The sequence below is a fragment of the Ctenopharyngodon idella genome, chromosome 22 (genome assembly GCF_019924925.1).
Source record: "Ctenopharyngodon idella isolate HZGC_01 chromosome 22, HZGC01, whole genome shotgun sequence".
NCBI lineage: Eukaryota > Metazoa > Chordata > Actinopteri > Cypriniformes > Xenocyprididae > Ctenopharyngodon > Ctenopharyngodon idella.
Genome location: NC_067241.1, coordinates 24,972,713 through 25,248,233, shown reverse-complemented (window position 1 = coordinate 25,248,233; position 275,521 = coordinate 24,972,713). Strand labels below are relative to the sequence as shown.

The 275,521-nt window shown below is 37.6% G+C and overlaps 8 protein-coding genes across 21 annotated transcripts in view; 5 read left to right on the top strand and 3 right to left on the bottom strand.

The window, feature by feature from the left end:
* plxnb1a (plexin b1a) overlaps positions 1-38,311 on the top strand; it is a 95,481-nt gene extending 57,170 nt beyond the window's left edge. For 2 of the 4 annotated variants that reach the window (XM_051880088.1, XM_051880087.1), the window contains 35 exons: positions 1,126-1,308; positions 5,074-5,202; positions 7,052-7,152; positions 7,269-7,401; positions 7,545-7,701; positions 8,330-8,438; positions 10,135-10,243; positions 12,222-12,902; positions 16,133-16,267; positions 16,712-16,834; positions 16,948-17,041; positions 18,095-18,261; positions 20,031-20,182; positions 20,359-20,464; positions 22,480-22,616; positions 22,948-23,127; positions 24,232-24,457; positions 24,560-24,802; positions 25,402-25,578; positions 25,662-25,810; positions 26,453-26,553; positions 26,641-26,858; positions 26,981-27,159; positions 27,280-27,346; positions 30,082-30,228; positions 30,480-30,645; positions 31,621-31,724; positions 31,828-31,912; positions 32,123-32,295; positions 32,380-32,540; positions 32,622-32,769; positions 32,869-32,933; positions 33,030-33,105; positions 34,876-34,950; positions 35,722-38,311. In XM_051880088.1, the coding sequence (XP_051736048.1) occupies positions 1,126-1,308; positions 5,074-5,202; positions 7,052-7,152; positions 7,269-7,401; positions 7,545-7,701; positions 8,330-8,438; positions 10,135-10,243; positions 12,222-12,902; positions 16,133-16,267; positions 16,712-16,834; positions 16,948-17,041; positions 18,095-18,261; positions 20,031-20,182; positions 20,359-20,464; positions 22,480-22,616; positions 22,948-23,127; positions 24,232-24,457; positions 24,560-24,802; positions 25,402-25,578; positions 25,662-25,810; positions 26,453-26,553; positions 26,641-26,858; positions 26,981-27,159; positions 27,280-27,346; positions 30,082-30,228; positions 30,480-30,645; positions 31,621-31,724; positions 31,828-31,912; positions 32,123-32,295; positions 32,380-32,540; positions 32,622-32,769; positions 32,869-32,933; positions 33,030-33,105; positions 34,876-34,950; positions 35,722-35,826 (5,361 nt within the window). In that variant the 3' untranslated portion in view covers positions 35,827-38,311. The remainder of the gene's footprint in view (positions 1-1,125; positions 1,309-5,073; positions 5,203-7,051; positions 7,153-7,268; positions 7,402-7,544; positions 7,702-8,329; positions 8,439-10,134; positions 10,244-12,221; positions 12,903-16,132; positions 16,268-16,711; positions 16,835-16,947; positions 17,042-18,094; positions 18,262-20,030; positions 20,183-20,358; positions 20,465-22,479; positions 22,617-22,947; positions 23,128-24,231; positions 24,458-24,559; positions 24,803-25,401; positions 25,579-25,661; positions 25,811-26,452; positions 26,554-26,640; positions 26,859-26,980; positions 27,160-27,279; positions 27,347-30,081; positions 30,229-30,479; positions 30,646-31,620; positions 31,725-31,827; positions 31,913-32,122; positions 32,296-32,379; positions 32,541-32,621; positions 32,770-32,868; positions 32,934-33,029; positions 33,106-34,875; positions 34,951-35,721) is intronic. The other 2 variants (XM_051880089.1, XM_051880090.1) reach the window with 2 other exon arrangements.
* A 4,503-nt stretch (positions 38,312-42,814) lies between these two features.
* On the top strand, positions 42,815-56,144 carry si:ch211-220i18.4 (SRSF protein kinase 3). Its single transcript, XM_051880699.1, has 12 exons — positions 42,815-43,462; positions 46,543-46,646; positions 46,796-46,904; positions 47,005-47,092; positions 47,176-47,263; positions 50,158-50,264; positions 50,350-50,518; positions 50,645-50,718; positions 50,878-50,985; positions 53,882-53,951; positions 54,033-54,125; positions 54,255-56,144. The coding sequence occupies exons 1-12, from the start codon at positions 43,398-43,400 to the stop codon at positions 54,437-54,439; spliced, it is 1,260 nt and encodes a 419-aa protein (XP_051736659.1). The 5' UTR covers positions 42,815-43,397; the 3' UTR covers positions 54,440-56,144.
* Positions 56,145-56,278: 134 nt separating this feature from the next.
* On the bottom strand, positions 56,279-61,763 carry slc16a7 (solute carrier family 16 member 7). The gene is made up of 5 exons (XM_051880698.1): positions 61,619-61,763; positions 61,152-61,388; positions 60,632-60,775; positions 57,266-58,102; positions 56,279-57,198 (listed from the first exon to the last, which is right to left on the bottom strand). Exons 2-5 carry the CDS (start codon positions 61,366-61,368, stop codon positions 56,942-56,944), a joined length of 1,455 nt encoding a protein of 484 aa, XP_051736658.1. The 5' UTR covers positions 61,369-61,388; positions 61,619-61,763; the 3' UTR covers positions 56,279-56,941.
* A 10,845-nt stretch (positions 61,764-72,608) lies between these two features.
* On the top strand, positions 72,609-101,097 carry prkcbp1l (protein kinase C binding protein 1, like). 8 transcript variants are annotated; one of them, XM_051879107.1, is made up of 20 exons: positions 72,609-72,848; positions 78,757-78,827; positions 79,239-79,399; positions 82,046-82,267; positions 85,240-85,353; positions 85,474-85,566; positions 85,747-85,834; positions 85,918-85,973; positions 86,167-86,244; positions 86,432-86,547; positions 88,387-88,859; positions 88,943-89,050; positions 89,134-89,283; positions 92,517-93,041; positions 93,125-93,562; positions 95,015-95,145; positions 95,558-95,638; positions 96,471-96,549; positions 96,735-96,974; positions 99,504-99,764. In XM_051879107.1, the coding sequence occupies exons 1-20, from the start codon at positions 72,835-72,837 to the stop codon at positions 99,554-99,556; spliced, it is 3,291 nt and encodes a 1,096-aa protein (XP_051735067.1). In that variant the 5' UTR covers positions 72,609-72,834; the 3' UTR covers positions 99,557-99,764. The 8 variants fall into 8 exon arrangements, with proteins under 8 accessions (XP_051735067.1, XP_051735068.1, XP_051735066.1 ...); XM_051879108.1 differs by lacking the exon at positions 99,504-99,764 and adding an exon at positions 97,582-98,270; XM_051879106.1 differs by lacking the exon at positions 99,504-99,764 and adding an exon at positions 100,194-101,097 and having other exon boundaries at positions 72,610-72,848; positions 82,124-82,267.
* Positions 101,098-101,247: 150 nt separating this feature from the next.
* Positions 101,248-110,366, top strand: mapre1b (microtubule-associated protein, RP/EB family, member 1b). Of its 2 annotated transcripts, none has more exons than XM_051879111.1 (7): positions 101,248-101,387; positions 102,422-102,545; positions 102,624-102,769; positions 103,729-103,927; positions 106,321-106,427; positions 106,512-106,664; positions 108,404-110,366. In XM_051879111.1, exons 2-7 carry the CDS (start codon positions 102,425-102,427, stop codon positions 108,452-108,454), a joined length of 777 nt encoding a protein of 258 aa, XP_051735071.1. In that variant the 5' UTR covers positions 101,248-101,387; positions 102,422-102,424; the 3' UTR covers positions 108,455-110,366. The 2 variants fall into 2 exon arrangements, with proteins under 2 accessions (XP_051735071.1, XP_051735072.1); XM_051879112.1 differs by lacking the exon at positions 101,248-101,387 and adding an exon at positions 101,689-101,711.
* A 19,117-nt stretch (positions 110,367-129,483) lies between these two features.
* lama5 (laminin, alpha 5) lies at positions 129,484-236,984 on the top strand. The gene is given in 82 exon segments (XM_051880203.1): positions 129,484-129,960; positions 133,578-133,730; positions 165,172-165,289; positions 170,047-170,165; positions 170,338-170,508; positions 170,624-170,721; positions 177,786-177,901; positions 181,627-181,745; positions 181,956-182,046; positions 185,393-185,527; positions 186,057-186,101; positions 186,210-186,350; positions 186,928-187,065; positions 190,608-190,742; positions 190,854-190,988; positions 191,072-191,209; positions 191,304-191,356; positions 191,556-191,655; positions 191,866-191,918; positions 192,006-192,111; positions 192,192-192,291; positions 192,386-192,542; positions 194,804-194,942; positions 197,899-198,041; positions 198,118-198,221; positions 198,305-198,458; positions 199,825-199,988; positions 200,409-200,523; positions 200,618-200,715; positions 201,698-201,890; positions 202,055-202,181; positions 202,274-202,413; positions 202,514-202,629; positions 204,136-204,347; positions 204,441-204,642; positions 206,704-206,848; positions 206,958-207,068; positions 207,070-207,099; positions 207,359-207,520; positions 210,661-210,765; positions 210,859-210,942; positions 211,468-211,698; positions 213,271-213,384; positions 213,561-213,691; positions 213,909-213,989; positions 214,808-215,022; positions 215,122-215,222; positions 215,305-215,488; positions 215,596-215,736; positions 216,545-216,696; positions 216,811-216,921; positions 217,038-217,149; positions 217,256-217,426; positions 219,138-219,334; positions 219,449-219,473; positions 219,476-219,564; positions 219,652-219,806; positions 221,856-221,997; positions 222,115-222,214; positions 222,338-222,451; positions 223,134-223,319; positions 223,408-223,550; positions 224,453-224,635; positions 224,808-224,944; positions 225,066-225,219; positions 226,322-226,464; positions 226,555-226,717; positions 226,813-226,932; positions 227,039-227,181; positions 227,271-227,403; positions 228,580-228,723; positions 228,805-228,935; positions 229,022-229,186; positions 229,337-229,460; positions 229,867-230,009; positions 230,139-230,328; positions 230,409-230,555; positions 232,282-232,429; positions 232,527-232,657; positions 233,494-233,587; positions 236,095-236,214; positions 236,350-236,984. Coding segments are annotated over 82 exon segments (10,983 nt in total). The 5' UTR covers positions 129,484-129,699; the 3' UTR covers positions 236,499-236,984.
* A 39-nt stretch (positions 236,985-237,023) lies between these two features.
* adrm1 (ADRM1 26S proteasome ubiquitin receptor) lies at positions 237,024-244,507 on the bottom strand. 2 transcript variants are annotated; one of them, XM_051880211.1, is made up of 10 exons: positions 244,372-244,507; positions 243,711-243,925; positions 243,519-243,635; positions 241,210-241,333; positions 240,110-240,196; positions 239,913-239,985; positions 239,574-239,833; positions 239,325-239,482; positions 237,420-237,522; positions 237,024-237,267 (listed from the first exon to the last, which is right to left on the bottom strand). In XM_051880211.1, exons 2-10 carry the CDS (start codon positions 243,918-243,920, stop codon positions 237,164-237,166), a joined length of 1,236 nt encoding a protein of 411 aa, XP_051736171.1. In that variant the 5' UTR covers positions 243,921-243,925; positions 244,372-244,507; the 3' UTR covers positions 237,024-237,163. The 2 variants fall into 2 exon arrangements, with proteins under 2 accessions (XP_051736171.1, XP_051736172.1); XM_051880212.1 differs by lacking the exon at positions 244,372-244,507 and having other exon boundaries at positions 240,110-240,193.
* A 2,212-nt stretch (positions 244,508-246,719) lies between these two features.
* Positions 246,720-275,312, bottom strand: osbpl2b (oxysterol binding protein-like 2b). Of its 2 annotated transcripts, none has more exons than XM_051880208.1 (14): positions 275,167-275,312; positions 262,791-262,906; positions 261,469-261,592; positions 261,126-261,201; positions 258,776-258,910; positions 258,195-258,292; positions 257,830-258,012; positions 257,350-257,457; positions 257,165-257,254; positions 254,046-254,175; positions 252,820-252,942; positions 249,075-249,198; positions 248,876-248,966; positions 246,720-248,783 (listed from the first exon to the last, which is right to left on the bottom strand). In XM_051880208.1, the coding sequence occupies exons 2-14, from the start codon at positions 262,825-262,827 to the stop codon at positions 248,681-248,683; spliced, it is 1,422 nt and encodes a 473-aa protein (XP_051736168.1). In that variant the 5' UTR covers positions 262,828-262,906; positions 275,167-275,312; the 3' UTR covers positions 246,720-248,680. The 2 variants fall into 2 exon arrangements, with proteins under 2 accessions (XP_051736168.1, XP_051736170.1); XM_051880210.1 differs by lacking the exon at positions 275,167-275,312 and adding an exon at positions 263,048-263,188.
* Positions 275,313-275,521: the final 209 nt, after the last annotated feature.

The following is a 275,521-nucleotide window of genomic DNA, read 5'->3' as shown; positions in this document are numbered from 1 at the left end:
CCCATAAGCTTAAACTACTAATGATGTCTGCTAGAAGAGGGGGTAGGAAGGAGAAAGACATGTTTGAGGAGGGTTAGATATCTAGAAGACTTTAGAAGAATAGAATTGCTTGTTAAAAGGATAGTTTACATAAAACTATAAATTCTGTCATAATTTACTCAGCCTCACGTTGTTATAAACACCTCTAATTGGCCATTGTGTTCACGCGCTCAACAGATATGTCTGTGATTAGCTACAATGATCAACGCTTCAAAAACATGTTGCAAATAGACATCTTTGACGCTCTTCAGCGAGCGCTTACACAGATACACACGGGAGCGTTTGAAAGCAGGCATCTATCAGCGGATCCATCTATTAGCGGATATATTAATGCTTTCAAATGCTCCCGTGTGTATGGCCAATCAGAGTTGTTTAAGAATCCGCTCAGCAGCGCTCAAAATGCTAAGGGGGAAATGCACATTTTTAAAATTTCGGTACCGAAGTCAGTACTTTTGTCAACCCTAACTGGTCCCCATCAAGTTTCATTGACTGGAAAAGAGCGGCTTGAACATTCTTCAAAATCTCTCACTTTTTGTTCCACAGAAGAAAGTCATAGGGTTTTTAAGGACATAAGGGTGAAAAAAATGATGACACATGTTTAATTTTTGGGTGAATTATCCCTTTAAGTAGGATGTTACTGATCCAGAGACAAAAAACACCACCCAAATACATGATTCTTTGTGATTCTTGCAAATCCTCAAACTTTCAAACACATTTTCCTGATCCCCATATGTTCTTTAGTATGGTACACAAACAGAATCACAGTTCACTTCTAATAATGAGGGAACATGGCATGACATTCGGGCTAGATTTTATCAAAGACCGCTGGAGCAGATTTGATAGCGTTAGTCTCAAAGAAAGGAGCAGCCTTGCCATCCTAGTGTGAGACCAAGATAATCTTCATCTAATCTGGCTTTCTGAACTAAGAGGATTTGACAGCCTTGAGGCAATAGTTTGAGAACTAAACCCTTATGGTACAAAAAAGGGAGATTTGCAGAGTTTATTATTACACAACATGAAACTGGATTATACTATAACGGTTTTGCCAAAACCAAAGTCACGAAATCTTGTTTTTGTGTCCTGCAGAACACCCTGAACGCTTATCCCTGTGGCTCGGACCACACCCCAAGCCCAATGGCGAGCCGGGAGCCAGTTGAAGCCAAAGCCGTATTGGAGAGCCCATCCGCCCGTCTCACTGCTGTCGCCGTTAGTGTAAAGGAGGGGCATACTATTGTTTTCTTGGGCGACTCCAAAGGCAATTTGCATAAGGTATGTGACATGAAAATGAGCTCTTTGAATGGTCATTTCTAAAACAATATATTTATGATTTATAGTATACCTTTTAAACCACTAGGGAAATATTAGTCCACTTAATATGGTAATATTATCTGTCTACTTAAGCAGGAAAGAGATTTTGCCTTCTGGGCGAATGTGTCATACCCAAGATAGTGCTGAAACAGCATACCTAAAGCTTTTTTGTGCTTCCTCAGTCGGACTGCTGAGCAACCTTCACCGCAAACCACATTATATAAAACAGTGTATTTGCAGGGACTGTGATTGCTCAGAGACCACTGATCATTTTGTCTCATTTTGACAATGCTTGTATACTCAAAGGGCTCGTGAGCTGAAGTTTAAACACAGACCAAGTTACGTCTAGGCCTTGCACTGACTGTATTTGCATCCCTCAATGGTCAAAGGTTAAACCGTAGTGTTTGGTTAATTCTAGACAACATTACATGACCCAAACCTCCCTCTGACAGTCAAACACTGTTTTCTGCTACTTTGACACATTTTGGCAAGTCAGTGTCATTGTTCAGAAGCATGTGTGACATTTTTGCAGTGGAAGGCAAGTGATTCATTTAGACATTTTTTGAAGAGCCGTCATCACTATATGCATAAGGTTCGCTATGAAAGTGCTTCTACAACCCGAATTCCGGAAATGTTGGGACGTTTTTTTTTTTTATTTGAATAAAATGAAAACTAAAGGACTTTCGAATCACATGAGCCAATATTTTATTCACAATAGAACATAGATAACATAACAAATGTTTAAACAGAGAAATTTTACACTTTTATCCACTAAATGAGCTCATTTCAAATTTGATGCCTGCTACAGGTCTCAAAAAAGTTGGCACAGGGGCAACAAATGGCTGAAAAAGCAAGAAATTTTGAAAAGATTCAGCTGGGAGAACATCTAGCAACTAATTAAGTTAATTGATATCAGGTCTGTAACATGATTAGCTATAAAAGGGATGTCTTAGAGAGGCAGAGTCTCTCAGAAGTAAAGATCGGCAGAGCTGTGAAAGAGTGCGTAAAAAGATTGTGGAATACTTTAAAAACAATGTTCCTCAACATCAAATTGCAAAGGCTTTTCAAATCGCATCATCTACAGTGCATAACATCATCAAAAGATTCCGAGAAACTGGAGAAATCTCTGTGCGTAAGGGATAAGGCCGAAGGTCTTCGGGCCCTCAAACGACACTGCATCACTCATCGGCATGATTGTGTCAATGACATTACTAAATGGGCCCAGGAATACTTCAAGAAACCACTGTCGGTAAACACAATACGCCGTGCCATCTGCAGATGCCAACTAAAGCTCTATCATGCAAAAAGGAAGCCATATGTGAACATGGTCCAGAAGCACCGTCGTGTCCTGTGGGCCAAGGCTCATTTAAAATGCACTGTTTCAAAGTGGAAAAGTGTTCTGTGGTCAGATGAGTCGAAATTTGACATTCTTGTTGGAAGTCACAGACGCCGTGTCCTCCGGGCTAAAGAGGAGGGAGACCTTCCAGCGTGTTATCAGCGTTCAGTTCAAAAGCCAGCATCTCTGATGGTATGGGGGTGCATAAGTGCATACGGTATGGGCAGCTTGCATGTTTTTGAAGGCACTATGAATGCTGAAAGGTATATAAAGGTTTTAGAGCAACATATGCTCCCCTCCAGACAACGTCTATTTCAGGGAAGTCCTTGTGTATTTCAGCAGGACAATGCAAAACCACATACTGCAGCTATTACAACAGCATGGCTTTGTCATAGAAGAGTATGGGTGCTGAATTGGCCTGCCTGCAGTCCAGATCTTTCACCTATAGAGAACATTTGGCGCATCATTAAACGAAAAACGACCACGAACTCTTCAGCAGCTGGAAACCTACATCAGGCAAGAATGGGACCAAATTCCAACACCACAACTCCAGAAACTCATAACCTCGATGCCCAGACGTCCTCACACTGTTTTGAAAAGAAGAGGAGATGCTACACCATGGTAAACATGCCCCCGTCCCAACTATTTTGAGACCTGTAGCAGGCATCAAATTTGAAATGAGCTCATTTTGTGCATAAAATTGTAACATTTCTCAGTTTAAACATTTGTTATGTTATCTATGTTCTATTGTGAATAAAATATTGGCTCATGTGATTTGAAAGTCTTTTAGTTTTCATTTTATTCAAATTTAAAAAACGTCCCAACATTTCCGGAATTCGGGTTGTATTATGCTTTTCATGCAGTTTGTAATAAAGCTGTTTGTGAATTTCAAAGGTCTGCAAAGTGTAAAAATAATAATTCATTACATTTTATATAGCGCTTTTCTGGGTACTCAAAGCACTTTTACATATGGAAGGGGGAATCTCTTCAACCACCATCAATGTGCAGCATCCACCTGGATGATGCGACGGCAGCCATATTGCACCAGAACGCCCACCACACACCAGCTTATTGGTGGAGAGGAGACAGAGTGATGAAGCCAATCAGTATATGGGGATGATTAGGAGGCCATGATGGTGGACAGAGGCCAATGGGCAAATTTGGCCAGGATTTATAATTAGTTACATTTATATAGCACTTTTCTGGGTACTCAAAGCACTTTACATGGAAGGGGGGAATCTCCTCAACCACCACCAGTGTGCAGCATCCACCTGGATGATGCGACGGCAGCCATATTGCGCCAGTACGCCCACCGCACACTAGCTTATTGGTGGAGAGGAGACAGAGTGATATAGATGTGTCAGGGTTACACCCCCTATTCTTGCTTTGCTGCAGCAGGGCCTGGCCATCTCACTATCATAGAATCCGCTATCATAGGAAAAACTTTCTCCTAGTCAATGTCAGAGATTTGTAGACGGTTATAGGAAACGTCTTATTGAGGTAATTTCAGCCAAAGAGGGCAATACCAGCTATTAGGGCACAGGGTGTCCTAACTTTTTCCTCAGTAGGAATTGGCATCTTTTTGTTAAATAAAAGATATCATGGTTAAAATGTCATTGTTTTTGGTTCAATTACATTACACCTTTATCTATAGATATTGTTCAAACAAGAAGATCAGATATTGATATGTCCATATTTCTTACAAAAGAACTAAATATTTCATGTGGTGTCCTATCTTTTTCACATGACTGTATGTGAAAGATTGTTTCAGTTGAAGTGCCCCTAACTGAAGAATTGCAAATACATTTTGTATTTTCTCTCACAAACACACATCTCCTCTAAGCCTACGCACACTCACATGTACAACTATTCAGTCTTGCATAATACAATAATGTTGCAATGCATGATTCCTCCTGCAGTAGACCCTGGACAGTTTGTCAATGCTAATCCAGTTAAAACGCAAACCTGAATGGGCGGAGTGTGTGAGCAGCTCTTGGTATAAGGTGTCTGAGACTCTTAAGCAGGATACCTGCTCTTCTGATGGGATTCTCACTGTTCTAATCTGGTTTGCTGAAATCGACCCTAGTTGTGATAGAATTCAAGAGGCATTAGGCACCTCGCTCAGATCCTTGTACGTCCTTTTCCTTTAATGAGACTTAGAAGTGCTCTAGCGCTAAACCTTTTCAGCAGACACTTTCAGCACTTTTAGTTAGACCTGTCCGCATCCAGCTCTCCTCGTGTCTCTAAGGTGTCCTGTTGCAATTGATGTAGTTTCATAAGCCTAAATATGCAATTAAACCTTGAGGAAGTTCTGAGGAGCCATTGTCAGGTTACTTATTGAAAATCACTTTTTTCATGGTGTGTTCAATGTGCTTTTTATCTCATGATAGGTGTTCCTGGGTAACTCAGGGGAGGTGAAGAAGTACTCCATCCTTCTCATCCAACCTGGTTTGGCCATCAACAGTGACTTACTACTGGATTCCACCCATAAACACGTTTACATCATGACCAGCCATTCTGTGAGTTCAAAAAACACGCCATTAGTACACTACCGCTCAAAAGTTTGGAATAATTGCGATTTTAAGGTTTAAGGTTCTTGAAAGTTGATCATTCTGTTGATCAAAAATACAGTAAAAAAAATTACAGTAAATACTATTACAGTTTAAAATAACTATTTTCTATTGGAGTATATTTTAACATGTAATTTATTCCTGTGATGTCAAAGCTGACAAAGACGACATTTATAATGTTAAAAAAAAATTTATATTTCAAATAAATGCTGTTCTTTAAAACTTTCTATTCATCAAAGAATCCTGAAAAAAAAATTTCACACTTTCCTTAAAAATATTAATCAGCAAAAACTGTTTTTAATATTGATAATAATAAGAACCATTATTAATAATGGAGCACCAATAATAATTTAATCATAACTGAGCATTAAATCAGCTTATTAGAATGATTTCTGAAGGGTCATGTGACACTGAAGACTGGAGTAATGATGCTGAAAATTCAGCTTTGACATCACAGGAATAAATTACATTTTTAAATATATTCAAATAGAAAACAGTTCTTTTAAATTGTAATAATATTTCACAATATTGCTGTTTTTACAAAAAAATTTGATCAATTTTTTTGTTTTGTTTACTGATCCCAGACTTTTGTTTGGCAGTGTAGTTGGCAAATAACATGGAAATATATTTTAGCTGCTGTTTTTTTATCATTTTCAAATTAACTTTTAGTTTGTTTGCAATTCATTTAAATTGTTGTGCAGTGTGACATATTACAAGTATCAAGTGCTCATAAAAAACTGAAACTATATAATAATTATAGGCGAATTAGGTATGTTGAAAATAATTATATCGTCACTGTCGGGCGGAAACCTTGTATCTCCAAAAACTCTCTTTTTTTTTTAAATAATTCAACAATTAAACAACGTTATCAAAGTTGATTTTGTGGCTTTATATATGGTCATACATTTGCATGTCATTATTATTAATATTTTACGAAAATCAAGCTCAAATGTGTGTTGTGTCTGTCATTAGAACGGCCACATCTGAGGCAGTACATCGCATTACGTTTTCACCAACTTACAGGTTATAAAGTTTGCTGTAGCTATGTGGGCGCTCGTTTTTTTTCTGTAATTTGACCAAAACCTCATGTTATTAATGTCGAAGCTGCTATGCACAGGCTATTTAAGAAAGTATTGGCTATAACTGGACAATAAATGCTAGACAAAGGCACTCTTCTCCGCACCTCAAATACATAAAACATTAGCCTTTATATATATAGTGTTTTTTGAATAAAGAAAACACTGTATTTATTCAAAGCACCAGTTCTTTATTCACCTTTGCGTCACAAACAAGCAGAGATGGTCCAAAATGTGTGTGGCACTTCATTCACAATGGAGGAGGGTGGAGTTATGATAGTTTGAGGATCCAATGGAGTTACGAGGTTCAATCACAGGCTCTTTTTAATACTTTTCATTGGTTAAATATTTGCAAAACCCACAGACAGATGTAAATGGTGACCAATAGTAATGGTTTATGAAATAAAATTAAAATGGCTCAATATGGAGATACAAGGTTTCCGGCTGACAGTGACAATATACAGATTTTTTTCCTGATTTTTCAAAATTTTGTTTAAATAAAAGAGAAAAAAAAAAAATTATAATATGTATGTATATATATATATATATATATATATATATTTTTTTTTTTTTTTTTTAAATCACCAAAAAAAAATGTAAAAGTGCATATTTAATGTGGGTCGTGAGCACACTCACTCACCCATATGCCTGGAGTGAAAACTGTGGGTCATCACTGTGTGATGTGTGAATCAGTGATTTCTCCTGCTGTGCCGTGTGGTCAGGTGGAGAAGAGGCCTGTGGCAGAGTGTGACAAGCACACTGATTGCACTTCCTGTCTGGCAGTGAAAGACCCTTACTGTGGTTGGTGTGTTCTTGACGGCCGGTGAGTTTCATCTTGTAGTTTCGGCTTTGAAGTCTGCAGTTTTCAGTTAATTTTAGGAGTATTTCTCTCTATCTGTCAGTATCTTACTGTCGCTCTTTTTCTGCTCACTCCTCCAGGTGTGGGATGCGTTCAGACTGTAGGCTGGGCTCAGTTGAAGGTCATTGGCTGTGGAGTTTTGATGAGCAGCAGCAATGCTTGAGAGTGGAGTCACTGAGCCAATATAACGCCAGCCTTGGAGAACAGAGACTGGTATAAAATCATGCAATCAGAATTTATGATGTTGTGAGGAATTCAAAATTTCCATTTAGCTATTCCTTAGGGCATGCTTTTCTGATGAATTACTGGACAATGATTTTGAGACTACAACCATGACTAATGACTTCTTTTTTTAGATCGCTGTGGATGTCCCGGGTTTGCCCAGTCTGTTAGAGGGTGACATGTACTCGTGTTTCTTTGAAGAGGCTGAAACAGCTGCTTCAGTCCAGGGCACCACAGTCACCTGTGCCACTCCTGAGGCCCACAGACTTCCACCTGTACAACAGGGAGAGGGTAAGACAACCCACATGCAAATGATGTTTGGCTTCCCTGAGTCAGTCCCTATGAAAACTGGTTTACATGTTTAGAAACCTGTTTGTGGGCCCTTTTATGAGTGCAGAAATCTTTGTGTTCCACTGAAATATTAAATGAATGGTGAAATATGCTGTGGGTGATGTCTTTAACTTAAAGTCGGCATGATACGAAAGTTGCAATAGACTTTTCTTCCCTATTGTGACATATATCAGAGTGAAACAGCTTCTCGAAAAAGAAAAAGTGTAAGGCAGGGCTTGAATTTGTCTATTGGGAATTGATTGGATAGTTGGATTGTTGTGGTTTGCTATTGGTGGATCTCATGTGAGTGACAGGTTGTCCCGCCCTCACGCCAGTAAACACTTTATCAGAGAAGAGATGTTGCTGCAAGAGGGAGGAGATGTTATTTTGTTTAAAGGTTACAAGGGTACATGAATTTAAAAAATAATGATGGGCTCGGAAAATAGTTTATAATCCTTAAAAAAAAAAAAAAATGAATTGTCCATTTTGATTTCATGGTGACTTTGTTTTTGTGACATGAAGTTCCAGTACTATAATATCAGTTTAGCCATTTGACCCAGACTTCTCTCATGTTTATCCTGTATAACAGATTCTGTGTCCGTCACACTGTCCCTGCGCTTCCGGACTGTCACTGTAGCGGCCGCAGACTTCACCTTCTACGACTGCTCTGTGGTGCAGCAGCTCTCTGGCAGCAAGCCGTAAGTCACATGAACTCTCCTGTGGTTTAATTACACACAAGTAAAGCAATCAGAAAAATACAGTACAATGTTGTTGTTTTTTTTCATTCTTAAAGAGATAGTTCTCAAAAAATGTCATTCCAAACCTGTAGTACTTGAACTTTTTTGTCCAGTGAAAGTCAGTGGGGTATGATAGCTTGTATCCGGCACAAGTCAGAATTGCGGGATATAAACTCGGAATTCTGAGTTAGAATAGAGTGCATTAGTGCCCGCCTACTTTTTCTGCAGCATTGGCTCCGGAAGTTGTTCCAAACCTGTATGTTGAACACAAAAGAAGATATTTTGAAGAATATAGTTGACGGTAGCCATTGACTACCCTAGTAATTTTTCCATAGTCAATGGCAACTGTCAACTGTTTGGTTACCAGCATTCTTTGAAATATCTTCTTTTGAAGAAAATAAAAAAATCATACAGGAAGAAAAAAAATCATACAAGTTTGGAACAACGTGAGGATCAGTAAATGATGACAGAATTTTCATTTTTGGGCGAACTATCCCTTTAAAAATGTGAATTATATAAATAAAACAATATATTTTAAGTTTATTGCAAAATATGCATATATATATATATATATATAATATATATATATATATATATATATATATATATATATATACACACAAATATTTATTTATTTTGAGACCGTAGGGAGACCGATTCGATTACGTCATTCGCAGCACTTCATGTGAGTGGGCGGAGCTAAAGAGCTATTTGGGTGTGTGTTGCTTTTTTCGACTCTGATTGGTGGAATTTTTTGTACAGCAGCTCACAGTAGGTATGTTTTCCTATGGTGAAAATGGCGTTTTTACTTCTGGGACCCGACTGTTGCGCTCTATTGCTCTATTGTAAACTCGCAATAATGAGAATAAAGTCAGAATTGCAACTTTATTTCTCAGAATTGTGACATATCTCACAATTTGGACTTTATAACTCGCAATTCTGAGAAATAAAATCAGAATTGTGAGATGAAACATCACAATTACCTTTTTTATTTATTTTTTTTATTCTGTGGTGGAAACAAGCTTCCATAGTGGGGTCCAGTGTTGTTTTTGACTCCATTGACTTTAATTGATTGGACAAAAACATTGGAAACATGCTTCAAAATATATTTTTATCATACTTTAGTGGGCTAAATTATACTATAGTATAAATACATTTAAGAAAAATTTTAACCGTTTAGTGTCATACCATCATCATCATCCAAAAGCAATATTAAAACATCCATTGGTAAGCGGCTGTCATGTGTTGAAGAATGTCCCAGAGGCGTGAGAGGGGCAGGGCAGCTGTCTCTCCCTCCGGACCTCAGTAACACGTCCCTGATGATTTAACAGCTGTTTCCCACATTCCACCATTCCACAGCTCTGCCATATCCTCTGCCCTGACCATCCTCCCTTACCCATACACCCCTGCAGACAGCCGCTGATGGGACGGCTCTCCCTGATGCTGTTTTGATTTGCGATGTGGGAAAGCTGTGAACTCAGCTCTGTGTTGTTTGATGAGTTTAGGGGAGTCGTGTGTAATTCTAGAGCTCAGCTATTTTGGATGCAGGGCAGTTTTGCTATCTTCATCTTAATGCTCAGAGGGGTGTAGATGGGTTTAATTTATGTAGTCACTTCTAACTTTTGGCCCATTATGTTGTGTCTTGTTGTATTTTTAGGTGTACTGGTTGTGTGAACAGCCGTTGGAAATGTAACTGGTGCATCCACCAGCATGTGTGCACTCACCGGTCCACGTGTGACCGCGGTGCGATCATCTACAACCAGCTTGTAAGTTTTTGTTAATGCGTGAAGTCGTGTCAGTGAGTTTGATATGCTGTGCAATTAAAGTGGAGTCCAAAAGTCTAAGACCTACAGTGCATATTTTGCATATTTCTAATTGAAAATATTGTTCATATATTTTATCAAATAATATTTTTAGCAAATGTGTGTTTATATGTATTTTATATGTACACTACCATTCAAAAGTTTGGGGTTGGTAAAATTTTTTTGAAAGAAGCATAAGTCTTATGCTCACCAAGGCTGCATTTATTTGATCAAAAATACAGTGAAAACAGTAATATATTGAAATATTATTACAATTAAAAATAACTGTTTTCTATTTTAATGTAATTTATTCCTGTGATGTCAAAGCTGAATTTTCAGCATCATTACTCCAGTCTTCAGTGTCACATGATCCTTCAGAAATCATTCTAATATGATTTGCTGCTCAAGAAACATTTATTATTATCAATGTTGAAAACAGTTGGTGAATATAAAGATTAAAGGAACAGCATTTATTTGAAATAGAAATCTTTTGTAACATTATAAATGTCTTTACTGTCACTTTTGATCAATTTAAGACATCTTTGCTGAATATAAGTATCAATTTCTTCAAAAAAAAAAAAAATCTTACTGTCCCTAAACTTTTGAACTGTAGTGTATTATTTTAAAGCAATAAGCCCCAAGAAGCTGTGGTTTACAGTGTATTTATAACAGCTAAGGGGTGTTGTTAGGCATGATGCAGAGCCTAAAACCTTAGCTGTTATAAATTCACTGTAAACCACGGCTTCTCAGGGCTTATTGCTTTTATAAAACGGTTATTCCATATATACTAAGTTGAAAAAAAGCAAATATATGTATATATTAATGCAACTTTCATAAAGTAAAAACACTAAAATCCTTCCTTCCACTGGAAAAAAATAGTCCCTGACCGTGAACAGCAACAGAATGTGTCATCTCATGGAGATCAACTGAAAACAGACTAGGAAAAGTCAGATGGTGGCAAAGACTGTTTGAGTGAGTCAGTCTGTAGCGGCGACTTTTATTTTGAAAGGTTGTGAACACTAGCACTGTCAGTGTCAGGGTATGGGAAAACCCTTAACTGTTAAAAGGACAAGATATCGCAGATGACATTCAAAGCCCCGCCTTCTAAGTAAAAGAGCCAATCGTTGATTAGTAAAGTCATCGCATTGCTGCAGCTGCCGTTAAAAGCTCCGGTTGCTATAGAAACAGGCAGCGTTCTCAGACTCGCGCTCATGACTGCGCATGCGCATTGGCTGGTCTGGCATGAAAAACAAGCTTATTTAAACGCTATTTGAATGTAAGAAACAAGCTTTATGAGACTGTTGTTGTCAGATTACATTGGTGTTTTTAAAAATGAAATTTAATCGTAAGCTTAGTGAACAGTTTTGGAGAATTTGACGTTTCCCCATTTAAAAAGATAGGAGCTGCCCGAGAGGCATTTCAAAGATGGCTGCCGAGTGAAATGACTTGTCTTAAAGGGACTTTGATGGAACAAAGCTATTGACCAATCAGAATCAAGGACTGGAATAAACCGTTTTATAATTTTTAATAAATTATTTAATCAGCATAACAATGTATATGAAAAGTTTAAGTGAAAATACATTTCAGAATGTGTAAGTATTAGATTTGTCCCCATTTTGTTACAAATTTACATAATTGAAGAGTGCAAAAAAATGTTAAATATTTCTTATTCAATTTGTCATTATTTTCTTTTGTTAAAACTTGTATTTCTAGTTTTACTTAAATTGGCTATTTTCAATATGGTCTCAGACTTTCGGATCCCACTGTATGTGTTTTTAGTTCCTTTTGCTTTGAATAACCATTTTTGGTTCATATATGTAACGCTTGTGTGTTTTATGATTTTTGATTAGTTTAATTCAGCATCATTGTTTCGAGTTTATTTCAGTTACCATTTATTTAATTTTTCCCCTCATTCTCTCTGTTGTCCTGTGTTCGTCTAAAGTTCACGCTCCCCACATCTGCTCCTCAAACTATAAAAGACTTTGACGCGTACGCGTATACCACCTCAACACCCACGACAACAACCCTCTCGACCACTGAGGTTCCCATAACAACTGAAGCCATTGTCATGACTACCCCTTCAGTGACCCCTCCCACTACTCCAGAGCCCACTGCCGCCCCCACCACATCTCTGGAAACCACAACCCCACTCACCGATGCACCCACTACCCCCAACCACGTCACAACTTCCTCCATGCGCCCATCCAGTGCCACTACAGAGTCAACCTATACATTCACAGAGGCCAGAACCCTCTCGCAAAATGGCTCTTGGGTGGAGGAGCGCATCCAGGTAGGTTTACTGTCGACACCGACCCCGCAATCATATGAAGAACTTGTGGGACATTCATCACGTGAAGAGGCCGCTGAAGTGACGCTGCCCACATTGAGAGCTGGGGAAGTGGTGACAATGGGGCCGTTGAGTGAAGCGCTGCCCTCATCTTCCTCTGAAGTGGTCACCCTCTCGCAGGCGGAGATGGATATAGATGCCCTTATAGACACGGGCATCCCTGTGTCGTCAGCCAGTGCCCCCTCTGGCGATGGTGAGGCAGGGCCTGATTCATCCGATTTCGCCCTCGCTCCAGACACTGACTACCAGTCCGACTCGGATGACCTTTTCCTCCTGGTGAGTGTGGTTCCTCGGGCGAACTCTGCTCGCATGTTGCACAGCAGAAGCTGGAGGTTGAACGTACCTAAAGCGTGAATTATATGCGTGAATGATGGGATGTATAATTAAACAGATGAAAGCAGTTCTGCTCTATTACTAATTTAACCATAATTATATATTAAAGGCATTTAATGTCTCAACATTAAAGGAATGTTTTGGGTTCATGATGATGTTGATTTGCACAGAAATTCATTTTGACTTATCCATCTGTTAAAAACAAGCAAAAATCTGGTTTATAGAAACTCTCTTACAGGATAGTTCAGCCAAAAAATTAACATTCTATGATCATTTACTCTCCCTCATGTCATCCCAAACCTGCTTGACTTTTGTTCTTCTGCTGAATATGGAAAAATATATTTTGTGAAATGTCTGTGTTTTTTGTCCATACAATGAAAGTCAGTGGGGTCCAAACATGTTGTTTTGGAACCCATTGACTTTTATTGTATGGACAAAAATGCTTTCTTCTTTGAAACATAACAGAAATTAAGTCATACAGAATGACATGAGGGTGAGTAAACGATGACAGAATGTTCATTTTTTGGATGATCTATCCTTTCAAATATGGCTGTATATCAGCACGGCTGTGATTCGGCTGTAAGCCCAAGGCCGCAGAAAGTATTTTTGTCCGTGTTGTTATACAACATGTTGATGGCACAAGTGTGTAAATAAATAAGAACAACAACAGAGTGTCTTTAAAAACCCTCTTTTGTGAGGAACTACATCCTTCCGCCACAGATTCAAATCTCAAGTTGACAGTTTAACAGTTGAGCTCAAGCCTCCGTTACTCATTCTAAAACATCACTTTATAACTAGTAACGAAGGAACGTTGAGTCGCTTCATTGAAACTCATTGTAATATGTAGAGTATTATGAGAGAGAGATTGACTAGGCGTGTGCATTACCTGCATCTAGCTGATATTCTTCAGGTCAATCTTATAGTCATAATCTTAAAATCAGTTTGAATGTCCGCTGAGGAAAGCGATATCTTTGTCCTTTTAACATTTAAGACATTCCCATGACAGCGGCAGTCAATGCATTTGTCAGTTGCGTCTCGTAAGATGTTTAAAGTAAAAACAACGTCCTTGTTTTCTTGTTTCAGTCCATTTCAATATAAATATCTTTGCGACTGACTGCATTATCATAGTTGCCGTATTAATGTATTTTCACTGAAGTCGAAATCACTAACGGACTCTTTCTCAGTACCAAAAAAATATGGCATGTTATTTATATAAAATATTATTTATTGAACAATAATAATAATTCATTTGACAACAATAGCCATTATAACAGTATAAGAAGTAAAATAGGAAATAAACAGAAGCAAACCGTTCGGTCAAACTCACAAAAGCAGCGCTCTAGTTACTACAGGATTTAATTTATGAAACTTAATATAGCCCTTAATCCAAATCTATTAGCTCTGAAACAAGTAGTAGTTTAATAAGACCAAAGATTGCCCGTTTTGATATACCCAAAATGAATTATACCTTATGTTTAACACTATCTACATAAGAGCCAGCAGCAAATTCCCGAACGACTGGCTGAGATGAAGCTGTGGGTACGTGAGCGCTGAACGGTCGTGGCGGTCTGGAGCTCACATCTTTGAAAGCGACGTCTACACAAATTTTTAAATAGGTGCTATGTTTACATATAAATCTCATATCAGAGGTCTAAACAACTATATTCTCATATCTGAGGTCTAAAACTACATTCTGTTACAAAATAACAGTAGTATTTTGAAAAATATGGTGGGTTTGCTCGTCCACTATGACACTCGCTGTGAGAATGCTGACAGCGGAGTGATTCAAACGGTGAAACGGTTCCCGTGGCAATACTGGTAGAATACCACATGGCGGGAAAGACCTCTCAGCCAATCAGATTTGAGAACCAGAAAGAACTGTTGTGTGTGTGTGTGTGTATGTGTGTGTGTGTGTGTGTGTGTGTGTGTGTATATATATATATATATATATATATATATATATATATATATATATATAATTAGTCAAACCAAAAATTATTCATACACTAGATGTAATTTTTTATATTTTTTTACTAGTGGGTAAAAAGCAGGACACTATAGTTCATTTATGTAAGGATAGCAAAATAAAGTAAACTATGACATATTATACCCAAAAATTCTTCATACAGTGGACTACCAGTAAAATTGATTAAAATTTGGAACCAAAAATTATACAGACACTTTGACCTGACCATGTTTTGCTTAAGTAATTGACATAATTAAGATTATTTTTTTCTGACACAGTTTAACTCTGAGATCTTGTCATATTTTATTACCATTTTTTAAACTATAGTGAATAAACTGTAATAATGAATGAAATGTTCAAGGTGTCTGAATAAATTTTGGTTTGACTGTATATATGTGTGCTGTCAAACGATTAATCGCATCCAAAATAAATGTTTAAATGTTTAATATATGTGTGTGTACTGTGTGCAATGTATATATATAAATACACGCACGTGTATTTATTTAAGAAATATTTACATGTATACATGTATATTTATATATTATATTTACATTTTTATATTTAAATTTTAATAAATATACACAATATACACATATATTATGTAAACAAACTTTTATTTTGGATGTAATTAATCATTTGACAGCACTAAATATAATCAACATATTTAAATAAATGGTTTTAAATTTATCCATTGTTTTTATTTTGTTTATATTGTGTGCATTGCTTCATGGAATTGTAGTTCTTTTCCCCATTAAACAACATTAAGTACACTGTTTGACCTTTGACTTTTTCTCCAATTTTTCAATACCTTTTGTGTCAAATCAAACTTTGTAATATGATCACCTTGTAGCTGGTAGTTAGTTCATGGCTTATAATTCTTTAACAAAAACTTTTAAAAAAAATAATAATAATTAAAAAAATCCCTATGGGAAAAATGAATGAATATTTGAATGAACAATGAGTGAACCCAGAACATTTCTTTAATCATTCAATTTAGGTCTGGTGGCTGTTCCCCATTTTTTTTTTTTTTTTTTTTTGTCCATTTTGTTTTTTGTCTAATCTGTCTAACACACTCACTTTTGTTGTGCCGTTATTCAATTTATCATGTGTGCTGCTAAATATAGCAGAAGCTAATATATTCCATGTCTGCTCCTTTAAAAGCAGTGGTGTGTGTAATCAAGTGTATTGTCCATCTGTCTGCGATCAGGAAGAAGAGAGTTTACTGATGAGCAGAGGTTCTCACGCCTGTCCGTGTGTGGAGAGCATCCAGGGCAGCTCTCTTCTACCTGTCAATGTTGAGAGGAAGATCACTCTGGTGGGACGCAACTTACACCTCTATCAGGTGATGCAACGTCTTGAGGCTTGTTGGAGCTTGATAGTCTAGCGCAGTCAGACTGAGACTATGACTATGAGCATAATGTCTGGTTATGCTCACTTAGACAGCAAAGGACTGTCTGATGCAAAACAACCAACTGTCATTTCTTTACAGGATGTTTAGGGGCGAGTAAATCTGAAACTTGCCCACCAAGGCTGCATTTATTTGAGCAAAAATACAGTGAAAACAGTAATATTGTGAAATATTATTACAATTTAAAAGAACTGTTTTCTATTTGAATATATTTTAAAATGTAATTTATTCCTGTGAGGTCAAAGCTGAATTTACTCCAGTCTTCAGTGTCACATGATCCTTCAGAAATCATTCTAATATGATGATTTAAGAAATATATGAAAATAATTAGGCCATAAAAAAGAATATGTCTGTGTTTTTTTTTTTATATATATAAAGGATAAAGATCTTGATTACCAGTGTGTGTTGGTGATTGAGGGCCGGTCGGTGGTGGTGGACGCTTTTGTGGAAGTGGACGACACTCAGCCATCTCTGTTCTTCATTACCTGCCAGCTGCACCAGGTCACAACCCGAATGCGGCTTTATTATATAAAGTGGTCATCAATAACTGTTAGATGCTTGTAAAGCTTTGTTATGGTATTTAAAATGATTGTGATTGCATTTTGGTTTTAAAGTACTCCTACTCTGCTGTCGTGGAGGAATACAGCAGCATGATCTCGGTCAGGAGGAGGGACTCATTCCAGATGGATTACCCAGAGGACCTGCATGGTACGTTACCCATTGTTTGTGTAGGCCGGCTCTTAGCTGTTTTGAATGTGCTGTTCTCTGTTTGGACACGTACACACTGTAAAGTTTCAGGAGTGACAACCACGTTTAAATATAGGAGTGTCCCCTAAATTATTGCTACGTGTGTGTACGGAACACGGCTCACTCCCGAAACTGTGATGATTGACATGTTAAACAATGCTAACAACATGCTGATTCATGATAGCAAAAATCAGGCTACCAACATTGTAAAACATGCCAGCAACGTGCTAATCATGTTAGTCAAAATGTTAAAACATGTTAACATGTTAAATCATGCTAGCAAAATGCTAATTCATGCTAACAATGTGATAGAAACATGCTAATGATGTTAAAATGTTAAAGCATGCTAGCAACATTTTAAATCATGTTAGCAGCATTCTAATTAATACTAGCAACATGATAATCATGCTAACAACATGTTAAATCATGCTAGCAAAATGCTAATTCACGCTAACAACATGATAGCAACACGCTAATAATGTGAACAAAATGCTTAAACATGCTAACAAGTTAAATCATTCTAGCAACGTGTTAAAACATGCTATCAATGTGTTAAATCATGTTAGCAACATGCTAAAACATGTTAACAATGTGTTAAATCATGTTAGTAGAAACATGCTAATTCATTCTAGCAGTGTGCATTTAAGTTATTTTAAACTTTCAGTCAAGGCTTTTTCAAGCCAACATCACCGTTTCTTCACAAACTTTATTCCTCTAGATTTTAATTAATACACTAAATAGTATTCAGCTATTATTTTTTATATTTTATTCAATTTCTGTATAATTTCTTAGTTTCTTTTAAATAGCTGTAAAATGGAAAAAAAAATGCAAAGCGCTGTTTATTTAATTTGTTTCTTATACTTTGGCACTCTGAAACATTCTTCTGTAAATTACTGGACTGTGTGTACAGAACAGGATTAAGCACTAAAAGGTGAACTGACGGTAAAAGGTGAACTTACAGCCGAATTTACCTGCAGTGTGTATGAGACCTTTGTTTCACATGTGTTTTTACAGTGCGGCTGTATAACTGCTCCGTGGGCCGTTCGGACTGCAGCCGCTGTCACACGGCCGATCAGCAGTACGGGTGTGTGTGGTGTGAGGGGTCTCGCTCCAGCTGCGTCTACAAGAGCTCCTGCACCGACCGCATCCAGCAGACCTGCCCTGCACCTCACATACACACGGTGAGGGACACACGCCTTTCCCTCTACTCTTTGTGAGCCATTCACATTTGAGTTAAAGTGATACTTGGCTAAACGGCATTGTAAAACAATTTCAAACCACCTTTTTTAAAATATACATTATCGTCCTTGAAGGAGTGACCCTTGTCCTTTAAATGTGGATATGGTACGGTTTCTCACCCTGAGGGGCCGGCCTTTTCGTGCTGACCCGTGTGTACAATAAATCAGGGCATAACAGATCACAATATTTCAACTGGCGTGATGAACTAGATGACATTTGCGTGCAGTGACTTAATATTTTTACTAAAGAAAACGTGAGTAATGTTGCTAGGGTGTTGTGGTTGGTTGCCATGGTATTGCAATAAGGTTGCTAAGGTGTCCTGTTTGGTAGCTAGGGTTCTGTAGGTGATTGCTAGGTATTAAATTAAATATTTCTATTGAAATAAATTAATACTTTTTTATTTAGCAAGGACGCATTAAATTGATCAAAAGTGACAAAAAAAAATGCTGGGTTAAATATGGACAAACCCAGGGGTTGGGTTAAATGTTTGACCCAACATGCTGGGCAGTTTTATTTAACTCAACGATTGTTTAAAAATTACTATATGGCTGGCTTAAAATGAGCCCAAAATAGGTTAGAAATTAAAAATCAGACACATAATTTCTAGAGGCAACAATAATAATCAAAAGGTGAACATTCATTTATTAATAAGCAGTTTAATAAATGTCTATTGTTTAATTATTATTCATTAAACTTATTAATAAATGATCATTTCCAACATACTTTGGGTTCATTTTAAGCAAGCAATACAGTAATTTGTAAACAATAGTTGGGTTAAATAAAACTACCCAGCAGGTTGGTCAAACATTTAACCCAACCACTGGGTCAAAACAACCCAGTCGCTGGGTCTAAACAACCCAATCGCTGGGTCTAAACAATCCAATCGCTTGGGTTAAAACAACCCAATCGCTGGATCAAAACAACCCAATCGCTGGGTCAAAACAACCCAATCACTTCGGTTAAAACAACCCAATCGCTGGGTCAAAACAACCCAATCGCTTCGGTTAAAACAACCCAATCGCTAGGTCTAAACAACCCAATCGCTTGGGTCAAAACAACCCAATCGCTTCGGTTAAAACAACCCAATTGCTGGGTCAAAACAACCCAATTGCTGGGTCAAAACAACCCAATCGCTTCGGTTAAAACAACCCAATCGCTAGGTCTAAACAACCCAATTGCTGGGTCAAAACAACCCAATTGCTGGGTCAAAACAACCCAATTGCTGGGTCAAAACAACCCAATCGCTTCGGTTAAAACAACCCAATCGCTAGGTCTAAACAACCCAATTGCTGGGTCAAAACAACCCAATCGCTTCGGTTAAAACAACCCAATCGCTAGGTCTAAACAACCCAATTGCTGGGTCAAAACAACCCAATTGCTGGGTCAAAACAACCCAATCGCTTCGGTTAAAACAACCCAATCGCTAGGTCTAAACAACCCAATCGCTGGGTCTAAACAACCCAAACGCTGGGTTGAAACAACCTAATCGCTGTGTTTGTCCATTTTTAACTCAGCTTGGGATATTTTTAACCCAGCATTTTTTAGAGTGAATAAAGACATTTATAATTTTACAAAAGATTTCTTTTGCAAATAAATGCTGTTCTTTTTTTACTTTCTATTCATTAGAGAATTGTGGGAAAAAGGTATCACGGCTTTTTTCCACCTGTTTTATCATTGGGTAGCTTCATTACTCATTTCTGTTTTATCGTAGATTGAGCCTCTTTCTGGTCCAGTGGAGGGCGGCACAGTGGTGACAGTGTCTGGCTCTAATCTGGGTCAGAGAGCTGAAGACATCCAGCATTCAGTCACTGTAGCAGGAGTCCCCTGCACCGTCATCTCCGACAGATACGAGGTGTCCTCCAGGTAAATCAAACTGTATGAACAGGGTGCTGCTGATCTTGAGTGAGGGCATGCTGTGTATTACTAGCTTTTGTTAATGACATTGTATTAATGGCTTCAGGCGATTCAGTTCCACAGTGTGATGAGGAGTATTGACCCACTGCACTGATTAATGGGAGGTCTCTTTCTGTGCCTGTTAGCATTGTTTGTGAGACCACAGCGAGTGCAGGGGAACAGAGCGGGCATGTCTCGGTGCAGGTTAGAGGTGGAGGAATCGGGCAGTCTGCCCAGCGCTTCCGTTACCAGGTAACCATTAATCCATCATGCCACTAAAGGGATAAAAGTGGTTTAGCAAGAAGGAATAATATGCAAGGAATTCATTCAGTGTTTATTAAAGGCAGGGAGGTATTTGATTATTTTAAAACAACATTTTACACTGCCAAAATGAATTTTCTTTAACTGTTTCTGTCTTGTCCTCCTTAAAACTGTATTTTATTTTAAGAGAATTTATGTTTGTTTATTTATCAGTAGTAGATTAATGAAGAAAATTTAATTAGATTTATGCTTCAAACAAGTAAAAAAAATAACTATATAATTATAACAATATAAAATAACAATAATTGTTTTCAGAGAATGTATATTAAGGTTTATTTTTAATTTAAGGAAAAAAATGAAAGGAAATATGCTTCAAACCTGAAAAAAACAAGTGAAGAAAATATTTTAAAAATGTTAAAATATTTTTCATGTATACATCTTATACAGTTTAATAAAGTAAATAAATCTTGTTGATTTTTAGATACTTTTACTTGAAAACCAGACCAAAATATTATGTATTATTTAGGGGCTTTAGTAGGATGAGATCATTGGTATAACACCACACAAATTAAAGGGAGAAAATGAATTACAAAAGAAAAAAACAATTTGCCAATGGAGTAACAAATATAATATTAAAAATATATTTTTAAAAAATGTATAAATCTTATACAATTCAATAGAGCTGTATGATTAATCATTAAAGGATTAGTTCACTTTCAAATGAAAATTAGCCCAAGCTTTACTCACCCTCAAGCTGTCCTAGGTGTATATGACTTTCTTCTTTCTGATGAACACAATCAGAGTTATATTAATAAATATCCTGACGCATCCGAGCTTTATAATGGCAGTGAAAAATATGGATATTTTTCTAAATATGGATATTTTTCTTACACAAACACATAAAAATGCCTTTATTAACCACCCAGAGCCGTGTGGAGTACATTTATGATGGATGGATGCACTTTCTTGAGCTTCATACTCGTTGGTGTCGTTCACTGTCATTATAAAGCTTGGATGCGTCAGGATATTTATTAATATACCCCGATTGTGTTCATCAAAAAGAAGAAAGTCATATATACCTAGGATGGTTTGAGGGTGAGTAAAGCTTGGGGCAATTTTCATTTTAAAGTGAACTAATCCTTTAAAAGATCGGGATCTTGATTCAAACATCCATGCGATCTTATTCCGAAATGACAGTGATTCATCTCTGTCTATTAAAGCTTTGACAAGTACAATAACAGTGAACACTCAGATCTGCGTTGGTGTTGCCGCTGAGCCAGAGACAGGTATGGGTATGAAACGGCTTCGCAAACTTCTTTTCAACCACACAGTATCATTATTTCTGTGGTTACTATAGTTCAAATTATCACAGAAGTACTGGTTTATATTTCAGATATAAACACTGATGTCTACGGTAGCGATCAAAATAGAGTAAATCACCTTTTGAAAGTATCAATTACATTGTTACACCACTAGGTGGCGACGAGTGACTGTTAAAAAATGTATTTGTCATTGAATTATTCATTCAAGAGATTCGTTCAAAAACGCTGATTCATCCAGTAGTGAAACAAGTGAAGTCTTTATGAGTGAGTCATTGAATCATTCATTCAAACAGACTAAAAAAAATGTATTAAATATTTTTAATAAACTGCAGCAATATTTGGTCAGAACCTCTAGTAAATAACAAGTTAGTTAATTTGTTTAGGTATGTATTCAGAATCATGGGAAAATAGTAATCTCTATTTTAATAAAAAAAAATATATATATATATATCTATATATATATATATATATATCTATACATATCATGATTCTCAATTTATCCAGAATCGTGCAGCTCTACTAAATATATCTTATTTTAAAGATTTTTAAATATTTTTACTGGAAAGACCAAAAATATAATGTATTATTCAGGTGCTTTAATAGGATGAGATGATTGTTAAAGCAGCACATGTATAAGGCAGTGTTTTCTGAAGTGTATGCGTGTTCTGTTTTTCTAAACTCAAGGACCCAATGTTATTGGGAGTGTCTCCTCTGAAAGGCCCAATGTCAGGCGGCACATCACTCACCATCACGGGACGGAACCTTCTGACGGGCCGTGCCAGTGAGATCAGCATCCTGATTGGTGGCGTCCCATGTCACATGTAAGTAGAGCATCGTCCTCTACAGCAGTCCAGTCAGACAGAAGTCATCAGTAAATCTCATTATGATATCATCTCAACCACACACACACACACACATGTTATCTACAACTGATATCATGTCAGCTGATTATGTCATATATAATTAATCACCCTGATTTTAAAGATGTTGCTTGATGTAGTCTGGTGATAGATCCAAAACAATGAGTTATGTCTTAAATATATCAATTCATAAATCTAATATACTCCCTAAATTTCACAGGATTTATTCCTGTTCATACTTAGTAACAATACATTAGATTGATCAGTTTTAATGCAGTCTGTGTCTTAACAGTTCTCCCGAGCAGTACAACAACGAACATGTTGAATGTGTGACTGGGGCGAGTAACAGAACCAGAGAGAGTGGCGTTACAGTGCGGTTTGGTAGAGCTGAGCGCCATCTACAGGAAGTGCGCTATCATTACACCCCAGACCCCAATGTGACCCATGCTGCTCCCTCCAAAAGCTTCCTCAGGTAAGGAACATATTTTTACAACTCTAAAGAACTTTTGTTGTTGTTGTTAAGACTTGTTTTTGAGATAATATATGGCAATGTCTATTTTTCATTAGTGAATTAAAGAACATTTTGTTAAATTTAGTATTAAAAAAAAAACATTTTGCCAATGCAGTGAGAAAAATATTTATATAGTCTTATACAATTCAGTATAATTAATTTATCTCTTTTTAAAGATTTGTATTTTATTTTATTATTTTACTTCCATTTTCCAAACTGCTTGTCCTACACTCTTAAGAATAAAGTTTTAAAAAAGGGTTTTTTTCACAGCAATGGCATAGAAGAACCATTTTTGGTTCCTCAAAGAACTCCTCAATGAACATTTCTTAAAAGAACCATGTTTTTTTTAGTGTGAAGAACATTACAATATTCCAAAGAACCTTTTTCCACTATAAAGAACCTTTTGTGCAATTGAAAGGTTCCATGGATGTCAAAAGTTCTTCATGGAACCATAAATGCCTATAAATGTTATATAAATGTTATTTTAAGAGTGTATGCCATGGGAATGCTGGAGCCTATTTTAGCTTATTTAAATAAAAATGTTTCAAAAGCTTCCCATGTAAGGAATGTGATATATTTAGATAACTCTAAAATACCTATGCTTTTTTAAATTTTATTTTATTTTATTTATTTATTATATATTTTATTTTGTAATTTCATTTTATGTTTATAAAGTTAAATAAGAAATTAAGACTTGGCAAGTAGGGCCTATTTATGTCATTTACGTAAGCTGTTATGTGATTATATATTTATCTGTCAAATGTCAGAAAATTTCTATAAATTGTCTTTTTGGACTGGGGTGTTCTCAAAATTAGTAACTTATATAACTTTAAACAATCCTTTTTATTTCAAAAGCTCAATAAAAATAAGATTTCACATATTAAAAACCCTTTATTGTAATTTACAGAAGAGTTGTTGGTAGATATTATGGTTATTTTAGACACGCACACCTATTGACAAATGAATGTTATTTTTCCCATCAGTGATTTGGAAATAAACAATGTGTTATTATTATTAGTCGGCATACATAATACCCAACTCATTAATCATGTGTGTTTGTGTAAGCGGGGGCCGTATCATTCGAGTGTCTGGCCAGCATCTGGACGTGGTCCAGGAGCCCCGTATCCGTGTGACCCTGACCCCTCTGGAGCCACACTCTCAGAAGAGGAAGAAGAAGAAGAAGAGGAGGAGTGCGAATCACAGTCTTCTCAGAAGGGAGCGGAGGATCGTCCCAGAGCCGAACTGCCCTGAAGATAGTCTCTGTGTCGTCAAACAGGTAGAGTTCACACAAGTGAGTCTGCGCTTGTGCCTTATATTAACAAAATGACCGGTATTCACATGTCAGTTATTAATATTTTTCCACCTTGTTTCTTCATGTCCTGTTCTTGATCAGGTGGAGGAGCGGTGCACAGTGAACAGCTCAACTCTGATCCTGTGTCCCACTCCGGAGGTGGAGCCCGAGGCCCTGCGTGCTGCCGTCAGTGTGCATTTCCTCCTGGATAACCTCCACTTCGAGTTTGAGGCGGTCAGCGGCAGCCCCTTCAGTTATGAGCCCAATCCCGTCCTTCACACCCTTAATCAACACGACCCCAGCAAGCCCTTCCGCCACAAACCCGGCAGCATCATCTCTGTGGAGGTCAGTCTCTTCTTATCTGTGTAATATTCTAGTTTTCAAAGCCATATTATATTATATTACTTTAATAAAATAATGTTTTTATATTTAATAAAATAAAATAAAATTAATTCATTAATTGTTAATTATTAAATTAATTATTACCATGTTCTATGAAAAAGTTCCAAATCTCAAAACTTCCTCACCAGCACAAGTATTATATTATATTATATTATATTACAGTAAAACCATAATATTTTGTTTTCTTTCTTTAGTTACAAAAAGGTAATTTAATACAATTAATTATTACCATTTGCTATGAAAAAACACAGCATTTATAACTCAAAATTATTTTTAATTATTTTATTTTATTTTATTTTATTTTATTAAAACCATGTCTACATACAATCCTGTATTAAATACATTTTAAATTAAGGTTAATTTAATAGAATTTATTTTGAAAAAAAGGATTGCATTGTGCTATAAAAACATGCTGTAACACTTGAATGGAGTCACTTCTCACCTTGTACTAATGCACAGCAGATTGTTTTGTTATTTACACACTTGAATGGCCCATGTAGTGCACACAAATAGCAAGCGCTTTGTCTGAATTTGGATTCTAGGGGGAGAATCTGGACCTGGCTATGTCTAAGGAGGAGGTGGTTGCTGTGATTGGTGATGGAGAATGTGCTGTGAAGACTCTAACCAGAAATCACCTATACTGTGAGCCTCCGACACAGCAGCCATCAGTGGCAGCGTCCAAGAAACGAGAGGCCACCGACACGCTTCCAGAGTTCACTGTACGCCAGCTTATATCTGAACCGGTTATGGTTTTGTCATGTTTCCTAGTAATAATAGCTTTTCATATTGTGTGTTTGTGTAGGTGAGAATGGGGAATCTGAACTTTTCTCTGGGCCGGGTGCAGTATGATTCTCAGGGCCCAGCTGCCTTCCCTCTAGAGGCCCAGGTGGGAGTCGGGGTGGGAGCCTCCATCGTGGCTCTTATCGTGCTGGTTATCGTACTCATATACAGGTATCATGTACCACTTACTGATGTTAGACATGCAGTAGTGGCCAAAAAGTTATGTCCGGCCTAGGAATATTGACATCTTCACCCTTTATTCAAATATTATGAAAAAAAAAAAAATGTTAAAAGATTTTCTAAGCATATTGCATAGTTGTGCTTGGGGTCATTTGTTTTATTTGTGATAACGCAGACATAAGTTTTGGCCAGGCTGTCATACAAATAAATTATGAACACATGCAAAAATGAGAGAACCAACGAAATATTAATAACTGATTATGTTGTAGTCAGTGTATGCTTTTTCATGTGTGCATTTTGTTTTTCTATGCTATTTCTTTTATAGAAATAGCATAGAAAAACAAAATTCTTTTATTTTTATTTTTTATTTTATTTTATTTTTTTATTTATTTTTTTTCACTCATATTATATTATATTATATTATATTATATTATATTATATTAAAACCTATCTAAATATAATACCTGCCTAGATTTCTTTCTTTACAATAAAGAGTAATATATATAATTAATTATAATTAATATATATATATATATATATATATATATATATATATATATATAAAATATATATGTGTGTGTGTGTGTGTGTATATGTATGAATTTAATATGTATCTGTGTGTGTGTTTAACAGGAGGAAAAGCAAGCAAGCACTAAGAGACTATAAAAAAGTCCAGATCCAACTGGAGAATTTGGAAACGAGTGTCCGAGACCGCTGTAAAAAGGAATTCACAGGTCAGACGCTCCCACACAAACATCAGCCAGACTGCCTACGTGCTTGAAATCCCTTATGATAATAAACTGTGTGTGTATTATGTGCAGATCTGATGACTGAGATGATGGATGTGTCCAGTGATCTCATGGGATCTGGGATTCCATTCCTGGATTATCGTAAATACTCTGAGAGGATTTTCTTCCCGGGTCACCGCGAGTCTCCGCTGAGGCGGGACCTTGACGTACCCGCCTGTCGCCGGGCCACAGTGGAGCAAGGCCTGGTTCAGCTCTCGAACCTGCTCAACAGCAAACTGTTCCTCACCAAGGTGGGGTTTCCGTAAACCTGTGAGAAAGAATTATTCAAACAACCAAACTAGATTATATGAACCATTAAGGTTTTAAGGTTGGGTGTGTCCTCGTCTCACATACATCATACTTTTCCCTACAGTTCATTCACACTCTGGAAGCCCAGCGAACCTTCTCTCCAAGGGACAGGGCATATGTGGCCTCCCTCCTCACGGTGGCGCTGCACGGCAAGCTGGAGTATTTCACAGACATCCTAAAAACTCTGCTTAGTCACCTGGTGGAGCAGTACACCACTAAAAACCCCAAACTCATGCTGCGCAGGTCAGTAGTGATGCATGCCATTGAATCCCCAATACTGAATCACATGAACAGGATGTGGATCTTTTAAACTGATGATTGTGGCACTATTGATTCTCAGTGGAAATCTCTCATCTGTTGTAGGACTGAGTCTGTGGTGGAGAAGCTGTTGACTAACTGGATGTCCATTTGCCTTTACACCTTCCTCAGGGTGAGTGGTGCTTGTTTTGCTTCGGGTTTGGGTCACAAGGGCCCAGTAAGAAATACAAAGAGCTGGATGAGAGAGAATGTAAAACAGAGGAAGACGTGCCAGTGATTGTAATTAAATGGTTAGTTCACCCAAAAATTCGGTCATTAATTACTCACTCTTGTGTCGTTCCACATTTGTAAGACCTTGGTTTATCTTCGGAACACAAATGAAGATCTTTTTAATGAAATATGAGAGGTTTCTATCCCTCAATAGAGATCCAACACAACTACCACTTTCAAGGTCCAGAAAGGTAGGAAAGACATCATTAAAGTACTCCATGTGCACTCATAAAATTGAGGTTAAGCCACTGTAGTCACATTACTTTAATGATGTCTTTCCTACCTTTCTGGACCTTGGAGTGGTAGTTGTGTTTCTGGAGAGACAGAAACCTCTCAGACTTCATCAAAAATATCTTAATTTGTGTTCTGAAGATGAAGTCTTATGGGTGTGAAACGACATGAGGGTGAGTAATTAATGACAGAATTTTCATTTTTAGGTGAACTGTTTAAATATGTAACTAGTCCATAGAAAAAGTAACTTGAATTTAAGATTAATAAAATAAATGGTGTCCCCTCAAAATAACTCAACACACAGCCATTAATGTCTAAACTGCTGGCCAAGTGAAAATGTCCAAATTGGGCCCAAAGTGTCAATATTTTGTGTGGCCACCATTATTTTCCAGCACTGCCTTAACCCTCTTGGGCATGGAGTTCACCAGAGCTTCACAGGTTGCCACTGGAGTCCTCTTCCACTCCTCCATGACGACATCACGGAGCTGGTGGATGTTAGAGACCTTGCGCTCCTCCACCTTCCGTTTGAGAATGCCCCACAGATGCTCAATAGGGTTTAGGTCTGGAGACATTCTTTAGCAAGGCAGTGGTCGTCTTGGAGGTGTGTTTGGGATCGTTATCATGTTGGAATACTGCCCTGCGGGCCAGTCTCCGAAGGGAGGGGATCATGCTCAGCTTCAGTATGTCACAGTACATGTTGGCATTCATGGTTCCCTCAATGAACTGTAGCTCCCCAGTGCCAGCAGCACTTATGCAGCCCCAGACCATGACACTCCCACCACCATGCTTGACTGTAGGCAAGACACACTTGTCTATGTACTCCTCACCTGGTAGCCGCCACACACGCTTGACACCATCTGAACCCAATAAGTTTATCTTGGTCTCATCAGACCACAGGACATGGTTCCAGTAATCCATGTCCTTAGACTGCTTGTCTTCAGCAAACTGTTTGCGGGCTTTCTTGTGCATCATCTTTAGAAGAGGCTTCCTTCTGGGACGACAGCCATGCAGACCAATTTGATGCAGTATGCGGCGTATGGTCTGAGCACTGACAGGCTGACCCCCCACCCCTTCAACCTCTGCAGCAATGCTGGCAGCACTCATACGTCTATTTCCCAAACACAACCTCTGGATATGACGCTGAGCATGTGCGGTCAACTTCTTTGGTCGACCATGGCAAGGCCTGTTCTGAGTGGAACCTGTCCTGTTAAACCGCTGTATGGTCTTGGCCACCGTGCTGCAGCTCAGTTTTCTTTATGTAGAGCAATAATTCTTTTTTTCAGATCCTCAGAGAGTTCTTTGCCATTAGGTGCCATGTTGAACTTCCAGTGACCAGTATGAGAGAGTGAGAGCAATAACACCAAATTTAACACACCTGCTCCCCATTCACACCTCAGACCTTGTAACACTAACGAGTCACATGACACCGGGGAGAGAAAATGGCTAATTGGGCCCAATTTGGACATTTTCACTTAGGGGTATACTTACTTTTGTGACCAGCGGTTTAGACTTTAATGGCTGTGTGTTGAGTTATTTTGAGGGGACAGCAAATGTGCACTGTTAAACAAGCTGTACACTCACTACTTTACATTGTACCAAAGTGTCATTTCTTCAGTGTTGTCACATGAAAAGATATAATAAAATATTTAGAAAAATGTGAGGGGTGTACTCACTTCTGTGAGATACTGTATATATATATAAATGTTGTTACAGTGTTATGAATAGGCTTTTGAAAAGAAGGTCATCTTTAACCCTATAAATCCTACTGTATCATATTTGATACATACATTTCTAAGTCCTGTTGTATCTGATTTATAGTTTCTACTTTTTCAGCAAGCAAAAGTATAATTCTACAAACATCTACCTTCAGGTTGTGGTTCACATGGCTTTTAACTGTGAAATCCTTGCTGATTTTCATAAAGTAAATGTAAAAATAACATTTATATTGTTAGTAATATTTCAAGATGAACATTTAGTGCATTGAAGCAACTTAGATTTACTTTATCCATAAATACGTTTTTAGAAATATCACAAACATCACTCAAATGTGAGTATCAAATATAATACATCAGCCTTTTGAGGAACCTTTATTTGTTCATCTTCATCTCTGTCATCATTATATTGCATTGCATTATACATTTTGCCCCTTGCAAGTAAAACTATAGAGCTTTGATCATGTCATCTTTCTAAGACATATTATTGGGAGATATAGAATGACAACTGATATTTATATGCATTTTATGTAAGTAGTTTGCTATTGGCAGAATTTCGTCTTACCTTTTGCACCAGATTGCATATTTTTGCTCAGTTTGGTAAAATAAAATAAACTGAAAATTAATATTTCATGTTTCACATCCGTGTACTGATGCATTGAGTAAGCGTCCATGTTTCTTTGTCCTGTGGCAGGATACAGCAGGTGAGTCGTTCTACATGCTGTTCAGAGCCATAAAGCACCAGGTGGATAAAGGCCCAGTGGACGCTGTTACAGGCAAAGCCAAATACACACTCAACGACAACCGACTGCTGCGGGAAGACGTGGAGTACCGCACTCTGGTGAGACACACACACTCTACATAGAGTTTGAGACAGAAATGAACTTTATTTGAAAGTGTCGTGTATTATCTAAGCTTTTATGAAAAAGGTTAATATTTTATAGTTTCTTTATTCATGTTTTTGCTCAATGGTACATTCAAACATTATGTATAATGTGACGGAATCCTAAAAGAGATTAAGGACATTTTTCATGAGCAGTAAAATGTGGAACTTTAAAGCAAACAACTGCTTTTAAACCTGTTGTTCCATAGACTCTAAATGTTCTGGTGACCAGTGGAGGTGCTGGTGAGTCTCAGACGGTCCCCACCAAGGTTCTGGATTGTGACACCATCACACAAGTAAAGGAGAAGATTCTGGAGCAGACATGTAAGGGCATGTCATGGTCCCAAAGACCCTCCGCAGACTCTGTGCATCTGGGTAAGAGTGTGTTGAGCTGATATAATGTTTAAAAACCAAACCAATCGTTAAAAGAAATTACTAAATGTATTACTTAAATAAAATACTTAAAGGGTTAGATCACCCAAAAATGAAAATTCTGTCATTAATTACTCACCCTCATGTCGTTTCACACCCGCAAGACCTTCATTCATCTTCAGAACACAAATTAAGATATTTTTGATGAAATCTGAGAGCTTTCTGTCCCTGTATAGACAGCTACGCAACTACCACTGACGCTTCAAAATGTCCATAAAGAGATTGTAAAACTACTCCATATGAACTGAGCGGTTTAGTCAAAATTTTCTGAAGAGACTCTATCGCTTTATATGATGAACAGATTGAATTTAGGCTTTTATTCACATATAAACATTCATCAACTCACATCAGTTGTGGTAAACTGAAGCTCAAGCAAGTTTGCTTGACGTGCGACAACCAATGAGGTTCTTTCTCGTATTATGCAGCACGTTTGAGCTTCTGGAAGAGGTTCGTTCTCGTGCGTCATTCAGGTTCAGTTTAGATTCTGTTTATGTTCGCTGATCAATGTTTATATGTGATTAATGCCTAAATTCAATCTGTTCATCATATAAAGCGATCGAGTCTCTTCAGAAAATTTGGACTAAACCGCTCAATTCATATGGATTAGTTTTACGATCTCTTTCTGAACTTTTTGAAGCGTCAAAGTTTTAGTTGCATGGCTGTCAATGGAGGGACAGACATCTCTCAGATTTCATCAAAAATATCTTAATTTGTGTTCTGAAGATGAACAAAAGTCTTACATGTTTGGAACGACATGAAGGTGAATAATTAATGACTGAATTTTCATTTTGGGGTCAACTAACCTTTCAAAAATTAATAAAACAATAAAATAATATTTATTTTATTTAATAATAAATATTTACTTTATCTAAATAATATAATGAAAGCCTGCAATTCCTGTAATCCTGTGTTTTATAGAGTGGAGGGCGGGAATGGCTGGTCATCTAATCTTGTCGGATCAGGACTTGACGTCAGTGGTTCAGGGATCCTGGAAACGCCTCAACACTTTACAGCACTACAAGGTCTCTCAAGCTGTTACTCAATCTAATGACTTCATTTTGTGGAGTAAAATTTCACATGCTGATTTTTTGTGAGCCATTGTTGATTTGTAAGTGTCTCCTGCAGGTCCCAGATGGTGCCACAGTAACACTGGTGTCACGACAATCCAAGCAAATCCACCATGACAGCCATGACTACATACCTGGAGAGAGTGAGTTTCCTTGTTTTTCAGCACAACGTGGAGTTTAGTTTTTTCACTACTTCCGAAAAACATCACAACTTACCACGTTAAAGCTAGGGTGTGCAGTTTTGTATAGGATAGCAAATAGCAAGCTAGCTTTGAAAGCAGAAAATTAGATAAGAAGATCCCACCCTCCTTTCAGAGCGCTCTCCAAAGCCAATGCTTTCTGTCCTCTCTCAGAGACCCCGATGTTGGAGGATGGAGATGAAGGAGGAGTGAAGCAGTGGCACCTGGTGAAGGCCAACGAGGAGTCGGAGCTACCCAAGCACAGACGGGGCAGTCTGAGAGACAAAGAGCGTGAGAGAGCCAAGGCGATCCCAGAGATCTACCTCACACGCCTGCTGTCTGTGAAGGTACCACATACAGACGCCACAGAGTCAGAGTGAACTGGGAATAGGGCAGATGGAGCATTGCATCACTTGTACTGTGTGTTTTAGGGGACACTGCAGAAGTTTGTGGACGATCTGTTCACTGTGATTCTGAGCACCAGTCGGCCGGTTCCTCTGGCTGTGAAATATTTCTTTGATCTGTTGGATGACCAGGCCACACAGCACAACATTACAGACCCAGAGACAATCCACATATGGAAAACAAACAGGTTTGTAAAGAATTCCTTGTTATATTTTAGGATGAGCAAAGAATTATGGGTCACATCTTGTATTTTGTTTTTGTTTTTTAGCTTGCCGCTGAGATTCTGGATCAATATCCTGAAGAACCCTCAGTTCATCTTCGATGTTCAGGCCTCTGACAATGTAGATGCAGTGCTGTCAGTCATTGCTCAGACCTTCATGGACTCCTGCACTATAGCCGACCACAAACTGGGCAGGGTAAGCCAATCAAAATGGCGTAGGACAAGATGGATTGTGGGAAGAAGCCTGATAGAAAGACCAGCTGCTAATGACTTTGGTTCTGTCTTGTACATACAGGATTCCCCAATCAACAAGCTCCTGTACGCTCGAGACATCCCACGATACAAACAAATGGTGGAGAGGTGAGTGTTTCATTTGTGCAATTAAATGCTTAATTCATGTATAGTGGCATTACTTTGCATAAATGCACTCATACTTTGATGACTGTGTTTCATTAGGTATTATTCAGACATAAGACAGACCATCTCTGTCAGTGACCAGGAGATGAACTCTTCTCTAGCTGAACTCTCTAGGGTGAGTTGTGCGATATTCACCTCCTTTGTGATACTCAGGTTATTATATTTGCCATTTGTGAGTGTTGTGATGATCTGTAAAGATGGGAATGTTTAAAAGGGAACCTATTATTCAGAGTCTTGATTTTGTTTTTGGGCTCTACTAGAATAGGTCTTCATGCTTAAATGGTCAAAAAACACATTATTTTTTCACATATTTGACATTGTTGCAGCACCTCTCTTCCCAGTCTGTCAGTAATGCTCTGTTTAGTTCCTGCATCTTTGAAGCCCCTCCTTCCAAAAAGCGTAATGTGCTCTGATTGGTCAGCTGGACCAGTGTGTTGTGATTGGTCAACAACTCAGAGCATGTTTTGGAAATGTCACATCCCTTGCCGTAACCTGCGAGTTTCAACACACTATTAACGCAACTCAACCAGACCACGCCTCCTTTATTTTGCATATGTCTTGGGCGGGAATTATTTAAATGAGAAATATTGTGACTTGTTCATTCAGGGAAGAAAACTCAAGACTACAATGGAGGCGTTTCAGGGAGTTCAGAAACTGTGCGCACTGATATAGAGAATAACTTTCTTTGGAGTGAACTTTGTGCTTTGTAATTTTTCAGACCTTTCTTTATGCTCAGCAACATTGCACACTAAAGAGAGTTGAAAATGTAAAAAAGCATAATAGGACCCCTTTAAGATTAAGTTTATGTATGAATCCTTAAGTCAAACACTAAAAAATACATATTTCCGATTTAATTTCTGTGTAAAATGTCTGCCATTTTGAATTATCTAAAAAAGCTACTATTTTAACTAGTGGATTGATATCTGCTAAATGCAAAGTTCAAATTTAACGAAACTTGAAAAACATAAATGTAAAATCTTGACAGGAACTTGATAATGGTGTTAAAGGGGTCCTTGATTATGATTTCACTTTTTTAACTTTAGTGTCTAATGTTGCTGTTTGAGCATAAACAACGTCTGCAAAGTTACGACGCTCAAAGTTCAATGCAAAGAGAGAGATTTTCTTTTACAGAAATCAGTTTTTAAGGACTACAACACTTGGCTGGTAGGGACTACAATGAGCTTCTTCCCGGGTTAGTGACATCACTAACTCTAAAATTTACATAAACCCCGCCTCCAAGAACACGCAACAAAGGGGACAAGGCCATGTTGGGCTGCTTTAGAGAAGAGGAAGAGTTGTTGTAGTAGAGTGTTGTTACCATGCCGTCATTTTACGCCGGACTGCTACACAAACGAGGGTCAATTCAACGCTGGATTTGCACAAAAGATTAACATGACGGCACATGCTAATTGATGAGTTGAATCAACTCCACAGCAACTACATAAATTTATCCACTAACCATTCAGAAACGTCCAGTTTCATTCTAAAAGTTGTAACTTCTTCCTGAGTCTCTCCATCAGTGTCGACTCCGGCTTGAACAATGTAAGGCTGAACACCGTTACTGACAATCCTCATTTTGGCTGCGTGAGATTCTCCAGCTTTGTTGTTGTTGAGCAACCTGAAGCACGAGCTGTTAAAGCTCCGCCCTCTTCTGGAAAGGGGGCTGGGAGCAGCAGCTCATTTGCATTTAATGGGACACACAAAAACGGCGTTTTTTTGCTCACACCCAAATAGGGGCAAATTTTACAAGCTATAAAAAAATGATCTGTGGGGTATTTTGAGCTGAAACTTCACAGACACATTCTGGGGACACCAGAGACTTTTACATCTTATAAAAGGGGCATTATTGAATAATAGATGACTATCTGCTGTGCTTCCCTTGCAGAACTATTCTAACGAAGTTAATCATCTAGTGGCATTGCATGAGTTGTACAAGTATATCAACAAATACTATGATCAGGTGAGACTTTCAGTCTATTCCTCTATGCTTTGGGTGCTTTTATCCTTCAGATGAGTTATTAATATTTTTATGCTATGGTGTGAATAGTGATGAGGGCCTTCACAGCACGTTCTTGTCATACTCTCATGCTTTGGCACATGTGTTTAGCAGTAGCAAAGCAACCTAGTAACAAAAACAATGAAAGATGACAAAAATAGACTTGTTGTAAACATCTCCTGCCTTACTGCTCCACATGTTTACAAGTAGAGTAGTTTTTGCCTGTAGGCATAAAATTTATCAGCAGGAATCAAAGTTTTTCTTGACCTTTTGAGGCTAAAGAGTTTGTTGTACTATGAACACAGTCACATTAAGTCACTTGACAAAGACATTTTCTTCAAACTAAACTGTAAAAGCTTGTTTTCTACCTTCACAACTTTAAGATGTCAGACAGATGGATATAAAGTATGTTTTACAAAAAAATACTATTTCAGTCTTTCTACTTCAAAATTTGGGAAATTTACTAGCAGTTTCTGAGTGAAAATTGTTTCCTAGCTAAATCCTACACCGCATTTTTTTTTCAGTGTAGCACCTACCGCTCTGCAGATCTCAACATTAAGCTTAATTAACATTAGAAATGGACCTCAGGCGAAAAACAGCAGTGAAAAATTGTATACCTTTTTACATTGTCTGAAACTAAACAGCCAACTTAGAGCTAGCGTGATGATTCAGACATCAGGATATAAGAAGACCCCCCATCCTCTTCATGTCTAAAACATTGTTTTGTCTCTTCAGATCATCACAGCTTTAGAGGAGGACTCCACAGCTCAAAAGATGCAGCTGGGATACAGGCTCCAACAGATCGCTGCAGCTGTGGAGAATAAAGTCACTGACCTTTGACCTGTAACCTCGGACAGACACTTGAAAAGACTGTAAAAGAGACAGCCAATGACAGAGAGAGACCAGAGACCTTGCCAAAAGGCATGAACTCTTACTTCCTGAAGCATCCAGAGCACTAAGGAGAACAGAGGATATTTGAGATGGATCGTTATGAATAAAGACAGCATTCTCAGATTCAAGAAGCGTGAATTTCTCCTAGAGAGTTATACGTACACTATTGCTGGTCTATAGCTGCTCTCTGCCTCTCTGCTTACACTAAGAGTCTTTGTTACATCTGCACAGCCGTCACTCGCCAACACGCTACAGTGCCTGTGAAACTACTGTTGTTGTTGGAGCATTTCTGAGAGAAGTCCTTTATCTGATGCGCTAGTCCTCCAGGGATTTCTGCATTGCCATGTGCGGCCCCAAGCTCAGAATGCATGTCGAACATGCTTGAGCGCCACCTTTCCTGTATTTAAAAAAGAAGTCTTACTGTTTGGCGAGTTCTTGGGAAACTACTAACTCATGCATTTGGTGTGATGTGCTTTATGTTGCAACCCATGTCTTAAAAGCGAAGGATGGCTTCTAAGGACAACTAAATAATAATTTTTTTTTTTTTCTCCAGTACTCCCATATACCTTATGTTTGTTCGGAATTTTTATTTTTTTTTTTTTTTACATGAAAAACACTGGTTTAAGGGACCTCACCTTAACGGGCCATTTGAGATGTTTTCATGTGGCATAGACAACAGTATTATATACATTAACATGCATGGATACTCACCGTGAATTCAGAGATTTTAGGTTGGCACATGCATGTCGCGTGTGCATTTTATTGTCGATTATGCTTATGTAAATGGCAGTTTAACCCGATTAACACACTTGATTTAGGTAAATAGGTTTCATGTAACATTCACAATGCTCAGTTGTACATTTGTTCATAGTCATTAAGGTTTGTTTCTTCAGTGTTAAAGTGTGCTTTTCGATGTTTTAGGTTGGCTTTCAGTAAAAAATAAAATAAAAAAAAGTTTCCGTGCCTGTCCCAAATGTGTATATCTGCGGTACATCCCTGCACACTTGGCTGAAGTAGTTACGACAGAAGTATTTAATTTATGCTCTTTTTTTTTTCTTGTTTTTTTTTTTTTTTTTTTTTTTTTTTTTTTTTGTGCAGTCATGGCCATCCTTTCAAACTTTATATCTCACAATTCGGACTTTATAACTTGAAATTGCAAGTGTATATCTTACAGTTCTGAGAAATAAAGTTGGACTTATGAGACTTATGAGATATAAACTCCTAATTCTGACTTTCTTCTTGCAATTGTGACTTTATTTCTCAGAATTGCAACTTTATTTCTCAGAATTGCGGCTTTATATCTCGCAATTGGGACTTTATAACTTGCTATTGCGAGTGTTTATCTCACAATTCTGAGAATAAAGTCGGAATTATGAGATGTAAACTCACAATTCTGACTTTTTTCTTGCAATTGCGAGTTGATATCTCAATTATAACTTTATTTCTCAGAATTGCAACTTTATTTCTCTGAATTTTCGACTGTTCCTCGCAATTGGGACTTTATAACTTGGAATTGTGAAAGTATATTTCAATTATGCAATTCTGAGAAATAAAGTCGGAATTATGAGATATAATCTCGTAATTCTGAAAAATAAAGTCAGAATTATGAGACATAATCTCGCAATTCTGACTTTTTTCTTGCAGTTGTGACTTTATTTCTCAGAATTGCAACTTTATTTCTCAGAATTGCAACTTTATTTCTCAGAATTGCAGCGTTATATCTCGCAATTGGGACTTTATAACTCGCAATTGCGAATGTATATCTCACAATTTTGAGGAAAAAAGTCAGAATTGCGAAATGTAAACTCGCAATTGGTAGAAAAAATTCAGAATTTTGGGATAAATTGCCACACTCTTAATGCTTGATTTGTTTTGGCGATCAGATCATGACTAACATAAATTAGCTTTTTTTTATTGTACATTTTCTGAACACTGAATGCACATTTTAAGGTGAACTAAATTCAGCTGCTGCGATAACTGTCGTACAGTGTATTGCTTGCACGTTTTACGTTCTTATTGACTTTTATGTATTTATTTATTTATTTTGTGTTCGATTGATGTACAGACCAAGTTTCATAATTATGATCCACCCCCAAATTAAAAATTAACTTTTTTTTATCTTGTAATCTACAGCGAACTGACTTCAGTTGTCAGTGTTTGTTCAGATCTCTTCATGCAGATGTACTGGTCTTATTTTTGCTGTAGTTCACTGTTTTGCTTGGTGTTTTATACGTATGTGTGGCTGTGATACACTATAGATTATTTTGTAAGTCTTGCACAGGATGCGTTGGCCTGTTTGAAGCGAATTGTAAATTCTTTCTACCATCTGTTGTTCTTTTACCTGTGCATTTCTATTGTAAATAAAATGTTGCTATAACTCATAAAATGTTTCAGAAGTTGTCAGCTGTTCTGTAATAAACTGTTCAGAAAATTATATTAAGACAGATTGCATCAACAAATTCTGTCATCATTTACTTACCCTGGTTATACCTGGTTATGATTCTGTTGACACAATTAATGTATTAAGGATCTTAATTACAACTTTTAACTATTCAAAAATGGTACCATTCAGTTATTAGTTATCAGTTATTTACAGACAGTAAATGAGGTTTTCCTTATAAGGGCTTTCTATGTGTGCTGCTGTCACAATGTGAGGTGCTGTCACTCAGATTCACTCTAGCCAGGAAATGTGCATCTGCCATCTGCCTGTTCTAAAACCAGCCTCTGTAGGACAGCACCAGAGAGATGTGTATATTTATCCTCATATCTTCAATCCCTGTCAGAGAAAAGACCTCGAGAGTGTCTCTAGGTGACAAACATCAAGATTTCTGCTGCATGTGTGAAAGTGAAACAGCTGTAATCTAAATGATTATTCATTATAAACCATCTATAATCCATCCATCTGTTGACAAATTGTTTTAATCGTGTTGTCCACAAAAGCCATATGAAATAATGGTCAGAAAGAAAAAAATCAAAAATGTTTATTTAAATGAAACTGTTTAATGAACCTTTACACAAAATAGTTTAAAAAAGTTTTTTTTTTTGAGTATCATATTTGATACATCAAACTTTTGTGGCTCATATATGATAGTCATTATGAGCACTGACAGGTGAAGTGAGTAACACTGATTATCTCTTCATCACGGCACCTGTTAGTGGGTGGGATATATTAGGCAGCAAGTGAACATTTTGTCTTCAAAGTTGATGTTAGAAGCAGGAAAAATGGGCAAGCGTAAGGATTTGAGCGAGTTTGACAAGGGCCAAATTGTGATGGCTAGACGACTGGGTCAGAGCATCTCCAAAACTGCAGCTCTTGTGGGGTGTTCCCGGTCTGCAGTGGTCAGTATCTATCAAAAGTGGTCCAAGGAAGGAACAGTGGTGAACCGGCGACAGGGCCATGGGCGGCCAAGGCTCATTGATGCACGTAGGGAGCGAAGGCTGGCCTATGTGGTCCGATCCAACAGATGAGCTACCGTAGCTCAAACTGCTCAAGAAGTTAATGCTGGTTCTGATAGAAAGGTGACAGAATACAAAGTCCATCGCAGTTTGGGGCTGCATAGCTGCAGACCAGTCAGGGTGCCCATGCTGACCCCTGTCCACCTCCAAAAGTGCCAACAGTGGGCATCAGAACTGGACCACGGAGCAATGGAAGAAGGTGGCCTGGTCTGATGAATCACGTTTTCTTTTACATCACGTGGATGGCCGGGTGCGTGTGCGTCGCTTACCTGGGGAACACATGGCATCAGGATGCACTATGGGAAGAAGGCAAGCCGGCAGAGGCAGTGTGATGCTTTGGGCAATGTTCTGCTGGGAAACCTTGGGTCCTGCCATCCATGTGGATGTTACTTTGACACGTACCAGCTACCTAAGCAGACCATGTACACCCTTTCATGGAAACGGTATTCCCTGGTGGCTGTGGCCTCTTTCAGCAGGATAATGTGCCCTGCCACAAAGCAAAAATGGTTCAGGAATGGTTTGCGGAGCACAACAATGAGTTTGAGGTGTTGACTTGGCCTCCAAATTCCCCAGATCTCAATCCAATCGAGCATCTGTGGGATGTGCTGAACAAACAAGTCTGATCCATGGAGGCTCCACCTCACAACTTACAAGACTTAAAGGATCTGCTGCTAACATCTTGGTGCCAGATACCACAGCACACCTTCAGGGGTCTAGTGGAGTCCATTCCTTGACGGGTCAGGGCTGTTTTGGCAGCAAAAGGGTGGCCAACATGATATTAGGAATGTGGTCATAATATTATGCCTGATCGGTGTATGAATACTTCCATTGTAAAAGCCTTTAAAAGCCACCTTGGTCAAAAATGAGATGATACTCATTAGTGAATGCTCTCCACACATAGTATACGTTCATCAAATTCTTTTTCTCAGCCCAATCAGAATTACCGGTACTTAGGTAGAAACCTATACATAGGAGTCTGATAAAAATGCTAATTATAAAGAAAAATGTCAGACAGAGGATTTTGCATCTGAAGTCTTCACATATAAGCTGCTTCAGTCCAGTAAAAGTTCATCTTGAAATATTAATAAAAAGTTCTCATATTTACCGTATAAAAGTCATTAAAGATTTCACAGAAAAAAGACAGGTTTTCCATGACCTGAAGGGGGCATTTTTACAATTTGTTAAGAGGCCTTTTTCTTGCTAAAAAGTATAACCTGTTTATCACAGGGCAGAAGGCATGCAGTAGACAACAGCGGCTTTTCTGCAATGTTTTGATCATGTAAATAGTTAAGAGGCCTTAGAAATGTGCGTATATCAAATATGATGCAGTATAGGCTTTATAAGGTTAATATGATCTAGATATGTGGTGATCCTAACAAATGCTATATTGTGCAACAAAAAATAAATAAATAAATAAATAAAAAATGGGCCCACAACATTAAAGATCCAACAGTATATTTAACCGTGGGCATGGGGTACTTTTTATCCATGTGTGCACCAAACCCATCTGGTGGGTTTGCTGCCAAAAAGCTCTTTTTTTAGTTTCATCTGACCATAGAAGACGGTCCCGTTTGAAGTTCCAGTATTGTCTGACAACTGAATATGCTGGAGATTGTTTCTGGATGAGAGCAGAGGATTTTTTTTGACTGACCACCACTTGAACTTGTGGGGATGTAGGTACTGTTTGATCATTTTTTTTTTAGGTTTTCTGAGACTCAAGACTCAACTAATCTCTGCAATTCTCCAGCTGTGATCCTTGGAGAGTCTTTGGCCACTCAAACTCTCCTCCTCACCGCGCACAATGAGGATTTATTTTCACAGTCATCTTTGTTCATATTCACCAATAATTCTAGCGTTGACTGTATTTTAGAGTCAAAACATTTCATTTACTTAAAAATATCTAAAAAATCCATTAAGACAAGAGTATTGTAGAGACAATGCTAAAAACTGCCACCAGGCAGTTTTAGCAGAGAACAGTAGCAAAGCATCAACAGCAGATGTTATTGAGGCCCAGGGAAAGCTCAACACACTTTTAATTGAAGATAAACACTCTCAGCTCAAGCCCATATAAGCTCATTTACTCCAAGCTTCTCAAGGCCTACTGAATTCTTCTCATTGCTAATGAACTTGCTTCATTCATTTATCTTGTACCTTCTGATAAATGCCTCAGCTGCTTTCTCCTCCAGATAATTGCTTTTGATTTGTGTTACAGTCAGTTTGGCAGTTGGCAGCATGAGAATAGCAGGGATCTATTAATGACCCGTGATGCCATTTTGAGGCATGTCCCATTTACAGTGCAAAGTGCAGGGGAGAATGCCCGAGGAAAGAAGGAAGAGAATCCATGTAGACTCAAATGACCTACATTCATTAAAGCTCTCAAGACACAGATTTCATTCATCATCAGGGTTTATTAATGATCAGATTGAGCATAGTGGCCTCTATAAAATGCTTTTAATAAAATGAATTAAATAAGGCTTAGACTGCATTTAAAATGAACCTGGAACAGTATTCACAACACATTTTACTTCCATAATGGGATGCATTTGCTGTTTCTCATTCCTCTACATTTGTTTAGTAGTAAAAAAAAAATTGGTTTGTAATGTTTAATTTTGTTCACAGCCACTATTTAGATGTATTGCTTTTGCTATCAGTTATTCCTCTACAATTGTGTAAATGTAAAGGTTGCAGTTTTGTTTGATTGTTTGTTTGTTTGTTTTAGTTTGTATTGTTTCATTTTGTCCACAATGAATATTTAGATGCTTTGGTATTTGCTATCTCTCATTACTTTATATTTGTTTAAACATAAATAATGGTTTTTTTTTTGTTGTTGTTGTTGTTGTTTGTTTTGGTTTGTAATGTTTAATTTTGTTCACAGCCACTATTTAGATGTATTACTATTTGCTATCTGCTATTCCTCTACAACTGTGTAAATGTAAAGATTGTATTTTTGTTTTGTTTGTTTGCTTGATTGATTGCTTGTTTGTTTGTTTGTTTGTTTTAGTTTGTATTGTTTCATTTTGTTCACAATGAATATTTAGATGCTTTGGTATTTGCTATCTTTCATTGCTTTACATTTGTTCCAATGTAAATAATGTTTGTTTGTTTGTTTGTTTTGATTTGTATTGTTTAATTTTGTTCACAGACCCTATTTACATGTATTGCTATTTGCTATCTATCTGTTATTACTCTACAATTGTGTAAATATAAAGATGGTATTTTTGTTTGATTGTTTGTTTGTTTGTTTTAGTTTGTATTGTTTCATTTTGTTCACAACAAATATTTAGATGCTTTGATATTTGCTATCTCTCATTACTTTACATTCGTTCAAATATAAGTAATGTACTTTTTTGTTTGTTTTGGTGTGTATTGCTTAATTTTGTTTACAACTAATATTTAGATGTATAGCTACTTGCTATCTCTCATTCCTAATTTTTCCACTTGGTTTAAATAACCTTATTTCTACAGTACTTGTCATGTCAGTAGTAAATGTTAACAGGCTCATATTAACCGTAGACAGCTTCTGTTTCTCTCTCTCTCTCTGTTCTCCAGCTGACTGGTGGGTATTTTCAGCCCTACATGCAAGACAATGCACAGAAACCACAGCAACTTGTGCTCCAAACTGCTCCAATAGGATCTGGCTGCAGACATGCACGTGTTTTTGTGTCTTTTTATAGAGGTGATGTCATGTGTGAGTATAATATTTTTTACACTCCTTTCCAAATACTGCATAATATTTACGGCTCTAAATGTGTTACAAACACTTTTTGAAATGATGTTTCTTGTGGCACTGTGCAGCTCACTTAAGTTGGATGATCCATCAGCAGTTCCTTGTTAACTTCATTTAATCTGTTTTTGCTGCTTCAGTGTTTTCTCTGCAGTGTCTAAAAGTCTGTTTTGCTTATGCTTTAGTTAAATGAGTAACACAGGCACCTGTCTCCTCAGAATATCTTTCAACTCTGAGGGAGAGAGAGAGAGAGAGAGAGAGAGAGAGAGGTGTAGAAAGTGAGAGGGTTGTGGAGGGTTTAGAGGAAATCCCCCCATTCAAAAACCAGAGGAGCATCTATATGCAGCTTCAGACCTCTGATGAAATCATGCAAACAAACACAGCTGATACGATCTGCACCAAATCGTGAGTACTCAGCATGATTGTGGATATATTTTAGTGAAAAAACATTCACAAAAATATTTAAAATCTGAGCTTCTGCTGCTGCTGTTGGGTTGTTGTTTTTGGTTCAGAGATTCAGTCTGTGGCCTGTGGTAGCCATATAGTAAATCTCATTCAATTCTTCTATTTAAAAAAAAAAAAAAAAAAAAAAAAAAAGTTTAATGAGAGAGTTTGACTGCAGTTTTATGACTGTGAACCCTGGTCTTCAGGACATGGATACTGTACTGGCCAAGTGGTGCTGGCAGAAATGAATCCTTATATAACGAAAATGTCTGCTTTATATTTAGATGAGAGTTATGTAGTTTTATATAGTATGTGCTTTATATTAGCTGAGAGTTTCATATGATGATTTCAATCTTATTTGGTCTATAGCAGTGGTTCTCAGACTGCAGATCATGTACTTTGATCATTTGAGAACATCAATCCTAATTGACTCTTTTTTTGAGTGGTTTAAGGACTTGACATAATGACACATTTAGATTAATAACAATATTTCTGTAGTTGAGGTAAATTATGCTGCTTTCCCCTTCACCGATTAAACCCATACATTACAATAATTAGGGGCCAAGCACCGAAGGTGCGAAGGCACCTATTGTATCCATTGGCGTTCTTATTATTATTCTTCCGTATTCGCTCTGGGAGTCTATGGCAGCCCATAGAACCACTTGTGGGAAAGTTATGAAATTTAGCACACAGGTAGAGGATAGTCTGAACTGTCACCATAGCAAATTTGGAGTCTCTAACTCAATCTCTCTAGCCCCACCACGTTTATGCTAATAACTTTTGAACCTTAAGGGCTAGAAATAAAAAAACTATGAAAACGAAAAACCTACTTTTTCGAACTCCTCCTAGGCCGTTACTCCGATTTTCACGAAAATTGAGCCAGATCATCTTCAGACCACGCTGACAAAAAGTTATGGAATTCAAGTCAATTTCTTGAAACGTTTTCGAAAAATGCACAAACGAATTTTACCTTGTGTTTTTACCTTACACTTGTAAAAAAATAGACATAATGCTGTCTCTCAACAACGCTTTATCTTATTCAGACCAAACTTGGTCCATATCATCACAAGCATGACCTGAGGTTATATGCAGCATTTCGGCACAGCGCCACCTACTGGTCCGGAGATACAAAAAATGGCTATTTTTGCTTATTTTATATTTTTTGTCAAAAAATCATAAATGTAGTCTCGTTAGATTCAGGGAATCATGCCGAGACGAATGATATCCAATTTTCCCATATCGGCCAAATGGTCGACGGCCATTTTGACTTTTGTACAAAAATGCTGTATTTTATGAATGCATTAGCGTATCATTACAAAACTTGGTTTGGGTCATCAGCACGATACCCCGAAGGAGCCTGAGAAGTTTCGGACCAGCGCCACCTAGTGGAGAAAAAAATTATTTATATGCTTAGAACTTTGGATGTGGTTGACTTATTTTCACGGGAGTCATACCGTTAGACTCCTGAATCCTTGCCGACTCCAACGATACCAAACATGCTGGGTTTTGACTTATGGTTTGTGCGACGTGGTGATTTAGCATTTTTTTAAAAATCTTTCACAAATATCTTTGCAACCGTTAATCCGATCGAGACGAAACCAGCGTAGGAAACACGGAACCTTAGTTGATTGATTAAAAATTTAAGACCCAAATGTCAAAATTTTGATAGGAAGTGGCAAAAAAATCAAAACAAAGTCATCCATGGGTCATTTTTTATGATCTCATACATATAAAAACGAAATGAGATATTTTCACCAAATTTGACACACACATGTATGGGCTCACTCTGAGGACAAATTGGTGGGATTGTGCCTCTTGGTGGTGCTATAATTGAACAAAACACAAAATTGCCATTAACTACAATACAGGATTATGATAAAAATGCTATATTTTATGAATGCACTGGTGTACCATTGTTGAAAGTAATAAACCAGTAATAATTTGTTATTGACTGTATTTATGATTTTTCAGCTATTTTGCCTAAAATGATCTTAATAGGTCTTTAATTCCTCCCTGTTGCAGTTGTACTGATGGTCACAGCCATGTTGGCATGACTTGTGCCTTCTTTGTGCTTGGCCCTGTAATTGCTGCTTGCAGCTATATTTATATTTAGAATGAATGAATGAATGAATGAATGAAAGTTGTTGTATGTGTTATATGCATATTTTGTAAATAATCTATAATTATGTATTATAATAAATATAACATTATATTAAAAACAATATATTTCATAAAAAATAAATATTTATTAAATTATATTATAAAAATTAGTACATATTGTCATTTGGAAAAGTGCTGTGTAGTCCGTCTTAAAACTTTTTTCCGAGTTCCGCTATCAGGCTGGTTGCATTATCTGTCCTGCTTAAAATCAGAAATTATAAATAAAATATGAAACAAATAAAAACATCAATTTAATAAAATGTTTATATTTTTATTAGTCTACACTTGAGGGCACCATCTGTTGTACAACTTGTAAAATATTTTTAATGGGAAAAAAGTACTGAAGCTATCACCATGAGACCATATTCATGCAGTGATATTATCAGGGTACTCCTTTGCATGTGTCAGTAAAGTTTCTTTCACTATCAGTCAAGCTAAAATTGAACCGTTTGTTTGACTGTGGGAATGTGTCCCTCATATTGCCCTCCATAATCTTGTGTGACAAGAGTGACAGACAGAAAGAGGCATGATGTATTTTCTGGTCACAATTCAGATCCTGCAGTAAACTCCCACAGCAGCGGGTGCTGAGATCTAAATGTGGTGCTGGCTTATCTGACCCTTGGAGAGCCAAATGTGTCAGGATACTGGACGTTTATGGTTGTCTAAGAATAGACCACAAATTTAGTCTTTTGTATATGCTCCATTACATCACCAACCACTAAATTATTTAGACTCACAGGAAACTCAATATGTTTTCAAACACATTTGCAAAGATTTATGGCTCTCACTACTTTTGGCATCATATGTTTATGAATATGCATGTATGAATAGTCAGATGTCACTTTAAGATGATAATATATGTGTGCTGGGTTTTAATGCAGGTCTCATGTAGTTATGGACTATAATCTGAAAACTCTAAGAAATTACGAACATCTTGAACCGGATAACATGGAGGAACATGAAGATCCAAGAGATTACTGCTACGGTGAGCTTCTTTAATTCTGTAATAAAATGTCATTATTATTAGACAAGTTATGCAAATAAACATGTGATTAAAATGAGATTAATCCATAACACCATAAACACTATTATGTGTTAGATGATTGACAGTAATGATAAGTCATCTCTTTATAGGTGGGTATCACCCAGTCGAGGTGGGAGATGTGTTTAATAAGAGATACAAGGTTCTGTCAAAGCTGGGTTGGGGTTATTTCTCTACTGTATGGCTCTGCATTGACCTCAGGTACTGAAACGTTGTGTTCACACCACAGTATCTATGTGTTTCAGTGTACTGAAGCATATGTTCGTGTGTTTCTTAAGTGTTCATGTTCGTGGTTTTGCAGGTCAGGCAGGCATGTGGCAGTGAAGGTGTTGAAGAGCGGAGCTGGATTCACTCAAGCTGGCCAAGATGAACTGACTTTACTGCGATGTGTGAGTGTCTCTCGCTCTTTCTCTCTCTGGTTGTCTGTTTTTCTTTCACTGTGTGTGTGTTCACACCTCTTCCCTCTCTCCAGTCCAGTGGTCCCACAGCCCGTAACCCTCTTAAAAGACGTATAGTGCAATTACTGGATGAGTTTAAGATAGCTGGTGTGAACGGGATCCGTATCCTTTCTTAAAATGATGTATGTGAAATGAAGCATCACCCCATCTAACTTAAAATGTTCTAAGAACGTTTCGCTAATGTTCTCATTAAGTTTCTGAATATTCTCTGAATGTTCAAAATGTCTGAAGTTATAGCTATTCAAATTCTGACTCTATTCTGACTCAAAAAAAAAAAAAAAAAAAAAAAAAAAAAGATTAAGTAAAAATCCGCAGATTGGGTCTGACTTCCACCCCCTCTGAGGTCAAACTCGGGTCATTTATAGGTCTCGAGGAGCCTGTCCAAACTGACCAACCCCGACCCTATCGACTCGGGCCTTTTTTGATTCAAAAGGGCTCCTCAAAATTTAATATTGACCTAAGTTTGGAGGTCCTAGTTCAAAAAAGTTCCTAGCTGTGTTAAAATATATATATACATATATATATATATATATATATATATAATATTTTTTTTTTTTTTTTTTTTTTTTTTTTTGTTATGCAAACTTGAATGGAACATTCCAGTTGATGATTTTGCAAACATTATGGGAATGATACTACTTTTGAATATTCTTGGAATGTTCTGAAAATAAATACCGGACATTAAACACTATTCATCACATAATTTACTTTTTCCTACATTTTAGACACAATTTTGCCAATTTGTCTATTTCCGCTATGAGTGAACTGCTGGGCATGTCTGAGAAACACACAGTGTTGTTTCGTTCCTAAATGAATCAGTGTGTTTGAACAAATCAGTTGAGTAAGTAAATGATTCAAATGAATCATTAAAGGCATAGTTCAACCAAAAATGATCCCATGATTTACTCACCCTCAAGCCATCCTCAGTGTATATGACTATCTTCTTTCAGACGAACACAATCAGAGTTATTTTTAAAAATATCCTTAGTCCTCCAAGGTTTATAATGGTTGTGAATGGGGGCCTGCATTTTGAACAAAAAAAAAAATGCATCCATCCATAATCAAAGTAATCCATACGACTCCAGAGGGTTAATAAAGGCCTTCTGAAGCATAGCGATGCGTTTTTGTAAGAAAAATATCCATATTTAAAACTTTATAAATTCAAATAACTAGCTTCCGACAGATGACCGTATGCATACTGGGCAAGTCAATTTGGGCGGGAAGAGCAACCTTTGACCCGAACGCAATGATGCAGTGACGAACGCGGAGACGCAGAGGAGAGAGCAAAACAAAACACTGGTCACGAATTAGAAGTCTAATGGGGCGTTCACACCAGACGCGACTTCGCGCGTAGTTGGACGCTTGAACATTTTGAGTTTACTCGCTTCATTTGCACGTGAAATTCACTTCAAACAGACGCGAATTCGCGGAAAGACAGGACTGCAGAGTACTTCCACTTTTTCCCTGACCCTGCTACTGACCCTTTCTCCTCTCCTTTAAATATGTGTCCCTCCGATTCTTCCACTTCTTTCTGCGCACTTCCTCTAAATAAACACATAGTAGTAGTTGTAAAGTAGTTGTAAAATACGGCGAATAAGCTCAATTTGCCGGCTTTAGCTAGCTTGTAGTCTCAATATGTATACATATAGCTCAAATTGTTTTTTACAACTTACCAGATTGTCTGACCTCCTCACTCACTTTCTTCCAAGCAAGATCCTTTTTTTATTCTTGTTTCTATAAAAGTAGGAAGATGTATCATACAGCTCCAGGTATCCACATACAGCGACGATGATTTTGTCCTCCATTGTTGTTTCGGATTTCTGCCTCCACTCACTACGTCGTAATCACTACTAGAGCAAGCTCCTGATTGGTTAACACGGCACGAATATTCGCCAAAGTTCAGTTTTTCAACTCGCACAATCCGCGCAAATCACGCGTTACACGCGTTAAATGCCCGAAGCGCTCAATTCGTGCTGCGCCACAGGATGTCTATCACATCTTTGCATTGACTTAACATGTAAATCACTCGTTCGCGTCTGGTGTGAACGCACCATAAAATTATAATTTTTAAAGAGAAATGTCGGAGGATTGCGATATAAGAGAAGAGGAGCTTGATTTTGTTGCACAGCCATATTTGTTTAAACCGCAAGAGGCGTATAAGCTTACGCTACTCCTACATCCTGCGTCATAAATCGCTTCAGAGGATTACTCATTTGGAGCAAGTCGAGTTGTGCAGTATGCATATGGTCATCCGCCGGAAGCTAGTTATTTGAATTTATAAAATTTTAAATATGGATATTTTTCTTACAAAAATGCATTGCTTCGCTTCAGAATGCGGTCCCCCATTCACTGCCATTATAAACCTTGCAGGACTAAGGATGTTTTTAAATATATCTCCGATTGTGTTTGTCTGAAAGAAGATAGTCATATACAAATAGGATGGCTTGAGGGTGAGTAAATCATGGGATCATTTTCATTTTTGGGTGAACTATCCCTTAAAGACATTAAAAGTTGTCGCCATCCACTGGCGTATTGGTGTACCTGAAAGAATCACTAAAAATTCCTAACATGCACTAACATATAGGTGCAGCACTTCAGCCAGATTTCAAGGGCAAAAAGGTACATTGTCAATAGTGTAGCAATGTATGAAGCACACCTCCCACAAAAGTCACTTTCAAACCAAACAGATTTATGTTGGTCAATGTGGCGAATTCATGTGACCAACATGAACATGAACAAAATTTACATGGGGAACTTTTTGCCCTCTAATGAAACTCCTGATCATCTGTATTCCTGTTGAAATGACTGGGTTTCGACCTCATGTGAAAAGTCTTGTATATGAGCACTCTTGGAACACCACTCACCCAATCAAATTCAAAAACCGGAAGTAGGGTTGTATAAATTCTGTTCTGTGGGAAAGTTGAGGTATACTTCATCTTTATATAATACAGCAAAACATAGCGAGCGTTATTAGTCGATTCTTGACCACTATGTAGATATTTGTTTGGTGTTGGAGCTGCTGGGGCCGGACTTGCGCTGTTGGCAGGTGTGTTTTGGTAGTCCAGGTCTCTCTCTCACCTGTGTTAAACACATCATCACTCAGGTGAGACACTTATGTGTAGAATTTAATTCTATATAAAGACCATAAATAAATCAGCATAAGACCTGAAAACTGTATCTTGTCGCAGGTGCTTGAAGGTCTGGAGTATCTTCACCAACACTGTAAGATCATTCACACAGACATCAAGCCTGAGAACATACTGCTGTGTCTCACACCGCAGTCCCCGCCTCATCCTCCAGGGGGCACGCTAGAAATGCACACTTCAGCTATTAAAACCACAATACTCCAGGATCCTGGTAAAGAATCATTAAACATAAATGTAAAGTAAATCATTACAGTGCATCACTGTAATGAATGTAACATTTATGTTAAGCCACATGTATTTAGTGTGAAGGCTGACATCCTCTTCTTCTTTCATGTAGGAGCAGCTGGAAAACCTGGAAACTTGGATAATATAACGGTGAAGATTGCAGACCTCGGAAGCTCATGTTGGGTGGTGCGACACATTCAGTGAATTCATATAATGCTTTTCTAAAGCTATGCAGCCTGGTCTTGTGAAAGGATATTCTTGATGCACTGAATCAATGAATTAGAGCAAATCACTTGATGTTGATTACCTGATTAGATTACCTAATCTCTTTTGTTGTTATTATAGTACAAACACTTCTGTCAAGAGATCCAGACCAGACAGTATCGCTCTCTGGAGGTTCTTCTAGGCTCTGAATATGGCCCTCCAGCTGACATCTGGAGTGTGGCCTGCTTGGTGAGTCTAGCTGGAGACAGAAATTTCTAGAAGAAAACCTGGCTATGTTCAGACTGCAAGCCTTAGTGCTAGACTCTGATTTAATGCTCAGATCCAAATTGTTTTGTTGTGTGTTTGCGTGTTCCCATTATTTTTTTAAATGTTGATTTCACGTGATATCGGAATCAGAATAATGCCATCAGAATAATGCTGCCTTCATGTGCTATCGGAATAATCGTAAATATAAGTTTCCTAATTAAAAATTGGACATGAACGCCCTCTTAAGTCATATTTACGACTAGGAAGCTCGGGGATCATTTTGATACCTAAGTTCCCAAGATGGGTGGGCCAACATGGCGGAGGGGAGAACGATTGCTGCTGTGACTGCTATTCTTTATTAGCTTTTTCCACAACAGCTATATCGCCTTGTCTTGTCGTTAAAGCGGAGTATATTTATATACACGATCAGGCATAACATTATGAGCACTGACAGGTGAAGTGAATAACGCTGATTATCTCTTCATCACGGCACCCATTAGTGGGTGAGATATATTAGTCAGCAAGTGAACATTTTGTCCTCAAAGTTGATGTGTTAGAAGCAGGAAAAATGGGCAAGCGTAAGGATTTGAGCAAGTTTGATAAGGGCCAAATTGTGATGGCTAGACGACTGGGTCAGAGCATCTCCAAAACTGCAGCTCTTGTGGGGTGTTCCCCGTCTGCAGTGGTCAGTATCTATCAAAAGTGGTCCAGGGAACGAACAGTGGTGAACCGGCAACAGGGTCATGGGCGGCCAAGGCTCATTGATGCACGTGGGGACGAAGGCTGGCCCGTGTGGTCCGATCCAACAGACGAGCTACTGTAGCTCAAATTGCTCAAGAAGTTAATGCTGGTTCTGATAGAAAGGTGTCAGAATACAAAGTCCATTGCAGTTTGTTGCGTATGGGGCTGCATAGCTGCAGACCAGTCAGGGTGCCCATGCTGACCCCCGTCCACCGCCGAAAGCATCAGAAGTGGACCACGGAGCAATGGAAGAAGGTGGGCTGGTCTGATGAATCACGTTTTCTTTTACATCATGTACATGGCCGCGTACTTGGGGAACACATGGCATCAGGATGCACCATGGAAAGAAGGCAAGCCGGCTGGAGGCAGTGTGATGCTTTGGGCAATGTTCTGCTGGGAAACCTTGGGTCCTGCCATCCATGTTAATGTTACTTTGACATGTACCACCTACCTAAGCAGACCATGTACACCCATTCATGGAAATGGTATTCCCTGGTGGCTGTGGCTCTTTCAGCAGGATAATGTGCCCTGCCACAAAGCAAAAATGGTTCAGGAATGGTTTGAGGAGCACGACAATGAGTTTGAGGTGTTGACTTGGCCTCCAAATTCCCCAGATCTTAATCCAATCAAGCATCTGTGGGATGTGCTGAACAAACAAGTCCGATCCATGGAGGCTCCACCTCACAACTTAGAGGACTTAAAGGATCTGCTGCTAACATCTTGGTGCCAGATACCACAGCACACCTTCAGGGGTCTAGTGGAGGTCATGCCTCGACGGGTCAGAGCTGTTTTGGCAGCAAAAGGGGGACCAACACAATATTAGGAAGGTGGTCATAATGTTATGCCTGATCGGTGTATAAGAATAATCATTTGAAGCATATTGTATGTTTTATTACATTTATATGAAAATAGTCTGTATTTGACTGAAATTCCATAATTGGCTGCAAGCTGAATCTATATAGTGGGGTGAATGTTTGTGTGGTTGTCAATGAATGGGACGCTAAATATCATTTTGACTTTAATAAGATTTTCCCAATAAATAGGCAAGAATAAACCTGGTGTCCTCAATGATTCCCATCCTTTCCGACAACAAAGCACTTGAATGCAACAAGCTCGTAATCACGACTTCAAAAGTGGGAAGTAGGAAATATTCCAATAACACATGAAGGTGGCATAACTTCGCTGCGACTGCCATATTCACTCAGAGACCAAACAACTATCAGTATTAAAGGGTTAGTTCACCCAAAAATGAAAATTCTGTCATTAATTACTCACCCTCATGTCGTTCCACACCCGTAAGACCTTCGTTCATCTTCAGAACACAAATTAAGATATTTCAGTGAGGCCTGCATTGCCAGCAAGTTAATTTACACTTTCAAACTCCCAGAAAGCTGCTAAAGACATATTTAAAACAGTTCATGTGATTACAGTGGTTCAACCTTAATGTTATAAAGCAACGAGAATACTTTTTGTGTTCCAAAAAAACAAAATAACGACTTTATTCCACAATATCTAGTGATGGGCGACTTCAAAACGATGCTTCATGAAGCTTCGAAGCTTAACGAATCGTTTGTTTTGAATCAGTGGTTCAGAGCGCCAAAGTCACGTGATTTCAGTAAACGAGGCTTTGTTACATCATAAGTGTTTCAAAATTTCAATGGTTCATGTGACTTTGGCAGTTTGATACACACTCCGAACCACTGATTCAAAACAAAAGATTCATAAAGCTTTATGAAGCAGTGTTTTGAAATCAGGGCCTTATTTATAAAACGTGCTTACGCTGAGAATTGATCTTAGAGTATGCGTACGCTAAAATCCACGTCAGTGTTCATATTTACAAAAATGGTCTTTGATGTGGAAAATGGTTTTTGATGCGTATCACTTTAAACATAGCTAAATTTCATCCAAAAGCTGTCAGCATTCATCCAAAAGCTGTCAGTATTATTGTCTTTTGTAGATTTATGCCATATTTAATGAAAAATTTGTTGATTACATAAAAAAATTGCTGCAGTTTTGCTGCATTAGAATGATAAAACATAAAATAAATACTATATTTTAATATTATAACTCTATAATTAATCACTTATTTTGTATGTATTATGAATCATTTATTTTTATCAATATTATTTTGCACCAGGCATTTGAGCTTGTCACCGGTGATTCTTTATTTGAACCCAAAGCAGGGCAGAATTTCTCCTTAGAGGAAGGTAAGCCATTTAAAAGCCACCCTCAATATTTTTATTAGATAAGTGTAAATTTTTGGTGATGATCGTTTCTATTATTTTTAGACCACCTGGCTCATATTATTGAGCTCCTGGGTAAGATCCCAGTGTCAGTGGCTCTGTCTGGGAAATATTCCTATGAGTATTTCAACCGCAAGGGTGAGTAAACACTAGATTAGTCTTTCCCAAGTTATCTTAGTGTGACAATTTGTCAAATTCATCAGTTTAATGCAAGAGTGATTTGTATGTTTATTACCGAACTGTTCACTTGTGTTCGTTGTTGCACAGGTGACCTGCGGCGAATTGTTGTCCTCCGTCCATGGGGGCTGTATGAAGTGCTGGTGGAGAAATACCACTTTCTCCTAAGAGAGGCGTCGCTTTTCTCTGATTTCCTTTTGCAAATGTTGAACTTCCTGCCAGAGCGGAGGGCCACAGCAGCTCAGTGTCTCAAACATCCCTGGCTAAAACTCTGAGCCTTTCTGGCTTCTTATACTTGACACTCTATTGTGCACTAGGTCACCATAAGATTTTCTGTCCATGTTCATGCATGTTTTCTGTATGCAGAATGAAAAGGTCATGCTTTCATTTTTCCAAATGGGGCTTAAATGAATATTTCATGCAAAAATTACAATTCGGTCATCATTTATTCATTCTTATGTTGTTCCAAACCTGTATGACAGTCTTTCCTCTATGGAACACAAAGGAAATGAAAGAACGTCATTTTTGTCTGTGTATTGTCTCTTTAAATAAGGATGGCTAGGTCTGTAACATGTGACCCTGGACCACAAACCAGTCATAAGGGTCAATGTTTTGAAATTGAGATTTATATATAATCTGAAAGCTGAATAAATAAGCTTTCTATAGGACAATATTTGGTCGAGATACAACTATTTGAAAATCTGGAATCTGATTATTGAGAAAATCACCTTTAAAGTTGTTCAAATGAAGTCCTTAGCAATGCATATTCACTCGCAAAAATTATTTTTTGATATATTTACAGTAAGAAATTTACAAAATATCTTCATGGAACATGATCTTTACTTAATATCCTAATGATTTTGGCATAAAAGAAAAATCAATAATTTTGACCCATACAATGTATTGTTGGCTATTGCTACAAATATACCCGTGTGACTTTTGTGGTCCAGGGTCATATATGTGAACAGCACAGCTTGCATAGCAAATGCATTTAAATCTATGAAATATGTTTAACTGACTGATACATACATTCCACTCTTAAATAAGCCCTGTAGTGCTTCTGTATCAGAGACTAAAAAGCTATGATGACCATGACTAATCAGTTCAATTTCTTGAGTAATACTGGTGCTCTGAGATGTTAGTGTGTTCTGAGCAGAGATGCTAAACAAGCCATTTGTTTTGGTAATGAACATGTAAAAAATGAACCGTGCTATGTGTTTGTGATGCCATATAGATAAATAAATGTTTTATTTCTTGGGACATTTCACTATATAAATTTGTCAAGGTGAATGTCAGTTATAATAATGTACACTCATCATCTGTTTGTCCATCTGCATATTTTCAGACCAAAATTAAAGTCTTGAGTTTCATTGTTGTTATTGTTAAAGGGTTAGTTCACCTAAAAATGAAAATTCTGTCATTAATTACTCACCCTCATGTCGTTCCACACCCGTAAGACCTTCCTTCATCTTCAGAACACAAATTAAGATATTTTTGATGAAATCCGAGAGTTTTTTATTCCCAATAGAAAGCAATGTAATTACCACATTCAAGACCCAGAAAGGTAGTAAAGTCATCGTTAAAATAGTTCATGTGACTACAGTGGTTCAACCTTAATGTTATGAAATGACGAGAATACTTTTTGTGTGCAAAAACAAAACAAAAATAACAAAAAGTATTTTCGTCGTGAGTAATTAATGACAAAAATTTCATTTTTGGGTGAGCTAACCCTTTAACTAAAATTTAAAGTATTAAAAAATATTTTTGATGAAAAATGTAAAATGTAAAAATGTTGCCTTAGCAACTAACTGAAATAAAATAAATTAAAATACTAAAATTACTAAAACCAAACACATTAAAAAAATTATTTCAATATTTCAAAAAAATAAATAAATAAATAAATATTTAAAAAAAATGACACAAAAAGCACACAAAAGATTTAAACTGAAATTAAAATGAAAACAAAATCTAAAAATAAAAAGTTAATTAAAAATGAACTATATAAAAATGAACTATATATTATTAATTTATCTATAAATTAACTATATATTAATAATACTATCTAGATAATACTAAAATAACACTCAAGTTATGCAATAACACAATACAGTACATGAGCAGACACAGGCTTAGGCACAGCCCTACCTGTTTTATAATTTATTGATGAAATAATATTAAAGAAAACTTTAAAAATAAAACAAAAGATCATAAATTACAAAAACAATAAAAAAACTAATTTATAAAAATGCAACTTTGAGAAGTGCTTGGTCCTGTTTGGTTGATCGTGGCATTAGATAGATAGATAGATAGATAGATAGATAGATAGATAGAGAGTAGAGGTGTAACAATATATCGCAATACAAAAATGCAACATGTATAGTGTATAGTTCACCCAAAATGAAAATTATGAGTGAGAAAAAATCCAAGTTTACAGAGTTTTAGTGTCAGTACTACATTGAACTACTGTATATAATGTTGAATATAATGTAAAATAATGCAATGGGGGAATATTTGTGGATCCTGATAATGCCAAATGTCTTGTGTTACCAGTAAAAAGTGGCCTACATTATTTTAAATGTATCTATAGTAAGTGACAGAGTGCAAACATATTCATCTAAAATAATTCTGTGTTTCAGCGTTAGAATCATTATTATTTTAAACGTGACATGAGGGTATCGTTACACCCCTAATAGATATATAGATAGATACACAGATAGAGAGATAGAGAGACAGACAAACAGGTTAGAGTTTCATTCTAACAAAAGTATTCAGGGCTCTCAGCAGGTTGAGTCCGGGGTTTTCTCCTCTGTGCTGAGTTTGACCTCTTCCTCATTGTCTTTGGCCTCCTCCATGGCAGCAAGCACTTTGGCTGAGCCAATCTGTAGCTCTTCTACCTTTTTCTGTTTCTTTTCCTTTTCCAACCATCTGTAGTTGTAATAGTTCATGATGAAGAGGAAGATACCTCCGGCTAGCATCATCACACCACAAGCAAAGTACATGTATTTATAGTCCATGAAGATGTCAACCAGTAAACCTGAGGAAGAAACCTGTTAATACACCTGAACAATATAACAGGGAGAGATATAGCAGTGAACACTTACCAGAGAGGGGTGGTCCCAGCAGGACAGGCCCACACTCTATAATGGTAGCAAGCCCAACCGCACTGGAGAACCGCTGAGCTCCCACCAAATCCATGAGTACCTCGAAAAGAAGAGCACACACCATCCCAAAAGCCAGGCCAAAAAACACAGCGTACACCACCAGGCCTATGTAACCTGGTAAGAGCGGACACATCAGATGGCACAAGCCATTATATATTACAGCGAAGCTGAAGAAATACTGGATCTTGGGCCTGATCCACCTGGTGTTGGCTACCAGACCCGTTCCTGGACGTGCAAACATGTCCACTAGAGCAAATATGGAGAGCAGGAATGCTGCGGAGTACTCGTCTATCCCCTGATGCTTGGCATATGGGGCCAGGAAGACCACTGGGGCAAAAAATCCAAAAAACATGAGCACATTTCCCACCAGATAGATCAGGAAGCCTCTGTGCTTGAAGAGGGATACATCAATGAACTGGTTGAACTTTGCGGCACAGCCTGACTGCTTGGAATTGTCTTGTCCAGCTGTCTGAGGGTTGACGTCCAGCTCCCCTGTGTCATTGTCATCAGTGATTTGGCTCACTGGCGGTTTTATTTTTATCTTGATGGGTCGCATAAGCGATCCAGCTACACAGCAGTTGAACAGCACTCCTCCGAGGATGAGGAAGCTTCCTCGCCATCCAAAATGATCAAAGAGAAATTGGTTGAGGGGTGCCAAGGTGGAAAGGAAGACTGGACTCCCCGCCATTGCCAAGCCATTTGCTATTGGCCTTTTCACAAGGAAGTATTTGCCGATTATCGTAAGAGCTGGTTGAAGGTTAAAAGCTAAGCCAAAGCCTGTAAAGCAAAAGCATTTTTTATGTGCATTGTCAATGAGTTACCATTTAACAAAGTATATAACCTGAAGACATATTACTCCAATAAAAGTAATCTACTTGAGCAAAAGTACTTACTTCTGTTAAATATTTACTTAAGTTTCAAAAGTAAATGTACTGTAAGGATTTGACATATTCCATAATGCTCTAAATGTATAGGCGGCATTAAATTGATCGAAAGTGAGAGTAAAGACATTTATAATGTTATAAAAGATTTCTGTTTCAAATAAATGCTTAAGTTTTAAACTTTATATTCAAAGAATCATAAAAAAAAAAAAAAAATACCACGGTTTCCACAAAAATATTAAGCAGCACAATTGTTTTCAACATTGATGATAATAAGAAATGTTTCTTGAGCAGCAAATCATCATATTAGATCGATTTCTGAAGGATCATGTGACACTGAAGACTGGAGTAATGATGCTGAAAATATTTCACAATATTACTTCATTCTTTACTGTATTTTTTATCAAATAAATGCAGCCTTAGTAAGCATAAGAAACATTTTAAAAATCATCACGACCCCAAACCTTTGAATGGTAGATATGATACTAAATAGTTAAGTGTCCAATCTAACATTATTATGAATTATTATTAGGAGTCAGCACACTGGAGCTTTGAAAATCATATTACTCCTGGTTTTTGGCTCATTTTGAGTCAGACAAGACAGATACAGTGATTCGTTAAAGGGTTAGTTCACCCAAAAAATGAAAATTCTGTCATTAATTACTCACCTACCTTCATGTCGTTCCAAACCCGTAAGACCTTCGTTCATCTTCGGAACACAAATTAAGATATTTTTGAGCTTTCTGACCCCTCATGGACAGCAATTTAATTACCACTTTCAAGGGGCAGAAAGGTATTAAGACATCGTTGACTACAGTGGTTCAGCCATAATTTTATGAAGCGACAAGAATACTATTTCTGTGCAAAAAAATGTTTTATTCAACAATTTATTTCTCTGACGCTGTTCACGTGAGCACCACGACACATGCGTGATGCTGACGAAGGAGCTGGTCAATACTGAGTCGGCATTCTGACGTAGAACCCGGAAGCGCTGCACTGTGTTTACAACGTGAACTGACAAACTGACATGGAAGAGAAGAAATTGTTGAATAAAGTCTTTTTTTTTATGCACAAAATTATTCTCATCACTTCATAAAATTTAGGTTGAACCACTGTAGTCACATGAACTATTTTAACAATGTCTTTACTAACTTAAAGTGGTAATTAAAGGGTTTGTTCACCCAAAAATGAAAATAATGTCATTTATTACTCACCCTCATGCCGTTCCACACCCGTAAGACCTTCGTTCAACTTCGAACACAAATTAAAATATTTTTGTTGAAATCCGATGGCTCAGTGAGGCCTCGATAGCCAGCAATGACATTTCCTCTCTCAAGATCCATTAATGTACTAAAAACATATTTAATCAGTTCCTGAAGCAGTGTTTTGAAATCAGCCATCACTATATAAGTCGTTATTTAGTTTTTTTTGGCGCACCAAAAATATTCTCGTCACTTTATAATATTGATATTAAACCACTGTACTCACATGAACTGATTTAAATATGTTTTTAGTACATTAATGGATCTTGAGAGAGGAAATGTCATTGCTGGCTATGCAGGCCTCACTGAGCCATCGGATTTCAACAAAAATATCTTAATTTGCATTCCGAAGATTAACGAAGGTCTTACGGGACCTTCATGTGGAAAGGCATGAGGGTGAGTAATAAATGTCATTATTTTCATTTTTGGGTGAACTAACCCTTTAAATTGCTGTCTATGGGACATCAGAAAGCTCTCGGATTTCATTAAAATATCTTAATTTGTGTTCCGAAGATAAACAAAGGTCTTACAAGTTTGGAACGACATGAAGGTGAGTAATGACAGAATTTTCATTTTTTAACTAATCCTTTAAGACTCCATTTGAATGGATCATTGAATCAGTAAGTTTTTAACTGCTGCAATCAGAATAGTCAAATTCACTAATGAATCATAGAATGTGATCTGTAAAACAGTTGAATACGTTTCATTGAAAGTAATCAATTCATTAGAATGATTCGCTCACAAATCATACATTGCTATTGGGTCTCGGATCAGATTTCAGTGTCTCCACTTCAAAATAACAAGGAATGACATGTTTTTTTCTGAATTGTAGTGAAGTAAACAAGTCAGAGCTTCCATATAGAGATTGAATTTAACCCACAATATTCATTTAAACATGGAGAGTGATCAGAAAGCTTTGACCTTGATTTTGTAATCTTTGATCACACACATTCACATGCAGGGGAGGAACCCTACTGCACTGACACTGACCAATCAGAATGAAGCATGTTTTTTACTAGCACAAGAACAATGTCACAAGAAGGGGACTGAATTATAATCTATCTGAATTACAATCTATATACTATGTCTATATGCATTGTGATCCACTATGTCCTTATTTCTAAGGATTTGGCTATTGCTGTGATAATCTTTAAAATACGTACCTCCAATAACTCCCACGCATAAATACAAATGCAAAATGGTAGTGCCAAAAGAAGCCGTTACCATAGCAAGCCCAACCATTAGCCCACCAACAATCACCACTGGGCGGCTACCATAGCGATTGACCAAAATGCTGCTCACAGGTCCTGCAAGGTGAGAAAAAAAGATGATGCAATACTCAAATTAGGTGTCATGAACCCAAAAGCAGTACTAAAACCTTGACCTCTAAATATAAATTACGCAAAATAAGGCTAAAAAAAAAAAAAAAGAGCACAGCTCTGGCTTATTGTGCAACCATGGGGACAAAGTAATCTTTGATTTGGGTGCCTCCTGTTATTTGGTTACTTCTAGCACACTTTGAACTGCTTGTGGGAGTACCTTAAATGCCAAGCAATGTCATCGCTTTCCAAAAATGATACACATACATATCATGTGCTATCAAATCAATATGCAAAGTTGAGAACATTTCTCTACATTCACTACAGAAATCATTCAGAAACTTTCCGTAACATGCTTTCTAACCTCCTGCATACATGGTAGCCAGCATGATGGAGGAGACCCAGGCTATCTCACTGTAGGAGATGGAGAAATACTCCTGGATTTCTTTGAAGTAGATGGTGAGAGACTTGGGAAAGGCGTAAGAGAAGCCGATGGAGACGAAGGATCCGAACACCACAGCCCACCCCCAGCCTCCATCGGGAGGGGTGTAGCCCAGGTTTGTGCTAGCTGATGGGGGCATGTTTTGCTTTTAATTCCTCTCTACAAGAAAAAAAACATATGGTTTCAATAATATTCTTCATTAAAAGAACAGAACATTTCTCTACATTCACTACAGAAATCATTCAGAAACTTTCCCATTGACTGACAAATCTTTGAACACATTTAATTCCCAATGCACTTGATTTAGCTACATTTCCACTAAATAAAAACTTTCTAGGTAAAGGATATAAATGTCTGCAAAGTAAAAGACACTAAATTAGTGACCTTACCTCTCTCCATGAGTATAATGAGCTTCCAGATGGCGATGTTCAACATGTCCTGCTTTCTTTTCTTCTTATCAGGTCTTTTTCTTGTGATTCTCCATATCACGTGAAATGCCTTGCCCCTTTTTTAAAGAGAGAGAGACTGAGAGTGTGATTATATTTCTGAAATCTGGCCAAACAACAGCTCATAATTCCTGTTTGCATTACTGGCATGGTTATAGTCTACACACATATATGTACAAACAGTTAAAAGTAAAACTAAATTTAAAAACAAAAAATAAACGATTATGAATTATCAGATAGTAGGACTTGCATAACTGTATTGTTTTAGCATTATTTCTATACTATTATATTAGGCTATTTATTAATATTTTGAATAAGCTTTTATTTTTAAATTTTCAGTTTTCATTTTAATTTAAATTTTAATAATTTTGTAATGTGCTTTTGTACTTTTGAAATATATTTCTATTAGTATTACAGTTTACACACTAAAAGTGGTACTTGAGGCCCACTCATTGAAACCATTCACTCTTATACCTAATCTTCAGACAGACGGTGCGTCTGAAATCATGTACTGAGTAGGTGCTGCATTTTAATTATAATTTATTTTGTGACCATTAAAAAAATATGTTGAATATAGTATGAATATGGGTAGTGTTATTGAAATTCAGACGTAAATATATTACGGTCACATGGCCACGTGGCGTTGCTTCACTGCCATTCATAAATCCTCTCCTGTGGCCTCATGGGATAGTAAATTGTCCATCAAATGCGCACTTCAGAATCTCGGCAGAAGTAGGCCCTGTCCCAAATGGTCTAAGTAGGCCCTAAACCCTCACGGTCTTCCTCTGAGTCCTCACTTTCACGACGTAATGCTGCTTTGACTGCCGGGTAAAGTCCTCTGCGTAGCTCACAGTCTTGCGGGCTCAGCAGAAGTGCGAATTGAGGGCGCATAGCAGCCGCAAAGGGGGGCGCTCACAAGCACCCTTCTTTAAGCTTAAATGACGAATGGGACACCCTACGGTCTTGTGGGCTTAACAGACACGCGCAAGCAGCGGCCATTGTAAGTCCACAAGACCGAAAGTGCACATGAAGTGTGTCATTTGGGACAGGGCCGTAGTAAATCATCTGAGAACTTTTCACCTACTGTTTTTCGAATCCTATGTTGTCACAAGTCTGTTCAGTTTAGTTTCATTATCATGGACTTTTAGTTTGTTTTCACTCACATAATTTGCTCCTTTGTTCAGATTTCTTGCTCCTCATTTGTCTTCATATATGTCAGCTGTGTTTGATTAATCATCCTCGTTTGTGCTTTCCCTCGCATTCATTCTCTGTCCTGCCATGTTCATGTAAAGAGTGTGTGTTGCTACCTGTTCACCTATCATTTGGTTTATATTCATTAAACCTTCGTGTTGGAACTATAATCTTCATCTGCCTCCCTGCAACCCACCGTGACATATGACCGGACCACAAATGGATTGGAATGCATTGTTCATCAGGGTGGCACAAGAAAGCAGCGATTTCTCTCTTTCACGAATTGGTTTTTACATTTTGCCGTCCACTGCCTGCTCAATGACGAGACCCTTGAGAACCTGTTCTGGATCGGGGCTAATTATCACAACCCCGTAACCCTCCCAGACACCACCGGACTGAATTGGAGGGAGGCTGTGCTAATGTGTCTGGAGAGCATGCGGCCCCGATCCAGAACCCAGCCAGACCCTGAGCCTAGGTTACCACCTCCGACCATGGAAAATGTGCAAAAGCCCCCTGCAGAAGTTGAGGGACCATCCACCGCGACAAGTGAGCCAGAGCCTGAGGACCAAAGGACAGAGTTCACCATCGTGCCGGAAGTAGAGCCCCCGAGCGAGTCTGACCAGGGGTGTGAGCCCGTGACATCAGCGGATGAGGGATCGGGAACCGAGAACTGGCTGCTTGATGTCAGTAAGGAAGGATCGCCTCCCACCCTAACTCACCCTGTATTTGAACCTTCATCACTGTTTAAAGACAGCACTGTTATTGTTAACCCCTCTATTGAACTTTCACCACTGTTCAAAGACCGCAAAATGAGCAAAATGGACTGTGATGTGCTCATTTCTGTGTAAATTACCCTACTCACCATCATTATGCCCAGTCTACTGTCCCCTCCATCATCCCAGAGCTCAGCCAGTCCTCCAGCCCCTCCGCTGCTTGAAGTTTGCAGCCCTACGAGATGTCCTGCCAGGATGTTGAGCCGCAGACCAAGCAACCATCAGCAGTGTCTGTAATCGAGGATCCTGCGGCTCTGCCTCCAGCCTCGAACGCACTCGTTCTATCTCGGCACATCAACCTGTCGGCTCTGCCCTGGCTCCTCCCACCTTCGGCTCCTCCAGGAACCCTCGTGCAAGTGTCTCCACTGGGATCCCTCATCCCACAGGCTCCCCCATGGTCTATCGTCGCTCTGCCTACGCCATGGACATCCGGGCCGTCCGCTGTGCTCTGTCCCTTCTCCCCTATGGCTCCAGCAGGCTCCTTCCTCCCTTCTGGGTCGCCTCTGTCTTCGGCCTCACCAGTGTTGCCTCTGTCCTCAGATTCTCTGGCTCCACCTGCGATGCTCATCGTCGAGACTTCACCTGGGTCTCCTTCACCAAAAATGTCTCTCGGCTCCTGTGGTCCACCAGGGGATCTTCTTCTAATCACCATCTCCTCACCATCACCTCGTCCTCCTCCAAAGCCTCCACCGGTCCTCCCTCTGTTACTCTGTCTTCGTCCTGTTACGGCGTGAGGTCGCATCTTGCTGGAGGGGGCGTTCTGTCACTAGTCTGTTCTGTTTAGTTTCATTATCATTTGCTCCTTTGTTCAGTTTTCCCGCTCCTCATTTGTGTTCATATGTGTCAGCTGTGTTTAATTAATCATCCTCGTTTGTGCTTTCTATTTAAGTCATACCCTCACATTCATTCTCTGTCACGTTTATGTAAAGAGTGTGTGTTGCTACCTATTCACCTATCATTTCGTTTATATTCATTAAACCTTCATGTTGGAACTATAATCTTCATCTGCCTCCCTGCAACCCACTGTGACATATGTATTCGGACATACTACACTTTTGGCATACTGTGTTTCGCATACTATAGGAAAATATCTGATTTTGGACGCAGCATTAGTGTTTCAAAAAGCATTACAAAATCTTTACCATTGTTTCTTTCTTGTAATTCCAAATCAATGATTGTAGCACAAGTGAAAATCAACGAGACTCTTCTTTTTCAGTGTACCCCACACTTTCCACACATAACTTGATTTTGACCGGTTTAGTCATTATTTTGGAGCATCCCTGTGTAGTGAGGCCAACAGACAATGGCTTCTGACCTTTGGTTGTAGTATGGATCACATTTTCCAAACTGGCATAGGATCATGAACCAATATGCCTGACTTCCACAACAATCTATAACTTTCTTCATCTCTGCCATCACCCTCACTGTTTCTATCCTCCTTGATCCTCAACTTCTTCCTTTCTTACTACGACCTCATTTTCTGATGCACTGCCATCACTATCATCAATACTTTCTGGAAAAGGTACAGCTTTTCCTCTGTCTTCTATAAAACTTACTAACATCAATCTAAAACACAGGCAAAAAGGCTATTATACTGCCTGCCAGTAATGAACAACAGTGCCAGCTACACAAAAAATAAGTAGCCTATCCCCTAAAAAGGACTTTGTTATGCACGACGCACAGATTTTTTGGTCTTTGAGGTATTGTGCATTAAAATGACCAAAATCTTAAGAAAGCACATTTGGATGTACATGGAATTTATATATATTTTCTAGTCTAAAATAAACTCACTATGGTGCCTTGACAGCATGTGACCTCTAATAATGTTTCCTTCACTTCTTTGTTGCCACAAACGTCAATTACCTGGCAAATACATTTTAATTTTATTGGCTGAAGGAGATATAATATGATATTATTATTATTTTTTAACGTTATTATTGTATTTGAAAAGTATTTTTCTTGTCCCATAGAGGGTTAAAGAGCGGCCACACCTCCACCTGGATCTGGGAGTGTTTAAAGTTCACAGGCAACAGTTCAGAAAGTCAACAGGTATCCACCGGGTCTCAGTTAAAATCAGAAAATACAAATTTTGCGATGCAATAAAATCGCGAAGTATAAAAGTTTTATGTCCCACTGACCTCACATTCAGAAGTGCAGGATGAGGTCCAAGGACTGTGATTGTGCTAGTACTGAGTTTCAGTTCGGTTCGTTCACTCCTTCTCTGCGATTTTAACAACAGGCTGATCAGGATACACCAGCGAGAGACACCTCTGTAGAAGCGAATAGTAGTTTCTCCGGTCTGCTCGTGCATTCCCCTCATTCTCTGTCTTTTGTGGCACTTCTTTAGGTGCAGAGTGACAACATAACTCCAGCAGTATATGGACATCATCAGGTGTTTGGAAAAGGTGAAACTATGGCCACCGGTGATGTTTTGGTGATCCACAAAGTTAAATGAATGACAAAAAGTGTTGAACGATCATACCTCAACACAGATGAAACCACGCACGAACACAGATATATTATTAACATAAAAACCCAAACATTTAAGCCTACTAAAGTGCCCAGAACTCGACGGCTTGCCGTGTAACATGCTGGCGCCATCACAAGCACAATTTCTGCTTTACTTTGATTTTGCAAAACGCTAAAAACAGTTATCTACATCAGGAAATGGGATCATTTGGGAAACCCTTTAAATGCCACACTCCTTTACCTTATACCTACAGCCAGCCAATGATCACGTGTGAAGCACTTATGCAACCCCCTCTACCCAGGTTCTACTCGCCCCGCTCTGTGCGGGCTCAAACCTGGGTCTCTGGCGTGCAAGTCGGACGCTCTAACACGGAGGCTAAAGGCTGCAACTGCTAGTGTCAGTCGCTAGAGCATCTTTTGAGATCAGAGGAGTGAGGTTTACTCACACAGCGACTACTAGCTGGCCTCCATTACACTTAGGCTAACTAATTTGTTCACTTAGAAGTCAAAACTCAATGTTTTGAGGAACAAATAACATTTTCACCTTTGCATTTCTGTTTTATTTGTAATTTTTTCTGTTTATAGCCTATGCATTCAAATCAAGTCACTTTTATTTCTATAGCGCTTTATACTGTTTCAAATCAGCTTCACAATAGTAACAAATTTAGATTTTGCTGTAAGCAGCTCTAACAGCCAATAGTGTCATTAAACAGCTGAAGTCAGTTCAGTTTTGATTCAGTTCAGAGCTGTACAGTTCATCAGTTGTACATACATACATATACAGTGTATTTGTGCACATATATGTGAGAGCTATGACAAACTCCTGTACACTCTACTGCGCACTGAACAAGAAAAAGACACAAGATCGTAGTGTTTTATATTTGTCACATCCATGTGGCGTGTATATGACAAATCATTTAATGGTTTGTGGTTTCAGTTACTATGCAAAAAAAAGTTTTAAATTAAGTGTTTGCTTTTACAAAATATGTATGGTGTTTTGCATGTTGTGTGCATGTTTTGTGTTTTTGTGTGGAGAGTTTGAGAAAAGGAGCCAGTTTGAGAAATTGTGTGGACGCCATTTTAGAAAACTGCAATAGCATTTTTATATAGTGATTTTAGTACTTTAACTTTCATTTAGTTGCCAAAGCAACATCTCTAATTTTCATTTGTTTTTACATTTTTCATATCATAGTATTTTATTTTAATTCAGCTTTATTTTTAATATTTTTAAATTTCAATTAACAATTACAATACTGCTGAAGACAGATTTTCACTTTAAGAGGTTTCACCTTGCACAGGGGCGTCACTACTAGGCCCTTTTTAGGGGGCTTTCTACTCAGCCCCCTAAAATATTTATGATTAGCTCTGTAATCTGTACACATATTCGTGATCGCTTCAGTCCCCTTAACCCTCTGGTATTGTTCATTTAGGGGTCACACTTGTGTTGTTCGCGGTCAAAAGTGACTGAACACCTGAAATGTACCTTTTTTTATTTTCAGTAAAATCAATGTAATATATTTTTGTTCAATAATTTTTTTTTTCTTTTGTATTTTGAGAGAATTTCATGGTACTATTTATGCAATAATTATGATCCAGTTTTTTCCCATTGAAAATAATACACTTTTTTAAAAAAACATTTTTTATTACTTTTCAATTAAAGCAGTATTTCTTGTTAAAATAGAGACCTTTAAATGCCTTTAAAATCCAGTTTTTGAAGACAGATTAAGTGTTATCTGGTGTGAGTAAAAAAAGAAAAATATCTGTAATCTGTAATAATTCCTGTATAGCTCTATATAAAAGGCTTAAATTCTCTAGTTGTTTTTAGACATAAATACTTATTTTTATAACATTGTGGATTTGGATATATATTTAGACATTCACAAAGACTTTTTTGTCAAGTTTAAGATTTTTTTTTTTTTTTTTTTTTGAAATGTTGGTTTGAAGTGTCAGTTTTTGCATTAATGTTACTACAGTCAAACCTAAACGCAGACATTTTGTTACACAACAAAATTTATAACAAAAATTAACAGGAATGCTTTATCAGAGATTAATCAACCTGATTTCAACCTCTTATTTGAGTCTTCTGGCTCAATTTTGCCATATTGTTAAAGCGACACCACACCAGGTCATTTTTGTGTGTCTGTTTTGTACTCTCGATGTGTAACCCCTTCCTTGCTGTCTGTTTTTACTGCATTGTGGCTGAATTATTGATTTTATTTTGGCATTGGCAAAAACTTGCTTTGTGTTAAAGTCACACCAGCAATTGTGTCTATTGTGCACTCTTGATATTTTCATTGCTGTGCACTTTTTTTTGCAGCGTGGATGATCTGTAGATTGTAGCCTACACACAAAAAAAATCTCTGTATTTTTGCGTATTTCCCATTCATTTCTAATGGCGATCATTTCTGACCGCAAACAATACAAGTGAGACTATTTTTTACGACCATAGCTTTTTTGAATCAAGCTAAGATTTTTTTGTGGTCATATAACGACTTCCGTAAAAGTCTTCGAGTTTCGTACTAGTGATGTTAGGTTCTGGAACGAATCGTTCTTTTGAGCCGGTTGAAAGCCGGTTCACTAATCGAACTGAATCGAACTTTAGTTCCGGGTTGATGACGCAAGACGCACAAGCCGAAGTAGCACGTCCGATTAAAAAAGAACCGAATGAGCCGGTTCAACCAACTGTCGAAGTTTGCCGAGGATTACCGAGGAGTCTGATGAGTGAGTTGACGCTACCATGCAAGCCTGAGGCACGTACTGGAAATATGCTTATTATGACTATTTTATTAAAACCTGCAAAAACCTTTTTGTCGAGAGATGTAAATAAATTTTATTATGGTTTATTACACATGCAGATTATAAGTTGTAAAGTGAAATCAATAGTTTATTCTTTCTATATACTTTAGACATGTAGAACATATCTGCGTTTGTGCACAATATGTGTGTTGTAGTAGTTGCGAATATTATCCAAGATGTATCCGACATAAAGGATCCGCGATCCAATGAAACTGTGAGCACAAACCATTAAGTGAATGAAAGGCAATAGCCTAATCAGCAATAGGCTATGCGTTCACACAAATAACTTTTAATTTGAATGTTTCAATATGCGTTGACACAAATGACTTTATTTAAACTTTTCATTGATATAACATGACATTGAGTTGTTAGAAAAGAAATGCATAGTGACATCATAGAATGATGAACCTATGAATCGGCTTTCTGAACCGGTTCATTGAGCCGAACTGTCCGAAAAGAACCGGTTCGCGGAAATAAATTGGACTTTGCATCACTATTTCGTACCATTCCGAAGAAGTAGCGATTTTTAAAATTTCAAAACTCTTTTTTCGGTCTAAAATGACCAAACAACACCAGATCAAAACTTAAATGAAAACGGCGGCAATCTTCGGCTCCTCCCCGTCTTTTAGTCAGCGTATTCCTCAGTCCAGAGTGACTCCGCAGCGCCAGCGTCAGGAGCAGAGGACAAGGTGTGTGCATTTATCGATAGATTGTTATGATATCTGCATCTGCAGTTCTTTGTCATAAATGCAGTTTACAATATGATGCGGGAGCAATAGAAGACGGTTTTCATCCACTGTAAAGGTTTCGCTGCGTTCACCCATCATCACACTACAGTTGTTTTCCTCAAGCGAAAACGGAGCGTAAAGACATAACGTTACTTTAAAAAAAATCATTTGATTTTTTTTTGGGGGGGGGGACGTAGGCTGTTGTGGATGTGGCATTAGATTAACATCATGCACAGCAATTATTAAAGACACAATCACACTGTATAAATGGTTTGTTGGTTTAAGGGTTAGTTCACCCAAAAATGAAAATAATGTACTCACCCTCATGTCGTTCCACACCCGTAAGGCCTTCATTCATCTTCGGAACACAAATTAAAATATTTTTGATTAAATCCGATGGCTCAGTGAGGCCTGCATTCACAGCAATGACATTTCCTCTGTCAAGATCCATAAAGGTACTAAAAACATATTTAAAACAGTTAATGCGAGTTCAGTAGTTCTACCTTAATATTATAAAGCGACGAGAATATTTTTGTGCGCCAAAAAAACAAAATAACGACTTTTCAACAAAATAGTGATGGACCAATTTCAAAACACTGCTTCGGAGCCTTGCGAATCGAATCAGTGACTCGGATCTCCTATCAAACGGCTAAACTGCTGAAATCACGTGACTTTGGCGCTCCGAGTCACTGATTCGATTCGCAAAGCTCCGAAGCAGTGTTTTGAAATCGAAAAAAACGGAACTGGCGCCGCGTTCGTTCCGTAAGTTGAATACGGAATAAAGCATATACATTTTGATTTTTTTTTTAGAAAATGACCGATCGTTTCGTTAGATAAGACCCTTATTCCTCGTCTGGTATCGTTTAAAGGGTTAGTTCACCCAAAAATAAAAATGATGTCATTTATTACTCACCCTTATGCCGTTCCACACCCGTAAGACCTTCGTTCATCTTCGGAACACAAATTAAGATATTTTTGTTGAAATCTGATTTGCGGTTTTTGATGTCACTTTGAAGTATAGAAAGTGGCAAATTGGTAGATTCATGTGCTATTTTTTACAAACCCGTTTCCAAAAAAGTTGGGACACTGTACAAATTGTGAATAAAAAAGGAATGCAATGATGTGGAAGTTTCAAATTTCAATATTTTATTCAGAATACAACATAGATGACATATCAAATGTTTAAACTGAGGAAATGTATCATCTTAATGGGAAAAATAAGTTGATTTTAAATTTCATGGCACCAACACATCTCAAAAAAGTTGGGACAAGGCAATGTTTACCACTATGTGGCATCCCCTCTTCTTTTTATAACAGTCTGCAAACGTCTGGGGACTGAAGAGACAAGTTGCTCAAGTTTAGAAATAGGAATGGTGTCCCATTCTTGTCTAATACAGGCTTCTAGTTGCTCAACTATCTTAGGTCTTCTTTGTCGCATCTTCCTCTTTATGATGCGCCAAATGTTTTCTATGGGTGAAATTTTCGCTGCAGCATTGGAGGAATTGGTGATCCTCTGCCCATCTTGACTTCTGAGAGACACTGCCACTCTGAGAGGCTCTTTTTATACCCAATCATGTTGCCAATTGCCAATGGTCCTCCAGCTGTTCCTTATGTGTACATTTAACTTTTCCTGCCTCTTATTGCTACCTGTCCCAACTTTTTTGGAATGTGTAGCTCTCATGAAATCCAAAATGAGCCAATATTTGGCATGACATTTCAAAATGTCTCACTTTCAACATTTGATATGTTGTCTATATTCTATTGTGAATAAAATATAAGTTTATGAGATTTGTAAATTATTGCATTCCTTTTTTATTCACAATTTGTACAGTGTCCCAACTTTTTTGGAATCGGGTTTGTAAATAGAAAACAAAAAAGGAATGGGGCAGATTAAACATACTGCCAGTCTAGACAATTACAGTAATATAATGCTTGTCTATATTCTAAATGAATATTAATGAATATGATCTAGTTAGTTAAAATAATTTTAAATAAAATCAAAATTCAGGGGTTGACTGTATAGAACTTACTCTATATATTGTTTCTGCCTATACCCTAGTATACAAACAATATATTAAATATTTTTATTAATCATACCCTCATTGGGGGCTGAGCCCCCCTAATATTATAGAGTCGCCCCAGCATGTAAGAATATTGTTGTGTCATTTCAGTCCTGATGGTGATTTCAGATGGGAGTCAGTTCCCTGTCTCTCCAGTGGATGTCAGTGTCGTGTAAGTATCAGAGAGCAGGCGGCGCTGTTGTTTGCGGCCTAGTGGAAGATTTTGCAGTGAGGGCCTAAACTCGTTCCTACTAATTCATCAAATATAGTCATCTTAAAATGTACCAATGTCTTAATGCAGTAACGATTCAGAAAATTTTGTTTTAACACTCAGAATATTGTGATGAATCTAAAGCATTTAGCTAGCTCCTCTGCTTTTGTGAATGTAAAAATATATTATTCATAATATATACTTTTTTCTAGAAAATTTTTCATTGAATGTAATTAAGTGCTTCAGGTTTTAGTTAATCTAATCTGTTTTGTTACATTACTCATTATTTAACATCCAAGTGTATTGCATTTGTTTTTGCACTGATTACTGACACAATACTTTGCATTTCTCATTTTAGAGTGCATATTATATGTGATTTACATATCTGCTCATGAATCGTCTGCAGTGCAAGCACAGGAAGTTATGGTGGCTGCACTATTTTTGCTGAGGGCTCATTTTCACTAAAGGAGTGTCTCCTATTTCTCAACTGGCTCCGGTGGGGGGAGGGATTAAACAAAGGCCTACGACTCCACACGTACCCGAGGCAAACAAAAGAGCTTTAATGCGAAATCCCACAAAATTTGCTCCACATCCACAGCTAACAGATATTTAGCTGCCGTTTCGCAGTGGGTCTGCGCAAACAAGCGTGTTTTTTGAGTGAGTGAGGCCTAGTTCTCTCTCTCCCTCTCCTCTGTGCTCTTTCCCGCACTCACTGCTGATCCTGCCAGTGCCGAACAAAGATAATTACTCAGGAAGCGCTTCGGCCAATCAGACGAGGTCTTACATCCTGCTAGTGGGAGGGCAGCCAGTCACGGCCCTGCTCTGATCAGACAGGCCTGAGCTCTGAGTGTGGAGAGGAGAGCCCTCCCTTGTCTAAAGGCTGAGGCTGTCCTCCATGTTTTATAAGTATTGACATTACACTGTTTCAGCCATGCATCCACAGAGGTAAGCCTGAGGTTTTATTACGTCTGTCCTTTCTTGTCATTGTACTGTTTTCATCCACTGCTAACACTGTGAATTGCAGATTTGATTCTCCAGTGACTGGGGAGGCCTAGCAAAGGCCTGAGCCTCAGAAAAACAGGGCAGAGGAGGAAGGAGGTGGGGGAGAGGGCCAGAAAAGGGGGGTCAGGCGTTCTCCCTCTCCCTCTGCTGAGCTTTGGCCTGTGTGCTGCTCGGTCACATGGTTACATGGCAAACGAAGTCAGCTATCACTCATTGCTGAACTGGCAAACAGCTCAGTGACAGTCATTTCTGTATATGTTGATCTGCCCCATGTAGGGGGTGGAGGATCAGGGGGGTGGGGTGCTTGGGGTGATGTACTTTTGTAAGCTGATTGCCTGTCCCATTGTCTGTTTGTGTCACAAGCCACGCCACAGAAAATGGAGGCATCTGTTAGGGCCCTATTAGAGAGCTGAGAGCCCCAGCTGTGGTCATTTTACACAGGGGCAGGATGGGAAATTCAGGACGTGATCTACCAATGAGGGGCGGAGAGCACATTTTTCAGTGGCATTCGTGTTTGTTTTAATATTTTTAGTTTCAGGAGGGGCGTTAGATGACAATCCCATGTCGTTTTGACTGCTGACAGCTATTTTCTGTGCTGTTTTTGAACACGTCCTTAAGAAAATAATAGGTCAGTGTCGACATTTGCATGATTTTTGCTGTCATTGTTTATCGTCAGTCTCATCGTGAGCGCTAGTATGAGTTTAAAAATAGTATGAGACACCATTTTGTCATAAGATTTTTAATTATTCATGCAAAAGGAATTCATCAGTGTCATACAAATCATGCAAAAAAGCCATTTTGTTCCTTAGGCCAGTGATTAAAATACATGTATTTTGTGCAGGCAGACACAATGGCAAAAAAAAAAAAAAAAACATTTAGTTAATCAGAATTATAGTCTGCTTTCATTTTCTTTGTGAGCATTATGTCAGCATTAGCGCAGTTGAATTATTTTGAAATTAAAGAGTAAAATTCGAATTTTTAAAGTAAAATTGTGTAAAAACTAAACTGATTCTTGTCATAGAGAAGGCTGAGGATGCAAAACAGCACTTTTAAGAAGACTGTTTAGATGATATTTGCATATTATTCATCTCCTTTGAGTTTCTTTAGAGATTTATGGTGAAGTTAACAATAAAATAGCACCACCTCATACACACACAGCTGCTGCCAAAGACAAAACAAGCGAGTGCAAAACACACGGGACTAAAAACCTCCTGCCGCATTCCCAACGGATCCTTGGCCTTTCTAATGATATTTATGGCTGCGTTTCAAAACCCCCCCTTCCAATACATATCATATTTCACCTGTTTATAAAACAACAAATGGTTCATGAGTTAGTTGTTGTAATTATAAGCAATTAATTTAATTGTATTCACAATATAGTCACCTATATTGTTAGCCTAGCTTTTCTTTATGGGAAAATGGCTGTAGTGTTTTACGAGCTCAATTTTTGTGCGTTCCCAGGGAGATTATGCTACTGCAATTGGAATTCTTGTCAAGGAAAAGACATTGTAAAGGATTTTGTTGATTGGCTTCGTGCCGTTCGGAGGAAATGCCCCTCAGTGGGTATTTTGCCTGTGCTACAACAGCAAAGTGCAACAGAAAAAGTCAAATCGTATCAACATCGACATCTGTGAGTCACTGCCTGCCCTCGAAAGGATTCGCAAAGCAGCCATGAACCACAAAGTAGCGGCTCAAGAGCACAATCTGTGAGGAAGGCTTGCCTTGTCTGAAACGTTTGTTTGCATGTTGATACTCAGGTGCATTGCCGCTTGACTTGTTTTTCTCAGCTGTGGCTCTTGAGACTGACCTATATGCTAGGGTTTCTCTCGTTCTCCCTGTTTACTGTAAGCTCCTGTGCCATGGACGTGCCAGAGCCCGCGTCTCTGGCCTAGAGGGAGGGGGGAAGGGGAGCTCGAGCAGAGCGGTGGGGGAAGGGAGGCACTCTCATTTCCTGCGAAGAGAGAAAAAAAGACCTCGGCTCACTCTCTGACCAGTTATCTCCACATTCACAGCTGCCTTTCTCTTTATTTGGTCTGTTTGCGAGGACCTCTGATTGTGTCTCTGCTCAGATCGTTCAGGAAGATCCAGTTTTGGAGGCCGGTTTGGTTGCAGTGCGGTGGTTTTCTTTCTCTTCATTCGATCAGGACTTCCTGTTTCTTTGATTTCAGTGTAGAGATCTGGATTTTCAGCCACACAGTTGGCTTGACCTTTCTGAAGCGAACAGGAAAAGAGAGGCCTGGTGGATGGGAGTTTCTGACGTGACGTGGCCCTAATGTGAAATAACAACATCCATGCGGCTCCTTTCGGCCTCACATTAAAGTCAAAAATGGAGAGCCTTTAGGCCTATAGCTAAATGCTTAGACATTTCCCTCTTTAGACATCTCATGTCTAATTCAAGTTTGCTGAAACGGATGTTCATTCTCCAGACTAATGTCATTACTCTGGTTTCTGACATACTTATGATTTTTCCACACAACCTGGAATATTTTCTTGTGAGAAAGGTGAGTTTTATTCATCACTATGGAAGATTATTTTCCACTTTGGATTTATTTGATGAATTTCCTTTTTTATTGTCCTGATGATGGAAATCTCTGAATATCAGCGGTGAAAGTACATGGATTTATTTTCCCCGTCAATGAGAATTAGTGAAAGACTAAGGCCTCATCGTGGCCTGATGATCAATCCTCTCATTCGTGCTCGTTCTCAACATTGATCCTAATCCTGACCTCATGTAATGGAGAACCGTTGCCAGCTTCTAATCTTTTCTGGTCTTTTCTTCTGCACAAAGACCAGGATCAAGGCCTCGTCGTTGTAGGATTTTGTTTGTGCCTTTGGCCTTGGTCCGCCTCTTCTCTTTCACCTGTCATTTGCATGATTCTGTTTGGTACCCGTCATTTCCATCCTACCCTTGTGGTTGAGGAGGGTTTTGTTGATTGATTGACCATAGTGGGTTTCCCCTTGAATAAGGCCTAATTGTGCTCAAGATACGTGTGGTTGAGTGTTAAGTGAAGTATTCGCTTCTGTTTGTTATTGCTGTAGTTTATTTCTTAAGCTTATCAGTTTATTTTCATTAACTGTTGTTAATTGTTAGATGTATCTGATCAGATTGCATTATCGCTGGATGTATAACTTCCATTTTGTTACCTCAGTTTGTTCTTATGTGTTACATTTTGGTCATATAATATAAATGAATATAAATGAGTACTGCATGATCAAATGTTAAGTTCAGTACAATAGATCTTTATTTACAAGTATTGGGCCATATTCAAGAAACTTGAGCAGAATGAATTATTTATGCAAGTAATTTTTTCACATTGATTTTGTAGGAGACACAATGATTTACATTTTTTTATGGGTAGTCTTGCCTTCTGAATTGTCAGTGAAGCCAAAAATCCCAGGAAATTCATTAAATTGTTTGCTATATTAAACGTCAAATAAGTTGCTGCTACTAAAGGCCTTCACATGCCATGAGCAACGCAACGTTTTTTCATCTGTCTGATGAGATTTTATTGTGGGCGGGGCTACACAGCGCAACGCCTCAGAAATTGGACCCAAGTGACCAATAAAGGCTACGTTCATACTGTCAGTCAGTCTGTCATATCGGATTGAAATCCGATCAGATTTAGCAAGTGTGAACGGCAAAAAATGCAAATGCGATTTATAAATCCGTTTCAAGCTACATTCATATAAATCCTATTCAAGTCAGATTTCTGGAAATCAGTTTCAGTCTGACTGCTCTAAACAGATTTTGCGTGACTTTCTCACACCACATAAAGTCTGGAACACACCAAGCCGACACCGACGAACTAGTGGCGACGAAAGCAGACTGCGGGGTTGGCTCACGTCGGCAGCGTCTGGGTCCAAAGTTGCTTTGACACACCAAACCGACGCTCGACACCCGACGGCCAAGTAGCACGTCCATTCTGCGCCTGCGTAAGAAGAAATGCCTTTCCGTACCAGCAGGTGGCAGTAGCTGAACAGCCAATCAGAATAATCAGATGGCCCGACTGACCGATGAGCTCCAACGCCGATTCAACATGTCGAATCGGCCAAAAAAAAAGCAGACGAGGACCAACTTCAGCCGACTGTGCGGAACACACTGAGAAAACTTAGTCGGCCGACGAACAAAAACTGCCCGACGGCTGACCGTCGGCTTGGTGTGTTCCAGGCTTAAAACGTAAATGTCAGACTGTAAATAAGACAACATCTCTATTGCAAACCCCTCCATGCAGCGGTTGCTGTTGTTGTTTTTTTTTTTTTTTGCCGTATACCTACCAACGCAATGCCATTGTCATAGAAACCAATGCAGATATTCTGGAAAACGAAACACCGGCATGGACACACAAATCGGATCTTAACAGTTGCGATACACCATGTGGACAGTCAAAAATCGGATTTGGAGTTACAGTGTGAACGTAGCCAAAATGCGCTGTTGCTCGTTGTAGTCATGCCAGGATAAACCACGTTTAAATTGACTGCGATTAAATCGCTGGAGATCATTGAGTCTCTGAGCTCTGAGCTTTTCTAGTAGACGTTCCAACTCAGCGTTCCACTATCATGTGACAAATTGCTTTCTGTGCTTCTGTTGGAAGTCGCTGCTTCGCTACACTGGTTATTTACGAGACGGACATTTTGACAATTTTGTGTGTATGTGTCCGTTCAAGCATAAAAAGATGAGAAAGAGAACTGAATTCGGTGTTCGCATGCTGTCTGCACAGCACGAATTGAGTTCTCTTTCACATCTTGCATGCTTTAAACTCACTTGAATGTTTAAACTGACAGGACTTAATGATAAACATTCACTCTATGATGGTTAAACTTTTCAATTAATCTGCAACTCACATGTGATTTGACATTGCTGCGACGTGACTATGCGCATATTGCGATGCCGATGCTGAAGCAATATATAGTACAGCCCTACCGGAACTCGAAAATAAAGCGAGAACAGTCGTTTTTTTATTGCATCTCTTTAACCATTTACGATGCCCAGTCATTTTGTAACAGCAAATTCACCTTTTATTGCTTGCCGCTTTATTGCTTACTGACTGATAAGGGCAGGCTGTGTCAGTTTTGAGACCTACATCTATTTTTTTTTTTTTCCTGAGAAAACACAAAATATAAAAAAATATGTGAAGGGTTTCATAGGACAGCAATGTTTCTTTTTAACATCCCGTTGTTAATATAGGCCTTATCAGTTGTATAATTTCATTCGTTTTTGATAAATTTTATGATGCAAACATTCTGCCAAGAAAAATTAATGTCAGCTTGACAGCCAGTTTACATTTTATACAACGTGAACATGATGTAAATACTAGTGCATTATTGGGCACATTTTGAATGTATCCATGTCAGTAGCTGATGGTATTTTAGAGGCCAAATCCTCTCAGACAAGAAGTAGACTACCAAGTCTGAATTAAAGACACTCTCCGGTGCTCAGCAGACGTCGCCGCCGTAATCCCCAGTGAGTGGACCTATTCACGGCGGTATTCCCCATGAACATGTTTGGTTCATCTGAGGGAGGTGCTGGTCTATTACTAGATACAGAGAGTGAGTTTATGCCTCGCACCGTCTCGATCAGACGTAAGGTTAATATCCTGTTGTAAATTCACTCTACAGGCTGATAATAGGTTACAGCACAGTTCAGACAAAGCAATACTCATGCAAGGGTCTCCCTGCCCAAGTAAAAGTGGTTCAGATGTGGAATGGAGGACGATTGCTATGAACAACAACAACATAACTCTGGAGATTAGATTACATCATCCAAGTCTTTTATCTCAGGGGTAGACCACATGAGGTTTCAGTGTCTTATTCCAGCATTTTCTTTTGCTCTCCCTCTCTCTACTTCATTTAGTTTGGCTGTGGAGGAAATAAAGACGGAGTCCGATGCTGTTGATGGGATGGAGGTGTCCATGCCACCCAAAGGTATTTTTTTTTATTCTAAAATTTAGATTACTTTGTTGTATAAATTGATTTAGTGCTTTAATTTGTGCTTTAATCTTACATAATAGACCCCAAATATAGATTTTAAGAGTTGAAATCCTGAAATGAATAAAAAGCAAGTCACACTTTTAATCTGAACCACATCAAATATGACATGCAACCTAATTTCCTCTTTCATAATGGCTGTGAGTAGGTTAGTCGGATGTTTAATGCGCCATCTTTCGTTTTAATCTTGAAGATGTGCATAAAAGACAAGTCTCTTTGTGCATGAAGGTCGATGGTGGTTTGTGTTGTTGATGCTTTGAAAGGTCACAATCACAGGCCCAGCTGGGTGAGGTGTTGTATTATCAGTATGGGCTTTGCATAATGAATCAGCTGTGGTTCTCTTGCCAGCTGTCCCTGATCTAGGATCAGCAGAGCAGGCGCTGACTGCGCAGAAGAGGAAAGCACCCAGTCCTCCACATTCCTCAAACGGACACTCACCCTCTGACACGTCACCCAGTCCCACAAAGAAGAAGAAGAAACCAGGATTAATCAACAACAATAAAGACCAAGTATGTTCCCTCACTAGCTTCCCTTTCATCCTGACATCCTTTTGTCTGATTTTAATTGGGTTGAGCAGATCATTTTTGTTCAAATGCTTACTTTAAATTTGTAAGATGTCCTTTTACATTTTTTTTTTTTTTTTTCTATTTGAACGGCCAAATGAATGAATCAGAATTGATTGTGGCTTGTAAATCTGTGTGATTGATTTTAATTTCTATTCAGTGTGCAGTTTTTAATGATAAAACGCTGGCCATTGAAAGGGGCCGAATGCTTTAACTGATTTGCATGAACAAAGTCGACCCCTTGTGGGGATTTCTGTCCTGTAAGCCATAGGTTGGCCTCAAAAAGCATTTGGACACTACAGGCATATACTTAAAGGGATAGTTCACCCAAAAATGAAAATTCTGAAAATTCTTATGCGGTTCCAAATATTACCTTTTTTCTTTGGAACACAAAAGATGATATTTTGAAGAATGTTTTAGCTGCCTATACAATGAAAGTCAAACATCATTGCACGAAATATGGACAAAAAATGCTTTTGTAAAATAACTTCTTTTGTGTTGCACAGAAGAAAGAAAGTCATAGGGGTTTGGAATGACATAAGGGTGAATAAATAATGATTTTCATTTTTTGTTGAACAATTCCTTTGATGGATTTATGTCATTGCATTAGACAGAGAATAAAATATCAAACCAATTGGGGCTTAATTAAAGAACATCCTGTTTTAAATGATAAAATAATAAATATACGGTTTATAATGAAGGCAAAATGTATTGATGCTTTCTGGTTATCATTTGGTGTACACTACTATTCAAAAGCTTGGGGGTCTGTAAAAAAAAAAAATTGTTTATGTTTTTGAAAGTCTCTTATGCTCAGTAAGCGTCAATTCGATCAAAAATACAGTACAGCAGTAATATTGTGAAATAATATTACAATTTAAAATAGTTTTTTTTGTTGTTGTTGTAATATATTTTAAAATGAAATTTATTTCTGTGATGGCAAAGCTGAATTTTCAGCATCATTAGTGTCTTTAGTGTCACATGATCCTTCAGAAATCATTCTAATATGATGATTTGATGCTCAAGAAACATTTCTTATTATTATCAATGTTGAAAACAGTTGTACTGCTTAAAGGGTTAGTTCACCCAAAAATGAAATTTCTGTCATTAATTACTCACCCTCATGTTGTTCCACACCCGTAAGACCTTCGTTCATCTTCAGAACACAAATTAAGACATTTTTGATGAAATCCGAGAGTTTTTTTTATCCCCCATAGAAAGCAACGTAATTACTGTCATTCAAGGTCCAGAAAGGGAGTAAAGACATCATTAAAATAGTCAACGTGACTACAGTGGTTCAACCTTAATGTTATGAAGTGACAAGAACATTTTTTGTCTGCAAAAACAAAACACAGTTTTGTTTTTGCAGTTTCTGAACGCGCTTCCATGTTCTACGTCAGAACGCCGGCTCCTGCATCAGCATCACACGCATGCGTCGGCCAATACTGAGTCACCGTTTTGACGTAGAACCTGGAAGCTCTGCACTGAAAACAGCATAGGAGAATGATGGGAGAGATGAATTTGTTGAATAAAGTCATTATTTTTGTTTTGCTTTTGCGCACAAAAACTATTCTTGTCGCTTCATAATATTAAGGTTGAACCACTGTAGTCACGTTGACTATTTTAATGATGTCTTTAGTGACTTTCTGGACCTTGAATGATGGTAATTATGTTGCTTTCTATGGGGAATAAAAAAAATATATATGAGGGCATGACATGAGGGTGAGTAATTAATGACAGAAATTTCATTTTTGGGTGAACTAACCCTTTAATATTTTTGTGGAAAAGTGATTTTTTTTTTTTTATTTATATATTATTTGATTAATAGTCTTAATTTTCTTTTAAAAAAATCTTACTGAACCCAAACTAGTAGTGTACATGGTTAATGTGATGAACTGCACCTGTGGTTACCAGCTGGTTAAATGTCATTGCAAAAATAGCTCAAATGGGAAGTTCTCAGAATAGCTTTCATTACCACTCATTTGTTTGCATATGACACTTAAGTGTCCGAATGCTTCTTTTTGGGTGCGCGTTCACTTTATTACAGCTAATAATCAAGTGCTCTGATTTTATTGAATGCTGTGGTGTCTTTGTGGTGGAGTGTTGCCATATGTACGAACAATGAAAGATGCCAAATGTGGATTTGCTTATTGGCTTTATGTGAAAATATCAAGCAAATTTAAATTAATTAGTAACTTATAAGTATTGAGCACTAATAATTAGCTGTCATTTATTATGATGTTACCATATGAATCAAAACTTTGTGTAAACTATCTGTCCCTTGATCCTGCTAATCTGTATTTGGCATCTGATGGTAATTTAGGATTTCATTCCAATCCTGGTGAAACACACTTGATCTCAGACACCACATGGTTCTCAGATCACACATGAAAAATGTAGTCATGTAGTGTGTTTATGGAAATGTGAATTGAAATCCTACATAGTGTCTTCCCATGTGCCGCTTTTGACCCAGTGGTCAAGTGACTGCTTACCTGTCCGTGCTTGATTTATTGCAGTGCCTTGCTAAGTTTCCCCTGCGAGTGATGTGGCTTGTGATTTGACCCCTTTGCCCTGTCTCTCTTGCCTGCATTTCAGTGTGAGCTTAGACATGGTCCCTTTTACTATGTCAAGCAGCCCGCACTCACCACAGACCCTGTTGATGTTGTACCGCAGGACGGGCGGAATGACTTCTACTGCTGGGTGTGTCACCGCGAGGGCCAGGTGCTCTGCTGTGAGCTCTGCCCGCGCGTCTACCACGCCAAGTGCCTCAAACTGGCCGCAGAGCCTGAGGGCGACTGGTTCTGTCCAGAATGCGAGGTACTGAGAACTGTACTGTGTCTGGATTAGTTTCCACGTTCAAATATGTTCAGAACATGAAAAGCTGTTTGTATAGCAATAAATCATGTCAATAACCGGTCATATGGAAACCTAAGATCTGTTCCAAGACCTAGTGAGCTGCCTACTTATTTTGAGGCGCAGGCACTTTTTGAAGGTTGTTTCACAAAGCAGGCAAAATTATGCTGCCTTATAGGGATAGTTCACCCAAAAATGAACATTCTGACATCGTTTACTCACCCTAATGTCGTAAAAGTGTTATTGTTAGCTAAAACGAAAACTATTAAAAATCATTTTTGTTAATTTAAATTAAATATAAATATTAGATGATTTTTTTTTTTTTTTTTTTTAAGTAATTAAATAAAAGTTTTAGTACTTTCCACTTATTTTATTTCAGTTTGTTGCCAAGGCAAAGAAATACTATCACGATTTTTTGATGAATATTGCAATTTCGATTTTCAATCAGTTTTGAAACAATATTTTCCTGTATCATTTTTTTGGAAGCTGGCTTTATTAATGATATTTACGGGCACCATATCTTTGCATAAATGATATGTGATGGCGTCGGTTATTTCTTTATGCCTTTTTGAACTCTTTTTTTGTATGTTGGTTTGCAAATGCCTGTATTATCAATTTATGTTCACCCGGTTCAGAATATTCCATTGTTTTTCTATGTAAACGCATGCTAGACGGACGTCTTTAACTTGTGAGCTCGCATCTTTTGCACATGTCCATGACATGCCGTTTCTATACATTGTTCAAGGTAAAAGTTCAACTTTTAAATAACACGACTATAGACTTGCATCTTGGTTTTTAATCGCAAAAACACATTCTGTGTGAATGTTTGCCACAACGAGAGTTTGACAGTTCTTGCAAATTACCTGCACTATGATACATCATCTCTCCTGTGTCCAAAATATTCTTAAGCCACGGATGTTGGTTTTGAAGTCCTTATCCTGCCCTGAATTCATCTTCGCTGTTTCGGTGCTTTCTTCCAAACCCACTCTGTTCTCGCGCTAGATTTAGGGGCACTGCATTCACATTGCATACTGATTAATCGCACAGCCAAAAGCCAAATTGCACAAAAATGACAAAAGCACATTAAAAAAACAACTAAAACCTGATCTAAAATTAAAATGGAAACTAAAAAAAGATATTCTATTTATATATTTATATTATGTTTTTTGTCCATACAATGGAAGTCAATGGGCTGGAATGTTGTTGTGTCTCTTAGGCTGCGTGTCCACCAAAGCGTTTTAGCCAGCTGAAAACACTAGGCGCTCTGCTGAAAATGCCTAGCTGTGGGCACTTGAGAGCGTTTCGGCAGAGCGTTTTTTTTTTTTTTCAGTTGCTTGTTAGGATACGGAATATCCATGGAAGTGTTACTAGTATCTCATTTCATAGATTCACAGTTTGTTTCTGTATTGTTTCTATATAAAAATGTCAATACAATGTAAAGCAGTGGGGAAAAAATGCTTTTGTGGACACATGGCCTTATTCCAATATTGCCAACAACAGTCCTTTTCGAACATTCTTCAAAATATCATCTTTTGTGTTCCAAAGTGGATGAGTCACAATAATTGTTGATTATAAATAAACAAATTTCAACCAGTACTGAAAAGTGTTAATAATCGTTTTGCAGTATAAGTACATTTTTAAAGGGATAGTTCACCCCAAAAATGAAAATTCTGTCATCATTTACTCACACTCAAGTAGTTCCAAAAATGTATAAATTTCTTTGTTCTGCTGAACACAAAGGAAGATATTTGGAAGAATGTCAGTAACCAAACAGATCTCGCCCCCCATTGACTAACATAGCAGGAAAAATAAATACTATGGCAGTAAATGGGGGGCGAGATCTGTTTGGTTACGAACATTCTTCCAAATATCTTCCTTTGTGTTCAGCAGAACAAAGAAATTTATACAGGTTTGGAACTACTTGAGTGTGAGTAAATGATGACAGAATTTTCATTTTTGGGGTGGAATTTTCATTTTTTTCCCCTTTAAATGTTTTATGCTTATCATGTTGAGTATCAGTATCAGTCAGTTATGAGGTTTCTTAATAGTGCATTAGAGCCCGCCCACTTTTTCAGCACCGTTGGTTCCACAAGTATTTAGTAAGACAGGCTTGATTACAGGCAGAGCTAATAAGATCTTTTGGGGTGTTTTACTTGTTTCGACTCTGGTTGATGGAATTTTCTATACAGCATCATGGGTAATGTAGTTTTTCACCACAAATTATGCTGTTAAACATGATTATTTTAAAACTAAGATGAAATAATGTGGGCTGACAGCTTCCACAGAAGCAAATACTATCGATTAACAACCTTGTCGCTCACAGTAAGGCTGTCTTTAAAGGTAAATAAGATATCGTTAAAAATCAGTTGCCCTATAGAGAAAGTGAATGGAATTTTTACTTCCAGAACCTAACTGTTGCGAACTATAGTTAGGATGCTACATATGATAGGAGCTCCCTATGTAGACAGCAAGCTCACTAGGTTTTGGAACACTAAATATGACAGACTCTTCTCCTTTCCTAAGAATTCTATAATTTTTCTTGGACTAGGATGAACTAGACCATTCAGAAAATAGTGAAACGAGTTGAAATTGTTTTGTAGAGGTGTAGATATTTCCTCTGACGACAATTTATTTGCTTACATTTTTTTTTTTTTTTCATGCATCATGAAATCTGAAATTTGGTCACAAATCAATTTATTCTGGTATAATTCATATGTTTACAACCTAAAATAGCTTCAGTACTTTCTTACAGTCCTAATTCGGAGGAGATGGCATTTAATAATATCAGGCTAAATGGACAGTCACTATGAATCGACAGATGTTAACTTTGCCTTTTGAAACTGGAAGTGTGGGAACGCTTGAGATCATATGAATGATTATGAACTGTTTGTGAGTGATGTATGGATATGGTACAGTCATTTCACTCTCTGCTTCAGAAAATAACGGTGGCTGAATGCATAGAGACTCAGAGTAAAGCTATGACCATGCTGAACTTGGAGCAGCTGTCGTACCTGCTGAAGTTCGCTCTGCAGAAGATGAAACAGCCAGGGGTGAGTCAAATACCACATCCCTCACAATTTATTCAATCACTCCGTATTTTCATTATGATGCTATTGGTTTTCATGTGACTGGGGTACATTGATTACGTTGGATACACTGATTTCTTGCAGACGGAGCCGTTTCAGAAGCCGGTGTCCCTGGAGCAGCACCCGGATTATGCTGAATATATATTTCACCCAATGGACCTGTGTACTCTAGAAAAGGTACATCAGGTTTTCTGTGTTACAAGTGTTCACATATTGTTTTTGTCTTCATTTCGAAGAGTATATATATTGTTTAATCATGTAAAACCTAATTAACTTCAAAATGTTTTTTTGAAGTTTGCTTTTTAGGCACTGTATGTGGTTAAAAAAATGCTGTAACTGAGAAATATATGTCTGTAGAATATCAAGAAGAAAATGTATGGTTGCACAGAAGCATTTTTGGCTGACGTGAAGTGGATTCTGCACAACTGTATCATTTATAATGGAGGTTAGTGCTGGACTGTGAAATCAATGTGCTTGTATCTTTACTCACTTCAGTACATTCATGACGTCTATATGGCTCTATTTCAGGGAACCACAAGCTAACAGCAACTGCTAAAGTTATTGTCAAGATCTGTGAACATGAAGTGAGTAGTCTAATATCATTTCAATACATGTTATACAAAATCTGTTACACTGCAGTTCAGAAGTTTGTGGTCTGTAAGATTTTTTTTTATGTTAAGCAAGGCTTTTGAAATGAAGTGTATGTGTAATTGTACATATTTTAGTTCTGTAAAGGTGGTTTTGGGAAGTATTACAGTATCTATAAATCATCCACAGATGAATGAAATTGAGGTTTGTCCAGAGTGCTACCTGTCCGCCTGTCAGAAGAGGGACAACTGGTTCTGTGAACCTTGTGTAAGAGGATGATCTTTTTTTAAGATATAATAGTACTGTTCATATCATGTGAATGCTGGCTCCTGGTATCAAGCTGCTTTGTGGTTTGTAGTTAAGCCTGTTAATTATGTAATATGTTTTTAAAAACCAGTCAATATCTGGGCTGTATTTCAAGTGTAGCAAATGCTCATGTTTATGTTTCATGTAGTCTCAGCCTCACCCTCTGGTGTGGGCCAAACTGAAAGGTTTTCCCTTCTGGCCCGCTAAAGCCCTGAGAGACAAGGACGGTCAGGTGGACGCACGGTTCTTTGGCCAGCATGACCGGTGAGTCTGTTACTCTTGTATTTACTTAGGCATTCACTTATATTGAATATATTGAATATTTATGATAACACTTTACAATAAGGTTCATTTGTTAACATTAGTTAATGTATTAACTAACATGAACTAACCATGAGCAATACTGTATTTGTTAATCTTTGTTAATGTTAGTTAATAAAATTACAGCAGTTCATTGTTTGTTCGTGTTACTTCACAGTATATTAACAAATACAACTCTTGATGTTGACTAATGTTAGCTAATGAACCTTATTGTAAAGTGTTACCAGTTTTACAATATGATTGCAATGATTTTGCTACCGATATAAAAAATTAAGCACTTAAATCAAAGCTTGAACATAATATTTGGCCCGTTCCTAAAGACCATTACTAAAGTTTTATGACCTGAGGGTGTTAAAACATATTTCAATATCATTTCTGATTTAAACTTAACCTCTGATTTTTAACTAGCAAATACATTTAGGAAGTTTGATTCATTTCTGTGAATCAATTTTTTCCAACTATACATAACAATTTGGCAACCAATTCACTACAGTGTTTATAGAAGCTTGCATAATTTTATTTCTTTTGTTTTTATTTTATTTATGATTTGCTGTTCAAGAAACATTTCTTATTATTATGAGTGTTGAAAACAGTTGTGCTGCAAATATTTTTTGTGGAAACCGTGATATACTACCATTCAAAAGTTTGGGGTCAGTAGGATTTAAAGGGGTCCTTGATTATGATTTCGCTGTTTTAACTTTAATTAGTGTGTAATGTTACTGTTAGAGCATAAACAACATCTGTTGTTTAAGTTATGATGCTCAAAGTTCAATGCAAAGGGAGATATTTTCTTTTACAGAAATCTCTTTTTAAGGACTACAACAAACGGCTGGTAGGGACTACAATGAAATTCTTTCCGGGTTGGTGACAAACCCTAAAATTTACATAAACCCCGCCCCCGAGAACACGCAACAAAGGGGGCGAGGCCATGTTGAGCTGCTTTAGAGAAGAGGAAGAGTTGTTGTAGTAGAGTGTTGTTGTCATGCCGACATTTTACACCGGACTGCTTCACAAACGCTGGATTTGCACAAAAGATTAACATGACGGCACATGCTAGTCAATGAGTTGAATCAACTCCACAGCAGCTACATAAATTTATCCACTAACCATTCAGAAACCTCCAGTTTAATTCTAAAAGTTGTAACTTCTTCCTGAGTCTCAGTGTCCAACTCCGGTGTGAACAATGTAAGGCTGAACACCGTTACTGACAATCCTCATTTTGGCTGCGTGACATTCTCCAGCTTTGTTGTTGTTGAGCAACCAAAGTGCGAGCTGTTAAAGCTCCGCCCTCTTCTGGAAAGGGGATGGGGAGCAGGCAGCTCATTTGCATTTAAAGGGATGTTACAAAATGTTTCTATTTCAAGTAAATGCTGATAAATGCAAATAAATGTATCATGGTTTCCTCAAAAATATTAGGCATTAAAACTTAATAACAAACATAAAACAAATTGTAAAAACAAATAATTATTATTTAACATTTATAATAAGAAGAATTATTTCTTGAGCAGCAAATCATCATATTAGAATGATTTCTGAAGGATCATGTGACACTGAAGACTGGAGTAATGATGCTGATATGTTATTGCTGTTTTTACTGTATTTTCGATCAAATAAATGCAGCCTTGGTGAGCATTTTGACATGGTGACTTCTTTCAAAACATTAAAACATTTTATTTATTCCAAACTTTTGAGCGGTAATGTACATCAACAAGGATCTTATAGTGGAGTCATACTGCCATACACATTTTTTATTTGTATTAAAATATGTACTTTACCTTTCAGAGCCTGGGTGCCCATAAACAACTGTTACCTCATGTCTAAGGAGATCCCCTTCTCTGTGAAGAAGACCAAAAGCATCTTCAACAGCGCCATGCAAGAAATGGAGGTCTACGTGGAAAACGTGCGCAAGAAATACGGTGTGTTCAACTACGCTCCATTCCGGACACCTTACACACCCAACAACCAGTTCCAAATGCTGCAGGACCCTAGTAACCCTAAAAAAGGCATGGTGAAGCCTGAGAAACAGGACAAAGTCAAGTTCAACTTCGATATGACCGCATCCCCCAAGATGCTCCTGGGTAAGACAGTGATGTCAGGAGGGGCGGGACGCCGGATCTCTGTGACGGACATGCCCAGATCACCAATGAGCACCAACTCTTCAGTCCACACAGGGTCAGATCTGGAACAGGACGAGCGAGGGGCGAGAGTGTCATCGAGTCACTATAGCGCCGGTGAAGACTCAATGGATTATACAGGTGATTACCTAGACTTCAAATGGCAAATAATTTGTTTAACAAAAAACAGTGGGAGATTAAAGTTTTCAAAATTTGGCCCCCAGCGTCCCCTGGGTCTCTAAAGACAAGCGGCAGCCCCAAGCCTCTCGTACCCACACCGGTTAAACAAGAAAGGAGCTCAGCCACAGGAGGCATTCTCAACCTCAATCTTGGTAAGTTATCAAATCAACCTGCTGTCGACTGCACCATTTATCTCTGTGTTTGTTGAATATTTGTGTTGGATGTGTTCCCTCAGATCGCATTAAAGCTGAAATGGACCTGAAGGAGTTGAGTGAGACTGTACAACAACAGCAGCAGCAGCAAGGGGCGTCAGTTCTCCTCACCTCTCCCAAAAAACCTACTAGGAGTTTGGATAAAACTATAGAGAGCTGCAAGGCCCAGCTGGGTAATGAACATACAGACACACTGAAATGATGATAGACCTTAACTATGGCCAGCCACTTTTTCAGCAATCTTGGTTTCGAAAATGTATTCACATTTATTTCCTCCATATGAATATCAGAACATTCTTGAATCAAACCAACCTGCTTTGAGATCAGTCACAACATTACAATGTTTGATTTCAAGCAGCAAAAATAAAAATATTTTATTTAATACAGGGTTTGTGCCATACAGAACTGAATTGAGAATGTCTTTTCAATTCCAATTCAAATGCCCAATTTGAATTGATGTAGCAAAAAGGAGCTAGAATTGAAATTTGAATATAAAGTAGAATTAAAGTGATTTGAAATTCAGATAATTTCAAATAATTGCAATAGGTGTAATTTTTTACAAGAAGGAAAGTTAAGAATGGAAAATTTGCCAAGGCAGTTTTTGAATGTTGTTTGAAAGTTAAAAAAACAAACATTTTTTTAAATCTAAGAGGCCTTAAAGACAGGGAGATTTATAGAGTAATGTAGAAGAAATCTTCATTCATACCATTACTGACAAATTTCTTCTAAATATCCATTACTTAAATTTATTTGAATTGCAATTCAGTCATATTTCTCTTCCTGTCATTCTTTTTCATATTCCAATTCAGCTTCCTGTTGTGACCAGTTCAGTTGTGCGATATGAGGATATTTATCGTTACCACGAAATAAAATGTCTATCGTTAGAGATTTTGCTATATCGTAGTATGTAAATATATTGCACTATTGACACTTCAGAGTGATGAAATGCATGACTGAGAATATAAAGAGCGGGACGTTCTTGATGTTAAGAGTTATAAGTGCAATATATCCTGAAAAGGAACTCGGTGCAGCGCTCGTACTGACTGGCTCACTGCCAAAGTGTGCGCATGAAACCTGCCTGTCTCAGAAGGTGATTGCGAATTAGAGACGTGCTCGATGTTAAAGTGTATTAAGCACAATAAGTAGGGGTGGGCGATATACTGGTAGACACGATTAGCCGGTTGAAATTTGGCAACTGGTGGCGGTCACGAAAATGTATAATTTGCATGAGTTTTTAAACATTGCGGTTTAAAAACAAGTGGTTTTAAACCGTTTAAGTGCAATTAGCAGCGAAAGACAACTCATTTCAGCATATGCACGCGCTGTCTGAGAGACGCGCGACATGAAGCCGCTTCTCATAGAGCACGTGAGGGCTGAACGGAGTACTTTTTGATGCCTAATTGGGCTTGAACGATTAAATACACATACCTATGTGCCAAAGTGACCACATATTTGCAAGTAAATAGAGCCATTTATGTCTTAAGAGAAGGTACAGTTGAGAAAGACAAGGTTGAGTTAATGGATCGGTGCAGTCAGTCTTAAAGGGACAGCATCCAAATTTACCTGCTGTCATTATTAATGCTAATCAAACAACAAAAAAGAGAGAAAATCTCTCACTGCTTGCTTTTGTAACTTTAATAAGAATAAATGTATATTTAATTTACACAGTAAAGACTATGCGTTGTATTTTATAACTTTGATTACTTTATATATTTTCTAGTGCTTGAAGTTTTTTCATGTAGGTCTATTTCGTCTGTCTTTGTTCTATTGTAGTTTGGGTTTTTTTGCTCTTTCTTTATCAGTTTATTTGTCTTCAGTAAACTTGAGAGTTTTTTAGGCTAGTATTAATTTTCATCAATTGATGATAATTATGAAATTTCAATGATATGGAAAATTTTGATATCATAATCTTATTTAAAGCAAAAATAACTATATTGTGATATATATTGTTATCGCGATATAAAATTACTCATATCATGATATAAGATTTTGGTCATATCGCCCAGCCCTAAAGGAGCCCATTCTAAATTTTGCTTAAAGAGTTAGTTCACCCAAAAATGAAAATAATGTCATTTATTACTCACCCTCATGCCGTTCCACACCCGTAAGACCTTACGTTAATCTTCGGAACGCAAATTACGATATTTTTGTTGAAATCTGATGGCTCAGTGAGGCCTCCATAGCCAGCAATGACATTTCCTCTCTCAAGATCCATTAATGTACTAAAAACATATTTAAATCAGTTCATGTGCGTACAGTGGTTTTAAAGCAACGAGAATATTTTTGGTGCACCAAAAAAAACAAAATAACGACTTATATAGTGATGGCCGATTTCAAAATACTGCTTCAGGAAGCTTCGGAGCATTATGAATCAGCGTGTCGAATCAGAGGTTCGGAGCGCCAAAGTCACATGATTTTAGCAGTTTGGCGGTTTGACACGCGATCCGAATCATGATTCGATGACTAAACACGCTCTGTAGAGTGTTTATCCATTTAGGGCTGCTGTAGAAACGTGACAACGCATAATGGCGACTTGACATGGAGGGGGGACCCGCGGTGTATGAGATAGACATGGCTCATTCTAAGTAATAAATACATAACGGTTCATTATGTAAGGTCTTTATGCACCACTGAAAACATAGTTATGTACTGTATATTATATTGCATTTCTGTCAATAGATCCTCCCAAATTTTACACATTGCACCTTTAACATTTGGTTGGTAGATAGCAATTTAACTAGCCTGTTAATGTTAGCTGTAGTTATGTAGCTTGCCTCATCGTGGGTATTGCCTAGAGTTTTGTTGGTTATTGGCGATTGGTGGGTCTTGCTTCAAGAATTGTGGGTGATGTATTACTTATTACCTTGTACTTCACTGAGAATTTAGTGATTAAGTATGTGTATATATATATGTGTGTGTATATATATATATATATATATATATATGGAAGGTAAAGTCACAATATGCCTTTTGTAAAATAGTGCATTAAATTGATCAAAAATGACAGTAAAACATTTATAATCTTAATTATAAATGCTGTTCTTTTGAATTTTTTTATTCATCAAAGAATCCTGAAAAAAAAAAAAAAAAATCACGGTTTTCACAAAAATATTAAACATCAGTTTTCAACATTGACAATAATAATAAATGTTTCTTGAGCATCAAATCAGCATATTAGAATGATTTCTGAAGGATCATGTGACACTGAAGACTGGAGTAATGATGCTGAAAATCAGATCAAATAAATGAAGCCTTGGTGAACATTAGAGACTTCTTTCAAAAACATTAAAAAATCTTACCAACCTCAAACTTTGTACATCTGAAGCCCTACTTTTGAGCTCCATTATGTTCCCAGATATGCAGTCTGTAAAATTGATAACTAAAAAATGTCTCTCTCTGTCCACAGGAATCGATGACATCTCAGATGGTGTGTACCCTGATGCTGAGCACAGTGATTCGGACGACTCGGACAAATCTGACTCCAGTGACAGCGAATACATGTCTGACGACGAACAGAAGCCCAAGAACACTAACCACAACAACAGTGTCCACAAAGACTCCAAAAAGAGACCCAGACCGCCATCTGCTCAAGGGCAAGACCCAGACGCTGCCCCATCAACTGCTGGAGCAACTACAGGTGGGGACAAGAAATCCTCAGATCCCCAGAACAAAGAGAAGATAAGTGGTGGCGTGGAGAAAGACTCTCAGGAGAACAACAAACCCCTTGCACCGACCCAGAAGGAGCGGTCACAGCCTGGACAGGACGTTCGGCCCGCTGGAACAGAGCTCGATGTGGACTCGGACTCTGAACGGGAGCTGGTTATAGACCTCGGTGAAGAACCAGGTGGAAGGGAAAAGAAGAAAGCCAAGCGAGAGACTCCATCAGCCCCCGTCTCTACACCTAAAGATCAGGCGTGCATTAAAACAGATGGTAGATACCTAACATTTCAGATTTTGTTTCTCTAAAAAAAACATTTTTAATCGGAATCTAATCTAATTCTTCCCTCTGTTTAGGTAAAGCTCCCGCATCTACCAGCATATCAGCTTCTCCATCCACAGATAACGCTTCATCTTCTTCCAATCCTGGTCCAAAAGATGCAGCCTCATCAGCCATCAAGCCTCCAGCTACCGTCACAACTGCATCTACCACTCAAGCCACTTCCACCTCAGCCATTCACCCCGTGTCTACCGTCCCTGCCGCATCCAGTGTGGTGAAAAAACAGCGCCCTCTGCTGCCCAAGGAGAGCACACAGCCGGCCCAAAGGCCTGCGACGTGGAACCAGGCTGGTGGTAAATTCCAGACCTCATCTCAAAAGTGGCACATGCAGAAGGTGCAGAGACAACAACAACAAGGAGAGATGGTTCCTCAAACAGCGGCGCAGAACCAAGCGCAGCCCCAGACCTCAGCCAACAACTCCAACACGCGCTACCAAACCAGACAGTCCGTCAAAGGTAATTACATCGATTCCCAGTGACTCCAGCACACGCTACCAAACCAGACAGTGTGTCAAAGGTAAATACATTCCCAGTGCAGAAGTTTTATTACCATTTTTTTATATATATATATATATATTTAAAAATACATTTTAGAATTTATTTTAGAATTTAATTTAAATATATATATAAAAATACATTTTAGAATTTATTTATTTTTTTCTGACCTAGATGAATAATAATTCATAATTAATAATAATAATAATTTTATATATATATATATTAGAAATTATTATTTAACTAGGTCGGAAAAATGTAAATTAAATTCTAAAAAAACATTTAGATATATATGCATTTATATAACATTTATAATATATAAAATTATTATTCTTATTAATTATAAATTATTATATAATTTAAAAATACATTTTAGAATTTATTTTAGAATTTAAATTTTTTCCGACCTAGATTAATAATAATTAATACATTTTCATATATATATACATTTTAGATTTTTTTCTGATCTAGATGAATTAAATATATATATATATATATATATATATATATGCTGGATATATAATTAATTATTCATCTAGGTAAAATAAATTCTACAATGTATTTTTAAATTACATTATATATAATGTAATTTAAAAATACATTTTAGAATTTATTTTAGAATTTAATTTACTTTTTTTTTACCTAGATCAATAATTAATTATATATCCAGCACATATATATATATATATATATATATATATATATATATATATATATATATATATATATATGTTTTTTTTAGAATTTAATTTACATTTTTTTGACCTAGATGAATAATAATTTATAATATTTTAATAATAATATTTTTATTTTATTGACTAGAATTTGTGAGATAAACACAAAAAAAACTAAACACTGAAATAATCTGTTTAAATCTATTTTTAAATGTGCAATAATATGTTTAAAAAAATATTTAAATGTAAAAATCAGATTTTTGAAAAATCTTTGAAAAGATTTTTCTAATCTAGATGAATAATCTATTTTTATTTAAGATCTTATTTGCATAAGATCTTTTATTATACCCATGTATTCCCATTTCAATGTATTTAAAGATTATAAATAGATTTAGATATAAAAATCTGTATTAAAAAATAGATTTTTGATTTTACATAAATAATAAGCACACCATATAAAATAAATCACATAACTTTATTTGGACATCATGATTCATCAACTGTCCATTCTTGTGAGGCTAATGACAATTTTTTAGAGCTCAAATAAAAATTAAGAAAAGTGATTTCACAAATAAACATGAGCTTCACATTTATCCAAAAAATATTTTTGCATTTAAAACAACAACAACTAAAGGATGAGGCAAATTTTTTTCTGTGGTAATCAACCTTATACAACTTAATTTTTATTGAAGCCAGAACATTGGTTTAATTTGGCATTAATCCTTTCTCGTTTTACTAGCTGTTCAACAGAAAGACACTTCACCTGTTAACACAGGGTCAGGTACGTCCACTTCCAGTCTGGCTGGAGACTTCCTCACCCCTCCTGCCTCTGCTGATGTCGCCGCTGACATAGCCAAGTACACCACTAAGGTGAGTCATATATTCACTTCAGAAGTAAAAACTGTCAAACTGTTCGATTAAATAGCATATTAGTACAATGAATGCCTTCAATGCAATGCAACACTTCTTATTTGACATCTTTATATAGTATCTTTTGAAGCACAAATCCTTGATTGGAGGCCACAGCTAATTCAAGTGTGTTGTTATTCAGAAACTTCAAAAACCTTTTAATAAAAAAGAATAAATAAATATTATTCCAGTATGTACTTTCTTTATATGAAATTAATTTTGATGCTTTTCGGATAATTAGTTTGAACATATAATTGATCCATCTGATTATTACAACTGTTGAACTACTATTGCTCAAATTGTGTCTAAATAATTTTCAAGTCGATGGTGAATTTGACTGTGGTGTTGTCTGTGTTATCTATCATAATGGCAGATGATGGACGTGATCAAGGGAACAATGACAGAGATATACAATGATCTCTCTAAGAGCACGACAGGGAACACCATTGCAGAGGTTTGTACTTTTTTTTTTTTTTTGTGCCTTATGACATTTCTACTTGACTTTATTCCATCATCCACACTCTTTGTCAATGTGCATTTTATGAAAAGTTAAACTTCTTTAAGACACTTACAGGTTGCAAGTTGACAGACTGAATTCATATTATGCCAATATATTGATATGGTTCTCATGTGACATTCTCACACCTTCATGAACAAACTTCATGAAATCAAGGAAGAAGTTTTTATCATCTTTTTTTTTTTTTTAAATCAATGGAACCAGATTATCTAATCTATACCCATTCCAGGATGACACAAGTTTTCAATATTAGAAGATTCACCAATTAATTTTTAACAAAGATAAACCAAATTTTTTTGTAAAAATTATTTTAAAACGTGATATAGTTTACCATACATTTTTCTCACCACGAAAATAGCCACAGAAGCTGGTACGGCATTAAGTCGCCATGAAACGGAAGTTGCGATAGTCGTTTCTTACTTATTGTGATCTAACTGCTTCTTGAACAAGAAAAAATGTAGGGCGGGACTTGATTTTGTCCATGAGAAATTGATTGGATGGTTGTGATTTGCTATTGGTGGATCTCATGTGAGTGACAGGTCGTCCCGCCTTGGCACCAGTAAACACATCATCAGAGAAGAGATGTCACTGCATAAGGGAGGGGAAGTTATTTTGATTAAAGGTCACGAGGGCATGTGAATTTAAAAAATCATGATAAATCCTTTATAATAAATATTGTAATATTCCATAAAAATAAAAATGGTCCATTTTGATTTCATGGTGACTTTAAAAAACAAATTTGTGACTTTCTCTGTGGATTTTGTTGCAGATCCGGCGGTTGCGGATTGAGATTGAGAAACTCCAGTGGCTGCATCAGCAGGAGCTGTCAGAGATGAAACATAATCTGGGTAACTCTCCTTGATGACTTACAGTCGCACTGCAAACTGTGTTTCGGGATGCTATAGCAAATACTTTTGTTATCCAATGCAATTTAGAAAACATTGACTAAAGGCGCACTAAATGCCTACAAGTTCTAGATGACCAAGCTAGAGCTTCAATCACCAATATTTCACCATTGTGTGTTTGTGTGTAGAGCTGACCATGGCTGAAATGCGGCAGAGTCTGGAGCAGGAGAGGGAGCGGCTGGTGTCAGAGGTCAAGAAACAGATGGAGGTGGAGAAGCAGCAGGCGGTGGACGAGACTAAGAAGAAGCAGTGGTGTGCCAACTGCAAGAAAGAGGCCATTTTCTACTGCTGCTGGAACACAAGTTACTGCGACTACCCATGCCAGCAGGCACACTGGCCCGAACACATGAAATCCTGCACACAGTCAGGTAACCATTTCTCTACCTTACTCCCTTTTTCGTTTACCAAAACTGTTGGGAATGGGAATGGGATCGGAAAATTTTGCAGGTCAGATATGAACTTTCATCGACCAAATGAGCACCAAAGTTCAGTTTAAATGTACCAAATGCTAAGCCACTGCTCTGAATGGCTGTTCAGAATAACATACAAGCTCTATGTATGTTCACTGATTAAAAGCCTAGATCAAATCTGTTCATCATATAAAGTGATCGAGTCTCTTCAGAAGACTCGAAACATATGGATTACTTTTAAGATCTCTTTATGAACTTTTTGAAGCATCAGAGTTTTGGGTGAATAGACCTTTAATGGAGGGACAGAAATCTTTCATATTTCATTAATATAATCTTGAAGATGATCGAAAGTCTTTCGGGTTTGGAACGACATGAGAGTAAATAATTGATAACAGAATTTTCATTTTGGCTGTCTATTATATATTCTACCTACTGCAATTGACAAGTGCCGTATACAACAGAGCACACTGCACAGAATACTGTGTCCCATAATGCAATGCACTCAGCATGAATATTCAATTTCAGTGTAATGCAATATTTGTCTTTTTTCTTTTACTTTTTATAGGTCGGATCAAATAATGTTTTTAAAAAAGTGACGTTAAGACAAATAAAAAAGATAAATAACCTATTTTAATGCCAAGACAATAACAGAATGCCACTCACATCGTAGAATGTATACTATTTTATTTTATTTTTTTACTTTTACTTTTTATTCATTATTTACTATAGACCTTTTTCACATTTTTGGGGTTCTTAGAAGCGTAAGTCATCATAGTTGTGTGAATTACAACAAATGTTATTTATGAGTTCCTATTTGCTCCTTAGCAAAGGAAAAAATCCACAATAGTGTTTCTGTGATTTTACAAAAGAGGAAAAAAATATTGAGAGATTAATTACATTGGCCAGAAGAGAGAAAGATGTCAAATTTGCTTTTACTCCCTCATCCGTATTAGAAACACTCACGCAGCTGCGTTATCCAGTTGTCTGTAATTTAATGCCAAGGTAATAAAACAAAAGTATACTCTAAAAAAAAAAGTTCTTTAAAGGGTTAGTTCACCCAAAAATGAAAATTCTGTCATTTATTACTCACCCTCATGTCGTTCCACACCTGTAAGACCTTCGTTCATCTTCAGAACACAAATTAAGATATTTTTGATAAAATCCGATGGCTCAGTGAGGCCTACATTGACAGCAAGATAATTAACACTTTCAGTTTTTTTTAAATGCCCAGAAAGCAACTAAAAACATTTAAAACAGTTCATGTGACTACAGTGGTTCAACCTTAATGTTATAAAGCAACGAGAATACTTTTTATGTGCCAAAAAACAAAATAACGACTTTTCAACAATATCTAGTGCTGGGCGATTTCAAAACACTGCTTCATGAAGCTTCGAAGCTTTTGTTTCGAATCAGTGGTTCGGAGCGTGTATCAAACTGCAAAATCGTGACTTTGGCAGTTTGATACACGCTCCGAACCACTGAATCAAAACAAAAGATTCGTGAAGCTTTGAAGCTTCATGAAGCAGTGTTTTGAAATCGCCCATCACTAGATATTGTTGAATAAAGTCGTTATTTTGTTTTTTGGCGCACAAAAAGTATTCTCGTCGCTTCATAACATTAAGGTTGAACCACTGTAGTCACATGAACTGTTTTAAATATGTCTTTAATAGCTTTCTGGGCATCTGAATTAAAATTGTTAAAAGTATTAAATATCTTAATTTGTGTTCCGAAGATGAACGAAGGTCTTACAGGTGTGGAACGACATGAGGGTGAGTAATAAACAACATTATTTTCATTTTTGGGTGAACTAACCCTTTAAGGCCCGTTCACACCAAGGACGATAACTATAATGGTAAAGATGTAGATCTAAAAATTGTTATAAATAGAAAAGAGTTCACACTACAACTATAACGATAACGGCACAAAGAAATTATATTGTTGGAATCACTGGCAGAATGAATTTGACCCGCTGATGAATGATAAAAACAGTGACAGCCAATCAGAACCCATCCTGCTTTAAAGAGCTTGAACATTTAAAGCAGCAGACAACAAAACTGCAGCGCACACTTAGAATAAACAGAACGATATCGCCCACTGGTGTGGATGCTAATATAGTTGTCATTATAGTTATCGGTCTTGGTGTGAATGGGCCTTTACATGTAGTAACAGTTCTATTTAGAACTGTATCGTTCTGAAGAACCCTTTATATGCTGAAATGGTTCTTTGTGTTAGAGTTTAGGGTTCTTTATTCCCGCCTTTTTGTTTTTCCAATCTGTAACTGTCAAAGCCACATCATTACTGATTTTCTGGAGCTCAGCCATTCAATTACACAGACTGTCATCACACTCTCAACAGGTAAATGATTTCTTTTTTAAAATGATTATAAATTTTAACTTTCAGTTCGTAACTTGTTTCTTACCAATCATGTCTTTTTCCCTTTTTTTTCTCTTTGAGTTACACTGTATGTAACTCAATTGTGTATTTCAGATGCTGTCCCCATCATCTGCAGAGAGAAACTGCCAATCAAAATACACACATAATGACGGACATAAATATAACAGAGGATTGTGAAGATATTATTTCGCTGGAACTTGGACTTCATCACATCTATATCACGTTCAATGCCCATTGTTATTTATTAATGTATTCAGCTAATAACTGTTATTAGAGCACTGTCATTCTTGCTACAATTTTCCAATATCAACTACAATATATGTCAATAAAAAAATAAAGTACCTTATTGACACATGCTGTTTTTTTGTTGTTGTTGTTGATTTATGTAAAACCCAAATAGAGGCTACATGATATTATAAGACCAGTCAGATAGAGGGGTAAAAAATGATATTAATAATATATTAAAATAATACTAATATTAATGAAAATATACTATATAAAAAGGTTATTTATAACACCATTAAGGTCCTCTATAGCACTTTCAAAGCATGGTTCTTAATGGAACCTTATAAAAATGGTTCTGCTATTGTTACAATATTCAAAAATAATGCTGTATTTTTGAAAAAGGGTCTGTTTTTTCTTAACTAGTAAACAATACTGTGCAGTATGTGGTAAGCTGCATTCCCTTCAGAACTTAGCCACTCTCTTTTTACATAAGCATTTATTATTCAAAAGCGATTGTCTCAATTAATAATTCTCTCTTTTTTTTTTAAATCTCCATAGCCACAGCATCTCAGCAGGAAACTGAAGCAGAAGCCAGTTCGGATGCAGCCGGAAAACCTGTAGGACAGTCCCCTAAAACCCAACCTTCATCTACAGGAGAAAGAACATCACCGGCAAATCACGGACCCTCCCCTTCCACAGACAACACTAAAGGCAGCTCCTCCGTTGCCGTCTCATAACCCGAGTGCAAGACCTTTTTCATTATCAGAACGGTGCCATTCAAAGAGAGTCAGACGTTAACAACAAAAAACCTTGACTCGTTTCAAACAGACTGTTTATTGTTCAGTGTGGTCATGACATGATGTCAGCACACTTCCTGTTCACTACATCAAACTCAACATTAGGATAATGCCTATAGAAGTTTGATTCATTTCTACTTACATTTCGTATTTGAATTTGTGACTTGTTTAGTACAAAGACAGAAACACCCTTTGATATAAAATATGCAACTGTAAAACTGTTGTGCTTTTTTTTTTATACATATCAACTTTTGTAAAATTCAACAATTGTGTTTGATCTATATAATTTTTTTCTCTTAATGTGAAAGATGCACTTAGAAGTGCCTCTGGAAGAGTAAGTTCACTTTATACAAAGGTAAACGTAAATGAAGAGCGTGTTTGTACAGGTCAAAAACGTACGGAATATGATTGTTAGTACTAATGGATTGTCACTACGTTTCTTGGAAAGATTCAAAGATTTATATCTTTCACCCATGAAAGGCTTCTTGATAAATAAACAAAAAAGAACAAAAATCTAGAGGAGCAAAGGAAAAGATTATACTTATTGAGGGCATGTTTCTTTTTTTCTCTTGTCTTGTGGACTCTCTTGTTTACATACTGTAAATACAAAAGAATAAGCAGAGATGATATCTGTAAGAAAAATAAAGTCTTCATGAGACACAAAACTTTGGTATGTTTTATGCATTTGTACCAAGAAATCTATCTATCTATCAAATACATCAATAATTTATTTTTACAGAACGTTATTTTTTAGCTTACATCAATAAAATCTTATTTTTAGTAACATAATTGCTTAAATTTACTTTAAAAAAAAAAAAAGCAGCGAGACAGAGACTCTTATTTTGTCAAGCACGTTGCCGCAATATTTCCCTACGTATGTATACGTAATGACGTAACACGCCCAAAGAACAAACCGACGCATGATCTGAGAGAAAGAGGCGCCGGCGAACAAGAGGTAAAACTCGGCTGAGACAGCTCAAATACCGTTAGATATTATTTGTTTTCTTTTATTTCATAAAATAAAGACACTGAGATATCGGTTATGTTGTGACAGCGCAGTTAAAGCGTTATATGCCTATTGGAAATTGTTTATTTTTAACGAGTGCGCTGAAATGAACGCTTAGCCCGGTCGCTAACGGAAGCTGATGCTGCTGTTTCTGATGTTTTATGGGACAAAGAATTTGCTGTGCTTGTCTTATATTTCGTCTTTCCTGTGGTCTATGAAGCCGTATTTGTTGTCTGACCAAATACATGTTTTCATTTGCGCCTACTCGTTGTAGTAAGTGTCGGTAAATACGCCTGTTATAAGGGTTATAGAGGGTAAGGCGAGGCCTGGATGTGGATGAGCAGCTGAGGCGGTGTATGAGTCAGGGCTGTGTCTCAAAACCTTGCGAGCTGCTTATCAAGAAAACATTTTGGGCGTCAAAGGCACATTTATATCAAACGTGCTTATTGTAACCATAAATGACTTCGAACAAATGCTGTATAGGTAGGGTTTAGTTTAGTAGGTTTTGAGAGTGACTGGCATTACTGCTGTCTCTTTTCTCAGCATCTGCTCAGACTCTGGCTGGCTTTTTGCCATTACAATGTATTACAGCCAGTATATTACACTGTCTAGGTTTAGGGACATTAGTATCTTCATAGTGCTTATTCTGTTAGATATCAATGCATTAGTTGACTAAAAAGAAAATTTCTGTGTTTGGTTGATGGATGAAATCCTTTATTAAACATTCATGGTACACTCCCTGAGTCATCCATGTGATGAAATACATAACACTACTTTCACTGCAGTGCTTGTTTCTTTATAGTCTATTAATGCATGATATTTGAGCATCCTTTATAGTAAAATTGAGATTTTGACTGAATAATTCTGTTATATCATGATAATATGATGATTGATAATAAACTAATATTATATGCCCTAGCTTCAGCACTAACAATTTACAGTCTCCTCATGGTTACTCATCATGATGTCTCATTTATCTCTAGGAAATGGCTGTGAACGTATATTCCACCTCGGTGACTAGCGACAATCTGAGTCGCCATGACATGCTCGCATGGATCAATGAGTCTCTACAGATGAACTTCACTAAGATCGAGCTTTTATGTTCAGGTGAGTATTAAGGCCTGTTTTGTAGTACAATAATGGTTATGATTTGGAGTAATGGACGTGTTATAATTTTCCCTACAGGTGCAGCCTACTGCCAGTTCATGGACATGCTGTTCCCAGGCTGCATACCTCTGAAGAAAGTTAAATTTGGTGCAAAGTTAGAGCATGAATACATACACAATTTTAAGATATTACAGGCTGCTTTCAAGAGGATGGGAGTCGACAAAGTGAGTTGCTTAATTTCGTTTCCTCAGGCTTGTCTGTACAAGCAGTTTTTGTCAGCAAAACAGAAGTTTTTACTAGGAATGCTCCAATCGATCGGCCGATAATCACATTCTATGACTTGATCGAGATTCACTAAAATAGGATGTTTAATGTTTAATTACAGGCTTTTTAATAAGCCAGAGTATCATAATAAAGATAGGCCTTTAAAAACAGGGCTTATGAAAAACACTATTAACATGTTCTTTGTGAAATTAATATTTGTGGTGCTTATTTATTTGATTCTCATTTAAAATAATCTATAGCATTACTGTAAATAACATCTGTGGTATTACTTATATAAAGCTTAAATGATCGGTATCGCCCGATCATGATGAAGAAAAAAAAGTAATCGGTATCGGCTGCAAAAATCCTGATCGGAGCATCCCTAGTTTTTACAGATTTTTTTTAGATTTAGCAACAAGCAACTAATGTTATAAAATTTCATCACAAGAATCATATTCACTAGACTAGGGAATTATTATTGGAGATTGGAGGCAATTAAATCTTGTTGAAGAGTCTTAAACATTACAACCATATCGTTTTAAAGGATTTTGATTTGTGTCTGGCAGGGGCTGGTGTTTGATTCAGCTAGTTTTACAATATTGGCCTACATCCGCTGTTTTATTTCTCAGTAATTTGGAATATAGGCATTAGGTGTGATTTCTGTGCTGCTAATAGTGCTAAACATGCAGAAATGACCAGACGGCTTGTTTTCTCAAGCTTGTGACTTTATGGCATTTGTGGTTTCCATGTTTTGAACAGTCCTGATTTTGCAGTTCTGTTTGGTGTTTTTAGTGGCGCAACTTCCTCAAATGTAGTTGTATTCTTCACATACTTTTTAATTTGTTTTTGCTCGCTTTCACCACTAAAACATCCCTGATAAATCCATGAAATAATATCTGGATGTGTTTTCCCCCATCAGATTATCCCGGTTGACAAATTGGTGAAGGGCAAATTTCAAGACAATTTTGAATTTGTTCAGTGGTTTAAGAAGTTTTTTGATGCCAACTACGATGGAAAAGAGTATGACCCAGTGGAGGCTCGACAGGGTCAGGACACCATGCCTGCACCCAACCCCTCCATGCCTGCCCTCAGCAAGCCCAAGAAGATCATGAATGCAGGTTGGTCACTTTGCACCTCATAGTTTGTTTAGGCTTTTAGACTTAGAAATATTTACTAGATGTTGCAATCCCAACTGATTCAGTATACATCTGCTCAAATAGGTCAAATGTTCAGTGCCATTCAACATTCAAAAGTTTGGGGTCAGTGAGATGACAATCTCCCCTCGCCCTATGCGTTTCGTACCTGTTCGTTTTTTGTGCGCAAGAGCTGTTTACTCCCTCTGAAATTCCCACGTGCGCTGCAGATATTTCACAAAGAGCGCTGTAAGTTGCAAAGTCACAAGGCGACACTGTTGCAATATTCATTGATTCTCAATCAATGAATAGCGCACATTTATGCCAAGCGATTGCTAATGAACTCGAGTTGATGAATTATGACAATGTCTACTTTATGGCCTTTATATAATGTTTTAGACGATTGTAAGAATGCATATTTTATCTATCTCACCCGAAGGATCTGCCTGCAATAGTACAGACATTTCAAAATAAGAGTCCCTGTGTATTTTGGGCTTGTTTATAATTAAAAGTCACATGCTAAGTTTCTTTTCTTCTGGGCATTATTGGTATTTTGGTTAAACAATAAATTGTATTTAATTTGATTTCCAAATTATTGTACTCTTCCCCCACAGGAAGAAACGCTAAGAACATTATTTGACATGTATTCATTATATAAATTTTACTAGTAAAATCTGTGTCCCATTTACTGAAAGAGACACCATAGCAAGGAGAACTCTACCATTTAAATGCTGTAATTTTGCATAATTTACAATGCATAATAATGCATAATATTAGTATGTAATTAAATGTAATAGTAGCCTATGTAATTAAAATTAATTTCAGTATATAAAAATACTGTTAAAAATCTTGTTATTTGTTGTTTGTCATATGTAGTAGACCATTTTTGTGCCGTGGGTAATAGGAGGATTTTCCACCCGGCTACCACTGCAAGTATATTTCAACCCTGTGGGAAGCATTAGAATGATTTCTGAAGGATCATGTGACACTGAAGACTGGAGTAATGATGCTAAAAATTCAGCTTTATCGCAGGAATAAATTACACATTAAAATATTTTCAAATAGAAAAGAACATTACCAATATTATCAAAAATATCACAATATGACTGTTTTTACTGTAATATTGTTTACTGTGTTTTACCTTGGTGACCATAAAAGAAGAAACATCTTACCAACCCCTGAACTTTTTAGTGTATTTTAGCTTTAATCATTTTTTCCCCCTGATTTTATTAATATCCTGCAGTCATTGTGTTGTGTTCATGCCAGTTTACATTAATTCTTCAATAAGATATACATTTAGAGACCTGCTCATTTTGTTCTTGCCATTGGTTTGACTCGCTAAAACATCTCTGTTCACTGCAGTGCATCAGTCTACTCCTGTTAAGACAGCCAAAGCAGCTGCTGTAATCGGTATGAAGCTGCGTCATGGGCTCTTGGGCTTTTAAACATCTTCAGTGTCTGTAGGGGATAGTTTCTACACTGGTTTCTACACTTTAGTTTATGGAACAGTGTCAGTCTAGTCCTGCTTCTGCTGAAATATCTCAGTCTCTACTGACTAGTGACCATCTGCTCACTGCAGTCTAGTCAGTGTAGAATGGGGTGTCCAGACCTGCTTCTGGAGGGACTGTCCAGCAGAGTTTAGCTCCAGTTTCCCTCAACACACCTGCCTGGGAGTTTCTAGTATGCCTAGTAAGACCTTGATTATTTGGTTCAGGTGTTTCATTGAGGTTGAGGGCTTGAAACTAAACTCTGCAGGACAGTGGCCTTCAGGAGCAGGATTGGACACCCTTGATATAGACAATTAGTAGTAAGAATTACACCTAACCATGATGGCTGTTGCTGGAGAAGTTGACCTTGTTGCAGCAGTGTAATTTCTTGTAAATTGAATGTTTAAATGTTTTTTTTTTTTTTAAAGCCAGAACATGAAATAATTTTTAGTGTCAACCAACCCACCCACATGGAAACAGTTAGACTGAAACTTTTCCGAGAAGGGAATATGTGATGAGTCTGATGTGATTTTTAGACTGTTTTAATATGCTCATGGACAGGCATAAAGTTAGCATGAAATGGTATTCACAACACACTTTATGCAATCAAACATGTTTCAGAATTAAACTAGATATTTAAGAAGAAACAAATCAAGGCATAGACTCAGACTTCAGGGCCTATTTTGATTTCATGTTGACTTTATCACCAGATTCAACTTTAACTTCATTCATTGCAATAAAATACTTTATCATCAACACACTGACTTGTACTTCAGTGCATTTAAAGATCACAACCAGTAATGTTTTGTTATGGTCAGAATGTTACTGGTCTGTGTTTCAAACTCATTTGTCAGTCTCTTACTACTTTTTGTGATTGATTGTTCCCCACAGCACCACAGAGAGCAGCCGTTGCCAAGGTAACACCCAAGATGGCACCCAGCTCTGCACGGAGACCTGGTGCTGGTGGTGATGAAGAAAGGGCAGAGCTTATTCAGGAGGTTTGTTATACCCTGTACTCTCTCACATCATTGTGTTAGTCTGTTATAACACTGTCCATGACTAAAATGTTTGGTTAATTTCAGTTAAACATCTTGAAGTCTACAATCCAGGACATGGAGAAGGAGCGAGACTTTTACTTTGGCAAACTGAGGAACATTGAGCTGATCTGTCAAGAGAAGGAGGGTGAGGGAGACCCCACCCTGCAGAGGATTGTGGATATTCTTTATGCCACAGACGTGAGTCCAACACAACTGCAGTCTCACTAAAAATGTTAACAAGATTCTCAGACTTTTGTCTCTAATAAGAACCTTAATAGGGAAAAGTGATGTTATCATACTTATTGTCACCTATCTCATGATACAATATAATGCCATGATATGACTTTTGTAGGAATGCGCATTAAGTAGTCAGCCATGATTCATTTATTTCATGAAGGATTGTCCATTATCATGGGGGTCACTGAGATACAGTAGAGGTGTAAATTGGACGTTTCATCACAGTACAATCTGACCTTGATTCTTTAAAGGGTTAGTTCACCAACAATGTCAGTTTGTCACCCTCATGTCGATCCAAACTCGTAAGTCATTCTTTCATCTTCGAAACACAAATGAAGATATTTTAATTAAATCTGAGCGATTTCTGTCCCTCTATTGACATTGCATGCAGCTACCACTTTGACACTTCAAAACGTTCATTAAGAGATTACAAAACTAATCCATATGAATTTTCTGAAGAGACAAAATTGCTTTGTGATGAACAGATTGAATTTAGACTTTTATTCACATTTAAACATTGATCAGCAAAATAAACAGAAGCTCAACCATAAATGCTTGATGCGTGAGAGCAAACCATTGGTTCTTGCGTAAGCTCAAACGTGCTGCCTAACACGAGAATGAACCTCATTAGTTCTTGCTGAAGCTCAAACGTGCTGCGTAACACAAGAATGAACCTCGTTGGTTCTTGCGGAAGCTCAAACGTGCTGCGTAACATGAAAATGAACCTTATTGGTTCTTGCTGAAGCACAAATGTGCTGCGTAACATGAGAATGAACCTCATTGATTCTCGCACATCAAACAAACATGCTTGAGCTTCTATTTACCATAACAGTTGTGTGAGATGATTAATGTTTATAGGTGAATAAAAGACTAAATTCAATCTGTTCATCATATAAATTCAGAAAATGTGGATTAAACCGCTCAGTTCATATGGATTAGTTTTACAATCTCTTTATGAGCTTTTTGAAGCTTCAAAGTGGTAGTTGCATGGACTGTCAGTGGAGGGAAAGAAATCTCTCAGATTTCATCAAAAATATCTTAATTTGTGTTCCGAAGATGAATGAAGGTCTTACTGGTGTGGAACGACATGAGGGTGAGTAATTAATGACAGAATTTTCATATTTAGGTGAATTAACCCTTCAAGCCAGTGATACCTCAAAACAATTAAAATTTGATTAGTTTCATGGACCTACGATCAATTTGTGCCTATTTTACACAATCAGTCTTATTAACTCTGAAATGCAGCTAAAATATAACATGAATATTTAACTAAACTCTGAACATTGCAAATACTGTATCCTATACTCTTAAAAATAAAGGTTCCAAAAATGGGTTTTCGCAGTGATGCAATAGAAGAACCATTTTGGGTTCCCCAAAGAACCTTTCCTCTATAAAGAATCCTTTGTGCAATAGAAAGGTTCTTCATGGAACATCCACAACAAAAAAATAGACTTGATGAGTGAATTATTTTTTAGTACACGTTTCATCAACACACATCGTCATTTGATTGATGCATCAATCCATATTGATGTGTCACAACATGTTTACTACATCTTAAATGAGTTACCCCTAAAATGAGTTGAGGAAAAACACATTCTTGGAACAATCTTTAAATGGCTAGACTTTTCTTATCAGATGACTCACTCTCTCTCTCTGCCTCTTTCCTCCTTTCTTTCTCTCTTGCTCTCTCTCTCTCTCAGGAGGGATTTGTCATACCAGACGCTGAGTCAGAGGACCAGGAGGAGTTCTAATGCTCGTGACTTGTTGCAGTTTTACCCTCCTCTCACTCTCTCCATTCCCGTCCTCTCCACACAGTCACTTACCTCCCCCTACCATCCACACATCCCGTTATGCATTTGGACTTTTACCGAACTAACTCCATATTGAATCCCATTGCATCTGCTAAAGCATGTTGAAAGAACTGTTTTAATGCCCTCAGACCTCTGGTTGCCACGATACTCCTGTTTTGCTCCGAGGAAGAGTGCGTTTCCTGTCTGTAAAATACAATCTAATATTGTTTTCCTCTTTCAGCAACTTCAGACACCTGCAAATGTATTTATCTTGTTTTAAATGTCTCTCAAATGTCTTGGACACATCGTCTGTAGTGTTTTATAGGTGACGTCTCCCCCTCACTGCTGTGATACATATCTGTGAACATGTCTTATTCTGAACCGTACCTTACTGACACAAAACCAAGGGACGGAATGACAAAACGGTGCGGTAGTTCATTGCAAAAACTCTCTCTCTTCCTAGTTTCCACTCATGGTTTTGGTGCTTGCTTTAGCGTAAGGCAGATAGCAGTCACCACCGCTCCAGTCTATCCTCAGTGACTGTGCCTTATACAGACTGTCTGGAGGGAGTGGACCCAGTCTGATGTTTGTCTTTTCTTTGTTTTATGGATGTAGTGAAGCGTCGTTTTCGAATTGACGTATGTACTAACACTCAGTTGTGCTCTTTGGTCTACAGGATGCTGTTGAACTGTAACGCCAAAGTTGCATGCGTAAAAATATTTTATTATAATTTTATTGCGTTCGTTTTAAAGAATTATCCTAGCCACTACATTGGTGGACTCTAAGGCCAAAATTTGAGTTGACAAAACAAACACTGCCCGTTTTCTACCTGTTTTTACTGCCTTATATTTAATGCTTTTTTTCTATCCTTTCATTCGCGCTCTCTCTTTTGGCAAATGTTTGTAATTCAAGTTAAAGTTTTAAGTTTTCTTTTAATTGTTATTTGTAGGAATAGCAGCAGCAGAATTTTGATTATTTCAGACCCAAAACTTTAAAGTACGCAAGAATAAACCATTAAATCCTTTGAGTTATTTTAAAAGATTGCACTCTTTCAAGGTCATTCCCTAAATAACTCTGTCAAGCTGATACAAACACTAAAAATATCAACTAAAGGAGCTTTTTAGATGAAAGCTTTCCATTAATTTTCTAAAAACCAGCGATCTGAATTTGATCTATATGAGTTGCTTTTTCTGAGCAATGATTTGTCGGTTTTGGAGATTCATGACAATTATGACTTTGGATCACTGTGCCAACTGACTTTTTCTGATGTGTAGTTTCATTGTTTTCATGTGCACTGGTCATTCTCAATCGATATGAATTTTTCTCTGTGTGTAGTTCTCAATGTTGCATTTTACATCAATAGCACATGCAAAGCCGGCAATCAGAGTTTTTATTGGTGCTATGAAATACCTTGACCCTTAAGAACTTGCCTGTTTGTGCTAGAAGAGCCTCTTTGCTGGTTGTTTTGGTTTATTGGATTAGAAATTTTGCTGCAGTTGGGTGGATGTAACAGCGCTGGATCTGTTCTAAATAGAAGACAATAGGAAAATAAGTGACACTCATTTTTGACAAATATCTCATTAAAATTTCACGTAATCCGAACTGTTAAATATTGGTGGATCCAAGTAAAAATGTGGAAGGAAGTTGTTTGGAAGCAGGTAATGTTTGTGAAACGCAGTGATTCACCCTTTCCCTCCTTTCTTTCAATGCTCTGTGGCCTTTAAGAACAATCTGTAGCGAAGGTACTCAGTACATTGTGGGGTCCGCACCACGACCAAACTCTCTCTCTCCCTGTTTTTGTACTTGCAGGCTGTTAAGAGTTCCACATTTTTAACTGAAGTCCATTTCTTACAATAAAACAGTATTTACATGCCTTTCTGTTGGTGTCTTTATTTCTGGTGTTGAGGAGGGGCTTGTAGTTGTGTGGCATCTTGTTTTTGATAGTTTGATTTGCACTTGTCTGTCTGTTCTTTATTTTTATGATTTTCCTTATTATTATTATTATTTTTTTTTTTTTTTTTTTTTTTTGTACAATAGAAAGTCATCCAACCAGTGAAATAAATACATTTGTCATGTAATGACCAAAAATAACGACAAATCTCAAATTTTACCTACTTTGTCTAGATTTTAGCTCCAAATACTTGACTTTCACTCAACCACCAGCGAGGTGCATCCTGGGAATTCACATGTATGCCTACATGTGAATGTAGGTGTACACGTAGAAATAGGACCAAATGTACTGTTATTAAAGGGTTAGTTCACCCAAAAATGAAAATTCTGTCATTAATTACCCTCATGTCGTTCCACACCCATAAGACCTTCGTTCATCTTCGGAACAAACTAAGATATTTTTGATGAAATCCGATGGCTCAGTGAGGCCTGCATTGCCGGCAAGACAATTAACACTTTTAAAACACAGAAAGCTACTAAAGACGTATTTAAAACAGTTCATGTGACTACAGTGGTTCAACCTTAATGTTATGAAGCGATGAGAATACTTTTTTTGCACCAAAAAAACTAAATAACGACTTTATGACAATATCTAGTGATTCGCAACTTCAAAACACTGCTTCATGAAGCTTTACGGATCTTTTGTTTCGAATCAGGGATTTGGAGCACCAAAGTCACGTGATTTCAGTAAACAAGGCTTCATTACATCATAAGTGTTTCGAAATTTCAATGGTTCATTACTTGGGGGGCGTGACTCTGGCAGTTTGATACATGCTCCGAACCACTGATTCGAAACAAAAGATTCGTAAAGCTTCGAAGCTTCATGAAGCAGTGTTTTGAAATCGCCCATCAATAGATATTATTTAATAAAGTCGTTATTTGTTTTTTTTGGCGCACAAAAAGTATTCTCGTCACTTCATAACATTAAGGTTGAACCACTGTAGTCACATGAACTGTTTTAAATGTCTTTAATAGCTTTCTTTGCATTTTAAAGTGTTAATTATCTTGCTGTCAATGCAGGCCTCACTGTGCCATCGGATTTTATCAAAAATATCTCAATTTGTGTTCTAAAGATTAACGAAGGTCTTACAGGTGTGGAATGAAATGAGGGTGAGTAATTAATGACTAACCTATATATATATATATATATATATATATATATACATATATATATATATATATATACAATCACTTTGAAAAATAGTATCCTGAAATCTAGTACTGCCATCTTGTGTTGACTTTGTGAAACTGCACGATTTGTAAATTATGCATGGCGGGCCACATATAATATATTTTAATAGACAAGCTGCGGGCCGTCTGAAATTCATCCGCGGGCTGTAGTTTGGACACCCCTGGTCAAGACGATCTGCTTAAAGGCCCACTGAAGTGTCTTGGAACGCGCAGCATTATTCAATGTGTTGACGTAATTTCAACTGAAACAGGAAGACAGGGTGATATATCGAACAGCCCCACCTCTTTTTTAAAACAGCCAATAGCGTTTCATTTATATCACAGCTCGGCCAGAGCCATTGCGCTCGATAAAACTTTGGTTTCCTTGTAATCTCTAACCGTTTCTCCTCTATATCGCTTTAAAATACAGCATTCTGTGCAGAATTCAAATGGGTCACGTTTGGTGGTCTGCGGCGACTCACGCATATGATCCGCTCTCGTGTCTCTGGACCAGAGCAGACTGCTCGCGCTGCGGCTATTCACGTGACAAACGGACTTCATTCGCGTCGATGGAAAGCATACTTACACTGTCTGAATCGTTCCCTATTCTCTATATAGTGCACTATGTGCCATTCACCATGTAGAGACTAGTAAATTTGTGAACAAATGGTCGATTTCAGCCGCAGCTTCACAGCAGCATGCTTATATCTCCCAAATCCAGATGTTGTCATTGTTCTGGAACACACCAGCTTATTCATAACCTTATGGCTAACATATTAATACTAAAAGCTAAAAAACTCACATTTTGATTTCAGGGGGGACTTTAAGGTCAAACTGAGCTTCAGAATGGGGAAGAAAGGTGATTTAAACAACTTTGATCATGGCATGGTTGTTGGTGCGGTGCCAGAAAAACTGGTCTGAGTAATTCAGAAACTGCTGATCCACTGGGATTTTCACGCACAACCATCTCTAGGATTTACAGACAATGGTCTGAAAAAGAGAAAGTATCCAGTGAGCGGCAGTTCTGTGGGTGAAAATGCCTTGTTGAGGAGAATGTCAGAGGAGAATGGCCAGACTGGTTCAAGCTGACAGAAAGGCAAGGGTAACTCAAATAACATCTCGTTACAACCGATGTATGAAGAAGAGCATCTCTGAACACACATATCAAACCTTGGGCTACAGCAGCAGAAAACCACACCAGGTGCCACTCCTGTCAGGTAACAACAGAAAACTGAGGCTACAATTCACATTGGCTCACCAAAATTAGTCAATAGAAGATTGGAAAAAAACATTGCCTGGTCTGATGAGTCTTGATTTCTGCTGCGACTTTTAGATGGTAGGGTCAGAATTTGGCATTAACATGAAAGCATGGATCCATCCTGCCTTGTATCAATGGTTCAGGCTGCTAGTGGTGTAATGGTGTGGAGGATTTTTTCTTGTCACACTTTGGGCCCGTTAGTATAAATTGAGCATCATTTAAACACCACAGCCAAACTGAGTATTGTTGCTGACCATGTCCATCTCTTTATGACCACAGTGAACCATCTTCTGATGGATACTTCAGCAGGTTAACGTGCCATGTCACAAAGCTCAAATCATCTCAAACTGGTTTCTTGTACATGTCAATGAGTTCACTAAACTCAAATGGCCTCCACAGTCACCAGATCTCAATCCAATAGAGCAGCTTTGGGATGTGGAGGAACGGGAGATCCACAGACGACAAATCTGCAGCAACTTATGGTATCATGTCAATATGGACCAAAATTTCTGAGGAATGTTTCCAGCACCTTGTTGAATCTATGCCATGAAGAATTAAGGCAGTTCTGAAGGCAAAAGGGGGTCCAATACAGTACAAGCAAGGTGAGTGTATTTCTGTGTACTCCAGTCAGAATACATCACCACTAGATGGCGGTAAGGATCAACTAATCAACAGTTGGGCTGTTGGACTGAAAATCCTCAAACAAGTTAGAAATGAACATGCCTGTGCCTTTAAGAGGCTGTTTTCACTCGCTGTCTCTCTAGTTTTTCTATTTTCTACTCTATGGTTGCTTTAAAGCAGTCATTACATGAGGAGGCTCAGGTACAGCTCAAGCTTTGTGAGGAGTGTTAGTCCATTATTAAAGAGTGTGGGAGATTACAGCTCTTCCTCTCTTAGTGTGGCACTGAATAACAGAGTAATAACTGTGTAGGACCAAACAGGTGTGCTGTGTTTCTCTGTCATCAGGCCTGGTGTCTGAGAACATGTTTGTGTAGGTGGAATGATGAAATTTAGCTGCTATGTTACAATACAGTTTGGAAATCACATCCTGTCATAGAGGATAACTGTCATGGAAATACTTTTTGCTTTTACTATTTATTACATTTTGTAGATCATCATGACACTTTCCCCTTGATAATAACATGAGATCCAAATGTCTGATGTCATATTGAACATCTTTAGAACTGGAAATAATATTTTTTTGGTGGAACATACCAAATACGAAACTTGTTTAATTTTTGTCCACCTTTAAATTAGAAATAAATTAGAATGTTTAACAGCCCTATATTTGTGACAACTGTTGTGATTTCACCTGCTTCAGCCGTTACCCTGTTCAGTTTAGTCTCTGTCTCACACCGTTCTTTTGCACAGCTGCTGACAGTCTGTTGTTAATCAGAAAGAAAGACATGCTGTTATTTTCAAACACTCTGGGTTTTCTGTCTCCCATCTTTCTTATTTGTCTCTCTGTGCTTTGCTAGAGTTACTGGACGCACAGCTTTTCTTACAGAGGTCATTTATCTCCCTTCAAGTACAGAGGTCACAAAATGCCTGTGGCCTTTCCTCAAGAAGACAGACTTGCAATGATTTTCATACCTATTTATGGAGATACACAACATCCTGGTATCATGCAGTTAAGACACTGACAACTAGCCATTACATACTTTTTTAATTTCTTTATCCACCTTATTCCTGATGAGCCTACAGCGTTTTGAATTATGGGTGTCACTTCCGGTTTGGAGGACTTTCATTCAAAAAGACTGAAACAAATCGTTACAAATCATAAGGTTGCGCTACAAATAAAGCTTATCCGTCAGTTTGACTGATGAGCTGTTAATATTCCTTCATGTTTTATTTTCAGACATCATGAGAATAACGTAACGTTTGGTATTTTAACGTGACATGTTATAACAAGAATATCTATGGCAAGAGCTCTTTTCAGTCGCTGCATTCTTTTCCTCATGATTATTTTCTTTCTTCCCTTTGTATTCCGTGTAATAAAAAGGACAACATATACTGCACATTTGTGGTCTGTTCTCCCGATTTAATTAACGATATATATCCCATTAATAATTCACTGGACGAAGAATATCGTTTTTCTCCTCAAATCCTCACGTCTCTTTCCAGGTTTGTTTTCACAGGTAAATACAATTAACCTGTGAAAACCTGGGCCTGTCATGAACTTCACCAGTTTCTTCAAATCTTTTCTTATCCTCTCCACTTGACGTTTAGATACATTAAAGATGTCTGCCACCTCAGCAGGAGACTTGGTCTTCAGGTTCTTGATGATCAGCACTTTGGTCTGTGGTTGAATCTTTGGCATGCTGTCAGAGGTCAGGATGCATTTCAAATGAAGGTTGGGTGTGCTGGGGTTCTTCTTCTACACACCTGGGAATGTGTTAATTACAGTATTTGTCACAGGTGAGGCTCTAATCTGTGATTGGTTGAATCCTTTAAAGATGTGACAAGACTTTTGTCTAAGCAAAGTCTGACCTTTCTGTCCTAATTAAATAATTAAAAATCAAGGCATGATAAGATTTTATTTTGGTAAAATAAGCATAATCTAGAGGCCTTTGCCTTTCATATAAGCCACTTCTGATTCCAAATGATCAACTAGAAGTCAAGTTATTATTTGTTGTTCCTACAACTTGGATAGGCGACAAGACTTTTGTCAGGGTATTTCTAAATGTTCTCAGAACATTCAAAATGTTTTTTTTTTTTCTTGGTTATGTGAACGTTAGAAAAAACATTTAGGAAATGTTCGATTTTTTTTTTTACTTTTGAATGTTCTCTAAACCATTTGTAACAAGTAGTAGTGACGTTTAAAAAACATTAGACGAACGTCCAACTAAAATGTTTCAGAAAAATGTCCCCTGAATGTCCTCTGAACATTTTGAAAACATTATTAAAGACCAGATAACTTTGAACGAACATTCTATTAACATTACTGGAAGAACGTTTGTTCATAACTTTGAGAGAACCTTGCTAGAACATTCTGAGAATGTTACCTGTTAGCTGAGAAATGGGTTAGTGTTTTTTCCCCCAATTAATTGTTGTGTTATACCCTTGACAAAAGACTCTCATTCCTTCCTCCCAGACACCAAAGAGCCACAACCATTGTAGCCATCAAAATAGAGACCCTTCAACATTATCATTCATTATTATATTCTGTCTGAAAACAACAATCACAGGCTAATGCTAATCATACTAATCTTTGTTTGGTGTGTGCATGCTGGTGAAAATCCACGTCTTGTAGATAACATGTCTGTATGCATGTTCTTTGTGAGAGATATACTCTCGTTTTAAAGGCTAGAGTGTATTCTGTCTGTCTGAAATGCTTCACCGCTCACTTAGCGAGACCTCCGGCCTTTTGTTCCTTATCCGTAGTTAGTACCCTGATTATCTGTTTTCATGCAGACTGAACTTCAAAGCATGTGAGCTCAACAAAACTGAGGGAAGAGCAAGTGGAAGCAGTGTTTTGTTAAATAGGATGTTTAAGGGGGTGCGAAAGATGCTACAAACGTGTAGGTACTTGCCATCCAGTCAGACATGGCGCTCACATGCTAACACAATCGCTGGGCATGATGCCAGTACAATAAAACTAGATAAGAACTATGCCTGTAGGCTATATATACCTGTTATGATATTTGTTTGATTATGAACATCATTGATGCCAGCTATTTGCTCTTTGCTAAAAATACGTATTTGTGGAATGGCTTAGGCTGCTGGAGAGACTTATCCTGAACCCATCATGTCTGTTTGACTCAGGGATTAGGACTTAAACACCGTGTGTTTCAACTGGAACCAAGTTTGTTGTTGAAACTTTAATGCCGCACTCCGTGTCTTAGCTAGGGGCAAAGTAATCAGAGGTCCTGTCTTTTGCTATTTCCTTCAATAGGAGTTTCATTTATAATAGGATTTTCTGCTCTTTATTGTTTGTGCAGCGCAGGATGCTGGTGAATGTTTAGCGTGGGTTATCTGTCTTTTTCTCTGTGTTAATGCGAAATTAGAGGTGTTGAGATCCTGCTGTAATTATTAATGTGTGGATTGAGGGGTCTGACACATCGAGCAGGTGTGTTTGTGTAGGGGGAGGACAAATGTTGAGTTTGCTTTAGTCTCTTTCTCATGAACGTGCTCCTCACAATCTCAGTAATCTTTATTAGTGGTGTTTGCCTAAAAACACCTAAAAAATCTCATAGGTTTACTAAAAACAAGAAAAGCATGTGACCCAGGGCTGCCAGGTTTTCACACCAAATCCCGCCCAATTGCTGCTCAAAACTAGCCCAAAACTAGCTCAATCGCATTTCAAGGGGGTCCAAAGGTAAAAATCGCATTTTTGGTGGGGATCCGCTGGTAAAATTCGCATTCCAGGGGCTAAATATTATGTTATTTGTGGTCGCTTCAACCCGTGGACATGAAAAAAACCCGCGGCAACAGTGCTAAAGTAGCCCACTGTCGTCGTTTTTCCTTTTATCCTCCTGCTCCTCTATGAGTAACTCGAGGCCGGTGCGGCGTACTCGCGTCACCAGCCTCGATCCGTTCTCATGGCTCTCTGCACTGCCCTGCTTTCCACATAACCCCATCTCCCCTCGAAGGCCGGGGGTACCCATGAGGCTGCGCTCTATTCCCCACCTTCAGAGGGACCTGTCACGGCGGCTGAAGCACCTGGGAGTAAGGACAGATGAGGTGAGAGAAAAGGAGATGGAAGGATGAGGAGAAGGGAGATGGCACTGCCATCTGGTCCTCCACCAGCTGTGTGAACTCCACGATGCCTGGCGGTGACGCTGGATTGGTGGACCATTGGTGGACGGTGCTCTAGCTCCTTCGACCCCTGTTGGATGGTGATGGATCCTCCATGTTCGGGCAGCCGGTAGCGAGTCCCCCAATCCCTGCTCCTCCCCCATCATGGCAGACGGCAACAGGCTCCAGCCTCAGGCAAATGGCAACGACTCCTCCACTCCCTCTCGGACGGCAGCCGCCCCTCTACAACCCAGGTGGACACCAGCGAGCTAGTCCATCCCATGGAAAATCACTCCACCACCATGGCGGTAGAGTCTGTTCAGCCATGCTCAATGGCACCATGGATTCCCCACAGCGGCGAGGGCTCTTTGACAGCATGTTGCTCCTTCCTCCCCAATTTTGGCACCAATGTAACAAGGTTTAAAGCATAAAGGAAGAAGGAGATGGAACTGGTGAATGTGCAATGTAATTTTAATCATAAAATAAACAAACACAAAAAGAAATAAAGCAGCAGCCCCTCATGGATGACTGCCGCACAAATATAAACAACAAAACACAATGTAAAATCCAGGCCTGGTCCTCTTTCCTCCTTTTATCCTCCCGCTCCTCTGTGAGTAACTCAAGGCTGGTGCGGCGCATAAATTTGAGCATAAACAACATCTGCAAAGTTATGACGCTCAAAGTTCAATGCAAAGGGTAGGGACTACAACAACATCACATCACAAACCCTAAAATTTACCTAAACCCTGCCCCCCGAGAACACACAACAAAGGGGGTGTGGCCATGTTGGGCTGCTTTAGAGAAAAGGAATGGTTGTTGTAGTAGAGTGATGTTACCATGCCATCATTTTACACCGGACTGCTTCACAAACGAAGGTCAATTCAACACAGGATTTGCACAAAAGATTAACATGACGGCACATGCTAGTCGATGAGTTGAATAAACTCCACAGCAACTACATTTATCCACTAACCATTAAAAAACCTCCAGTTTTCATTCTAAAAGTTGTAACTTCTTCCTGAGTCTCTCCATCAGTGTCCGACTCCGGTTTGAACAACGTAAGGCTGAACACCGTTACTGACAATCCTCATTTTGGCTGCGTGAGATTCTCCAGCTTTGTTGTTGTTGAGCAACCGAAAGGGGGCTGGGAGCAGCAGCTCATTTGCATTTAAAAGGACACACACAAAAATGGCGTGTTTTTGCTCACACCCAAATAGGGGCAAATTAGACAAGTAATAAATAAATGATCTGTGGGGTATTTTGAGCTGAAACTTCACAGACACATTCTGGGGACACCAGAGACTTATATTACATCTTGTAAAAGAGGCATTATAGGTCCCCTTTAAGACTTTATATCTCACAATTGTGACTGTTTTTCATTTTTAGGACGTCATATCTTAATTCGTCATATCTTAACACCAGCAAATAAAGAAAACATCTTCATCAGATTGACAATACATGTGCTGCAAAAGTTCACAACACATGCAAATACAAAAACGCACTGCAAAAGTTCTCAACACAACCAAATACAGAAATGCGCTGCAAAAGTTCTCAACACAACCAAATACAGAAACGTGCTGCAAATAGGCCTGCTCACAATGCACATATGATCAGGATGTTAAGATAAACAAAAATCACCTTTCAGGCGCACACCACAGAAGAGTAAACATTGAATAATAAGCGGTCCCAGCCAGGTACGTTACTTGTTGGTGTTCCCTTATAACATTTTTGTTGTGGTTTGTGCCAGTCTCGGCGCCAGGACAAACGATTTGGGGGGGTGTTATTTTGCGTAAAAAAAATATTATTAATAAATTAATAATAATAAATAATCTTTTTTTTAAAACTTTACTTGATTTTATGTCTCAAATCCCAGTCAATTATTCACTGCAGAAAGTGACACTAAAAACTCAGCGATGAGAGCTCTACTTCAACATGTTCTGATATAACTATTTAACCTTAATTTATTTCTTAATATTTCTCTTGTGGCCCTTACATAGTGAAAAAAATGAGAAGAGATGTTTTTGTATTTGGTTGTGTTCTGAACTTTTGAAGCGCGTTTCTGTATTTGGGTCAATGACGTGACGCAAATTTTTTTGTGTCCATATGGTTTAATTAAATTTAAAAGGGTTAAAATTTCAAAATAAATCAGCAAATTACTTGCATACATTCTCTTTTTTGAGGACCAAGTCTGTTTTAATTCATTTTGAGAGAATATTTGGAGGATGATTGCAAAAATGTCAATGTGGTGTAACCGTAAAAACTTTGTACCAAATAATTGATCTTGATTAAAAAAGGTGAAATTCTCAATAAAAAAACACCTGAAAATAGTTCCAAATAGTAGGTTAGTTTATATTACATCTTTAATCAGCATCATAAACTAGGGATATTTGACTAAATTGGCCCTTATAACAGAAAGGCTTGTAATAGGAGTCAAATGGTGTAACCAGTTACACCATTTGACATTTCAATTTAAAATCAAATTTGACAGGCATTATCATGGACACCTATGTAAGCACATGGCCTTGGAGGGAATATTTTAAAAAGTTAATACTCATGTCACATGGTTTTCTTGCACAAAATGGCTCCTTGAAAGGTGGTTACACCACCTTGACACTTCAGGAATTTGACTTGACTCCCCAAATTAATTATAATATCCAGAACAATGGTGTTCCATTTACTTTTATTTACTGAGAATTATTATTGAGAATTTATTTATTGAGAATTTTACCTTTTTTAAACAAGATCAATTATTTGGTACAAAGTTTTTACGGTTACACCACATTGATGTTTTTACAATCATCCCAAATATTCTCTCAAAATGAATTAAAAACAGAAATTTTAGACTTTGTCCTCAAAAAAGAGAATGTATGCAAGTAATTTGCAAATTTATTTTGAAATTTTAACCCTTTTAAATTTAACTAAACCATATGGACAAAAAAAAAAAAAATTGCGTCACGTCATTGACCCATTTGCATGTGTTGTGATCTTTTGCAGCAAATGTGTTGTCAAACTGATGAAGATGTTTTCTTTATTTGCTGGTGTTTTTTCTATTTGCATGTGTTTTCTTCAGTTGCAGCGCATTGAGCTCTCTCGGCCACCATACATATCTCATAATTGCAACTTTATATCACATAATATTGACTTGTGACTTAATATTGAACAGTGCAACCACTCAACAATAAAGAGTTTTGCATGGGCCATCACTCATGTACAAATCTAGTTTTATTTTCACCCTCTCTCGTGTACACAAACATTCAGTTTATCCTGAACAGCCCAGCCTGCACAGGTGAAGTGCTAAGTGCTGTGATGTGCTAAGAACCACATCACAGTTAAGATCAGGCCTGTCTGGTCACGTCTGTGCCACATCAGAACTGTGTTTGTGACAAGACGGTTTCCTCTGAACTTTATCAAACAATCTCTCAGACACTCAAAAGATTGTCTGAATAGAAAAATATGTGACTGGAGCATATGCATCTTGTAAAAAATGTTAAGAACAGCCCTAGTTTAGTTGCTGACCTGTGCTGAGTCTGTAAGGGTGTAACGGGGCGTTTCCACATCGTTCTCACTCTTTAAAAGAAATCCCTGGCAACCAGGAGGTCAATAAGGCCTCAATCAAGAGGCCTAGAGACTAATACACTGACTTAGCCACTTCAGACAAAAAGAAGCGAACCCCCCTTTCTTTCATCTCTTGTATTCTGAGTTGACTCTCTTGTCCATAAAGGAAGTATGTGACAGCTGGATGACATTCCCTTCATCCTTCAGTTGTGAGATTTGTCTCTCTCTTCTTTCGTTTTTGTCTGCCGTGTGGAATGTGTTCTTGTTTGGAAGTGAATGAGAGTTCAGTTGCATTAGCAGGAGGACTCTAGGCTTCCAAAGTCAAACAGCGATCTGACCCCTGCCAGTTTTTGTGATACTCCTCTGAGAGCAAAGTTCAGAGGTCAACATGTGTAGGACAGATGAAAATATTAGTGCGTCAGCCTTGAGCTTCATTCATTAAAAATGGCATGAGTCAGCAGGGGAGTTAAAGTGATAATTCATTCAAAAATGAAACATCTCATAATTTACTCACTCTAATGTCATTCCAAACTTTCTTTCTTCTGTGAAACATGAAAAAGATAATTTGAAGAATATTGGAAATCAAAAAGTTTCGGTTGTCATTGACTTTCATTATATTTTTTGTCTGGACAGTGGAAGTCAATGGGAACTAAAACTCTTTGATTATCAATATTCTTCAAATTATCTTTTTTTTTTTCAAATTCCTCAAATTATTCTATAATTATGATTTTTGTTAAACGTATGAACAAAATTGTGAAAAGGTCTCAGACTTTCAATGAAGGGGTCAAAACTTTTGTACTATAAGACTTATAGAGTATTTAAGCTGTTTATCACTAGCAAAGCTTAATGACCATCCTAGGACAAAATGTTAAAACATTCTAGCAACATGCTAATTCATGCTAGCAATGTGTTAATAATGTTAACAACATGCTGAAATGTGTTAGCAACATGTTAAATCATGCTAGAGACATGCTAGCAACATGCTAATTCATGCTAACAATGTGCTAAAACATTCTAGCAATGTGTTAATTCACGTTATCAATGTGCTAAAACATGCTAGCAATGTGCTAAATCATGTTAGCAACATGCTAAAACTTACTAACAACATGTGAAATCATGCTAGAAACATGCTAATTATGTTAACATGTTAACTATGTTAAATCATGCAGGAAACATGCTAGTAACATGTTAACAATGTGCTAATTCATGCTAGCAACATGTTAAATCATGCTAGTAATGTGTTAAAACATGATAACAACATGTGAATTCATGCTAGCAGTGTGTTAAAACATGATAACAGAATGCTAATTCATGTTAGTGACATGCTAATTCATGCTACCGATGAGTTAAAACATGCTAGCGACATGCTAAAACATGTTAGCAACATGTTAATTCATGCTAGCAATGTTTTAAAATAGGCTAGTGTAGCCCCTCTAGTTCGCACCTGCCCGCGCAAAGCAGGACGCAAACTCGGACCTGTCCGCTTGGGAGGTGGGCGCTCTAACAAGGAGGCTAAAGACCGCAGTCTCTAGCGTCAGTCGTTAGAGCACCTCTTGAGTTCAGGGGTTTACACGCACAGCTCTTACTAGCCTACGTCTGTTACACTAGGAATATGCTAATTCATGCTAGCAGCATGTTAAATCATGCTATCAATATGTTAATGCTAACAACATGGTAAAAGATGCTAGCAACATGTTAAATCATGCTAGCAACATGTTAAGTCATGCTAGCAATGTGTTAAAACATGCTAGCAACATGCTAATTCATATTAACAATGTGCTAAAACATGCTAGCAAAATGATAATTAATGCTAGCAAAGTGTTAAATCATGTTAGCAATGTCTTTATTTCTTTTTCCACTTCACTAAATTTAAAGCTTATAAAACTTTCAAACTTCCATATGGTTTTGTCAAGCCAACATCAAAGTTTGTCCCAACGAACTTTACTCACCTAGTATAATATTCTTATTCTGTTCTTCAAATTATCTTTGTTTAAGTTCGTAAGTTTCTTTGTTTAAGAAAGTAAGTCATACAGTTTTGGAACAGCATCCTTTATCCCCTAAAGAACAGGCCATGTTTGTCTGTTTTTGTCAATGGAGAGACACCAAATGTCTTCACACATCTGGCTGCCATCTTCTCTTGACTGCTTGACAGCCACTGGTTGCTGTCTACTTTTATTGTACAGAAAAGGTCAGCGTGGACATCCTGCCTATCATCTCCGTTTATGTTCTACAGAAAAAAAAAGAAAGATGAGTTCGAAACAATGTGAGGGTGAGTGAATGAATTTTCATTTTGACTAAAACATGACTCCAGACTTTTGACCTCAGCAGCTTATTATTCTGCAGCAAATAAGGATAAAAATGCTGGACTGAATATGTGTGTGTGTTTTATGACTAGTAATCAGAGGGGCGCCTCTTTGCTGGTTGCGTTTAGGGAAAGTAGTTTTGCAGCCTGCTCACACAGACATTTAACAATCACAGCTGGCATATATAAGAAGTAATATATATATATATATATATATATTAAAAAAACAAAAAAAACAAAAAAAAAAACAGACCAGCTGATCAACAATTACTACTAGAAAAAGAATTAAAAATTTAATTGCTTGGGGGATGAAAGATAGTATGAAAGATAGTTTGGACCTGTTTTTCATGCATCGGGGGACACAAAACCGCCGACCAGATGGCAATGGTTCAAAAGCATAGGATAAGGGATGCATCTTATCATTTACAACGGCGTTAGCTTTATTCAGCACCCTCTCTTTATATATACTCTCTATACTTGGTAACGGAATTCCCAATAGTTTACTTGTCAATGTAACTACTTTCCTTTATGATTTCTTCTGAGCTTCTGAAGCATTACCATACCAGCAACTCACACAAAATGTCATGACGCTTTCAATAAAAGTCCCATAAAACATCAAAAGCATTCTGCTATGGACATTAAAAAACAACAGTTTCTTTAAGAAATACGTCCTCTGTTGTAATTTCTTACTTAAATAATCAGTCCACACATCCCATTTGAGCTTATGGTCCAAAACTACAGGTGCATCTCAACAAATTAGAATATCATGAAAAAGTTTTTTTTTTTTTTTTTCTGTAATTTAATTCAAAAAGTAAAACTTAAATATATTCTAGATTTATTAGACATAAAGTAAAATATTTCCAGACTTTTTTGCCTTCATTTTGATGATTACAGCTTGCTGCTCATCAAAATAAAAAAATCTGTATCTCAAATTATTAGAATATTTAATTTCAAGTTCTATTAAATTACCATTCTCAGGGTATAAATACTGGGTTTAGGTCAGTAATCCCAACAGCAGTCATCGGGAAGTCTGCTGACTTGACAGTTGTCTAGAAGATGATCATCAAGATCCTCTACAATGAGGGTAAGCCACAGAGGGTCATTGCTGAAAGAGCTGGCTGTTCGCAGAGTGCTGTGCCAAAGCATATTCATGGAAAGTTGACTGGAAGGAAAAAGTGTGGTAGGAAAAGGTGTACAAGTGAAAGGAATGACCGCAGGCTTGAGAAGATTGTCAGGCAAAGCCGATTTAAGAACTTAGGAGAGCTTCAAAAGGAGGGGACTGAAGCTGGAGTCAGTGCATCAAGAGCCACCACACACAGACGTCTTCAGGAAATGGGCTACAACTGTCACATTCCACTTACCAAGCCACTTCTGAACCAAAGACAATGTCAGAAGCATCTTACCTGGGCTAAGGAGAAAAAGAACCGGACTGTGGCTCAGTGGTCCAAAGTCCTCTTTTCAGATGAAAGTAAATTTTGCATTTCATTTGGAAATCAAGGTCCCAGAGTCTGGAGGAAGAGTGGAGAGGCACAGAAATCATGTTGCTTGAAGTCCAATGTGAAGTTTCCACAGTCAGTGATGATTTGGGCTGCCATGTCATCTGCTGGTGTTGGTCCACTGTGTTTTCTGAAGTGCACAGTCAACGCAGCCATCTACCAGGAAATTTCAGAGCACTTCATGCTTCCTTCTGCTGACAAGCTTTATGGAGATGCTGATTTCATTTTCCAGCAGGATTTGGCACCTGCCCACACTGCAAAAGGTACCAAAAGCTGGTTCAATGACCATGGTGTTACTGTGCTTGATTGGCCAGCAAACTCGCCTGACCTGAACCCCATAGAGAATCTATGGGGTATTGTCAAGAGGAAGATGAGAGACACCAGACCCAACAATGCAGATGACCTAAAGGCCGCTATCAAAGCAACCTGGGCTTCCATTACACCTGAGCAGTGCCACAGGCTGATCGCCTCCATGCCACGCCGCATTGATGCAGTAATTCATGCAAAAGGAGGCCCAACCAAGTATTGAGTGCATAGAAATGAACATACTTTTCAGAAGCCTGACATTTCTGTATAAAATATCCTTTTTTTTATTGATCTTATGAAGTATTCTAATTTATTGAGATAGTGAATTGGTGGGTTTTTGTTAAATGTGAGCCAAAATCATCACAATTAAAAGAACCAAAGACTTAAAGTACTTCAGTCTGTGTGCATTGAATTTATTTAATACACGAGTTCCACAATTTGAGTTGAATTACTGAAAAAAAAATCCAAATTAAACCCTGCGGCTCGTGACGACACATTGATGTCCTAAGACACGAAACGATTGGTTTGTGCGAGAAACCGAGCAGTATTTATATCATTTTTCACCTCTAAAACACCACTATGTCCAATTGCCTTGCGCATCCGGGTGGTGAGGTCTCAAAACGCGTTCTGATGACGGAAGTGATGTCTCGCGCTTATACTTCAATGAGTGTGAGACATCACTTCCTTTGTCAGAGCGCGTTCAGACCTCACCAACTGGATGTGCAAGGCAGCTGGACATAGTTAACCTGCTGGGTTCTACAACTAAGAAAATTGATCACTCATGTAAGCAACTTACTATCTATTGAGAATTCTTTTGCCAAGGTGTCTGCTAGCGTACTAGGGGAAATACAATTAAAAGCGTATTTGCCTGTATTTGCTGTAAATGGTCTTTTCCATCTATGATCGAGATGGTTACATGCTTGCTAATTAAAACATAATAAACACGCCGTTTCAGTGTGTGCCCTTTAAATGCAAATGAGCTGCTGCGCTCTGCCTAAGAGGGCGGAGCTTCAAGAGCTGATTCTCCGGTGTCAGGAGTCAGTCAGGACGCACTATAATGTCAGAAACTACGAATATGCTGCATGGAGATAGAATAGGTATAGTTTCGTTTAATTACGGTTATAACATATTGTCTTCTTGTTTTTATCCTCTATATTAGTACAAGCCTGTTGTACCGTCCGAATGATGGCCAAAACTTTACAGATGAGTTTTATGATGTTTACTGTACTTCACACAAAATAAGAAGCGTCTGTTTTCACTCTAGAAAATCACTCTAAGAGCTTAATAAAACACAGTGCAAGTGTGCATTAAAATATTATCCATAAACTCTCTCTCTTTCCTTTGTATTTTCATCAACATACATAGCGAAGTACACAGAAACACTCGTTACAACTAACAGTAAATAAATATATAAAGACCTTATGCCTTTTCAGGTGGTGCTTAATAAACTGGTAAACTTTATATCCGTAAATCAACTCCGATGAACTGTAATAAAGTGCTCTCACCTTCATTACTGCCGTATCCAGTATCACTCTGGAGACTGTAAGCTGGATCACGAACAGTTTGTACTTATATATCCTTGAGTAACAATTTTTTAGCACAACCTCTGTTTTGTATTGTCCCTTTGTATTGACATTTGTTCACAAAGCAGTCCGGTGTGAAATGATTCGCGCAGACATAAACGAATTTCGGTAGAATTGACGGAATTGAGGGAGCATTTTCTTTTAAATCAAAATTTATCCAGCGGCTCAGATTTGGATTAATTCATCCAGCTACAGAACACCTAAAACACTTGGGAGACGTTCTTGTCAGTGCAGCAATGGTGGACTGTGTACAACTCGCTGTGAACTCGCTCAGGGCGGTTCTATGTTAAAACGGCAGTGTCTGTCAACATTTGTGGGCGGGGCCTGTGGCTAAAGTGACGTCACATTGCCAGGGATCTGGAAATGGCTTGTTCAGAGACACTGCTTATGATTTATGGGGATTAAAAAAAAAAGGAGGGGTTGGATTTTTATCATTATAGGGTGGTTGTGTACACACACTGCCAACACACATTTATAGCCAAACACCATGCAAAAGTAAATTTTGCATAATAGGTCCCCTTTAAAGGCATGACATGGACTTTTGGTAGTGTTACAAAGAGCACATATGGTTTCCACAGCTAAGAAAAATGTTATGTTGTACTAGGTGAAATCCTATTGGGCTTAAACATAATTTCTATACTTTTAAAAAAAACATCTCAGAGCCTCCGTTATTTTGGTCAGGTGGTCAAAATGATGGGCGAAGAAAACACCTGCTCCTCTCCTCCCTCTGTCCCTTCTCTCTCACTTTGTTCTCTGGAGCGCTGCCATTTAATTAAACCTCAGGTTCTGTAGACTGGAAAATGAAAGCCTGAGACGCTGTATGAGGTGTGGAGGAATGTGAACGAGCTCTGGTGGGAAATCTCACAGTGTTGGATAGTGTAATGCACAGTTTGATGGGTTGCTGGTCGCTATTACAAATGTTACTTGTCTGGTGTGAAAACATTTAATTTGTACTGCACTGATTTTTAACCTTTGCATCTCTTATTAAGTAGGTATGTATTGTGTTGCAATAAAATATCCTTTTTAAAATAACAGAGGCTCTGAGATGTTTTTTTGAAGCATAGAAATTATGTTTTAATTTAAAACATAGAAATTAAATACATGTAACCATCTCGAACATAGATGGAAAAGACCATTAACAACAAATACAGGCAATTTACCATAGGAAATATATCGTTTTTAAAGCTTTTTAACAGTTATCGAGGTTGAGCCAAAAACCTAGGACTAGTTCGCCAAAGTTTGTTTTTTAAATAATCTCCAATATTTACTGAACGATTCGATGATCAGCGGCGGTCCTAGGGGCAAAGTTGCTCAGAATGAGGAGTTTCGTTCCGATCTGCCTCCATTACCCTGTCTGATAGCTGCTCAAACGTCATTGGCCGATGGTGGACATGTTTTTTGAGATGCGTCAGTGTCCTCATGGACAGTCATTGCACCTTGGACAAAGACTCTGCATGTCAATTTTCAAGTCGATCGGACTACTAGCGATGAAGTAGTTATAGCCCTTTTTATGTCCCCCCCCCCCCTGTTATAGCGCCACCAAGTGGCCAGTCGCACTTGAACACCTAATAAAATTAATAATGAAATACCGAAGAGAACCACATAAATGCTGTTACTTGAATAGTAATAGCTCAAAATAAGACTTTCCAAATTAAAATGCTGCATATATTATTTCAGCAATACTACTAGAGTACTGTTCTGAAAGGAAAAAAAATAAAAATATTTCATGAATATTAGTTGCTCCAAAATTAATAAACAAAAATTAAAACATTTTAGCATACACTTCAATACAGAGATCGTTTCTACAAATGTTTGATAATGAATTGCTGCGGTTCGGATCGCCAAAGTCACGTGATTTCAGCAGTTTGGCAGTTTGACACGCGATCCGAACCACTGATTCGAAACAAAAGATTCGTAAAGCTTCGAAGCTTCATGAAGCAGTGTTTTGAAATCGCCCATCACTAGATATTATTCAAAAGCCATCGGATTTTATCAAAATATCTTAATTTGTGTTCCGAAGATGAATGAAGGTCTTACGGGTGTTGAACGACATGAGGGTGAGTATAAATGACATTATTTTCATTTTTGGGTGAATTAACCCTTTAAACGAAGATTTTTTTTTTTTTTTTTTTTTTTTTGCTTGCTTGCCCGATTCACTGAAAAAAGTCATTCACGAATCGGACATCACTTCTCATGAACGCTCGTTCGAGAGCGAGGAGGACGTGAAGACATAACGTCTTTTCTTTAAACAAAGTTATCTAATATATTCAAAAGAATTATATAACAAGTAGCTAATATGGCGCACGAGTCGTATAGCTACGTTTATAATACTTTTATGATGTTATTGCGCCAATCTTTTGTCATTGCATGGTAAACACATTGTTAAAAAGCAAGCCATGCGAAACAAAATGAAGGGTCAGTATGCCATATTTTTCATTTATCCTTTAATATTTACCATGTGAATGGTAACATTCACAAAAAACATGAGATTCAGGAATAGGGTCTCCAGCAATAGCACATAGCCTGTCACCTATTCATTGGGTGTCGCAGCGTGAGAGAGAGACAGGACTGCACACGCACCGCACTGCCCTCTCAACTCAACGACGCGCGCGCACAAGTGCACTGCCCTCTCTGAACTGAACTCAGCAGCAAAGAGGCCGAGCCCGAGAGAGAAGGTGCCCACCGAGCTGCACTTCTGCCTGTTATTATTGTATATTACACACAGAAAGAAACCGCAACGACTTTCCGTATACTCGGTCTCTCCAAATGTCCGTGATTAACACCACAGAAAACTCTCAGTGGACATTTTGACCAGTTTCAACAGTGTTGAGCGTGCGGCACAGGTGAAGATGGCGAGGGGAACGTCGCGCGCACCGGTGTTTGTGTTTCTATCGCTGCTGCTCCTCATTGAAGCTTTAACGGCGCAGGAATTGCCCACCGGCGGCGTGAACGGATTCAGTTTGCACCCACCGTATTTTAATCTAGCGGAGGGGACGAAAATCACGGCCACGGCAACCTGCGGAGTGGACGAGAACGAGCAGCCGATTCAAGACCTGTACTGCAAACTGGTCGGGGGGCCCGTGTCAGGGGACCCGAGTCAGACTATTCAGGTAAAGATGTGAAAAATACTCACTTTTCTGCCGTTTACATTACTTACGCATGGATAAAAGCATATTTTTGATGTTAGTTGTCGCTATAGTTTATATTGGATTGAATTTGACTTTATGAAATGCACTTTTAATCGTTTTAGTACTTAAATATGTTAGATAGTATCATGGTTCTGAATAATTCCCAAAGATGGAACTGCCATGGTACGTTACCATATTAGACTTGTCATCAGTAGTACATCATTGTAATATTTTAGTGTTATTTATTTTTTTGTTAGTTTATATAACCAAGTCAGGATAGTGCTTTTGGGCTTGAGGATCCTTCCAAACTTTGTTTTTTTTTTTTTTTTGAGAGCACCTGCTCAAGGTGAAAATGCCAAAGACCCCTATAAAGTGCTACACTGGCTCATAGAGACCCCCACTGAGGCTTCATTAGCAGGAGGCTCAGGAGGCACGACTCAGCTTGCTGGCGAGTGCATGAAATGTTTAAACATTTAAAGAGTAAAACGCAACCCCCGTAGTGCTACTGGGATTTTCCCAGAGGAATGTGTGGCATTCCTGCAGGAGACCTTGAGGGAGACACACACACACACACACATAGATTTGCACCACACTTCAAAGAATATGTTAATAAAATGTTGCAACCTCATCGATTGTTGCAGGGACCTCCTGTGGACGTGTTCACAACATCACACATTTACACTTATTCATTTAGCAGACACTTTTAGCCAAAGCGACTTACAAATGATGAATACAATAAACTATTCATCTGATAGCAATACAAACTTTCAAATATGTGACCCTGGACCACAAAACCAGTCATAAGGGCAATTTTTTTGAAATTGAGATTTATACATAACATGAATAAATAAGCTTTCCGTTGATGTATGGTTTGTTAGGATAGGACAATATTTGGCTGAGATTTGAAAATCTGGAATCTGAGGGTGCAAAAAAAAATTTAAATATTGAGAAAATCACCTTTAAAGTTGTCCAAATGCCAAAAGTCCTTAGCAATGCATATCCACTCACAAAAATAAATTTTGGATATATTTACAGTAGGAAATTTACAAAATATCTTCATGGAACATGATCTTTACTTAATATCCTAATGAAAAGAAAAATCAATAATTTTGACCAATACAAAATTGGCTATTGCTACAAATATACCCGCGCAACTTATGACTGGTTTTGTGGTCCAGGGTAACATATTATTCAGAATAGTAGGCCTACCATAATAATTTAGTACAATTTTACAGCAGTAGCAGCAACTGTAGTTTCTCCCAAAATACCAGTTACTATAGTTGCTGCTACAGCAACTATAGTAACTGGTATTTTGGGAGAAACTATAGTTGCTGTGGTTGAACCTTCTTATGAGGGATTATTAATTACTAGTCAAAGGAATCTTATCTAATCAATCTCAGAAACCTTCATACATGGGTAGTCTCAACATAATTTGTGAATTTCTGATTGAGTCCGCTCCTATTATTTAATTTATGCTGTTATAAATGAATTTATTTTCCTAGCCAAGTACACAGATATCTCTAAATATTAAAAGAGGTTTTGGTTGTCAGCAGTTGGATATTGAAGGGAGCGAATTCCTTGGTTTCTTCCAGCATTTTCAGTGAAAATCCTGCACACTAAACCCCTACAAATCCTCAGTGTTCACAAGCAACAAGTGTCTAAAACTATTTGCTGATCACAGTTTCAAAGGATTTCTGCACGTAATTTATTTATCAGAATTGAATTTTACTTTGCCTAGTCTCTGCATCTTTTTCAGTCAAAGTACAACTCAGCTTATCATGGAAAATTCATACTGTCCTCCAGTCTATATTATCAGAACTAAACAGATAAAAGGTGAAGAAAACAGAGGGGAAATTTTCCAAGAAGGAATTGCATTTGCAATTAGAGTTGTTTGCACGAACTCTCTGCATTCACTAAAAGAATTATGCAAATCAGGTGGTGCAAAAACCCCCCAAAAATTGGTGCTAAATTTCAGTTTGCACGCCACAATTCCTTTGCAGGTCATTTTCCATCTGAATCAGCTCTTTAAATGCTTGAAATGTCCAGCTATAACTCTCTTCTTTATCTTTTCATCAACATTTGATGATTGATAGAAAATGCACACAGCTCTTAATTATGACATGAACTTTATTTTTAATGCATTTAGCAGCACGGCAACAGTTAGAGCACAATATAACATCTGGATAAACTAGATTGTGGGTGGTTTCTGTGCTGTAATACCACTCACACAAAGTGGCACAAGTGTGTAGTGAATTCACCCTGACAGACAGTGTGAACATTTGAACTTTTTGACCTTAGAGGGGTCTTTCAACCTGTCTGAATTGAACTAAAAGTAGCAGTTAGAAACCTAAGACTTCCTTTAGCAGAGTTTTATCTAGTGGCCGAGGTGTCTCAAGGCCAGGATTAAAGGAGTAGAGTAAAGCTTACAGGTCAGCTTGAATGTTTTACAGATAAGTCATTACCTGATCATGTGATGTACTAAAGCATTGTGCATTCAGAGCCTCAAATCGTTATTTTTGTGACAGATTGAATGCATTAAACTGCTCAATCAATCAATTTTGTTTTGCAAAGTACTTAAGGGTTCACCCAAAAATGAAATTTCTGTCATTAATTACTCACACTCACGTCGTTCCAAACCCGTAAGACCTTCATTTGTCCTCAAAACACAAATTAAGATATTTTTGATGAAATCCAAGGGTATCTGATCCACACATAAGCAGCAATGACACTGCATCTTTTGAGGTCCAGAAATGTGTTAAAAGACATCGATAAAACAGTAAACGTGACTACAGTGGTTCAACCTTAATGTTATGAAGCGATGAAAATACTTTTTGTGTGCAAAAACAAAACAAAAATAACGACTTTATTCAACAACATCTAGTGATGGACGATTTCAAAACACTGCTTCATGAAGCTTCGAAGCTTTACGAATCTTTTGTTTCGATTCAGTAGTTCGGAGCGCCAAAGTCACTGATTTCAGTAAACGAGGCATCGTTACGTTATAAGTGTTTCGAAATTTCAGTGGTTCACGTGACTTTGGCAGTTTGATACACGCTCTGAACTGCTGAATCGAAACAAAACATTCATAAAGCTTTGAAGCTTCATGAAGCAGTGTTTTAAAATCGCCCATCACTAGATATTTTTGAAAAAGTCGTTATTTTGTTTTGTTTTTGCAAACAAAAAGCCGGCGTTCAGACGTAAACAGGGAATCTCTGCACTGTCTACAGAGTAAACAGCGTAGGAGAATGACAGGGAAGAGAAGAAATTGTTGAATAAAGTCGTTATTTTTGTTTGGTTTTTGCACACAAAAAGTATTCTCGTCGCTACATAACATTAAAGTTGATCCACTGCAGTCACATGGACTATTTTACCGATGACTTTACTACCTTTCTGGGCCTTGAAAGTGGTAATTGCGTTGCAGTGTATCGGAGGCCAGAAAGATGACGGATTTCATCAAAAATATATTCATTTGTGTTCTGAAGATGAATGAAGGAACAACATGAGGGTGAATAATTAATGACAGAATTTTCATTTTTGGGTGAACTAACCCTTTAAACAGAAATCTAAACGCTAAACTTTGTGTCTTCCTGTATTAACAGGGCCAGTACTGTGACATCTGCACCTCAGAAGACACTAACAGAGCGCATCCCATCAGCAATGCCATAGATGGTACTGAAAGATGGTGGCAAAGCCCTCCTCTCTCCCGAAGTGTGAAATACAACGAGGTCAACGTCACTCTGGACCTGGGACAGGTATGTTGCTGGTGGATTCCTTACAATTTGTCTAACTCTCTATCACACCCCCCACCCACACACACATATCGTGTTCAGATTACTCAGCATACAGTAGAGTCATCTGATACTCGGCTACAGCAGACGCTTTTGTGGATGGCACATGAGTGTTGAATTTCAAGGGTGGATCCTAAGTTGAATATCATCCATTCATACTCAAGTCTGGAGTATCTGGAGGTGTTTTTTTCTTGTTGCTGTTGCTCTGAACACTTCACGTATTGGTCCTGTGTATCGAGGTTTGTTATTTGTGAATAGCTGAACAGCCAGGGGGCATTTAAGACTATTACTTTCTAAACTGTAATTGTAAATAAACATTACATACACTCTCCCACACTTATTCTCCACCTAAAGTCCTCCGGCATTCACAGTGGATTCTACATAAACAGTCAGCACTGCTTCATGTAGCTTCATGCTGCTCAAATTAGAGAGCGAGGAAGGGAAGTGAATTACTGTCAACAAAAGATTCCCATTGACCTCCATTGAGTTTCAGACTCTTCAAACGGAATCTAGCCTGACGACTCAAACGTTGATTGTCATGACTTAATGGGAAGCAATCAGTGATCAAGCTACAGGGCTTTATTATGAGAAGCTTGAGTCACATCTTGTTTTATGACTGTATTTAAAAAAAACATTTTGGTAAGTGGTTTATTACTAGGCCCACACAGAATCTGCACTCTGCAAAAAACAAATAAACAAACGGAATGGATGTCATTTACAAGGTTCTGCACATTCCCTATTCGAAATTCATTTCAGCTACCATGAATATGTACTCTCAGCTGTTTTTAACATTTTTTTTTAACCATATTCACAGAATTTAGAATGTAGAAATTGGGGAAAAGCACTTTCTATCTGGGCCTGCATACTTTTATAAAAATATAAGCAATAATGAAGCATTCCAGAGAGATGTTTATTATTAACACACAAATTATTAGCACAATTTTTTTAATGTTTTTGAAATAAGTCTCTTATGCTCACCAAGGCTGCATTTATTTGTAGGTGACCCAAGTTTGAATCTGACTTGTGACAATATTTTTCATAAATAGAACGTTCAAAACAACAGCATTTATTTTAAATAGAAATCTTTTGTAACATTATAAATGTCTTTACCATCACTTTTGATCAATTGAATGCATCCTTTCTAAATAAAAGTGTTTGTTTCTTTAAAAAGAATCTTACTGACCCCAAACTTTTGAACAGTAGTGTATATTAATATATTACATATGTTCAATCTGTCCATTTTATATCACTCAGAGCTCTGTCGCTGTATATTTGTGTAACGTGGCTATCTCATTTTGGTCTAATTCAGCTGAACATGGCTGTAATATGTGACAGCCTAAGCCCTGTACAACCTACTTTCCTTTCTTTTCAATCTCTCCCTCCCTCCCCCTCTCTCTGTCTGAATGGAGGCAGAGAGAAGTGACTGGCTTTGTATTGAGTTCCTAATTATGGCTGGCGTTTTTTCAGTGCCAACTAAACCAGCTTGTTAAAAAGCTGTCGGAGAGAAATGTACTATATATATTAATGCCATTACACTACATAACACTTCATCAGGAGAAAATATGAGTTGTACAGAACTTGCCACCACAGTGGTGTTTTGAATGGTTGCCAATGCATTGCTATATGGTTGCCAATGTTCTCTGAATGGTTTTTAGCATGTTGCTGTGTGGTATATAAACAAGTGGTTGATAGGTGGTCCAATGCCCAAATCATTTTTTCACCCATTATAGTCTGTCATAAGTTTAAAGGGGTGTTTCATTGCGATTTCACTTTTTTAACTTTAGCTAGTGTGTAATGTTGCTGTTAAAGCACAAACAAAGTTAGGATGCTCAAAGTTTAATGCAAAGGGAGATATTTTCTTTTAAAGAATTTTCTGTTTAAGAACTACAACAAACGGCTGGTAGGGAGTACAACAAGCTTCTTCCCGGGTTGGTGACATCACTAACCCTAGAATTTACATAAACCCCGCCCCCGAGAACACGATGAGGTGAGGGGTGAGGCCATGTTATTGCAATACAGTACATAACACAAATGCAATAGCATGTCATAAAAGGAAGATGACAACATAAGTTATAACTGTAATTAAACTAAACTATACCTGATCCATCTTCATGCAGCATATATTCTCTGACTCTGTAGGATCTTACAACAGTTCCCACACGAGCGATTTATAGATTATCATGAAAGAATATGCTAATCAATGACTTTAAGATATCCCACATCAGCTACATAAATTCATCAACTGAGTCTGAGGTAATCGGCGCTGCTGTGCTAACACTATGTGCTAACACGAGCTCTTGAAACTCCGCCCTCTTCTTGAGAGCAGCAGTGCATTTGCATTTAAAGGGACACACAAAAACTGAGCGTTTTTGCTCACCCTCAAAAAGTGATAAATTTAACATGCTATAAAAAATGATCTGTGTGGTATTTTGAGCTAAAACTTCACATACACACTCTGGGGACATCAGAGACTTATTTCACATCTTGTAAAAGTGGCATTAAATGACCCCTTTAAATCAGTATTTAGATCTCTTAGAAGAGTACAATAGCACATCTCTCCTCATTAATATGCGTGGTTTGAGGTTTTATTCATGTCAATAGCACAATCAGTGCAGGATGAGTAACACACCAAAAGTTTAAAGTTTTTATTGTTGTTTATATGTCTATGTGGTGTTTTTAAGACAAACCATGTGCAAATTCATCAGTCAACACCATTGCAGAGTATTTTCTCCTCAAAACGGCAGTGTACAAAAGAATCTCTAAAACGTGGTTTGAAACTGCCCCTCTCTTCTACCGTCACAAACTTGTAACAAATCCCATCAACGGCGAATGGGAACATGGTTAGTGTAACATTAGCAACACGTCATTAACTGTTTGTTAATGTAGTCAAGTCAAAGGCTAATCATATCAATTACTGTTATGTGTCGACTTTATTCAAATTTTGAATAGATTATATATAGCCTAGAAAGCGTGCAAAGACAGCTCCCTTTACAATCACTAAAAGGCTGTCACTCTTAGTTCACGATTTCACAAAGTTCTGTTATAATCAACAAATTGTCTGCACTACACAATGAATCTTCTATTTACATTGTGTCTACACTTTGTTATTGAGAGAATTTGTGAGCATGAAGAACTCAGCGCTGAACAAAAACACTGTAAACTGTTAACACTGGTGTTCAGTTCTTCTTCTTCTTCTTCTGAATCAGTCTGGTTCAAACATATATGGATGAGTTAAGCAAATATTTCCACTTGCCATTGTGTAGCATTTACTAAAGTTGACCGAGTGGATCAGGTAGTCCGAGGTGTGATTGAGTGGAGGCAGGGACTAATTTGCACTTTCATGGATCCATGTATAAATGAAACAAGGGTAAAAAGTGTTTAGTGTTTAAATATGTCATTGTGATTATCAAAGATGAGTTTTAAGGGATAAAATGATTAGTGACTGTAGGGGGACTTTAATATTTAGATTTACACCATGTAAATTTACACCAAGAGTTTTTGTCCTAATCACCATGACTGTGATATGCAATAAGTATACAAAGTTAAAAATGGTGTAATATTTATGAATTTGATTATGTACTTACTTATCCAGTTGGCTACGAGTGTGAGTGCCCACACGCTCTTGTGATTGGCTGTGGTTTTTGATTGATTTTGTCACGTCTCGTAGTCGTGTTGGTCTGTCGTGGACAGACAAACATTGCTTGTCGCTGGAATTTTATTGCATCGCATCTGGTTAGGTTTGTTCAGAGCCCTAACAAGCCCTAATCGTAAGTATGAGGAGCAATAATAGTGATGCAGGTATTAGGTGCATTCTGACCCCTCGGAGCAAATGAATTGGATTGGAATGTTAGTTACTCAATATCTGCCTCAACCTGTTCAGGAACAAAACGACCCTCTCCATCAAAGGTCATGTCTTTCTCCTGTCGCTCGCTCTCTTTCTCTAAACACATTAATTAAATTCTCTACATGTATTCGATTATTAACCAGTGTTCATGCAGGTTCTTTTCAACTCATCTGTCATTCTAGCAAGTTTACTTTAAAGCCACCAGTAATTCCCAAACAGTGGTGCAGTGGGTTTGGTGTCAATTAATCAAATGATTTGAACAAATACTTTTTAGTCATTTAGTGTATGATGCCCAGTTTTTCCTCTGTTACCATTTTCAAAGTCAGCAAGTGTATGATGCCTAGTGTTTTAAAGGGGACCTATAATGCCACTTTTACAAGATGTAATATTGTTTCTGGTGTCTGTGAAGTTTCAGCTCAAAATACCCCACAGATAATTTATTATAGCTTGTCAAATTTGCTCCTATTTGGGTGTGAGCAAAAACACACCATTTTTGTGTGTGTCCCTTTAAATGCAAATGAGCTGCTGCTCCCGGCCCCCTTTCCAGAAGAGGGCGGAGCTTTAACAGCTCGCGCTTCGGTTGCTCAACAACAACAAAGCTGGAGAATCTCACGCAGCCAAAACGAGGATTGTCAGTAACGGTGTTCAGCCTTACATTGTTCAAACTGGAGTCGGACACTGATGGAGAGACTCAGGAAGAAGTTACAACTTTTAGAATGAAACTGGACATTTCTGAATTGTTAGTGGATTGGATTAAATTATTAAATTTATGTAGTTGCTGTGGAGTTGATTCAACTCATCAACTAGCATGTGGCGTCATGTTAATCTTTTGTGCAAAACCAAAGTTGAATTGACCCTCATTTGTGAAGCAATCCGGCGTAAAATCACGGCATGGCAACAACACTCTACTACAACAACTCTTCCTCTTCTCTAAAGCAGCCCAACATGCCCTTTGTTGTGTGTTCTCAGGGGCGGGGTTTATGTAAATTTTGGGGTTTGTGATGTCACCAACCCAGGAAGAAGCTCGTTGTAATCCCTACCAGTGATCTGTTGTAGTCCTTTCTGTAAAAGAAAATATCTCCCTTTGCATTGAACTTTGAGCGTTGTAACTTTGCAGATGGTGTTTATGATCAAACGGCGACATTAAACACTAGCTAAAGTTAAATAAGTGAAATCATAATCAATGAACCCTTTAAAAGTTGTGTAGTGTACTATTCCAGCCTTTAATCTAAATGGAGGCTATATTTAGGCTGTAAATGACTGAAAATGTTTTTATAAACGTAGTCATTGCTCCGACAACCTGAACTGACACATGAAATCTCAATTAATAATCGATAAATAGAGATTTGTGCTACATTTGGCTTTATTGGAACATTGGAGTAATATGTCCCAGGATGTCAAGGACAATGTTATGGCATAATGATGTAAAAGAATAGTTTGTTTTTAACCAGTATATTCTACTGAACTGTTAGAAAGAATCAAGTTTGTTCTTGAGTCAGACTTTAGTCATTACTAAGGCTCTGTATACAAGAAAGCTGCTTGCTCTTTTTTTCTGAAAACTTGGCCATTGAGTAAATTCATGCGTATTCAGGTTTGCTGACATAGGTTTGGAGAAAAGGTGTGTGGTTTAATGCATGGCGGCAGTCTAAATCAGTCTAATGAAAAAAAAGCAAAAGCTAAGCTAAAAACACTTACAGCACCTTTAAGCTGAAAATTGTTTTCCATTTTACTGTCTGAGCTCTCCTAGCCAAATGCTGACTGTTAATGTAACCTCATTTGTGTGTGTAATCCCCAGGGCACATTAGTTTAATATCACTGAGAGTTTAGCTTTAGAGACAAATAAAAACTGTTATGCTGCTAATAGCACATAAATGCTCAGGAAATAACCAATCATGCACTTATCTAAGCTTAAACTAGATGATTCATTACTAAAGCTCTTTTCTAAAGAATTCAGTCATCAACCTGTAATCTTTTGATGAAGATCATGGATGGATCCTATCCCAACAGATCTAAATTATACTCCACACTGTATCAAAACAATAATCAAGCCTGTCAGGGAAACTTTCATCACTCTGTTAAAGATACAGGGTTGTTTATTTCTTATTTCTCGCTCTAATTCATTACTCATGTACAAGTTTGCACTTCACGCTATATTATATCGCAAGTTTTCAGTACCTAAAAATACTCTTCTTCCAATCCTGTGCCCTTTTCTAGGACCCTTTTGTTGCATATGAAACAATAGTTAAAAATAGACGATGTCTAATCCAGAGTTGCACCATACTCTGCGTGAGTGTGTTCGAGTGTATTTTGGGGGGGTGGGGTTGAGTGGGACTCATTGGGGACAAAAGTGCTCTATTGTGTGCCATGCGCAGAGATGGGCATGATGCCAATCATGAGAGCAGCACAGTTTCCTGTCATTTAGTAAGGACTGAGTTTATCCAATGTCAAGGCAGTTAAACTGGATGTATTGATCTCTCACTAATTTTTTTCTTTCTTGGTCTCTTAAAGTCCCCCTGTAGTCAATAATTGTATCCCTTAAAACTTATCTTTGATTACCAAAATGACATATTTAAATGTCTTTTTTTCTTGAAATAATTTCTTCATGCCTTAAAATATCTTGGATGTAATGCTACACCCTTGCCTCATTTAATATACGTGGTTCAATGAATATGCAAATTAGCCCCGCCTCCACTCACTCACACCAGTTCAGAGATCCACTCGTTGATGATCACATGTTGACATGATTGGTTACAGGGTAGTTTGTGATGTCAGAAACACCAGCGATTTCAAACCGTGGGTTTGAGACTGTCTTTGGTTCACTGCAGTTTTAAGGAGAAAATACTCAGCAATGATGTTAACTTATGAATTTGCACATGGTTTGTCTTAAAGCATATTAAAAACACCACATAGACTTATAAACAACATTAAAAACTTGATTTACACCACAGGGGGACTTTAAAACAGTCAATTGCGCTCCTTATCCTTGCATGATATTAGTTTTCCTGCCATTATGTAGAGATCATGAAGATCAGAAGCTATCTTATAGCAACCGTTCACCAAAAAATAAAACTGTATGACTGACTTTCTTCTGCAGAACACAAATGAAGATATATTGAAGGATGTTTCAAATGTTTGTTTTTTGTCCATATAATGGAAGTCAATGGGGTCTAAAACAGATTGTACTCCACTGACTTTCAATGTATGGACAAAAACACTGAGACATCTTTTCAAAATATCTACTTCTGTGCTTTTGTTCCTCTCTTGGGTTTCACTTTGGTTAAGGTGCCTGCGAGATGCATAGATGAAAATGTAAATGTTCAAAGAAGAAAGAAAATCGTACAGGTTTGGAATGACATTTTTTTAATCCATTTTTTACATACAATGACTGTAGTTTTCACTGAGAGTGTGTTATGCCTCAGGTACAAGATCTGCCATGTCAAAATATGTGTGTGTGTTTTCCATATTCTCAGGTATGGGACGTCCCAGTGTGTGTGGCCTGCATACCTTGCAAACAAAGTTCCCATTGTGCAATTCTCAGCATCTTCCTTTCCTTTTCCCTCACTTTTTCCATTGGAAAGGATGACACGCTTTTTATCTGTCAGACCTGTTGATCTATATTCAGAATGAGCTGATATGTTGAGTGATATGTTGAGTCTCTTCTACGGTACTCTTGCTCCGTAAGCACTGCTCAACAATAAGGACTGTGCAATGGCCCAGGGCCAACATGAAAAATGCTCAAGACAGTTGTCACAAATGTTTATCATGATTTTAAGAAAATCGGACATGTCAATATATTATTATTATATATCCATGCATTAGGCCTTAAAGGCCACGTATACACTGTGAATTTTCAGGAGTTACAACCGCATTTAAGTGTGGGAGAGAGTCTCCTAAATTATCATTCCATGTACGGAACACAGCTCACTCCCAAAACTGCGATGATTGACCATGATAACCATTAGCAACGTTTTGGCGTCTCTTGTGTTTGGTATCCGCTATTCTGAACAGAGTAATATTACAGTGACAAAAGACTTGTTGTGTTCAGCAGTTTTAACTAGAGCACAACACAGTCAACGGAGACGTTGTGTTTTGTTTAAAGGCTACTTGACAGAGCGTGCTCTTGCAGTGTTGCCATGTCCACTTATTCTAAGCGTTTTGGGGTTGTTGTTTAAGCTTGGCTCATATTTTGGCTCGCATTAAAATACATATTTTAATGCGCATCAGAGATGTATCTCTCGTCTCTCATCTCTCATTTCTCTCGTCGAACATCATTAACAACTAGTTGTTCAGTTCGGTTTCGTACACACTGTGTAGAATTTTTGTAAATGCTGTTTGTCACTACCTGCAATTTCAAAAACTTGACTGAATAACTTTTGTAGCTTTTATAAGGATTAATCTATACTTCATTTATACAGTGAAGACTGCAGTATTTTATTTTACATTTTAAAACGGTTAGTTCCTGTCCTTGATTCTGATTGGTCAATAGCTGTGTTTTATTCACGATAAAACACAGCTATGACCGCTTCACCCAACGGTTCTGTGTATCACTGCACAACACCCTTAGCAACCACTCTTAGCAACGTAAACTGTATGTTCTCAAATGATATTGTTCATTGAAGCTTCCTGTATTATGTAGAAGAGTATTGTGAGAAAGAGATTGAGTGAGCGGGTTTATTACCTGCATTCAGATTTAGCATTTTCCTTCAGGTCAGTCCTATGTTCATAATAAAAAATCTGTTTAAATGTCTGATGTATTATCTTGTCCTTTTAACAGTTAAGGGGTTTTCCCGTGTCTGACAGCGCTAGTCAAATCATTTGTCAGTTGCGTCTTGTTCTGTGTTCACAACAATTCAGTCTTTTCAATGTAAAAGTCTTCACCACTGACTGACACACTCATAAAGACAGTATTTGCCGCCATCTAATGGCATAATAATGTAACTTTTGTTGCTGTTCACAGTCAGGGACTATTTTTTCCGGCGGAAGGAAGGCTTTAGTGAAAGTTTACTTCATGAAAGTTGCATTGATACATATATTTGGCTTTAATATTTGTATTGTGTGGTTACCGTTTTATAAAAGCAATAAGGTACTCGAGGCTAGTGCTCTGTCATGAATAAGTCATTCACGTCGTGTCTAACAACGCTCTTCAGCCATGACTTATTCACGATACAGCACAGCCTCTTGTACCTTATTGCTTTCTTTGATTATTCAATTTCTGTAGTATTTCTTACTTGAATACTACTGTTAGACCTACCATCTTAAAGATCTATTGAATTTATTGCTTGTAATTTGTTTATTAGTTCTTATTTTATGACTGACTGTTTACATGTCTTTAATAATGTTTGAACTTTATATTAGTTAGACTAGTAGTTTTTGCTGTGGAATCAAAATTGGAATTGAGAAATGTAAAATATCCCTGGTATCTAAAATGTTGGTGTCAGAACAACCTTATTTATTGGAATACAAAGTTACATGGGTCAAAAACAATTAAAACAATAACATTTTTATTGGCGGAGACACTTTTTACTTGGCAGGGCAAGTAAAAAGCTGAAACACCAAGGCCAGTAGAAAAAAATCCTTAGCACTGGGCCCTGGTAAGTCTTAAGATTTGCTTCTGTCTCTTTTACTCTGTTTTCTGTTTCAACTGAAGTTGTCTAATTCATATCTGTCCAGTAATATACACACACACACCCTTTTTTTAATGGTGTTTACTGAGCATGGAAATGGGCCTGTTAATGGGAGAGAGAAGAACGGACCCAATCTGAACATAATAGGAGGGAACCACGGAGACAAGGGCATAAGGAAAAACTTTATATAATCCAGTCTTTCCTGCATGGCAGAGCCTGAGTTTTAATATGAGCAGGATTGTACATAATGGACATCCATGAGAGTGTCTCGTGCATGAGTGTGAACCATCATTCCTGCTTGAGACGGCTGTTAATGGGGTAATTCAGAAACAGCAGGGATCTGAACTCCTGGCCTAAATTCTTCAGAGTCCTCTACCTCAACTTTAACCATCGATCATGACGGAGGTTTTGTCTGCGGCTTTTCTGTAGCCCCATTCCCCCAGCATCCCTGTTGGCAACAGCCCCATTTAAACCCCAGATGCATATATCTTCACTGACACCGAACACTGCTGACCTCTGCTCACCTCCTATTATTTATTAAAGGGGCCATGTTCTACACTTTTGTAACATTTTATTTTTCCACAAAAGTCCAAGTGCAATGTAGTGTTGTTAAAAATTGATTTTTCGGTACATATCCATACTGAAATATCTGAAACGCTTCCAATACTCATTTTCAGCAGAATAGATACACGATTCCAGCTGATCTTTCTCACTCTCTCATCTCTCCAACAGCGAGTTGACACACAAACCCTCCTACCCTCACTCATTTGTTTCATTTGCTCCCGATGAAAATTGTTGCTGTTAAAGGGCTTGTATTTCGGCGTGGGATTGCATATACTGTGCAAAATTTTACTCATTACCATCCATTACTTCACATCCAAAGTACGCACAAATAAAGCCGTCTCTCAGTACTAAATTGAGTTCTTTTTCACTGCTTATTGCGCTTAAACAGTCAAATACACGCAAAATAATGTCAAAATGCCGGTCTTGATGAGTATTCACATAAACAGTCAGTTATGTTTTAAGTGAACGTAAAAAGTTGAGAAAGAAACCGCATGTGTAACAGTATAATGGATCCATGCATCAGGTCTTAAAGTGACAGCAGCCTAATATACCTGCTGCCAAATTATGAGATCATATTAAAAATATCTATATGGCCGTGTTTCCCCATCAATGTCAAAACTGTGGCCAGTGAAAATGCTGAGTGGCTAGTATCTTTGGATCACAGTGGCTGGTGAGCAAAAATGTTAATGTCAAGCCCTGGGGGTAAATCTATAAACCATATGTCATATGTTAATGTGCATATGGTTGTGAAGTCATGGATTTCACTGGCCCCAAAAATTAATAAATAAATAAATGTTAGGTTTTCTTTACAAAGAAACACTTAGCTGACAGGTTTAAACAGATCATCTGAACATCTTGAAGAACTTTGCACATCTCCCTGTGTGGCAGACGTATTTGATTTTGAGCCTGTGTTCACTTCATTTCTCCTGGATAAAGGTTCTCTGTAAAGTAAATCAACAAGATCTACAGATTAGACACTTTCAGACTGACTGTTGTTTATGTATCCTCTAGGCCTAATCTCCATTGCATTGGGAGGTGAGCTTGCGTGCAAGTGTGTGTGTGTGTGCAGAGTCTTATAGAGTTTAGATGCCATTTTACTGACTGTTAGCAGGTGTTTCGACATTGTATGCAGTCATTTCTAATTGAGATCACAAATGATCTAGTATCAACTTCAGTATCCTTCCTTTAAAATCCAAAAAATGGCTGGTTTTGCTCTTCTTGGGATGGATGTTGTTTGCAAAGACTTTGCAAAGATCTGGAGAAACTGCTGGAAGGATCAGCTGATACAAACTCCATATACATTCCTGCTTTGAAGATAGTTGAACATTGTGGGTTTCTTATTGACATGTTCCGGTCATTCCTTTAGTTCACTTCACTTTCTTCAGTCATGTGTTCTGGTTTGGCTCGCAGTGGATCTACAGGTCACTACGCTCCACAGCCTTCATCTCACCATGCATCTATCAGCTTTGATTTTCCTTTTTTGTTTTTCTATCTCTTCCATTCCTGTTTTAAACAGGCTGGTCTTATCTCCTTTATTGGCTGTAAGTGTCACAGGGCAGTTTAGAGCTTCCTCCACTCCCCTGTCAAATATTAGCAGAGCATTTCAACAGCATTTTTGATACATTGAGGGTGAAAAGTGAGGATAAGAAATAGATTGTAATGAAGCAGTGAACTCTGAGGAGTTCAAGGAGAGGATTTTGATAAATAATGAGGTTAACGTGACAGTAGTCAGGAATAGTGACTATTGTCTATTGTAACTGAAAATAAGATTGGCTTATTTTTGTTTAAATTTCAGGGTTTGAAAATTTTTCACAGGGTTATTAATTGTGTGCATGATTTACTAATTTGTTCCCTAAATTTGCTAAACCGTGTGTATGATTTAGCAAATAGAGTGAACGAAATAGTAAATCGTGCACATGATTTATCAAATCGAGGGAACGAAATAGTAAATCGTGCGCACAAATTATCAAATCGAGGGAATGAAATAGTAAATCGTGTGCACGAATTATCAAATCGAGGGAATGAAATAGTAAATCGTGCGCACTAATTATCAAATCGAGGGAATGAAATAGTAAATCGTGTGCACGAATTATCAAATCGAGGGAATGAAATAGTAAATCGTGCGCACTAATTATCAAATCGAGGGAATGAAATAGTAAATCGTGTGCACGAATTATCAAATCGAGGGAATGAAATAGTAAATCGTAACAAAATAGTAAATAGTAAATCATTAATTATCAAATCGAGGGAACGAAATAGTAAATCGTGCGCACAAATTATCAAATCGAGAGAACGAAATAGTAAATCGTGCGCACAAATTAGCAAATAGAGGGAACGAAATAGTAAATCGTGCGCACGAATTAGCAAATAGAGGGAACGAAATAGTAAATCGTGCGCACGATTTAGCAAATCGAGGGAACGAAATAGTAAATCGTGCGCACGATTTAGCAAATCGAGGGAACGAAATAGTAAATCATGCGCACGAATTATCAAATCGAGGGAACGAAATAGTAAGTTGTGCGCACGAATTATCAAATCGAGGAAACGAAATAGTAAATCGTGCGCACAAATTATCAAATCGAGGGAACGAAATAGTAAATCGTGCGCACGAATTATCAAATCAAGGGAACGAAATAGTAAATAGTGCGCACAAATTAGAAAAAAGAGGGAACGAAATAGTAAATCGTGCGCACGAATTATCAAATCGAGGGAACGAAATAGTAAATCGTGCGCACGATTTAGCAAATCGAGGGAACAAAATAGTAAATCGTGTGTATGATTTAGCAAATCGAGGGAACGAAATAGTAAATCATGCACACGAATTAGCAAATCGAGGGAACGAAATAGTAAATCGTGCGCATCAAATTAGCAAATCAAGGGAACAAAATAGTAAATCGTGCACACAAATTAGAAAAAAGAGGGAACGAAATAGTAAATCGTGCGCACGAATTAGCAAAACGAGGGAACGAAATAGTAAATCTTCCGCACAAATTAACACATCGAGGGAACGAAATAGTAAATCGCGTGCACAATTTACTTTTATTTTCTTCCATGTAATGTGCAGGGCTCCGTACAAGGTGCATGATTAATTTTGATCATTTTTTATCTCATTATTTTCAGTATTTAATCATATTAAATTAACAAGTTAATTTTACAGCCATTCCCAATACAATTCTTTAATAATTGTTGGTCATCGACTTAAACAAAAGCATGCTTGTAAATCTGCTGGACATGAAAGCTGTTGAGCTATGCCACATAGGAATGAATGAGAACAATTCACACCTCCTCAGGGATCCTCACGTTCCCCAACCTTCTGGCCAGCAGGTAGACTTCAAGAAATAATGTCAAACCCAAATGAACAGTTGACCCCCAAAATGGCAGGAGAATTTGAAATGGCGTGTGGGGGCTGTCGTAGTGTTTTTTTTAAACAGAAATGTGGCAGAGTTCAGCAACGCCCCCGATTCCTGTCGAAACTTGTTCCGTTATGCATTAGAGAAAGAAACCCACCTCCATGTCTCCAAGCACTCTCTCACGGCTGAGTCTGGGAGCTGAAACAATAGGGTGATCCTGCAGCTTTTCAATGGATAGGTACACGACCCTGCAGTGTGACTTTGCTTATCTGATAGATAGCTGTCTTTCACAGGTGACATGTCTACAGATTAGTCTTTAAGACCTTTCGCTGTTTCCCAAGTCTGCTGATTAACTATCAGTGACAAACCAAAGTTGGCTGAAGGATCTGAACGGTCAACCAAGGGTGAAATAATATGTAGATCTAAAATGTGCCTTGGCTTCTTTGGTTTCTTAGATATCTAGGATTTTGGTTTCCTAGAACCGCAGTTCAAGCTCATGTTCACACAATAGGAGCTGCTTATGAATGTATATATGTAGGTGTGGCTGCTCACCTTTACACTGTGAGTAAAGGCGAGTGATGTGTATGAAGGTATCATTCTAACTAGTTTAGCGGTTGACCAATATACAGTGACCCCAAAAAGTATTTGGACACTTTATAAAACACTTAAATATGTCTAAATTTCATTGCATTCGATACAAAATAACAAGCGGCATCAGCAAAACAAATGATGCTAGAGCTTTTCTCTGAACTAACTTCAATTTTATGAGCCACTTTTTCATTATTTTTAATCAAATGATCTCAAGGTCATTTTTTGTGGATGTATGAAGTCATTTTCCTTCAGGTTCACACAGATGTCCCAGCAGAATAACCACTGGTGTAGTTATTATTAACATATGAACATGTTCCACAAAGTCTGACAACCAGAAAGTGTCCAAGACATTTTGTCTTTATTTGTTTCATATTTTGAAGCCAAACACACTTCAATTTGTGAAATGTTTTTATTGAAAAGTGTGCGGAAAATGACACTGAGGAATGTTATTGGTGGAATCATTTTCATAACGATTTTTTTTCCAGCTGATGAATGATAAAAATGTTGACAGCCAATCAAAATCCACCCAACTCTTTATAGTTATATTGTTAGTTATCAGTTTCTTGGTGCGTTATTGACCAACTTCAACTAATTAAAAACCATGTAAAACCACACCATGATTGTATTTTCCAGAAGATTAAGCAGTTTTTTTTTTGTGTTTTTTAGTTTGTTTTTTGTGGTAAAACTGGATGACCAGGGGTGTAAACAAAACTCTTTCCTTTTTAGACTTTATATAGTGAGATTACTAGCATTTGATCAGAATATTATAAAAAAAATTCCATATTTCATTTCTCAGCAACTCTTAGTCATTTGAATGAACTGACATTATAAAGTTAGGCTATTAATAGTCTAATGCTAATGTGATCGGTCTATGCACAAAAGTTTCTTTCTACATTTTGGGCACATTGGCATAAAGTTCAGACTGTGGTTTAGGCCCCGATGTCTCATATTCTTTCCTCTAACATGCTCTGATGAATAGATGTGAATTCACACTCAGCTGAACTGGCAGATTTACCCGGTAACAAGTACGCAGTGATTCATTACATAGAAATAGAATTATTCCATACTTGCCTGAATGTGCTAAATTCTTAGTTCCTCGTGAGCACCTTATTCCCTTTCATCTCTCTCTCATTCTTTCCCTTTTGTTCTTTAAACCTCCCTCTCCACACTGATAGAGGATAGTGTTTTTTTGGGGAGTTTAAAGTACATACTACTAAAAAGATGGGAAGGGATGGAGTGAATGCGAGGCCTTGTTAATGAGAGAGTAAATGTTTGTTTTTGCCGGGTCAACAAGAGCTGTTGTTGGAGTCTTTCATCCATTCAATGGCTCATTGGTTGGGTTGGGCCTGAGAGGGGAGGGGAAGTGTGTTTGTAGTGGAGAGGGGGTCACTTTGGTTAAGGGGGCAAATAAAGGGATATAAATACCTTTCCCCCTCCCTTTGCCCCGAAGGGGGCTGTTTTCACTGGCCATTCCTTTCCTTTAGTCCCCACTTTTAATCAAGACACGGAGAAACTGGGCATCCAAGAAAACAGAAAAGGTTGCACTTTAAAAGTGGACTTTAGCCTGCCATTTCCCATGGAAGCGACTATATTCTGTATGTAGTCTGTACAGCAGATGCATTAAAATATGGTGCTACGGTTCTGATATACACTTGTAGGCTGTGCTTTAGGGAGATTTCTAAACTCTGCCCCCAAGCATGAGAACCCATGAGAGGAATGACAAAAAGAGTGATAAATCCATCCCTCCTCTCCATCTGAGATAAACACAGCAGATAAACAAGCCTAAAAAGACCTCCATTTGAAGGGCCATAAAAGGTTGAATGAGAGAGGAGGGCTCCAAATACAGATGACGTGAAGCAACTATTCCTGAATTTGACTTGGGGGTACATGCTTGTAAAAACACATCACTCCTCAAACACTGTATTTTTAGTATTTTTACTTTAGTTTACACTAAAAGCACTGAGCTAAATGTACTGAATGAACCATGAGTGCACGAGTATGCGTTTTCAACCATTCCTTGCCTGATAAGGTGGCAATTGCAAGGCAGTCTTATAAATAAATGTTTTTTTTCCCCCCGTATTTCACTCTAAAATGTTTTAGCTGGGTCTCAAGATTTTACCTCTCTAGGCCACCAAGGCCTTTTTAGCATGAAGTATATAAAATCAGTGCTTCAGAGCACCAAAATCACATGATTTCAGTAAACGAGGCTTTGTTACGTCATAAGTGTTTTGAAACTTCAATAGTTCATGTGACTTTGGCAGTTTGATACACACTCCGAACTACTAAATCGAAACAAATGATTTGTAAAGCTTTGAAGCTTCATGTTTTGAAATCGCCCATCACTAGATATTGTTGAATAGAGTCGCTATTTAGTTATTTTTGGCGCACAAAAAGTATTCTCGTTGCTTCATAACATTAAGGTTGAACCACTGTAGTCTCATGAACTGTTTTAAATATGTTTTTAGTAGCTTTCTGGGCATTGAAAAAGGGAGTGTTATTGCTATCATTGCAGGCCTTACTGAGCCATTGGATTTTATCAAAAATATCTTAATTTGTGTTCTGAAGATGAACGAAGGTCTTACGGGTGTGGAACAACATGAGGGTGAGTAATTAATGACCTACCTGAAAAAATTGTCACAAGATGCGTCCCTAAAAAGGACTGAATGCTCAAGCATACCTTTTTTTTTGTCTCATCATAGTCGTGATGTTACCCATCACAGTTCGGTACAGGCATCCGAACCACATATCCTTGCAACAGATTAGACAATATATTTAAACACAAATTGCTTGTCAACAAACACAAATTAATTAGGTCATGTGGCCAAACACACACACACGCAAATTACCTTACTGGATAACCCATTTAATTAATTAGAACACTCACAGTTGTACAGAATTTGTTGTTTTTTAAACCCTTGTTCCACTGATGACATCACAGTAGCATTCTAAGGAGGAGATATAGAGCAGATGCACCTCAGAGGCTCATAGCAGCAGTAGTTGAGAAAGGATATCTGTATCTGTCACCTACTGATAAAATACCAGTTTGTAGTTCAGAAGATTAGTGTCCAGTTCAGATGGCTCAAGGTGAACCTTTTGATGACAACATCGCTGAAGATGAAATTCAGCTTGACGATTTCAATGAGTTAGTTATTTTTGAAATGTGGCCACAATATGTAATTAATGTAACAATTATTGATGAGAATATCCAGAGGACTCTTCCAGAAATACGGATACCACGTCGTTTCACTGTTTTCAACCCAGGTTTTTATATTGGGTTGGTTCGAAGATCTCTCAGTGAACTTACTCGGTATTCCCTGACTCCTGGTCCTGAACGCAATCCATTGCTCTTCATGCTGGCCTGGAATGCAGATTACTGGTCCATCACTTTTAATGCATCGGGTGAGTTCTTGGAAATTGCGTTTTATCCAGTGTATTTTAATGGCCCACCAGCAGAACGTGTGGAGACATCTACGAGTGAGTCCAGCTCAGATGATGAACAGCCTGGACCATCTCACCGGGTCATCAACAGATCTGAAATCAGAACTGGAGGATCATCTATGAACAGGTCCAGCACTGATGATGAACAGCCTGGACCTTCTCACCGGGTCAACAACAGATCTGAGATCGGATCCAAAGGATCCAGAACACCTGCTGACCAATCCTCAGGCAGTCAAATTGAGATAAGAGAGGGTGTAAAAAGAAAAAGAAAGACTTCTGGCAGGTCAAAGAGCAGAGAACAGAAAAATAATAGATCAAACAACCACTCTGATTCTGATTCTTCAAGTGATTCCCTCAGTGCAATGTTTTCTCCTCCATCTCTTGGAGAAACATCCAGAGATGATGACCAGCCTGGACCTTCTCACAGAGACAACAGTGAGGCCAGAGCATCTGCTGACCAGAGCAGCCGAGATGAGTCGAGAAGGGGAGGGAAAAGAAAAAGAAAGACTTCTGAGCACCTAGACACTCAGAGCAAAAGGAGGAGATCTGACCACTAGTGATTCCCTCATCTCTGGCTTTTATTCTGCAGCATCACTTGCAAAGAGACCTTTGTTTGGCCATCTGTTGACCAGAGCAACCAAGATGAGTTGACATGGAGGAAAAAGAAAAAGAACAATAAAAGGGTTTTTCACACTTATATTAGTTAACACTGGGTCATTCTAAACCCTGGGTAAATGTAATCCTGGGTTATCTTGCTTCATGTTTCACATTGCTCCTAATTTACCTGGGGTTAACAATTAATCCTGGGTATAAGCTGATGTTTCACACTGTACATTCCTAATCCCTGGGTTATCATCCTTATTTGCATATTTGCGGTTTCAGTATCATCATTGATTGGACGAACACAGCATGCAACCTGTTTACATAAAGACTCTAGCATTGTGCATCCTCATATTATATACTGCCAACTTTACTATCCAGTTTATATTGAATGGACTTTTCTGACTTCTTCCCTCCAGTTGTTGCAGTTTCTGTCACCATTTGAAAATGTTCCCCTCAAACGCTGAAACATAGCATGCTTTTTAAACAAACCGCTGTGTTTCTGTGACTACAAAGCATGAGGCATGTGATTGGCTGACTGTTGCTAAGCATCTAGCCAAAAACAGGCAAAACCTTGGAGCAGGGTTTCATAACCCCAGGTAAAATGCAGTACTAACGGCACTTCTAAAGTGTGAAACACTCCTCTACCTGAGGTTAAAAACAGGGTTTAGAACGGCAATAACCTGGGGTTAAGTGCAGTGTGAAAAGACATAAAGGCTTCCAAGCACCCAGACACTCAAAACAAAAGAAGGACATCAGACCACCAGTCTGACTGATTCTTTAAGAATTTACAAAATAATAATTTGAATTCTAAAAATAAACATATAAAATAAACTGATTTATTGGTTCTCTCTGTAATTATAGTATTTTTCACAAATGAAGAAATAGTTGCATTTGGGTTGTTACATTTTTTTGTTACAACATTTAAAAAAAAAATCCTTTCAATAACACCTCTGATTGGCAATTGCATTCATATGCTCAACAGGCATGTCTGTGATTGGCTACAATGCTCAACGCTTCAAAAACGCATTGTAAATAGAAACCTCTGATGCTCTTCATAAAACATGCACACAAATACACACCAAAGCGTTTGAAAGCAGCACTTATCAGGTACCGAACTGACCTGACCACTCTTATATATGATATACCATATATATATATGTAATGTAATACTTTTAAAAATAAAACGTTTTATGAAATACTCTGAAATGAGGTTGTAATATCAAATACTTACCTTCATGTCATTCCAAACCTGTTTGACTTGGAACACAAGATAGTGTGAGGAATGTTTTTTTTTCGTCCATACAATGGAAGGATGTGCGCTCCCATGTTGTTTTGCTCTTAATATTCTGCAAAATATCTTTTGTGTTCCGCAGAAGAAAGAAAGTAAAATTTGGAACATAAGTGTGAGAAAATGATGGCAGAAATTAAATTTTTGTGTGGACTATATCTTTAAACAGAGGACACAGGTCATCAGCATATGTCAGACAAACCCACAACACTCCAAAAACTATAACATCTCCTTACTCAATTTGAGATCTTCTCCTTGTATCAGTGGCCACAATTTAAAACTGGTCGCAGTTGAGAGCGAACCATGTCTAATGTAGCGCTAGTGGTGATTCATGGTGCTGAATGAGAGGGCACCTGCCTTCACCACATCTAACCTCTCAGCGAGTTCCCAGAGGAGCACAAAAGGCTTTCCGACTGTGCTGGGCAGGAGGGCGCTGGCTCTTGTTTCCTGCTTCCTCTTTCAGGACTTTTCAATGGCAGAGGAGGTGGGGGTTTACCAATGATTCAAGACTCTTAATGCTTGATCAAGGCTATACACAGAGCCCATACATTCACTTTTATTTAAACACTTCACTGAACAGGGCAGAGAGGGAGACTTGAGATACGTTCATCAATCTCAGCTTGTCGTCTTTAGTCTATTTCTGTGTGCAAGTATGTTGCACTTAAGTATGACAGGCTCTTCATGGAGACATTGATTATATGCTTGAAGTTAACTGCTTAGTATGGAAGCTTGTTTCCGCCACTAAATCAAAAAATAAAACAGGTAATTGTGACTTTTAATCTCACAATTTTGACTTTTTTTCCACATAATTAGACATTATAACATGCAATTGCGAGTTTATATCTCACAACTCTGACTTTATAACTCGCAATTCTGACTTTATATCATGCAATTCTGACTTTATATCTCACAATTCTGACTTTATGTCACGCAATTCTAACTTTATAACTTGCAATTCTGAGAAAAAATGTCAGAATTGTGAGATAAAAAGTCGCAAATTCCTCTTTTATTTCATTACGGAAACAAGCTTCCATAGCTTAGTGTATTGCAGAGAAGATCATTTTAAATTATGTTTTGAACAGTTTTAGTATGTTATGTTTTTATACAAAAGTTAGTTCCAGTCCTTGGATTTGATTGGCTGATTGTCGTTATTGAGCGTTGATGCACAGTCCAACAGCGCTGGGGTTTGTATTGCTTGTCTGTGTTTGCGCGTTCCAGAAGACTGTCAGTCTGTGTATTAGTAGAATTAGGGGATTTTTTTTTATTCTGTAGGTTACATCAAAATGCCAGTATGTGGCTACATGTGCCTTTATAAATGAGCCATTAAATCATTAATTCTACTGATTTGTTCAAAAACACTGATTCATTCTGATATTAAACAAGTGACTGTCTTTATGAGTGAGTCATTGAATCGTCCATTCAACTGATTTGTTCAAAAACAGATTAATTCTGGTAAGAAACAAGTGACTATCTTTGAGTGAGTCATTGAATGATTCACTCTAGTGATTTGTTCAAAAACACTGAACCATTCAGAAACAAAACACCACTACTTTTTGTTGCTTCAAGACACAACAGTCTCTCAGAATGTACAGCACTCCATCTCCCTCTTTCCTTTGTGATCTTCAAATGCTAAACCTATTGTAAGTGAAAACACATGGAAGTACCTAAAAACTGAAGTATGTTTCACTTTGTTTCATTTGTTCTGGAGAGCCATGAGAACTCCCTTTAAGTCCAGTGTGTGTGTGTGTGTGTGTGTGTGTGTGTGTGTGTGTGTGTGTGTGTGTTAGAGCAGATGGGAGAAACACAGATAAGACATTCTGGCTATACTCTGTGATATCTAATTAGAGTCTGGACAGCATCTGAGACACAGAAAACACCCACCGCTCTCTCCCAGAGACTCGCAGAACCAGTTAAGAGCAGAACCAGCAGGTTGAACACTGAACTACCAACAATTAGCCTCTTGACCTCCCAGCTTAGGAAAGAAAAGCACAGATAGCCCACTCCCTCTGATCTTCCCATGTCATTCCAAAGGGGCTATAATTATAAAAATGCCTGGTCAGGAAAACGTAGAGGATAATGATGCTGATGATGGAAGCTAGATAATAACTGAAGTAGGACAAAGCAAAAGCTTTCAGCATTAAGTTAAATAGACACATGACGAGAAAGTCACGTTCTACCCTCCCTTACACCCTGCAGCAAGCATTCCCAAATCCAGTCATGGTCCTCAGAGGAAAACATAAACAATATTCCTGCAATGCTCAAATTATCCCAGACTGATAGTAGTGCTTTTGCAGGAGGGGAGGGTGGGATTGAGGCATGCAGAGCAGGTGTGAACAGATGACGACCCTTCAAACTCATATAACCTCTCTCGTATGCCTTAGGGCTGATAACACACACACACACACACACACACACACACACACACACACACACACTGCCCATCCTGCATTCCCAGGAAATGAAGTGTGATTATACATGTCATCGGTGACATCCCTCTGTCTAGAAGCTGGAAAGTGATGAACAGCATGTCTTTCTCCATACATTACTAAGGTCTACAGGAATGAAGTAAGCTCACATGAGCCCAAGAGCTCTCTTGTCCGTGAGAGCTTATGGCAGTGTAGATGCCTTTCAGTGGCGTTGTGCTTTCTGAACATTCCCGCTCTGGGTTGGTGAAGCACACCTGTTTGTGAATGTTGGTATTTTTTATGGGATGTTGGCACCTCTGGACACTTTTATAGCATGTGGTTTAACAGTTTAAATGCAGTATTTAGGAGCAGACTGTTACATTTGACTAAGTGTGCTTATGGGTCAATTCAGTCATGGGTATGTTTAGATGTTCATGGCTTAAAGCAGGATTTCAAACTTTTTTATATTTTAAATATATTTTCATGTGTAAAAAGCCATTTACACTACAGCATTTATTTGAAATAGAAATCTTTTGAAACAATATAAAAGTCTTTACTTTTCTTTGATCAAACTTTTGAAAGGTAGTGTATACTGTGTGTAGTATTAAATGTGATATTATGAATACATGTCGTTTTCAACATGCTTTTTGGTCACAAATATAATATTGGAATATTGTGTGGAAAATATTTTCTTTGCATCAAGTGTATCTTCTTTTTGCCCAATATTAGGTACCAGTTTGAAAACCTTTGGCCTACAGGAATAGTTCATCTTAAAATAAAAAAAAAATGAGTTTTAACAACATAAAGGTTAATATAAAAAGACATAATTAAATTTTTGGGGTTGAACTATTCCTTTAAGCTCAGTGAGCTGCAGTTATAAAACATTCGGGGTAACACTGTCCTCTTGTCCTTTTTTTGAGCTATCAGCGTGGCGGAAAGCTATGTAGGCCTTTCCTTCAGTGCTGTATGTTTTGTCATGGTGTGGTATTTTGAGTACAGATTACCAGTGTCTGCTCATGTTCACACTTGCTCAGATGCTTACAGTAGCCAAAGTTCAGCAATGAATAAGAGTGTTTAACAGCAAAGTGTGTCAGGACACACATTAATGCTCTGTGTGCATTAATCTTCAATAACCTGGCTTGGACACATATTTAGCTTACTTTATTCTCTCTCTATTGTCTCGTTCTGCTCTGCATTACTTGGCCTTTCAATCTCTTATCTTAACTTACTATTGTGTCTTCTCTTACTGGCATCATTGCCTTGAGGAGCCAAAAATGTGGTTTAAAATACCTTATCTTGTTTGTTGGGGTCTCCCATAGACAGATATGCGCTGTATGTTCTTTCTTAAAGATATTTTCCTGTACATAATTAGTGGTGTTTGCTAAGGCCCCGTTTAAAAACTGTTAAAAACTGCGTTTTAAAATGAAAACGATCCTCGCCTACACTGTTTCCACAGCGTTTCAGAAACGATCTCTGTCTACACTAAAAGTAGCTTTAATTTCACTCGGCGGCCATCTTCTCCAAAGCTGTTCTCCAAGCTTTCAATTAAATTTGTTATTTGAAATCACCAATGAAATCTGACAACAACTGTCTCATAAGTTTTGTTTCTAAAGACTCAAATCATGACAAAAAATGTCATTTTTCAGGCTGGATCAAGTGCAGTCCTAAGGAAACTTCCTCTATAGGAATCGTGCGTCTGACTGTTTCTGTAGGAACCGGAGCGTCTAACGGCCGCTGCAGTGACGCATTGACTTTACCAATCGGCGATTGGCTCTTATTTAGAAGGCGGGACTTATTCCGCCATATTGCGCATTGCACTTTCTCCAATTCAAAACAATACGAGTGACGCGTCTTGTGTTATTCTATAGTCTATAGTATATCTGACCACACGACCGAAAACGCAGGTCACATGACCGTTCATGCACACTGAGCATGCACGTACAAGTGTAAACAGTTGCCTCTTGGTCATGTAGGTAGCTGCAGTATTTAAAAAATGCTGAGTTTATCTGCACAATGGCTGCTAAAAATGACAACAAAGCCAGCAAAGATTGCAGTCTCCATGTTATTGTTTACACGGTCGTCAAGGATACGCAGAGCGAACGTGGGCAGCCACGCCATCGTTTTCAAAAGTCTCAGTTTTGGTACATTTACGCTGAAACACAACCCCGGCATTTTCAAACTAAAACAGGCTCTGCAGTGTTTTCGAAAGTCTCAGTTTTCGAGGGTCAAAAACGCCGGAGTAGTGTAAACGACAGCGTAACCATAGCAAAAGTTATGCGTTTTAAAACGAAAATGCATTAGTGTAAACGGAGCCAAAGTATCATTATTACAGTTGCTCATACTTGGGGTTAGGAATTTGAAGAAAGTAAGTGATCAGATTCGCAATTTTTGCCTGTGTTGGACTCCCATAAAAAAATCCCGTAGATGTCCGTATCTACAGACTGGAATATTATAGTACCATGAAAGTGGGTTCTTTAGGCTGCAACAGCTAATCGATAAAATTGATTATTATTGATAATGAAAATAATCAACAACGATTTTGATTATCGTTTAGTCGCGTCTGCGCACTGTGCCTGGGAAACTGAATAACCCATTTTTATGCACAAAATGCATATGAAAAATAGCGGAGGACACAGAGGGAGCTGCTCCGGGAAAGGTACATGATCCAAGTTGTCCGAAATATGAGAATGCTTTATATTTATAAGCGCTTCAAACAAAAGCATTAGCGTTTACCTCTCGTGCTTTGACAGATGAGTGTGCTGTTTAATGCCTTTGACACATGTTTTCCTGGACTCATAACTCACATTTTATGGTTATATCCTTATCTGTAAATGTTAGAAAGTCCCGCGAGTATTTTCATTTTGCATATTCTGACAACAAGCGTCTTGTTAAACTTACGGAGCGCAGTAGAATAGGAACTCAATAATTCTGACTAAAATACACATTTTGCTAAAATATTTTGTTGTTAGAAATTAGATGTAGGTTTAAAAATATACATGTAACAAGTATAGCCTATTAATGTAATATAATCACGTTTAGTTTTCATAGGCTTTATATTACACATTGTTTGTAGGATAGCATTGGGCGGGATTTGGAACAATATTGTTTAAAATAATGAAAATGAATGAATTGAATTTTTAATTAAAAATAATATATATATATATTTTTTTAAATTTCATCCAATTAATCGATTAATTGAAAAATAATCTACAGATTAATTGATTTTCGAAATAATCGTCAGTTGCAGTCCTAGACTTGAGCCAGTAAGCATCTCACCCTGGCAACAACTCAGAATACCTTAACAACAAGAAATGCTCTTGTGGTTCAGTTTTGTGTTTGGAAAGAGAGAAAGTATCCAGTGACTCATGTCCTGAGGTTACATGTACCGGTGTTGTAGTGTGAATATGCTTTGAGAGGTGATAGACAGTCTGCTGTTTTTTGTTTCTCTGTAGCTGTGAATTGATGGCAGTAAACACAGCTCTCTCAGGCATGTCTGGAATGGACTGTAAGGGTGGGATCCATTTGCCCCGATCAGATTCTGTCTCTGGGGGGCAACAGCTGTGTTTGATCTTCGAACTCTGGAGTGACCCATCATAGTTTCATTTTACCAAACCATGTACATACCAGCTAACGATGTAACAGGATTTATGACATGTGCCAGGACTCCAGGTGTGAACGCACGCGTGCAGCTGTTATGGCATCCCCCGTTGCCATGGTAATCCCTCCTCCTCCTTCTGCTCTCCTCATAAGCAGGCCATTATTCTCAAGCCTGTCTGGTGTCTGTCGGACTGCTGAAGTTGTGGAACGTTCCACTCCTGCAGAGCAACACCGGTGTCTTACACAGACAGCCGCACACATCATGACAGGATGTGTTATAAAGATAAAAAATGTGATGGGAGGAAGAAGAGGATAGGAAGAGGAAAGGGAGAGAGGGATCGAGGGATCGAGTGGGTGTGCAATTACTATAGTACCATAACATGCTCTGTTAGGCTCATTCACACCAAGTCTGAGTTTCATGCACAAAAACATGGATAAAATTTTATGAGCTGTAAACTGATGATTGATTGGATCACACTTTATAGTAGGTGTCTGTAACTGCTATGTAGTTACATCAAAAAATAAGCACAATGTAGTTATTGTGTTCATGTATTGCAAAACAGTTGTGCTGCCATTTCCATTCTATTGCTTAAATGTTTCAGGATTTTATATGTTATAGTTAAAAAAAATTATTAGAGATGCACCGATACTAAATTTCTCCACTGATAGCTGATTATTCAGAGTGATATCGATAACGATACCGATGCTCTGTGTGGTACAGATAACGATACCGATAGTTTGGGGTTTCTGCCTTTTATACCTTCTTTTAAATTAATGATAATTTCATCATTATAATTAATAATTAACCATTATATTTTTAATTATTATATTTTGAAAGAAATGCAAATAAAAACTTTATTCTCTCCATTTCATCAGCTTGTTTCAGAGTAACTGGTATCAGTTATAAACACATTACTCAAATTAATATTAAACTAAATTCTGAAGAATAAATTAATATTTCTTAACTTTCTGAATGTTATTAATTCATATAATTACTATTAATATTGAACATCAAACTGGTTTCTGAGCATTTTCTTTGCACAAAGCACAAATTCAGTACATTTTCCTGCTTGACACAATATATCGGCCCTGACTATCGGCTGTTTTTAAACTATCAGCTGATAGCCGATAGTGTGGAAATTTGCTTTTATCAGCCGATACCGATTATTGGCCAATATATATATTGGTGAATCTCTAAAAATTATAATTCAGTTTTCATAAAAACATTCAAATCATTAAAAAGAGTTGATCAATTCATAAAACTTGCTACAACACCTATGTATTTATTTATTTATTTTTAAAACATTGCTCTCATTCTCTTCTCGTCTGCATTTCACTTCTGCTCTAGCTTGTATACTAAACTTGTTTATTCTTTAATCTTGGCATTGTGTACTATGAACATTGTTGACTCCTATGATAAATTGTTTGTGTTGCTTTGCTTCTGCATATTATGCTGGGATATGAGAAAATAAATGACCAATTAACACTTTACTTAAAGTATAAAAGTATTTTAATGCATTAATTATGTCTTGTAATGCACCTTATAAAACGGTTAGTTCCTGTCCTTGATTCTGGTTGGTCAATAGCTGTGTTTTATTCACGATAAAACATGGCTATGACCGCTTCACCCAACGGTTCTGTGTATCACTACACAACACCCTTAGCAACCACTCTTAGCAACATAAACTGTATGTTCTCAAATGATATTGTTCATTGAAGCTTCCTGTATTATGTAGAGGAGTATTGTGAGAAAGAGATCGAGTGAGCGAGTTTATTACCTGCATTCAGATCTAGCGTTTTCCTTCAGGTCAATCCTATGTTCATAATAAAAAATCTGTTTAAATGTCTGATGTATTATCTTGTCCTTTTAACAGTTAAGGGGTTTTCCCGTGTCTGACAGCGCTAGTCAAAGCATTTGTCAGTTGCGTCTTGTTCCGTGTTCACAACAATTCAGTCTTTTCAATGTAAAAGTCTTCGCTACTGACTGACACATTCATAAAGACAGTCTTTGCTGCCATCTAATGGCATAATAATGTAACTTCTGTTGCTGTTCATAGTCAGGGACTATTTTGTCCGGCGGAAGGAAGGCTTTTAGTGAAACTTTACTTCATGAAAGTTGCATTGATACATACTTTGGCTTTAATATTTGTATTGTGTGGTAACCGTTTTATAAAAGCAATAAGGTACTTGAGGCTAGTGCTGTATCGTGAATAAGTCATAGATGAAGGTGAGGGGGATGGAGTGAACATACCGTATCTTCTGTCACTTTGAAGCATGTTCAGACATGCACAGATCACCTCACTGATGCTGTTCCCTTATTCCTGCAACAGGCTTCTGTAGAGTTTTTAGAGATAGAGTCAAAAAGAGTTACAATAAATGTTACTCAATATGCCCCACGTAACGTATTATAACAACTTATTCCAGAATGAAACAACTTTCAGTTTTTTGTGTTTTGTTTAACAACATTTCCGTGACTTTTTCCCTGTTGACAAAGGTGTTGCTGTTTTCTCAGGTGTTTAATGATTGGCCAAGCATTCACAATCCCCATACCTATGTTTCAACACTTATCACTATGGCAACAAAGAAGGAATTTGTGCAATCATTAAGCCCAATAGAGTCTGTACACAACTCGACTTTTATTGAACTTACACACTTACCTCACTCTGCAGCAAATCAAACCCAACCCAACTAAATAAAAGGCTTTCACAGTGAAAAAAGACAGCTTTTTCCAGTAAGTAACCACCTAGAAACTTCTAGCAACCCCATAGAAACCATCCAGAAGACACCAGCACCAAATAGCAAGAACTAACAACCACTCATAGCTTCATGCCAGCAAGTTTTGCTGTGACAACCAATACATTTTCATCTGAAAGAATAAAAATGTACATCTAAGTCTTTATTTTTTGCACATTTTAATTATCTCTCCAGTTTTTATTTATTTTAATTAAAAATTGATATCATTTGAGAGATCAGAGATCTCAGAGATCTGATTCTAAAGCTCTGTTTAGTCCCTTTAAAGGCATTTAAAGGGAGTATCTCATACTCATATAAAACTTTCTGCCTTTTGAGAGAAGCGTGTTGCATCTCTCATCATGGTCCTGGTAAATGTGAAATGCAGACGCACACACACAAACACAGTCTGAAGTTCAGGTTCATTCACACCCCTGTGACCAGCCGTCTGTCTGCAGATGGAAGAAAGAGCATCTGATCCCCATTTCAAAGAGCCCACCTTTCCACCTCGCTACTCCCTTCAGATATTTCCACAGATGTGTTTTTGTTCTGCGTATCTGTGAAGAGGCCTGCGCTGACAAAAGCCCTTGACGTGGCTGAAGTGCTTCTTTGTAGCAGAGGGGTTTTGGGGTTGCGTTGCTTTGCATTGAGGGGTTGTGGAAGTTAGTATAGATGGTGGGGGATGGTTTTGTGTGTGTGTGTTGAAGGGGATACTGTGTTGTCAGAGCTGAGAGGCTTAGAGAGGAAGTAGATGCATGTTTAAGCATTAAGCCTTTGGCTTTCCTAAGGAAGACACATTTCCAGTAAGATTAGATGAAGAATGCCTGATATTTATAATAGGATGCCTCATTATGGATTACTCTTATAGTTTAATCCCAAGGTTTCACAGACAAAGCTTCAGCCTAGTCCTAGACTAAAATGCATGTTTGAGCTGTTTTAACTGAAAGCAGCTTGCACTGATATATCTTAAAATATGTCACAGTGCCATTGTTTTGTCTCAAGATGCACAACAGTAATGTTTTTTTTTTCTTTTTTTTCTAAGGTACGCTTATAAAACTTAAATACCCTAATTCAACTAAGGCCTAATTCTGGCTTAATCTAAAATCTGTTTGTGAAATTTGTATTAAACTTATACAGTAGTTTAATAACAGAACAGCCGTTCCCGTGAGAATGCGGCATGGTGTTTTAAGAGTGGTAGAGATAGCAAAGAGAGCACAAATGAATGTCAGGTGGTTATCACATAAGACTAAAATGGACCAAGGGGATTAGAGTTGATCATTTGAGTTTTGGCTTCCATCAGAAATGTGTTATCTCTCTGTTGAAAGAAATATTTTATCTTAAAGGGATAGTTCACCCAAAAATGAAACTTATGTCATCATTCACTCGCCCTCAAGTTGTTCCAAACCTGTATAAATTTCTTTGCTCTGCTGTACACAAAGGAAGATATTTTGAAGGAAGTTTGTAACCAGGCCGCTTTGGGACATCATTGACTTCCATAGTAGGAAAAAAAATACTATGGAAGTCAGTGGTGCCCCAGAATTGTTCAGTTTCCACATTTTTCAAAATATATTCCTTTGTGTTCAACAGAACAAAGAAATGTATACAGGTTTGGAACAACCTGAGGGTTAGTAAATGATGACAGAATTTAAATTTTTGGGTGAACTATCCCTTTAATTCTATGATCCATGTTTTTCCATGATGTTCTTCAGACAAGAATGATAAAGTTCTTATAAATCAATCATGTGTCTGGTAATGTGTTCAGAAATTACACCTTGTCATTTCTGAATTCAAATTTTTGTGGGCCATAAAGTAAAAATGTCTTGGTGATGTAATTGTCCTGAGATTGAAAATAATTTTCTAGACTTATTTAATACATAAAAACTATATAAACTAGTTTGCCACGGAATTGTTTTATTATATATTCTTGGTTTTAGTTTTGTTATATTATAGATTTTTTTAAACACCTCTAATCTGAAAATCTAAGTCAGTGTAAAACCAACAACACAAAATCATTTTGCTGTTATGAGATTACCATAAAACAGGAAACTATTTCACAGACTGTGACTATATGCCCAGATCAGTATGTAAAAATAAATAAATAACCAATTTAACCAATTTCAACTTAATTTGAAACTTCATTTTTTATGTTATACAAGATTCAACTACGCAAGACTTTTTAAGAAAATGAGTTAAAATGACTTACAGCCAATAGACCCTTCGCTGGGGGTTTGATTGACAGGCGATCTAACCAATCATAACGCTGAATCCGCCATTTTTGTCCGAGCAGTCAGGGGAGTTAGTAGATAGTAGGTGGACTTGAACTTGAAAAATGGAGTGTACTGACATCTTTCGACGGTTGAAACAACATTCCTTGATGTTCATTAATGTTTATTTGATGCTATAAATGAACTAGTAGGAAGAGATGATCGGTTCACGAGCTGCTTGAACTGAGGTGCTACAGCGATCTGTCACGACACATTAAAGAGCCACAAAATGGTATTTATTGTTTAAATTTCTTTTAAAAATGGCAAAAGTAACCTGCTCTGTCTTGTCTGTCGACGCGTTGTCAGTGTCCTCTTTGCTCCGCAATGTATTTTTCATTGCGTGAGAGCGGAATGGCTTGTCGGACGTAGCAACAGTAACTAAAGGGGCCGGGTCTTTGCGAACGGTCAATTTGATTATACTTCCAAATGTAGTATTTGGTATAAACTTACAAACAGTATTAATCTCAACATTAATTTAGCATTACATCATTTAATAGTCATGATGTCATTACTTCCACCTTTCTTTCTTTCTTTCTCTCTCTGGGGCAGAATGTCTGTGTGTTGATTGAGTCACGCTAATGGAGTGAGTTTAGGGAAAACAGTCCAGTTACGTCCATGCCTTTGATTAAGTCACTGTGGGAGAACATCTGTGAACCTCAAATACAATCTATCAGTCATGTAAAAATGACATTACTTGACATTATATGAACTCATAGCCATAACTGCCTTACTAGTATAGGGCCACTCCCAACAGAAAGCCTGGGAGACAGGATTGATATTCACATGTGATGACTTTATGTGAAAAGGAAGTTTAAGGTGGTGATGATGCCATCGGCTCCATTTGAAAATGTGCTGTTTCCATCTTCAGCTCCATTGGATGCATGTATAACCAGGGTTAAGGTTAAACGAATGTATTGTACAGCGGTAGGGTCGATTCATTGTCTTTAAGGTGGGTAGGTTGTCACCAGTATGGGTCCATTCTTGATATACTTATAGAGCAAGGTGATGACTGATATACAGTAAATGCATATATAAATGATACAGTTTAATGCAAATAAGACATTATTCATGTTGAGAACTTATTGAAATTCTTTTTATTCTTCCCAGCTTTTCCACGTTGCATACGTGCTCATCAAGTTTGCCAACTCGCCCCGGCCGGACCTGTGGGTTCTGGAGCGCTCCATTGACTTTGGGAAAACATACCAGCCATGGAAGTTCTTCGCCTGTGAGTAACCGAAATTAGCTTTTTATCACTGTTCTTATGTGTTATGCTTCCTTGAAAAAAAGCTTCGTGAACATTGTGTGGCCTTCCGTGAATGCATTATGGGAATGAAAGTGTGGGTTAAGTGAGAAAGGTCAGGTTTTGGACAGTTCTTTCTGTTCTCTGGCTCTGTGGTTTGCAAACACACATATTGTGTTGTTTTGTTTGTCACTGAAGGCCGTCAGTAGTGTAGGTGTAGGCCACAATCCTGGCAACAATAACTATACCCCTTGGATGGCATTTGGAGGTTTGACATTATCAGCATAATGAAATGTAATTTTCAGTTGTTTTGCTAAACTCACAATCCATCAGCCCACAACTGCCTCCATGGCTTTGTACAAAACAAAGACAGAATGCTGGAGAAAGATGGATAAATATCTTCGTGACAGATTGCTGTGTGTCTTATACTTTATAAGTAGCATATTTTATAGATACTCTAATATTCAGTCTAGAGTCAGCCTTGCATTCAGAAGAACAAGAGCTTGATAATAAATGTTTATTTTGTTAGGAAAAAATGGCCACATGACTTAATATGATGGGCTATATTATGAGTAATATCCTGATTGAAAAAAAAAAAAAAAAAAAAAAAATTAAGCAATGGACTTACCTGCTGATGCTAATTAGAGACTAGTAAAACTAAATGTTAGTTTAACAATCAACAGCTATACACTGAGACCATTTTAACCAGTACTTCTAGTTACGTTCATGTTTACGAATGTTACAAATAATGTTACGAATAATTGATTATATATAACTAATTATATTATGTTTAAATTAATTTACTAATTTATATTAATTTAAATTATATTTATACTTAAATATTTAAATATTTATATTATTATATTGTTTATACTTATTAATTAATATTAGTTTTAAATATATTTATATTATGTTTTGATATTAAAATAATTGTTTTCTTTAGATAACGTTAAAATATTTTTTTTATCAGTTTAAGTATGAGTATCATAATATTAAAGGGGTGGTTGATTCACTTTTTTAACTTTAGTTAGTGTGTAATGTTGCTGTTTGATCATAAACACCATCTGCAAAGTTACGACGCTCAAAGTTCAATGCAAAGGGAGATATTTTCTTTATTGTAAGGACTACATCAGATGGCTGGTAGGGACTACAACAAGCTTCTTCCCGGGTTAGTGACATCACTAACCGTAAAATTTACATAAACCCCGCCCCTGAGAACACACAACAAAGGGGGTGTGGCCATGTTGGGCTGCTTTAGAGAAGAGGAAGAGTTGTTGTAGTAGAGTGTTGTTGCCATGCCGTCATTTTACGCTGGACTCATTCACAAATGAGGGTCAATTCAAAGCTGGATTTGCACAAAAGATTAACATGACGGCACATGCTAGTCGATGAGTTGAATCAACTCCAGAGCAACTACATAAATATATCCATTAACCATTATGAAACGTCCAGTTTCATTCTAAAAGTTGTAACTTCTTCCTGAGTCTCTCCATCAGTGTCCGACTCCGGTTTGAACAATGTAAGGCTGAACACCGTTGCTGACAATCATCATTTTGGCTGCGTGAGATTCTCCAGCTTTGTTGTTGTTGAGCAACCGAAGCGCAAGCTGTTAAAGCTCCGCCCTCTTGCATTTAAAGGGACACACACAAAAACTGTGTTTTTGCTCACACCCAAATAGGGCCAATTTTGACAATAAATGATCTGTGGGGTATTTTTAGCTGAAACTAGGGCTGGATGATTAATCGAAAGTAATCGAAACCGAAATTCACAACCTCTAACCGACGTCATTTTCACATGTCGGTTATTTCGTTTTTTTAATCCTGTTAATACTTCCCCCTTAAAAACATACTACCGCGTTTAGCCACGTGGCTCCGCACCGGCATAAAAGCAACACGGAGGTGAACGGCAGTTCAACACATAGTGATGGCACGTGAGCGGTGAGCCTTGCGTCTTCACTAAACTTTGTCAGTTGTATTTATTGTAAGGTTTACCAGCTTGGACATTCAAGCGATTTTAGATGATTGGATGTATATTATTCCGAGCTACCGTGCTCACGCAGCTGCGCAACAGTAACTGCGCAAAACGTGAAGATCGCGCGCACAGAGAGGAACGCAGAAACTAGTTGTCAGCGCTGTCCTGTGATTTATCACTAAAGTAGCTTAGAAACTCAACTTATTATAGCATATATTTTTATACATTTGAAGGAACTACTTACAACCCACAGCTTCACAATTAATAGAGAGACGGTATGACTAATTCAAAACACGCAATCGCTCTCAAAAAAATATCCCACCTTTAATAGTCAATCATATTTATAGTATAAACCTTGTCAGTGAACTATGAGGGCCAAAAAAAAAAAAAAAACAGAAACAAAATAATCATTCATTAATCGTAATCGAGGTAAAATGTTCAATTAATCGAGGTTTTGATTTTAGGCCATAATCATCCATCCCTCGCTGAAACTTCACATACACATTCTGGAGACACCAGAGACTTATATTACATCTTGTAAAAGGGGCATTATAGGTCCCCTTTAACAGAAAACATGATTTTTGTGATCTCATGCATTCACGTATTATTGCACATCATGTGAAGAAAATTTTGTATAGACATACATTTTAAATTACAGTACCAGTCAAAAGATTGGACGCATTACTATTTATAATGTTTTTGAAAGAAGTCTCATGCTCATCAAGCCTGCATTTATTTGATCAAAAATACAGATAAAAAACAGCAATACTGTGAAATATTATTACACACTGTAAACCCTAATGCTCAAAATACTTAATTGGTTTGAGTAGGACAAACTTAAATTTAACACATTAGTTCAGTTAAATGAACTGCTATGAGTATTTAGAACTTTCTTTTTCTTTTCAGTTCACAGCACTGACATATTTCAAGTAAACTGAACTTTTTCATTGTTTTGAGTTGTATGAACTCATTTCTTTAATTTTGACTAACTTAAGTTTAACTGAATCTGGACTGGGATTTCTATTTCCCAGCATGCTTTACCCATGGCACTGGAAAGGGAGAGTAAATGCTAAAATTAAGTGTTATGTAATGTTTTTTTGTGCAAGATTAATGGTATGGGAGATTTAGTAGTGATGAATGTTTTGTTATGCTAATTTAGAAGAGTTTCTGTTAATGTGGGTTTTTGGAGAGTTACCATCATGGTGACAATTAGCACAGGTGGCTTGGTATGAGAGCAGGTAAGTTTCATGTTTTAAGTTGCTGTACTCATTCGGTAAGTACTATACTACGCTATTGTTAACATGTTAACAAATTAGCAAGTTGGCATTTTTTGAATTTTCTTATTAGGGTTTACAGTGAAGTAAATAACTCATTTGATTTGCAAGAACTCAAAATAAAAAAGTTAATAAACTAAATATTTTATGTTAATTGCTATAAAAATGTTTAAGTTAGCTAACTCAGTACTTCACAGTTAGGAGCAATTAACATGCATGAGTACTACAAACTTAAAACTTGATAGTTCTGCTTACTTAAAATTGGGAACATCATAAGCTCAACTTATTAAGGTTTACAGTGCAATTTAAAATAATGGTTTTCTATTTTAATATACTTTAAAATATAATCTATTTCTGTGATGCAAAGCGTCTAAACATTCATATTACCTCTATGGCATTTCATATATTATATTTGTTATATTATAGAGCCTAAATGTTAATGTGCAGTTTAATAAATTGATAACACATTTTATTTCAGTATTTATTACGTATTTCAGTCGATTTCACTCATCTCAGTATAGCAGTAGAGTTTGGGAATAGCCATGGCAATTTACTAATGTAAGTTGTGTGAAGTAATGAAACCGCGCTTCGATCTGCCCCATTAATTCACACTGAGAAACACAAAACTTGCAGGATTCATATTTAAACAGTCTTTTTGAATATTAAACAGTTTAATATTCACAGACACTATATTGCAATTAGAATAAAGAACTAACGAATAAAAAAAAAACATTCACTATCATTGGCTTCATCGAATTGATCCTCGAAATGAAACTGAAACCAGCTCTTCCACTGAGGTTAATCCTTTTAGAATTATTCTTCACCGCATCTCAAAATGATGAAAAGTAGCCTACATGAAACTGACCAAGCTTGAGGCATTTTTCCGAGTTGACGCGGGCGTTCACTCTCTGTTGAATCGCCTCAGAATTTGTGTTTGAATAGCGTGCCCGCTTAGTGGATAATGAGCTGACTAGCAAACGACTGACATGTCTCTCTTTTCAAACAGATTACATAAACAGAGAATATTTGTTTTCAATTTGACTTACACGATTTAAAACCTGAAATTTCAATGTTTCTTTAGACATATGTCTCATATGTCTATTTTTGTGTGATTAGTATTCACTAAGTTACAGTTCATTTTCTGAGAAATATCAGATTGGACTTCGTTCAGAGGGAGACGACAGATCACACATCATGTTAGTTTTCTTTATTTTTCAAAAAGCACAACATTTTGTTTTTACTCTGAGTGTACACAAATAAAAGAAGATATTCTATAGTTTCAATTGATATATTACTTCTGTCTCTATGACAAAAAATGACAGAGTATTTTAAGTTGATTTTGCTGCTATGTGAAAAAATCCAGCAAAACACGCCGACGCGTTTCCCGACTCCAGAGCGTTAACAAAAACAAGAGTTGTCAATTTTGATTTCATTGTGACTTTAAATCCTGACCAGTGTCCTCAACTGATTTATTCATTGTCTCTGTTTTTGCTCCAGCCTCTAAAAGAGACTGTATCGAGCGGTTTGGCCAGAGGACTATCGAGCGGATCAACCATGATGACGATATCATTTGCACAACAGAGTACTCAAGGATTGTCCCTTTGGAGAACGGAGAGGTACGGACACAGACAAACTCTATCCCAACACTGGCTCTTGTCCACTGACCTATCTGTCCTTCTTTTATTTCTGTAGATGCACATATAAACTTACAGTACTTTTATAGACACTTTAAGTATCATTGTGAAGTCTGACTTTTACCACTGTTAAATCACTCTCACACACGTTCAGATTGTGGTGTCTCTGGTGAACGGACGACCGGGCGCCATGAACTTCTCCTACTCTCCTGTTCTGAGGGAGTTCACCAAGGCCACCAACATCCGCCTGCGCTTCCTCCGCACCAACACACTGCTAGGTCACCTGATGGGCAAAGCCCTCAGAGACCCCACGGTCACACGAAGAGTAAGATAGACTCCTCTATATTGTTTTGAATGGGCGACAGAAATTACAAACAAAGCTTTGTTACAAAACCATAAATTATTCCAACTATATCATATTTTCTGCATTTATTCTTCAGTATTACTACAGTATTAAAGACATCAGTATTGGAGGAAGATGTGTGTGTAATGGCCATGCCGAGGCCTGTAATGCTCAAGACCCTAATGACCCGTACAAGTAAGTGACCTTTAAGAATATTTTAATTTGTTTTATTTATAGGATTTAAATGTCACAAGTCAGATTCAAACTTGGGTCGCCTACAAAACTGTTTTCAACATTGATAATGTTCAGAAATGTTTCTTGAGCATCAAATCAGCATATTAGAATGATTTCTGGAGGATCATGTGACGTTGAAGACTGGAGTAATGATGCTGAAAATTCAGCTTTACCATCACAGGAATAAATATACTTTAAAAAATATAAAAATAGAAAACAATTATTTTAAAATGTGTAATAGTATTTCAGAATATTACTGTTTTACTGTATTTGATCAAATAAATGCAGTCTTGGTGAGCATAAGAGACTTCTTTCAAAAACATAAAAAATCTTACCGACTCTAAACTTTTGAATTGTAGTGGAGTCAATCAGAATTATTTTGTCCTGTTTTTGCCAGCTTTATTGAGAATGTGTTTTCCTGCCTTATCCATTTATTCAAGGCTTGACATTAACACCCGCCAACCCGCCAAATGCGGGTGTATTTCAGCAGTGGCGTGTAACACAGTCACTCCAACTAGCACTTTGGCAGGTTGAATTTTATATAGAAAATATATACAATTTTCAATTGTAATCTTTTAAAAAGGCATCTGAAATAATAAAGTTCAATGTAGTGTTGTCAAAAATATAGATTTTTCGATACATATCAATACAAAAGTCGATATCTGAAACGCTTCCAATACTCATTTTCCGCAGAATAGATATACGACACCAGCTGATCTTTCTCACTCTCTCATCTCTCTGACACACAAACCCGTCTTCCCCTCACTTACTCATTTCATTTGCTCCAGATGAATATTGTTGGTGTTACAGGGCTTGAATTTCAGTTTAGGATTGCACATAATTTTACTCATTCCCACAGAATTTCTGCTCACACCCAAAGTACGTGCACATAAAGCCACTTCTCAGTACTAAATTGAGTTCCTTTTCGCTGCTTATTGCACTTAAACAGTCAAATACACACAAAATAATGTCAAAATGCCAGTCTTGGCGAATATTCATGTAAACACAATCAGTTATGTTTTAAGTGAATGTACAGTTCACTTACAGTTGAGAAAGAAAACGCATGTGTAACAGTATAATGGATCCATGCATCAGGTCTTAAAGTGACAGCAGCCTAATATACCTGCTGCCAAATTATGAGGTAATATTAAAAAAATATCTATATGGCAGTTTTTTCCCATGGTATCGATGTCAAAATTGTGGCCAGTGAAAATGCTGAGTGGCTAGTAACTTTGGAAAACCACTAACCACAGTGGCTGGTGAGCAAAAAGTTCATGTCAAGCCCTGCATGGATTCCAATGATATGTCATTAAGCTAAAAAAAAATTGATAAGATACAATTATACTGTCACCAACATGCAAATGTTGTTGCAAATATGCAAATGTTTCACTAATTTGTCCATACACTTTCATATTTTCATGAATATGAGCTGGGGGCCATTTCTTTTTCTAAGTGTGCCATAGAAGGAGGCTTAAATCATACTTGTTAATAATCTGCTCTTTCCTGTGCCTGGAGGGGGATACGTTTACCTTTAGTTTCCACCTGCACTGCAGACCACTAGCACAGGCACATACATGCTGCCCTGACGCTTCGCTCTGAGGAGTCTTCTCTTGCCTGATTCTAAACTTCAGAATATTATTTATCCTCAAGCACAATGCTTTAGATCTAATATCTATTGAGAGACTATTATTTTTATCATCTGGAAAAATGTCTCTGGGTAGGTTTTAAGTTTCCATGTGTTCAATTTCTCCTGTTGATACACAGAGAATCAAATGTAAATGGGAAGAAGAGTTAGATACTGATATTGATGATGAAACATGGGATGACATTTGGTCTTATGCTAAGAAAATATCTGTTTGTACACGTACAAGAGAAATACAATTTAAAATCATACATAGACTCCATATTTCCCCTAACCGCAGGCATTTTTTTAACCCCTCTCTATCACCTATGTGTTTAAAGTGTAAAACTGAAATAGGTACTTTAACACATTGTCTGTGGTCATGTAACAGACTGCAAAGGTATTGGATTTTGGTGCTAGGGGAAATGGAAAAGATCTTTAATACTCAGTTGGATTTTGACCCAGTCTCACTGTTGCTGGGTATACCTAATGTATGCATTGTTTAATCTGCTAATAAGAAATTGTATAATATTCAATCCTTTGCTGCCAGAAAAAAATATTTTACTTAATTGGATCAGTGATAAACCTCCATCACTTAAAGGTTGGCATAAGATTATTTCTGAGTTGATTCCCTTGGAGCATCTTACCTATGTACTACATCAAAAGACAGGCCAGTTTTATAAAGTTTGGACCACATATTTGGACTATTTGGAGCCTCGTCTTCGCCCTATTATATTACAAGGAATATTGTAATTGTGTAACTCTCTGGACATTGGACTTTCTTTGTCCTTTTCTTTATCTTTTTGAAATATGTTTTTATTTATTTTTCTTTTTTTTATAACCTGTTATTTTATGGTGTAGTCCTGTTTTATATATGAATCTGAGCTATTTGTTGTTGTTGTTGTTGTTGTTGTTTTATTATCATTTTAGTGGCCCTGTGTTTTTTTTTTTTTTTTTTTTTTTTTGGTGATGTCTTGTTATATTTGTATTATAATGAAAAATCAATAAATATAATTAAAAAAAGAAAAAAAAACACAGGGCCACTAAAATCACAAAACACCAATGCTGGATCTGCTTTTTTTGTTTAGGATATTCTGGTGTTTTTAGATAGAAGGCTCAAAATCAGAGCAGCTCGTCTCCTCTAAAGCTTGTGTCTCAGGACAGTGAGTGATGGTGGCTGGGGAGGGACATACTTCAGTTCTGAGGCCCTGCAGGCGTCTGGATTTACTAGCTTGTCAGAAGATCTGTCTGGTCTTAACCTGCTAATTGACCAATGCCTTGAAAAGGATCAGTTCAGCATTGGCTCACTTTCAGTGAGATAAATGTAAGGGTTTCATTCACTCAGGTCATTGTGGAAGTTTTTGTAGAACATATGCATTTGTTTTGTTACTTTAATCATGTTCCAAGATGACGTCAGAAGTTAAAAAGTAATGAAATCGCACAAACATTTAAGCAAAATCCTCAAAAATCTGTGTTGTATGTGGTCCTTTAGTGTAGAAGACCGTTGGACATGAAGCAGATCACGCTGTTTACACGACAAAGGTTTGTGTAATATTTCAGGAATCTTGAGAGATTTTCCTGGCTCTTTGTATGTCGCAATCGAGACGTATCCGCCGGTCATAGTTTTTGTCCCTGCTGATAAATTGTCTGTTATTGTATGCATTCATTCCACAGATTCCTACAGCGTTCAGTGCAGTCAAACAGGAATATGAACCACCTGGAAGGTGTCATATATATCAGTTTGAAAAAAAAGAAAAGAAAAAACACTCTCCTGTGTAGGGATTATCAAAACCCAGAGGGTTAATTCAGATCATAGCAACAAGAAACATATGCTAACATTGCGTTTGGAGAGGAGGGAGAGTTTCCATAACCTTCATGGATCTCTGTTAAATCTGCTGTTCTTTGTGATTTTTACTCTTCATAGGAGTTTTTTTTTATGTTTTTTTGGTGCATGTAACTGATATTGCGGAGATCTGCTGATATACATGCAATGTGGATGTAGAAAACCAGATGTTTTCCTCTGAGACTGTCACACCTGTATATTTTAATATGCACCACACATCTTTTCTAGGTGTGGACGATTTAATTGTGTCTTTCTGTGGTGATGTTTGATTATAGAAAGGGCGGAGTTAAGGAGCTGCTCATTAGTGGTTTGAAATTAAATACTAGCCTACAGCATACTACTGATTTTTTTAATTAGTATGTGAAATGGTACACATTGCGCTATGGTAAACATTTATAACAGTAGTAGACTAGCTTGTAATGTTAATAGCAATGTTTGTATTCAGTTAGAAAGACAAAAAAGTATTATGCTACATTGTCACATCTCATACTTAAAATAAGATTTAGTTATTATCTCAGACATAAAAACAATTGCATTTTGTGTAAAAATAAATAAATAAATAAATAAATAAGGGATAATTAAGGGATAGTTCACCCAAAAATTAAATTCTGTCATCATTTTCATTTTTGAAACTTTTGCGTGTATTTTTTTCTTGATTGTCCAGGCACTTGAGTCAAGACGAACAATGTTACTTACTGTTTTTCACCACACTAGCAATGGAAGTTCAAGTTAAGTGCAATGCATTGTGGGATACAGTAGATTATACAGTATACACTATTTCATAATGCATATTTTTGGCAAATTTACTGGATTATTTGAGTAACGTATAAAGAAAAGTCACATACTTTGTTCAGTATACACATGCACTACTGTTCAAAACTTTGGGGTCAATAATTTATTTATTTATTTAAATTAATAAATATTTATTTATTTAAATCAGCAAAGATGCATTGAATTGATCAATTTAAGTTCTTTTCTTTTAAACTTTCTATTCATCAAAGAATCCTGAAAAAATGTATCATGGTTTCCACAAAAATATGAAGCAGCACAACTGTTTTCAACATTGATAATAATCAGAAATGTTTCTTGAGCAGCAAATCAGCATATTAGAATGATGTCTGAAGGATCATGTGACACTGAAGACTGGATTAATGATGATGAAAATTCAGCTTTTGATCACAGAAATAAATTACATTTTAACATACAGTATATTAAAATAGAAAACAGTTATTTTAAATTGTAATAATATTTCACAATATCACTGTCTTTACTGTATTTTTTTATCAAATAAATGCAGCATTGGTGAGCACAAGAGAATCTTACCGAACCCAAATTTTTCAATGAAAGTGTGTGTACATATGCAGAAATAGTAGGAGTATTATGGTAGAATGTTACTCTGAATAAATACAGACAGTTAGTGAAGGGTGGAGGGTTTTGATTGACAGAGCTAAATGAGGATGACCCATGCAGAGAATGAAGGTCACAGGTCAATCGCTAAAGCGTGCTCCATCTATAAGCTTCCAAGATCCACCTGTTTGCCCCACAGGTACAAGGAGTTAAACAGATGTCAGTGTGCAGTTGATTCATGGGGAAATTTGGGTAGAGAGGTAACTTCTTCCATGCTGTAAGCTGAACCCGAAGCGTTAGACGTTTAGGCATGTGTATTAAAGTCTCAGAGGAGATCTGGAGGGCAGCTGAGGGTTAATAGACTCTGGATGGGGTGGGTTAGTATGGTTGGCTGTGGCTCATTTGAAGTAAGGCTCTGGAACACTTGCTTGATTAAACTGCTGCTCAAGCTGAACCTTCTAAACAGATTCAGGGAAACTAAAGTGCACACTTGAGTGCAAGTGTGCATCCGTCCATATGTGAGCACTCGGTAGTACTCAGATGAGTGAAAGTGAAAAGTCTGCGTTTTATGTGTCCAATCCCAATCTACTTATATACTATGCCCTAAAATAAGTACTGTTTTTGTGAAGAAAAAGTACATACTTTTGAGTGTGTAGCAGAAGAGTAGGCAAGCTTTGGTCGCTCTGTTGCTGTAAGTGTCCTGTCAATATTTAAACTGCCCTGTCAATCATCTTGTCACAGTTAAAATCCTCCACATTCAATTTCATTTAATTTCCTACCGTATCAGAGAGAAATGTAGTACAGCATACTGCTAGTCTGCCAGTCGTGGGTCTTTCATGTGGAGAACTCTCCTCATGTCCTTGAATAATGATGCATTTAAAAGTTAATGACCAAAGGTATCTATACAATAGTTCACAATGTTGTTGCAGATGTATGTGGATAACATTGAATCTTTTCAACAGGTTAAATACTGATTGTTAATAATGAGTCAAACCCCTCTCTACTTAACCGTCATGTTGCACATCCACCATGTTTGTAGTTTTTTTTAACACTTTTTATTTGTTTTTGTAGTTCTAATTGAGTCCTCGTCCACAATGCCATGGGCTGTGGGCAATATTAGCTGTTAGAGTGTGCACGGATCTGCACTTTGGATTCTAACTGGAAAAAAGTAGTCTCATTCGAATGAGATTGTACAAATTTGACACCAATTTGCCGAATAAGTGCGAATTACAATGAGAGTGTTTTGGATTTGTTCATGCCATGTTGGGCATCAGATTTCACCTATAGATTTCTTTTGGTTCAGTCTTAGAAATTATAAATTTTTTTGTTGCTGTTTGGAGGTGATTATTGATTTTTACCATTTAAATGTATGAATATGGCATATGTAAAGTGTGTAGCAGTTCCTTACTGTCTGCTGTGTAGCTTCATAATGATACGTGTGTAAATGCAGCCACCCGTGAGCAAAACTCTGAGTCTCAGTTAATTCGATCAGCTTTTCAGATGTCGTAGGAAAATTAAGCAAGCGTGAAGAACTTAACTCTTTCAGACTCTCAGGTTTTAAAGACTCTCTCGCTTTCCCTCTATCTCCCTAATTCACTCTTTTTATGAAGCAGCAAGGTCAGTGAGAAGTTTAGACACTTGAATAAAAACACTGTGAGCTCTTATGTGGCTCATTGGATGCCCATCCACACAAAGTGCTTTAGTATTAGCATATACTGGCCCCTCAAGATTGAGATAGAAAGAGAACAAGAGAGATTCTCATGAGAAAAACCTTCAAACATGGCAGTGAGGATTTATATAAAAAATCATTATGAAATTCTATTCCGAAACTTTAATATATATATATATATATATATATATGCTTCTTTCTTCACATAAATATTACATTTGTGTTATTTTTAAATACTTTTACTGTTAATTTTGCACCATAATATGTCCTGATTCAAATTACAAACAATTAACATATACATAAAAAAACATAAAGAGTATATACATAAATAAATAATTTGTAAGATGATGCCATATTTTTTACTCATAATTTTTCATGTTTTTATCGCATAGCACCTAAAGGACAAGTAAAGTGCGTGATGAAATCAGTTTTTCATGAAAATGACTCGAAAGCATGTGGATGATAGAACAATGGATGAAACGGCTTTGTTGTTTAAAGTTTTAAGGGATAACCTGTGCTTTGTCTTTTATGTCTGTGTACCCCAGGCTTCAGTGCGACTGCCAGCACAACACTTGCGGCCCGTCATGTGATCGCTGTTGCCCCGGCTTCAACCAGTTTCCATGGAAACCAGCCACGACTTACAGTGCCAATGAATGTGAACGTGAGTTCTCCTCTCTCTGTGTCCAGCAAGGCAACAAAACAAAGATTTAGTACCTGTCGGCGCCTCCTTGACACATTGTTCACAAAACATGATTTCTTTTTCTGGGAGATTATTTCTTCTTTGCTTTCTTGATAGCGGAACAGCATTTCCTTTATTCTTCCCAACAGTGCTCTTCTTTATGTATAAATGGACATGACATCTAAAGTATGAGTGTGACTTTTCAGGAATGTCCAAAGCTTAATATCTTCACTCTGGGAATCTTGAATGATTTCTGTCTGGTTTTGTGATTGATTTCTCTTCCTACATGCTACATGCATTTTTAACATTTCAGCTTGTGTCATTCTAACAAACGTAAAAGACTATAGAGGCTTTTGCACCGGGTGGTTATAGGAACTTATTTATAGGAACTAGCCACCAGGGTGGTTCCCGGAAACTAAATGTTCCCCTTGAGCCATTGTCCTGGTTGCGTTCGCACCGCCAGTAGGAACTCTGAAATGACATGTTGTTGTGACTTTTATTTTGACAACGCTGAGAACGCCAGAGCCTGAGCACACAGCGATTCCATTCTCCGTCTTCATTAGTTTACAATCTGTTTAACAGCCTGTCTAATACGTTATTAGATAGAACTGTTATACAAATAAAGTAAACAGTATATGAAAAAGTATTAGCTTTTGCCATGTGGTTGATGCCCAATGTTGCTAGCTGAGCAGAAATACATAATCATGTTTCGCTTGGTCCGCTCAAAGTCATGTTGGATTTTCTCCTTAGTGTAATGGTTAAAAGGTACATCTATCACTGTTTTCCATGTTCATGGAGTAAATATATAGGCTATGATCTGTGTGTGTACACAGCTTTTTTAAAAATGGTGAGCACTGGTGTTTCGAGTGTGTTCGGCCAATTAACATACACGTATGTGACTGGTAGTTCCTATTGTGCTGGGTTAGACCCTACTCTGAAGTAGGAGCTAATTTAGTTCCCCCAAATGGCGTTCCTAGAGCTAAAATCGTTCCCAGTTCCTGCGGTCTGAACACGCCAAGAAGAGGGTACTTTCACCAATAGTTCTAGGAACTATAAAAAAGGTTCCTCCGGTGCGAAAGCCCCTTATGTGACCATCAGCGTGACCATATTCCACAATTTTGTGGTGTTATATATTTTTCCTGAAGTCCTAGTAAACTGTATTTAACTATAGGCAAATGGATGAAGAAAAGCCTTTTGCAAAAGGACAGATTAAAACAATTTAAAATTGGCTTTCAAAAATGATTATTTTTTTGCTTTATTTTCCTACATTTTAAACATTAATTAAATATGTCTGTATTTAAAAAATACAGACATAATTAAAAAATATATTCATTTATTAGTTTACTGTTATTTAACTACGTTTTAAGACACAATTTAGTGTTAATTTGTCTATTTTTAAAAAGTGATTTCTTATACATTTTTGTATGAATTATTTGATAATTTACGCCATTTTTAAGTGGCACTCCTAGACCTCCAAGTAAAAATGGCTACCTGATACCTCTATAAATGTGAATACATATTAGCCTATCAGTTTTGTTGTGAGAGGATTTTTAAAGGTTCGCTTTAGGATCAGCGTAGTCTCTGCTTTAGTAAGACATCAGAGACAGTGTGAATAAGAGCGGCTGGCAGTCTATGTGAACAGCTCCAGCCTGCTGTGAGCTCATACACACGCTAATCCAGTCTGGCTTCTCTCACACACTGTAAAAATAGTCCCACGATGCTTTTAAGAGGATCTCAGTCTCACTCTTTGGGTGGCTATCTGTGTATTGTGCCGTTTCCGCTGAGTATGTTGTTGGATATCCGCCGTTTCTCACCTAATCTAATCTCTGAATTCCCCAATAACCGCCCCTTTGTGTGGAGAGAGACCTCGGTGAGGTTTATAGCACATCTGTGAGCAGAGCTGGCTTGAGTTAAGCCAGAGAGACGGTCCCATCTGACAGAACTGTTTCATCTCCTGCCGGGTCACCCTGTCCTCACCCTGCCGTCAATGGACTGGACCCTTAACAAAACACAGCCATTCCACACCGCATGTCCTGTCAAAGACTCCACTGTGCGACAGGAAAAACACACATTCAGTAGTTTTGAAAGCTTTTTAATGTCTGTTGGTGCATATTTTAAATAGTGAATTTGTCCTGACAATGTTAGATTTTGCTAATCACTGCTGTTTTAATTTTCATTTATGAAAATTAGTGATGCAATTCTTAGCCGCAGCCACAAATTCTGAACTCACTGGGCTGAAAGTATAAACTGAAATACTCATTTTAAATTAGCCTTAAAATGTGATCACAGTTACCACTGTTCTGTGAATTTTCACGGGCAAAATCCAGTCATTTTAATAGGAATCCATGTGATCGTTTGTTTAAGAAAAATATCCATATTTAACAAGTAAAATAACTAGCTTCCGCCAGACCGCCTTCCATATTCAACTTAAGAAGAAAGTGTAAAACTCTCAAGGTGCAAAACGCTTACGCTACGTCCTACGCCTTCTGTATTCAACTTACGAAGAAAGTGTAACGCGTCTCGCAGTTCAAACTGCTTTCGGTACGTCCTACGCCTTCCTTATTGAACTTACAAAGAAAGTATAACGCCTCTCGCAGTTCAAACTGCTTATGCTACGTCCTACGCCTTCCGTATTCAACTTACAAAGAAAGTGTAACGCCTCTTGCAGTTCAAACTGCTTACGCTACGTCCTACGCCTTCTGTTTTCAACTTACTAAGAAAGTGTAATGCCTCTCGCAGTTCAAAACGCTTACGCTACGTCCTACGCCTTCAGTTTTCAACTTAATAAGAAAGTGTAATGCCTCTTGCAGTTCAAACTGCTTACGCTACGTCCTACGCCTTCCGTTTTCAACTTACTAAGAAAGTGTAACGCCTCTTGCAGTTCAAACTGCTTACGCTATGTCCTACGCCTTCTGTTTTCAACTTACTAAGAAAGTGTAATGCCTCTCGCAGTTCAAAACGCTTACGCTACGTCCTACGCCTTCCGTTTTCAACTTACTAAGAAAGTGTAATGCCTCTTGCAGTTCAAACTGCTTACGCTACGTCCTACGCCTTCCGTTTTCAACTTACTAAGAAAGTGTAATGACTCTCACAGTTCAAAACGCTTACGCTACGTCCTACGCCTTCCGTATTCAACTTAAGAAGAAAGTGTAACGCCTCTCGCAGTTCAGAATGCTTTCGCTACGTCCTACGCCATCCTTATTGAACTTATAAAGAAAGTGTAACGCCTCTCGCAGTTCAAACTGCTTACGCTACGTCCTACGCCTTCCGTATTCAACTTACGAAGAAAGTGTCTGGGTTTCTCTGCGAGAGTTTGTCATGTGCTACATCTATTTAATCTAATACCAAGTTACCAGTTTTTGTAAGGGTACACGCAATTATTGAATGTTATTTTGTCAGTGTTTTAACTTGTATTTCCAGCTACAATCTGAAGATTCCCTGATAGTTTTCTCTCGTTTTCTCCTTGCTGATGGCTGTTTCTTTTCTTTTGTCTTTCTTCTTCCCTTCTCTGCTGTCATTCATCTTTGGACGGTTCAGGTGGAAACTGATGTGTGTGTCTGAGTATTTTATTCATGTCCTGCCCTGTTTGTATCTGTCCTGCTTGTATAGTGTTCTCTCTGCACTGGCAGATGAGTTATTAACCTCAGTGTGTTTCATCTTCAGGCTGATTATATGGTGATGTAACTGTGTTGTGTGTGTGTTTTCAGCATGTAACTGCCACAGACACTCATCAGAGTGCTACTATGATCCAGAGATCGACCAGCGGAGAGCCAGTCTCAACATGCAGGGAGAATACAGGGGCGGTGGAGTGTGTATCGAATGCCAGGTGGGCTCAGGTTTTCAAACACACAATTATAAATCAAGCGTAGTACAGCGGCATTGGCTGTGGCTCAAAACCTACCTAGACATTTATGGTGCTTATGGGCAACGTAGGTGCATACAGCATTTTTGGGCATCAAATACAAGCTTACTAGGTTTGAAAACACAGCTTTTGATGTTTTTGCAAGTACATCCTATGATTTTTATTCTCTCACAGCATCACACCACAGGCATCAACTGTGAGCGCTGCATTTCTGGCTACTATAGATCACCTGACCATCCTCTGGAGTCCACATCTGCCTGTTCAAGTGAGTCTCCAGTAATACACTGGAGTGTTATTATTTATATAATATTTATTAATATCTTTTCTTATAATATCTTATAATGAACTTTTATTTTTATATTTTCAGTTTTCATTTGAAGTGATTTTGTCTAATATATACAGTGGGTACGGAAAGTATTCAGACCCCCTTAAATTTTTCACTCTTTGTTATATTGCAGCCATTTGCTAAAATCATTTAAGTTCATTTTTTTCCTCATTAATGTACACACAGCACCCCATATTGACAGAAAAACACAGAATTGTTGACATTTTTGCAGATTTATTAAAAAAGAAAAACTGAAATATCACATGGTCCTAAGTATTCAGACCCTTTGCTCAGTATTTAGTAGAAGCACCCTTTTGATCTAATACAGCCATGAGTCTTTTTGGGAAAGATGCAACAAGTTTTTCACACGTGGATTTGGGGATCCTCTGCCATTCCTCCTTGCAGATCCTCTCCAGTTCTGTCAGGTTGGATGGTAAACGTTGGTGGACAGCCATTTTTAGGTCTCTCCAGAGATGCTCAATTGGGTTTAAGTCAGGGCTCTGGCTGGGCCATTCAAGAACAGTCACGGAGTTGTTGTGAAGCCACTCCTTCGTTATTTTAGCTGTGTGCTTAGGGTCATTGTCTTGTTGGAAGGTAAACCTTCGGCCCAGTCTGAGGTCCTGAGCACTCTGGAGAAGGTTTTCGTCCAGGATATCCCTGTACTTGGCCGCATTCATCTTTCCCTCGATTGCAACCAGTCGTCCTGTCCCTGCAGCTGAAAAAAACCCCACAGCATGATGCTGCCACCACCATGCTTCACTGTTGGGACTGTATTGGACAGGTGATGAGCAGTGCCTGGTTTTCTCCACACATACCGCTTAGAATTAAGGCCAAAAAGTTCTATCTTGGTCTCATCAGACCAGAGAATCTTATTTCTCACCATCTTGGAGTCCTCCATGCGGGCTTTCATGTGTCTTGCACTGAGGATAGGCTTCCGTCGGGCCACTCTGCCATAAAGCCCCGACTGGTGGAGGGCTGCAGTGATGGTTGACTTTCTACAACTTTCTCCCATCTCCCGACTAGATCTCTGGAGCTCAGCCACAGTGATCTTTGGGTTCTTCTTTACCTCTCTCACCAAGGCTCTTCTCCCCCGATAGCTCAGTTTGGCCGGACGGCCAGCTCTAGGAAGGGTTCTGGTCATCCCAAACGTCTTCCATTTAAGGATTATGGAGGCCACTGTGCTCTTAGGAACCTTAAGTGCAGCAGAAATTTTTTTGTAACCTTGGCCAGATCTGTGCCTTGCCACAATTCTGTCTCTGAGCTCTTCAGGCAGTTCCTTTGACCTCATGATTCTCATTTGCTCTGACATGCACTGTGAGCTGTAAGGTCTTATATAGACAGGTGTGTGGCTTTCCTAATCAAGTCCAATCAGTATAATCAAACACAGCTGGACTCAAATGAAGGTGTAGAACCATCTCAAGGATGATCAGAAGAAATGGACAGCACCTGAGTTAAATATATGAGTGCCACAGCAAAGGGTCTGAATACTTTGGACCATGTGATATTTCAGTTTTTCTTTTTTAATAAATCTGCAAAAATGTCAACAATTCTGTGTTTTTCTGTCAATATGGGGTGCTGTGTGTACATTAATGAGGAAAAAAAATGAACTTAAATGATTTTAGCAAATGGCTGCAATATAACAAAGAGTGAAAAATTTAAGGGGGTCTGAATACTTTCCGTACCCACTGTATATTTAGTTTCAGCTTTATTTCAATTAATAAATTATTTTAATAGTTTTAGTTTAAATAGCGATAACAATACTGGTCATACATGCATTTAAATGAAAATAAAACTGTAGATATAGTTAAAGTGCCCCTATTATGCCTTTTTTAAGGTTCCTAGTATTGTTTTGGGAGTCTACTTCAACAGGTTTATATGCATGCAAGGTCAAAAAACACTTTAGTTTTCTCATAATATACATTTAATTTCACCTCAGTTCTGTAAACGATTCATTAGAAGCAGTAAGATGGCTCAATCCTTTGTGATTGGTCTACTGCACACACCGTGTGCCCATTGCCATTCTGAATGACAGCTATCATTTCGCAAGACCTTTACAATGTGTGGACAGAAAAGATAGCATCGATTTTACTGTATTAATTCAAGCCTGAGTCCGATGATGAAACGTCTGAAGTAGTCGATTAACTAGAAACCACTCACGACTGGAGTAGGACGTTTCTCTATGGTAAGTGTCACCTTAGTTATTTATAAGACATAATTGCAGCGTCACTGTTATACTTTATGAAGGTGCACCTGTGGGAACTGTATCAGAATGCCAAGGGAAGCTGAAAACCTCTAACATAAGATAAACATTTAGGCCAGATGTGTACAGACTTTTTCGTCATAACTATTAACAAAGAAAAATGGCTATAACATTGTTTGACAGTACAATGGGTGTTTACTGTTAACAGAGAGAATACTTCATCTAGTTAGTGCAGACTAGCATCTTAACATCCTATTACAATACAGATAGAGCTCCACTCTACTGTAATAATAAAAACACAGAGGAAAAACAGTTTTTTACAGTTATGAAATGTGAATAGCTGATAATGTATTAGACTTTGTAAACTAAAGTCGTGCTCCATCCTTGATCATTATTCCAAGTAATAAGACAGACAAGCTGCATTAATCGACACATTTTTAGACAATATTGGACCCACATCTGAATAGCAGAACTACAGAAATGTGACTTAGCTGGTTAGCAGGAGACAGACGAGGGTGTACGGTACACAACATAACATACAAAACTATGAATTCTGAGCGATCGCTAGAAAATATAAACATCAATTATTAATCATACTTACAGGTTGAGATTCAGAGGAGCAAGCTGGTCCAAATAAACTGGGCATTGATTCACATTTTAAGACCAAGCGTTTTGTGAATCCTGCATTAAACTCTCCGAGGTTTGAGAAGCAGTCGTCAGTAAAATGACGGGAACACAACAAAAGATTGTACTGCTGTGGTATTGCTGAAAAAAATTAATTTTCCCTGGCGACTGCATGCGCAATAAGTGGACAGGCAATATGCTAATGTTTCATTGTGACGTGACAACGAAACAGCTTAGGATTCGTTTTACAAACGACTCGTTTAATTGATTCAGAGTCGACTCTTACTTTTGAGAGACAATAACTTTATATACGCTCAGATTTAAAACTTTGCAGGATGTTTTCATTCACTTAGAGCTATGTTACACACTACATGAAAGGTAATTTTCAAAAATCCATAATATGGGCACTTTATAGTGTGTTTCTTTTGCTTGTTTTCTCTGATTCTCTCATGTGTTTTTCAGAGTGTCAGTGTGAGTCTGATTTCACTGACGGCACATGTGAGGACCTGACCGGACGCTGCTACTGTAAACCCAACTACACCGGCGAGAACTGTGACGCATGTGCAGAGGGATACGAACGCTTTCCTGACTGCTACCGTAAGTCTGTGTGTGTGTGTGTCTTTAAAGCTTTCATGAAGGTTTTAGGAATTATTAGGGGCCAAGCACCGAAGGTGCCTAGGCACCTATTGTATCCATTGGCGTTCTTCTTCTTCTTCTTCACTTCTTCGCCCATAGAACCATTTGCGGGAAAGTTATGAATTTTGGCACACAGATAGAGGCCAGTCTGAACTGTCACCATAGCAAATTTGGAGTCTCTAACTCAATCCCTTTAGCCCCACCAACTGTCCGAACTTGCACTTATATTTATATTAATAACTTTTGAACCGTAATGGCTAGAAACAAAATTCCTTTCCTCTGATTCCTTGGCTCAAGGCGATTCGATTCTTGTTTGCTTCTCCCTTAATTGCTGCTTGCAGCTATATTTTTTTTTAGCTAAATTTATCCAGTGCAGATCATCTCTAAACAATTATTAAACAAACATATGTAGAGAAATTTACATATCTATATGTAGAGAAATCCTTCTTGTTTGTTATAAAATTTGTTTCCTTGTGTTTATTTTTGTCAGAGGTTTACATCAGTGGAGAGGCCAAACCTGCAGGAGAAATCATCAGTAAGACACTGATTTGATTCAGTTCGACTCATTTTGATTCAAATTTGATTTGATTAAATTCTTATTCACTGATTTCTCACCCATTTTATTACATTCTTGTGTTTGCAGACTGTGAGTGCAATGCTGCAGGCACAGAAGGGAACTCCTGTAGGCCGGACCCTCGCACCAATACATGTGTGTGTAAACCTGAATTTACTGGAGAGCACTGCGACACCTGTGCTCATGGACACTTCGGCCTCAACTGCCAACGTAAGGACACACACACTCTGACCCTTTAATATGTTAATGCCGCTGATGTGTGGTGACATCACATGATTATAAATATTTTAAAATAAATAAACAAATTAAATAAGCAGGTGCATGTGAGGTATAGTTTTAAACATAATAGACAGCTGAACAGATCAGTAGTTCAAATATTTAATATATTTAAATATATGAATCTAACATTTTCATAACATTTTGAACTATATCTGAATGTACATTAAAATTATTAAATTAAATGCTATTTATGAGTTTTATAATTGTCACTGAGTTAATCACAGTGATATTTTAATGTAAGTATATAACTTCTATGTATGTGTGTGCATGTCCATTGTTAAGTCCCAGATCAAATCAGCTGTCCCGTTCTGTCCATTTTTGTGTTTTCTCTGTAAGCTGCAGCAGCAGGTGACATCTGAGCAAACACATGCAGATTGTCGCATCAGTGTTGTCTGTCTGCTGAACTGCTGTTGATCTTGTGCATAGTTGGAGTGTTTGCGAGCACAGTATACCACCCAAAGACAAAAGCAATGCAAACATGCACATATTCTCACTCTCTTCCCCCCAGGCTGTCAGTGTTCAGGCCAGGGTTGCCTGGATGGGTCCTGTGACGCAGTAACGGGCCAGTGTACTTGTCGGAGCGGGTTTCAGGGGTATTCATGCGAGCAGTGTGCACCCGGCTACTTCAACTACCCATTATGCCAATGTGAGTGCTTGCCAACTCTAATCTCACTGAGCTCCAAAATCCCCTATGAGTGCTGCCAAACCATGAACTTCACAATACAGCCACAAATAAACTGTTTCCTGTGCATTCTTTTCCTGCTTAGAAGTCTAAGATCAATGTAAAATTTTACCCTATTTACGTACTTAACACACATTCTTGGTCTTACTGTGCATGATTCATCAGTGCACATTTTAAAATGTGAACTAACTTTCTCCACCTTTCCTTTTGGCTTTTGGCTGAAATAACATTCCAATAGCAATGGGAATTTTCACTGTATCACTCTGCTTGTCTAAATTTGCACATTCACAGACTGTTAGCTTGTTACTCTGTGTATTAGTGGTGGAGATTTTTCAGTGATTCTTTCTGCAGTTTAAATCATTAAGTCTTTTGAATCTTTCACTTAGCCAATTAATTCGAAACACTGATTCATTCTGAAACAAAACAAGTGACTGAGTTTATGAGTGAGTCATTTGGATCATTCTTTCAACCAAGTAGATTTGTTCAAAAACATTGGCCATGTACACACTGTAAGTTTCAGGAGTGACAACCGCATTTAAATGCGGGAGTGAATCCCCTAAATTATCATTACATGTGTGTACGGAACACGACTCACTCTCGAAAATGCGATGATTGACAGCTTGGAAATCATAGTGACGTTCTGGCGTCTCTCGTGTTTGGTATCCATTATTGTGACCAAAGTAATACTACAGTGATAAAAAACTCGTTATTTTCAGCAGTTTAACTAAACACACTAACACAGTCGACGGAGGTGTCGTGTGTTGTTTATGCTTGTACAGCCTGTTTCACACAGAGCGCGCTCTTTCTGTGTTGCCATGATCACTCATTATAAGCGTTTTCGGGCTTGTTGTTTAAGCTTGTCTCATAAAGCTAACGGGTTTATGGAGTTATTAAAGGGTGCAGAGATGAATCGTGACATTTTGGTGTTATTTTCAGCATAAAGCATTTGGATTTATTTCGGTTTATTATGTGCTTACTCTTGTTCGCTGATTTTTCTAGCAAGATCTGGCAACTCGAATGAGTTAGGGCTTGTGCTTTCCCTGTGATTCACAGCATACAGAAGAGAAACACATCTCCGATGAACGTTAAACGTCATTAACAACTAGTTGTTCAGTTCGGTTCCGTACACACTGCGTGAAATTTCTGTAAATGCGGTTGTCACTACCTGTATTTTTCGGCAGTTAATTCGGTTGTAGAATGCGGTTGTCACTCCCGTATTTTACTGAACTATGTGTGTACAGAACGCGATTAAGCACTAAAAGGTGAACTGACAACCGAATTTAGCTGCAGTGTGTACGTGGCCATTGATTCATTCAAGAACGAAACAAGTGACTGTTTTTATGTGTCACTTTACTAGAGTTTTTCAAAAACACAGAATCATTCAGCAACAAAACAAGTGACTTCCCAAATGACGCACTATACTCATTTGTACACTACACTGCATTTATACACTATTTAAAGGGTTAGTTCACCCAAAAATTTAAATTCTGTCATCATTTACTCGCCCTCATGTCGTTCCACACCTGTAAGACCTTCGCTCATCTTCAGAACACAAATTGAGATATTTTTGATGAAATCCGAGAGTTTTATGACTCCTCCATAGACAGCAATTTAACCAGCGAGTCGGCGTTCTGACATAGAACCTGGAAGTGCTGAATGTAAACAGCGTAGGAGACTGACACAGAAGAGAAGATATTGTTGAATAAAGTTGCTATTTTTGTTTTGTTTTTGCACACAAAAAGTATTCTCGTTGATTCATTACATTAAGGTAGAACCTGTGCAGTCACATCAACTTTTTCAACAATGTCTTTAGTATCTTTCTGGACCTTGAAAGTGGTGGTTAAATTGCTGTCTATTGAGGAGACGTATACCTCTTGAATTTCATCAAAAATATCTTAATTTGTGTTACGAAGATGAACGAAGCTCTTAATTGTTTGAAACGACATGAGGGTGAGTAATTAATGACAGAAATTTCATTTTTTGGTGAACTAACCCTTTAAGCGCTATGTACTCAACCATGCAGTGTATGAACTTTATAAGGTTATTTTGTCATTCAACATTGAAGTCTAATAACCTCTTCTTGAAGTGTCCAACATTACACACTTTGTTTTTTTTTTTTGTTTTTTTTTCGGTTAATTAAGTGCATCATCCAGGTATTTAAAGTGCACTTTTTCTTTTTAGAATTTATAGTCAACACACTACTCACACTATTTATACTACAAAATGGCATCGAATAGTGTGTAAGTACACAAAGTGGGACGCATCTACTGTATTTATAAGTCACTGAATCTTTTACTCAACTAATTTGTTCAAAGACACTGATTCATTCAGGAATAAAAGAAGAATCTGTTTTTATAAGCGAGTCACTTGAATCATTCTCTCGACCAAATAGGTTTGTTCTAAGACATTAATTCATTCAGGAACAAAACAAGTGGCTATCTTGATAAGTGAGTCATTGAATCATTCACTCAACCAGGGGTGCGTTTCCAGTACAACGACTTAACTTGCTGCTTCACTACCATAGTGCAATGCATCGTTGACAAATCAACTAGCTAGTCGCGGCTGTTTCCCAAAACCTTATTGTCACAAACCGTCCACCTGCGTGACATCATTCACCAACATTGGTGAATGATGTCATGCAGGTGGTGAGTAATAACTTCTTTAAATTGATCCGTTTTGAGATCGAATTAATGCTAGATTTTTGTTATAAATTACAGAGATGGCATCTGAGGACTAATTCTCATTTTTCTCAGTTATTTTGCTTTATTTACAGATTCAATCATAGACTTGTTCTTACGTACCAGAGCACATACGCACATGCGCGCTCTTCAAAAACGGTGCTTAAAATCTCTTGACAAACTAAAATATGTACATGACATTTGTATATATTCAAAATAAAAGATATGCATTGTACTTAATGTCAGCTTGCTTATTTTGCTCAAGAAAACGATTTATAAAGTCCACGTCATAAAAACAAGAAACTCTCGAGAGCTGTCGTTCCAACCACACAAGTTTGCGATGCAGTTTGGGAATGTTTGTTTGAACTATGGTTCCGGGAAACACCAAATCATTGAACTATGTTAGTTTGGGAAATGCACCCCAGATCGTTTTCTTCAAAAACATTGATTCACTTAGGTACGAGATTAGTGATTGTCTTTATGAGTCATTGAATCTTTTACTCAACTGATTTGTTCAGAAACACTGAATCATTCAGGCAAAATTGTGTCTACAATGTAAGTTAATCAGTCTTGACTATTAACTCAGTAGTAACTCCACTGTTGACTGCAAACTCACACTCAGTTCTTGCTCCATTCTTGTATGGAATACCCACTTATGAACCAGTCAATTCAATTTAAGTCACTTCCTACATTTGATCTCATTGAACATACTTTTTCACTAATAAATGTCACATTACAGAAGAAAAATGGATTGCGAATGCATTTCATGTTGACTTCAAAATATTCAAGTCTTAATTTAATTTAATTTCTCTCTATCTCTGTCTGTAGATTGTGGTTGCAGTGTTGTGGGCTCTTTGCCTGAGATGTGTGACACGGTCGGTCAGTGTTTGTGCAGGCCAGAGTTCACTGGTCCTCGCTGTGAGCAGTGTCGTTCAGGGTTCCACTCATATCCAAACTGCCAGGGTGAGACACACACAGTAAATATACATCAAGAATGGCTCGGTCTGATTTACGCAGATCTACTGTCTGTATTATCTCAATTGTAACTTTTTTTTTTTTAATCCTTTTTCCCAGTGTGCACTTGTGACCCTCACACATCTTTGGACTCCAGCTGTAGTGTGTCGGGTCAGTGTAACTGCAGACCCAACTACAGTGGTCCCAAATGTAACCAGTGTGCCCCCGGATACTACTCTTATCCCAGCTGCACACGTAAGTCACATGACTCTTATCACAGTGGAAACATTACCAAGGAAAGGATTGTCTGCTGTAACAGGTGATTATCTCTGTTTCAGCATGTCATTGTTCAGTGGAGGGCTCTCGCTTCAGTTCCTGTGATCCAGTGTCTGGTCAGTGTGTGTGTCTGCCAAACATTGAGGGTCAAAGGTGTGATAGCTGCAGTCCTGGGTCATATGGCTTCCCCCTCTGCCAAGGTGATCTTGCATAGACGTTTGCTCAAACAAAATCCTGTTTATTAAATTCATTTACAATAGTTCTGATGGTGTTCTTTGTCTTTTTATGCTCTAGTCGGGACGTGTAACCCAGCAGGCTCTGTTCATAATGATATCCTGCCCACTGTGGTGAGCTTTATTGATCTTTTTCTATATTAAGTATAGCTACATTCAGAATGGAGTACTAGGATACTGCATATATGTATACTGCATGATATTTTATATATTAAGTATATGTAATAAAATAGTATGTGAAGTATGCAGCAACATTTCAGTAGTAGTATGGCACATTGGTCCTGACTCTCAATGCTTGTTTTTTATACCTCAGGGATCCTGCCAGTGTCTGCCGAATGTAGAAGGGGTGGCGTGTGATCGCTGTAAGCCTCTCTACTGGAATCTTTCTCCTGATGTAGACTATGGATGCTCAAGTAAGAGAAAAGTTTGGACACACAGCACAGAATGCTATTTTAAGTGATTGGGGCTACATGTAAACAAACAACTGCCATTTTGTTAGCTTTGCTGACCAGTCAGACTCTGTTAACAGTGTATTTTCTGAATCTGTAGCTTGTTAGTAAACTGTATATATAATAATATGGATTATATATTTCTGCTAATGTATATTCTGATTGATTTTGCAGCCTGTGACTGTAATACAACAGGAACGATGAGTGAAGTTGCAGAGTGCACTCAGGTATGGAAATATTTCCAGTAATAGCTCCATCTTACAAATGCAATTCCAAGAGCAAAGTTAACAAACACCTATCTGTGTGTGAATCAGAGCACCGGCCAGTGTTACTGTAAACCCAATGTGTGCAGTGGCACATGCAGCGTGTGCAAGCATGGATACTTCAACCTTCAGAATAACAACTACTTTGGGTGCCAAGGTACAAACTCAATTCCAAGCAGACATAACCAATACTTCAATGAAGAGATGAGTTAAACTCTCGTCATTGTGTGCATGTAGGCTGCCAGTGTGACATTGGAGGCTCCATTGGGCAGGCATGTGATGAGAGACAGGGGCGGTGTCGATGCAGACCCAATGTGGAGGGACCCAAATGCAACCAGTAAGTGATGAGGAAAAGCACACACAGATGTAGCAGTGTGCACTAATCACTTTTATGTGTGGGCGGCTGTCATCACTCTGATGTGCTTGTTTAGACCGCGGCCGGATCATTACTTTCCAGACCTGCACCATATGAAGTTTGAGGTGGAGGACGGAACCACAGTGGATGGACGTCCGGTGAGGTTTGGTTACACTCCTCTAGAGTTTGAGAGCTTCAGCTGGAGGGGGTACGCGCAGATGTCCCCCATACAGGTGAGACACACACACTTATGAGACTTAGTGTTTTGAAGCTTGAAATCATGTTTTTTTTTAATTATTATAAATGGTAAATAGTAATAATAATATAATCTATAACATAATATAATATAATATAATAACTGTTATTATTATTAATCTTTAATATTAATAGCATAAATAAAAAAATCTATAACAACATTACTGAATGGTAAATATTAATAACTAATTGCTGTAATATTAATAAAAGATATGCTATTGATAATACAAAATTACAATAGCATCAATAATAATAATATTACAATCTATTAGAGGTGTTACGGTACATGTATTCATCCCGAACTGTCACGGTTCAGTGCATACAGTCAGACGACGAATACAGTCAGTCACACTCCAATCCAGAAGGGGGCGCACAACAGGAAAAAGTGCAGAAGAACAAGAACAGACAATCTATGCAAAGAAATTTTACGTGTAATCTCTCAACCAATGTTTCAAACACGAAAAGACATCAGTAAAACAGCTTGAGAATAATACCTTAAGTAGCATTATATTTACCTCAGGCAAGTCATTGTCCACAGCATGTTGGACATGTTTTTTTATCCTTAAGAAAATGTTAATTATAATTGAATTTATTTAAAGAGAAAGACACAATTTGTTTAATAAAGCACTGTTTAATAAAAAAGAAGCAATTTTATGTTTAGTTTTCTCCCCCTGCTGTACCAAACACATACTGAACCATGACTTCAATACCGAGGTACGTACCAAACAGTCATGTTTGCGTACCGTTACACCCCTACAATCTATTATTATTACATATTGTGTATTATAGCGATTTGTGTAATTTTACTTTTTTGTAAAGCACTTAAAGTCGACATTAAATCAAAATTTACTCTATTTACTTTCTTAGTACATTTGTAAATGTCTTTGTAATCTAAATGTAATCATCAAAACTTTCCTCTTTTTGCTGATGACACCAAGCCCACTCATTTCAGTCCATTCCCTCCAATGTCATGAGACAACTTTTTAATTTGTACAATGGACAATTTTAATTTGTACAACATCAAATTCTAGTCTAGATTTTTTTTCTTGTTGACTAGGAAGTATGCCACGTTACAGAAGTAAATATGTTACGAATGCTTAGATACTGTGATAATATTAAATATAATGTGAATAAATATTACTTATTTTAAATTTAAAATTAATTTAAAGCTGCAGTCTGTAACTTTTTTTTGGTTAAAAATGATCCACTTAAAATAGCAAACCTGCACACTATCAGTACATGCTAGATATAGAATTTTATTATTATAAATAAAATTTAATATTAAATATAATGTGAATAAATATTACTTATTTTAAATTTAAAATTAATTTAAAGCTGCAGTCTGTAACTTTTTTTTGGTTAAAAATGATCCACTTAAAATAGCAAACCCGCACACTATCAGTACATGCTAGATATAGAATTTTATTATTCTAAATAAAATTTGTTGTTTATAATAAAAAAATTCTATATCTAGCATGTACTGATAGTGTGCGGGTTTGCTATTTTAAGTTTATATTCAACAGTTTTTTGTTTGATTTTTTTTTTCCTACGCACCTATCGTTTACTCAGGTGTGCTGAGTTCGTGTTGATTGGTTAAAAATGATCCAGAAACAATTTTCGAGCAAGTACATCGTTAGATTTAATCACCATTGGCAGCGCGATTGTAATGCTTTTTTTCTCAGTTGGTCAGAGCAAAAGTGGCAGACATGTTACTTACTTGTTAAGACATTTTCTGGTGAAAATTCTTATTTTGGTCATACTTCCAAGATGTAGAATCTGTGATTCCGAAGTACAGTATCCACACCGATGCGGTGACTGACAGCAAACATTAGATTCATCTGCGCTGAGGAGCCGTGCTGAGACACAACCCACGTAAAGATGATAATTCCACAAGTAACTGTAATTGCAGGTTTCAAACAGAGATGGCGACAAAGAGGCAAAACTTACGGACTGCAGCTTTAATAAAAAGTGTTATTATTATTTTGTAAAGATGAATGAGATGTTCAAGTTCATGCATGTTTGTAAATTTGTGTGACGTTTGTGCCCTGTGCAAAATGTGACTGTGATGTGTCATTGAAATGTGCTGTGACTTGGCTGAGGGCTTTAATCAAGGCTTTTGATTGGTGCTGCTTTGCATACATTGGCTGCTGTGTTGGGCTGTAGTGCTGGTTGGTGGTGGTTTAAAGGAACAGCTTTGCAATTGTCTCTCTGTTGTGGGCCGTTCTTTCTCGCTCTCCAGCCTCGGGTTCTGGTTGAGGTGGTGGTTGGCTCTCCAGACCTGTTTCACGTGGTCTTGCACTATGTGAACCGCGGGGGCATGGACGTGAGGGGGCGGGTCTCTGTGATCGAGGATGGCAGACACTTCCTCTGTGGGAATTGTAAGTCTTTGAGCACCCCTCTGTTTTAATTCTCTATCTTTCTAACTTCCTCACTTCTTTGCACTCTGAGCTGGTGACTTCCTGTCCTCCTTGATCCTCTCTTTACAAACCCTCCTTCTTCTCCCCATGTTCAAGACACACTCACAGCGCAACCTGCATCTTAGGCCTATCACATGATCACACACAGCTTGATCAGAAAGCCACAATTCAGGTCTTTAACACAGGCCTTATGTGCTGTACACCCTCCCCTCCTCTTTCCCTCTCTCTCCTCTTCTCCTGGTCTTCCTTGTCCTCTATCTCAGAATACGGTTAAAATGATGGTGCACGTGCGTGAAGCAGATGTGTATCTCACGCACTTCATCCTCAGATATGTAAACACGCAGTCGGCCGTGTCGAACGGTAAAATCACAGCCTTTCAGAACAGCAGAAGAGGTACGTCTGAGGGTTCAATGTGCCAGTCGTAGTTCTGAACTGTCATTGCTTTCTTTATGTTAATTGAGGTTTGAACCTTTGACTATATTATTATTATTATTATTATTATTAATAATTACTCTGCTTTATCTAAGTATTAAGGATCACCCAAAAATGATTCTGTAATCATTTACTCATGATGTTCAGAAAGAATCATGCAAAACTGCACAACTTTCTTCTATTGAACCCAAAAGGAGAGTTTTAACAGCATGTCCGAGCTGCTCTTTTCCATACAATGAAAACTCTAAATATGACAAAAAGGCATTGTAACATTACTATAATAATTGTCTATATGAAGCATCATGCCAGGTCATCAGTGATGTCAAATGCCATTGGTTCTTGCACATAAAAAAAATCTTATTGAAACAACCTTCTTTTTTGTCTATTAAGCTTATGCAGCTATCTTAACATTTTCAGAAGACTTGTAGAGCTAGAGGCATGTGGACTATTTTATTTTATTTTTGACAGGGACAATACTATATAACTAAGTGCTGTTCAGTTTTGAGCTCTGTCTCTCTATATGCTTCTAGTTAATAGCTAATTTGCTAATTTGCATGTGTCCCTGGTTAGGCTTTTACTGAGAACCTAAGAAATCTAACAACCAAAAAACAATCAATATAAATATTAAAATACACAAAATATTAAATACACACTCAGCAAATAACCAGTTGTATAAACCCTAAATAATCTATTAATGGTCACAAAATTGATTCTGTTTTATAGCTGTATTTAATTTTTAAGTTTAAAAAAAAAAAATGTTTACATTTTTTCTTAATTTTTTTTTAAAATTCTGTTTGTCTTTTATATTGGTATTGTATTGGTAAATTATTCCATAACTGTATTTCTTTAACTGAGAATGATGACTGCCCAAAACCTATATTACAGGTTATTGCGACAATGGCGTTTTGGGGGCCTGAAAATGCTAACTTTTAATAACGGGTTTCAAAGTGCACGTTTTTGAAAACGTGTAAACTACAGAAACGTGAATTTGTGAAAATGGCGACGTCTAGCACATGCGTATTACGTGTTCAGTCTATAGGCACGTAGTGTTTTTTTTTACAAAGTAACATTGCCAACTACTGGTCTGGCAGCAGTATTTAGCATTTTTTAGCATTTTTACAGATCTGTGTGAAAGGGGATCGTTTTGACAACGTTGTCGTCTGTACGTGAAAAACGCAAAGGAAAAACGTCTGTTTTTAGTGCGTAGTTGTTGTGTAAATGTACCCTTACACCATTTTTAATGTTTTAATTTTGATTTTTGGAGTTTATTAGTATTCATCTGTACCATTTTACTTTTATTGTATGGAAAAGAGCAGCTGGGACATTCTGCTAAACTTCTCCTTTTGTGTTTCACAGAAGAAAGAAAGTCTCCATGAGTAAATGATGACAGCTTTTCAATTTTAAATGAACTATTCTTTTAGTACAACAGTTAATATCTTGATATTAATAATTAATAAAAATATGTACACTACCAGTCAAAAGTTTGGAAACATTACTATTTTTAATGTCTCTTATGCTCATTAAGGCTGCATTTATTTCATAATAAATACAGAAAAAACAATAATATTGTGAAATATTATTACAATTTAAAATTATGGTTTTCTATTTTAATATACTTTAAAATATAATTTATTTCTGTGATGCAAAGCTGAATTGTCAGCATCATTACTCCAGTCTTAAGTGTCACATGATCCTTCAGAAATCATTGTAATATGCTGATTTATTATCAATGTTGGAAACAGTTGTGCTGCTTAATATTATTTTATAACCTGTGATACTTTTTCAGGATTCTTTGATGAATAAAAAGTTAAAAAATATCAGCATTTATTGAAAATAGAAATATTTTGTAACAATATACACTACTGTTCAAAAGTTTGGGGTCAGTAATTTTTTTTCTTTCTTTTTTTTTTGAAAGAAATTAATACTTTTATTCAGCACGGATGTGTTAAATTGATAAAAAAGAGATAGTAAAGATTTATATTGTTAGAAAAGATTTATATTTTGAATAAATGCTGTTCTTTTTAACCTTTTATTCATCAATGAATCCTGGAAAAAGTATCACAGGTTCCAAAAAAATATTGATCAACACAACTGTTTCCAACATTGATAATAACTGAGTATCAAATCATCATATTAGAATGATTTCTGAAGGATCATGTGACACTGAAGACTGGAGTAATGATGCTGAAAATTCAGCTTTGCATCACAGAAATAAATTATATTTTAAAGTATATTAAAATAGAAAAACATCATTTTAAATTGTAATAATATTTCACAATATTATTGTTTTTTCTGTATTTATTATGAAATAAATGCAGCCTTAATGAGCATAAGAGACTTCGTTCAAAAACATTAAAAATAGTAATGTTTCCAAACTTTTGACCGGTATTGTAACTTCGTAACAAAATTTAGAGACATGTCATGTTTTATTGATTCATCAAATGCTTCAACTGCATAAACCAGATCTCCATTCTTCTCTTTGCAGGCTCTGAGCAGTCTAAACAGATCGTCTTTGCACCCAGCTCAGAACCCACATTTGTGAACGTGCCTCAGAACAGTTTTGTGGAGCCATTTGTCTTGAACCCGGGAACCTGGACCGTGATTATTGAGGCAGAGGGCATTCTGCTGGTAGGACCCCCTCTTAAATATGCTCTCTACATTATTATGAACAAACTCTGTACACGCAGTCTCTTTCTTTCTTTAGGACTACCTGGTGCTTTTGCCCAGTGCCTATTATGAGGCTCCTATCCTGCAACTTCAAGTGACTGAACCCTGTTTATACAGCAACACACAGGCCGCAAGTCAGAAGTCAGTAGTACAGTGTACATATGTCATGTGTATACCTGTTAATGTGCAATGTGACTGGAGTAATTTGTCTTTTGTGTGTTCAGCTGTCTGCAGTACATGTATCTGTCTCTGGAGGAGTTCCCGACCATCTCCAGTAATGATGCCAGCTGCAGGTCTGATAATCACCTGCCCAGACCCTGCCAGACTGAAAAGATCACCCCTCGCCATCCCAGCATGGCCATCTGCAGCGGCAATGATGTAAGCACATAGGTTGAAACAAAAGCTATGTTTCCATCCAAAGTTGCGAATTTAACTTATGCGCAAAATTAGAATTCCATATAAAACATTTGCGAATAAAGCAACGTTTCCATCCAGTGAGTCTAAGAGAACAAAATTGTCACTTCCTGATAAACTGCCGCTAAATATCACTAAGAAAAATTGAATATAGGCTGCAAAAGCCACTTTATATAATAATTTTCATATAGCCTATAATAAATGACTTGCGCCTCAGAGCTCGCGGACAAAACACAAAACGTGGCCATGCTATCTTGGTTTTGGGAACGCTGTCATGTAAGACAGTTCTGGGAGGTAATTGAACCACTTTGATGACAGACTTTGCTCAGGCATTTCAGATGCTGTGCAACGAGATCTGTCCACTGGTTGGCCCAGTTGACTTGTTTGATGCGCATCAAGGAATTTATTCGGTAAATGTGTTTCTGTCATAGCTTATGCGCATGTTTTCTTATCAGATAAAAAATGTATCCGATTCAATTGATTGCATACGTTTTTATGCGCATTTTTAGAATTTTTGCGCATCTTGCCTTTTACATCCAGCATATTTTTATGTGATATCCCAAAATACGCATAAAAGTAGGTGGATGGAAACATAGCTAATGTTGTCAAATTTAGACAGTGTAAGTAAGTTCTCACCAACACTACCGTTCAAAACTTTGGACTTTTTTTACGTTAATACTTTTATTCAGCAATGATACATTAATTGATCAAAATTGAAAGTAGAGACATTTATAATGTTACAAACTATTTCAATTTCAAACAGCTGTTTTTAAAATTGATAATAATAAGAAATGTTTCTTAAAGGGTTAGTTCACCCAAAAATGAAAATTCTGTCATTTATTACTCGCCCTCATGTCATTCTACACCCGTAAGACCTTCATTCATCTTCGGAACACAAATTAAGATATTTTTGATGAAATCCAATGGTTCAGTGAGGTCTGCATTGACAGCAAGATAATGAACACTTTCAGTGCCCAGAAAGCTACTAAAGACATATTCATTTTTGGGTGAACTAACCCTTTAAGCATAAAGTCATCATATTAGAATGATTTCTGGAGGATCATGTGACACTGAAGACTGGAGTAATGATGCTGAAAAGACAGCTTTGACAACACAGGAATAAATTACATTTTCAAATATATTTAAATAGAAAACAGTTATTATAAATTGCAATAATATTTCACAATAAAACTGTGTTTACTGTATTTTTGATCAAATAAACGCAGCCTTGTGAGCAGAAGAGACTTCTGTCATAAACATAAAAATCATACCAAATCCAAACTGTTGAGCGTTAGTATATAAATAAATAAAATCATATTTGTGTGTTCAGATGAACGTTCAGCTGCGTGGTCGTGTTCCTGTCCCTGGAGAGTATGTGTTGGTGGTCGAGTACGCCAGTGAAGATCAAGCCCCTCAATCTCTCACTGTGTCTGTCAACTCACCGGGTGAACCCACTCACCAAGAGCAAATCACACTGCTCCACTGCAAATACAGGTCTGCCTTTTCTGTTCAGCCTGCTCTTTTGTGCTTCAGGTTTTCACACTCAACTTGAATGGGTCATATTCTGTAATTTTGTAGCATTTTAGGTTTTCACCCTGAGGTCCATTTCTAGTCAAGTTTTTTATTTTAAATCAAAACAGACATGTTTAGTTTACATTGAATTAAACATGCTGTTTTTGATATCATACCTTTAAGACTTCTATATGACCTCTTTTAGCCACTTTGCATATGTAATGAGTCATATTTATTGGTTTAATGTAACATCATTGCCTCAACAATTTTTAATGAGCTATTTTTACATATTCATCCAAAATAAAGGAGATGACATATCCCATTTAATTGTCTTTTTCTGGTATTTTATTCAACACTTGCTGATGGATTTCTGTGTATGTGTCTCTGTGTATGCGTGTGTAGTTTCCTGTGCCGTGCGGTGTCTATAGATGACATGAAGCGCGTGGCGGTCTTCAGTCTGTCCACAGAGGCTGATATCCAGCTTATTGCTGCCGACAGAAAAAGCAGTTTCTTCCTTGTGAGAGAGCTTTTCTGCTTGAATTCGCCATAAAAGCTATTTGTGTCCACTGTAATCATGCCATTTACAAGTGTCTGTTGGATTTCCCTTCCAGCACAAAGTGTTCCTCGTCCCTCGTGCTCAGTTCACCATGGAGTACCTCAAGCCCAGAGTTCACTGCATCAGCACACATGGTCTCTTCTCTCCAGACAGGTGACTAACACATACATCTTGTGAACCGTGAACAGCTTCAGTCCCAACATTTTTGATTGTTGTATCATGTGGCATTACACTCAAAAAAATTTCTTATTTTTTATTTTATCGTTAATTTTTTGGTGCACAACTTTTCTAACTCTTTCACTAAAACACTTGTTTTGTACATAAATTTATTTTGATTTTTATTTTATTTAGGTGTGCAACTCTCTACACTTACTTGTTTTTTTTTGTTGTTGTTTTTTTTTAAAACAAAAAAACACCATGAAAATCCAAAAAGTGCAAAATCTCAAGATTGACAGGTGCATGAAAAAACTGTTTTTGCCTATAGTGTCTCGCCTGAAGACACAACTGACTGCGTTTATGAGAATACGTATATATTTTGAGATAATTTTGTGTTTGTGTTCACGCACAAGGAGATGCGAAAGAGAACTCGATTCAGTGTTCGCACGCTGTCTGAAACCCAGATCCCTGTGTGCGGCTGTGAGCACAGATAACAGCGCACAAACACCGATTTGAGTTCTCTTTAGCGTCTCATTGTGCTCGAATGGTTTAAAATCACTTGAATGTTTAAACTGGCAAAACTTAGAAACATGTGCAAATGATAAGCTTTCACTCTATGATGGTTAAACTTTTAATTAATTAATCTGCAAATCACATGCGTGCTGAACCTTGGGGCCTGGTCTGAACGGATCACGGATCAACTACGATCCGTTACACCCCTAACTCAAACACTTGTTCAGTAGATTTGATTTGATTTTATTTTAAAACATTATTCTTTCACTGCCTTGCAAGCACTGACCTTTCAGTAAATGCTGCCAATTTTAGACATATGACATATACCAGTTTTATGACATATGAATATGCTGCATTACAGTTATAAGTACTAATACTCTTAAGATATTTACATGATTGTTGGGTATTTGTGACAATAGGGTTCCTCCTCCATAACGGTTCATGTTTTATATTCTCTGTTGTCCAGCGGCTCCTGCATCCCATCCCGTTTCCAGAATCCTCCTCAGTCTCTGGTCCTAAAAGAGGGTCAGGCTTCTTCTGCACCGGAGTCAATTCTGTCTTCAGCCCCTGATCCCTCCCTTTATGCAGACAGACCCGTGACCTCTAGGCCGCCAACTGCAGCTGATAACAGTGAACACGTGCTTCTGAACCCTAATCAGGTACATCAAGCCCATTACACTGATATTGCTGTCCAACATCTGCTACTGTTTATTGCTTTAAATGAACCTCTATTTATCCATCCTGTGCCTCCTGTCTTCTCTTTCTGATGCTTGAATGTTGATAAAAAGTCTTCTAATGGTCATTTGTCTGCATGATTTCCCAGAATGCTGTGGTGTATTCAACACGTGTACATGCACTGGGCCGTTATGTGTTCATCCTGCACTACCATCAGCCCCTGCATCCAACTTACAATGTCCAGGTCTACATCAACGGAGGACGCATATGGCAGGGTGAGCATTAAACAGATGCACACAGATTCACTATTGAGTTTGTTTAGCACTAAAAAATTATTTTTAGTTAATGGTCACTCTTTGTTTTCCAGGCCATGTCAATGCATCCTTTTGTCCCCATGGTTACGGTTGTCGTAGTGTTGTTATGTCAGAGAACCAGATTATCCTGGATGTGACGGACCATGAGGTCATCCTGACCCTGCGTGTTCCAGACAGGAAGACACTGTGGCTGGTGAGTGTCAGTATGACATTTTCTAAAAGGTCATTTGAATTCTGTGTTCAAGAATGACAATAATAATCAGACTTCTTTTTCTCTTGTGTTTGTGTATTAGGACTATGTGCTGGTGGTGCCAGAGAGCAGTTACAGCTCCAGCTTTTTGTCCGAGGAGCCTCTGGACAAATCCTATGACTTCATCAGCAACTGTGGACAAAACAGCTTTTATATCAAGTATGACCCTTCTAAATTTGGAAATGTGTAAGGATGCACCGATATAAAAGTTTCATGTTGTGGCCTAAAATAGGAAAAAATGAATGAATGAATGTCAAATTGTCACCTTAGAATTATAAGGTTCTATCTGACATTTTTGTCAAAATTGAGTTATTCACATATTCTTATTCTGTGACAACTTATTTACATTATGTGATTTTTTTTTTTAAAGACTTTTTTAGAAAACAAAAAGGTTCTATCTACAAAGGAGTTTGGAATGCAAGAACTTTGAAGCTCAATATCTCAAAACTGCTCAGAAGGCTGATAGAACCTTGTAATTCCAAGGTGGATATTAAAATTAGATGCTATTTTTATAAATGGATGAAAAATATAAACATGAAAAACAATTATGTTTCAGTGTTGCTGTTGTTAATTAAAACTGAAACTACTAAAAATTGGTTTTGGTGATTGAAATAAAGCTGAAATAGACTTAAAAAATGTAAATGAAAATTAAAATGTTTACTTGGCAACTAACTGAAATAAATATGTTTAAGTACTAAAATTACTAACACTGAAATAAAAATAAATTAAAGATAGAGAGCAATATTTAAAAAAAAAAAAGCAAAAAAAACCTGACAAAAGCACATAACAAAATGTCTAAAACTTAAAATAAAATTAAAGTAAAAACAAAAAATATGAATAAATGCTAAATAGTAATACTAAATACTAAAATAACAGATACAAGTGAATTTAGGCATCAAAACATATGCTAAAGATTATATTTAACAGTATTGTTTAAATATTAGTGTTTTTAGAATTTTTAAATTTAGATAAATAATTTAAATGGAAAAACAGAGAAAATGACACATTTAAATATGCAAAAATGGTCGACCAATAGCCTAGTGGGCGGCGCGTTGACGCATAGCATGGTTGCGCTTCGGGCAACCCAGGTTCGAGTCCTGGTTCGTGGACCTTTCCCGATCCCTTCCTCTCTCTCTCTCTTTATCCCAATAAAAAAATGACTGCAAAAATGGCTGAAAAAAAAAAAAAAAATATATATATATATATATTGAGATTTGCTAAAGATTATTTTAGTTAGTATATTATTATAAATTATATATTATATTATTATTATATTATATTATAATAATTTTAATAATTAATTAAATAATTCATTTGAAAAAACAGAGAAAATGACACAATTAAATATGTAAAAATGGTCTGCGCCAATAGCCTTGTGGGCAGCGCATCGATGCGTAGTGCGGTTGCGCTTCAGGTGACCTGGGTTCGAGTCCCGGCTCTTGGACCTTTCCTGATCCCTTCCCCTCTCTCTCCCAATTCGCTTCCTGTCAACTAACTGTCCTACCTAAGCAAACCCCCCCACCCCCCAGTTTCTTTGGCCAATATATTTAAAAAAAATCAATGATATCGACCAATATTATGGTGTGGACATATCTCGTTCATGCACATAGTCTGCTATAACATTATTAGAGTGCTCTCCATCCTAACATCCATCTCTCTTCTCAGCCCTTCCACAGCCTCTCCATTTTGCCGTAGCTCTGCTGTGTCTCTGTCTGCGTTCTTTAATAACGGTGCTGTGCCCTGTGGCTGTCACGAGGTGGGTGCGGAGAGCGACACCTGCGAGACCTTTGGTGGACAGTGCAAGTGCAAACCCAACGTGATTGGCCGAGACTGTTCCCAGTGTGCCACGGGATACTACGGCTTCCCAAACTGCAGACGTGAGTATCATCTGCCTGCATGGTGGGACGATGGATTGATTGATTGATTGATTGATGGATTGATGGATGATGTTGTTTTCGTTTTCTCTCTAGCATGTAACTGCGGTACACGTCTGTGCGAGCCTGTCACAGGTGAGTGCATCTGTCCTCCACGGACTCTGCAGCCGGAATGTGTCACCTGTGAACCCCAGACGTTTGGCTGCCATCCTCTGGTGGGGTGTGAGATGTGCAACTGCTCCAGACCTGGAGTGACTTCACTGGATATCAGCTGTGACACAAACAACGGCCAGTGCAGGTACAGCACAGCAGGGCACACACACATATACTGCATGTTTTGGCCATGATACTCACGAGGTTGACCTTTTTTAAGGATCTGAAGTTTTATGAATATGTGATTTGAAATTCAATCTGCCTGAGGAATGTCGGTTTTGACAAAGCTTTGTTTTATCGCCATATAAAGACTCATGTTTAATCATGCGCAAATAACCAGAACACGCATGACAATAACAACATCAACAAAGTTTCAATATAATGCAACAAAGCTACGCACAAGCTTCCACTTTTAAGAGGACGAGTGACAGACACAGGCTCAGTAACAGAAAGCACGGTTATTTTCAGCCGCGTAAAAGAAACATTGCAGCAATAGGCCTATTAAATGACCGTGGAGCTAGCATCATCATCATCATAACACAACGGTTATGGAAATTAGAACAACAGTACATTGAATTAAATTGCAACGAAGTTACAAACGAAAGTTTCCTCCGGCACATCTTCTGACTCCCGCTCATTTTCTTTCTCTATTCTCTCCGTCTCTGTTGCCTCCAAATCCTCACTCTCTCTTGGTCCCTCTCCTCCTTTGTCACTAACAACTTTATCATAAGACGTCCTATTTGACAGTTTCCCTGATTTCAGCCAGTTAAGCATATTTATAATATATATATGGAATGAATGAAACGAGTTGGCACGCATATAGCCTAGCCTGCAGTGCATACAAGAAGAGCAGTGCGTAAAAGAAGACAGTAGCTGATTTAAAGAATACATCATGGGAAAAAAAAAAATGAAATTATGAATGAATTACATTTTAACAGTCACTGGTCGCCACCTACTGGCATAACAATATAACAGATACAATGTTTATTTAAAGCTTAGTTTCGGCTACCGCAGCATCTGTATAAAGTTTACTTTCACATAAAAATACAGATAAAAAAAATATATATATAGAATTAATGGTCCAATGAAAAATAGGACCATTGTAATTTGTTATTTTGTTCTTTTGATTTCGTGGTGAAATATGCCCTGGACAAGTTCATGATATTTGTGAGACTAAACGTGTCTGGTGTTTAAGGTCGAGTCATTTGGATTGGAATTGAGTCAATGGATTGTTTACAAATGACCTTTTATGTCTGAGCCAAACTTTTTTTCTGTGAAGCGCTGCCTGAAGGACTGATATTATTAACCACTGTCTCTGGGTATAACAATACTGTCTATATAAGGAAGTGCAGGAATTCCAGAGGTATTTATTTTTAGTAGATTTTATTTCAGTGTATTAGCCGCACCGTCTCCTCATTAGGCAGTGTTTAAAATCCACAGGGAGGCAGGATTCAAGCTCAAGTGACTGTGAGCTGAAGAATTTCACCGGTCATCCCTGCACTTTGAGAGAATGTCATAAATTATAACTGTTCATGCGTCATCCATTGAGGTCATGTTCATTAACTATAACTGGATAAATTAAAAATAACTATGGCAGTTTGCTAAGGTATAGTTGGAAAGAAAGTTTTAAGGCCATGACACACCAAGCCTACGTCAAAGAACTAGAGGCGACAAAAAGCTGTGCTTGAACACACCACAAAGACTACAGGCGATTGTCAATAAGCATGTGTGTTCTGCACCTGCGTGTATAGTAATAACTGTCTATATCAGCGGGTATCAACAGAAACTAGGACTTGCGTACTATTTTGAATATTAATCATGCTGATGACGACAGCCAGACGCAAACTCCCGCCGATTAAAGTCTACATGTGGAACAAACCACAAAAACTAGCTCAACACATGCTCACCGTTGGCCCAACATTGGCCGATGGCCGACTGTCGGCTTGGTATGTGGCTGCCATTAGGGCAAAGCCAAGAGCTTGTTATCTGGACTGAGTATAATGCCCATATTTTGGGTCTTCACATGCTCACAATAAGTTTGGCAATTAGTTCTGTGGAATTCCACAGGACATTGTCACATTTCGTACCAATAAGTAGGAACTACAGGCATCCCATCATCCTAGAGTGTCGGCTGGCACTGAAAACACATACCTCTACATACTTCATGCTATTTGCACCATGCCAAAGCACATTACTCTCTCCACAGGTGCAAGAACAACATTGTTGGCCGTCAGTGTGACAAATGTGCCCCAGGTTTCTATGGCTACCCCAACTGCAGACCATGTGACTGCAATGAGGCAGGAACTGAGATAGATGTGTGTGACTCCTTCACCGGACGTTGTTTATGCAAGGTGGCTCTTCCTCTCCTTCTGCACCTCTCATATTATTTGTGAATGAATTTATATATCAGTTTCCTCTTAAAACATCTCTGTTAAATCAATGATGTGTCGTCACTCTCAGGAAAATGTGGAAGGCTCTCGCTGTGACCAGTGCAAACTGGGAACGTTCCATTTGGACTCCACTAACGCTAAAGGCTGCACCAAGTGCTTCTGCTTTGGAGCCACTGACCGCTTGCCACAGCTCTGACAAACGGAGGAGTGAGGTACTGTCCCAAAGATAAAGAGCTGTTGTTTAACAAATAATTAATTCAGTCAGCTTTATACATGCACATATACACTTCCGTTCATTACTGTTTAATCTCCAGCCACAGTATAGTGTCATAGTAATCATATTTAACCATCTGTCTGTTGAGTTGTCGTCACTGGCTACACACAAGGTTTGTGAAAATTAAAATCAATGTAATTACTGAGTGGTGTAAAACTTTACTTTATATTTTTGCTTTGATTCTCCCACTCCTACAGATCATGGACATGGCTGGTTGGGTCCTTTTGAGGAGTGACAGACAGGAAGTGCCTGTGTCCACTCATCTCGATCAAGATCTGGTGGAGGCCGATCTGAGTGATGTACCTGACGTCTCTCAGGACCTCCACTGGCACGCTCCGCGCACTTACCTCGGCGATAAAGTGAGTCCACAACAATTTGTGATATTCAGAGCAGGACAAATTCAGTCATGCAATTCTGTGCTCTGATCTTCTATACCTACACTTTAAAGGTGCTCTCATCCCTATATTGTGACGTCATGGCAGCTGCTGTGACATATGTTTCAACCAAGCTTATGGGTTAGACAGTAAGGGGCCAGACAGACAGCTGAATCTTCATCAGATAGCTCACATTAAAGCTACAGGAAACATGAGGGTCAGACAAACAATATAATCTGATAACTCATGCACTCCTTGTTTGGTCTGGTGCTAAATGTTGATGCCAAGTTTGAGATTAAATGCAGGCTTAGTGCAGTCTTTTGTTGACTCAGGAATTCTTGTCTTAAGGAGGCCATATTATGCCCTTTTTCAAAGTCTTGATTTTGTTTTTGGGGTCTACTAGAATAGGTTTTCATGCTTGAATGTCAAAAAACACATTATTTTTCACATATTTGACATTGTTGCAGCTCCTCTCTTCCCAGTCTGTCAGTAACGCTCTGTTCAGTTCCTGTCTCTATGAAGCTCCTTCTTCTGAAAAGCGTAATGTGCTCTGATTGGTCGGTTGGACCATTGTGTTGTGATTGGTCAACCGCTTTTTGTGCACATTTTGAAAATGTCACGCCCCTTACCATAACCACGAGTTTAAACACACTACTAACACAACCCAACCAGACCTCACCCCCTTTATTTTGCCACTCGCGAAATCCCGTCATTTCCACTGTAATGATGGATAAAACATGATAAAATCTTGCAGCTCCGCAATTGAAAGCCAGCTTATACGCACACCGAAATCATATGATTCGATTTGCATCTTTCTATTGGTTCTTCTGTGGACTTAAAGGCTTTTTCTGACAAAGGAAAGTGGCGTTTAGCGGTTTCTGCCAGCGAACCGGTATTTCTGAATGGGCTGATGCTGGGATTTACCGGATTTGAAGCTTAAGTATTTGATGAACGTATACTATGTGCGGAGAGCATTCATCATTATCTCATTTTTGATGGAGGGGGAGTTTAGCGGCTTTTGCATCTCAACTCTTCACTTTTTCCTTGATCTTTTGACACTCAAGAGGTCATTGTACTATAAAAACATCCTGTAAGTTTCAGAACTCAAAACTACTTGTTAGTCCAAAAACAGCTTTAATTGACTATATGCACGGAGCGTTCTTTAGAACTTCTGCAATAATATAAGCCAGCTGGAAAACTTCCGGTGAAATGTCACTTGCTGGTGTGTTGAGCATCGATAATGTATTACTTAGTTTATAATCAAAATATAGTTACTTAAATAGTCAGGCATAATATTAATTTAGTTATTCAAACGTAAGACAGCATAAAAAATAAATAAATAAAGACAAACCTCAGTGTTCCTCCTTGGTTAAATTCAATTCGACCATCAGTTTTCACACTTTTGTGTGAAAAAAAGCGTCAAAAATTAAATATTTATTGTACACTTTAGTTAGATTCATTGAATAAAATGTGAGTTTTCACAAGTGTGCCAAAATCATTGAGCTTGCGCTGCACAGCTTCTGGGATTACAAAGGGAAAGAGTGGTGCTCGCTTTCTGCGTAATTCATTCCAAAGAAGATCTTGTGAGTACTTCATACTTCACATTGACAAAATGTATTTCAAAAGCGAAACTAAGTGAAAAACTATTACAGTAAATGGCTGATATATGCACAAATAAATGCTGTTCTAGTCAATAGATACCAAGCTCCGAAAATGACTTATTTTGGATTTTGTCACATTATGACGTAATAGTGCGATGAGAGACCATCTCTACAGAAGAAAATCAACGCCTACTTCTACATCATCGCATATATTTGGCTTTGGCCCCGCCCACTGGTATGTTAGTGAGATGAGAAGGAGAGAAGAGAGATACAGGATCACTTGACTAAAAATAACATTACCTTCCGAAGGATCCTAATGCTAGGAAAGTGGTTATTTCTTTTCAACTATGTGAAATTTCAATGTGGATTCTTTGGTAAATCATGCACAGTTTCGGTGCAGACTTTGCACACAGACTTTTACTGTAAGATATGGACCCGACAGTAATGGTAGAAGTAATGTGTTCATTCTAATACCTGATCTGTGACCAGTGATTTCTGATATGTAATGATTAATGTACAGTCAGATGTTCTTTGTTTTAAAATTGTTTATTTCTGTTTATGTGTCAGTAAATCAAGCCAATGACTAAACGGTCAACTTCACATTGTTTCTCTTAGTAGCATGAAAATAATCTGTTATTTAAATTTTGATTAAATTATATACAGAAAGCGATCAAAGAACGCTCCCTTTACAATCGATGGAGCTGTCAATCAAACAGCACAAGTTTATCAGTTCTGGACTCGTGCTAAAACTCCCGTTATAATCAATGAAGCTGTATACAGTGCACAATGAATCTCTTATTTACATCATGTTTGCACTGTTAGTTATGATGAAAGCATTCGTGAGAGTGCATAAATCAAGTTGCAATGACAAGATCACTGCATTAATGCGCTCAACAGACATGTCTGTCACCAGCTACATTGCTCATCACTGCAAAATTTTGTGTGACGGGAGTGGATCTAAATATAATGCTATAATCAACACTCTTCACGATTAGTTAATATCGACAGCTGTAATAGTAAAAACATATTAAAAGTTTTCGATAGAGTTCCATGTGTAATACTTATTTCATATGCAAAGATGTTAGCCAATCACAGCAGTGGGCTTTTACACTGAAGTCTCATAGCAGACACGCCCCTTCAAACAGAGCGTTCAAATCAGAGGGCTAAAATCAGGGTAGAAAATGGCCTTTTATTTCTAAATTATGACAATTTTTAATGTAAAAATCATACTAACATTATAAGTGCACCTCAGGAAACAAAATAATTTAAAAAAAAATGCAAATCATGACCTCTTTAAATGAGGAATATTGTGACATTTACATTCATGGAAAAAAAAACAAGACTACAAAGGAGGTGTTTCAGGGAGTTCAGAAACTGCTTACTGATCTTACACTCTTTTTGGGGTGGACTTTGTGCTTTGTAATTTTGCAGACCTTTTTACACAAAGAAAGTTGAAAATGTAAGAAATCATAATACGTCCTCTTTAACCTGATTTTGTGTTCTCTTTCACATGTGTATGTGTAGGTGTCGTCCTACGGCGGCTATCTGCGCTACCGCTTGCATACTCAAACGATGCGAGGTGATGCTTTTCTGATGGTCGAGACCATACGGCCAGACATTATACTCAAGGTACAAGCATAGAATCTCATTCTGTCAAGTTTATTTAGAATCTTTACATAAATTTGAAGTTCAGCCTAACTGAAAATCTTTGTGTGTTTGCAGGGCAATCAGATGACTCTGGTGTACATGGAAAGAGAGTATTCCTCTCCTGAAGACCCTCATGAGGGGATCGTCCACCTGGTGGAGGTGAGGAAATGAGTAACAAACACTACAAAAAAAGAATATGGTCTGCAGACATGAACAAACTGAAATGTTTGTACGTGTGTGTACAAAATAATTCCACAAATTATACACAGCAAAATCCCAAGAGTCAAATCAACTCTGCTCAGATTACATACGGTCCCTCTGTATATAGTGTTAAAGTAACACTGAAGCAGAGTTGATTAAGTGATTAAGTTATGATTGAGCATTAGTGATTAACACCTGCTGTTAACAAGCATAATCACTGAAAAACACAATAACTACAAAGGACTTCCAGCCACAGCCTTAGATGAAATCAGCTGAAGATAAAAGACGTTAAATCTCTCAAGATCTGATTAAACAACTCCACAAACAGCATATTATCTCATTAACTTTAACTCTGCTTCAGTGTTACTTTAATTCTATGTAGAGAGGGACCATATGTTCTCTGAGCAGAGTTGATTTAACTCTGGGGATTTTGCTGTGTACGCTCAGCTGTTGTAACTCAACTTTCCTCTTTCTCATTTAAAGGAGAGTTTCAGGCACGCTCAGACTGGGAACTCTGTGTCCCGCGAGGAGTTGATGATGGTGTTGGTGGCGCTGGAGTCCCTGCAGATCAGAGCACTGCACTCTCAGTCTGCCCTGTCCGTGTCACTGCACGCTGCTGTGCTGGAGGTGGCAGAGAACCAGCCCTCTGGACGCCACGCCAACAATGTTGAAATTTGTCTGTGCCCAGGACACTATCTAGGAGACTCCTGTCAGGTAGTGTGCTTTAACAAACACGTAGATTTTATACAATCACATCTATTCTATAATTTAATGCCTTTTAGAGGATCTGTGTGAATATTGCCTGGTCTGAACCAGAGTTCAACTGCTCCTCCCTTCCCCTGTGATCATATTAGTGTTGTCACAATACTGGAGTTTCTAACTTCGATACGATACGATACCTTGAAAAATACCGATATTCGATACCATTTTCGATACCACAGGAAAAACTGCCATATACACTGTCATACAGATATTTTTTATTATTATCTTATCATTTTTTAATAATTTGAGTAATTTTGCTGCAATAGCTTTCACACAGCACATGGAGGCTTTATTTGAAACTGAATTAAATTTACACAAAAAAAGACAAGTAAACAGTCAGTAATAAAAAATGAACAAATAAACAAATTGCAAACAATAGCAGAAGTAAATAGATTAGAATAAATATTGCTTTAGGTTTTTCACGTGGGTCTAACAGTAGTATTCAGGTAAGAAACTACAGAATTTAAATAAGGTAATTAAATTTTAAAAAAAATAACACTGGATAGTTTTCATTGTAAAAATTAAATGCAGATTATTGCTTACAATTACAGTTACAAGAGCAGTGAGTGATTTTCTTTTTTGTTTTTTGATTAAAATGACAGACAGCAGCAGGTTTATTAGGCTGATGTCACTTTAAGAGCTTATGCTATCTTTCTCAACTACTTACTTTCCCAAACTGTCTGTGTTTATGCTAGCCAAGACGGACATTTTGACATATTATTGTGTATTTGACTGTTTAAGAGTGAAATGACACGAAAAACATCTCAATTTGGTACTTGTGAGCTGTTTGAGATGCGGCTTTAAGTGTGCACCACTTCTATTGTGGTGCGTGTGCTTTTGGTGTGAGTGCGAAACCTGCGGGAATGAGTAAAATTTTGCGCAACACAAGCACTACTAAAACCGGAGCAATTGAGACGAGTGAGTGATAGGAGGTGGGTGTGTGTCAAACTGTAAATTCACCGATCGGAGAGAGGAGAGAGCGAGAATGCGTAGCTGATATCAGTGTACCGATACTGCAGAAAAGGAGTATTGGAACCGTTTCAGATATTTCAGTCTCAATACATATCGAAATAACTATATTTTTGACAACACTAGTTCACATAATATTATTTGGGTCTGAACCGAGGTGCGTTTGCATCAGTGCCGGCACACAACAGTCTTGTGTCTATCTGCTGCGAATGTACAGCAAGTGTCAGTTTCTGCTGAAGGCAAGCCGAAGAAATACATTCTCTCTGCTTGCAGTGCATCAGTCACTCTTGTTAGGAAAGCGAGTGAGACGGACACAAACACACAGTTTTGTCGAATCGTACGTCATCAATAGCGGTTCACTTCCACGTTTCCACAATAGCAATTCACATATCATACATTCACATCAGAATAGTCAGTCTGGCATTTTATTACCCATCCCATCAGAAATACAGAGTAACACAATACAAGTAATTATTAAAAAGAGAATATTGTGCAGTTGTTCAAACTGAGTTTTGATATTGTTAACATGTTCATTTCTTCATCTTCTGCTCTCAGCAATGTGCTCCAGGCTACTACAGAGACACTAAAGGGCTGTTCCTCGGGAAGTGCGTCCCCTGCAACTGTAACGGTCACTCTGATCAGTGTCTGGATGGCTCTGGGATATGTGTGGTGAGTCATATATAAATCACATAACAGACTTCAACATGGGCGATATATTGCTATTGCACATTCCAATGGATATAGTAAAATGTAAAATGTCATGGAAAACAAACTCGTAAATCCAAGAATGGAAAACTCAGAGGTTCAATTAGGCATTTACTGAAAGTTTAACTCTTTATACACAGAACTGCCGCCACAATACTGCTGGAAACCATTGTGAGAAGTGCCAGGGCGGTTTTCACGGTAACAACACGGTTGATGGCCAGGCGGTGTCCTGCTCCAGCTGCCCCTGCCCGCTGCAAGTGGCTTCAAACAAGTCAGTGCTCTATTTCGTCATTTCAGCAACTTATTTATTATTTCCTGTTCTTCTCAAACCTATTTTTCTTAGTTTTTCTGCTGTTGATTTGCTTGTGCCAGTTTCTTCCTGCTTTTTTTTGTCTTCAACCAACAATAAGAGTTGATTTCAGTGCTGGATATCCCAGCATGCCTCATTCTCAGAGTAAAGGATGTTGTCTGTTTGGTCTTGTTATCAGTTTTGCCATTCGCTGTGTGGAGAGGCCCAATCAAATGCAGTGTCTGTGTATGCCTGGCTATGCTGGATCCAAGTGTGAGAGGTACAGTTATGAAACATTCACTTCTTTTATTTTCATTCATTGACAATTTATTATAAATTAATAATATTTTTATTTTTCATAATAATAAATATAAATAAAATAGGGTTGGTGATTTAACATGCTAATGTAATTATTTAGTTATGGAAAAAATAGCACATTAAAATGATTGATGCACTTCATAAAGAGAGCCATTTACTTAATTCCTGAATTAATCAGCTGTTTTCATAAATCAAATTAATGAATGACTCAATGACTCAACTGCCACCTACTAAGTTTCTTATTTAGAGTATCACTTTTTTTTTTTTTTTAAATTATTGAATATTTCCATAATAAAAATTAAAGGAATAGTTCACCTAAAAATGAAATCGTATTATATGCATTCATTCCACCTCTGAGCTGCAATAAACAGTCTGTAAATATGCCTACATGGCAATTCTAATTATGGTTAAAAAATTAGTTTATGCGTAATAAATTCTATCAATCAAATTTTTTTTTTTTTCTGAAGCTACTTTTTGTTATGCCTATTTGATACTTTTCTAATTTAACACAATAATGACTTTAAGTGATCTTTTGGGGTAATTTCTCAGCCAAATTTGATGTGATTAATTTGTGATTAATTAGATTAATTAATCACAGCACATCATGTAAACAATTAGATTAAAAAATTTAATTGTTTGACACTCCTAAAATAAAAATAAAAATGCAATAAAAATAATTTAAAAAATTTACATTTAAAAAATAATATATTATTAATTAATTAGTCAATTAGAAATTCATAAATGAAAATCACTAAATTACTTATTTTCTACATAATGCAGGTGTGCACCCGGTTACTATGGAAATCCAATGGTGATTGGCAGCACATGCCAGCCGTGCAACTGCAGTGGAAACTCAGACCCCAACATGCTGTTCAGCGACTGCCACCCTTTGACGGGCGTGTGTCAGAGCTGCATGCACAACTCCGCTGGGCCGCACTGTGAAATCTGCGCCCCTGGTTTCTACGGTGATGCCATCAAGGCAAAGAACTGCACCCGTAAGGCAACTTTTATATACTCTAAAGCACATCTGTCGTCTGGAAGGTGTTTACAGTGTTCTTATGACTGTGTTTTTCCCGCCCAACTGCACTACCCAGGATGCAACTGTTCTCCTTGTGGCACTGCACATTGTGACCCTCACACCGGACAGTGTCACTGTAAGTCTGGTGTGGTGGGATCCCACTGTGACCGCTGTGAGGTATGTCTGCATATCATGTTTGTCTTTATTTATTGTTTTGTCTCAGTAGTTGATGGTAGTAATGTTTTTTGTTGTTGTTTAGGATGGGGCATTTGGCTTTGATTCCTGCACTGGTTGCCGTAAGTGTGATTGTGATGCAGCAGCTGCATTGGTTCAGCCGTGTGATCCTGTTAACGGCTCGTGTGCCTGTCGGCCTGGGGTCAACGGACCGAACTGCCGCCAGTGTGCTCCGGGTTACTGGGGCTACAGCCCTAATGGCTGCAAGAGTGAGTCTAAAGCACACATACACAAAACAGGAGGAGATATTACACATTATCAGTTGTTTTAATGAGAGAGGGGTGTGTGTGTGTGTGTGTGTGTGTGTGGTCTGTAGAGTGTGAGTGTAGGGGAGGTCGCTGTGACCCTCGCACAGGAGAGTGCCACTGCACAACAGGTCTAACAGGGAAGCAGTGTGACACATGTCTTACTCAACACAGTGTCCCAGTGCATCATGGAGCAAATTTGCGCTGTGAGGGTGAGTACTGCTTCACTGGACAACACACTTTATTCACTCACTTATTTATTCATTCATTTGCTCACTCATTTTTTACGATACCGTTCAAAAGGTTGAGGTCAGTAAGATTTGTTTTTAAGAAGTTAATACTTTTATTCAGCAAGGATGCATTAAATTGATCAAAAATCACTGTAAAGGCATTTATTACCAGTGTTGGGGAAAGTTACTTTTAAAAGTAATGCATTACAATATTGCGTTACACACTGCCCTTTCATACCAAAAGTGAAATGAATAAACCTCAGGCTGAAGGAAATGCAAATTCACGTCTGTAGAGTAGAGGGTGTAGTTCAAACAAATATCTCTGCTGTGCTGCAGTTCAGGGCTGGATTTCCAGGTAACGTTGTCTCTTAGCACGCTACAAAGACTCTAAAGGTATACCATAAAGGGTTAGTTCACCCAAAAATGAAAATTGCGTCATTAATTACTCACCCTCATGTCGTTCCACACCCGTAAGACCTTCGTACATCTTCAGAACACAAATTAAAATATTTTTATAAAATCTGATGGCTCTATTCCCAGCAAGTTAATTTACACTTTCAGTGCCCAGAAAGGTACTAAAGACATATTTAAAAAAGTTCATGTGACTACAGTGGTTCAACCTTAATGTTATGAAGCGACGAGAATACTTTTTGTGCACCAAAAAAACTAAATAACGACTTTATTCAACAATATCTAGTGATGGGGATGGGAAAATCTAGATGGGTGATTTCAAAACACTGCTTCGCAGTTCATTTCACTGATCAGTGATTGTTTTGCATTATGTATTTAGTCTGTGACAGCTGTGTGATGGTGCTGCTGAAGGATCTGGACAAGATAAACGAGATTTATCAGTCCGTTGCCAATCAGCTGACCAGCCTCAATGCCAGCTCAATCGCCTGGACTCAACTAAACCGCCTCAATGCATCTATAGAGGAAATTGCTGTGAGTCTCTCTCTTTCAGACACCAACACTCTCTCAGACTTTTACGTTTTAGGATTTGCCCACATTAGTTATGTATGTATTATAATGATAACTAACTATAATTTTATGCCACAGAATGCCATAAGAAACTACAACAGCACTCTGGACGAGAGCAGGAACCGTGCTGATGTGCTGGAGGGAGAGCTGCAAGTCATCGACTTGGATATTAAAGAGTTAGGGGAAAAGGTTTGAGAACATACCATCAGATGAACCTATTCTATTTTCAAACCATCAATGTCTAAAAGGGACCATAAAACCATTTGACCATATTGACTAAGTGTTTTTGTGTGTCTGTGTATTAGGCCTCAGTCACACAGAAGAAAGGAGATGCTTTAGAGGACAACACTAACTCCACACACACTAGAGCACAAGACCTGCTTGGATTCATCAAAGGCATCATGGGAGAAGTGAAAGGTGGGAGTGTGACAAAGTAGAACAGACACTTGGGAAAAAAAAGCCTTATTACATTTACCCTTTATACTTAAATATCACAAACTAACACTTTTCTGCATCTGCCCAGATATTATACTGCAGTTGAACCGGACTGAGCAGAATGGGACCAATGTGACCGATGAGCAGGATCTGGCTAGAAAGATAGCAGAGGTGCAGTCCATGCTCAGAGAGATGCGCTTCAGGGGCTTTGACTTCCAGATGAGACTAGCAGAAAAGGAGCTGGAACAAGCCAACAAGTGTGAGTGACAGGACAGGCTGAGTCTATAAAAAATCTATAAGATGTATAAGAAATTACCAACCTCAGCTACTTTCATTTTATTGTGTAACATTTAACTGATCATTTTATAACCTTTTCTAAGCTTATAACCCTTTATAAGTACTTGATGTTGCATTGGAAAAATGGGTAACACTTTACTTAAAGCCTTTATATACACTTTATTGCCAAAAGTATTGGGACACCCCTCCAAATCATTGAATTCAGGTGTTCCAATCACTTCCATGGCCACATGTGTATAAAATCAAGCACCTAGGCATGCAGACTGCTTCTACAAACATTCGTGAAAGAATGGGTCACTCTCAGGATCTCAGTGAATTCAAGCGTGGTACCGTGATAGGTTGCCACCTGTGCAATAAGTCCACTTGTGAAATTTCCTCACTACTAAATATTCCATGGTCAACTGTTAATGGTATCATAACAAAGTGGAAGCAATTGGGAACAACAGCAACTTCAGATTAGCTCAAGAACAGTGCTTAGAGAGCTTCATGGAATGGGTTTCCATGGCCGAGCAGCTGCATCTAAGCCTTACATCACCAAGTGCAATGCAAAGCATCGGATGCAGTGGTGTAAAGCTCGCCACCACTGGAATCTAGAGCAGTGGAGACATGTTCTCTGGAGTGACGAATCACGCTTCTCTGTCTGGCAATCCGATGGACGAGTCTGGGCTCGGCGATTGCCAGGAGAACAGTACTTGCCTGACTGCATTGTGCCAACTGTAAAGTTAGGTGGAGGGGGGATTATGGTGTGGGGATGTTTTTCAGGGGTTGGGCTTGGCCCCTTAGTTCCAGTGAAAGGAACTCTAAATGCTTCAGCATACTAAGACATTTTGGACAATTTCATGCTCCCAACTTTGTGGGAACAGTTTGGGGATGGCCCCTTCCTGTTCCAACATGACTGCGCACCAGTGCACAAAGCAAGGTCTATAAAGACATGGATGAGCGAGTTTGGTGTGGAGGAACTTGGCTGGCCTGCACAGAGTCCTGACCTCAACCCAATAGAACACCTTTGGGATGAATTAGAGCGGAGACTGTGAGCCAGGCCTTCTCGCCCAACATCAGTGCCTGACCTCACAAATGTGCTTCTAGAAGAATGGTCAAAAATTCCGATAAACACACTCCTAAACTTTGTGGAAAGCCTTCCCAGAAGAGTTGAGGCTGTTATATCTGCAAAGGGTGGGCCAACTCCATATTAAACCCTACGGATTAGGAATGGGATGTCATTAAATTGCAGGCGTCCCAAAACTTTTGGCAATATAGTGTATAATGCATTATAAAAGCAGTTTTAATGCACTAATTATGCCTCGAAATGCACCATGTAATGCATCTCATGAATAATTGTAATCACAGTTGTAATGCATTATAATAGTTATGTATTCACTGTTACACCTTTAGAAAGTATAATGCATTACAAACACATCACAAACAGCCAGATAACAAGGAATCTGCAAATATTATAATGCATTTTAAGTTTGGTTACAATTATTTATGAAGAAAATATCACGCATAACTATGTACATTATGAATACTTTTACAATGCATTATACATAAAGGCTTCAAATAAAGTGTTACTGAAAAATGAACATTTTTATTTTTAAAAAATAAAAAGCTGAAACTTTTGTATCCACATTTATAAGTGTGCTACATGTTTTTACATAGTTGTTGTCTCTCTGTAGTGGTAGATCGTGTGAAAAATGAGATTACAAACCGGACGTTAAATAATGAGGCTGTGGCAGAGAATGTCAAAAACAAACTGAACCAGTTCAATCAGCAGCTGATGGACCTGAGAGACGCCCTGAATGAGGCCGTCAACCACACCGCAAACACCGTAGAAGCCAACAATGTTAACCAGAAACGCATGGAGGAGCTCCAGGTAATCATTCAAACACACTGACACAGTTTGAGTTGAATTGGCCACACATCATTCATTCATCTGCGTAGAGATTCATCTGCAGTTCCATTCAAAAGCACATTATTGTTTTTCTAGAAAATAATAAATAAACTTCATGAGAAGCAGAGGAGGTGGAGGACCAGCTGAAGATGGCAGAGGATGGTGTGGCCCAGGTCAACGACCTGCTCTCCATGCTCCAGGACGCCAAAGAGGTACAGAGAATCATAACATTTCTGTATTTACCATAAATGAACCTCCCTGAGCACATGCATGATGTCTCTGGATGTTCATGTTATCAGGATTATGAGCGTCTGGCCGCTCAGTTGGATGGAGCGAGACAGCCCTTAGCTGAGAAGGTGCAAAAGTACGCTCCCTCCGCCAATAAAATTCCCCTGGTGGAGGCTGCAGAGAAACACGCTGAAATGCTGGACCAGCTCGCCAAGAATCTTTCCAGGTGTGTGTCTTTATTGTAGTGGTCAACTTATATGGGGTTTTTAGGGTACGTTTACACAGCAACGATGTACTAAAAATTGAAAGTTTTTCCTTTGCGTTTATTGCGTACAGAAGACAACATTGTGAAAACAATCCTGCGAAAATGACTGAAAACTGCAGTATTGTTCATGCCAGGCCAGTAGTTGGCGATGTCGCTTTGTAAAGAAACACTACTAACCTATAGACTGACCCTGCGTTCCATGCGGAAAGGCCCTAATCCCTTGAAAGGGTTTACCCTCCAGAGTATATATATACTTTTTTTTGGAACGCACTTCTGCGTCATCTTAACGAGACAATCAAGGAGGCGCCCTCATCTTTTTTCCCCTGGTGTACTCTTTGTATTAATACGCATTCATTTACTGTAGTAACATTATAAGCTACTGCCGGTCTTTTACGTTCAATATAAGGTATATTGTGTCAATGTATTTGAAACATTTGAATGAACTGATAAAGGTAGCTGTAAAGTATTTTTGTTGAAGTAGCTACAATGTCATTTTGACCATAAAGTCTAACTCGTATAAATATTACAGTAGTATAGAAAAATACTATACATACATTTATAGGTAAAATCGAACTCCGAGCCTCCTGTACCCATTCTGTGACGTCAAACAACTTCCCTGTGCAAAGGATCATGGGGGCCCGAAGTTGTCCAGCAGTTGTACCCTTCGAAATCCTTCATTCCAAAGGTTTTGAGCTCTTCGGTTTGGAACGACCCTTCAATATGGCGGCCATGATTGTTTTCACTCCGTAGTGCCCTTTGGAGGGCTAATATGCATGCGCATGACATCACCATTTTCACAAATTGGCATCTTTGTAGTTTACATGGAGATGATAACATTATCATTTTCAAAAACTTGCACTTTGAAACCCATTTTCAAAAGTTCCCCCAAAGGCCCCCAAAATGATAATGTCATGTAAATTAACAGCCAAAACTCATAAAAAGTTTTCCATTTCTTGTCGTGTAAACGTCCTCTTAATGGACAATTCTGAGGTTAGTGTCTAGATACTAGTCTGATGGCCAATGTAATGCCTGTTATATAATTAAATTGTAGCAAAGGATACATCCACAAAGTTGCTGAAGTGAACAGTTATTTTACACAATATTTTAAGTAATTTTTTACACATTTTACACAAAGCAAGTTTATTTATAGAACACATTTCATACACATTCATCATTTAAAAAGCGCTTTACACAGACATTAAAACAAAGAAGACAGTAAAGACAATTTTAAAATAATTAAAGTAACATAAAAATGGCCATGATTAATTAAAAAAAATAAAAAGGAAAAAAAAATGCATTAAAGGACATAAACTGAAATAAAATTATGCAGTGCATTGACTAAAATTTTAGCACAGTGCTACTCAATAACAAAATTGAAATAAGAAAGCATTCATCATCAGTTGACAGGTACATTTTGAGACAGACCTGAGGAAACCAAGAGAAACAGTCAAATAATCTCAAAATGCCTGAGTATTAGCAAAGTCCCTTTAAGACAAATCATTTCGCTAGGCGGCCATCTTTGAAATGGCTATTTTAGTCTGCAAGTACAGTCCCTTTTCTCTTTGAATGGGGAAACATCAAATTCTCCAAAGCTGTTCACCAAGCATATGATTAAATATCATTTTCACCAATGAAATCTGACAACAACTGTCTCATAAATTTTGTTTTTTCTAAACGCTCAAATCATGACCAAAACTGCACTTTTTAGGCTGGACCAGTCCTAAGCGTGTCTCTGAACACTGTCTGTTTCTATAGCAACCGGAGCTTCTAACTTTACCATTTGGAGATTGGCTCTATTTCTTTGATGGCGGGACTTATTCCACCATATTGCGCGTTGCACTTTCTCTCATTGATAGTAATATGAGTGCACCATCTTTCTATATCTAAAGTCTTTGGTATTTGTCGATATGTCTGCTTGGACATATATTGTGCACATACTAATGTGACCTCTTCTAATATGTTGAATGTGTTTTAACATTGCCCTGTGGCCATGTGTTTGTTGATTTGCAGTCTGATATCTGGCACCAATCAAGATGGCTTCATACAGCGTGCTCTGAACGCATCTCGCGCGTACACTAACATTATAAACAGTATCCTGGAAGCTGAGGCTGCTGCTAAGAAAGCCAATGAAGCTTCTACTGAGGCTCTGGAGGTACAGTCAACCACACACGCTTCACGCACATCAATGCTCCTTTATTAATGTGTCTTCATTAATCTTTAAACATGAATACATACACTAACAGTTTATTCATTTTTTTATATGATCTAGAGCATAAAGGACAAAGACCTTTCCCTACAAGCTGCTGAACTGAAGAATCAGAGTACTGAACTTGTGAAGGAAGCAGAGAAACTGAATAACAGAAGTCAAAGTAAGAACATCAAACTCCTCTCTGGATCTGGATTTAACCGCCACTTTGCAAACTTTTCTCAAGGTACATTTTTGTTGTTGTGAACCTCTTGTCTAATGTTGGCCTCTACTATATCTTTGTCAGGTTTAAAGCCACGCTTGGACTCCATACAGAAACGTTTGCAGGATGCTGAAAAGAAGAAAGAGAAGATGCTCCAAGACCTAAAGAACATTCAGGATGGCCTCAAAGTCAGCCGAGGTCAGAGGTCTTCCAAGGTCCATTGTGACCTAGCAATTAACAAGCTAAATAAATAGACTACCATTCATAATGTTGTGGTCAGTAAAATGTTTTCATGTTTTTGAAAGAAGTCTCTTATGCTCACCAAGGCTGCATTTATTTGACCAAAAATACAATAAAAACAGTAATATTGTGAAATAGTATTATAATTTAAAATAACTAATTTCTATTTGAATATATACTATATAAATATATTTTAAATATATACTATATAAAATATATACTATATAAATATATTTTAAAATGTAATTTATTCCTGTGATGGTAAAGCTGAATTTTCAGCATCATTACTCCAGTCTTCAGTGTCACATGATCCTTCAGAAATCATTCTAATATGATGATTTGATGTTTAAAAAATATTTCTTATTATTATCAATGTTGAAAAAAGTTGTGCTGCTTCATATTTTAGTGGAAAAGTGATACATTTTTTTCAGGATTCTGTTATAAATGTCTTTTTACTATCACTTTTGATCAATTTAATGCCTCCTTGCTGAATAATAGCATTAATTCTTTAAAAAGAAAATCGTATTGACCACAAACTTTTGAACGCTAATGTATATATTTGAGTCTGTCGAGAGACTGCAAGTTTAGCTTTATTGAATCAAAACCATGACCTAAACATTGTCATTGAAATGTGTTGCAGAAGACATAGCGAACAACATCACAGCAGCTAAAAGTGCAGTGGAGAAGGCTAACAACACGGTGACTAATGTTAGCGATGCGCTGGCTCCGATTCAAAAGCAGCTGGAGGAATGGCAGAAGCAGTACGGAGACTCCAACACCACCAGCGACGATATCAACAAAGCCCTCGATGACGCTAACACGTCAGGTGTGTGTGAGTGAGCGCTCGTGAGTGAGCATGTGTGATCTTGACCTGCCTTTCACGTACAGTCCAATGTGTTTCCATGTTCCTGCAGTGGTGGCACTGAGTGACACTCTTCCTCAGCTGATAAAGAAGTTGAATCGTCTGCAGAACACCTCATTTCAGCCGTCCAACATCTCCGACAGCATCCAGAGGATCCGCCAGCTCATTGAGAAGGCTCGCAACGCTGCCAACAAGGTACAGCTTTTCAAAAGTCTCAATTTTGCTGCACGATTCTGAATAAATTGAGAATCGCAATAGGTTGTTTGCACATGACGTCATTGCTGCACGCAAAATGCGGCTGGAGGGCAGGGAGTGATTTTTCTATATAGGAATCCTATCATAAACTCAAAATTCCTATGTTTTGCGTCGTTTATGGTTGCTCAAATCTATCAAACCGAGAAACCACAAGGAGCTTTTTATTGTTTACGTAACTTATTTCGTTTTTTATTTCGTTCATCTCCGGCATAGGAATCGGGCGAGCTAACAAGGATGCTAAAGACCTTTTGCTGCCTTCACGTGCTCTCGGAATTAGAGACTTTACTTGTTTCATTACTGGATGAATCATTGTTTTTGAACAAATCTCTTGAATGAACGATTCAATGGCAAATACATTTTTGAACAGTCACTTGTCGCCACCTACTGGTGTAACGGTATAATCGATCTTTATTTTCAGTGTCAAGTTACTTTCAAAAGGTGATTTTACTCTATTTTGATCGTTACCGTAGACATCAGTGTTTATATCCGAAATATAAACTTTTATACCAGTACTTTTGTGATAATTTGAGTTATTGTAGCACTGAAATATTGATACTGTGTTGTTGAGTAGACTGTTTCAGACTGTGAAGCTGTTTCATACCTACACATGACAACTGCTCTCTCTGGCTCAGCGGCAGATCTGAGTATGAGATGCACTTGTCAAAGCTTTAATAAAGACATACTAGCCGAATCGTTGTCATTAAGGAATAAGATCGAGTGGGTGTTTGAATCGAGATCTTGATCTTTTAATGATTAATCGTGCAGCTCTACAAGATACAAAAGTATTTTCAGTATTCCATAAAGTGGTGCTACAGGCAATGACTCGACTTTCTTTCCTTCAGGTGGCCGTGTCAATGCAGTTTAATGGTAACTCAGGAGTACAAGTGAGGAGGCCCAGTAACGTGGCCGACCTGGCAGCCTATTCATCACTACAACTGTACGTCAAGCTACCACGTGACGCACGTAGACGACGACAAACTGAAACCACCAAACCCCAGTTTGTCTTCTACCTTGGAAACAAAAACGTAAGCCAACTTCCTCAGCCTAACAGTGATTTGTACCTTTTATATGTTGTGCAAATTGCACTCTTTTGCATGTATTATTATATTATTATTTTAAAGCTGTTTTAAGTCACACATGATTAGTTGAATATGTGTGAATATAAACACATTTGTCTGTGCTGTATATGTATTGTAGTCAAGTAAGGACTATATGGCAATGATGCTGGAAGGAAAAAAACTGCGCTGGTACTTTAATTTGGGAGGAGATACAGCACACCTGCTAATGGATCAAGAAGTGAGCAGTAAACACTTCAACAAACTCATCCTGGAGAGGTGGGAAACCTGCACACCGTCATTACCGACACACATCTGTTGGGCTTAGACTTCTTTGATATTATTTTCTAGCTTTATTTACTTTATACTTCTACTGTATTTGTGTATTGTGTGTGTGCAGGACTCTACAGTATGGTCAGATAGCAATGTCCATAGATCCAGATGGCACAAATATAGTTAAACATAGCCTGGAGGCAAGAGAAGAAAATGGCCTGCTCAACCTGCCAGCTGAGGAGACTGTGTTTTATGTCGGAGGTTATCCCAACACTTTCAGTGTGAGTAATGCTAAACGCTTATCTATGGAGCAGAATAGAACAGAGACTTGGGAGTGGCCACTTTTGACTTGAACCAATAAGCAAACACCCTAGAACTCCCTGTCAAGCCTATAATGATGCACTGTATATGCTACCGGTCAAAAGTAAAATTGACAAAATTATCCACAAAAAACACTTTTTTCTCTCAAAAACTAAGGTGCATAAGCTCAGATAAATAAGGCCTACGATCGATCAGTTCTAAAAAGAAATATAAAACCAGTCCTAAATGAAAGAAAACAAGTTGACAAACAGATTGAATCCAGTATTTGTTGATAATCAGCATAATGAGAGATTTATAAGCAATTTTTTGTAAGCCGGTCATTTTTGACCAGGAACACCACAATTGTGACAAGGTGAACCCCCCCCCCCAATGTGATAACAATAACTAGTATTTTCGGGGGAAAAAAAAAATCTACTCCGACCCGAACACCACATGAGGGTTAATGTTTCTAGTGTGAGCCATGATGTGAATAAAGGCTTTTTAACTTTTTTGGACTGGAAGAAGTGCCTTGGATCTTTTTTCTAAAAATATATGTTTTGAAACCCAATCAAAGGAGCACCTTCTGGAATTACTTCACAAGGTCCTTTCAGCAAGCAGCGTTCCAAGATGTTTTCCTTGATAGGAAAATAACAGTGTTAATATTGCATAATTCAGCTAAAGCATCTCTACAGGAGACAATAGTGTCGTCATCCAAGGTGACAGTGGCAAGGAACCAAAACCCCATCAGCTGACAGTAATGGAGAAAAAAACCTTGGGAGAAACCAGGCTCAGTCAATAAATCTTTAGCAAATCTAAAAATTAATATCCATTATTCGCAATGTACATTATAATATTATGATGCCTAAATTCACTTGTAGCATTTAAGATGAATGATTTTAGTGTTTAGTGTTTCATTTTGTATTTATCCAGAGAAAATAGTATAGAATTTTAAAATTGGACATTGTTTATCTGCAATAAAATGAAAATAAATATCCTTGCCATCCAGAATTTTAATATTGGTGCATCTCTAGCAAGAATTATCTGAAAAATCTCACAATCTCTCTGCTTCTTCCTCTCAAACAGCCTCCTGTGGATCTAAATGCGACATCTTCAAACTTCTTCAAGGGCTGCCTGGAGTTGCTAAGTCTAAATCAAGAACTAATCAGCCTCTATAACTTTGAACAAGCCTTCCAAATGAACACCACAAATGACGTCCCTTGTTCACGGTCAGAGGGGTTTTATTTATTTATTGAAGGATATAATCTGTGTTAACTTCTTTGTGAGAGTGCATTCCTTGGCTTCATGTGTTAAAACAGGACGAGGCCATCAAATACACCTGAATGGGTAGTTGACGGAGTGTATTTTGATGGTTCGGGCTATGTTGAGGTTTTGTTCGAAACTCTGAAGGACGACCGTGTGTTTGAGCAGCATGTCAAACTCATCTCACAAAATGGCATTCTGCTGTCGTTTCAAAGAGGGGTGAGACACGTACAGCTTTTTTGACTTTTGTATGATTTTGTGAATCTTAGGTGCAATGTTAATGTCATTTTTCTCCATCGATTGTCTCTTCTCAGGATAAGTACGTGGCTGTGGCGGTGCATGGAGGCTTTCTGAAAGTCTTCTATAACGTTGAGGGAACGTTGTCCAACACAACCGACCCAAAAATGAAACTCAGCAATGCTCAGTCAAAATTTGTGAGTGAAAGCCTCTATTTATTCCAGTTATTCCTGAAAAAAATGTCAAGATTGTACCTTTAAGTTTTGTTCATTTGAATGTTTTCTGTGTTTTTTTTGTTTTCAGTTGGATGTTATCTTTCAACTTTCGAAAAATGAAATGCTAGTGAGACTAGATCGTCAGAAGATGTACACGCTTCACAGTAAAGAGCTCAACTTCACAGGAAGATACTTCCTGGGTGGAGTGCCAGAGGACGAGATGCCCGAGAGGTGACAATGCAGATATTTCCATTGAGAAGTCATATTTAGATCCATTGGACACAGGCTGTGTAATGAACTATCTGTACATGTCATTGCAGTTTAAAGAGCATGTTTCCTAAGCGTGGCTCCATAAAGGGCTGCCTTAGGACCATTAAGGCCTTGAGAAGCTTTGTTCAAATTAAGACCATGAAGAGTGTAGGGATCAGCCATGGATGTCCAGAAGACCTGCTGGTGAGTGCCTCATCATACATTTTAGGGTTGGGAATCCACATTCAGTTCTGCTGATCGGTTCTGGTATATCCACGTTCTTCTGCGATGAGGAAACATATTCGCTCAGTTAACTCTGAAATCTGGGATACGAAGTAACGAATGCTGCTATGGTTAAGGCTTAAGGCCCTGATATACCTGATATAGGTTTTTTCACTAGGGGTTACAATGATGATCTGTCACTACTTCCGTTACATTGCGACTATATAAACAAACTTGCATAATGTAATTTCGAACTAAATCTGGGCAATATGAAGTTTTTTTAGAGTTTATTTCGCACATTTTTAGGGAACTTCTTACCGGCTGTTAAAGACCTTCACCTTCTGTAAATTATTCAAATGTATGGAAGCTTGTTTCCGCCACTAAATAAAAAAATAAACAAGGTAATTGCGACTTTTTATCTCGCAATTCTGACTTTTTTTTCTCGCAATTCTGACTTTATAATGCAATCGTGAGTTTATATCTTTGTTTATAACAATTGTGAGATATAAACTCACAGTTGTGTCATAAAGTCAGAATTGTGAGATATAAACACAATTGCAAGTTATAAAGTCAGAATTGCGAGATATAAACACAATTGCGAGTTATAAAGTCAGAATTGCGAGATATAAACACAATTGCGAGTTATAAAGTCAGAATTGCGAGATATAAACACAATTGCGAGTTATAAAGTCAGAATTGCAAGTTCTAAAGTCAGAATTTTGAGATATAAACACAATTGCAAGATATAAAGTCAGAATTGCGAGATATAAACACAACTACAAGTTATAAAGTCAGAATTGTGAGATATAAACACAATTGCGAGTTATAAAGTCAGAATTGCGAGATATAAACACAATTGCGAGTTATAAAGTCAGAATTGCAAGTTATAAAGTCAGAATTTTGAGATATAAACACAATTGCAAGATATAAAGTCAGAATTGCGAGATATAAACACAACTACAAGTTATAAAGTCAGAATTGTGAGATATAAACTCGCAGTTCTCACAATTGGACATTATAACACACAATTGTGAGTTTATATCTCGTAATTCTGACTTTATAACTGATGACCTCATGATTCCCAACCCTACTGTTTTCACTGCATATGACCTCTCCTGTATTGAGACGTGTTTATGTGTGTTTGTGTTGTTGTTTCAGTTTACTCGTGAGGCTCATTTCACTGGTGAAAGTTACCTAGGCTTAAAGATGGAGAATGTACAGGATCTTCCAGACGACTTCTATGCTGGCATCGGCTTCAGAACAGATCAGCAAAATGGACTCATGTTTTACCATCAAGGCCAGGTACAAATTACACTGATCACAGTTTCACATATCAAGTCATGTTTTGAGTATATAAAACATACAATGTTTTTTTCCCTTCAGAATGATGTGTGTCAGGTGGTCTTAGACAGTGGCAATGTAGTAGTAAGTACTGGCAAAAATGGAGTCAGGTCTGAGAAGACATACAACGATGACAACAGTCACTATGTTGCATTTTACCGCAAAACAAATGGGTATGCCACTTTATGTTTCTTATAGATATATAATTACATTGTGTTACATTGTGTACGAGGTTAAGACCAATCCTGTCTTTGTTTAGGTTGCGCGTTTATATAGATGATGTCCTTGAGAGTGGAGTTAAAACTGGCAGTGTAGCCACCAACAGGCCGGCGCTGCAGTCTGCAATTACCTACATGGGCGGCACACCTGAGTCAAAAGGCCTCACCAACCTGACCGGCTGCCTCAGTAATTTCTTCATGAAGAGGTGTGTGTGATGCAGGGAGTGAGCAACGCAGAGCATGTTAAGAGTGGATTAATGGAGGCAATGTGAAATGAATCATCAAATTAAATTGTACAAGCTGTATGAAAAGTTACAGTTTGATCTGCTGCTATAATTTCTGCATTGTGTTCTTAGAACTGATGAAACAAGGGTTGTAGATCTGAAATCAGCTCAAGAGGGACAGAAATATACATTTGTTTGCCCCGCCGCTTCAGCCCCACTGGAGATACTGGATTCACCACGACGAAAGAATCCAAAGGTACTGTTTTAAAAACTGAAGAATATTTTATTTTATTTTGTATATGTAAAAATTATCCTATTATTTTAATAAGAACACATATATATTTTGTTTATTTTTAATATCATATTGTTTAACATTGTATTATTTTGCTAATTATTGAATCATATTATTTTAATAAAAACATAATTTATTTTATTAATATTATTGTTTTCTTAATGTTAAATAATGAAATAATCACTTTATTTTAATAACATTTTTTTATTTTGAATATATTGTATTATATTATTTTGCTAGTATGAAATCATATTTGAATAGGAATGCATAAAGAGTTTATTTTTGTTCACATTTATTTTGTATATTATTTTATTATATGATTATTAATATTAAATAATCATATTATTGTATGTCTGTTTGTGAAAATAAGCCTCATGGAAGTTCGAGAAGTGGATTGTTGCTCAAGTCCTGCCAGGGTGAGGTGTCCGTCCAGGAGGTCGACGCCCACCATTTCAGTGGCTCCTCACATAGCCACCTGAGATTTGATTCACTGCCTCAAGCGTTTAGCAAGGCGTGAGTGTTTCAAAAAACTGTATTAAACCATATTAAGATGATAAATCTGAATGAATGATAACCGATAAATGGCTGATATTAAAGTACTGTACTGTTTTTAATTAAAAACACACTAAAAATAATTTGCAGGCCACACATCTCTCTCGGTGTGCGCGTGAACTCTTCAAGTGGACTGATTTTCCACACGGCAGGAGAGAAGGGCCAGAGAACCATGACGCTCTCCGTGTTTGATGGCCATCTGATGCTGCTGGTCAATGGCGGAAAGAGGAAGACTAGCATACGCAGCAAAAAGAAATACAACGACGGCCTGTGGCACACGGTTCGTATGTGGATGAGGCATGTTTTTTAGACATAAATCTTTTTTTCCAAATCTCTCATTCTGACAATGCAATCATGCAGGTGTTTGTGAAAGTGGAGGGTGACAGGGCCTCTCTGACAGTGGACGGCATTGACTCCCAGAACAAGAGGGTGACGGGTGGAGGGAAGAGTCAGTTTGGTGCTCCTCTCTACATCGGTGGACTTCCCTCAGACCACAGTGCAGCTATGGTAAACACTGTATTACGGACACTATAGCTCTGTTCAGAGCCGGTGAACTGCCTTGTTGTCTACTGCCTGCAAAGTCAGCATCTTCTGTCATGGAAGTGACTGAACTGAAACGCTCTACATAGACAGAAGCTCAACGGGTCACACAAATATCGCAAAGCAAATGAGACTCAAAATTGATTTCAGCAGAGTTGCACACACAAATGATGGATAAGATAGTCTCTTTTTAATTAGATTGAAGTATTTTTATTTCCATTATTTATTTTAACTTAAAATACAGGTCACACTGTGCTATGTACGCTATGTCTTTCCACTGAGCTCATTTCAAAGAATTTTAGTATATCCGTTAAGAATATTTTTAATGCTACCTTGTCTTCTGGGAAAACAAGATATCGTAGAAGCATAAGCATAATCCTGCCTATGTTTTGGAACAGCCTTCAGATCACCCATGATTCAGCGCACCCATGATAACATAAAAAGCTGTTTTGGTGGGCAGCTCAATTGAGTGCAACAGTCGGATTCTGGAAGTTAAAATTTCATTCATTTTCTCCATAGGGAAATTTATTTTTAACAATAACTTATAAACCATTAAAGACAACCTTACTGTGAGCTACGAGGTTGTTCATCGATAGTATTTGCTTCTGCTGAAGCCGTCAGCCCACATTATTTTAACTTAGTTTTTAAAATAAGCATGTTTAACAGCGGAATTTGTGGTGAAAAACTACATTACCTATGATGCTGTATAGAAAATTCCATCAATCAGAGAGTCGAAACAAGCAAATCGCCAAAAGATCTCATTAGCTCCGCCCAGTCCCATGAAGCATCGCAAATGGCATAATCAAGTTTCCCTACACTCTCAAAATGCTTAAATATTTGAATATATATGCATATTTATGATGTAATTGAGTCAGTTTCCCTGCTCTCTCAAAATACTTAAATATGTATGTGCAGTATCTAACAGAAGTGAGTACACCCCTCACATTCACACCTGCTCCCCATTCACACTTGAGACCTTGTAACACTAACGAGTCACATGACACCAGGGAGAGAAAATGACTAATTGGGCCCAATTTGGACATTTTCACTTAGGGGTGTACTCACTTTTGTGGCCAGCGGTTTAGACATTAATGGCTGTGTGTTGAGTTATTTTGAGGGGACAGCAAATTTACACTGTTATACAAGCTGTACACTCACTACTTTACATTGTAGCAAAGTGTCATTTCTTCAGTGTTATCACATGAAAAGATATAATAAAATATTTACAAAAATGTGAGGGGTGTACTCACTTCTGTGAGATACTGTGTATTTGGCCATAAACTTAAAATATATTGTTTTTAGATATATAATCAACATTTTTAAATGAGTAGTTTTATATTTTTCCATCTTTCCATCACTAAAGCTGTTAAGTACACAGTCTTGTACCTTATATTTTTGTCCGATTTTCAGACTTTTTTTTGCTTAAAATCAAAGTTTGCAATGTGATTCATTTTGTAGCTGGTTGCCTTGGTTCATGGCACTTTAACAAAGACTTGTTTGTAAATCCTATGGGAGAAATGAATTGAAAAAATTCTGGACCCAGCACCGCTGAAAAAATGGGCGGCACTAACGCACTCTTTAGGTTTAGGAAAAGAGATTGTACCTATCTGATTATATTGTTCTCAGAGAGCAAATTCATACCAAGTTGCTTTTGTGATGTTGACTTGTCTTTCTTCCTGTTTCTTCCTGTCAGGCTGGTTTCGTTGGCTGTTTGCGGGATCTGAAACTGAACGAGGTGGCGCCACAGAGCCCCACTCACAGTGTGGGGGTGACACCCTGCTACCAGCAGCCCCTCCAGCCCGGGGTTTACTTCTCCAGTCAGGGCGGATATCTGACCATCGGTGAGCATTCTCACTTCACATCAGTCCACCTGATGAATCAATCAAACACACTTCAGATTTAATTCATTTATCGCACCTCTCCGTCTCTGCATGTTAGACGAATCGCTGATGTTGGGTCGGGACCTCGAGATCCAGTTGGAGATCCGTTTGGTTTCAGACTCTGGGCTCCTGCTGCACACTGGAGCCAAGAAAACTCAACAGCTGAGTCTCTATCTGAACCAGGGCCAGGTGACACAGCCATGCACTCAAACATACACAGACAAAACTTAGTAAATGAGATTCACACTTTTATTTTTTTAGGTTTTCTTTAGTCAGTTCAGGTAAATTGGACCCCATTTTGACTGAAGCCGCATTTACATAGACCTAATAATCCAATTGTAATCGGACAAGTAGTACAGTTGGATTAAAAAAGTCACATGTAACCACATCGAACAGAATTGTAAGAGGTGGTTTAAACCTTTTCTATTCCATTCTATTGGACAAGTAAACACTTTAAAGTTATTTACATGTGCACTGACGTAAAAATGGTGTAATGACGTATGTCATTGTCTGTGAAGTGCTGCAGGACAATGTCGTCCCAGCAGTCTTTGCTTCGGACTCTCATCCACAGAGCCTTGTTTTGGGTGCAGGAAGGGCCATTTTTACTGCTTGATGAATATAAGCAGCACGGCACAAAGCTCCATGTGCTCGTCGTCTCCTAATTAGGACCCAGAATTGATAAATATTAAGCCTGCTTTTTAAAACAAAGAACAGAAGTGATGGCAGCATGATGGTTAGTATGCGTCAACAGAGGGAAATTCTGTATATTCATGCAGTATGTCAAAAGATCAATTCCGGTTTGAAGCTTGAGACAAATACGCACATCAACCTGATCATTTTATTAAACGATATGTAAACACTATGTTCGGAATCCTTTTTAAACAAACGGTGTCCATGTAACCGTTGCTAATGATATGAGAGTTCAGAGAATATCAAACAAGTCGTTTAGGGTTGGTCGTGCTCTCTGATGGTCATTGGGACGGGTCCATGTACAAGAGTTTGAAGTGTCCATTTGTTCTCTGCAGGTGACTGTGTTGGTGAACAGTGGCAGTGGAGAGTTTTCAGTCAGTCTCACACCAGAGGAGTCACTCTGTGACGGAGGATGGCACACTCTTACAAGTGAGTCATACCCTTGAAAAACAATCACACTTCATTTAAAGGGTTAGTTCACCCAAAAATGGAATTTTACTCACCCTCATGTCGTTCCACATCCGTAAGACCTTCGTTCATTTTCGAAACACAAATTAAGATATTTTTAATGAAATCTGAGCGATTTCTGTCCCTTCATTGACAGCTACGCAACTGACGCTTTGACATTTATTAAGTTCATTAAGAGATTGTAAAACTAATCCATATGAATTTTGAGTCTAAATTTTCTGAAGAAACACGATCGCTTTTTATGTTGAACAGATTTAATTTAGGCTTTTATTCACATATAAACAATCATAAACTCACATCAGTTGTGGTAGACAGAAGCTAAAGCATGATTTCTTGATGTGCGACAACCAGTGAGGTTCATTCTTGTGTGTTAGGCAGCACGTTTCATTGTCCCGGATTATTTTTACGATCTCTTTATGAACTTTTTGAAGCATCACGGTGGTAGTTGCGTGGACTGAGAGCTCTCAGATTTCATCAAAAATATCTTAATTTGTGTTCTGAAGATGAACGAAAGTCTTATGGTGCGTTCACACCAGACACAAATGAAGCGTTAAGCGCGAGTGATTTACATGTTAAGTCAATGCAAAGACGCGAATAGACATCCTGCGGCACGAATTGAGCGTTTCAGGCGAATCGCGCAAGTTGAAAAATCTGAACTTTGTGTTAACCAATCAGGAGCTTGCTCTAGTAGTGATGTGATTACGACGTAGCGAGCGGAGGCAGAAATCCAAAACAGGACAAAATCATCGTCACTGTACGATACATCTTCGTACTTTTATAGAAACAGGAATAAAAAGGATCTTGCTTGGAAGAATGTGAGTGAGGAGATCGGACAATCTGGTAAGTTGTAAAAAACGCTCTTTACTCAATTTGAGCTGTATGTATACATATTAAGACAAGCTAGCTAAAGCCGGCAAATTGAGCTTATTTGATGTATTTTACAACTACTTTCCCGCTGACGAGTTGGTGTGTTTATTCAGAGGAAGTGTGCAGAAAGGAGAGACATATTTAAAGAAGAGGGAGAGCCCCTCTCATGACGCGAATTCGCCACTGTTGTGAAGTGAATTTCACGCACGAATGAAGCGAGTAAACTCAGAATATTCAAGCGTCCAACTACGCGCAAATAGCGCTATTTATGAAGCGTTAAGCGCGAGTGATTTACATGTTAAGTCAATGCAAAGACGCGATAGACATCCTGCGGCGCGATTCGCGCGAATGACGCGGCGCAAATTGAGCGTTTCGGGCAAATCGCGCGAGTTGAAAAATCTGAACTTTGGCGAATATTCGTGCCGCGTTAACCAATCAGGAGCTTGCTCTAGTAGTGACGTGATTACGACGTAGCGAGCGGAGGCAGAAATCCGAAACAACAGTGAAGGACAAAATCATCGTCGCTGTATGTGAATACCCGGAGCTGTACGATACATCTTTGTATTTTTATAGAAACAGGAATAAAAAGGATCTTGCTTGGAAGAGAGTGAGTGAGGAGATCGGATAATCTGGTAAGTTGTAAAAAATGCTCTTTACTCAATTTGAGCTATATATATACATATTGAGACTACAAGCTAGCTAAAGCCGGCAAATTGAGCTTATTCGCCGTATTTCAGCCTTCCATAGCGCATAAAAGCGCAGCTACCCTCTCAACAAAATCCATGTCAGCCATTTCGCAACGAGACTGGATCCGCCTGGCAGAATTTGCGTCTGTTGTGAAGTGAATTTCACGCGCGAATGAAGCGAGTAAACTCAAAATGTTCAAGCGTCCAACTACGTACGCGCGAATAGCGCGATTTATTCGCGCAAGTCGTGTCTGGTGTGAACGCCCCATTACGGGTGTGGAACGACATTTGGGTGAACTAACCCTTTAATCCTTGTGGTTTTTAAATAAAAAATACATATGTTATGCTCGGGTCAAAAATGAACCATTTAGACTTAAATGTAACTTTTGTACAATTGATTTTGAAAATAGGTGTATGCTTATCTAGATGTAAAAATGGGTTTATGATTATTTTATGCCTATGTAGAAGCATTTTACCTGGCTATATGTCAGTGGAGAAACATGTATACACTATATAACTGAAACTGAGAATACTTACAAACACTTCAGGCATAAAGTCTTTTTATTTTCTGAAACATTTATAAAAATCACATTTATTTGTATTCATTTTGTTTGAAAATCAAAGGCATTTTGAATTTAAGATTAGACATATTTTTTCCAGTGGTGGATGAAGTAGGCCTACACAAAAAGTAGATACCCTAATAAAATATTACTCCAGTAAAAGTATAAGTACTCATTTTCAGTTTTGGGTGAACATTTCTTCATCTCAGAATGAGGAAATTTTTTTTTTGGAAAAGTTTCCCAAAATAAAAATGCTCTCGTCATCCGCTTTAAAGCCCGATTCGAGCAGGATACATATACTTCAAGAGCAATTTGTTTGCCATATAATTTTACACTTTATTACATGCTATTTTAGTTGTGAAGAAGAGCAATGTCATCCAGCTACATGTGGATGCAGCAAGCGAACATGGAGTGGGTCCCAAACTGAGCAGATCGAATGGGGGCAAAGAGACTGTTTATCTGGGCAGCGTACCAGGTATGACACCCGAGTGCTTTTAGAGAACATGCAGTTTTGAAATCAAGAAATCCCCACCAGAATCTTGCACCGAAATGTGAAATAATGAGGTTAGACGCTCAATGTAATGCAAGCCTTTTGTCCTCTCGTGTGCAGATACTATAGCCGTGCCAGGTCTCCCGTCGAACATCCTCTCTTTCCATGGATGTGTGAGGAAAGCCGTACTGAACCACAGGCCTGTCATGCTGTCAAAACCCTTGTCAGTGTCTGGATCTGTGGGGACTCAGGGCTGCCCTGCCTTATAGACCACAACTGCATTAACCCTAAATACTCCACGTACACTGACACTATCAAATCAACAGGTGGTGGGTTTGCTTAGCCTTTAACTTAAACAGATATTTAAGTTTACTTTCATGACACCTGTGTATGTAGTTTTATGAAAAAGCACTGTAAGTTAAGACACCACTGAAAGTATAATGTTCAGAACTGACGGGACCAGAGGAAAATAAGAGATGGGATTGGCACTGGATTTATTTTGTTCCAGGTTTAAATACATTTCACTACTGATACAATCCTGACCAAACACCTTTGAATGAATTTAAGGGAATATTTAGCTGTATAAAAACACTGGAGGGAGGACGAGTTACTGTGGATATTCCCAAGCAGACTTATTGTGTATTATCTAAAATCACTGGAGTTGAAAACTCAAGAAATATTATTTTTGTCACTTTTGATATTGTCAAATTCCCTAAAATAGCTGTATTTTTATTGGCAATAAACATTTGCTTTAAGTTTCTTGTGTCTTCGATCAACTTCACGCACGCATAAACTGGCATTACATAGTCAATTGTTTAATAGTGTAGCTTTGGACATACAAAACACACATGAATCAATGAATGATTACAGGCAAACATCTCAGACTAGCATGAGACTAACACTTCAGAGAGACTGTTGTGTTCAGAAGGTCGTTCTAATCCAAGCTCATGTCCTCGTCGTCATCTTTCTTGTCTTTGGAATCACCGTCATCGGTCTTGGTATCGCTGCCCTCCATGGCCTTGGCAAACGCCTCCACATCTAAACATCAGGACAAAGCGAATGAGTGCTTGTGGGTAGCTAACATGAAATAGTTAAAAAAAAAATGATGAAAACCGAAGCTAATTACGCACTTTTCCATATATATATTTTTAATTAAAATATTGTTGATTCAAGGATGTTACACAACTCACCCCCTTTATTAGCTGCGTCCACTGCTTCGGAGGGCAGACCAAACTGGTTCATGAGAGGGCCGAGCTGACCAGAGGCCAGAGCACTACTGAACATACTCATCGCCTGCACAGACAGACAAACGGCATGTTTACATCACAGCAGAACATATGGAAAAGCACAAGAAAAATTCAATTAAGAACGTGAACGACCATTTCTTCCGCTTTACTACTAGTTATAGCATGAAATAAACATGAACATCAGAAGTTATAAAACAGCACAGCTTACTGAAATGTATCATGTCGCATGTAAACGCTCAGTGTTTCAACCGTGGAAAGGCGTCAATAAAACCGTTTGCAAACAATGTCGTAACATTTACCTCAGAAAAGTCATTCAATTATAGGGGTATGACGAGAGCTCACGAGAACGAGACGAGATTTTTACACAGTATTTTTAAGAAATCCTAGAAAAAAAATGTCTGCCGGTACATTTGAATTGTTTTAACTAATCGTCTTGTAATGGATGTCATTTCAGTTCTACTTTCTGAGTATGAATTATCATATGCAGTAAAAGACAACAATACTCAAGCACTGTAAAAGGTTTTCCACAAACTCAACTGACTGGCTTCTCTCCTGTATGATTTCATACAAGTCTCTTCAGACCTTACTGTACATGATTTATGAGCTTCTACAACTTTTGACCTCCTAACTGAACTCCTTTCTACAAATTGATCAAAAAAGAATAGAAAAATGAATAACAGTTTTCTCTTAAGTGTTAGTAAATGCAAACAATAAGCGCAACCATAATCAAAGTACTCTCAATATTCAAAGTGCAAATAGAGACCAAATTTTTCAGCCTAAGTTAGCTTTCAAATTAGGAGATATTTGCATGCATCGGGGAGGCGCTTTCAAAATGCAGGATATTTAAACCGTGTTTGAATGCGTGCTCATGTTTTACTTTCACACATACTCTGTGAACAGGAAGTGGTGGTGCTGAGTGTGCAATTTGCAAGATAAGACATTTGTCTGGCGCTTAGGCACTGTTGTGCGACGAATCCTCCACCATGGTCTTGCCAGTCATCTTGTCACTAACTCTCGTCACGTGATCTGTGAATTCCTGCTGCACTGCATTCAACTCTGCAGCTCGTGTTCGATGAGCTGGATGGAATTGAAGCGACCGTAACCCAACTGAATTAAATCTTTTTTATTTCTATAAAAATCAAGACGACAGTGGAGGCGTAATGTAAACGTAGCGGTTTCATATCCTATCCTAATTTCACCCTCACACTCCGTCATGACAATATCGAGACACAGCTTTTCACCTCGATGAGAAATCTTGTCACATTTTAACCTCAAAAGATCTCATAGCACAAGATTTCATCACACCCCTATTCAATTTAAAATAGCTCAACAATTATCTAGAAAAAATAAATAAATCTGTCATGAAAACAAGTTTTAACAGCCAATGTTTAAAATGTTTATATTTCAACAATGAATTGGAGTAGAAACAACTATATAAGTTAAGTGTTGATTAAATACATTTAATTGATTAATAAACTATTTTCATTTTTTGGGCTAAATAAAAATAATTCAATTTCAATTTTGGAGCAACACTGATTTATTGCAACGTAGTTCTTCAGCAATGTTTAGCAGACCAAAATGGTCACAGGTGTGTTTTTACAATGTTTACAACAGCTTCCAACACGGCTTGCCTAATCACAATCAAGGACTGGAACTATCCGTTTTATAATTCATCTTTAACGTTCTTCCATTTTATGACAGGCAGCATATAGCAATAAGGTGCTATAATTCCACCTATGTTTAATCACTCACAATATTATCATACATGTAGTTATCAATACCACTGTTATCATCAATATTTTTATAATTTGACACCCCTAATTTCAATGCATTATGTGCATGACTGACCTGCTGGAACTGTGGAGAGGTCAGTGTGTTCTGGATCTCGTCGGCGCTCTGTGGGAGCGATTCTCCTGACGGCAGGTACGGCAGCAGTCTCTGCTGCACTTCAGGGTTAGCCAGAATAGGAGCCATGACATCAGGGGTCAACACACTCGCCAGGTCCACTACAGAGGGAGCAATGGGCAAGATTTTAGAGGAAAGAAAAAGAGGATGAAGATCACATCGAATGGAACATCAGTTTCATCAGTCTCTCACCTCCCGGTCCCTCTGCGGCCATGGCGGGCACGTTCATGGTGGCCAGGATGCTCTGGAGGTCACTCAGCTGGATGGGCTGTGTGCTGGAGGGAGGTCCTGCAGGTATGGAGGGAGTCTGGGCTGCAGGGGTGGTGGGGGTCACCGTGGGCGAGCCGGTGGAGGTAGCAGCAGGGGTTACGGGTGTGGTGGGTGCCTGGGTGGAGCTAAGGCGTGCAGTGGATCCAGAGGAGGGAGTGGCTGCTGCCGATTGACTGCGGGAGCTGTGGATGTGGGATACAAGCCATTAGATGTGAGAACACTCGGCAGCAAAAATAAGCATTGAGAAATCACCAGACATACCTAGAGGTTGAGCTGCTGGTAGCAGGACCTCCACTGCCCAACAAACTGGCCAGACCTGGACCAGCTAGAGCACCTTTCAAAGAAAAATCAAGATTCTTCCATATTGAATGGTCTGCAATGTGGCCCAATCCTAATGCTATTTACAATCATGAACATGGAATCTTGCTTTAAAAAAAAAAAAAAAAAATTTCACTCACCAAGTCCACCCAGTCCTGTTGGTCCAATCAGCTGCATGAGTTGGTTGTGGCTCATATTACCCAGGAGGCTCTGCAAGCCACCTTCTCCTTAAAGAAAAGGATATTTAAAAAAAAAAAAAAGGGAAATTCCCTTAGTACTCTTATTGACAAAGAGCCTGTCCCAGTACCTACACTTGCGCTCTTTGCACTTGACCACTTGTCTACTTACAAGTGTGCGTATAACTTGATTAACCCATGGGGCACAACATATATTTACAAAGCTTAATTTACACATTTTAATCTTCAATACTTTGCACTTTAATTACATTTTACAAAATACACACTCATCTCTGCATCAATAAAATGGTCAACACTTTACAATTACTACCAAATTATTTGTAATACCTAATTAATTTAACTTGCACACTGATGAATACGGTATTAGAGATAGTGTGGATTTAGTGTGCGATAATGTCACTGAGCTTTGGCCTTTTTCAAAGCTTGAACAGTCTTGAGGGTAGTTTTACATGACAACGATGTACTAAAAACAGAAATGTTTTTCCTTTGCGTACAGACGACAACATTGTCAAAACGATTCCAGTTCACAAGGATCTGCAAAAACGACTAAAAATGCTGTATTATTCATGTCAGGCGACCTTTCCAACGGGATTACGTAATGTGTGGCGCATGACAGAGCAGTGCAAGACGAGCATTTGGGGTTAAAAAGTATATAATTTTTAGAAAATGGCCGATTGTTTCTCTAGATAAGACCCTTATTCCTCGTCTGGGATTGTGTAAAGCCCTTTGAAGCTGCACTGAAACTACAATTTGGACCTTCAACCCGTTGAACCCCAGTGAAGTCCACTATATGGATAAAAATCCTGGAATGTTTTCCTCAAAAACCTTCATTTCTTTTCGACTGAAGAAAGAAAGACATAACTATCTTGGATGACATGGGGGTGAGTAAATTATCAGGAAATTTTCATTCTGAAGTGAACTAAACCTTTAAATAAGAGAGACATCAAAAAGTATTGAGAATCAAGTAGTGAGTACTGAGAATGCAAGTGAGTATTGGGACATGCCCAAAGTGAGATGAGTGTTCTCCATCTTCTATCACTCACCACCAAGTGCAGAGAGTTCATGGCCGCCGCCTCCTCCGCTGCCCAGAGCGCCTGGCATGGGCGGGTTGTTCAGGTACTCATTGACTTTGCGACAGTACTCCTCATCTTTATCTGTTTTGGGCTCCTTTGAACAACAGAGATGGGACAGCAAGAACAAATGTGACTGACAGCTGATCGGATATCAAAATCTCCTTGATTGTGTCATCCTATTGTGGTATTTTTCACTTATAAACAAATTGTAAAAAAATATGAATAAAAAGACACTGAAAAAACAGTAAGCTGGTACGTTTGTGCACACTGGGAATCATATTTTTTCAAATAAAGAATATATAGTTGTAATTTTACATTCAGCACACATGACATGAATACGACATGACTGGATATAGCGCAGCATAGTTTGAAATCAAGAATTTAAAGTTTGTCAATCACAAATCTCCAGTGACAGCTGAACTCTCCTGTCAGCATCTGATTTGCATGGACCGACAGTATTTGTACACCACACACGTCACGCTGAACCCATTCTTGTCCTTTTGCATTTGTGAGTGTGAGCGTGTGCATTACCTGTATTTTTCTGAGTTATTATTACTAAATCAAAACAACCCAACAGCAGTTTGACTGATATTACTTAGAATGCACAATAAAATAAAAATAAAAACATGATTTATGAGAATTAACAAAAACTGAGTTCTCTGTTTTTGCAAATGAACACTTCAAAGATCTCACAGCTGGATTTACCACGTTTGCAAGGTTAATAAAATTAAACATTTATTGGATACAAACTTTAAATGATATAAATGCTTATTTGTTAAGTGCTGACAGTAGATGAGAAAGTAGTATTACTATTTCTAATAGGGATGGACCGATACCAAGCTCATGTACTTGTACTCGTAAAAATACCCCCGATACCAAAGACCGATACCTCACGTGACGGAGTTTTCCGTGCACAGAGACTCCGGCGGCAGCAGCAGAAACAATGTCAGCCTCAGAGGTGTGGAAATACTTAAAAATGAATGATGACAACACACATATTGCTAACTGCATGCTTTCAATCACAATTCGTTGTCGATTAGTGAAGGCGGGATAGGCGGAATCTCGCTGAATGACACAGACCAGAAGCGCTCTCTCGAGCGCAATCAGTTCTCCTCGCGCCTGAATGGTCAAATGCACACATAGTTGTCAAAATGTCCATCGTGTGGAGTAAATACAGTCGGTTATGGCTTAAGTGGACGTAAACATTTGGGTGAAAACCGGATGTGTGTCAGTGTCCATGGATTCAATCTTAAAGGGACCGTAGCCTATATTTGTCATTAATGTTAATAAAACAACAAAATATGTTAAATAAATGTATACATGGTAAATAAACCTACTGTATCTGAAAAACAAGTTTATTTAATTTGTATCTCTATAGTATTTGTTGTATTGTTTGTAATTTGTTTGAAAATTTCTTTTTATATAACAACAATTATATATATTAGTAATTATGCCCTTTGAAGGTTAATGGACACTGTGAAATTTTTGTTCTTTAAGTTTGTGACAAGCACATAAATAATATTACTTTTTTCATTAGAGTAATAATAAAGAAGCTGTCCTACATTTATTCGTGTCACTGTGTTGTGCTTGGAAAACTGCAACATCAAAAAAAAATTAAAAAAAATAAAAAAATAAATAAATTTTTAAGAGAAATTTAAGAGAAATTAATGAATGTATAGGCATCGGTATCGGCGAGTACTAGAAAAAAAAGTATCTGTACTCGTACTCGGTCCTTAAAAAATGGTATCTGTTCATCCCTAATTTCTAATAGAAAAGCAAATGCTATAATAGTTTTTATATGCAGTTTGCTTTCTTTGTTTAACAGCTCTCTCTAATAATTTAAGACAAAACTTGAAGTTATCATAAATCCAAACTGACGATTCTTGTTTTTGTTTTTTTTATGGAATATTGCAGTATTCATTATAAATGATTTATCTGTGCACATCACTATTTTTTCATCTTCATGTGCCTGTAATCTTTTATCAGAATAACTTCCCATCCTATTGCTGCAACATCTCTTCTCCAATGATGCGTTTACTGGCGTGAGGGCGGGACAACCTGTCACTCACATGAGATCCACCAATAGCAAACCACAACCATCCTATCAATTCTCAAGGCCCACCCTACATTTTTTCTTGTTCGAGATGCTGTTTCACTAGGAAGGAAAGCTTCCAACACTTCAGACAAACAGAAAAACTTAAGTCCATGTAGATTAATAAAAATACCAAATATTGGCCAATACATCAGCCATGGTGAAATATCAGTCGACCACGACTCACCTGCATCCAAAAGAACAGCCTCTTAGAGCCGGCCTTGAACTTCAGCACATACACGCGTCCTGTAGTGCACTGATTGACCCGCTTGAACTCACAGTCATCCGGGAATATGATCAGATCCTGAAATACAAAATCAAATCTTTGATATTGATATAAAACACCATCGCTCGACCACTAATAGTAAACAGTCCTCACATCCTCCACATTTCCAGAGGTCCTGTCCTTCCAGCAGAAGTGGATGAGCGAGTCGTCTGTCTGCTGGATGTAGACGGAGCCCTTGCGTTTGTCCGGGGTCACCGTGCTGCCCTTTAGGGTCATTTTACCAGCCCTGAACTCAACCAGATATTTACTGGATGAGCTGCGGGAGCCGGACACCAGACTGGGGAACAGAGCTCCAGATGACATCCTCACTGATGGACAGACAACATAAACAATTACAGAGAAGTAAAACAAACCAACAGCATTTCAAACTACTTCTGAATCCATATAAATAAGGTTTATTAAAGACTTCGGTGAGCATAAACAACATGAAGCTTAAAGGTGTGAGCACAGTTACTCAGCAAGATTTATTAGCACTCCAGCTAGCTTAAAAAAACATCAAATGGCTTGTATTTGTACAAATATACACACACATGCTATCTTAAGATATAATATAGTACCATAATTAACATAATGCCAACCTCAGGTTGAAGATCTAACCATGTTTTTATTATTTGACTTCTGAAACAGTGCTCACAATTAGCATTAGCTGCCATTTCAACAACAGTGACTGCGCATTTTGTTTCTGATGCGTATTTAAATGAAACGCGCGGCTACAGATCAGATAATAGCGTACTGTAATAAAAGCTCATCATACCGGTGGATAAGTTTAAGCTTTCGTAGATTCCTGCAGCAGATATATGTCTTGAGGGGACGCTCGCTGAAGAGTTGCAGATGGACTAGTGAAAAGTGGCAAGCGACTTCCTGTATCCTGCTAGCCGTGTTGCTATTGGCCACGTTCGCACGTAAGGCGGCATTTGATTGGCTGAATAACATGTCATTCTTGACATGCAGCAAATGCTGTGTCATTGAGAGCAGACAGAGCCCCTTTCTTTGCACACTCATCATAAGAATAATCAATTCGATATAAATGTATCAATAATATACAGTTTGTAGCATTTTCTCTTGAAGTAATAATGTTACAAAAATCATCGTGGAAAGGAGCCGAAAGTGTAGCAAGAGACCGAACTTATTTGGCTAAATAATTGTAGTAATTAAAATAAAAATTATTTTTCTACAAATTTGTTTGATTTGTACTCAAATCTCATTTAGTTGCTGTTTATTTTATTAGTCTATATAATAATAAAATTAAAAAAAGAAGGAATTAAAAACTTTGACTGTCAGTAGAATAAAATATCTCCAATTCATCTATTGTTTTACAACTTTAGACAGTCTAGGAAGCAGAATGAAACAGTAATATTATCCCCTTTTATAAACTTATTGCATTAAAGTAAGGCATAATTGACGACGGGCAACTGAATTCTTAGAAAATAATGCACACCCGAGGTCAGGGCGCCTGCAGGATTTTATCTCAGGGTTCGCACAGAACTAGCAGAACCGATTAAATCAATCATTGCGTTGGTGTGAACGATTTAATGCTGTACAAATCGACTGATCGACTGTCTCTTTCCTGTTCCCCACTTGAATTTTTTTGTTTTGTTTTTTATGTTATCTCTGAGCGGTGATTAACGAAAAAGGAAGCCTCACATTGTTTCCAGTCACCTGAATGCTTCACTTTGCGTGTCAGAATGTTTGAACCCAGACCACTAGGCTACTATATGGAAGTTCAAGTCCATTTACTAAACATTTTAAATATATAAGCCTGTAGCTTATATTACATTATCATATGTTCTGTCATATAAACAGTAGGCCTATAAAACAATAAAATAACAGCACAATTTACTTGCCTCAAACAACTCAGTAGGTATTATTATAATTATTGTTTTTGTTGATCTATTTTATTTATTGCCAAACTTTAATATGTGAATTATATTATCGGAAAACTGAACACATTTAGCGTCGTCAGGCTTTTATTTGTGCTTAATGGATAAAACAACGGAACTGCACATTCAGGTTTATGGCTGCTGTAAATTTTACCTCCCACAAGATGGCACTGTTTTCGACACTCTTGATGCTTTGAAACTTTTCCCGAAACATTAGAGAAAAGCTTCAAAGGTTTAAGAGGCTTTATTTCTTCATCCCTACTCAATGGTTTTAAGCCTTTTTGCAAATATTTCAATCGAATTTAGCTGTTTTAGAGAGAGTTTACTCATTTTGAGCCTGTTTTTAAACATTAACTCTTTAACTTCATTTTTCATGTGTGGAAAAAACGATGAAACTAAACTAGCCAATCAGATTTCTTTTCACCTATATCCCCCACGCCCACCCATGCAGGCCAGGTACATTTGACTTTACAACACACAAACGTACACCTTTATTTATTCTCATTCTCTCTTGCTTTCTTAATATGTCATGAGTGTACGCAGATAGATTTTAATAATCAATTTAAAAATTAGGCTATGTAAAAAATAAAAACGGCATTAATTAGCGCCCTCTCATGGTACGCACAGTGCGTAAAGCCGTACGGCTGCAGGCGCCATTGCCCGAGGTGGTAATGCGGCCACGACGCGAAGCATTATTTTCTAAGAATTCAACGGCCCAGAGTCAATTATTCCGCTTATACTATGGCTACCACACATCAAGACACTGTTCCGATGTTGTATTTCAAGACATTTGTCAGGGTTTTGTCCTTAAAACACTCTTGTGTGTGAGGACTAATTTCTTACGCATCTCATCCCAAGCCTCCGTTGCTAATTCCAAAACGTCATTTCAGAACTAGCAACGGAGGCTTGAGCCTTGATAACAGAATAATACCGTTGATATGGTTATTAACGCAGCTATATGGAACTACAATGCGGTCAAGACCTACCTAGAACTACTTTAGCTATGCGTTTCCCTGAAAATAATTGCAGACCTTAAAGAACGTTGGTCAACCAATCAGATTCGAGGGGTAATAATCTGGCAGGGGGGCGAAATTCGGCACAACACCTGTGCCAAACTTGAAAATCCTGCCCTAGCAAAATATAGAATAATTGAAACAACAAAAACTTTTTCACAGCACTATAGTAATACCCAGGCAGTATTCAAAGGAATGAAACAGAGAGGTTTTTATCAATGTCATGTTTTTATTCCAAAAGAATCAACATGTTCAAACTAAAATTTCAGTTAGTAGAATTTGTTCTCACCATAATGACATACCCTTTATTTCTAAAGCAAACTGTTCAAAAATGAAGTATAAACCTCATCTCACAGTAAAATACCTTTTGACACCTTTTAACAAACAATTAAATACTATAAAAATAAATCATTGCACAAAATAAGAGCTATGTTCTTACGATTGCTAGAAATCTATGTGCAACATCTCAGAACATACAGACATCCGTACATTGAAAATACAACATACAGTGAAGAGGAACGCTTAGTCATTCCACTTACACAATGAACGCACACAAAGCTGCATAAAAATAAAATCTATAGTTTAATAGTGGAATATTAGTTTCATGACGCTAGTTTTCAAAAGAAGATCAAATGTACATTTAATGAAGGAACAGATAACAATAACGGATGCAAAACAAGTAGTGTACTGAATGTCACGTGTGTATCTAACAAATGGTGACTACTACATTTTGACATTCCTGTTGATGTTTAGTACTTAGACTAGGGGACATGTGGTTAGAAAATCAAAACATAAATCTTAAAACCCCCTCTAGTGGGAAACAAACAGCTCAAAGTTAAGCAGACTTGCAGATGTATTCAAAGTCAGGCACTGTGGGAAAGAAAATGCGTTTATGTACTTGAGAAGAGCAGCAACTGTTGCATCACTGTGCTTCAAACCCGCTCATCTGACTTCAGATCAAATGAAAGGAATCGCTTTTGCAGTCTGAATGAGAATATGATTAGATCGTAAAATATATTTCATGGCATCTATAGACAGGAAATATCCTCTCAAATGAGATGCTTGTTATATTTACACTTACATAAGCTGCCATTCCATACGTTCATCAAGACTGAAATATTATGGGATGTTTGAGCAGTTTGATGGGTTGCATAGATTTAGTCCGTTTCTCAAATGCACAGTGTACATGTCCATGTTTGAGAGCTGCGATAACATGCAAATGCTGATGGATAAAACAACCCATGACACCCTACTTTTCATAAAACAAATTCAATGGATAGTGCTTGAGGAACAATTTAGTGTGACAACGATACCTTATAAAAACTGTGGAATATGAAAATGTGCATTTACAATGTCAACAGAGCTTGTTTTAACTTATTAAACATTAAAGTCAGTACAATCAGCCTATTTTACATCCCATGAGTCTCTGCAGGAACAACAAAGTGAAAAAAAAAAGAAAAAAAAGAAAGAAAAATAGTTTTTGAGGATATCTTTAAAACGCTTCACCATAATGAACGCATGATGAGGATATTTTGCGTAAAGTTTAATCTGGAAACGAAAATATTGTACCAATTAAAACAAAATCAATGGCTTTTTACATTAGCACAAGCACACGCACCCAAACGGAGTTCATTATTAACATTCATCATCATCATTCACTAAACATTATAACTGTCGTAATTTTTAATTAATGCTTGACCTTCATGCTCTACATACAGCTGGATCAGAGGTCTTAGGTGGCTCAGTGCTAGCCCAACTCGAAACATCTGAAATTAGTTTTCATATGTTAAACGGCTACTGTACATGGAAAACGGCCAAAGCAACTCAGTCACATTTTATTGGTGACCTCATGTGATATAACTACATCTACACTGAGCTCCAGCGTCGCTGACGGTGAACTAGCTGGAGCTCTGATGAGAGGCTTGAACGTTCAAAAGTTCTCCTACTGCTGTTTCGACGCTCTCCTCCATTGATAAAACCTACAGGGTTGATGGGATGTGAGAGAAGATGCTTCCAAAGGGCAGTTCAATAAGCACGATCATAAACGTAAGTGCTGAAGATGGTGGCTGCACAATATTAACGTAAGCATAAGCGCTATTGTTTTCGGCTGGGTACAATATGGTGCATTGTGAGGAAGGAAACCTCTGCCCTTTGAACTTGCACCTCCTCATCAGTAGATATCAGGGCAGTCCGTGTATTTCCTATCAAAGTAGCCGCCAGTGTACAGCCAGTCCTGTGATCCTGTGTACGGGTTTGCGCCTGATTGAAACCACCTAAAACAGTCAGAGAGGTTAAAATATGTCACGTATAAATCACACACACACACACACACACACACATATATATAAAAACCAGTGGTACTAACCTCGTGGACCACTCTTCACCATCTTTGGCCCGCTCTTTACGAGCTGCCCTCTGTTTCTCTTCCAGTCTCTCCTTTTCTCTGCTGGCTTCATCTGCACAAACACATAAAAGCTTTATTTTGGTCTTTGAACAGCAGGGGGCGCTGTAGGGCTGTTTTGTGTTTTGGAGAAAAAAAAAAAAAAAAAAAATGACTTCATTACCCATGTTGCCATTCTCCATGGCTCTGATATCAGGCCGTAGGCGGCAGTCTGTTGGTGCCAGCAGTCCTTCCATGCCAGGCTCCAACTCATTCAGCGCCAAGGCGAAATTAGTGAAGTTATACATCTAGAAGTGAACAGAGTAAATACAAATCAAGTAAACCACCATTAAAATGGGACTATACTACAGTTTGAAAATTTGGGGTCAGTTTGTTTTGTTTTTTAAAAGAAATTACTTCTTTAATTCAGCAAGGAAACATTAATCAAAAGTGACAGTAAGACATTTATAATGTTACAAAAGAGTTACATTTTAAATAAATGCTGTTTTTAACTTTCTGTTCATCAAAGAACCCTGAAAGAAGGTATCACGTTTCCACAAAGCAACACAACTGTTTTCAACATTTATAATAATCAGAAATGTTTCTCGAGCATCAAATCAGCATATTAGAATGATTTCTGAAGGATCATGTGACACTGAAAACTGGAGTAATGATGCTGAAAATTCAGCTTTGATCACAGGAATAAATTACATTTTTAATAATTGTAATAATATTTTACAATATTACTGTTTTTACTGTATTTTGATCAAATAAAGAACATTAAAAAAATCGTATAGACCCCAAACTTTAGAACAGTAATGTAGTTCACCTTTTAAAAAAATCATCAATTGTTGTAACACTGTTTTTTTTTTTCACGTGTTGATGTGTGTGTGCCTTCAGGGGCCCGTTTCAGAAAGGAGGTTAAATAAAAACTGAGCATGTTAACCCTGAAATGAGGGAAACTCTGGGTTTTCCGTTTCAGAATGGGAGGTATATCAAACACGAGATTACAGGGTAAGTCAAGCCCGTTTCTGAAAGAGAGGTAATTTGCTCTGTGAATCTAACCTGGTCAGGAGCAGTTTTCTTCGGTAAACCCAGAGTTTCTTTCGGTCTCCTCCCCCTTTTTAAAGCTAAAGTGATGTTTAAATACTTCATTCATTCACACTGCAAAAATGCTTTTCTTACTGAGTATTTTTGTCTTATTTCAAGTCAAATATCTAAAAATTCTTAAATCAAGATGCATTTTCTATATAAGAAAATGATATAAGATATTTAGTCTTGTTTCCTGGGGAGAATCTAGATTAAGTGCATTTTACTTCAAGGGTTAATTCACTCAAAAATAAAAATTCTGTCATTAATTACTCACCCTCGTGCCGTTTTGCACCCGTAAGACCTTCGTTGATCTTCGGAACACAAATTAAGATATTTTTGTTTAAATCCGATGGCTCTGTGAGGCCTACATAGGGAGCAATGACATTTCCTCTCTCAAGATCCATAAAGGTACTAAAAACATATTTAAATCAGTTCATGTGAATACAGTGGTTCAATATTAATATTATAAAGCGACGAGAATATTTTTGCTGCGCCAAAAAAAATAAATAAAAAATAACGACTTATTTAGTGATGGCCGATTTCAAAACACTGCTTCAGGAAGATTCGGAGCGTAATGAATCAGCGTGTCGAATCATGATTCGGATCGCGTGTCAAACCGCCAAACTGCTGAAATCACGTGACTTTGGCGCTCCGAACTGCGGATTCGACACGCTGATTCATTATGCTCCGAAGCTTCCTGAAGCAGTGTTTTGAAATCGGTCATCACTATATAATTCGTTATTTTGTTTTTTTTGGCGCACCAAAAATATTCTCGTCGTTTTATAATATTAATATTGAACCACTGTACTCATATAAACTGATTTAAATATGTTTTTAGTGGATTAATGGATCTTGAGAAAGGAAATGTCATTGCTCCCTATTTAGGCCTCACGGAGCCATCGGATTTAAACAAAAATATCTCAATTTGCGTTCCGAAGATTAACGAAGGTCATACGGGTGTAAAACGGCATGAGGGTGAGTAATAAATGACAAAATTTTCATTTTTGGGTGAACTAACCCTTTAAGTAAAATTATCTGCCAGTGTGGAAAATAAAAATAATCTTAAAGGATTAGTTCACTTTGAAATGAAAACTAGCCCAAGCTTTACTCACCCTCAAGCCATCCTAGGTGTATATGACTTTCTTCTTTCTGATGAACATAATCGCAGAAATATTAATAAATATCCTGACGCATCCGAGCTTCATAATGGCAGTGATAGGGATCAATGAGTATGAGCTGAAGAATCCATCCACATCCATCCATCATAAATGTACTCCACACGGCTCCGGGGGTTAATAAAGTCTTTCTGAAGTGAAGTGATGCATTTGTGTAAAAAAAAAAATAAAAAAAAATAAATAAAAAATCCATATTTAAACAAGTTATAAAGTCAAATATGTAGCTTCCGCCAGACCGCCTTCCATATTGAAGTTACGAAGAAAGTGTAAACTAGCGCCCCGTAAGTTGAACAGGGAAGGCGTAGGACGTAGCGTAAGCTTTGTGAACTGTGAGAGTTTTACACTTTCTGTGTACGTTGAATACGGAAGGCAGCTCATGCAAAAGCTAGATATTTTACTTCATAACTTGTTAAATATGGATATTTTTCATACACAAACGCATCGCTTCACTTCAGAAAGACTTTATTAACCCCCAGAGCCGTGTGGAGTATGTTTATGATGGATGGATGTGGAAGGAAGCACTTTCTTCAGTTTATACTCATTGATCCCTATCACTGCCATTATAAAGCTCAGGTGCGTCTGGATATTTATTAATATTTCTGCGATTATGCTTGGGCTAATTTTCATTTCAAAGTGAACTAACCCTTTAATGCAAACAGAAAACAAGATTATTCAGAGTGTCTATTACTAAGCGCAAATTCACACTAACTCTGCCCACCAATGTCACACAAGGTTAAAAACTACGCACGTGATTCGATGGCTTCAGTGGTGTATGCAGTAACGCGTAAGGCGTGTAGAACTAGCTTGTGACGCGATTGATCCGGGTTCAAGTCCGACCTTTGCCGAGCTCACTCTTATCCCTTTTCCCATCACATATCACACCAGAAAGGCATTTATTTTCAATAAAAATAAAGAAAATGTTCTAAAAGTAAAAGTAAATGATAAAAGTATTTATAATTTTAATAAATATAATCATTTACACTCTGTTATTATTGCATCCTGTTAATGTACCACAATACAGAGCTGCAAATAGTATGTATCTGCCAGTATAAAGTATAAATAGCATCTAATTACTATTTACACGTATTGCAAAGAACTGCTACTTTTACATGGTGTAAATAGAATATATCACTATTTTCACTATAAGTGTAAATAACATCTACAGCTACTTGCACTTACTGTAAATAGCATCTATCACTAAGACAGTAGGCTATTCCCACTTAGTGTAAATAGCTGCTGCCGTATTTCTTACCCCATTGGCAGATAATTTAGGCTTTTTTTCTGCCCGTGGGATGCCATGAAAATGAATTTTAGTTCAATAACTTACCGTTCTGTCAGTTGTCACCTCTGATTTTATAACAGTGATAAGAATTAAACTTGTATTGACTCGGAAGTATGCAGACGTCTTTTTGACGGGTGTTGTTGCCATGGTGAATTGTAATATCGGAGCTCCATTGATCATGGCTTTTCATAGTCGTGGTGCATGTGCTTAACTCAGAAACAACCTACTCAGGGTTGACTGAAATAACGCAATTCAGCTGTTTTGAACAGAGTTCCCCATCTCAGAGTAAGCCAACTCAGAGTTGGTTGGACCTCCTTATTGAAATGGCCCCTGGTCACTGTACATGAGCATAACAGTGTGTGTGAGATCACAGCGTGTACCTCTGCTGAATGAGGCGGCCTAGATGATATTCGCCATAATAATGTGCTACCAGGAATCACTGCCACAGTCTCCTGCACATCAGGCATTTCATCGGCATCCTCGTTGACAGCCTCTGGCTCCTCCTGTAGGTGCAAGCGCATATTTTATTCCCAGAGACAAAACAATAACCTTCCCTAATAACCTTTAATTTTTCACACTAATTTACCACAGACAGGAAAAGCATAAACATACAATGGACCCCAAAACTATTTAGTCAGACTTAATGTATGAATTTCATTGCATTAGACAAGATATCAAACCAAGTTGCATCTCCAGTATATCTATTGTTTTACCATTTAAAATAAGAGTTATTTTTGTGAAATGTTTGGCTTGAAAAGGAAGCTTTCTTTCTTCCAAATAAATGTCACTTGGTTTCACATGTTGTTGTCTTTAAACACTTAAAGGCATAGTTTTGTCATTTACTGACCTTTTTCCAAACCTGTATGACTTACTTTCTTCTTCAGAAAACAAAAGAAGATAGTGTGAAGAATGTTGTTAACCAAAGAGTGTTGGTGAACAGTGACTTCCATTGTGTGGACAAAGCAACCACAAAAAAACAAAAACAAACATACAGTACATTTCTCAAAATATTTTCTTTTGTGTTCCACAGAGAAGAGAAAGTCATACAAGTTTGGAACGAGATGAGGCTGATCGTGACAATTTTTATTTTTGGGTGAACTAACCCTTTAAGCCACACTGTATACACCCATTCAAAAGAAAAAAAGATAAAAGATGTCTGTCAAATATAGCCGTAAACTAGGTGTGTCGTCATGTAATGGGACACATGTTTAAATAAGCAAAATGAACAGACAAAAACCTGAACAGAGGCAAAGGTCTGAGGCATGATGAGTATTTTAACACACCTGCTCTTCTCTACACCTACACAGTTCTTCTGTACATACATTAGCACGTGTTTAAACAAACACACCCATGCAAACAGTTACCCTAAAACAACACTCCATTATTGTCTACATGTGCATGAAACACTACAGATACGGCTCCTCACATAATTATACACGTCTACCTCCTAATGACACTAGTCTACCTGTCTGTTACCTTGACATGAACACAGAGAGAAGAGCTGCTTCCGTTTTAAAAAGATAGGATATGATAAAAGATAAGACAGCGATCAGGGGTTAAAGCAGCATGAGTGGTCAACTGTAAGCCTTGCTAATATCTTTCACACCTGTTTCTGTTGTTTTTTAGTGTCTGTCGTTCCTTTCTTCTCGAGTTTCCGATGGGCCTCGTACACCTGTGGGTCGACGCTCCACATGCACTCCGTCCATTTCCCGTAGATCACACAGCGCTTCTTCTTACTGCAAACAAAGTACATATGGAGGAGACAAACAGAAATCATTACCAATCTGAGGTACGCAACTATAAATTAAAGCTGATCTTGAAAAAAAAAATAATAAGAGAACTAAAATACAGGAGATTTCTTAAATCTATTGAGATGTTGGCATGATAGGGGTTAACTAGTAAGCTTGTTTTGCAGGCTAAACATTGCACAAAGCCATTACGTAACATGTTCAGTCTTGAGCACTAATATCTGTTCACTGGTAAGCAGACAGATCATCACAGTTTTTAGATGTAAATGGAAGTGGGAATAAAGACTTCCTGTAGCTATTTTGAGTCTGATTCCCATTTTGATTCAGCTTTGTTTACTTTATTATTGATATATTTGTGGTCTAAAAGACAATGTTTTTCCTCATAATGCCATAATGATGCATATTTATTGTTTATTAATAATAATCAATGGCAATTCGAAGTTAGAATAAATACTGGCTAGGCTTTGAGGATTGTGACATACAGACAACAGTGTTTTTCACCTTAGTTAAAGATGTGCTGAAGCAGATATTGGTTTATATTATGAAAAAAAAAAAAAAGACTATTTTATGTGTATTACATCTAGCAATGTTGTTGTCGTCCTCTTACGCATCTCAGAATAGTTTTTTTGGAAGCCATAGACCTTATTCAGAGCAGCGCATGACAGGTATGAAAGTGAGGCTGTGAGGTATAGACTTACCATGTTTTCATTAGCTATGTTTCCATCACCCGGTTTTTATGCGCATTTTGAAGTATTGCATCAGAAACGAGTAATGGAAATGCCAAATTTTGAATAAAAAAATAAGTAAATAAAAAAAAGTTTTTACGCTCGCTTGAAGTAGTTTTTGACTTGTGTGAAAAGGAGTTAATGTGAATAATGGGAGATGGAAATGCTTTTGCCAAATAAATTCTGACGTAGCGAACATTAAACCACGTGACTAATCGGCTGTTTCCGCTGATGGTGTTTTATTTACTGTTAGTTAGTAGGTTATAGTGATGTAACGGTACATGTATTCATCCCGAACCGTCACGGTTCGGTTCATGCAGTTAGACGACGAATACAGTCAGTCACAGGCGATCCACACTCCAATCCAAAAGGGGGCGCGCACAGCAATGCTTTTTAGCCTAACCTATTTTAACCAGCATTAACCACCAATAATCGCAAAAAGCTCTGTGTTTTGTTACTTTCAATAAGAAACAAAGTGCCATCTTTTAAATTCTGTCCATTTTAATCACGAAATTCAAACAATAAATGCCGTTTTGACGCTTTTTGATGTGGCGTGACAGATCGCTGTATAGGTGCCTCAGTTCAAACGGCAGCCCGGAGCGTGAGTGAACGCGATCATCTCTTCCTTTTCAGTACTACAAAATGAACATGAAGGTATGTTAAAAGATACAATACAACTTACTGAAATGTATCATATCGTATCATATCTGAACCAGTGTTTCAACCGCGGAAAGATGTCAGTAAAACAGTTTGTAAACAATATGTCACGTAGTATTACATTTACCTCAGAAAAGCCTTCAGTGTCAACAGCTTGCCAGAGAAATTAACCGTTTCGCTTAATATATGCACTGTATTAGCCTATATATTAATTATATTTTACTTAACCTGTTAGTTAATGTAAGGCCTAAATAAATCCGTCATGAAAACAAGTTATGACAGCCACTGTGTAAATGATTATATTTCAACAACGAATTGGAGAAACAGAAGTTAATGCAAAAACTGTAATTTACATGTTTACAATAAATAATAATAATAAAATGTGAGTGTTGATGATTATATCTAAAAATAAATAGCAACTGAATCTAATAATCTGGGCTCTGTTGTTAATTGTAACCTTTATTATAGTAATGTGCAAGTAAGGGCTCCCTAATAGTTTACAGCATTAATTAATAGTAACTATATGACTCCAGTCATGTCAGAAGCCTAATAAAATTGAACAGGAAATGTGTCACCTCATTTAACCAGATGAATGCCACTTCAAAAGGGGCTTTCGCACCGGAGGAACGTTTTCATAGTTCCTATAACTACTGGTGGAAGTATCTGTTTTTGGTGTATTCGCACCGCAGGAACAGAAAATGATTTTAGTTATAGGAACACCTTTTGGGGGGACTAAATTAGCTCCTACTTTAGAGTAGGGTCTAAACCAGCACAACAGGAACTACCAGTGATGTAAGTGTGCGCTGATTGGCCGAACGCATACCATACAAAACATTGGGACCAGGCATTTTTAAAAAGACACGCAGTTCACATATACTTACTCCACAAACTAATTCCATGAGCATGGAAAACAGCGATAAATAGCATTAACCTGTCACCTTTGTCTGCTGCGTGTCTTTTCTCAGCTTTGATGATATGTGGCACTGCAAGTTGTCATAGAAGATCTCGTCTCCTAGCCCTGCTTTTTGCTCTTTCAATCGCATAACTTATGTCTACATTCCATCTCTGTTATCACAAAACCCACGGCACACAACAAAAACACAGCTCCGATCACAGCTCCAGTTGTTGACGTTGCTGCTCTTAAATGATGACGTTGTTGGCCGGTTTACGGCAGAGTTTCTACTGGTGGTGCGAACGCAACCAGAAAAATGGCCCTTGGGGAAAATTTAGATCTCGGGGGACCACACTAGTAGCTAGTTCCTATAACTACCCGGTACGATAGCCCCTTAAGTACCCCCCTCTCATTGGACAGTCTCACTCACAGAATAAATAAATTGTGTCTGATTGAAAATAGTGCATTTCTATGAGATTGATTATTGAAAATGTTTGCTCTTTTGTGATGCTTTATCCATGCTGCTAGGTGTTAGTATAAGTTGACTGAAATATTGGCTGAAATGACTGAGTGCACATTTAAATCACAATAGCTACATTAGTTGGATGGGGTCTTTCTTAAAGACATGATTTACATAATTTAAACTGTTCATGGCTATAGAAACAGTCCAGTAAAATGTGAAAAGTTAGAGTCAGGATCTCACCTCTTATCCTGGATGTAACCTTCAACTCTGTGCAGCTCCTTTCCAAACATCCCACAGGGTTTAAAGTTCAGCACGCACTTCTCTCCAGTACTAAGCAATCACACATCACACTAATCATTCAAACATATCCATGTGAATTCACAATAGAATAAATGTGCCATAAAAACTTAACAGTCTGGCTTTACCTGTGGTTGACAATTTCCACAGTGCCATACTGTTCAATCCACAGTTTACCGAGAATTACGTTATGTACACAGCAAAAAGGGTTCGTCCATGTGTATGCCTCTTTATGCCTGTGAGGACACACACACACACACACACACACACACACACACACAAAGCATGTGAGCAGGCCGTTACTCAGCAACCCCAGAACCCTTTGCTCTCAAATCAAACCAGGATGCCACTGACTCATCCAAGGAAAATCTCACTCACACAATCAATAAACCTATTCATGAACTCAAAAATAGCTAAAAAAAAAAAAAAAAAAAAATTGATGTACCAAAAAAACCAAACAAAAAAAACCTAATAATAATAATAATAATAAGCCACAGGCTAATATATATATATATATATATATATATATATATATATATATATATATATCTATCAGGGAATATCTCTATGAGGGTCTGTACATGTGCACATAAACATGGCACACTCACTTGTGAAGCTCTAGTGTGATGGTCCCTTTAGGTTCTGCCTCCACACTTTTGCCCCAGAACTTGAGTTTGGGGTAGATGGAGCCGTGGAACTCAAACTCGCCTGTCAGACTCTCAGTGTGAAACGCACTGATGGGCGGATGGTGACTCACCTGCTCTGAGATTAGTCTGAAACCCTGATCCTCTCTGATTGAAAGAGAAGCCAACAAGAGTAGAGGAAGGAAGCATTAAGGGGAAGAAGAAGCAGAGTTACATAAATGACAAAGAACAGTTTCCCTTTAGAGCAATCTTGATCTAACCAATGTTTAACAACATCCTCAAATCTTATCAGCATAGTTTGTTATTAAATGCTCTGCTTGTATCTTTACCGTGTGAGTTCGTAGGTTTCTCCTAAAAGCGGGTTGAAAGGTTTTCCAGTTCTATCCCACTGAGAGGCGACTGCAGACACAGCGAAGGCAGCTACCGTCTTAGGAGCAAGACAGAAAAACCATGTCAAATTAAAGGCCGGATTGTAATATTAGAAAACTGTGCTGCATATACTTGAGTTGTGTCCTAAATGACACACTATACACTATTGACAGCTATGCAACTACCACTTTGACGTTTCAAAAAGTTCATAAAGAGATCGTAAAACTAATCCATATGAATTGAGCGGTTTAGTCCCAATTTTCTAAAGAGACACGATCACATTATATGATGAACAGATTGAATTTAAGCTTATCTTAAACATAACTTCACTTGTGTTCCGAAGATGAACAGCGTAGATAGTGCATAAGTACACAAATTAGACTTTAGGACTAGGTATCGCTAACTACCTCACAATATACATTGCAATACATGACATGATTTAATTGTGATTAATTATAATCAAACCCTAGCATAAACTCTAAACTGATATTATAAACGTATAAATTCTAAATCAGCAATCAGTCTTGTGAGTGCGTCTCACCTGCATTCTCTCTATAGAGTCGGTCTGTGAGCAGGCTTTCTGGATGAGGTATGTGTGCTCCATGTACTCAGAGATTCTCTGTAGAAAGCTCAGGGGCTCATTGAACACAATGGGCATGGTGATCTTGGACAGCTCCTACAAAACAGCAACATAAAACAGGCTGAGCAGGACCAAACATATTTACAGGTTGGGCAAAACTACACAACTACTTTTCAACTACTTTTGAACTACTTTTCAAACTAGTTGACTAGTCGCTCTTAAGGAACTCTGCTTTAGGGTTATGTCCATTAGACAGTGATCAGACGTGTTTCTTAAGGAGCCCCTAGACACATTCTTGCATCAAAAACTGCTGACTGGAGTGTAAATGAATAGAGAAAAATTACTTGAGATATGTTTTTAAAAAAGGTTAAATTGTTAACTTCACATATCATCTTAAAAACAGTGAGATGTGATTTGTTTTAACAGGATTTTTATGCATTTATTGCTGAAAGTGATGGATTTCTCAGTGAGGATTTGGATTATGGCTGTCACGATATTCACTACATGATGGCCAAAAGTTCTCACGATAACAATATATTGTGTATGTAACATGTGTAATAACAATATGCAGCGATATCTGGATGTCTTATCCATATTAGGGATTTCCTGTTTTTATTACGCCGATGAGTCTCACTTTTAGACTTTCTGCGTGAGGGTGCCCTCCGGCATTGAGTATGAATGAAACATAAATTACATGTGAGAGTTTTGCACTGTATAATGCTCACATCGCATTATGTTACATTGTTCCAAACCTGTATGAGTTTCTTTCTTCTGTTAAACACAAAAGAAGATATTATAAAGCATGTTGGTAATCAACCAGTTGACAGTAGCCATTGACTTCTATAGTAGGGAAAAAAATACTGTGGAAGTCAATGGCTACCATCAATACCGTCATATTATTATGTGTACACTATTAATTTTAAATATTACGGTTATCGCCAATACCGGTATATTGCGTCACCCCTAATTAACACAACATTAGCACGATAACGATATTTCATTTTTTAAATGTCACGATTATCGCAACATCCCTAATTTGGATTTAAGTAGATTTTACCCTCTCTAAAGAAGTTGTTTAACCCCTTTAAAGATTAAATAAAAATTAAATATATTAAAAAGAAAAATACTAAAGCTAAAAAAATAATTAGAATTTGGCATGACATTTTCTTCCCTACTGTGTGATGTATATCAGAGTGAAAAAGCATCTCAAATGAGAAAAGCTTGTTAATTGCTGCGATCTCATGTGAGTGAGAGAAAACAGAACAGAAAATTATTTTGGTATATGTAGTACTAATTAATAATCAGTAATAAAAAGTAGCATTAAAAAGTTAATTTAACTAATAGTCTAATTTTCTACCATATACAATTGAATGCACCTAGCTAACAACAACTTGCTTTGTTCTGGTTTCACCTCACTCCAGTCTAAACTAACTGATTTTATAGGTAATTTACATTGTCATATAAATAACCTGAAAATACTGTGGATTATTAAGGCTAAATATTACTAACCACTCTTGCTGAATGGGGTAAGCACACATTTCAGAGGTGTTCTGATTAAATTATTTGTTATACACCAATTCAGACAGTGACGTCTCGTGAGTTCAGTGTTGGACAGATCAGTTGTTTTAACCAGTCATTAAAATGAATCGGTTCAAATGAGTCATTAGGTCGCGAATCGGACATTAGTGGACGTGGATGCGTTGCATGTGAATCGCGGCTGTTATTAGGACATCGCAAAAGATTTGTCAACACAGAAAACACTTCATCACTGGATAGGATTTTCTTTTTGTTTACTGAAAGTGTGGTTTATGTCAGCTGTATGTGGGGGCGCCTGTCAGAGAAGATGAAGTGACGTTCTTTTGAGCACTCTTCACACCCAGCGGTTATTCAGGAAAAAAAAAAAAAATCTCAGAATGCGCCACGTGAAACATGGATTCGGTCTTCCGAACTTTTAGCATCGTGACAGATGATTTAGATTAATATGTGCGAGAGAGAGAGAGCAAAGACAGTGCTTAGTTTGAAGACAGAGAGAGTTTGTGCGCATGAGGGAGGAGCTCTCTGCTCGTTCTCTCTATCAGTTAACATGCGTCCTATCACAAGCACAGCAATCATCTGCATCCCTCATAAACAACTCAATAACTGATCAAATAAGGCTTTGGTGGAACAAAAAATCGTTTTGGCTACCGCCAAAAAATTTTCAATGTAGGAAAAACCCTGTAATCAACTAGGTCAACCGTCTTGACCCATTCTTAAAGCATTCATAAGTAATATGCTAAATTTACTGCTAAAATGATTAATTACTTATCCTTACCAGTCCAATACACTTCTTGAGAATGCTCCATACACTAAAATCATTTCTGGAGAACATGGGGGCAGGAAGAGACGACCTAAAAAGGGCAGAAAATCGCTTTCTTATTCATAAACATGCAGAGACACTCTCTTAAGTGTAATAATATGTTTGACTGTAGAACTATGTACAGATGTGCAGATTATAAATGAATGAGAATGAACTACGAGCGTAAGATAAAAATAAGATTCTAAAGATAGAAAGACTAGAGACAGAGAGAGAGAGAGATAGAGAGAGAACGATTAAAGACAGAGACAAAGAGCATAATAAAAGTTATATGGGTCACGGCGCTGGAATCTGGCTGTACCTGCGCTTCTTAATTCCGTTCTCCTGAGGAACTGCTCCATTGTTTTTCTGAGCACCGTCATACACTACAGCGTCTTTAAAACTGGCTTCTGATGTGCCTTCACACGACTCGTCTGAATCCAAGCCTGAGACACACAAGCACATTATTATTATATACAAATCACAACTGGCTGATGCTAAAAAGCTGATAATTATTTTCATGGTCAATAGCTGATAAGTTTAACTCTCTTTTATACTCTCATATACATACACTACATGCCCGCCCAACTATGCTTGCCAATAGTTCTTCTAACCATAACTGATAGTGTGAGTAGTGCGACTGTAGCTTTTCATTTCTTAAACCACCATGTAGGAAGACACATTATGGCCATATTCCAGAATGAGAATGTCAAGATACATCAGGCTCAAACAGTGTTTAAATAAGTGCTCAAAATATTTAATTTTCAATATTAATACTAATAATAAAAAAAATAAAAAATAAATAGAATGATAGTATCAGTTGAAGCCAACATTGCCTTTAAAAATATCTCTCCAGCAAATTTTGGAAAAGACCATACATATTAAATGCAAAAGACTTACAAATATCTTCTCTATGTCTGATATTAACATTCAGTTATTAACTATGGCACTATTTAATAACATTGAATAAAATGTGGTTCCTTCATGTTTTGTACCACCTGATATGAGTGACTTGGTTGATATCAGGCTTCAGGTTTCAAGCACAATGACCTGCCAAAGTCCATATTGCCTTGTTTATTTATTCATTACATTATTTTCATCTCATTTCAGCTCCGCAATGACAGAAGCCATCAGACCATCTGAACGCAGCACTACATAATTGAAGTTATCAACAGATTGCGGTAAGTCGACACCAGACTGGCGCGGCGCACTGCGACCGCTCTGTCATAACAAACACACACGGCTGAGGGCCAAAGTCAACAGTGGCCAAAACACTCACAATAGGAGACAAATGAGATTATCCTCAGAAAACACAGCTGTTTAATACTGCTGTGTGTGAACTCAGACAGCGCTGAGAGAATGTCAATATTTTCATGACACGCGACAGCTCCGGACGGGCTTGAGTCACAGAGGTGTCGTTACATGGATAAAGTTGTTGAATTATTTCTGTTTAGGACTTCAAATTTTAGAGGCACCTTTTGTCATCTATTGGCAATACAATCATGTATGTGATTGGTTACAATGCAAAAGCAGCAGGAGTAGATGTAAATGGACACTTTGTTAAATTGTAATCGTACTATCGATTATTTTTTCTGATTAACTGTGCAGCCCTACCATCCTGTGCCATTTAAAAACGTCTCTCACCTGTGACGGCATCATAGAACTCGTCTTCATTGTTCATTGTAGAGAATGGGCTGACAGCACAAGGTCTCTAAAACATGGTCTCTCTTTCGCTTTCTTGTCTCTGGAAACAGGGACACCTGCAAAGAGACAAAATAGTCAATATCAAAACCATGAACAAGAAAACAACTCATTAATACACCTCTCAACAGTTTTAAGATGGCATATTGAGAGCCATATGATGCTTTCCGTACATGAAAAACAAAAATCCCATCATTCACCTGTTCCTCCAATGATCTTAGAGCCTACGTTCATTCATGCATCCATTCATCTGTCATGTTTGACTGAAACTAGCGGGCTGCTCTTGAAACAAGAGGTGGAGCCACTGCAGGTCTCCTCCCTTGGGCTTGTATGCAGGAACATATTTGATATAGAAATGAACTTTGAATTCTCTCCTCCCAAAGAGTGTAAGCTGACAGATCTATACTGTGACGCACACAGGACAGCCTTATCTCAGTCTAGACAATACCTGAGGGAACGCTTCTAGCACAGTTAAAGTCTATTAGCCAGCTACGCAACTTCATGCAGCCATTGAGGAGTTAAAGAAAGCTTGCTGAATTTCTCTCCCGGTCTGTTCTAGCAGACTGCCATTTAGGCTCAATGAATTCCCCGAGCACAAATTACTTGAGAGCAACTAACAGTTTTAATACAGCCCCAGGACAACTCTGAAGTCTGTAAGTAACATGAAAACAAAGACAAATCAAGCAGTACCCATTTTGAATTCTTAGGTTCATGTCTTTCTTCAACTATAATGACTTTTTTTGCTAAAATGTTTTTACAAACAAGAGCCACAGGAGACACCAAAATCAATAAGCCGACTCGCTATTACATCAAATATGCAAATCAAGGTGCCAAATAACAAGCAGGCTATGTTGCCTAACGTTTATTGCTTTTAAATAATAAACCTTGTCAGACATTTTCTTTCGATAAGTGCCACCAACCATTCTGCAAATTTAGGAAATAACTTTCTTATTATGACAAATCACTCCACAAATTACCTAGACTATTCATGGTGTCTGCTAAGCCATGTCTCACTATTACTCCATAGCCCTAATGAGTAAACTTTGTATTGATTGTGTTACAGACATGACTGATACTTAAACTGTGCGCCTTTTGGGAAGAGATGTGCCATAGGCAGAGGCTTAGCCTTCCCCTGGCCACGGACTTGAGACTAACGTGGAATTTTCTCAATCAATTTACCACTGACTGCTGCTGCTTCTGACTGCTTTCAGATGGAAGCATGGCTGCATTTTCTCTGTAATAATAGCATATTGGTGAAAAAGATTTTGTGTTTGTGCTCTTGAGAGTGTCAAAGGTTTCTATTTACAATGTGTTTTGCAGCATTGTAGCCAATCACAAACATATCAGTTGATGTCTTGAAGGCAATGGCCAATCAGACGTGTTTAAAGGGTTAGTTCACCCAAAAATGAAAATTCTGTCATTAATTACTCACCCTCATGTCATTCCACACCTGTAAGACCTTTGTTCATCTTCGGAACACAAATTAAGATATTTTTGATCAAATCCGATGGCTCAGTAAGGCCTTCATAGCCAGCAATAACACTCCCTTTTTCAATGCCCAGAAAGCTACTAAAAACATATTTAAGACAGTTCATGTGACTACAGTGGTTCAACCTTAATATTATAAAGTGACGAGAATACTTTTTGTGCACCAAAAAAAAAAAAAAAAAAACACAACTTTATTCAACAATATCTAGTGATGGGTGATTTCAAAACACTGCTTCATGAAGCTTCGAAGCTTTACGAATCATTTGTTTCGAATCAGTGGTTTGGAGCGTGAATCAAACTGCCAAAGTCACATGAACTATTGAAGTTTCGAAACAATTATGACATAACGAAGTCTCGTTTACTGAAATCTCGTCACTTTATAATAATAAGGTTGAACCACTGTACTCACATGAACTGTTTGAAATATGTTTTTAGTAGCATTCTGGGCATTGAAAAAAGGGAGTGTTAGTTCTGGCAATGCAGGCCTCACTGAGCCATCGGATTTTATCAAAAATATCTTAATTTGTGTTCTGAAGATGAACGAAGGTCTTACAGGTGTGGAACGACATGAGGCTGAGTAATTAATGACAGAATTTTCATTTTTGGGTGAACTAACCCTTTAATGGAGCGTTTACACAACACCATTTTCAACTAAAAACCGAAAAATATTTTTGCGCCATTGGCTATTCATTTAAGCGACAACAACGTTTTTGGGGGCCTGAAAACGCAAACTTTTGAAAACAGGCTCCAAAGTGCAAGTTTTTGAAAAATGATACTGTTATCATCTCAGTGTAAACAACAAAAACGTGGATCTGTGAAAACGGTGACGGCATGCACATACTCTGTAAAAGAATGCGTATGTGCAGGCGTGTAGTCTTTCTTTACAAAGTGCCATCTACTAACCTGGCATGCATAATACAGCATTTTTAGTCATTGTCAGGGATCCGTGTGTATGGGGATCATTTTGACAGTGTTATCTATATAAAAATTAAAATGTTTGGTTTTTTTACATCGTTGTTGTGTAAATGTAATCTCAGTTAGAATCTACTCACCACTCAAAATGAGTTCTACATGCTTACAAATCCTTGTTATAAGTGCTTTTCTGTTCAAATTATCGAGGTTTGCGAACATAGCTGCTTTAATAACAAATAATTTATCGGGAGCATTTATGCTGGGATTGACCCAAAAAAAAAAAAAAAAAAAAAAAAAAAGTAGGGAGAGGATTTTTTTCATTGCGTTCTATCCATCAGTTTTGACCCCACAAAAAGTCTCATGACGTTTTTAAAAGTTCTTTTAACTTTACATGGTTTTCTAAACTTGCGGCTCTCTGATGCGAGACATGATTGCAATGGTCAAATATGTCCATCTAGCACATTTTTACATAGAAAAAAAAAAATGTTTTGAAAGAACAATGCAACAGCACCGCACCTAGAGGGTTCAACTGGATAGGCTAACAAAAACTTTATAAAATTAAAAAAAAAAAAAAAAAAAAAAGTTATTTTAAATGTGACGAATATTTAAAAATCGAATTTTAATTTGACAGCCCTATTTCCTTGTACCTATAAATCAACCCATTGTTCACAAGTTTCAAACAACTATTCAAAAGCACCAACCATTTTGCAAGGTCTAATTGTTTTCTGATGACCCAAACCATGTGACGCTTCATTTCCATCAGGAAAGGTTATTTATGAGTTTTTAAAGGGCAGGGGTCAAGGGTCAGGCCACACAGATGACACGTGTCATGAGTAAATCAAAGGGTAGGAAATGAGTCTAACTGCAGCATGGAGGACAACTTTCAGCTGTCTCTGTCACGGTCACACCAACTCTTAACATTAACTGTTTTTCAAAAAATGCAGTCAGTCGGTTTCAAAGCAGACAAGGGATGTGAACGTGTGGAATGTTATCCTTAACCTTTCATGCGTGAATTATGACAACCTCAGTCAGGATTTTTTTTTTTTCCCCTAGGTGTTTTTATTGCTCTTAGGGCATGAAAAACAAGACCTGGGTCAGGATTCTTGAAAATATTATGAAGAAAGAAGTTAAGAAAATTCTTAAGATAAATTCTAAGAAGCTCATAAGAATGTTCCTAAGTGCAATTCTTAAAAAAAATTCTTAAGAAGTTCTAAAATATTTTCTTAAGAACATCTTTTTTTTTTTTTTTTTTCCTTAAGAAGAAAATGACAGGCTTTGGTGTTATTTGATTGAAAGGCGGGTATTGATGAAGACTCGCTGAATGAAAAACACCTCAAAAGCCTGTCTTTTTGCACTGCCTGCCTGCAGATTCCATATTTATCATAATAAGAGCTAAGACTATTTTGGTCGCGACTGGTTTGAGAGGAGTTAATCACTTAGTGCTGTGATTTTAATGCACCGTGTCAAGTTAAAATAGTTATTTTAAAAGAGCCTGTCTCAAGATGCAGTCCAGTGCTTCCCACACATAGACTTTACTTGGGCGGGCCGCCCAGGTATATTAACGGCCGCCCAAGTATATTTGGAGACACATTTTTGCTTTTATTATTTTTATCATCTTATACTTTTTTTAGCCACCCGAGTTAATGAAACCATCCGCGATCGATTAACTAGTGAAAAATCTCCCCTCGCCCTACGTGTTTCTTACCTGCTGGTTCTGTGTGCGGCTGTGCGCGAGAACTATTTACTCCCTCTGACATTCCAACGTGCGCTGCAGAGATGCGGTGAATATTTCACAAAGGCGGCGCTGTTGCGCATTCTACAGGCTCGCACAACAGTGTTTCAGACTGCTTCAAAGTGATTCCCAATCAATGAATAGACCACCATTATGCCAAGCGATTGCTAATATACTGAAGTTTTAAGAATTATGACAATGTCTACTGTATGACTTTTATATAATATGTTTTAGAGATGGTCTCTCATCTGAAGAATCAGCCCGCAATAGTGTAGACATTTCAAAGTAAGAGTCCCGGTGTATTTCGGGATTGTTTATAATTAAAAGTCACACTCTAAGTTTTTTTTTCTTCTGGGCATTATTTTGGTTACACAATAAATTGTATTTATTTTGATATCCATTTAATACATAGTAAACTATTGTAGTCTCTGGCTGAGATGCTCCCCCACAGGAGGAAAAGCCTAAGAACATTATTTGACACATTATTCAATAATATTAGTATTTAATTAAATGTAATAGTAGCCTATATAATTCAAATGAATTTCAATAAATAAAAATATTGTTAAAAATCACAAGTTATTTGTTTGTCACATGTAGTAGACCATTTTTGTGCCGTGGGTAATAGGAGGATTTTTCACCTGGCTACCACCGCAAGTATATTTCAAACCTGTGGGAAGCACTGCAGTCGTACTACTTGCACTGTCTCTTGTTTATAGGTACAAGGAAATAGGGCTGTCAAATTAATATTCGAATTTCGAATATTTGTCGAATTTAAAATAAAAATCCATATTCAAATGCATTCGAATTTTAGGTGTGCGTCAGGCAGCCATATCAGTGGCACACGAGATGCAACAATTATGTAAGAGACGTTGTGTTTTAATGTTTTTGTTAGCCTATCCAGAAATATAGAAGAATTTAGTGAATGCGTCCTGTATCTGTGCCTCGCTAGTTCTATCTAGAATCAACGCATCATGTATACACTGTTTTAATGATCGATCTGTGTCACTTGTCAGCATTCTTGGTACTAGAAATATGTATTATATGTAGCTTGTGTTATGTTGTAATGCTTAATCTTTCAAACAACCCAATAAATTCATTAAACATCTTACCTTTGTATTAAACAGGTTGGAGGTTATACTAAATTTAAGAAGTTATTTATGACTATTTTTTAAGAATTTTTTTCAGGAACATGAATACTTTTTAAATGTTGTCTTAAGAACAATATTAAGAAATGTTCTTAAGAAAAGTTTTTGGGAATAAAAAAAGCAAAAATCTTTTTGCTTAAGTAAAAAAAAAAAAAAAAAAGAAGAAGAAGAAAATAGCAGTTAAGAAAAATTAAGAACGTTTCGTGAATCCGGCCCCAGATTACTTTTTTAATGTTACGAGTAAAGCAACACATTACAAGTAACATATATTTGCATTACATAATCAGATTACTTTTTTGATGTTACAAGTAGGCTTGGGCGATAAAACGGTATCGATATTTACAGCTGCACAAACAGTGTTTTCAACCACACAGTATCTTTATTTCTGTGTTACAAATATTCAGGTTATCACAGAAGTACTGAGATAAAAGTTTATAGTTCAGCTAAAACACTAATGTCTATGTTATCGATCAAAATAGAGCAAATCAGATTTTGAAAGAAACTTGAACGCGCTGAAAATGACGCATTAATCGATTACATTTGTTTCACCACCAGGTGGCGACAAGTGACTGTTAAAAAATGTATTTGACGTTGAATCTTCATTCAGCAGATTCTTTCAAATACACTGATTCATCCAGTAATGAAACAAGAGTATTTATGAGCGTGTCATTGAATCATACATCCAAACAGTTTTTTTTTTTTTTTTTTTTTTAATAATTAATTCAAATATATTTAAAATTTTAAAATAGACTGCAGCACTTAATATTTTGTCAGAACCTCTACATTACATGTCGTTTCATTTAGTTGTCATTCAGAATTGTGATCTCGGTTTGAAACGAACAAAAAAGTTTCTCAGTTTATCCAGAATTGTGCAAAAGTTTCTTTAACACTTATTTATTTAATCTTCATATAAAATATAAGAAAGATTTGTTTACATTTTATTTTGCTTTGTTTTAAAAATGATTTGTTGTTTGCCTTAATTAAAAATGCATTGGTTAAATTCCAAAAAAAATTTCTACTAAAATTTTTTCAATAATTATCGATACTGATCAATATGAAACATTATATTGTGATAATTTTTTTAGCTGTATTGCCCAGCCCTAGTTACAAGTAACATGCATTACATAATCAGATTACTTTTTGATGTAACAAGTAAAGCAACGCATTGCATAATCAGTACTCTTTGGATGTTACGAGTAAAGAAACGCATTACAAGTAACAAGCATTACATAATCAGATTACTTTTTTGAAATGCAAATTACATTCTAATAACACAAATACATATATAACAAAAACGTTACTGCAGATGAAGTATTTTCAAGAACAGAAGTCACAGTAATAGTATGAATTGTAGATAAAATATAGCTAGCGATGCATGATGTAGAATTTAGTGGACAGATGATTAATCAGAATTTCCTTCCAATCTAAAATCAGTACTTGGAAAATTTAACAAGGATATGATTCCTTAGATGTTACAACTTTTTTTTTTACCTGCAAGAGTCTCCTAGGATAGAAGGAATGGATAGATATTCCGGAGCAACTTGGCATTTCTGACTGGCCGTCGGCCATCTTGGTTTGAAGAACAAACAAAATCCTACCAAAATCCTGCCACTTGGTGGCAGTGTGTAGGATGATGCACTAGTGTCCACTGTAGTATTTGATGTGCAACTGTGCAATCAAAACCCATGCATACGCAAGGAATGGCTTTTCGAATAGCTGTCCACTGTAGTGACCTCTATGTCCGAAAGGGTTAAAGGAATAGTAAAAAAAAAAAAAAAAAAAGTGTTATCATTGACATTTACTCACCCTCATGTTGTTCCAAATCTGTATGACTTTCTAACTTACAATGAACATAATATTATTTTTGATATACAACCTTATTTGGCGACAGGCATTACAGAACAAGAATACTAAACAGAAAATAAAAGAAAAACAAATAAGACAGACAGTTCAAAGAGGTTCTCAGACAATATATTTAAAAAAAGAATGGATAGACTTTAACTAGTGGTTGAATAATTTGGGTAAGAACAAAAAAAAAAAAAAATATATATATATATATATATATATATATATAGTATAAATAATATAATATATTTATTCATTTAAATAATATATTGTTGACTTACTATATAAGTAATATGACAGCTTTGTGTGAAAAACAGGCTGAAAAAGGTATTATTCACTGACAATCGTCCCCTCCAAATGGCTGTTAACCATGGCGACTGGATTATTGAGTTGTGATTGCTGAACGGAAATTAGATCAACCTTTAATGGAGACTTTTTCTCCATTAAAGAGAGTCATATTAGGTTTTAAATGATGTGAGAGCGAGCAAATAATGACAGAAATTAGACTTTTGGTTGAACTATCCCCTTAAACACACATTAGAGCCAATATCAAAATAAGCAAAGGGTCAACAGGAGACACCATCAGTCCCCTGAAATCAAACAAGTCAGACAAAGCCAGAGAGAGACAGTATTGCTCAAGGTTTTCAACAGAATCTGATACATTATCTCTGATGCACTTTCACCTACATGGGAAAACAAGTGTTCTGCAATCAGTTGAAATGTTAAAATAACATAGACGTCTCAGCTGCCCCCCGAGACACTGTGTTGTGCTGCAGTAATGATCTCTGATCTACGAATAGCGTTCCCGGGAGCGAGCAGAACGGAATCAGAGACGACCGAATACCAGTGTCGTGGCAACTAATAACCAGGCACAACATGTCTGCATGAAATATAAAGACTCAGGTGCGGCATCTTAAAAGAACCAGCACACAATCAGGTCCTGCTGCATTTGAACAGAATCCTGATCGGCTGGACCGGAGGGTGGAAATGAAGAACCTGGCAAAAAATTCAACAGATGGGACACAAATACACACAAACCCAAAATACATAATGATTACGGTTACGCCTTCTGCCTTGACACTTTTTAAAAGAGATGCTGGCTCATTTCTGAGAACAATTTGGGAACAGATTTGATGGGATTCCCAGACAGAATTGGACGGTTTTTGCACTTATTTGGGGGTAAATCTGTGCATTTAATGTGTTTAAAGTATTTTATTTTCGGCATGAAATAGAATTTGCGATAGTAATTTCCAGTGTTGAGAAAAGTTACTTTTAAAAGCAATGCATTATAATATTGCATTACTTCCTTAAAAAAAAAAGTAACTAATTGCATTAATTAGGGCTGGGCGATATGGCAAAAAAAATAAAATCTCGATTTTTTCAGAACGATAGACCGATTCACGATTCAGATTTTTTTTTTTTTTTTTTTAATGTTTAACTAGTCAACTTAAAAACTACAATATGATTCAAGTAACATTTTCTTTATTAACAACCTGGTTAAAAAAAGTTCCATTCCAAGTGCACCACACATGAAGTGATCAACATGGTGTAAATGTAAAACAATTTGTTAAATATCTTTGCAGAAAATATGCCTGAAATATGAAGGCAAATGTTGTAAAACACATCACAAACTTATCTTAAACACATCCTATATGCTCAGAAATAATATAAAATAAGAAAAATCCTAAATATTTCTTAGCCAAAAAGTAATAGCAATAAAGCGCCTGTGTACACGTCAAATGAAGTATACTTTGCAAGGCTGTGCATTTGACTGTGCGTGTATACATAAAAAAAAAAAGTATACCTTGTGCTTGAGCCTTATGCTGGGTACACACCACAAGATAATCGGGCTGATTTTGGGCCGATTTCTCCCCTTCCGACAATCCTAGGTAATGTCCCGATTATCTTGAAGATTCTACAGATTATCTTATCAGATTTTTCTGTGGTGTGAGGTGTGTTAAGAGTGACTGAATCTGCTCGGAAGAGCGTCGGAGCCGTCCCGATCATGAATCGTACAATCAGAAATCCTGATGTGTGGGGGGAACCCCGAGGACAAACGAGCGTACACTCTGGAGATTATCACATGAAACGAAACAATATCCAATCAGAAAGCGAGCTGACAGAAGACAGAAGCATAACAAACACAGTCGTAGCACAAAGTTACATGGATTTGGACAGCAGAGATGGAAGACTAGCTTGTTGATCTGTGGCAACAGCACGAGTGTTTATTCAACGTGATAAAAGATACCAAAATCATTCCAAACACTATCATCGCTATTTCTTCCTGCCTATCGTCCGTCATGTTTATTCTGAAGTCCCGAAAGGTTTTGCGAGATTTCCCGTGTTCACAGTCGGGACTCTGGTTGAAAATCTGTTCTTGTGTGGTGTGCTGTCTTTGTCACATCACGGCACACCACGCACTATAGGAGCAAAACGGTTACATGTAGGATTTTTTTGTCCTCATGTTTGTGGTCGCTCACATTTTGAAAATCTTATAAGTTTTCAAAAATCTTTTAGTGTGTACCCGGTCACCGTGATTTTGCCAAGTAAGACATGTTCCTGGATCAACATATTTTGTTGATCCTGGAACAACATTCCAGTCTGAAAATTTAGTCTTAACCCTATTCCTACCACTAAACCTAATCCTACCCATAACTTATCCCTAAAATCAGAGGGGAAAGATAGGTAAATAACATTGATGTAGAAGCACCTAACCCTGGTTGCAAGCCTAAACTTGACATAAACTGTAAATTTGTCCCTCAAATCTGATTGGTTGATTTGAATGTTGTTCCAGGATCAACAAAGATGTTGATCCAGGAACATGTCTTACTTGGCAAAAATCACGGTGACCATGTGTACCCAGCACAAGGCTGAAGGAAATGCAAATTCACATCTGTACAGTAGAGGGTGCAGCTCCAATAAACAAACATCTCAGCTGTGCTACAATTCTGGATCACAGAAGAATAGGACGCAGGAGAAGAATGTTCAACACTTTTACTTAAGCGATTAAAAAAAGAAAAGAAAAACAAATGTAATGTCTATTTAAAGTCATTTTTGCTTAGTATTACTGAATTGGATCATCAAAGGTCAGCAGCCAATAAAGTGAGATTAAATACATAAAGCATATTTCTATTAATTAACATTAATTATTGCAGGTTTGCGAAATATTCAGAGTTTGCATTTTACCGTTTTTATTCATTTTAAGGAATACCAAATCTGTTTTTGTGCATTGAGTTCAGTCAATAAATAGGTAAACAAAGTAACTCGAGTTACTTATTTGAAAAAGTAACTCAGATATTTTGTTGTAAATTTAAAATGAATGCGTTACTTTACTAGTTACTTGGAAAAAGTAATCTGATTACATAACTCAAGTTACTTGTAATGCGTTACCCCCAACACTGGTCTTTTCTTCTCTATTGTGACATATAGAGAAACGACTTCTCGGTCAAGAAAAAAAAGTAGACTTGGTTTTGTCCATCGGGAATTGATTGGATGGCTGTGGTTCACTACTGCATGATGTCGTGTATGAAGGTTGTCCCACCCTAGTTTCAGTAAACGTCATCAGAGAAGAGAAGAGGGGAAGTTACTTTGTATAAAGATTCCAAGAGCACATGAATTATAATAACGACATGCACGAATAAAACATTTAATAAATGCTGCAATATTCCATGAAAAAAAAAAAAAAAAGTCCATATTGATTTCATGGCGACTTAAATTCGTAAAAAAAAAAAAAAAAAAAAAAAAAAAAAGAAAGTTGCCAAAATTCTTAATAAAGCCATATGCGGATGTATAGAATATAATTAATGATGAGCATTCAAAATCTGTGTAAATGTTTTACACAGTTGTGAAAAGATTTTAATGTGAAAAGAAATTTACACAATTTCACATTAAATAGGAACAGAAGGTTGAGGAATACCCGAAAGGGCATGACTGCCTAATAAAGTGACTGTAGATAAACACACAAACACCCACAAGATTTCAGAAGCGGAATGAATCACAGACTCTTGCGTTACTCAGTTTCATTGACACCTTTGGAATGTGGTCAGCTTGGGAGAGGTGCATGTCATTGTCAGGTATGTGCACTATGAGTTAGCAAGTCAAGGCGGTGTTGGGAATCTCCATGTGCAAGCACATAAAACAAAGCAGTGACACTTTGTTTTAGTATCTGGAATGTGGCCTGATACTCATCTACATCTGTCTACAATCTTGCCCCAAGATACACACAACATAACACCTCAGGAACTGAAATCAAGCAATAACTGTTCAACAGTCCATGTGGCAAACCCCACTGTGCATTACTGAACCCTTTCACCCGCTTTAACACTGGTAAAAGAAAAAGTACCGACCAGCACAATATTATAAATACTTGACACGTTTCTATCAGATTAAAAGCCATGAAACCTACATGAGTCAATATGAAAATGCAAATGAGTCAAACATTAAAACACACACCCCATTTGAAAATACACAGGCCACAACCTTATAATACAGTAAAGAAAGATATATTAGTAAAGAAGATCAACTAACATCTGTCTCAGACAGTCATGTATGGAGCAAGTTGTTTCAGATGTGTAACGTGCTGGCGTATAAAGCCCCAGGGAACAACACGAACTTGTTCATGTCGGTGCAGAATATGCTAACAACAAATTTCAACAGATATCTGGAAAGCAAAGCCTTCACTGTTTACTTTTAATGAGAAAATAGGCTGGGGAAATGACAGCTGAACAGCCCTCAAACTCAACACGACAGGCTTCAACCACTAGAACACATAATCTAAACAAAAAGACAAGGCTTTTTCTGAATACTTGTTTTTATGTGTTTGACTTTATTGTAAACTGGGGAAATCCACAACAAAACCCAAAGATTCAGCAGCTGACACTCTCACAAATCAAGGCTGTGTCCTAAATCCTAGTGAGCTGTCTATCTAGACAGCATTTTGGGGTGCATTCAGGTTTAGCTAGGTAAATCACTGGGTTTTGCCAGTTATCGCTGTTCACTCCAAAATGTTGTGTAGGTTAGGCAGGAGCAGCCTAAGTCTGTAAACAGATGCTAACAGGCTAAAGCTCCAGCAGCTAACTGCCAAACTTACTAAGTAACGGCTCGAGAACTTTACGTCCTCTGGAAAGCGTTGCTTTAAAACCTCAGTTACTGCTGTGAAAGAGTTCAAAGAGCTACTTTACAGAAGACAAGCGGGTACCTGTGATGATGGCTGGATTTCGCTTCTCTCGGGCAGGGATGATGATGCTGTTGCTGTTGCTGCTGCTGAAGGGCTGACACACAGCCGGAAGAGACCGATATGGGCGTTTTGATTGACGTGTCTCTTAGCCAATTATATCGCAGGAATTTCGTCGCCTGACGGGTTACGTCAGAACAAAACCATTTGCACAATAATGTGTTTATGATGCAGCTTTTGCTCTCTTAATCTCAACAACGCTTACTTTTAAATGACTAAATATGTAACACAATAAATAAATATGCTTCATATATGCTAGCGTAGAGTTTTAATTATTTGGTTTAATGATTTAATTCATTACGTTCATGATATACATGAT

What these genes read in the sequence shown, in the direction of transcription:
- slc16a7 (XM_051880698.1), bottom strand. Translation starts at nt 61,368, where the DNA reads ATGCCCCCATCAGCTAGCACAAACCTGGGCTACACCCCTCCCGATGGA. An exon ending in GGCTACCATGTATGCAGGAG is followed by an intron (nt 60,776 to 61,151) that starts GTTAGAAAGCAT and finishes CTCACCTTGCAG; the next exon opens with GACCTGTGAGCAGCATTTTG. An exon ending in ATGCGTGGGAGTTATTGGAG is followed by an intron (nt 58,103 to 60,631) that starts GTACGTATTTTA and finishes TTTGCTTTACAG; the next exon opens with GCTTTGGCTTAGCTTTTAAC.
- adrm1 (XM_051880211.1), bottom strand. Translation starts at nt 243,920, where the DNA reads ATGTCATCTGGAGCTCTGTTCCCCAGTCTGGTGTCCGGCTCCCGCAGC. An exon ending in AACAGGACTGGGTGGACTTG is followed by an intron (nt 239,986 to 240,109) that starts GTGAGTGAAATT and finishes TTTCTTTGAAAG; the next exon opens with GTGCTCTAGCTGGTCCAGGT. An exon ending in GGCCGCAGAGGGACCGGGAG is followed by an intron (nt 239,483 to 239,573) that starts GTGAGAGACTGA and finishes CTCCCTCTGTAG; the next exon opens with TGGACCTGGCGAGTGTGTTG.
- prkcbp1l (XM_051879102.1), top strand. An exon ending in ACCTGTGTACTCTAGAAAAG is followed by an intron (nt 85,567 to 85,746) that starts GTACATCAGGTT and finishes ATATGTCTGTAG; the next exon opens with AATATCAAGAAGAAAATGTA. An exon ending in TAGCCAAGTACACCACTAAG is followed by an intron (nt 95,146 to 95,557) that starts GTGAGTCATATA and finishes TCATAATGGCAG; the next exon opens with ATGATGGACGTGATCAAGGG.
- si:ch211-220i18.4 (XM_051880699.1), top strand. Translation starts at nt 43,398, where the DNA reads ATGCAGCTTCAGACCTCTGATGAAATCATGCAAACAAACACAGCTGAT. An exon ending in TCCAAGAGATTACTGCTACG is followed by an intron (nt 46,647 to 46,795) that starts GTGAGCTTCTTT and finishes ATCTCTTTATAG; the next exon opens with GTGGGTATCACCCAGTCGAG. An exon ending in TCTGGAGTGTGGCCTGCTTG is followed by an intron (nt 50,986 to 53,881) that starts GTGAGTCTAGCT and finishes ATTTTGCACCAG; the next exon opens with GCATTTGAGCTTGTCACCGG.
- osbpl2b (XM_051880208.1), bottom strand. Translation starts at nt 262,827, where the DNA reads ATGAACAATGAAGACGAGTTCTATGATGCCGTCACAG. An exon ending in ATCACACTAGAGCTTCACAA is followed by an intron (nt 257,458 to 257,829) that starts GTGAGTGTGCCA and finishes GTGTCCTCACAG; the next exon opens with GCATAAAGAGGCATACACAT. An exon ending in GGCCGCCTCATTCAGCAGAG is followed by an intron (nt 249,199 to 252,819) that starts GTACACGCTGTG and finishes GTTCACTTCTAG; the next exon opens with ATGTATAACTTCACTAATTT.
- mapre1b (XM_051879111.1), top strand. Translation starts at nt 102,425, where the DNA reads ATGGCTGTGAACGTATATTCCACCTCGGTGACTAGCGACAATCTGAGT. An exon ending in GATCGAGCTTTTATGTTCAG is followed by an intron (nt 102,546 to 102,623) that starts GTGAGTATTAAG and finishes TTTTCCCTACAG; the next exon opens with GTGCAGCCTACTGCCAGTTC. An exon ending in AGAGGATGGGAGTCGACAAA is followed by an intron (nt 102,770 to 103,728) that starts GTGAGTTGCTTA and finishes TTCCCCCATCAG; the next exon opens with ATTATCCCGGTTGACAAATT.